The 263,525-nt window shown below is 48.4% G+C and overlaps 5 protein-coding genes across 13 annotated transcripts in view; 3 read left to right on the top strand and 2 right to left on the bottom strand.

The window, feature by feature from the left end:
* The first annotated feature begins 1,823 nt into the window (after positions 1 to 1,823).
* Positions 1,824 to 50,378, top strand: TSC1 (TSC complex subunit 1). 4 transcript variants are annotated; one of them, XM_029202921.1, is made up of 23 exons: positions 1,824 to 1,916; positions 11,050 to 11,112; positions 18,022 to 18,207; positions 19,649 to 19,752; positions 20,855 to 21,007; positions 22,926 to 23,070; positions 24,601 to 24,755; positions 25,144 to 25,217; positions 30,975 to 31,150; positions 31,767 to 31,882; positions 32,218 to 32,329; positions 32,645 to 32,763; positions 34,543 to 34,612; positions 35,024 to 35,128; positions 35,416 to 35,974; positions 37,050 to 37,093; positions 37,721 to 37,887; positions 38,686 to 38,868; positions 39,761 to 39,871; positions 40,989 to 41,111; positions 44,016 to 44,203; positions 44,285 to 44,446; positions 44,855 to 50,378. In XM_029202921.1, exons 3-23 carry the CDS (start codon positions 18,102 to 18,104, stop codon positions 45,390 to 45,392), a joined length of 3,510 nt encoding a protein of 1,169 aa, XP_029058754.1. In that variant the 5' UTR covers positions 1,824 to 1,916; positions 11,050 to 11,112; positions 18,022 to 18,101; the 3' UTR covers positions 45,393 to 50,378. The 4 variants fall into 4 exon arrangements, with proteins under 4 accessions (XP_029058754.1, XP_029058755.1, XP_029058757.1 ...); XM_029202922.1 differs by having other exon boundaries at positions 1,849 to 1,887; positions 44,855 to 45,392; XM_029202924.1 differs by lacking the exon at positions 11,050 to 11,112 and having other exon boundaries at positions 1,864 to 1,887; positions 44,855 to 45,392.
* A 1,770-nt stretch (positions 50,379 to 52,148) lies between these two features.
* SPACA9 (sperm acrosome associated 9) lies at positions 52,149 to 53,480 on the bottom strand. The gene is given in 3 exon segments (XM_029203486.1): positions 52,149 to 52,205; positions 52,207 to 52,464; positions 53,337 to 53,480. Coding segments are annotated over 3 exon segments (459 nt in total).
* A 5,495-nt stretch (positions 53,481 to 58,975) lies between these two features.
* AK8 (adenylate kinase 8) lies at positions 58,976 to 187,676 on the top strand. Of its 4 annotated transcripts, XR_003790900.1 has the most exons (14): positions 58,985 to 59,117; positions 61,770 to 61,854; positions 68,470 to 68,519; positions 70,738 to 70,851; positions 80,496 to 80,564; positions 100,962 to 101,043; positions 101,553 to 101,624; positions 102,136 to 102,336; positions 105,775 to 105,906; positions 112,986 to 113,075; positions 134,376 to 134,517; positions 186,100 to 186,180; positions 186,755 to 187,082; positions 187,323 to 187,352. XR_003790900.1 is itself a non-coding variant. In XM_029204033.1 (13 exons), the coding sequence occupies exons 1-13, from the start codon at positions 58,977 to 58,979 to the stop codon at positions 187,558 to 187,560; spliced, it is 1,497 nt and encodes a 498-aa protein (XP_029059866.1). In that variant the 5' UTR covers position 58,976; the 3' UTR covers positions 187,561 to 187,676. The 4 variants fall into 4 exon arrangements, 3 of the variants coding, with proteins under 3 accessions (XP_029059866.1, XP_029059867.1, XP_029059868.1); XM_029204033.1 differs by lacking the exon at positions 186,755 to 187,082 and having other exon boundaries at positions 58,976 to 59,117; positions 187,323 to 187,676; XM_029204034.1 differs by lacking the exons at positions 68,470 to 68,519; positions 186,755 to 187,082 and having other exon boundaries at positions 59,105 to 59,117; positions 187,323 to 187,651.
* Positions 187,677 to 204,818: 17,142 nt separating this feature from the next.
* GTF3C4 (general transcription factor IIIC subunit 4) lies at positions 204,819 to 229,753 on the bottom strand. 3 transcript variants are annotated; one of them, XM_029203305.1, is made up of 5 exons: positions 229,201 to 229,753; positions 219,895 to 221,721; positions 216,439 to 216,569; positions 213,157 to 213,328; positions 204,819 to 211,495 (listed from the first exon to the last, which is right to left on the bottom strand). In XM_029203305.1, exons 1-5 carry the CDS (start codon positions 229,540 to 229,542, stop codon positions 211,259 to 211,261), a joined length of 2,709 nt encoding a protein of 902 aa, XP_029059138.1. In that variant the 5' UTR covers positions 229,543 to 229,753; the 3' UTR covers positions 204,819 to 211,258. The 3 variants fall into 3 exon arrangements, with proteins under 3 accessions (XP_029059138.1, XP_029059140.1, XP_029059139.1); XM_029203307.1 differs by having other exon boundaries at positions 210,410 to 211,495; positions 213,240 to 213,328; XM_029203306.1 differs by lacking the exon at positions 204,819 to 211,495 and having other exon boundaries at positions 212,373 to 213,328.
* A 215-nt stretch (positions 229,754 to 229,968) lies between these two features.
* The window catches only part of DDX31 (DEAD-box helicase 31), a 72,949-nt gene continuing 39,392 nt past the window's right edge, over positions 229,969 to 263,525 (top strand). Inside the window, 14 exon segments of the mRNA XM_029202929.1 lie at positions 229,969 to 230,323; positions 235,465 to 235,721; positions 235,828 to 235,903; positions 236,916 to 236,959; positions 238,273 to 238,343; positions 239,267 to 239,331; positions 245,227 to 245,271; positions 246,613 to 246,654; positions 247,460 to 247,524; positions 249,083 to 249,202; positions 249,319 to 249,425; positions 250,923 to 251,155; positions 251,901 to 252,077; positions 255,814 to 255,873. Coding sequence (XP_029058762.1) covers positions 230,228 to 230,323; positions 235,465 to 235,721; positions 235,828 to 235,903; positions 236,916 to 236,959; positions 238,273 to 238,343; positions 239,267 to 239,331; positions 245,227 to 245,271; positions 246,613 to 246,654; positions 247,460 to 247,524; positions 249,083 to 249,202; positions 249,319 to 249,425; positions 250,923 to 251,155; positions 251,901 to 252,077; positions 255,814 to 255,873 — 1,458 coding nt within the window. The 5' untranslated portion in view covers positions 229,969 to 230,227.

Here is a 263,525-nt window from a genome sequence, read left to right as displayed (position 1 = left end):
TCCCCCAAGCTTTCCATCTCTGGGCCCCCGGCCGACTATGCTGGGTAGCTTACACGGAAGTCAGCACCGGGTGGCCTGACTCCAGGCAGCGACTGGATGCTGACTGTGAGCGCAGCTAACAAATTAACAAAACTCACATTTATTGACATAGGCTCTGTGCTGGTTACATCTTAACGTCTCGTTGAATCCACCCCAAATCCCCATTAGGTGGGCGTTATTATTACCCCTATGCTCTAGATGAGGAAACTAAGGCTCACCCAGTCAGCACGATGGCAGAAACCTGCCTTCACGCTCTCGTCTGTTTGAATCACGACCTCTTGGCTTCCCCCAGCTGCCTCCATGGTGTGTTAGGCTGGTGGAATTTCCAGGTCAACGCTCACCTCCCCCAGAAGCCAGTATGATTATAAAGGATGCGCACGGCTCAAGGGTCCCCAGGAGGAGTGTGGGTGCGGGTAGGTGGGTAGAGGCCAAAATACAGCCCGGGCTCTGCTCACGTGGGCTATGGGCCCAGAAGGAGTGCCTTTTTTTTTTTAATTCTCACAAAGGCAACCCACGGGCTAACAGTAGCCGACCCCCCTGGGCCTCCTGGAATTCTGACAGCACCCACCGTGCTAGCCACTCACACAGCAGGCCCCTTAAGCCATATGCCGCCTTGCCTCCTGACCCAACTAGTTCCCACGACCAAAGTTGTTATTTCCATAACTCCCCCAGCCCGGTAGGCGCTTGCTTCTTCTTTAGTCCTTTTCTTCCCAAACGCCTCTCCCATTCCTATTTCATGAAACCTACCTTTCTTTTAAAACCCGGCGGGATGCTCACTCTTTCAGAAAGCCTTTCAGACACCACAGCTGAACTGCGGCCTCTCTCAGGCTGCTTTGTATCAGTCACAGCGTCTACTATACCCTGCCTCTGATAAGGGCCATCATCCTTCAAGCATTCACTCGGCGCGGGTCGCTGTGCTGAACACTCTCCATACTTTTTCTCCCTGAATCCTCACTTCACTCCTGTTATTATGCCCATTTCACTGAGGCTCAAGGGACTTCAAGACTTGCCCAGGTTTACACTGCTGGGAAGCAGCGGAGCAGGAACTGAACTGAGGGGTTCTGCTTTTAAAGCTGCCTGCTCTGATCAGGGTGGTTTTCCATAGACGTCGCGACCACGTCTGAAACGCCAGCAATCTGAGGGTGGAAGCCACTGTGGGTCTCCGTAGGCCCAGAGGTGGGCTTCTGTAAATACTCCGCGAAGGAAAGAAGGCTGCCCTGGTGCAGCTTTTCTCTTTCCGCAGATGAGCTGCCACTCCTCCAAGGCTCCACAGCAGACCCTTCGCCCACAGGGGCCCTACGGGCTCTTCGGGAAACATGAACGCAGCTCTGCGGCCGGGCACACGGAGACCCCTGGAAGGGGCACCCGGGTCTGCGAGCGGAAAAGGAACCTCCGAAGGCGTGAGGTGTGCACTCCAACCACACCCAGCCGGGCCAACTTGTTTACGCCTCTTGCCCGGACCGGCCCGGCCCGCCGCCCCGCCCCTCGCTCTCTCGCGTAGCTCCTCCCGCCGCGCCGGCCCTTCTTTTTGCCTCCTTCGCAGTCACAAGACCTCTCAGCGGCTCCCTTTCGGAATCCTTCCGCCCGTCCCCGCCCCCCTACCTTACAAACTCTCCTTGTTTCTTTCTCGACTGGTTAGCATCATCAGTAATGAGCAGAACTTCCCCTTCCTTCCAAAGGTGCTGCCGACCGCGGTCATCTGTCGTCGGGTTCGACGGGGTGGGGGGTGAGACCCCGCTGGGACTCTTTTTCGTGGCGGAGGCTGCACCGGCCGCGGACATTTCACGACGGGGGGGAGGTGCTGTACGTCCAAGATGGCGGCGCCCTGTAGGCTGGAGGAGCTGTGAGGTAAACAGCTGAGGGGGAGGAGACGGTGTGTGAGTATGAGGGTGTCGCCCCCTCCCTTTCATGGGGGCTTCTCAGGGCAGTCCTGGCACCATGGCCTCAGTCTGGGGGGCCCTGTGGGGCTGGGCCAAGGGGCTCTCTTGCCGGAGAAGGGACTCCGGGAAGGGGGGTTCGGAGAGCTTTCCCCTCCCTCTTATTACGCTCTATCTCCGGCGGGGCCCGGCCAGGCTGGCGGGTCTCTGGGGAGGAGAGGCGGCCCCGGCCGGCACGTCGCCCCTCTTCGGCGACGGAGGGGACGGCTGCAGCCCCGCACCGCGGAGCCGAGGGCAGGGGTGAGGTGGGCCTGGTCGCCAGCCCCTCGCTGGGTGGGGTGACAGGTTCCCGCGGGGTGCGGAGAGCGGGGGAGAGACCCTCGGCTGGAGGGCGGGGCCGGGCGGTGGGGCTGGTCCCCGGGCTTGTTGAGAGGGGTCAGGGGTTGGGGGGGCGGGGGATGAATGGAGGCTGCCTGTGGGCATCAAGGACCCGCCTGGACTCGGTGTCTCCGCTGAAATTTGCATGACCGAGCGCGTCGCTCCGGGTGTGCTCGTGGGTATTTAATCGACGGTGAAAGACAGTTGCTTTCGAGTCAGCAGAGATGATTCTTAAGAGACAGCTATTTGCAGAGCCACTCCTAGACGCTCATTCATTCATTTGAGGAACTGGAGGGTGAAGAGCCCGCAGTCAGAGAGCCCTTTGAGAATGAATGCTGTTTCTTTGTGTTTCCTTTTCAAGAGTTTTGCTTCGTGTGCTTTGGATTTGGGGGTGTGGGGGGAGGCTTTGGAGGGGGCGCGGTCCTCTCGACAACAGCACTTTGTTTATGGGGCACTCGCTGTGCAAGTGCTTTGCACTCATCCTCTCCTGTAGCCCTCGAGACAAAGGGGAAAGGCAGCCACTCTTAACGCCTCCATTTCTCAGATGAAGAAACTGAGGCCCCGAGAGATGAGGGTCCGTTGCCCAAGGTCATCCCTCTAGGATTATGTGAGCCAAGACTGGAACTGGGGTCTGACTGCCTCCCAGACTGTGCTCCTGTCTCTATTTGTACACCCATGACTCTCTCATTTATCTCTTATTTGATCAAAGCTGGCCCGTCATTCTAAGTAGGTGATTAGAATTAATCAGTTGGCCGAGGTCTGTGCATAAGTGCCTGTGTGTGTGTGTGTCTTTAATTTTGAGGAGGGACACCCTTGCTTATATACCTTAGCTTTTGTTGGGGGTGGCAGGGTTGTGCCTGTAAACATGTTAGTCTAAATCACGCCGGAAAGTATTTGATGTTTTCATAAAACTCATGCGTTTACTGCAGAAAGAAGTCGTGCTAAAATCCTTGCTGGGTTTTTTTATAGAAAGCATGGAAATAGCCCTTCATTTTACATAGCGTAAGCTGTAAAAGTACTTAAATAGAATAATACTCTTCTGAGATTCATCGGTTTATAATTTGGGGATCAACTTGGAGTCGTCTGAATTCACACGTGCCGGCAAAGTGGAGCTGTAAATTTCGAGAAGCGTCATAAAACCAACCCTTGTGGGAGCCCTTGATTTACAGAGCAACCACCTGTGATTCTTAAGTTGCCCATTCCTGAGTAAACCTGGAACATGCACGTGTGAAAACTGATGTAGGGTCGAGTGGGGAAATGCACCTTTAACAGTCACGCATCAGGCCAATGAGGTGCCTCCGAAACACTGACAGATTCTTTGCTATTTCTCTGGGGAGCCACAGGTTCTCCCTCTAACCACCTGGTGTAAACTTAAGGGGTATTTATAGAGGGTGGCAATGGAAACTATCCTCTTACCAAACTACATATCTTACCCAGACGCTCTTACGCCACGTGCACGGAAGGGCGAACGATGTAAGCTTTCTTTGCTTCACGCATTTCCTGGTGTCATAAAGACTTTGGGATGTTCCTAATTGCCTAGCTAGACAGATTCCTAGGCAGCTACACGCATTCTTACTTGTTTTCATGAAATTGGAGTGTCTCAAATCCTGTGACTCAGTTGTACTCTTCCTCACTGGTTTCTTGAGAGCAAAGATGTCCCAGGCTGCTGCTGTCCGGGTGTAATAAGATGCCTTCTGTGCATACCTGTTTTCATTTGTGAGGTGAAACTGAACAGTCTTACTAGGACAAATCAAATACATGCCTGTTTGTGGGATGTTTATAGAGTAATGAAATCACCGGAAACGAGAGACCTCTAACAGTAGCGTCCATCAGAACCTTCATGCACAGGTATCTGGCCCCATAGTAGGTAGATTTGCATATTTGGTCTTTAAGTGTATTTTGGAAGAAGTCATAGGTGATTCTGATGTGCACCAGGGGTTGCGGACCAGTGGCTAAAGTAGCCACTTTGGCTGTTTTTCTTTTAATTTATAATTTATTGCAGAGGCATTTCTTAAAATAGCTTCTAACCTCTGGTGTATATAGTGGTGGGTAAGTTTGGGGCGCTGAATTACAGCTGACTTGATCTTACAGATCTGTCTTCTTTCAGAGTTTGTTAAGGTACAGGTATGGTTCTTTTCCGGGTTCTAGGGCCATGGTAGACTAAAGTTAACTTTTTCTGGAATTAACTGGATATTCTTGGCTGCAGATGAGCCAAATACAGCAATACATTAACCATTTCAAGCTTTTCTAAAAATCAGATAGCTTTCGACTTCTAACAAGCCACTAAGTTCTCTGAGCTTCAGTTTATTCATTTGTGAAATAAGAGAGTTGGATCGTAAATGAGTATTTCAAAGTCTAAATTTCTGAGATTTCAAGTCCTTCTGGGGCTTCAGTTAAAGATTCTACATTGATTGAATCAAAGTGTTAATGGCTTTATAATAACTGAGCAAATGGATGACCTTTAGCGCAACCTGTTTTTATCCTTTCCTTTATATCACATTTTTAAGAAGGTATTCCTTAAAAGTTCCTCATATTATAAATCTCTCTTCGAGAGATTAGTTTTATTTGTATTAGTTTTGTTTGTCATTTAAGTAGCTGCAAGCATGAAAGAAAAGTATACTCGATAGCATCTAAATCTCGAGCTTTTTGCTTTAAAAATACATATATATTTATAATTAGCATATACTCAAAAACTGAATTTTCCCCCCTCAGTGTCTAGTTTGCATGAAATACTGATTTTTTTCTATTGGTCTGAAAAAGGTTTTAGACCAATTAAATTGGTTTAAAATTACCATCAGCAATTTTAGATTATTCTTTTTCTGATTTACTTTTTAAGCGTGTGGTTCCTAGACATTAGTAATTTAATGTCTAGTGTCTATTTTTGGGAGGGGGAGAATTTTAAAAAATATGTGTATATAAAACATATGTAATCCCAGGACCTTGCTAATTTCTTCTTGTCCATTCTCTTGTGCAGTACTAACTTTTGTTCTATACAGGGAAGTAGCAAAAGGTTATAGAACACGTTTTAAGGTTGAATGGATTCAGATTGTCATCTAATGAGTAAAGTGCCCTAAAAACCTAGCTTTGATACAGAGCAAGACATGGTAGTTACTGGCCTAGAATTCACAGGTCACTTTCTAAAGTAAAGATAATGGCAATAGAAGCCAAGAAGTGTTTGAGTAACAAGGGACAACTTTACCCTTTGGTCGGTGATAGAGGACACAATGGGCCGTGGTAAGAAAAAACAGATGTGGTGACCGTAATGTCTGCAGTTGTTAAGACCTGTGCTGCTCTGAGTAGTTCCACAGAGCACACGAGTACAGCAACAAACATGAAGTGTATCCATTTTAAGCTCCAGAATGACTGTATCAATGTTTCAAGTATAAGTTATTAAATGTAGACTTCTAAGGCTTATGTACCCATTTTGTTTAGTAGTAATATTGTTATAATAAAGTTTATATTTATTGGCACAGTGCCAAACAATGTGCTATGTTTTTTACACGCGTGATCCTGTTAGCTCTTCCCACAGCCTTAAGGGGCGGGAGAGAGAGATGAGCACGCTGAGGCTTAAGGTCACTTATTCGGTGGCTGAGCTGGGATTTGAGCCCTGTTGGTTGACTCCAGAACACACACATTTAATCTTGCACTGTGATAAATTGTCTGAACTGCTGATCTCATAAACTAACTCAAAGGTCAATGGTTCTTAAGTTTTGAGGGGGCCTCCGTTACCCTCTGAGGATTTGTGGGAAGCTGTGGACCAAATATCGTTTTCTGTCCCATCAGCACCAAGAACAAAATTCATACAGATATGAAATTCTGGATATGGCTTCAGGAACTTTACAGACCCAGCCTGAAGCCCAGCTGATCATTCTAGATAGACTACTGCTCTTAAAAATGGACTTGGGCTTTAAAAAGGAAACAAACAACAAACAAAACAGTAGATAGGAAAGGCCTACGTCTTTTAAAGATGGACTATGTACTGTTTGTATTATAAATCATTTTCTTAAACGTTTATATTGAAAGGTTCTTTACACTTCACTGGGAGATCAACCTTAGGTGCCACATTAAAAAAAAAAATTCTAAGTGGAGAACTCAGGTGTGTAACTTGCTAAATGCTTGTCAAGCTTGGCATTTGGTCTGTGTGTACCTTTAGCACCTGGCAGAATTCCATTGGGCTTTTTTCCCCAGGGTTTATGCACTGTTTTTTTCCTTTAGAACCTCAAAAGTGTATATAAAATATATATAAAATATATATTTTTAATATTTCTTGCCTTCATCCTTCTTCCTAGACTAGTGGTTCTCAACCTCTTGTGGGCATCAGAATCGCCAGGAAGACCCCACTCCCAGATTCAGAGGTGTCTGACCACCAAGGCTCAAGGCCCAAGAATTTGCATTTCTAGCAAATCCCCAGGTGATGCTGATGTTGCTGGTGTGAGGACCACATTTGAGAACCACATGTGTTAGTCCTAGACTATCAAACCCTGTGCCTTTATTCCCTAGGATATTTCTGTTTTAGTCTTGTGAACTTGAAACCTAAAGAAATCTTAACAGTTTTCCTCAGATTTCTTTTTTTTGTTTTTTTTTTTTTTCGGTACGTGGGCCTCTCACTGTTGTGGCCTCTCCCGTTGCGGAGCACAGGCTCTGGACGTGCAGGCTCAGCGGCCATGGCTCACGGGCCCAGCCGCTCCGCAGCACGTGGGATCTTCCCAGACCGGGGCACAAACCCGCGCCCCCTGCATCGGCAGGCGGACTCTCAACCACTGCGCCACCAGGGAAGCCCCTCTCAGATTTCTTTTAAGGGAAGCTCTGTTTTTTGAAACATACATGATGTTTGGTTTATTTTCTTGGTAAGTAATTTTGTTCATGCTAATAGAAAGTTAAAACATAAGAAACATTATTTATAGAAGAGCTACACCTTACCAAAATCAAGCTCTGTCCCTGCAGGCAAGTTACTAGAGGATTTACCTCTGAAATAGGGTAGGTATACGCTTCAGCGAATTGTCCTTCCAGGTCCCTCATGGCAAAAGTTCTGAGTGGAGAATCTGGAGCTCCCCTGCCCCTGTTTATACAACCTTGGGAGAGACCACAACTGCTGAGACCATGTAAATCACACGTGACTACACATTTTGGCAGGTTTTGCTACCAGCTGTTTTACTTTCACACACTGAGTGGTATTTCCTACCCCTTCCTTTCCTTCTGTGCATTGGTAGGAAGAGTGAATTGGAGCTTGTATCTTACCTTTTTTGGATGCATTTGTGCTGAAGGCAACTTTATTCACTTGATAGAATATTACTCTAAGAAATCACCTGAGCGTTGCTGAGCCAAACATAATTGTGTAGTAGTGTATTATTAATTTTAATAAATTTATTTATTTATTTATTTTTGGCTGTGTTGGGTCTTCGTTGCTGTGCGTGGGCTTTCTCTAGTTGCTGCGAGCGGGGGCTACACTTCGTTGTGGTGCATGGGCTTCTCATTGTGGTGGCTTCTCTTGTTGCAGAGCACGGGCTCTAGGCGTGTAGGCTTCGGTAGTTGTGGCACGTCGGCTCAGCAGTTGTGGCACACGGGCTTAGTTGCTCCACGGCATGTGGGATCTTCCCAGACCAGGACTCGGACCCATGTCCCCTGCGTTGGAAGGCGGATTCTTAACCACTGTGCCACCTGGGAAGCCCAGTAGTGTGTTATTGACATATTATTATTATCTGTATTATCTGTGTAATGTTTCTGTTCTACTTATACTGTACTTGATAATGAAATAGTCCATCTATGCCTGAACCTGTATCTGAATTGTCTTTGAACTTTTTTAGATAAAAACCTCAGTACAGAAAACAAGTTACAGTGAAGAGACATCTGCTTTCGTTTATACCTGTAGTTGTGTTTTTACATCATAGAAAAGTTGCACAAAATTATCTAGGCGATGTGATATGCAGTTACATATTTTATGTGATTTGGGGTTCTGAGGAGTCCTAGGGGATAGAAGGCCACACACAACACTGATTTTCCAAAAGTCTGAATATTCAGCTGATATTTTCAGATAAAATACTTCGTGAAGGCATTTAGGTACCTGCCAATAGTATTTCATAAAGGTATATTACAGCTGTCAGGTCTCTCATGCCTCGTAATGCATCTTGCCTAGGGCAGAGATGTGTGAAAAAATGTGTACAAGTCCTGCTAATGACATCTCTACATGGCTGTTGAGCTGGAGTTCGTGTGTACGCCACATATACACACCATCGCTCTGTAAACACCTACAGAGTGAAATGAAGGTGAAATGTGAAAGCACGTTGACCTATATTCCTTCTGCTTAACCTCAAAACGCTAAAGCACAGAGCTGCCGTCTTCCCCAAACCTACGCTTTCCTTCTATTCAAAAAGACTTGCAGAAGTGCAATTACAGTGTTGCTTTCTGATGAGAATACAACTTTTGGGTCCAAGAGGAAGAGTCTAGATCTGAGGGCGTGTTTCTTTTTTAATTTGGCTTTCGAAGATAGCATGGATTGGCCCTGTTATGCTCTGACAGGTGTTTCCATCCATACCCCTCAAGGGTACACATTTTTGAAGAGGGTCTTCTCCGCTCCTCACTTCTGATCAGGAAGTTCACAGGTCGCATGATTTTACCTAGTAGTACCTCCATAGGGCAGGATTTAAATATAAATGAATAAGTAAACACTTAAAAATATAAATAATGCCAGGTAGCCCTGACTGGCCAACATTTGTCACCATAACCATTTTTTAGCATAGCAATAAAGAAGGTAAGAAGTCTTAATGTCGAGCATTGGACACAAAACATTCTGATTTCCTATGCCAGTTCCTTTATATAGGACAGTGATCCTGGCTAGGCAGGCTATAAGATCTCATCTTGTATACATCCTAATTTTACCCTTGCCTTAGGTATTCCTTTTCAGGTAAAAGATCCAGCTGGGATTAATTGCAAGAGGAAGTCTACATGACTCAGTGGAGTAACAGCTGAAGTTAAGATTCTAAAGATTAGAGGCTCCAGTGTTTTAATTCTAGCTCTTTTGGTTGAGTGACTGTGGCTGGGCAAGCACCCGCTGTGTGAATGGTTTCGTTGGCCTTTTTGGAAAGCCAGCCCGCCTTCCAGCTCTGCACACACACTTGCAGTATGCCACTGAGGACCGCAGTTAACGGCGTTAGTGCCTAGAATGTGTTCTACAGGGAAGTATAATTACCGCGTCATCTGGAGCAAGAGATTTTAATTGTTAGAGAGCTGCTCAACACACTAGTTCAACTTTGACCAGGACTGTGTGTGGAACATCTCGTTTCCCAGCTCTTCCGTGTTCAGTGTAATTAGGCATATATAGTGTATGAGGTTCAGCTTTTCATATCTGTACTCAACCCTGGAATGGCTACCAAAGAAGCTGATGAAATCTTTGTTGACTTGAACAGGGTATATTTGCCCCTTGTGTGCCAGATGCTGCAATAGGCCCTGGGTCCCTGTCCCCATGGAGCTCACAATCTAGTGATCAGGCTGTACCTAAACGTAGTTTGAAGGGCCCACATTTTAAAAGCAAACTGGAATGTATTTACATATACTCACATTTAACAAGGATATTTAATATGAGGTAATTTAGGTAGAAAGCAGGGCAAAAAGGGAAAGAAAATAGGGAGAAATGATAGCTGTTCTCAAATGTTTTATGCTTGTCATGTAGAAGGATTAGATTAAGGTTGTGTGGTTTCAAAGGCAGAATTCAACTTTGTACATTTATTTAAGAAATATTTTAACTCCTAATCATTCAGTGAACAAGTCCCAGGCACTGTGGCAGCTGCAAGGGGCACAGTACTGGAGAGGCCCCTGTCTCTCCCTGGCTGGAACTGCTGTTCTGGTGAGGGGGACATATTCAGTGACTAATTACACTTGCTTAGTCCGTTGTGGTCCGTGACCCCAAGAAATACAGGCTGCTGAGAGTATGTGATGGGGCCTGACCTGGTCTGGTCCTGAGTGGAGGGAAGTGAAAGCTTCTCTGATGAAGCGCATGTTTAAGCTGAGGTTTTTCAGGGTGAAAACTGAGCTTGGGAGGGGGCAGAGGTAGAGTCTCTCGGGCACAGGGACAACATGTACCTGGTCCTGAAGTGGGGACATGTGTGGCTTGGCTGAGAGACTTGTGCGGCTAGTGGGGCAGGGCCGTGGGGAGGGAGGGGGCGTGGTGGGTTTGAAGTGATGCGGACCCACCAAGCGCTTCATGCCTGGCGCTGCTCTAACTCTCGGGCTCCCCGGGTGGTTTCTCTGTGCCACGTACCGTGCTGAGGGCTATGGGTGTTCCTCTCCTGGATTAGTGAGGCAGCCTTAGGAGGTAGACGCCACCGTTCTTCTCACTGTACAGTGACGTAATTTAAGGTTGGACATTAGAGACATAAATCACCCAAAGTTACACAGCTACTCAGTGGCAGAGCTTGGATTTCAACTCGGAGCTCTAATTCTGGAGCCCATTCTGCCCATGCATTTCCTGCCCATTCGTTTATAGCTCTAATAAAGACAGTTAACAAAAGGCAGAGTTTACAAGTTCAGCACAATATAAAGAATTTTCCAGCAACCAACTGTTCAGAAATGTAGACGGGGAGAGGCATGTGCACCCAGTGATTATAAGTGTTCATTCCAGCGGAAACCAGATGGCCACCTGTCAGGGATGTGCAGTAGGAAAGAGGTGGAAGCCAGTGAATCCTGAACGTCCTCTGATTGCTTCTGAGATCTCACTTCATTGTGAGATTGATATTGACAGATGCGTGTTTCTTCTCTTCAGTGACCATGAAAGACACCAGGTTGACAGCACTGGAAACTGAAGTACCAATTGTCCCCAGAGCAGGTAAGGGGCAAACTCAATCCAGTGGTTGGGGGAAGGTGGAAGAGAATCATTTATCCTGTCTGTGGTTGTACTGGGGCAAAGATATTTCTTTGCATTCAGGATTAACTTTGATGGTTTTAGCTACTTGCCAGGAACTAGACCTTCTGTGTCGTGAAGTAATTAGTCAGATTACCGGTAATTTTTTAACTGCTTATTCAGTGCCAGGCATGGTGTTAAGTGCATTCTTTAGTTATTTATTTTGTTCTTCACAGCCACACTTTTGGTGTATCTCCGTTTTACAGATGAGGAGTTGGGCTCTGAAATGTTACGTAATTTTCCTAAGGTTGTATAGTTAGTACCTGGTGTACCTGCGACTCAAATCAGTTCAATCTAGCAGCAGAATTTGGTTCTAACGCCTAGATAAAATTGAAGCCTGTGTGTCTGAGCAAGTCATTTAACTAGCACAGAGGTTCTCAACCCTGGCTGTGCCTTAACAATCCACACAGGCCTATAAAACAAGCCAGACGTCCTGTCTGGACCCCACCCCTTAACCTGCTCAGGATCGTGTGGACTCTCCAGGTGATTCTAATGTACGTCCTGGGCTGAGGACCCCTGAGCTAAGGAATTAGCATTTACATTGTAACGTGGCTTTATTTATTAATTGTCTTAATTAGTTTTTTGGGGATGAGTTGCATGCTATCGTGGTTTCTGGGAAATGGAGGATTCTCAGAGCCCTGGAATATATCCTTCCTAAATATTGAGGCTTTGGCATTTCTGTGGATGCTAGTGTAGTCTGAGTGACCTGACTGATCCCTGAGCTCTAATTTTGAGCTTACTGGCAGGAGTGTGCAGTGCAACAGCTTTCCGTGTCTGCAGGAAGGGTGTAGGGGAGATAGGGAAGTGTTTGGTCTGCTGTCTTTATACACAGATGGCTAATGGGATTCATTTAATGCCTCACTGGTTGCTATTTGCTGTGTTCTGTCACTGTCTTCCTCACCTTACCTCCTAGGAATTGTGAAATAAGGTGGAGATTTTTGCCTTAAAGATTGGTGTCTGTTCACAAACAGGGACTTAATACAGATTGTAGACTGTCTAACAAGAAGGTGGAAGTATTGTTCCCTCACGAGTAGGGGAAGCTTTCTAAGTTTAACTTTTTACTTTAAAATATTTTATGTGTACTTCACCCTGTCCTTTGTCGGAAATCCACTGCATATGAATTTGAACCCAATGTCAGATGGTCATGATCAAATCATTGAGACCCAAGCTGAACATCACACAGCACAAATCTCAGATTTTTTTTTTTAATTTTTATTCATTCATTTATTTATTTTTTGGCTGCATTAGGTCTTCGTTGCTGCGCACAGGCTCTCTCTAGTTGCGGCAAGCGGAGGCTTCTTCATTGCGGCGTGCAGGCTTCTCACTGCGGTGGCCTCTCTTGTTGCAGAGCATGGGCTCTAGGCGCACGGGCTTCAGTAGTTGTGGCGCACGGGCTTAGTTGCTCCACGGCATGTGGGATCGTCCTGGACCAGGGATTGAACCCGTGTCCCCTGCATTGGCAGGCGGATTCTTAACCACTGCACCACCAGGGAAGTCCCACAAATCTCAGATTTTATTAAACATTTTTCAGTATTGCATTTGTATTCCGTTTTAGTAGTCAGATTGTTAAAATTTGAAATTTTAGCAAATTGGTCAGCTGTGTCAGCCGCTAGATTGCTCCTGGGTTAACACGTGTTTGATACCGGAAGGACATTTGTCTTCAGCTGCCACGTTTAGTCCCATCACTAACCTTTTTAGACAAAGCAGAATGTAATTGGGGAGAGTTTCTGGTAAATTGTTTTCTGGAAGGAACCTGTACCTGGGATTCATAGCTTGGGCAAGCCTCAAGGATCCTTCATCTTCAGCTACTAAAAATTGTTGACAATCTATACCAATCTTTTTTTTTTTTTTTTTTGCGGTGCGCGGGCCTCTCACTGTTGTGGCCTCTCCTGTTGCGGAGCACGGGCTCCGGACGCGCAGGCTCAGCGGCCATGGCTCACGGGCCCAGCCGCTCTGCGGCATGTGGGATCTTTCCGGACCGGGGCACGAACCTGTGTCCCCTGCATCGGCAGGCAGACTCGCAACCACTGCGCCACCTGGGAAGCCCCTCTATATATTCTTTATGTTTGGCTTGAAGGTGATTTATCATGGATATTGTTGACTGTGATTTTGGGTTTTTTTCATGTCATAAAATTGAGGTGACAGGTTGGCATTTTATTTTTAATTCACCCTCACAAGATGTGAGGTATTCCCAAATATGACTTTTTCTTGAAAGACTACAAATCAGGACTACAAATTAGGTGAAGTTCTTAAAGATTATTCTGTTTGTAATAAATGTTATAAAACAATTCTATAAAAGTTAGAATTAAAATATAGTTTAATTTCTGTTATTTAGCCATGTGTTACTAAAATTTTTATAAACATTTGGCTCAAAGAATAATTACTGTTATTTGTAAAGCTATCTAGCGAATCTACCTTCTTAATACTCATAATATTAGTTAATGTATTTAACTGTTTGAAAGTTCTTAATTGTTTTTGAACATAAAAATCACATCGTTAACTGAAGCTTTTATTTTTGTAATAATAAATGTATAAATAAGTATTGTACTGACAGAATTTCAACTTAATAAAACACAAAACTTAGATGTTACATCTAGAATGTTTTTACCTTTATTCAGATATTAATAGTACTTCTGTACGCATGCCTTGTCCGCATTACTGACATCATGTGGATTAGGTATGATGGTAACATTAACATATAGTTGTTGGTCACACATACACAGTCAGAGATGCCAGAAATGCTGCAGAAGTGGGCGATTGTTCAGCTTTCAGTCCTAAAGACCAAGGCCGCAGCCAGATTTTGGCCAAGTATAGAGACTAAAATCGAACTTTGGTAAATCTCTATTTTCCAACCATAAATCTCAAATCTGGTTACCAGTGTAGAGTTTCAGTTTGGTTTATTCAAAGGTGGTGACTAAGAACCCCACTGTTGCTTTAGATTGGCTGGTCGGGGAGGCCTCTCAGAGATGGTGTGACATTTTGAGCAGAGACTTGAAACAGCCACACAAGGATCTGGGAGAAGAGCAACAGCAAGTGCAGAGGCCTGAGCAAGAAGCTGTTTTCCTGAGTTTCAGGAGCCTGAGACTAGAGCAGAGAGACGAGGGGGTGGAGAGCTGTGAAACGGAGGCAGAGGGAGTGGGGACTTCACAACTGGCCCAGTCTGGTGGAGCCTTGCAGGCCCCTTGGGAGCTGGCGCTTATTAGCTCCGTGGGAAGCCACTGGATGATTTTAAACAGGGGAGTGAAAGATTCTGATTTCCCTATTTCAGAGTCTTTTGTGGTTGTTTGGTGGCAGATAAGTTGTAGGGCGAGGGTAGTGAGGGAGCCTGCTGCTCCCTTGTCTCCAAGAGGGGATGATGGGGGCTTGGGCTGGGGTGACAACAAAAGGGATAAGTCAGTGGGTTTGCCAGCGGATTAGATGTGAGGGTACGAGTGGTGGAAGAGCACGGATGTCACCTAGACATTTGCTAGAGACTGACGACCATGCCTTTTACTGAGGTCCAGGAGACTATCAGAGTGACAGGTCTTGGGGTGGGGGCGGGGCGGGCGTTGGAAGTCATGGCTCCCTAATGTAAATAGCATCATCGATAGCGCGGTACTGTGGCTTGTGGGCGCCAAAGATAATTTTTTTTTTTTTTTTTTTGCGGTACGCGGGCCTCTCACTGTTGTGGCCTCTCCCGTTGCGGAGCACAGGCTCCAGACGCACAGGCTCAGCGACCATGGCTCACGGGCCCAGCCGCTCCGCGGCACGTGGGATCTTCCCGGACCGGGGCATGAACCCGTGTCCCCTGCATCGGCAGGCGGACTCCCAACCACTGCGCCACCAGGGAAGCCCCAAAGATAATATTAAACTAAATGGAATGTTGCTTTGGCATGTAGGGTACAGAAATGTATTAACTAAATATTGACTTTTGGCTTCTCCTGTCTATTTTCTATACTTGGTTACCTCCAAGATGGAAGAGAGACTTTCGTGGCTGAAGTGGATGCTTCATGTGCCTGTAGTGCTACCCTCTCAGGGACCTTCCCCTTATCTTCTCTAGGCTGTAAAGTGTGTTTAACATGTGTGCAACTCACCCATTCCCACCCCATCCAGGTGAAGCTGGTCCCTTCCCTCCTTTGTGTACTCACTAAATCATGTCCATTTCCTGCTCGTGTACATATAGTTCTTCATTGCACTTGCTAAGTCTGTCTTCCCTACTTAGCATCCTGCACTCAGTCCCTCAAGAAATATTTGAGTAAGTTTAAAAGGGGAGATATTCCAATCATGGAGCTAATTCCAAAAGCTTATGATTGAACTCCCGTGAGGGCTTTTTAGAATGTCAAAAATCCTTGAACTTGAGGCACTTAAATGAAGAATCCCACACAAAGCCCATGATTTATATTTTTTCTGAGGTTTAAAAAATATGGTTAAAAGGTAGAATTTTAGAACTGGAGAGAAGAGCAATAAAAGCTTGTTGCCAAAAATACATACTAATGTATGTTAGAATAAAACCTTATTTTTGCTTTCTATAAAGCATTTGGAAAGAGTAGGCTCCATAAATCAGACTTTTATACCTAAATTACATTTACAATCTGAAAAACAAGCTAGGTGACCCATGACGGTCAGCCCTGAGTATCGCCAAGGTGACTGGATGGGCGCCATCTTTGTTTAGATTTGAGCTCATGGCACTCTGCTCTGGGCTGCCTGCATTTGGAGGAACAGCTCTGACATTACTGTCTTCTGAATATACAAAAGACAAACGCGGAGTCTCACTAGCCTGAGACGGGGTAAGTAGCAGTTTTATTGGAACAAAACGAAACTTAGGGACAAATTACTTGTAAGCCTGAGAATCATTTGTGATTTACCTGAAGTAAAAATGAATGTGGAGGCTAGCTAGATAAATGTGCTATTCCAGTCATCTTGAAAGTGGTGGCCCAAAGATTTTTACCAGTATTCTTTCTGATAATATGTGAGTACTACTCAGTGAGTGTCTATCTGTGTCGGGTGCTGTGCTAACTGTGTGATACACGTTATGTCATTTAATCCTCTTGGTGAACAATAAACCCTGACAGGTTGGTATTATCTTCACTTGTAAATTTAATTTAATCCATCTCACAATAAGGTGAAATTTTATTGTTTTCAGCTTTGAACTTTTACAATAAAATCTTACCAGTTATGGTCTCACATTTCTGAGTCCTTTGAAATTGACTTCCTTTATGATTTACCTGTAAGATTTATATTTATGTAAATATAAATTTGTATTATATTCCTACATCATGCTTTCTACATCAGGATTTTCTATCAAAAATACATTTATACATTTTAATTGATTTTTCTGGCTAATGAATTTCTGATTCACCAAGAGCCAAATCAGTGAATATCACCAGGTTGTAATTAAACCAGAGCATAGATGATAGTAAGTTAATGCTCACCAGTTTCAGGGGTCATTGCTCCTTTAAATTTGGCATCCTTGTAGGAGCTTAACTCTTTAGCGGAGTTTTTCCTTAGCGTGGTGTTTCTCAAATCCGGCTGATTTATCACCCATATAAGAATTATTCTGGGGTGCTTATTAAAATGCATATTCCTAAGCCCACAATTCGGTTCTGGAATGGGCCCAGGAAGTTAGATCCGAGGTGGTTTTGATACACACTGAAGCCTGAGAACTGCTACTTTAGCTTACCCAAAGACAAGCAAATAGAAAATAAGAATATATTTTGATGTGACTGCAAGTGATGTATACAATTGTTGGCCTGGGAGCTGAGGCATCTAAGTTCTGCTTTACTATGTGACCTTGGCAAAATTATTTATCCTTTTTGAGTATCCGTATTCTCCTTTGTAAAATAAGGATGATATCTGCTTACCTCACAGTTGCTGTGAGGATCAAAATCACAAGTTACTTTAATGTCACATTTATGGGCTCCGTGCTTGGAGTGAAGCAGATTTCGGCTCAAATTTCAGTTCTCCCTGGCTTTGCCTCCTGCTAGCTTTTTGACCGTAAGCAAATGGGGTTGATCTTTGTTCCTCTCCCTGTAAAATGGGGACAAAAGAGCCAGTCATACTGTAGTTACCTAGGGAGTGTATTTGATGATGTTTGTGAAAGGTGTGCAGTGCCTGTCTAATAAATGGTAGCTGTCTTTACTTGGTTTTGAAAATATAGCTTTAGGGACCATAGTGGGGAGAAATGAATAATTGTAAATGTGTATAGTGACACTGGAGAATGAGCTGCTTTTTCTCTATAAAGATAAGGTGACTGCTCCACTGCCATAAAGGACTGAGTTTTTGAAGGTGCAGGCTTCCCCCGTTCATGCCTACTTCCCTGTAACTAGCAGCATTTGAGTGTGTGATAGATGTCTGGGGTGAGGCGCGTACACTAAAAATAGAGGAACCATCCCTGGTTCAAATGAGATTTATGCACTTGTGACCTAACTGGCCGTACTAACTTCTAGACTCTGATGGGGTTGTCAAGAAGAAGATAGCATGCTTTCAGTTCTTTTTCTGAAAATAGTTCATCTACTCTTTAGATCACTGATTTGAAACATAAACATAGTCTTAGCCAAAACCCAAGGTAGACTTAGAGTAGGAATAAAACTTAGATTTAGTCCCATTATTAAGTTGCTGTGATGATTCCAACTGGTATTGGTTTTTTTTTTAGGTTTCTCTCTGTTGCATTCCCTAGAACTCCTCTTCATAAATTTGTCAAGGACAGAATTATTTACACGCCCTAGCTTCTTTTATCAGCAAAGTTCTGGACAAACTTTTCACTGCTTCGAATATATGCTCAGTTTGTCTGGCAGGTAGTTTTTTGTGGGGAAAAATGGGGCCATTTTGTTACACCATTCCTCTTCTTCTTTTCAGTCTGGTAGTGGCACCAATGAAGAGCCTTCAAAGTCTTTAACACACATCCTGGACCCAGCACAGCGCATTCGTGTAAGATAATGGCCCAACAAGCAAATATTGGGGAGCTCCTCTCCATGTTGGATTCCCCCATGCTGAGTGTGCGTGATGACGTAACAGCTGTCTTTAAAGAGAACCTCAATTCTGGTAAGCAGAATCGTACCCTGGTTAGCTTATCTGCTAATCAGACGAGATTGACCTAGAGGTGACTAGAATCCTACTGATAAATTTTGGTTTTCATCTTCTAAAGAGAGTCTTTAAAACCACCAAGGAAAAGCATACATCGGTGGATTCATTCTACATTCTACATGTGTTTCAAGCTTTTAGTTATGGAAATACTCAAATATACACACAAACTTAGAAGTAAGAGTCACGTAATGAACTCCATATACCCAGCCTTTCCTGTTTCATCTTACCTCCCTGACTTCCCCCCACCCAGGTATTTTAAAGCAAATCCCAGGTATATCATTTCATCTGTAAATCACATGTAATTTTTAATATGAAACATGCTTAACCTCTCTTTTTATCAGAGAAATATAAATTTAAACAGTACCCTTTCCTCCTTACCGGGTTGGCAGGAATCAAATATTGGTCGTAGAAATGGGCACTGTTAGCAGGCGAATACATGGGTGCTCTGCCCTTTTGGAGTATCTGTCATCAACTTAAAAGCATGTGCCATTTGGCTTACAGACTTACAAGAATCTGTATTTCATTATAGCCTTGAATGAAATGTAGTGGAAACTTGGGAAAACCTAAGTATCCTTCAGCAGGTGAATGGTTAAATTAATTACGTAGAGCCATGCAGTGGAGAACAAGGAGCTCAGTAAAGAGAATGAAGTAGGTCATAGATGCTGTCATGGAAAGGTGTCTACAACACCTTGCTGAGTGGAAAAAACACACATACACAGACCATGGGTATATGGACATGGGGCCTAGGTGCGTGTGATTGTACAAGTGTGAAAAGTTTTGAAAGGACATGAACCAAACCCAAGGGTGTTTGTCTCTGGAGAGTGTGTTGGGAGGCAGGTGGTGAGGAAGATGTTCACTTGCATGTTATGTACTTTCTTATAACTTGAATTGTTAACAATAGACATGAATTATTTTTGTAATTAAAAAAGCAAGAAAAAAAGAAGATAGGGGACTTCCCTGGTGGTCCAGTGGTTATGGATCCACCTTCCAGTGCAGGGGACGCGGGTTCGATCCCTGGTTGGGGAACTAAGATCCCACATGCCTCGGGGCAACTAAGCCTGTGCTCTGCAACTACTGAGCCTGCGCGCCACAACTAGAGAGCCCGTGCGCCACAGTGAAAGGTCCCACATGCCTCAACTAAGACCCGATGCAGACAAATACATAAATAATATAAAAAAAAGATAGTATTTCATGTGCTCTTACGGCTATTTAGGCAAATAAACTTGGTATTATCCTATTGTTAAACCTAAATTCATTTAAGGAAGCAGAAATACAACACTTCATATAACTTTGGGTAGCATACAAAGAAACGTTTTCTGGATTTTGTGACAGGCAACTATTTGAGGTAAGTTTAGAATGTTAAAGGAAATTATTATAAACTGCCCTTTTCTTTCTTTAGACCGTGGTCCGATGCTTGTGAACACCTTGGTGGATTATTACCTGGAAACCAATTCTCAGCCTGTATTGCACATCCTGACTACCTTGCAAGAGCCACATGATAAGGTAACGGCTGGAACTAATGGTAGAGATTTGATACATTTTCTATGAGTGGTGTGACAGCGTCTGTGCAGCCCCAGTGCACAGTCTGTCCAGAGCTCACTTCCTCAACTTATGCGTACCATTGATGATACTGCTCCCAGATTATAACTACATATAAAAACAATTGTCAGGACCTATGTTTCCTGAAAAGTTTTCAAAATACAACATATTCAAGAGGCTTTTAAGGCTCTTTCTGCTTAAAGAAATCCTGTAATCCTAAACTATAATTGTATAGTGACAGTTTGATCCATAAGTTACCCATCTTTAAACCCATGCTCTGAGTAGGATTTTCAGACTTTTAATCAATATGGCAGAATCTGTAAGTGTGGGCAACTAATGGAGCTAATTGACTAGTGCTGTTTCACAGCACCAGGCACTTGGAAGACTCCTTCATGTTTTGTTTTTATTTTTGTTGATGGTAAATAGCTAACAAAGCATTGCAATTACAGATTTTGGTACGTCTTGAGTTTGTATGTGTTAGTGATTTACTTTGCTGGCATTTGAAGGCCTTGCCATTGTCTGCCTTTTACAGTACATCTTGGGTTTTTTTTTTTTTTTTTTAACTCTGGGCTGAATTTTAACTTCTACTACTACCTGATTTATATCTGGGGCCAAATCCATGTAGGCTGGGCTATGGGAGCAATAAGTAACTGCTTCCAGCAGGATTCCGTGAAGCTTCAACAACCTACCACAGGCTTATTATAACATTGGTTATTATAAGAAGTGGCCTATATGTATTACAGAAAGAGGGCCTATGAAGGAGTCTCCCCCCGGCTTATAGACCTGTATTGTGGGATCCTCTTTCAGAAGTTGCAAACTGGCTTCCCTCTCTCAGGCCAAATGCAACAGTGTGTTGTTTGCTAGCATGGTTTTAAAAAATCTTGAATTTGATCTCTACCTGCATGAGCCTTTCTTTACATCAAAGGGAAGACTTGAGAGACTGGGCTGTATCACTGCTGCCTCTCCTTGTGTGAACTTCATACATTCATATGTGCGTTTCCCTTGGTTCCCTTGATTTTTCCCAGCTTTATTGAGATATATTTCTCTTGTTCTTGTGCATTTTCAGCACCTCTTGGACAAAATGAATGAATACGTGGGCAAAGCCGCCTCTCGGTTATCCACCCTCTCGTTACTGGGCCACGTTGTGAGGCTGCAGCCATCTTGGAAGCATAAGCTCTCTCAAGCACCTCTTTTGCCTTCTTTACTAAAATGTCTCAAGGTACAGTGTTTGTAAGGATTTGAATGAAATAGCTTTGTGAATATAATTTCTGAAATTCTGAGTACCTTAAAGCAAGCAAGCTAGATTTTAACTTTGAGAGTTTGAAAACTTCGAATGTAACGTAGTCCAAAATTGGTACTTAGTAAGCTCTCAGTGCATCACTGTGACTATTGCAATATGTTTGGTCCAAGCAAATGTGGTAACATTTCGGTCAGATTGGTTGACATTATGCTGTTCCAGCCCTTTTTGATTTCATCGTTGTCTAGCTTTTCCTCCGTTGAAAACATACTGGTTTGTCTTGGGGGAACCCCCATTTCTAAGTTCTCTTTTGGCTAATAGAAAAATGACTGAAAGCCTCTTTCAGCTATTTAGGAGCATGTTCTGGTTGCAGCTGAGTTGCATTCTACGTTTTTGCACTAACCGTAGTGTGTTTTTCTACAGAGGGAGTCAAAACCTAAGTAGAACTTTGTGCTTTTAGTTTTGACCGTGGTTTGCTGAAATACTCAGCGTTATTTGCTTAGTCTGTTTTAGTTCCTGGACTTGTTTCCTATCTATAAAATAAGGAAATGTGGTTAATATGAACTACCTGTACCTCACAGAGATATGACATGAAAATATCCAGTAGTGTTTGTGCCAGAATGGCAGTGCCTTTGGAGTCATCTGACACAGCACCATGCAAATTGATTTTTGTCTCTGCCAACAAGGGTAACTGTTTTAATCTCCCTAGAGGTGGATCTCAAGGAGTCATATTGGTAGGGTATCATAAAAATGTGCATTTAATGTTAAGGAAAAGCAGGAACAATTTTAACAATTTTTTTAAGTGAATGGATTGACGAGAATATAATCCTATTTTGAGGCACACTGTTTAGTTCAGATTGCAAAATACTTATCTTTTCCAAAAAGATAGGCCTTGAAAATTACTTACGGACTGTTATTCAAACCTTCAGTAAGAATGTTTTGTTAACCAAAATTAGGGCTAGTCCTTTTTACCCAAACTCATTATAGATTCTTGATTCTCCTACCAGTATTGTATGTTCTTCCTACTAGATATCCGCCACAACAAATGGCTTGGTGCTTGCTGTAAAAGCTAAATATATTTAAAACTTTATTTCCAGACTCATAGATTCCTTTTTTAGTAGGAATAATGAATGTCTTAGCCTGCATGGCAGCCTTTTGATTAATATCTTGTTTCTTCAATCTGAATTCCAGTTACTTGGCAAACATTCATAATTTAATTATGGATCATGTGAGCTGCTGTAGCTAGTCTGAGTTGATTCATTATTCATTGGTTATTAAGTGTCTTCAATTAGTCTAAATTTATATGACTTGATATTTAAACTGTAGACATGGTCAGAGGTCACCATATCTTCTTTTATTTGCTGGTCTCTAAATATTGCTGTGAAGGTGAGCCATTAAGTAGACTTGTTAGTGCTATACTAATTTCTTATTAAATTATACTTCTGTTGTAATCCTTTGAAAATAGTGAATGACTTGTCAATGTATAAGGTTCTTTTTAATTGACTTTAAAAAGTAAGTATTTTATGATTTGGTTGAATGAACAAGAATAGCAGCGTTCTTTTGTTCTGTTAAAAAGCAGCTTCTTGTGCTTCCCTCCAAGGGCTATAAATAGCACATCCTAAGTCTCTGGGTTTGGGTGTCCCCACGCCCCGCTCAGGCCCGTACCCCAGATGAGTTTGGTGCGTCAGCGTGGTCCCTGCAGACTTAGCATGGCCGGGCTGGTCCCCAGTGGCTTTTGGTGGCGTCTGTTTCAGTGTTGTGCCCCCACCCCTAGGGGTAGGAGGATGAGTCTGTGCTGGGCGTCTAACCTGTGACCCCTTGGTGTTAGAACCTCCAAGCGTGCGGATTCTAATGCTGCACCTGACAGGTGTTTCCTCTTTCTTGACCGTCCCTCCTGCAGGTGGACACCGACGCCATTGTCCTCACAACAGGGGCCTTAGTGTTGGTAACCGTGCTACCGATGATTCCACAGTCGGGGAAGCAGCACCTTCGTGATTTCTTTGATATTTTTGGCCGTCTTTCGTCATGGTGCCTGAAGAAACCAGGTAAAGATCTCTTTCTATACCTGTCATGCCCCACCAAGTGAGTGCTTTCATGATTGATTAACAGGTCATGTGCTGGAAGGGAAGGACTTGTAGCATTCTAAAGCTGAAATGGCTGGTTGTCACCAGCCAGATGAGGAAATACCTCAGGTACGTCCACCAGAGGCACAAATAAGAAGCATGACTGTTGGGACTTCACTGGTGGTCCAGTGGTTAAGACTCCATGCTTCCAGTGCAAGGGGTGCAGGTTCGATCCCTGGTCAGGGAACAAAGATCCCACATGCCGTGTGGCACGGCCAACAAATTAAAAAAAAAAAAAGCAGCACGACTGTTGAGATGCCTTCCTTATATTGTTGGCTTAGAAGGATTAGTTGTCAGAGAAACTGAGTGGTAGGTACAACTTCCTGATTTTCAATAAACTGAAAAATAACTTCAATCTGTGTCATAGCAGTATAGGACTAAGCTTGTGGTACATCTTTGTCTTCCTCTGCTGGTCTATAGTGACAGAACACAAGCTTCAGGTTCAGAGAACTTGTCCATCGTAAATGTGGAAGGAGCAGAGAGAATGCAGCACGTCCTAATTAGTGTTCTAGTTTCCAATACAGTGGGGTTTTGTTTCCATATCGACAGGTAGTACAGCTCTATCAAAATGATTCAGAAGCTATATAAACACGCAAAATTTGGAATCCTTTGGTCATCCCAGCATGAGGTATTCGTGTTGAAAGAATGAAATGTGTCAGCCCTGGGAAATGGAATACTCTGGCTTCCTGTGCAGGATTAAGTGACAAGCCTGAGGCGCATATGATGCCGGCTTGTCTCATAGGCTTTTCCTGGGGATGTCCATTAATTTAGAGGAGCTTTATGTATACTGTGGACTTGGGGTTTTCCATAGGGTCTAGGTAACGCTAGATGAATTAAATTTTCTAATTCTCCCACTCTTAGCTCTTTAAGCTAATTTCTGGGTGGTAGTTTTTCACTCTATAGTTACAAATCTGCGTAGCTAAGACTACAAACTGATTTTAGAACATTCTCACACATTCGTTCCACAAATATACGAACGCCTCTCACGCATCAAGCCCAGTGCGAGGCACTAAGGGTACAGAGGTGAGTGAGTCAGTGCTGTTCTCAAGAGACGTGTATGTACTGAGTAGGGCCGTGGAGAAGTATGATTACAGATTTCAGGGAGTACCGTTGTAAAGGCGGTTCAGTATTATGAGAATGTCTGGGGTCCTATTTTAGGGGTGACTGGAGAGGAGCACAGAGATTAGATCAGTGTGAGCCTTTATGGGTCACTCTAAGTAGATGGGAGTTTATCCAGAGGCCATGGGGAGCCACTGATGGGTTTCAAACAGGGGTGTCCGGTGTGTTCAGATTTGGATTTTAGAAAACCGCTCTTACTTACTTAACTGTCTTTGGAGCAGGGTAGGAACACACGTACGCAGAGTCACGCTGGCAGCCCTGTGCTCGTGTCTGTTTCACACACATCAGTCTTGTGTTCAGCTCGGTGACTCCTTTCAATGTTTTCTTTTTCAGGCCACGTAACGGAAATCTATCTCGTCCACCTCCACGCCAGTGTTTACGCTCTCTTCCATCGCCTGTATGGGATGTACCCTTGCAACTTTGTCTCCTTCCTACGTTCTCACTACAGTATGAAGGAGAACCTGGAGACTTTTGAAGAGGTGGTCAAGGTAAGTAGCAAAAACTCATTTATTTGCTACATAGCAACTGTGTAGATAGGCTGCATTTATAACTTTTGTATTAAATGATAGACAGGGAAATTTGAAAAGAAATTCAGCCTTCTCCCTGTGCTGCCCACTGCCCCCAGCCCTGGTAACCACTGATCTGTTTTTTGCCTTTATAGGACTTGCCTGTCCTGAACATTTCATTTATATGGAATGATATAATATGTGGTCTTTTGTTAATGGCTTCTTTCACTTAACATAATGTTTCGGGATTCATCCATGTTGTGGCATGTATCAGTACTTCATTCCTTTTTATTGTCAAATAATATTTCATTGTGTAGAAATACCATAGAAAGTTAAGCCTTTTATAACTTGTCAACCCAAACTCTTCTAGCCAATGATGGAGCATGTGCGAATTCACCCAGAATTAGTGACTGGATCCAAGGACCATGAACTGGACCCTCGAAGGTATAGAAACTGAACTAGTGACACAGAATTTTATAGGCTCACTTAAGAAATTGAAAATGTGACCTTGGAGATGTCCCTTCTGAGGTGTTGTTGGGGAAGCATGTTCTTCTGTTTATGGAATCATTCCATAAAAGTCCATATGGACTTTTACAGTAAAATAACTTTGTATGCGTGAGTCTAAAGCGTATTCCCCACAGACAGGATGGAGGAGGTTGCAGTGCAGGTACCCACGCCGCAGAAGCCCAGAAAGGCTCGCAGCCCAGTGTGATTGTGCAAGGCGGGCGCTGAGGTGTGTGGTTGGAACCAAGTGCACTGTGGAGAGTCTGGACGTCGAGTGGCCGGGCTCCCCGGGTCCCTTTCTCTGTCCTGCTTAGCCAAGCGACTGCCATCCTCCACGGGGCTTGGCAGAAGTGCCCAGGTTCCTTCTCTGGGGAAGTGGAGCCTGCAAGGCTCCTGATTTGAGGACGCCAAGCATGGTGGAGGGTGGAGCTGAGTCATGACTGGAAAGGGGGGACCAGGGTGAAATCCTACACACTGAGCTGTGAGAGGCTCAGCCCCTGCCCGCCGCTTCTCTCTGGCTGGCTGCCAGCCTCATGCTCCCCAGGCTGGGGATTGAAGCCTTCTGGGGTACAAGGGGTCCACGGGTATTGACATTGGAGGATCTCCCACTGGGAAAGGTGGCTCACTGCATGATCCCCCTTCAGCAAATTTCACTTCTCTACGAGCCCTCCTTCTGCCACACGAACCTCAGGTTAAAGCAACTTGCTGTGAGATATATGTAGAGAAACATAGCAAATGTGTAAGAAAAGTTTAGTAATAACACATGGATACTTGTGTAGCTACCACTTGGCTGAAAAAAATGGGACATTAACCTCCGCAATTGCAGCCATCTTTCTCCCTGTTCCATGTCTCACCTCAGAGGCACCTACTATTCTTGCTTTTATTTTAATCATTCTCTTTCTTTTCTTTATAGTTTGACCACATGTATTGTTTCATTTTGAAAAGCTAATTAGGAAGCAAAGTCTGGCCTTGGAAAAGGCCGTCTTGTCATCATGAGGTGAAGGTTCCCAGGAGGCGAGAGGAGGAACTGAGTGTCTGAGTCTTGGTTGGGTGTCCCCTTCCTTGAGAGTTTACAGGAGTCCCTTCCAGGGAAGTCGGTGGGCAAAGTCATGAACAAGTCCTGGGAAACATAAGGCTTCCCCTAGTCAGAGCATCTGGCGAGGCCAGATAGTGAGGGCCAGGGGCTGGATGTGCTGCCGAAATATGGCAGAGGGAGGGGACTGCTCTGTTTGTGCTCTTGAACTCACTGTGGCTGCTTCCAGGAATAGGTCAGAGCAGAATCATTCTGTGGGATGAAATGAATGTCCTCAGCTGATCCTGGCAGAGAAGGGAGAGTAGGAACTTCATTAGTGCATAACAAGACAAGCTCAGTACCAACAAGTTATTGTCAACTAGACACTCTGTCCCTCAGTTACAAAGAGGGTATGGTGGCAGCAGAAACCTTAGAGATGGCCTGCAACACGCTTGTCTCTTGGCATGTCTGTTCTGATCTGACCAGGTTGTCTTCTGTGCCTCGTACACAGCTATCATCTTGTTCTCCTGGGGCTTCTCTGTGCCTCTCTCCTGTGCAGGTTCTCCCATTTCCTGTATCTCATGCCTTCTTTTCTGGGTCACTCTTACATTCATGGAATATATCTTCTAGTAGCTTTTAGAGAAAGGATGTCATTTTCTATGTGGGTATAGATTTCTAGATTGGGAGTCATTCTCATTTAGCAATTTGAAGGCATTATTCCATTGCTGCCTTGCCTCCAATGCTGCTATTGAAATCAAAAGACATTTTGTGTTTACTGTCTTCTGGTTGTTCTTGTAATATTCTGAAATTTACTTACTGTGTCATCTGTGTTTACTGTCTTCTGGTTGTTCTTGTAATATTCTGAAATTTCCTAGTGATGTCCCTTGATATGAATGTGTCCTCATTGTCCAATCTGGAAGCTCCTATCTTTAAATTCTAGGAAATTTTCTTTAATTATTTGTGCCTGATTTCTTTTCCTTGACTGTCTCTGTCTTTCTTTCTGGAACTCTTTAGTATTCTGCTTGGGACTTCCTGGAGCAGTTCTCTGCTTTTCTTTGCTCTCCTCTTCTCTTTAGGAAATATTCCTAAAGATTTCCTTGTCTTTAGCTCTTAATCTTTCTATTATAGTTCCATTTCTGCCACGTTTTCAGTACCTAAGAGCTCTTTTTAGTTCTCTGAATGCTCCTTTTTTATAGTAGCCTGTTTTTATTTCATGGACGCAGTCTCTCATGTCTTTGATAAGATTGATAGGTGTTTTTTTAAGGTTTTCTTTTCACTACATAATCTGTTTCCTTTACACTGCTCTTTTGTTATTCTTTTTAAAAATTTGAGGCTTTCTGCAGAGATTGGTTTATATCTGGGTGAGGAGACTAAAAAGCTTTGCTCACAGGGATGGGGCTTGTTCACTTGTAGGTCGATCTGAGCATCTGTTGGAGATGCTGATGTCAGTATTGGTTTCCATTTGAGCTGGTCGGACTTTTTCAGGAAAGGGTCTTCTGATGTCTAATCTGGCCAGGATTTGGCTACTCCTAGAGGGAAGAGGCTGCTTGGTGGGGAGAGGTTAGTGGTCTTGGCATTCAGAATGTACATGCTCACTTAATCCTCTTGTTTGAATAGTACTCGTGCCCTCAACCATTTCTGGAGTACCTCAGTCCCGATACTCTCTGTTTAACCTCCTCAGAGAATAATCTGGATTTCTGGTGAGAAAAGTGGGAGTGTAGAGTCAGAGTGTCAGGGCTCTAACTGCTCCTCGGTAGATTTTACCCTGTCTTACTGATTTTAGCTGCCCCCACCTGCCTGTCACTCATCTCCAGAAGTACAGGTATACAGAAGTACTCGCCGTATACAAATTCTTTAGCTTTTTAAGGGTTCCTCAGTATGAATCAGGTTGACTTTTAGCTTTGAAACATTGGCAGCTCAGGATTCTGCTTTCCTGGATTCACTGAGTCAGTCACCACTTGCCTATGTGCTTTCTAGTTTCAAAAACATGTGGTGCTGTTCTCTGTTTTCTCATTCTTCTCTTTCTTGTGGGTTTATATTTAAAAGGAAACAAATAAAGGAATCTTTACTCTAGGCTTGGTGGGGTTTGGGGAGAGTCTACAATTGGATGTGTATGTCCAATCTGTGTTAACTCGGAAGCCTTCTGGATCAACCTACAGAGCCTCCTTCACCTTGGATAGATGGGTCGTCTGGCCTTTGAAGGAAGTTCTAACACCAAAAATAAGAGACCAATGTAAAGAGAAGAAAAAGGAGCTAGAAACAATGATAATACAGAGAGCAGAAGAAAACATCTACAGTAGCTACAGAGAGGAAGCATTTGTGCATAGATAAAGGTCAGGATGCCACAGAAGGGCACAGTCAGAGACTAAAGAAAGCACTGTTGAAAATGAAAAATGATAGCCAAAATAAACATTGCAGTAAAAGAATTGAAAGGTACAGTTGAGAATATCTTAGAAAGCAGAATCAAAGGCTAGAGATGAGTAAAATGAAAGAAGGAATTTAAAATAATCAGTCCAGGAAGTCTAGTAAAGAAGTCTTTAAAGAGGAGGAGAAAACTTTGGTGGGGGAAGAAATTGTGAAAGAAATAACAGAAGAAAATTTCCAATACAAGTACAGATGATACAAGAAAATACAAGAATTGAAGGACGTGAGTTTCCAGATTGAAGGTGCGTATCTAGTTTCCAGCACAATCAATGAAAAAGAATGCTACTAAGCCTCAATATTGTGAAATTTCAGTACACCAGGGATAAATCTTTCAGAGAGAAAAAACCAAAACTATAAAGATCAGAAAATCAGAATGAGGTTAGCTTCTGAAACACCTTCAAAATTGAGAGAAAAAAGGTTATCAGCTTAGAATTCTGTACCCAACCAAACTGCCTATCAAGTATGAGACATTTTTAGACATGCAAGGACTCAAATTTACCTCACATGTACCCTTCCTCAGTGAACCACTGGAGCATGTCTTCCACCAAAATGAGAGTAAAATCGAGGAAGACATAGAGTTCATGAAATGGGGGACCTGACTTAGGGTCTTGGTCAAGGGAAGTCTTGGTATAACACAGCAATGCTGAGAACAACCAGTGGGAGAGGGAGGGCTCCAGCAGGGAGCTCTTTAGGAGAGGGTGAATAATCCTGGTAGACTATTTGCATTTCATTATGAACAAATTATGTTAGGCATTATTTCAGAACTGCTAGAGCCACATTAGGAAGGATTAGTAATAGACACATTAGAAGACTGAGGAAAAGGAGCAACAACATTCAAACTCCAGGAGAAACTAGATTGAGCAGCAAAGGAAATACTGTGGTATATTCTTTGGCTCAGCCATGAGTGGTGCTTATCTAGTCATTAAAATGAATTGTTCAAAATCAATTTTGAAACAACAAAACAATGATAACACTGTTTTGAGAGCACTGGGGAGAAGGGAAAAGGATATACGGAAGTGACCTAAATCCTCTCCTACCATAAGGACCTTAATAGTTGATGTCTTGGGACATCCCTAGTGGTGCAGTGGTTAAGAATCCACCTCCCAACACAGGGGGCACGGGTTCGAGCCCTGGTCCGGAAAGATCCCACATGCTGCGGAGCAGCTAAGCCCGTGTGCCACAACTACTGAGCCTGCGCTCTAGAGCCCGTGAGCCACAGCTGCTGAGCCCGCGTGCCACAGCTACTGAAGCCTGCACGCCTAGAGCCCGTACTCCGCAACGAGAAGCCACCGCAACGAGCAGCCCTTGCACCGCAACGAAGAGTAACCCCAGCTCGCCGCAACTAGAGAAAGCCTGCGTGCAGCAAGGAAGACCCAACACAGCCAAAAAATTAATTAATTAATTAATTTAAAAAAATAGTTGATGTCTAAAAATTCAGACATCAGGAAATTTGAAGCATAGAAATATGGAGGTAGGGTAACAATTCAGCTGGAAGCAGCTAAAATTGGAAGCTGCCCAGAAAGTTCCTTCATGCCCTTTGAGAGGTGTTCAGTCTCCTCTCTCACTCCTGGCAACCATTGATCTGCTGAAAGCATGCTTTTTCACGGTGGTGTAATAATTTTTCTTCTGTAGAATCTTCCTCTTTGGCTGGACCTTTCTTCTTTCTATTACAAGCTACGCTGAGTGTTGTCCATCTTGATGTGTGTCTATTTCCATAGGCTAAATTCTTAGAAGTGGAACTCTGGATCATATAACAGGACTCTTCAGACAATTCTTCAGATATCCTCATGGGCTTTCTCTCAGTTTGAGACTTGCTGCATTGTATTTCTGGTCTAGGGATGGATTAGAATCCTGAGGCTTTGATAGGAGACCTTAAGTCAGCCTCAGCTACCTGGCAGTTTCCAGGTCTCCCTCTTGTTTGATTACCTTTGTGCCAAAGGAGAGTTTCCCCTGGTGGCTGCTCTGCATAGTTTGTGTTCTCTTCTGAGGCTGTGCCTGGTCTTTTGTTGATGGAATTTTTGTTTCGGACTAGTTTCTGATAACTTGATATAACCATTTTAAATAGGGAGGGTATCGGTTTGTAAAATGAATGGCCAGTTCTGTATATCATAGTGCTGATTACTACTTGGGCTGGCGCGGTTCTGCCTGTTCTTTGCTAGCCATAGTTCAGTGGCTGGCACTGAGTTAGCACCCTTCAGTGTTTGATGGTTTGAATAAATGGATTATAACATGCACTTCTTGACTTCCGTTGCCTTTCACAGGTGGAAGAGATTAGAAACACATGATGTTGTCATAGAATGTGCCAAAATCTCTCTGGACCCTACAGAAGCCTCATATGAAGATGGCTATTCTGTGTCTCACCAAATCTCAGCCCGTTTTCCTCATCGTTCAGCCGATGTCACCGCCAGCTCTTATGTTGACACACAGAATAGCTATGGTAAAAAGTGACTTTGCTACTTATCTGCTTTACAGCTTTGTCTCTAGAAAGCATTGTTTATTTTTGTTGAGTTTTTTTCCCTTTCCTAGAATAAGACTTAGGTCAGCTCCTAGGAACTGTTTCCCAAATATTTAAAATTTGAATTTGCCTCCATTTTCCCCTAAGTTTAATTTACAGTCCCATGTCCTTGATCTCCTTCTTGATAGTATGTCAACAGACTTGGGATGTGTCAACACTTAACAAAGAAAATGGATTAAAGGATTTGGCTTCTAGGCTCCAGCTCATAAAGGAATCTTAGATTTTTTCAGACACTTTTAGTGAGGCCCTCTGGGCTGTCACATTGACACAGTTTTGAATGAACCTGGACAATTCAGAACTGGATTCATGTAAAAGTCTAGGCTTATCTATAGGTAGCACCCAGCGAAGTTGTCATACGGGTTGTGCTTTTTCAAGTTATCCTAAAGCTTAACTAGACATCAAACCTTACTAAACTTTATTTCCAAAGGGTATTTAAAGAGGCTTTTAAATGATCAAATGGTCTCGAGGACCGTAATTCTTTATCAGAATAATCTGAAGCCACACACTGACCCCCTGTGTTCTTTCCCTTCCATTGTAGGCAGTGCTACTTCTACCCCTCACTCCACTTCTCGGCTGATGTTGTTAAACACGCCAGGGCAGCTACCTCAGACTCTGAGTTCCCTGTCGACACGGCTGTTAACTGAGCCGCCACAAGTATGGTGTCAAATAGTGTGCCTGCTTTCTTCTCTGCTTGCTGGTGAAGCTGGCCATTTGGGTCAGGATTTAGCCTATGGTTGCGAAAATCTCTCACTGCTCATTTCTGGAGTTAGTTTTTAAGGATGCATGACATTTGCAAGAAAAGTTACTGTTGCCACTTGGGTTTCTCTTGGAGTCTAGACTTACAAAATGCAATGTGTCTCTTGATAAGGCTTTAATAAGATGCCTTTTTCCAGTTGAAGGGCTAAGTTTAAGATCATTGATCATGGACTTAAACCTCGGGAGGCATAGCTATTCGTTCCTCATCGCTGACCTGCCTTATTAACTTCTAGGCTACTCTTTGGAGCCCATCTGTGGTTTGTGGGATGACCACTCCTCCAACTTCTCCTGGAAATGTCCCACCTGATTTGTCACACCCTTACAGTAAAGTCTTTGGTACAGCGGGTATGTATGTCTTAGGTTAGATTTGACTGGTTGGTTGGGGCCGGCCTTTTATGATAAGGAACTATCTCTTAGATCTAATAGTGAGTTTGAGAGCCATTTGTAGTAGTAAACCTATTTTTGACAATACAAACCCCTGGAGCTTTCAGAACACATAAAGTGAACCTAAAAAAAAAAAAAAAAGACTGATCTAGATCCCCAGAAAGTTAACCCTAGCAGCTTTCTTTGCAGTAATAGTTACGCGGAAAAAAATTTGGCAGTTTTCCTAATTGTTTTACTTCCTCAAAGTGTGTATATTCTGCTCTTGTCTCTGAGCAGGTAGAAAAGGAACTCCTCTGGGAACCCCTGCAACCTCTCCTCCTCCAGCCCCACCCTGCCATTCGGACGACTACGTGCACATTTCACTCCCGCAGGCCATGGCCACAGCCCCCAAGAAGGTTTGCCTGGGCTCCTCTGCTGCCCTCCCCACCCCCCCACCCAAGCACGGTGACGTGCTTCCAGCCTCACTTTGTGAAGCCTGTTATGCCAGATAGAAGTTTGACCTAAAATGTAATGGGTTTGAATCAGATCAATTCAGAATAGACTAACCCTATATGGCCTTTATTATGTTGAGGTAGAAAAAATAGACTAACCAGCAGCTCTCAGAGTGTGATCTGCTCACTGCAGGGGTCTCAAAACGCTTTAAGGGCATCTGCCAGGTCAGAACTACTTTCTTAGTAATACTAAGTGGTTATTCGCCCTTTTTACCACGTTGGCACTTATACTCATGGCACAGAAACAATGGTGGGTAGAAGGGCTGGCCCCTTAGTATAAATCATACTCTCCTGGTAAGCATTGCATTCTTCTTCCTCGATGTGTTCTTTCAGTTTAACAGAAGAAAAGAAACAACAACAAAACAAACCTTGAGTATTCCATAGAAAGAACGCCTATGTTTAATATTGTTTGTGATGAAGTAGGAAATGGACATCAAGCGCCTGAGTGCGTACCGGTGTGTGGTGGCCACCACAAGCACTTGTGCCGTTATTTGAGTTAAGAGCTGAACTAGTTGCTTTTTTTTCATGGAGCAGCAGTTTTGTTTGAAAGAACAACTGGTGACAAACTATGGTTACTCATACCTGAGTGTCTGGCAGGCAGTTAGCTTCTTAGATGACAAACTGGGTCTGTCACTTCAAGATAAACAACTGATGGTATTTGTTGCCAGTGATAAAAAGGTGAAACTAGAATATTAAAAAACTGATATCTGGCACCAAGAGCTTAATAGTTTCCCCAAGTCTTTTATGATGAGATTGAAAAGTCTTGGGAAGCTTGGTTAATAATTTGAGTTTTTGATATTGTATAATGAAATGTTGCCACGCTTAGAAGATCTGCATAACTTGGTGACCCAGTATTCTACATGCCCAGTGTATATGTTATAGAATCACACGTAGGTAAAAGACGCATTTGGGGGACAAGGCAGACCAGTGGATCTTGACACAGTGTGAAGAGTGAATTGCCATGGTTTCAGATTCTGCACTGTAACCTTGAAGAAACACCCCTTGTCAAGTTTTAGTGTAGTATCAAAGATGGCTATCCACAGTTATCTAAACAGTCTGTTTACTTTTTATAACTACTTATCTGTGGGCCCTAGAGTTTTCTTCATACACTTGAGCCAGAATAGCCTAGCAGCAGAGCAGAGGCAGACATAAGAACCCAGCTTTCTTCCCCTAAGCCAGATATGAAAGGGATTGCAAAAATGTGAAACAGCTTGACGCTTCTCACTAAACTTATTTTTATTTATCATAAAAATGTTATTTATGTTTACATGTATTGGGTCGTTTTTTTTTCGGCCGCGCCGCACATCTTGCGGGATCTTAGTTCCCTGACCAGGGATTGAACCCGCGCCCTCAGCAGTGAAAGCCGGAGTCCTAACCACTGGACCTCCAGGGAATTCCTGGGTTTGTTATTTTTAAGTGAATTAATAATTTTAAAATTCTGTTTTAGTTTGTAACATGATAACTATCAATAGGTATAACCACATAAACAAAGTCCTTGAGATTCTCAATAATTATTAAGAATAGGAAGGCATCCTGAGACCAAACAGTTTGAGAACCATGGGGCTAAACTTTAAACTCCTCTACAATATGCTAAAATTGTAGGTGTTTAGGATATTTCTCTAATATTAGAGAACATGTACACAATTTTCTGCCTTGTGATATAAATGGTACCTGTCTTTTCAGGAAGAGAGAACAGATTCTGCAAGGCCCTGTCTACATAGACAACACCATCTTCCGAATGACAGAGGATTAGGTAAAATCTCTGGGTAACAGTAGACCTTGCTTGATTCTTGATGGGTTATATGTGGAAACAGGGAAATTCTGGAACACCACAAATCACTGAAGCCCAGAGATAATGAAACATATAATTAATTCGAAAAGCCAGCCTCATAACAACAGTCCCCAAAGCTTTTAAGTACCTGTGTTTTGAGCTGGTCGAACTGTGGCTTTATCTGTTCTCTGAGATGTTAAGAACGGAGAGTTATATTTTCTGTGGGATTATTTTTTGGTACCTTTAGTTAGATTATTGTAATATTTTGGCTTTCTGTGGTAGCTTTCTGTCTTCAGCAGAAGGAACCATAGTAGGCCTATTCTGTTACAGTGGAAGCAGTTTTCACAGTGACGGGGGTGGCCAGTGTGTTTCGTTGTCTTTGTTTCTCTTCAGAAGAGCTGCCTGGGAGCAAAGGGTCTGTCGCTCTCAGTGACCTGCCAGGGTTTCTAGGTGGCCTGGCTTCTGAAGAAGATAGCATTGAAAAGGATAAAGAAGAAGGTAACACGTGCGGGATTCTGGGCTCGTGTGGGATTGCTGCGAGTTGATGAAGCCCTCGCTCTGCCCTAGTACCAGGATTTAGCGTCAACACACACAGGCTTGCTTGGTTTTTCTTCTCTTGGGGGAGGAGATGGGAGTTGTATCCTGAGTCCTGTGCCCAGTGAAGGGAGGCCACTGTTTATCTGTCCCTCTGGGGGGCCCAGGGCAGCGTGCAACCCCACACTGCCTGACCTTACCCAGGTTGGCCTGTTGACTGTGCTGTCTCTTCTCTCCCTCCCTGCTCGCAGCGGCAATATCTAAAGAACTCTCCGAGATCACAACAGCCGACGCCGAGCCCCTAGCTCCTCGCGGAGGCTTTGACTCTCCCTTCTACCGGGACAGTCTCCCGGGCTGCCCGCGGAAGACCCACTCAGCCGTCTCCAGTGCCCAGGGCACCGGTGCGAACCCTGAGCCTCTGAACTCCGCCCTGGACAGGCTGGGGCCTGACACCCCAAAGCAAGCCTTTACCCCCATAGACCTGCCCTGCGGAGGCGCCGAGGAGAGCCCTGCCGGGGGCAGAGAGCGCCAGGCCTCTCTGGAGAGCAGCACCCTCACTCCCAGGCCTTTTAAAATCCCACCTCAGAGGGGAGTGGGGTCTGGCGGTGGGCAGCCTCCCCCATACGATCACCTTTTTGAGGTGGCACTGCCAAAGGCTGCCCGTCATTTTGTCAGCAAGAAGACGGAGGGACTGCTAAAGAAAGCAAAAGGGAACGCGGAGGAGGACTTCATGCCCTCTGCCTCCCCCATGGAAGTACTGGACAGACTGATACAGCAAGGGGCAGAAGCACACAGCAAGGAGCTCAACAGGTGAGGCGCGGCAGCGCTGTTCTCTTTTCCTTTAAACGTTCCGTTTGATTATAAACTACAAGAAGCTGGTGGTTGGAAACAGGAATTATTCTTGTGCTCACCAGAGGCAGTTGGTTCGCTGTTTTGTCAGGCGTCCTTCTAGCCTGTTGCCTTTGATGTACATGAATGTGTGTATCCTCCACACAGGCGCGTTAAACTCAGGTAATTCCTTAGGTTACAGGCCATTTAAAAGTGAGTCTTTTATATTTGGGCTGTTCTGTGCCACTGTGCTGTGAAGAAGCTCAACGCTTTCATCTTTGCTCTCTGAAAATTTGAGGATGAGGTTATGGTGTTCAAATAATATAGAAATAGTGGTCACCAAGTCTCCTTCTCCAGCTGCAGATTTGTTGTTTTGTTTTGGTAACATAGTCCATTGGAAGATAAAAACCGTCAGCATTTCAATGCAAGTTCATGGCGGCCTGCCCCTGCTCACATGGGTTAAGAACCTGCCAGAGAGCACTGTTTTCATCCCTTCTTTATTACACTTTTAAAGGTGATCTAGAGAAAGAATAAGGGAATCACTAGTCCACAGTGATGCCATTTCTAAACAGGCTCTTAGGGAATGCTAGTTTTAATTTTTCTTCTGTAGAATAACCTAAGGTGGAATTTGACAGATAACTGTAATGTTTATGATCCCTTTTTGAATGAAGTTTAGTGTAATAGACTCAGGTAAATTACCTGCTTTTTTCTTAACCTTGGGTGACAGTAGCTTCTCAACAGAGAGGGTTGAAAACAGCTCTCAGTGTGTTTGATCACTCAGTTGCCTTGGAGAGCTGACCAAAATTCAGAGGCTACAGTATGAGCTCTGAGTTAGGGCCTTTCCACTCTGGAAACTTGGTGGTGCTTAATGGGGGCCCCTTCCGTCAGCTATAAGGCCCCTCCTCTTACCCCAGGTGGGCTTTGTGTTTGAAACTTTCTCATGCCTGTGCACTTGTGACCACAACGAAGTGACTTAATGTTGCTGCAATTAAAAGTCCAGTTAAATTTTTCTAGGTAAGATCTGTAACTTTGTCACTCAAAAACTTGTTTTTCCTAGGTTGTCTTTACCCAGCAAGTCTGTCGACTGGACCCACTTCGGAGGTAAAGTCGTTACTTTAGCTCCAAATCCAGCCCATAGAGATCCTGCTTTGTTGCCTTTTCTGTCCTTGAAGGAGGTGCCCTATAGGAAACATCTCCCCCTCTCTACTGCTCCAGCTGGGTTATCTGCTTGGGTACAGAGTCTCTCACGTGTTGCAAAGTCAGCATTTCCTATTTTTGAAAAGTGGCAAGTACCACGTGCTTGAGAACAGAAGTGCAAAGAGGCAGGCCTCATGCCAGCCTTCCCTAGAAAAGATCCAAGTGAAGTGAGTGGTGCTGGGACAGTTCTTGAGCGATAACCTACCAAGAAGCAAGAAATGGAGTCATAGATAGATAGATATAGATAGATAGATAGATAGCAGATTTGTGGGGGAAAACACTTGGAGCTCTCAAAGAGCCATCCTACATTGTACCCCTGTGCGTTCCTTTAAAAGGAAGATGGGTAGTAGGTACTGCCCCTCCCCCTTCCCCATTGAGTGACTGTGGCTGGAAACCAGGTGGTCATTTGCAAAGTGAGTGACTTTGTTCCTTCAAGAATCGTGTTTCTTAAGCTAACAAACCACTGGCTGGGGCTTGACTGAACGCTATGTAAAAGGCATCTCTGCCACCCTCCCTCTGCTTTACAATCAGGCTCCGCTCCCTCAGATGAGACCCGCTCCCTCCGTAACCAGTTGCTTTTACTGCACAACCAGTTACTCTATGAGCGTTTTAAGAGGCAGCAGCACGCGCTTCGGAACAGGCGGCTCCTGCGCAAGGTGACCAGGGCAGCCGCTCTGGAGGAGCACAACGCTGCCATGGTGAGCACCTCGGGGCCCGGGCGGGGGTTGAGGCCAGAGCTCTCCATCCTGGCTCTGCCCGCTGGTGCGGCTTGGGGCAGGTCACTTCGTCTCTGAGGTTAATACGTGAACGGCCACATCCCTGAATTCCCTTGCAGCTCTTCTAACCCATGGGGACAAGTGATTTTTTTTGTGTCTGTTGGTCTGTAATTGGCTATGATGATAACAGAGGCAAAAGGTGATTTTGTTTCTCCAAATGTAAAACCAGCTCTCCTGAAGCAGTTTTATGGCAGAAACTTGGAGGGCAGTTAAGCCAGTCAGACCTGGAGAGTGACCTTGGCTCTAACACTCATTACCTTAGGAAAGTCATTTAGCCTCTGGAGGCCTCTGTTACCCATTCTGTAAAATGAGAATAATAATAGCAGCATCTACTTTCTAACTGTGGTGGTTAAAAAAACCGTGTCAGTAAGCATTTGCGCATTGCTGGTGCAAGGTAAGCTTTCAGTCAGTGTTCCTCACTTTAGCGACCTTGGCCAGTACCAGCACTTACTTCATTGCTGGTGCTTAGGACTTTTGAAAGTATCAGGAGCAAGTTGATCGCTGAGAAAAGTCCTTTAAGCAACTTTTGATCCATTTGCTAATGTGGAATTTGGAAACCCTTGCCCAAAAGCCAAGTTAGACAGCAGTGAGCTGTCAGATTCTGGGCCTGTGGTTAGCTCGTGCCTGTTCAGATGAAGTGTCTGCAGCATGCATTGAACTTGAGGGTCACTGCCCATGCTGGAAGGCAGCTAAAATGATGGCCTCTTTGGTCTCTGCTAGAAAGACCAGTTGAAGTTACAAGAGAAAGACATCCAGATATGGAAGGTTAGTCTGCAGAAAGAACAAGCCAGATACAGTCAGCTTCAGGAGCAGCGAGACACGGTGGTCACCCAGCTCCACAGCCAGATCAGACAGCTTCAGCATGACCGGGAGGAGTTCTACAACCAGAGCCAGGAGTTACAGGTACGCGCTGCGGCGCCCGGTAGAGGCCGCCAGGAAAGGGCGGGAAGGCACCTGATTCATCTCTGAAATCGTGGCACGTAGATTTCACGTCAGGTACATTTTATTTAGGGCAGAGGGTCCCCAGCTTTCTGGGTTCACGGTTCTGTCGGCATTTCATTAATTTTTTCCTGGTACTCCACAGCCAAAAGAAACATCTAACAGTTCTGCCTAGTAAGTAGATCCAGACAACTTAGGATTTAGGTCCTAACGACTTAGTAGCTGTTAGAAAATAATACACATACTTTTTTTTCAATTTTCAATCTCATTTTTGAGTGACCATGGTCACTTACAAATGCGGTGTGTGTACCTGTTGGGCAGTGCCGAGTCTCAGACCTTGGAATCAGATGAGACACTGACGCCCTCAATTCTTGTTTCACATTGGTTTTCTCATGGTGATGTTTATCACAGCAACCACCTACAAGCCCAGCTTTGCAAAGATAATACGTGTTCCACAGGCACGTAGAGCACCTGATAACTGAAACGCTGAGCTCCCTCTAGCTAGTAGTTCACATCATGACCAGTAGATGTCGCTGTGTTTCCCTCGAAATTTAAAACTAGCCCCACAGCGCCTCTGTGAGCCTGCTGTGTAGCCCTAGGGCTCTTTGGTGCACAGTTTGGGAACTGCAGATTTAAGCGCTTTTTTGTTTTTCCTTTTGATAATCAGTCAGAAACTCAGAAATTAACTATAACTTACTTTTTAAAGCTAAGAAGTTAGTTTTAAGCCTGATGGCCCAAGAATAGTAGAGCAACAGAGGCACGAGGCTTTCCCGGTTCTCTGTGGGCCGATGGCCAGGTGCACCCGTGGCCTGGCCTGCTGGCACCCTGTAACTTCCTGGCACGTCTCCTTGGGCAGACGAAGCTGGAGGACTGCAGGAACATGATCGCGGAGCTGCGCATAGAACTGAAGAAGGCCAACAGCAAGGTGTGCCACACCGAGCTGCTGCTCAGCCAGGTGTCTCAGAAGGTAAGAGGCGGGCAAGCTGGGCCATGCTCACACCACTGCTGATGTCCTTCCTCCAGACAGGACACGTGTATTACTCGTGTGTCTGTGTCAGGGCTTCCCAACAGGGAGTGATTCTGCTCCCTTCCCCCCAGGGGACATTGGGCAATATCTGGAGACATTTTTGGCTGACGTTTTTTGTTTTGTTTTGTTTTTGATTTATTTTTGGCTGCATTAGGTCTTCATTGCTGTGCGTGGGCCCCCTTTAGCTGCAGTGAGCTGGGGCTACTCTTCGCTGTGGTGCGCGGGCTTCTCATTGCGGTGGCTTCTCTTGTGGCAGAGCATGGGCTCTAGGCATGCGGGCTTCAGTAGTTGTGGCACGCGGACTCAGTAGTTGTGGCTCACAGGCCCTAGAGCGCAGGCTCAGTAGTTGTGGCGCATGGGCTTAGTTGCTCTGCGGCATGTGGGATCTTCCTGGACCAGGGCTCAAACCCATGTCCCCTTCATTGGCCAGCGGATTCTTAACCACTGCACCACCACTGGTTGACGTTTTTGATGCTACTGACATTGAGTGGGAGGGGCTGAGGTACTCCTAAACATCAGACAGTGCATGGACGGCCCTGCAGCAGGGAACTACCTAGCCTGAGCCCTGGTCTGTGTGTATCCTGGGAACTTGTTCTTAATACTTCATTTACATAAATGTGAAGAGTTCGTTCAGGCTTTTGAGCTATGATCTTTCCCTCTTTGGAAGTCATTGCACTCATATGTAAATCACTTACTCAAGAACCTGTGGGTTTACCCCAGGGCTTTATCCCACTGGACCTAACGTCCCTGCTGTGGTGGTTGTGTACATACCCATCTCCTCGAGGTGCCCTGTGGGTGGCCAGTTTTGATGTGGAGCATTTGCGCCTCTTCCCCTTTGCATAGGGATAATTTTGAAGTACGTTTCTGTCCATTTTTGTTGCCCTTGTATCCCTTCCTCCCCACCAGCCGTTTTGGTGTGGCCTTTGAAACCATGGGGGTTGTTTACACTGACTCAGCCCTGAAATAGTGTGCTCCTAGCTGGTTCCCTGTTTAATGTCCATTTGCTAGCTTTGTGTCGTCAGATCTTTCACTTTGCTTGTTTCTGTGTTTTTGTTAGCTCTCAAATAGTGAGTCGGTCCAACAGCAGATGGAGTTCTTGAACAGGCAGCTGTTGGTTCTCGGGGAAGTCAACGAGCTGTATTTGGAACAACTGCAGAACAAGCATTCAGACACCACAAAGGTATGTGGGCTTGAGGAGCCAGACCCTACCTGGGACGCCGTTAGGACCCAGGCAATATGTCTATGGCACAGCACAGAGAATGGCTTATGAATTGTTTCCCGAAAGATGGCGTGGCAGACCTAGTGTCATTTCCACTTCTCCCTGGTCTGGCAACACAGGCACTTTTCAGCTGTCACACAAACTTGTTTCCCTTAGTTGGGTTGCTTTGAAACTAAATCAGTTATATGTGAAAGCACATAATGATAATTGGTACAGACTAGGTGATAAAAGTATTTTTCTTCTTTTTTTTTTTTTTTTTGCCACACCGCGTGCCATGCGGGATCTTAGTTCCCTGTCCAGGAATCAGACCTGTGCCCCCTGCAGTGGAAGCGTGGAGTCTTAACCACTGGACCACCAGGGAAGTCCCAAAAGTGTTTTCCTTCTCTTACCCATGCCCCCGTCTTTAAAGAGACAGAGACAGGCTAACAGATAAAGAAAAAGGATGGGGAGCCAATTCTGTTTAGCATATAACTGTCTGGGCTGTGGGTTTATACTGCTAGAAACATTTTTTTTCTTCGTAATGTTGAATTTGATTTCAGCAGGTGGTGGTTCAGTCCTGGCAACAAGGCCAGTGTCGGGATGATCTTACATTAATTAGTGCCTTACCAGTGGTGTCGAGGCAGAAGTTCTATGTCACTTTATAAATAGCCTCGGATAATGTTGGTGAATGAGTTGGGAATGGAATTTTAAGAATAAATGCTTAGATGCTTCCTGTCACTAACTTCTTCATCAAACACAGGCTTTCTTTTTAGGATTTCTTGGGCTTTTGCTTTGTAAAGCTTTGTTTTCTTTTCTCTTGGCCAAATGTAGGGAGTAGTCTTAGAATCAGAGAGATGGAATTTTCATAATAGTTATTCTTATTTCTCAGCTTCTCTCAACTCTCAGATTCAGACCCCCTTTAGAAGGATGTTAAATGTGGAACTTTCTCTAGAGACCAGCTCTCATTAATTTTGGAAGTATAATGCCCTCAGAAAAAGAAAGAAGGGAAAAGAGACCTGAGGGACTAGAGAACCTCTGAAAAAGCTTACTTAAACACACTCCTAACTCTCCCGAGAGAAATGTGGATGGGTGCCACAGTGCTGTCTTTTGGTTAGAACACTTACCCCCTTGGGACCTCAAGCAAGCCACCTGACCTCTTTGGGCCTGGCTTCACAGTTCATAAAATGCGCATGGTGATACTGACTTGCAACCTTCAGCTGTAAGCAGCAACAGAAAAAGACTTCACCGGCTTAGCCGTAAAGAGTTTCATTATATCTCTTGACAAGAAGTCCCGAGGCAGGTGAGTTCCAGGTTGGTCAAGTCAGCAGCTGAGGGACAGCAGCAAGGAGCCTCGTTCTTTCCCCTCTTCTGCACCACTCGACCTATCCTCTCAACCTTGTCTTTGGGCAGTCTGTGCTCCTGGTTGCAAAATGTGTGCCACAGTTAACACTGTCACAGGTAGATGTCATGATGTCCCCTGGAGGAGGAGAGCATCGCCTCCTGCAGGTCTCTCTCATTAAGGAAACCTTTCCCAGGAACTCTCCACCAGACCTCCCACCCTTGTTATTGGCCACGATCATGTCATGTGTCCATCCCTAGCTAGCCATGGCTTTGAACCTGTGTTTGGACCTGGAGCTGGGCTTCCTCTTGTTCAGTCAAGTAGGGGACGAGAAATGGGTATCTGAGCGTCAGGTGGGGAATGGCTGGTAGGTACTGGGTGTAGCCCCTCTTACATGGCTGTGAGAGTTAGTGATAGTGCATAGATGTTCCTAGTTCAATGCTTTCTTTGATTCTCCATAAGTACTTACTGTCGTTTCCGACAAGAGTTCAGTTTGTTTACCTAACCTATGCCGAAGCCTGGAGCCCTCAGGCATAGCTGGAGCGGCCGCATTATCTGGTCCCAGTCCTGAGCTTAACTCGATCCCGTTCTGACCGAGGAAGCGTTGGGCTTGCTGGTCATCTTCGAGGTGGGGTGCCTTCAGGGAAGCTCATCTCCTTGCTCCGTATGGTTTATTATCTTTTTTAAAAAGACAAATGTATGGTAATTTTAAGTTTATGCATATTTTACCACAATAAAAAAGCCACACAACACAAACGTAGCATATACTTGTTAGAAAAGCATCCTTTCCACCTCTCTTCTGAGCATAGCGCACACTTGCTGTTTCCATCGGTCAGCAGGCAGGTTGTCTTCCTGGCGTGATTGACAAACCTTGTCAGGGTACCTGGTCTGCAGATGTTCATTCCTGTTGCGTCTCTAGCTTTTTCTTAGTTGGTATTAGGGGAGGGAGAAGAGTAGAAAAGAAAACAAACGACCCATACTGCCACTGCGCCGGCCTACACCGCCACCACTCTGAACTGCACCTCCACTGCACTGAACTGCACCGCCACTGTGCCGGCCCACGCCTCCACCGTGTTGAAATCATAACTGAATATTGGCGTGTTTTCAGAATGTGTGTGTTAACATAGTTGATCACACTATTCACGTGGCTTTATAATCTGATTTTTTATCTTTTACTGATACACATAATTTTTAAAATCTTATTAAATAGAAGATGTACTTTAATTTACTTACTTTCTTGACGCTAGACTTCATAGTTTCTAGTTTTTTGCTCTTCTGAATATGCTGTGCTGATTATTTTTGTGCCCAAATGTCTATTCATGTTTCAAATGATTTCCTAAGGGATAGATTTCAGGGAAGGATTAGTAGGTACTTACTGCCAGCCTACTTTCCAGAAAGTTGTACTAGTTTCTATTTCCACTAGCAATATACTAATAAAGTACCTTCTCAGTGTTTGTTACATTGATTTTTCAAAGTGGATATGGCATGTTCATTTTTTAAAAGTACTAACTCCAATTCCTTTTTTGTTTGTTTTGTTTTGTTTTCAGGAAGTAGAAATGATGAAAACTGCATATCGGAAAGAACTAGAAAAAAACAGAAGCCATGTTCTCCAGCAGAATCAGAGGCTGGATACTGCTCAAAAACGGATTTTGGAACTGGAATCTCATCTAGCCAAGAAAGACCACCTTCTTTTGGAACAGAAAAAATATTTAGAGGATGTCAAACTCCAGGCAAGGTAACTTTCAGGGGGAAAGGTTTTTGCTGTGATGTATTTAAGTAGAACTTCCCACATTCTGGGGTGGTCTGTATCTTTCAGAGGACAGCTGCAGGCCGCAGAGAGCAGGTATGAAGCTCAGAAGAGGATCACCCAAGTGTTTGAATTGGAGATCTTAGATTTATACGGCAGGTTGGAGAAGGATGGCCTCCTGAAAAAACTTGAAGAAGAAAAAACAGAAGCAGCCGAAGCAGCGGAAGAAAGGTAGGAGCAAAGAGTCGGCAGCCATGGCCTCATCGTGAGGCTGCCGCTGACAGAGCAGGGAGGCATCGCGTGGTGTTAGCAGCGGTCCCAGCCTGACAGGCGAGCCTGCAGCTCTCAGCTGCATCCCTCAGAGCACCCAGCCATCCTTCTGAGTTCCTTGTCCTGGGGCCCGAGGCACTTGATAATGGTCCTGGGAAGCGTTCCTATTTAAGATCGCCATCTGATATCCCTGGTTGTGGCTTAGGTTTCTCTTCATGAGCTCTCAACACGGGAGTCCTCTCTTCTAGAACATAGAGCGGGCCGGCAGAGTTCAGCGTCGGTGCGAGCGCGCGTCCGGGTAATTCCATGCTTCCCAAACACGGGCACTGCAACCACCGGCTCCCTTTCTCGTCCTCGGATTTCTTACAGGCTCGACTGTTGTCGTGACGGCTGCTCGGATTCTGTGACAGGGCACAACAATGAAGAGGCATCTGGCCCTAACGGGGAGACCAAGCCCCCCAGGCCCGGCGGCGCCCGGGGCGGTAGCGGAAGTAGAGGAGGCGGAGGCGGCAGCAGCAGCAGCAGCAGCGGCGGCAGTGAGCTTTCTACCCCAGAGAAACCCCCAAACCCGAGGGTGGGCCCATGCAGCAGTCGGTGGGAGACTGCCGTGGGAGAGCCCACTACGGGCATCCCTATGACTGTCGGCTCACTTCCTAGTTCAAAAAGCTTCCTGGGCATGAAGGCTCGAGAGCTATTTCGTAATAAGAGTGAGAGCCAGTGCGATGAGGACAGCCTGACCAGCAGTAGCCTTTCTGAGACCCTAAAGACAGAGCTGGGCAAAGACTCGGGTGTGGAAGCCAAGCCACCCCTGAACCTAGACGGCCCGCAGCCACCTCCCCCAAAGCCAGACAGCGTGGGACAGCTGCGTATCATGGACTACAATGAAGCACAGCGCGAGCACAGCTAGGGACGGTGTCAATCAGTGTTAACTTGTGTGTCGCCGGCCTGGAACGGGAGGCGCGAGTGCCCGTTTCAGAGCTTTCCTGTTTCCAGGCGTTGAGGGGCTATAGCTCCCGCAGAGGAAATGGGATGGGGGTCCTTTGACGGTTGACTGAATGCAGAACGGTTTTTGCATCTGGCATTGAAATGCCTCTTCGGTTTCCCTTCGGCCACCCTCTCTTTCATTTACCTGGCAGCGTGTACTAACCCGAGGGCCAGGGTGCGTTCCTCACTAGCTTTATTTTCTTCCTTTTCCCCCCAAATCGTTGTGTCCTTTGAACCTGTGCAATATGAGGCCAAATTTAATCCTGGAGTCTAACACACCACCCGCTCCTTTCCTGAAGCTCAGTTAGCTGGGCGGGCTCTCCGTGAGCCCAGGTCATTGTTGGCATCACAGGTAAGTCTGGTTTTGTCCCTTTCCAGGAGGATGTGACATGCAAAGTTGATCATCTTCCCGTGAGAGCTCTTACGTGAGGTGTTGTCACTGCTTTTGGTTCTAGCATCCATCATCTAAAGCCACAGATCCGGAAGAACGATGGTTTATTTCCTTGGTTCCTAGAAAGTTCCATGTGAACAGGGGTCTGTTGTTGGAAAAGTCTGGAGCTCGCACTGTGGAGACCATGCTCCCCTTCGGGAACGCTCTGTCCCCCTGCCCCACTACCTCTTGCCTGTGTGGCGTTTGCTTGAAAGCTGGTACTGCTCTGATTACAGGCTGGGGTGTGGGTGGTCAGGCGTGCTCTCTGCAGGAGGGAGGATGGTGGCTGGAGCAGCTCCCTGAAAAGGAAAGTGCTGGGGATGAGGACCTGCCCCTGCAGGCGGGGCGGTGCTAGCTGTTTGCCTCTCTTCCCTGTCCCGTGTGCCTCCTGTTTACGTCAGCTTCTCTGGGATGCTGCAGCAGAAAGGCTCTGAAGGTCCAAAGAGTTTCTTCAAAGTTTTACGACCATCGTGTCTCAGGCTGTGAGAGTTGCCTCGCTATAGTAGATTCTAGGCCACCAAAAAGGTAGCAGCTTTTTCACCCCAATGCTGGCCTTCAGGGGCCGACCCTGCAGGGGGCTTGATGCTGCTCCCCTTGCACATGTTGGTCATGGCAGAGCATTAAAGCAGAGTCCTGGAGAGGGTTGACAGAGCTGACTGCCTGGACCCAGTGGGCTGCCTGCACATGCTCGGGAGAGGTGACGCAAGTCAGAACATGGGTCGTGGCAGAGAATCTGAACTCAGCAGGTGCTCCTGAAATGAATGCTAGAAGCCTAAGAATTGTTGCCTGGTGATCCAGCTGAGGCTGAGGCAGGGGGAGACTGGTAGGAAAGAGCCAGTGAACTTGGCTTTTTTCTTTCTCGTCTTTCAGTTAAAAGTGTAGAAGGGTTCATCCATGAAGAGGGAAACGGCAAACTGAAATGGTACGAAACTTTAGTGCGTATGGAAGCTTCCAGCACATGAGGGTTAAAGTCTGTTTTTCAAAGTGTGGCAATAAATATTCTAGCCTCCTAAATAACCAAAGGGAGCTAGAGAATGAGACTCCATGTCACCATGGCTGTACTGGCAGACCACCTCCTTGGGACAGGATTTCTGGGTGTGACTGATGGATCCCAGCTTGAGGAAGGGTGTGTGCCCGACTGCTCCAGCCCAGCGCGGGGCCAGCAATTGCCCCTGGACGCCTGATGTGGAGTATTAATGACACCATGGATGTTTAATTCAGCTTTTTCCAAAGGAAAGCTTAAAATCCAGTACGTTCTGGTTTCCTATTAAGTTTTATTTAGAAAAGGAAAACGTGAACAAATCCAGGAAAAGAAAAGTTACAAGGTAACTATTAAAACTGTTTCTAAACGCTTATCCCCTCCCCAAGCCCAGGAGATCTGTGCCACAGAACAAAGATACCAGGCACTTAAATCAAAGCCTTTACCCTAACTGCAAAAGCAAGGAGGCCAATGTAAAGAAAGGAAAAAAATTTTTTTAATGGACAGGTTGTAAAAATATAGGGAAGAAGGAGGCAGCGTGGTAAAGTGGACTGGGGCCCCGGGCTGGAGGCCCTTGGCATACTCCTCCAGCCGGGGCATCCGTTTGCTCAGCTTTATAACCATGGCTGACCCCAGCAGCTGCACTCAGCTTCCTTTGGGCTCTAGGAGGCCATGGATTTTATTCAGCCAAGGCTGGGGGATGGAGGCCTGGAGTCATGCTGAAGTTACCCAGCCTGAAAATTTAGGCTTTTATATTGCAGAGGACTTGAGTCGATAGTAAAGTTTGGTTTGGTTTTGAAAATGGTAGACTTGCCAAGAGTCAGCGGGTCACTCGATTATGCTGCAGTGAGTATTTTTAAGGATGGAAAGGTGATAGTGGTAGAGGAACTCCCGAGAGAGAATTCAGGCCTGGGAACAGGCAGGGCAAAGGCAGTAGAACCGTCACATTCAAGGCAGAGCCTGTATTCACAGACGTTAGGGTTAACCTCCACCGGAGTCGCTTGGAGCAGGCTTGCCTCTCTGCTTCAGAGCTGTTTGGCCAAAAGTGTCCACAACCTGTTCCGCTCAGCACCTGACACTAGCCAGGGTCAGCGTAGACCCTGAGAGAAGATTGGAGTCTGCTTCTTAGGAGTCTTGGGAGCGTGAACCCTTGTTTTAAAAGGGAGCACTGCAGCATCGTTGCGGAGGGCGGGAGGGGAGATGATAGCATGGTCTCCATAGAGAGAATGGGCTCCTGAATCTACTACAGGTAGGTAAGTACATGAATCTCTATCAGACAGAGCTTTCACAGATTTTAAAAGCTTTTGACAAGGTTCTGTCACAAGTCTATGAAATTTGTCACTGTGGAATTGGAAGAAATACCTGGTCATGAATAAGAAAACTAACTGAAATCCAAAGGTAGGGGATGAAGACCATTTCTTGGGTCAGAGGTTTCCTTGGAGATGAGTGCTGGGACCAACCATATAAGGTGGATGGGTAGATGTGACCTCCCTAGGTTTGTCAGCAGGGTTTTTCAGGAGGGAAAACTGCCCAACCTTTGGGAATAAGCTGCTGAAGGTTCCTATTAGGCTCTGTGAGTGGAGAGAGAAGTGATAGATAAGCTGCTTTGTGAGCCAGAATATATGTAATGTGTTTAGGTGGAAATAGTCCAAACTCTTCTTAAAAGGTAAACTGTTACAATCCAGGGAAGTGTCCTGGAAGCCACTGACAGTTGGAAAGATTAGCCCACCGTGCCACCATGGCCACAGAGGCCGGCTTCCCACTGGGCAAAACCAGGACAGTGGGAAACAAAACTCCAGACCTGGGCCGTCCCCATTTGCAACAGCACATGTAGTTTCCAGTGTTTCTGTTGAGAAAGATAAAACTCTAGTAGTTTTGTAAAGAGGATAAATAAGATGATCATGATGATGAGAGAGGGTCCGTGGAGACCACGGATGTTCAGACTCACGGTTAAGAGTAAAAAATTGGGTGTTTCTGTGTAGAGAATATAACAAAAGTGCTATGACCAGTCAATGTGAATTTTCACCAAATACTAGAACATACCACTTGAAGCCAGAAAGAAATAACTGAAGAACAAGTGAAAGACAGTACTATGTGGAGATGCGGTTTTTCTAACCAAAAGCAGTAAGAGGTGTTAGAAAGTGTGGACAGGTCTAAGGAGGGTTTGGGCAGAGTGAAGACTCAGTCCAGAGCTGCTCTCGAGGTGGAGTGCCACCCACCTTGTGCGGATGCTCTGAGAGGCCGCCGTCTCCTCAGAGTGGCTCCGGGAGCAGCCCGAGCCCACCCAGAAGTGTGTGTCTCACGTGGGGAAGAAAGCTGTCTTTTGTGGAATGACCCAAATCGGCACGTCTCACTCTGGGCATTTTCACTGTTCGAGGTACGTGCATTAAAATTGACCAGCCACGAGTACGCAAAGATGTTTGCGTATCTGTTTACATCCAGAGTTCTCTGACATGTGCCCTTGCCCTCCCCCAGACCACAACAGAGGAATTGATTGCACTTGATTAAGCTTTTCTTTATAGATGAAAGAACACATGGAGGTTGGGGCCTGGCCCCCGGGCTGCTGCTGTGACCCTTGTCCCCACGTGGCTCATTTCCCCATCCGTGACTCTGATGTGCCCGGGGGAGCGGTGTTTCTGTCTTCTCCACTCCGTCCTGCAGTCTGTATGTGCCACCCTGAGAGAGGATGGCTGTAGCTACAAGGGGAACCTGCCTGCGATAGTCGAGCACCTGGGCCCACGACGGCTTCTGGCCTTGAAACGAGTTAACGAAGGCAGAGGAGCTTTCTCTCCCCCTTCCCGTCCCGGTGCCACAAAATTGTCCATCCTCGGGGATAAGTAGACTAGTTGAACTGTTGGAGTAGACCTTTTAGAGGAGACCCTTCCCCCCCAGGCCAACCCCTCCTCCCTTTCCCCACCTTGATACAGTGTTTGGACAGGAGGGTACGGCGCTGCTCTTGGCAGCAGACACTTTGGCTTATTGAAGAGGCAGCCAGGCATTTTGCACTAGGAAGAATCAGTGATCACTTTTCAGAAGACGCCTATGGACCATAAATATATTATGGAGGAACAGATTTTGCTAAGACATAATCTAGTTTTGTAACTCAATCATGGATCAACCATATGTGGCTGACTTGCAGTTTAAAGGGGTCCCATCACTGAAAAACAGATTTTTTTTGGCTGACTGCTTTTAGCTAAATTTAAGGAAGTCATCTCTTGTCAAAAGGTTTACACCTTCCCGTCTTGATCTTAAAAGCATGTCAGACAATCCACATCAGATGCCATAAATGCGAACTGCAAGAGGAAATGGTACAACCTTAGTGAATGGGAGCTGGAATCAAAAGGGTTTGCTGTCCTTCTTAGAATGTTCTAAAATGTCAAGGCAGTTGCTTGTGTTTAACTGTGAACAAATAAAAAATTATTGTTTTGCACTACTTTGCTGTATTGACATGAAGTGACTCATGTTGGCCTCTGAGGGGCTTATAGGCAAAGTAGGAACTTGTCCAAAGATGGAAAGCCTCAGGGTCTGGATTGGTTGGTGACCTTGGGTGGCTGGAGGGGGTGCTGACAAGTGGAATCTGGCTTTGGTCCCTGTAAGATCCTTTTGTTCGGGCAAAGAGCCACAAATCCTACCTGTATCTGCCTCAAATTCACGCTCTTCCCACAAAGTGTCATGGTGGTGTGGGGGGAGGTGACTGGAGCCGTCTCCACCAGAAAGCTCTCAAAACCAGGTGGCGGGCCGGGTCTGCACAGCCATCCAGCCTTGCTTTTGGTGTGTGCTTGCCTTCCTAGGGGTTGGCCGGCACATTGGGTTTAATACAGCCCTTTTGGAGGAGCGCAGGTGGCACCTCCAAACGTTGTCAAACGCTTACAGACCCTGAGCCTTGCCGATTGTGTCTTACGAGTGTGCTGAGGAGGGAGTGCAGCTCGCATCCACCACCTTCCCTACGCCATCAGGTGTTTGGAGGAAGGAGGGAAACTACCTTTAAACGACTGCAAGACCCACCCTGGCCTTACTGGGAGAGGACCAGTAGTGAGGAGCTACGTCTGCAGTGTGGTTTTCCACTGCTCGCTTCTGCCCAGCTGCCCTGGAAATTGGTCAGCTCTGCCCATTTAACAGCGGGATCAGCTCCTTCGGGACAGGACATCGAGGTGGCAGTTGTAAGTTTTGTCTGGAAAATTCAGATGTTCTTGTCTGAGTAGGTCTCTAACTATACAAGGAGTTACTGGGCTGGCCTTCTGTGGGCCTTTGGCAGAAACCTCTTCACAGCAGACCCTGTTTGGAGCGGGGTGTGTTCCCCTCCACAGTGGTAGCGCTTTGCTAGTGGTTTTGCTTGTGAGGCTACTGCCCAGCATCTTCTGGGGTCTTAGGGTGAATGTCGTTTTCTTTAAGGGATAAGTCCCAGGAAACCAGGCCAGGCAAAGAGGTGGCAGAACGCTTTTTATTCTTGACTGTCGCCCCCTAGGAAGCAAGAATACAGAAGCTAAGTCGCCCCCTGTGAAGAGGCAAAAACCAACAGTCAGACAGTACTTCTGGCAAGCTCGGAAGCCAGTGACGCATTTTACAATGTCTGGGCCTCAATTATGTTGTGAAAACCAGGTAACTGTCCTCGGACGGGAACCACAAAATCAATTCTTACGGCTTCTCTCAGTCTCTCCCAAGTAAAGGAGAGGCAAGGTGGGTTCGTTCCCCTTTGGGCTTTGGTCCAGAGACCTGATCACACTGAGCAGTTCAACATGCTGCCCTCAGCATCCCGGGAGGCGAGAGCAGCCCTGTCTTGCAGAGAGTGGCGTCTCGCCTATGGCTGCCGCTGCGGCGGGAAGGGAGCTGAGTGGCCTCCTCCAGCTGCACGGCTCAGCTGGGAAAGCTGGGCCTGGGTGGGACAGTCAGTGCCCTAGCCCTTTCCCGGCCTCCCCGGGACACCCTCTACAGGCAACACTAATTGAGGGTCCTCTTCATCAGTACGGAGCCTGACGCTCAGAGGCGAGGAAAAGTTAGAAGTTACAGCACGAGAGGAAAAGAGGTTCTCAGTCATACGTGGGGCGGTCCCCTTGGGGGTTAATAAGTGGCAAAGACTGTGGGCACCAGTGAAAATGGATCAACTAGTGGAAACCAAGCTTAGTAGCAAAGTACCCCACGGGATGGGATGGGACAGGATGGGATTGGGATCAAGCAGGTCACCAGCTGAGTTACAGTTTCCCACCAGCTGGTCTCCAGGGCGGTTTTGAACACTGTTTTGCCCCTATAGGTTTGAGTCTGTCTTGTGTCGGTTACCCACACTTGTCTTTTCTTAGCCGAGGCTGGGTGCCTGTGGCCTGGGGCTCACTCAACGTGCTGCAGCGCTTTGCGGGGCAGCTTCTCCGAGTGGGCGACCCATTCTTTCATCATGTCTAGGACGATGGGGATGAGGCTGACCACGCCTCCACAGTGGTTCCTGGCCTCGTGGCAGCTGAGGTAGTTCGCCATGTCGGGAGGGCACCTGCGGGGCGGCAAGAGGGGCCGGCTGAGCCCTGCCCCAGGGACTCCCGTGCTGCGGCCCAGACCTCGGGCAGGGGTTTCTAAAGCTGCCCCTGCTGCAGAACCCCCCTGGGAGGTTTTAGAGCTGTGCGCCCACCAGGCCAGGCTCTCGGTGCCAGACATGGTGGTTGAGCGGGTTTAGGGCCCAGGAGCCCCCAGGAGATCCTGATGTGAAAGGCGTGGGTCACGAGCTGTGGAAGCCTGCTCTGATCACTCCCAAGTACACCGTTTAGCCCCTCTGACTCTTCTTACCCTAGTATCTAAACAGCTTCCTCCAGAATTTGGCACTCTGCGCTGCGGATTCCCCGGGGCTCAGAATTAGGGAGCCACGCTGGTGGTGCTGACGCCCATGGCACCGGGCTCCAGACATCCCACTTCTTCCTGGGCTTCTGGGAACAACTGGTCTGTGATCCCCTTCTCCTGGCCTGTCTGCAACGTCTGCAAATGTGACTAGCAATGTGCGTGGCAGGTCGCAGTTTCTAAACCGCAGTGGAACCCAGTGGCTGGGACCGTGTGCATCTGTTCCCCACACATCCCTGTCGGGAGCCCAGGCCGACAGCACCAGGTGCCGACAGAGTGGGTTCTGCTGACGATCTCATTAAATCTGCATAAGAGCCCCAGGAGGTGTGTGCTGCTCTTTATACGTTTCCCAGACGAAATGTATAAAGAGATGAATCACTGGCCCGAAGTCACGGAGGTGGCGTGTGGTAGAGCCGGGACCTAAACCCTGGCCGGCTGAGTCTTGAGCCCACACTTTTCAACCGCTCTGCCATTCACTCACATATTTGGTGAGGGAATGAGTGAACGGCTCATTCCACCAGTTAGGATCTGAGCCCGATTCTGGCACACATGCACTGGCCCTCTCTGGGCCTTGGGTTTTTTTTCAGCGTTCAAGTGAGGGGATGAGGCCCGGCCCCGCCCGTGAGCCCGCGAGCCTCCACCTGCCCGATGCTGGAGATGGGCCGGATCTTGTCGCTGGCATTCTCCCTGCAGTGCTCCAGGGCAGCAATGAAGGTGAACTGCTGCTGCTGGAAGAGCTGGTACTTCTGCTCCACACTTCAAAGGGATTCCTTCACCTCATTCATCATCCTGTCTGCTCATTCACAGGCGAGGAGGAGTCTGTGCAAGGAAGAGGAGAGTCGAGCTCCCAGGGCCAGACCCGCGGATCCAGCTCGGGGGTTGTGAGATGCCCACGGCCCCTCTCAGCGGCGCACAGGGCTCAGCAGGTCCCCACAACGCTGGGGAGCAGGGACTGTTTTCATCCCCATTTTGCAGAGAAGGAAACAAGGCCCTAGGAGGCTGTGCACTTGCTCAAGAACCCGGCAGGCTGTCCGCGACGGAGCCAAGCCCAACCCAAAGCCCTTTTACCCTCCAGGGCCACGTTCTTTGCCGTGAAACAAGACTTCCTTCCCTCAGCTGTAGACGTGAGTTTCTCCGGGCCTCAGTTGGCCTCTGGTGCCCCCTCCCTGCCTCCTGTGGAGTTTGCAGGGATAACCCTGGTTGGAAACATTGACGCTGCGGGGAGTACTGTCTTTTGGTGCCTCACAAACTGTCCCAGTGTCATCCAGGGGGTCCACGACGTGTCCAGAATCTCCTCTGAGCAGAGAAAGGCAGTGGGTTCTGCCCTCCATGACATCACAGTTTTGCTGAGCACGTGCAAAATGCTCCAGGTCATGGATTTATGGAATGTTTAGGCTGGAAGGAAGCTCAGTAGATCAAGTCCCCTTAACTTCTGGGGGAAACTGAGGCCCAGGGGGTCACAGCAAGCTTGTGCCAGAGACGCACTAGGTCCTGGGTTTCCTGATGTCTAACCAGCATCCTTGAAGGTGCCACAGCCGGCTGTCCCTGCACCACGAGGCCCTGGCACACATGGAGCCCAGGCTTGGACGTGCCCCGCGTCAGTCAGAGGAGGCTGCGCTGAGGTGGGGCCCCAGTGGGATGCTGCAAGTGGAAGGGGCCGGAACACTGGGGTGGGGGGTGCAGAGAACACAGCCAGGCTTCCTGCCAGCTCCCAGCTGGAGAGGAGGCCTGTTTCTAATGGGTCTCCCTCAGCGTCCTCACACAGCAGGACCGGAATGAGGGAGTCTCTGTGGCAAGAGGAGACGGCATCAGGGAGATGAAAGGCGAACAGACCACCAGGTGGCCTCCGCGACAAGACAGGAGGGAGGGCTGGGGAGCTGGAGCTGGGAGCCGCAGTCCTGGGCTGGGAGCTAAACGCAGCCCCGCTGCCATAAAGGAGCTGCGCCAGGGAATTCCCTGGCGGTCTGAGCTTTCACCACTGAGGGCGCGGGTTCAATCCCTGGTCGGGGAGCTAAGGTCCCGCAAGCTGTGAGGCACGGCCGAAAAAAAAAAAGGAACCATGCCAGGAGGGGGCCTGACAATCGTGCCCCACCAGCCCAGGTGGGTCTACTGCAAACTGAATGGAGCAGCTTTAGCGGCAGCGTCCTGAGGCCACCCCTGGGAGCCGTAGCCTGTGTTTGCCAACAGAGCAGCGCGGCTCCACTGGGGACAGGCCTGGTCCAGGGCCACGCAGGGCAGTGGCCTCCTTCTACTCAACCTCCGCCCCATTCAGCACAAGCTGACAGGGGAGCCGGGCGGTGGGGACGCTGTGGGACCCGCTGTTTGTTGAACACGTGCCACAGCCAGCCAAGGCCCCCCAACCCCATCCTGGAGGCAGAAATGAGTCGACCTGGGGTGCAGCGGTTTTCTGTTACCTCGCATGGAGGCAGGCTTACCAGGACCTGGCCTAGGGCAAGGAGAGCGAGGCCCACACCTTGCTGCAAAAGGTAAGCGGGTGCCAGAAACACAGCAATCAAGACAGGTAAAAGCAGGCGTGATGTGCACCCTGAAAGAAGCCAAGGCTGCTGAGGGCTCGACCTCCTGGGGGAGGGGAGGTTTGAAAAGAAGGCCGGGGGCTTCCCTGGTGGCGCAGTGGTTAAGAATGCAGGGGACGCGGGTTCGAGCCCTGGTCCCGGAAGATCCCATATGCTGTGGAGCAACTGAGCCCGTGCGCCACAACTACTGAGCCTACGCTCTAGAGCCCGCGAGCCACAACGACTGAGCCAGTGCGCCACGACTACTGAGCCTACGCTCTAGAGCCCGCGAACCACAACGACTGAGCCCACGCGCCACGACTACTGAGCCTGCGTGCCTAGAGCCCGTGCTCTGCAACAAGAGAAGCCACTGCGATGAGAAGTCCACGCACCGCAACGAACAGTAGCCCCCGCTCGCCGCAACTAGAGAAAGCCCATGTGCAGCAACGAAGACCCAACGCAGCCAAAAATAAATAAATACATAAATTTATAGAAAAGAAAAGAAGGCCGGCTTTGGAGAGGAGGAGGGCAGGTGGGCGGAGGGGTGGGACCCTGGGCAGAGGGTGGGAAGAGGGAATGTCGTGAGCAGGTGCGGGGGCGGTGGGCAGGGCGAGGCTGAGGGCCCACTGACGGGCAGAGCTGTGAGAGTGAACACAGAAGCTTCTAGCCAAGGAAGTGCAGAGCACTCCAGGCGTTCATTCATTCGTTCATTCATTTATGCCGCAGTGCCTACCAGGTGCCAGACACCTGCAGGGTGCTGGGCTGGATACACAGCATTGAACAAAATAGACAAGACTCCCTACCCTGGAGGGACTTTAAGAACGGGAGGCAGACAATGAGGATAAGTGAAGTGAACGGTAGTTTAGAGAAGGAGAAAAGCAAGCAGGGAAGCCAGATGGGAATGGCCAGAAGGGCTACACAGTCTGCAAGAGGGGCATTTGCAGGAGGTGGGTGGGTGCAGGGCAGGGTGAACTGGAGCTGAGATCCCAGATGGCTCGGCGCAATCCTCCTAATAACAGCTGGTTCGATGAGGCTCTAGGTAAACCCTGGACAGGCATCACCTCAGATCCTTGCTACAGCCCTTTCAGCGGGGTACCATGATCACCCCCACATGACAGATGACGGATGACAGAGCCGAGGTCAGGCAGCTAGGACGGGAGCAAACCAGCTTCCCCACTCAGTTCTGCCCGACTTTATTTAGCCTGGGATCTTGGATACCTCCCTTCCTTCCTCCGCCCCCCAGCCCCCAGTGATGGCCCATTGAGAGAAACACGCCAGATACCAGATTGACTGTGGCTGGGGGTGGGGAGTGGATACCAAGGGCCTGCACTACCTGGACCCTTGGGCCTCGCTTCCGCTCAAGTGAGACTGTTCCCTGTTCCCCATCGCAGAGCAACGAGGACTAGCGTTCAGGGGGCTGCCCTGTGTGCCCAGCTCCCTGCCACCCTCCTGGAACTGCCAAGTTCTCTAGGGATACAGCAGCCCTACCTTGACTGGTGGCCCCAAGAGCCCCTGAGAGCAAAACCGACTTGGTTCTTGATCCTATCGACTTGTGACATGCGCACCAGGAGTATTGTGAGAGGAGCTGTAATAAGCTATCCAAAGTGATCGCCCCTTGAACAAGCGTCACTGCAGCCAGATTAGTCTGGATGAAAGGCGCAGGGTGCAGGCACTTCTTGATCTGGGAGAGGAGGAAGGAAAAAACTGATTATCCGATAGGTTTTAGGCTTTAATAGATTTGTATTTTTTCAGGCTGCTAAAGAAGATTAAATCGTGGTATGAAAAGCGCCTAGGGCTTAAAATAAATGAGGAGGAAGGCAAGTCATTTCAGAAATGTCCAGGAAGCAAACTGAACCTCTCCAGTGCAAATGGCAGGCTTGGTGGTTGTGTTCTTTGTTCAGGGTGAGGCAGCTTCCTTTTCTTCCCCAGCTGTCTTTGCAGTTGAATTTGACAAGCCTACCAAAGTGTGTATGTGCTCTGAGAAGGCAGTTCTGAGGGGGAGCGAGCCTCTTCCCCTTGGAGGGCATGTCTCCAGGCTGGTAGCTGCTGGAAAAGGCTTTGGCTAGGAGTCAGGACGCGTAGTTCCAGCCTGGCTCTACCTTTAACAAGTGACCTTGGCCTAGAATTTCCCCCTTTCCAGGCCTCAGTTTATCCATCTGTAAAATGAGGGAGTTTGGATTAGAGGCTTTTCAAGGGCTCTTCCGATTCTAACGCTCCATAATCAACAGCTGATGAGGAAAGAGGTCCAGAAAAAGGAAATGGCTCAGCTAACAAATTTTTACCGTTCTGAGCCTCCAATTTCTCACCCGTAAAATGGGAATGAAGGTACCTATTTCTCAGGGTTGGCGCAAAGATTAAATGAGATATATTACTAATAGTAGCCCCTATGCATTGTGCACTTACTACACACCAGTTACCGTCTAATAATTCTGACATATTAGTTCATGGAAACCTTCCATAATCCCCACTTAATAGGGGAGGAAAGTGAGGCACAGAGCAGGCTGGCACAGCTAGTAAGGGCGGAGCCAGGATTTGAACTCCGGGGCAATCTGTATTGACTATGCCATACTCCCGCTCCATAATGCTCACATTACGGTAGCTCCTCCTAAGAATAGCAACGGACAAGAGCTAGAGCTCCCAATTCAGTGCCGCGTCAGATACCAGGCTGCCCACCGGGGATTAACACGATTTGCAGACCTCCTTCCCCCCTCCGCGTCCCACCCCAACTCTCTCTCTCAGGGCAGCGGCAGCAGCGGCGGCCCCCTCCATTCTCCACCCCCCTCACCCTCCAGTTTCCAAATCCAGGGCTTGGGTGGGCCCTCCCCGGGCCTGCTTTAACCTTGCTTGTCCTAGAGCGGCCTTCACTCACAGAGCGCCCTGAAGCTGGAGTGTCTCCGTGTCTGTCTGGGGCCCCGGAGGGGCGGGGAGGCCCTTCCCAGGGCTTGGGAGAAGGGGTGGGTGGGTGGGTGGGTGGGGTGGGGAGATCTGAGGTGAGAAGGGGCGGGGCCGTGGGCCAGATGTAACAATGCCATAGCCGGTGCCATAGCAATCGTCACGGGGCATTCCCGCCCCTCCCCGGGAGCAAGTGGCGGGGTCTCGGGGGCTCAGAAGGTGCAAGCTGGTCTGAGGGTTTCCGACGGGACCCTCGACCCTCCCGCCCCTCCTTTTTCTTTTTTTTTTTTTTTGCGGTACGCGGGCCTCTCACCGCTGTGGCCTCTCCCGCCGCAGAGCACAGGCTCCGGACGCGCAGGCTCAGCGGCCATGGCTCACGGGCCCAGCCGCTCCGCGGCATGTGGGATCCTCCCGGACCAGGGCACGAACCCGAGTTCCCTGCATCGGCAGGTGGACTCTCAACCACTGCGCCACCAGGGAAGCCCCCGCCCCTCCTTTTTCAAGCACCCTGCCCCACATCTACTCAGCGTCTTCATTTTAAAGATGGGGAAACTGAGGCCCTGAGAGCAGAGCCGGGGTGGCTCAAGGAGCTCCTAACTGGGGTCTCTCAGCACAGGAGGGCCCTATCAGGGGACACCTCTGACCCCAGAAGGCCACAGCTGGAGGAGAATTGAGGTGCCCCGCTGGGGGCGCGCAGAGGGGCGCGGACGAGGCCAGGGCAGGGAAGCCCTTGCCCCAGGCGGCTGAGAGCGCCGGAGGAGGAGCAGGTGCCCGGGCCAGGCTCCAGCCTCGCCGGTGGGCAGGCGCGACGCGTGCTGATGACGCAACGGCGCGGCACCCCTGGCGACGGCGGTCACCAGGGAGCGGCGCGCGCTGATGACGCGAGGCCCTAGCGACAGCGGTCACCAGGGAGCGGACGCGTTGTACGGCGATATGGACGCGACCACCGCCCCGCACCGCATACCCCCGGAAATGCCCCAGTATGGGGAGGCGAACCATGTCTTCGAGTTGATGCAGGTGACCCGGGCAGCCCTGCCCTGTCGCGACACCAGGCGGTGGCCGGGGAACCTCTTGCTGCGGTCCGGCTGCGCGCCGGCGACAGCGCATCAGGGAGGGGGTCACGTTTGTTACCCAAGAGGACGCCCAAATTGGGTTGTTCGACTCCTGTGCCATCGTATCCCAAGGGACCGCTCGACCAAAAGATGCTCCCTGACCCTCCCTGGAGGGAGGAAAGGGGGCAGGCCATGCTGGCCATGATTTGGTCCTGGCCCCGCCCCAGTCAAGTCCATGATCTGGAAGAGGTCCCTTCCTTTTCTCAGTTCCCCCATCTGTGAGACGCCAGGTTGCAAGAGGTGGTTTCCAAGGGGCTCATCTGGTGCTGACAATTCCCAGGCCGTCTGCAGTTGTTGGTTTCTGAGCTGAGGAGTGTCTGCGTTGAAGGTGGCCCTCTCCGTCCTCTGAGAGGGCCACCTCCTGGGACAGCAGCCCTGTGGTTTGGACAGCAGCATTTCCTACCTGGCCCTTCCTCCTCAGGGCCAAGAGTTCAGGGCACCTCCCAAGCCCTCATCCTGAGTTCCTGACCTGACCTACCTACTCCCTGTGTGACCTTAGGCAAAACCGTGCCCCTGCATGTGCTCCAGGTTTCCCTTCTGCGTCTTGTGGAAGTAAAGGCTTTCAGGAGCCGGACTGGAGGAACTGTCAGCCACTCCGAGGTTCTGAGGGCCAAAGGGAAGCTGGAGCATTTGTCTGCTCCTCCGGGTATACCCCATCCCCGGAGGCACCTCCTTAGCGATGCCAGTGGCCATTTGAGCCTCTGACAGCTCTGAGAGAACTCAGACTAAGAAACCTGAGTCTCCATCTCTCCAGCAAACACAGGCTTCCTTGGGAAAGTGTTAACTGATAGAGGGCACACGAGAGATTTCTAAAACTGAGTGGCCAATCTAAGTAAAGAAGATGGCTAGCTGGGTCCTAAGTCACCGGGTGGTGGGCAGGATGGGGCAACTCCTGGGAGCACTGTGCTGCGCTCTAGAGAATCTGGTGTATCTCATAGCAGTTGTTGGAAGGAGCAGCCTGAGGAAGCTTTTGGTCCAGTAGTTCCAGTCCTTAGTCATTTGTGTGCTCCCTCCATGGTTTTTACCATTTCCATTTTCTGGCTTTTTTTTTTTTTTTTGCTGTGCAGCGAGGCTGTGGGATCTTAGTTCCCTCACCAGGGATTGAACCTGGGCAACAGCAGTGAAAGCACTGAGTCCTAACCACCGGACTGCCAGGGAATTCCCAATGTTTTTATTTTAAAATAATTTTAGACCCACAGGAAGTTACAAAAATAGTACAGAGTTCTGGTGTACCCTTGATCCAGCTTCCCCTAGTAGTAACATCTAAGGTAGCTGTCCTACATTGTCAAAATCAGGAAATTGACATTTGTACAATACTATTAACTAGACTACAGACCTTATTTGGATTTCATCCATTTTTACCAGCACTCATTTAAGGGTATGAGTCTATGAAATATTATCACAGGTATAGATTCATATAACCAAAACCAGATTTCCATTTTAACTTAATCATTTCTTTAAATCAACCCACTTTAAAACTATTAACTTATTTCACTTCATCCTAAGCAATATCCTTGAAATCATAGGTGTCACATACTGATTTTTCTAATACACGTTAGTTGTGCAGCTGTGTACGAGTGAAATTTAAAATATTCATCTGAGAACCACCTAAAATCATCTCACACCGTCTCACCAGTGATACAGGACTAGGGATCTCGTCCAACTGTGCCTTTTAATGGGCAGGGAACCTGAGGCCCAGAGAAGGGAAGGGTGTTGATGGTGAGAAGCGGAGTGGGGCTAGGACTTCTCATGGTTCATGCTGTTTTTTACTGCCCTGCTCTCCCTCTGCCCCCAAAGGGCTACAGCCCCTCCCTGCTTGTCCCTAGGGCATAAGGCTGCTCCCTAGTGCACCAGCCCGGCTGCTGTCAGCCACCTGGTTAATTTCTGAGCCTTTTGTTCTGGAACCGTGGAAGCTGCTTTCCCTTAGAGTTAAATAACCAGACAATCCCAGGACTCTTTTAGATATCTGTTCCACTCTGGAGGGACACAGGTAGCAGCGATGGCCACGTCCCCCAGCAGATGTCCGCGTGGGGCACCTACTGGGATTGTGCCAGGCACTGGGACAAGGGGGAGGCGATAAAGGGGATGCACGGGGGCTGCAGGAACATATGACAGGATTGACCTAGTGAGTATCATCGGGAAGGTATGTTTCCATTGAGGCCTGAGGAAAAGTGTTCCAAGCTGAAGGAACAGCATTTGCTAGGGCTCTGAGGGGTGAACGGGTGCAGCGCGGGAGAGAAACCGAGAGAAGGCTGGTCTGGGAGTCACCAAGGAAGTGAGGGGCGAGGGCCCCGAGACTGCCTGCTCTGAGTCAGGGGCTCCATCCCTCCAGCTCCGCCTCCGTCCGGGTGCCTCCCCAGCAAAGCCCACGCGGCCCCTCCCTCACGCCTCTGCTCACAGGGACCCAAACAGATGCCAGCTAGGGTGGGGGGCAGGGGGGAGATCAGGCCCCGTAACTGGTATCCACTGCGATACCAGGGTGCTGGGCCACCTGAGCCTGGGGCCTTGGGTGCTCATGCAGGTGCTAACCACCTGGGTGTCTGCCCTGTGCCCACAGAACATGCTGGAGCAGCTCCTGATCCAGCAGCCCGAGGACCCCATCCCATTCATGATTGAGCATTTGCAACGAGACAATGATTACGGTGAGCACTGGAGTGGGCCTCCTCCCCCCTCCCCCGCTGTCTCCCTCCCCTCCCCCTCCTGGGAACCTCTGGGAACCACTCTGTCCTCCCCGTGTCTAAAGGGAGGTCAGAACAGGGTGGGGAAAGGTTTTGCCAACTTGGGGAGGTGGTTAATTGAAAAATGCCTTAATTTCTTTTGGAGCACAACTCATACAAATTCTCCTGCCAAGTGATTAAAATGAAAACCTCAGAATGGCCCGCGGAATTAATTATTAATGCCTTGGCACGCCCCAGCTGATGTCGCCTGTTGGGTTTAAGCTCTGTGATCACTCCACTTGTCAGGTGTAAATGTGGTTTCTGGTCTACCCAGACAGGCAACACTCGGGTTTTCCTGATGGTCTTGTTGTCGGCGCCCGTTAATGAGTTCCAGAGCTCCCTAAACCTGGCCCAAGCGAGCGCAGGCCGACCAGACCCAAGGCCGGAACCCCTGACAGGGAGGTGGGAGAGGAGGCGCTTCGGCCCACGTGGAGGCTTGTTGCCGTCCTGTGTGAGCTGTCAGGGAGGCCAGTGTCTCGGAGCTGTGATGTTTCTTTCACTGGAGCATTAGCCGCTTTGAAGGAGCTACCAGCGCACCAGTGAAGTGAGGGCTTGGTGCAGTCGAGAGGGATGGAGGCCTGAGGTGCCCCGTGGTGGGGTTCAGAGGCCTAAGATGAGAGGGGATGCTAAGTAGTTTAAAAAAGAAATGGGGAGAGAGGAGACTCCAAGCCTGCAGGTTGCCAGGGACACCTGGCCTCTTCCGCGTGGCCTGGGCAGGGTCAGGGCATCGGAGTGAGGGGCCGTTTCAGAGGCCTAAGCAGCGTGGTTCAGTGTGGTGCAGAGAGCCCCAGGAGTGCCATTTTCTGAGCCTCCAGGGAGGCATATTCGAGAACGGACTCTGAGTGTGAGCGCATGTGCCCCAGGCGGAGACCGAGCCGGGCGGGGGGGGGGGGGGGGCGGTGACGGATGTGGGGGATGCAGTCTGCCCCGCGGAGAGTCTTCTAAGGGGCCTCCATTCCCTGGTGCTCTGGTCGGGGCGGGAGGGAGGCTCACCTGCTCTGTGGGGTGAGAAGCCCCCTTGCTTCCTGGTGGTCCCTGCTCTGGACCCCAGCTTGCTGCCCTGGCCTCACCAAGTGGCCTTCGTTGGCCAGAGGAAGACGTTTCTGCAGCCCCCTGCCCCCCGGCTCTTCGCGGGGCCCGGTGTTGCTAAGTTCTGTTACTTGAGGGCTGCTGGGAGCACTTCTGCCTGTGTTCCCCTCTCGTACTGCCCCCGCCCAATCAATACAGCAAAGCAAAGTCAAAAGAAGTAAAAGTTGAAGGCCAGATAAAGGTAAAGTAACAGTGAAGTAAACTCAAAGTGAAGAGCAAAGCAAAAGCAGGGAAGTGCAGGGAAGCGCAGTTCAGGGAGGTGTCCCTTCCCGCCATCCCCCCCACCAGGGAGCCTCCAGCACATCTGTGCTCACATCTTCTAGTTAAGTGCGACGAAATGGCGAGAGATCATTGCTCTCTCTCGGCCTCAGTTTCCTCCTCTGTAAAATGGGCACGTCTGGTAACGGAGATGGAGGCGGCAAAGCTCCGGCCTCATCCATGGCGACTGGTCAGTGACACCGTGGGAAGGGATGACAAGGCCCTGATGCTCCCGCCGGGCTTCAGGTGGTGCCATGCAAGTGTCCACTTGTGAAAAGCTTAATGAGGATTTTCTAAATGAAAACCATACTTGATAATAATACAACCATTTGAACCCTAAGTTGGGTTGTGGTGGCCCTTGCTACTTATGGTTTGAAAAATTCTGTTTAGGGGCGTGTGTGCCACGCTGTGTGTTCTACCACAGACCTGAAGGCTTCGTTAGTCTCCCTGCTAGAAATTCAAGAGCCTGAAATTTGAGGCACAGTCCATCTTTATGCTTTAATCTTGCTCCTCTGTATGCAGAAATGATTTTCAGTGTCAGACTATCCACTTGACCAGAATTTTTAAGTTCAAATGTCATCTGATGCAGTGCAGTCGGCATCGGCGGGACCGTCCTCTCGGGTGCTGGCCTTACAGCCACCTGTAAGAACCTGCTCCTCTGCCCTTTCCCACCTCCCTCCACCCTCCTCAGCACCCCTTTCCATTTGTGCTGGGGCCTCCTTTCCAAGGCTGCCCTCCACGGAGCCCTGCGTCCTTTCTCCACGTCACACCTGCTCTGTTGCTCTCCAGTAGGGGTGGAGAGTTCAGACCCTCCCCGTTCAGCTGGAGCTGGGGGCCGGCCTCCTGGCTGTCCTCCCCCATGGCTGGAGTCCAGGCTTTTGGTCCAGGTGCTCTCTCAGGGAGTCGAGTCACTGGATCCCAGTAACCACTGTTTTGAGGGGTTGATTTGTTCCCAGAGCCCTCCATCCCCACTCCCAGGCCTTGGGCTGGCAGCTCTGAGGGTCGCTGGCACATTTTTGCCTCTTGGCTCAACCACTTAAATGAAGAGAGGGGCATCTCTGAGTTCCCCTCCCGTGCCCAGGCCTCCACCTGCAAGTGAAGAAAAATGTGGGAGAAAGAGGGGGGCCGGAGGAGGAGGGGAGAAGACCATGCTTCTGGAATTTCTCTATGAGAGGGCGAAGGTGAAAAGAGTTTCACCCAACCCTTGTGGTTCTAGAAGAGCACAGGAGGCCTGGAGAGGTCCCCTGATGTCCAGCGAGCACTTCTGCAGCCCCGGGCTAGTGGGTCGGTCGGTCCTGCCTTCTCCCGGCCATGCAGTGGCCCGTGTTAACTGCAGCCGGGCACTCAACCCTCTGCCTCCTGGATGTGGGCGTCGGGTGGGTAGGGGTTCGCTGTGACGCACGGTGGCATGGCCAATGGCTAGTGTAGAGGGACAGAAGGCTCTGGACTCTTGGCGGTTAGCGTGCATGTGAGGGAATGAGGGGAGCCGCCGGCACAGGGGCTGGCAGCCCCTTCGCTGCAAGAAAACCAGATTTAGTACAAAGTGAGCATTTACAGTAGCCCTGGGCAATATGAAAGAAGGCGATGGTGTGTATAATGGTATGTTTCGTTTTTTATCAAACGTTTGTCCAAGAAAGCTGTGTATTAGAGCTCCAATACCTAGGGGTTTTCTTGTGAATTTTAAATCATGCTCCTAGTTAAACCTCAAAAGGCTCTGTGGATGGAAAGGGTTTTTGATTTCCTTTGAAGTGGGTTGAAGAAGTTGATTACTCTTGGCAGTCAAGCAGCCTTTTATGACACTGTTTATAAATAATTACTCATGAGCAGGCCTGGAGTTTCAAGGTGTTAGATTTTAAGAAACTGAAATTAATCACATAAATGTGTGCAAGAAATTAGGTGGGGAGAAAGGCCGTGGATGTTCCCCTTTTAAAGTATTTTCATAGATGTGTACAATTTGGGTGCCACTTACGGAGCCAGGAAGGGGAGGGCTTCCCCAGCAGCCATGGAGCCTCATAACTTTTGTCAAAATGAACGTGCAACCTGGGAGTCAGCTCGTTCCCAAAATGCTCTTGTCAAGGTGCAGCCAGCCCCTTCTGCCCGGTCCCTCAGGCCCTGGGCCTTGTTGCGTCTGGCCCAAGTTCTAGGGAGCTTCAGCGGAGGCCTGGGGTTAGAGCCCTGCAGAGGCAGCAGGGCGTCGGGCACCTGAGCCAGACCCCCATCCTCCCCCCCGCCGCCCCACCACCCTGTCTTCTTCTGGCTTCGGCAAGCAGGCGTTCTCCCCGCGGTCCGAGCGAGCTCTTTGCGTCAGCGCACCAGTCCCCCCCGCCCTCGACCTCCCTCCCTGCTGCCCTGATCCTGCCCCTCCCCGCCAGCCTTCCGTGGCATCCCAGCTCCGATCTCCCCTGACCAAGTGTTCCCCAAGCCACCTGGTTTCCAGGCTCATCCCATAAGCAGTGTTTTCCACTTGCTGTGGCTTCTCCCCTCAGGTTGCAGGGCCCCGGCAGGCCTTGCCCCAGGTTACAAGGCCAGAGCAGAGAATGGGCTGTGAAGCCCCACCCTGGCTCCCACCCCCACAGCCGAAAGTGCCTTGCCTGTCCTGGGCCTGTGCCCTGAGCTGCTCCACTCAGTGGAGCCCCGACTGTGGACACGGTCTGGGAGGTGCTGTCCCTGGCGGCCCTGCAGAGCCCGGCTCCCGGTGGCCGTGGCCGTGCGTGAGCAGTGTTCTGGACGCAGGCTGCAGTGTCAGGGGCCCAGTGTGTGCAGCGGTGTGCGCTGCCCCGCCCACACCCCTTGGTGGCCTCACGTGGGGCATTGTTCCTGGTGGGCGGCCCCGGGCCTGCCTCCCGCCTGGGCAGGATTCTCTGAGCCATGCTGGCCTTTGAATAAACCCCTCTCTACCCGACTCAGCCTCATCTGGTTCCTGCAGCTTGCAACCAAGAATGCCAGTTGGCAGAAGATGCCTTTGTGAGGAGGTAGTGATGGTGGAGACAAAGGTAACCAAACACTCAGTGGCCACAGAGAGGGCGGCAGCCGAGGAGGAGGCCACCAAAGGTCCTGCTGCGTGTGTGGCTCCTCGCAATGCCGGCTGCAGGAAAGGAGGATGAGACTTGGTTGCTGCCCCCTGGGGACCCGCTCAGCTGCTCGGCAGGGCGACAGAACTCACCAAGGCTGCAGCAGCCCCTTAATCAGGAGTGGGGTGAGAATCTCAGAAGAGGAAGCCAGTGGGGCTGGGGGGGTTGGGGTGAGGAGGACATTCCTGATGGGGAGGTGACGGGTGACAAGGTAGGGACATGGGAAGAACATCATCAGAAGAGGGAGGAAGTCCAAGGTCAAGGGAGAGGATTGCTCGGGGCTCCTGGGCGGCCTTCAGGGTCCCCAGCTAGGCGAGGCTGTTAGGATGCCAGGACACATCCCAGCCTCCTGGTGAGGGTCAGGCCCCTCAACAAGGGTCCAAGGGGACTTAAAGGGACACAGAGCCCCTTGGCCAGAAGGACACTGGCCGCTGAGTCCGCCCTGCTGAGGAGGCCCGGAGGCTCCCTTGCCGAGCGTGACCTGGAGAGAAAGGGTATGTGCAGGGGTTTGCTGAGCTGGAGCCTGGCCGCGCCTCCTGGCAGCAGGCCAGGTGCTGCCCCGACCAGGGCCTTCCTGTCCCACATCCCTGATTCACATCACCAGCCCCAGGAAAGGCTTTGGGCTTCCGAGAAGCAAGTTGCTTACATTTCACAACAGTGGGGCCAGTGGACCAGATTTAGAAACACGGCCAGCGACAGTGTTTGCTCTGAGGCCGCCAGCTGGAGGCACACAGACATCAGGCAGCAGCAGGAAGCTGTGACGTGTGTCTGACATCCTCCGTGGGCTTGAGGAGAGGCAGTTCCCTCGCGGAGACAGGGCAGAGGCCGGCCCTCCCTCTCAGGTCTGGTCTAACGCGATCACCTCGCGGACCCGGTGCGGGCCTCAGGCCACCTTGCTTTTCTCGGCAGCATTCAGCCCAGCGCGAGCTTGGATGAGGCGCTCGATGAGTATTTGTGGAGTGAATCAGTGAATTATCCTGGACTTGCCCTCTGCGTTTCCCCTGAAAATGAGAAGGTGCTGTGAATTGGGGCACAAGTCTGTTTAAACCCAAGCAGCCTGGCCAGGTGTGGGTCTGCTGGTGATCATCAACTCGGGGGCCAGACCCTCTAGTTCCTTCTCTGTGTCCACTCCCAAACTAGGAGGTCCCCCACCTGGATGAGGCTCCCTCTCGGAGGCCTGATAGGAACGGGCCCCGTGAGTTGCTGTGCACACCTGTTCATCCTTCCCCGTGGGCTGGGGCCAGGCTGACAGGCAGAGGCAGAGGCCTGGTTCCCCAACCTGGGTGCTGCACCCCTCGCTTCCCACAGCTGGGGGAGGGATGACATCATCAGGGTGGCACTCAGGGAGGAACCAGCGTGGGTTCACCTGTCCAGACACCACATTACGTTTCCTTTGTTTTGACCCAAGCACACGCCTTCCAGCACTTTTCTTAAGATGCTGGTTTTTTTGTTTTTTTGTTTTTTTCTTTTCCAACGGCCAGTACCTACTCGCTAGTCTGGTAGTGTCTTTAGGAATTCTGCAGGGTCGGGAGCCTTCCAGACCCAGGAGTATCACACCGAAGCCAGTGGTTTCCATCCTCATAGAAATGCCCGTATTTGAAAACAAAGCCTTTTCTATCTGGGGTTTTTATAAATCTGGCCCATACACTCCAGGCTTTTCCCCATTATTTCCCTCTGTAAAATGATGGGGAATACAATTTGCTAAATAAAAAGGCATAGATATTAAAAAAAAAAAAACCAAACCCGCCTTTGAAGGTCGATTTACATAAAATACAGCTTTATTTGAGAGCATGTCCCTGAGACAAAGTCCCTGTTTAAAATGCTTTATGGTGTTTGAAAGCCCAATTGTTCTTGATATTTATTAGTTTGGCAAACAAGTTACCCTGTCCACATCCCCTTGGAGACAGAAAAATAAACCATCTCAGTGATCACTTACCTCTCTAAACACAGAGAGTATGTTCTGTGGTGGGAGCATCTCGGAGCCACAGGGTTACAAACGACGGCGTCACTCCCAGAAAATGAAATCTGGGGAAGAAAGAAATACATACACCCAGAGCTCTGCAGACGCGGGAGGTTGCTTTGTCATATTGAATGGTGACACTCAAATCTCTTTATTCCACAGTGCCGAAGATTGTAATACTAGGTCCACCCGCCTCGGGGAAAACAACTATAGTAAGTGTATCATATTAAGTGTGGTAATACGGGAGTATCTCATTTGTCCTGCAGAGACGGAATGAGACTGCACCTCTGCAAATTTTCAACATAACTGAGCTTTTCTTCATCTTTTCTCTCTCCTACCTCTTATCTTCTCATGACAAGAGGCAGTATGTGTTTGTAGTAGAAAACCTAGAAAATACAGAAGACAAACGTAGAGTTCCCCAACCATCCAGAGATAAGCATTCTTTGAACGTGTGGGATATTCCTTCCAGGGTTTTCTCATGGCTACATGGCCACCATCCTGGCAAACCCTTGGTTCCATCCTTAGGATACATTTCTAGAAGGGGAAGCGCTGGGTCAAATGGCACACACATTGCAAAGACTTTTGGTGTGGAATCTTCAGATTCACTCGTAAAATTTTAATTATGAAATGTTTTAACCAGTCAGAAAAGCAGAGAAACTACACCAGAGATACTCATGTGTCCCACTCCTGGATTTTACAGGTACTTATCATTTTGTCATATTTGCTTTGACGACTTTCTCTCCATTTCAAAGACAGTAGAACTTTAAAGATACGGCAAATACCTCACCCCACTTCCCTCACTCCGTTTTGTCTCTCCCTCCTTGGAGGCAACCCCTGTCGTGAAGCTGAAGCTTCATTCCATGTATGGTTTTAATCTTTCGGCTCCTTTTTTAAGTGCCAAAGCGTCTTCAGTTATAATCATCCGAGATGGAACTCTGTGTTTGCAAAAGCCTGGTTAGTGAGCATCAGGTAACATAAGTTAATGATAAACAAGAAGGTCCTACTGTAGAGCACAGGGAACTATCTTCAATATCCTGTAACAACCTATAATGGAAAAGAATCTGAAAAAGTATACATATATATACCTGAGTCACTCTGCTATACACCAGAACCTAACACAACATTGTAAATCAACTATATACCGTACTTAAAAAAATAAACATTAGCGAACTCTTCCTTGATCACTGTATCATCGCTGTCAGCTCTCCTCCTGGGCCCAGGAGATGCGGCAGGTGGTTTCCCCCGACTAGCTGGCGCCTGGCTTTATTCTGAAAAGGAATTAAGATGTCTGGTCCTTACATAAAACCACGTGCATCTGCCCTGCTTTTGGAGTTAGGATAGCCAGCTCTTCTGTTTGTCTGTCACCTATCTGTCTGTCCATCCGTTCATCCATCCATCCGTCTATCTCTCTGTAGTTTTTCTGCCTCGTTCCTCAGGGTCAGGCTGTCAGCTTTCACTCCTGTCCACAGTCCACCCTCCCGATCACCATTTCACTGTTAGAAACCAGGGGCTCCTGGACCTGGGGACCTGGCAGTCGCTGGCGCTAACTGGTGTTTCAGCTACAAGCCTTTGGGCAAATTCACTGTTCCCACCCCTGTCTGCTGTGTAGGGACACACAAATCTCATTTTACAATAAGATGATACATAGTGAAAGCCTAACGGGCTCTTTCCTGATCTTGTCGCTGACATTTCCCAGCACGAGGAACAGAAAGATGAAGGTTCATACCTGCCCTGGGGGACCTCTAGGGCCTTCTTTTTCTTTTTGGCCATGCCGTGCGGCTTGCGGGAGCTTAGTCCCCCGACAAGGGATTGAACCCTGGCCCCGGCAGTGAAAGCGCCGAGTCGTAACCACTGGACCACCAGGGAATTCCCCCTCCGGGGCCTTTTGAATCATCCCGCTGCTGAAATGGTCATCAGTATAATCTTGGTGTTAAGAACATTTTGTTGCACGATTATACCTTCAAATGTGTTCTTCCCTGGTAGAGTGTATATAGTGGCCATTGATGAACTAAACATTCACTTGGCGAGAATATGCCATTCCCCATTCTTTAAGAAAAAATGAACATTGAATATGGGTCGTGACCCCTATTAGGGCCTGTCCCCGTGTTTCCTGTTCCAAACCTTTCTTGAGTTAAGAACTCATGGTCCACAGATCTTGAAGAGGCAGGCCCAGGGCAGTAAAGCATAGGTTTCCCAGGTCCATTTAGAGTCAATGGCTGGTTGAAGAAGAAATGGCAGGCAAGCAGAATTCCACAGCTGGGAGGGATTTTATGGGTTTGTCTCCCTTGGTGGCCTCCTTCCAGCCAGAAATAATTATGCTTCCCTGTGACAGACTTTTCTAGTAGCATATGGAAGGACCCAGGCATTGTAATGGTGTCCTCTTAATTATTCCTTTCACAAAAATTTTCTTTTCCTCTTTCCTTTCTTCAGGCAATGTGGCTCCGCAAACATCTGAATAGCAATCTCCTCAGCGTGGAGAGCTTGATGGCAAAAGAATATTCCTCTCTGGCAGCAGATGCCAGGACACGTTATCAGAAGTTCCAGGTAGGATGGGTCCTGGGGAACAGGACGGGGTGAGAGCTGCCAAGGCTCCCCCATCACCTACCCCACCCTTTCCATTCCCTGGTGGATTAAGTGAGAGAAAATACTGGGGTAAAATGAAATATAGGCAGGATGTGACAGCAGGAAGGAGAGAATTCTTCAGTAGGGCACACAGGTCCCGGTGGGCACGGAGGTGAGGGGTTTGTGGTGGGAAAGGATCAGTAGCCGTGAGGATGCTGTTGTGTACCGATGGAGTGGCCCAGCCCTGCTCTTCTTAGGGTCAGCCCGATCAAGTGGGTGGGGGCAGGGCAGGGGTCTCCATTCCACAGGTGATGCGCCTGCTGGCCTGCACCAGGACCTGCAGGCCTGAGCTGGCGGGGAGTTTAAAGGGCAGTGGTCCAGCTCTCCCCAGAGGGGAAAGACGCTGAGTGCTGCAGCTCAGGGGCACTTCTTTCCGCCCCTCAGGGTGGGCACCCTGTGGCATCCCAGGAGGATCAGGGGTCTGTTTCTAAAATCCCACCAACACTATATTTGAAAGACTTTTTTTAAAAATTTATTTTTGGCCGCATTGGGTCTTTGTTGCTGCACGCGGGCTTTCTCTAGTTGCGGCAAGCAGGGAGGGGCTACTCTTTGTTGTGGTGCGTGGGCTTCTTATTGTGGTGGCTTCTCTTGTTGCGGAGCACGGGCTCTACGTGCGCGGGCTTCAGTAGTCGCAGCATGCGGGCTCAGTAGTTGTGGCTCGTGGGCTCAAGAGTGCAGGCTCAGTAGTTGTGGCTCACAGGCTTAGTTGCTCTGCAGCATGTGGGATCTTCCCAGACCAGGGCTCGAACCCGTGTCCCCTGCATTGGCAGGCGGATTCTTAACCACTGCGCCACCAGGGAAGCCCGAAAGACATTTTTAAAAGGGAAATATAGGGCTCGATCATGTTGGTTCTCTTAAATGCAAATAGAAATTTCCAAGTATCTTTTCAAAGTCCCCTTTGGAGCATAAGCAGATGCTCCAGTCCGTTGAGGCTGCTGTCACAGAGACTGGGTGGCTTGGAAACGGAATGTAACTCACAGTTCTAGAGGCTGGGAGCTCCAAGGTCATGGCGCCCACAGACTCAGCGTTGGCTGACAGCCGTCTTCTCGCGGTAGCCTCACGTGGCAAGAGGGCACGGAGCTCTCTGGAGCCTCTTCTTTCGGGCACCCAAAGGCCCCACCTCCCAATACCGTCACCTTGAGGATTTCAGCACATGAACTGCGGGGGCACAGGCGTTCAGCCCAGAGCAGCGGGGCTGCTGCTTCGGGTGTCCTTTGCTGACACGCAGGCTTTCTCTTGTTTGTGGGGGGAGACGGCTGAGGAGTAGGGATCCTGATGTCTGCTGAGCACTAAGTGTGCGCAGGCCCCCCCCCCCCCCCCCCCCCCCCCCCCCCCCCCCCCCCCCCCCCCCCCCCCCCGCCTCACGATTTTCCTGCAAGGTGTGCTGGTACCTGGTGAGGTTGAGTAAGTGCCCAGGGCCAGGGCAGGATTCAGGCCCCACCCGGGGCTGCCCAGGGCTCGGGCTGCCAGTCGGGGTGAGAACCCTGGCTCTCCTGCCCGTCTCTGCAGAGGCCGCAGCCGAGAGCTGGTCGCCGCCCCTCTTGTGTTCATCTTCATTCATCAGGCCGGGTCTTGACCATGTGGCCGTGTGCTCAGTTCCTCCAAGAACTCGGAAGGAAGCTTCCTGACCTCGTGGGCTGCGCATGAATGATGGCTGGTGGGACAAGTAGCAGAGATCGCCCGGGCTGCCCAGGGCAGAAAAGGAGATCGGAAGGGGGATGCAGTGACTCCTGGGCCCCGGGTGGAGGAAGCACCCACCTCCCTGGCTCTGTGGCCGGGAACTGGGCAGCACCCTGGCCTCCTCTGCCCCGTGCAGCTGCTTGTCTCTGTCTCCATTCTCCCTGTGGTTCTCCTTTCCTTTCGTCTTCTGCCTTCCACGGCCACTCATGACCACCACCCTCGTCCAGGTTCCCGTGTCTTCGGTTCACACCACCCACAGAGGCAGCTCCAAGGCCAAATTTCCAGAAAAGGGATTTGTGTGGGCTAGCTGGTCAGGTGGCCCCAGGGCCGGGCCAGCTCTGGTGAGGGGTGTACACAGCAGGTGCATCAAGGCCATGGAGCACGGCCACGGCCAGGAGGGCCCGGCAGGGTGCGGGCAGTTCCTGGAGACGAGGGTGTCACTTAGGCAAACTCCCAACCTCAAGTTTGCCTATAGTAACAGTTTGAGGGAAGTGAAGGAGAACCTCCTTCAGCAAGGTCAGCGCCCACCCCCCGCCCCGCTACCCAAATGGTGAACCGGTTCGAACACCGCTTGACCCAGAGCACTTCCGGACCCACATCGCCTGGCCGGGACTCTGAGGGCAAGCAAGTGACGCCCCTGTACTGCCCTGCTGTCTTGCAGGAGTCAGAGTGTGTGGTCAGAGTTTGGGGGATACCAGCTTTTGGGGTAAATACAGTTTTAGAAAGAAAGTGGGTCTCTCATTTCCTGCCGAAGATAAGCTTTTCAGGGTGGGAGAGGCAGGCTCATTTCTAGGATAAAGATGCTTTTATTAGGGTTAGAAAATTCAACGGCGAGTAGGGCGTTTAAGGAAATTCCTCCTGGGTTTCATTACTCTGATTATCAGCATATTTCAGACCACATCGAAGTGCTTTCAAGGGTGTCTTGTTGGGGCTCTTTGGTTCGGAAGCCGGGTGGAGGGAAGATGAAAGGCCGAGGCGTCAGGACTGATCAAGGAGGGAAGTGCTCTGAGGAGTGGGGGTGGGTGCGTGGCCTTGCCGCAGACGCAGCCCGGCCAGCGAGGCCACTCATTAAGTGTTGTCTTTAAAGCATGTGCTGATCTGGAGCCTTCACAGCTCTTTCTGCAAGCAGCAATAATACCTTCAAATACATAATTTTCTCCTGCTAATCTTGGCTCTGCCCTCCTATACAGAATTCTCTTATGTAGCGGGTGTTAACCAAGACGCTTCCATCTTCGGAATTTCCAAATGGTTTCTGAAACACTTCCTCGTCACCTCCTGTATGCCAAGCACCGTCCTGCGTGCCGTGCCGTGGGAGACCCAGAGATGAGTTCCTTCTCCTCGCCCCTGGGAACTTCTAGCCAGTGGGGGAGACCGAGGGTCCCCAACCGAGGATGCAGGGCCAGAAAGCCCTCATGCAGTCAGTCGGTGGCTCGCTTGACTAATTCATTTACTGAGTGTCCTCTGAGCACCTGCTAAGCCCTAGACGTGGCTCTGGGCGGGGAAGAGCGTACAGGTTCCATGGGGAAAGGACATTTCTTTGCAGCAGGAGTTGGATGGAGCTGATTGCTCTAGAGTGTATTAGATTTTTACTGAAAAAAAGAAAAAGAAAGAAAAGGAAAGCTTTATTATTGAAATCCCTGCAGGAAGCATATGTATTTGCAAATTTAAAACTGCATAGTCCAGAGGTGCTCAACCTGAGCAGCACATTAGACTCACCTGGGCCCCACCAGACTCTTTTAGTCTGAATCCCTGGAAGTGGGGGACCAGGCATCTGGATTTAAACACGCTCCCTAGGGAGTTCTCGTCTGGTCATCTGGGAGCCCAGCCCAGACACCATTCCCCTTTTCTCACGGCAGTTTTTACTTTTACAGCACAGTTATGGCTAAATCAAGGTTTCTTTGTTGGCGTTAGAGCAGAACTGCCTGTGTTTGTTGAGTGAATAAATGAGCCACACTCTAAAGGCTGCTCAGACCAGAAGGAGCCAAAGCTGGGTTCTTCCCAACTTCAGTCCCGTTTAATTCCCAACTTCAGTCCCATTTAAAAATTAAGAACCTGGTGTAACATGATGTACCCAAGCGCCCGGTTGTCAGTCACCATTCTTTAACGTCCAAATAATAGCGCTTGTGCCCTTATCCTGCCTCTGTCTACACAGAGAGGTGTAGCCCCCTGCAAGTATTTCTGAGGATTTCCGGGATTGCCCCGCAGTCCTGGCTTCCAAGTCCTCTGGGTTGTCTCCTTCCCTTCCGGCCATTCCATCTCCCACCTGGCTGCTCTCTGTCTTGGAGGCTGTGTTCAGACAGAGCCAGCAGGAGCCCGCACACTCTGTCCTTCCAGTGGTGCGGAATGGTCCTTTTTGGAAGGTTTGGGGCGGGGGGAGGATGGGGACAGCCCAGGATGGAGACAGAGAAACCCAAAGACCAGTCTCTGTAGCTCCTTTAAAGTTCACTGGCCTTTCCCACTACCGGGTTTCCCTCCCCGTCCACCTCCCTCTGCGGGCCTGTCGGTGCCCCGGGGTGGGGGTCTCTGCTCTCCCTTCAAAGCCTCATCTCCTGTCCTCTCCCTCCTCTCACCTCCTGTCCCCGTTCCAGACTCTGCCTGGGCCCTGCCTCTCAGAACCAGGAGAGTCCGTGCCATGTAAGCCTGCTCTGACAGCCCCGAGTAGCAGCAGAAACTTTGAAAGGAGAGTTGTCTTTAAAGGATTCTCGGATCAGTTCTTAAGTGAGCGCAAGTCCAAGTACGGGCCTTCCCTCCCCCACCAGCAGCCCCTCTAGGGAGGCCTCTCCCCTCCTGGCAGACCAGGAGTCTCAACTCCTCCCCTTTCTGCTTTGCTCCAGATGGAAGTTCATAACGGTTGATCAACAGCATGCCCACAACTCCTGAGCAAGTGTTACCCGAAGGTGACACAGTGACGTCAGGGGCCCTGAGGCTGGGGCCTGGTGATGGGACCCTGTGGGCTGCTGCCATCCTGTGGAGGAAGCCCAGGCTGGAGAAGCTCAGTGAGGTGCCCCAGGGGCCAGAGCCAGGGCTTGAGCCTCCAGGGGCTGCGTCTTCGGGGCAGGGGCGGCACCTCCGAGGTTCGCAGGCCAGCAGTTCTGCCCCGGGCTTGGGCACTGGGAGCTGGGAGGAGAAGAAAGGTCCAAACCGGGGCCAACGCAGCTGATTCTGCCCTTTACGGCAAGGAGGCAGGCTGGCGGTCGCGTTGCCACCGAGTGGGATGCCGGGGGGGCAGGGGCCTGCACCTGGGCTGGGCCTTCTAGGTGACCAGCAGGGGCTGCACTGGGCTCCATCCGTTTGTCCCTGATTCTCCCCCAAAAGCCAGGCTCTGGGGGCTGGGGTGGGAGAGCACAGCAGAGCTCGGGAAGGAAGGGAGCCTGATTCTTGCAAAGACAGTTTGGCAGGACTCCGAGCAGCGGACCCTGGGAAGCCCCCGCTGCTGACGTGACACATCAAAGCTGGCACCTAGACAGCACAGAGGCAGTGAGTGGCGGGGAGAGCACTCGCGAGGGGCCGAGCTCAAAGTCGCCGGCCTGTCCCCCGCCGTGGGGGGCGCCGCGCTCCACCCGGACCCGTCGCCTTTCAACCCGTGTTCTTTTTTTTTTTTTTTTTTTTGCGGTACGTGGGCCTCTCACTGCTGGGGCCCCTCCCATTACGGAGCACAGGCTCCGGACGCGCAGGCTCAGCGGCCGTGGCTCACGGGCCCAGCCGCTCCGCGGCATGTGGGATCTTCCCGGACCGGGGCACGAACCCGCGTCCCCTGCATCGGCAGGCGGACTCTCAACCACTGCGCCACCAGGGAAGCCCTCAACCCGTGTTCTTTGATTAGCTTGCACCCCCTTCGTCTCCCGCGTCCCAGAACCTGTTTGAATGCTGCTTCCCGAATGGGTGATGGCAGGGAAGGGAGAGGAATCTCAGGATGGAAACCAGCTGCGCCTGGGGTCGGCGGGGGACACCAGGGGACAGGAAAGGATAGAAGACATGTGGAGGGGAGGGGCAGGGCTGCTCCCTGTTCCCCTCGGCAGCCGCGGGGGTGGGGCGGTTCCTGGGATCGTTGGGGCATATGGGCACCAGCAGGGCACTCTCCCTCTCCGGCAACTTCTTCCACGTGGGGTAGGGTCTTGGGTGCTGGAATTTGCTTAAGTCGGTGATGCTCCAGGTGTGGTCCCCCGACCAGCATCCTCGGCATCACCCGAAAACCTACTCGAAATGCAGATTTCCCAGCCTAACCCGGACCTGCCGAGTCAGACACCCTGGAGTCAAAAGCTCTTCCGGGATGCACGCTCAAGTTGAGAACTACTGGCTTAAGCAGGAAATTGGCAGAGGGCAGATGTAAGGACACAGAGGCGTCTTAGGAGATACTGAAACCAGGGACCAGATGCCGGCTAGCCTCCCTCTTGTCTCTGGCCTACTCATTCATTCATCCTCTCTCCCCCGCTCACTCTTGTTCTTGACTTTTGCTGTCCACTTCTAGAAGCCATAGTGGCCCCATAACTTTCAAGGGGCGACATTACAAGTTCCCATCAGAGGCGCCCCCTCCCTTATCCTCTTGCTGTCTGCTCTTCCTCTTCCAATTCCACATCCTGGAAAAGCCATTCTGGGGCTGAGAGACCTGGTTTCTCTCTCTCCTTTTGTACTGGTTTTATTCCCTTATACTCCCCCCTGTGCCTGCAAAGTGGCTGCTGCGGCTCCAGCTGTTACATCCTCTCAGCTCCAGATCCAGTGGAAAGCAAGGTTCCTGCCCCTGATGGTTGCACTCATGTCCTGGGCCTGACTCTCACGCGCTGGGACTGGGCCTTGGGCAGCCTCTGAAACAATCACAGTGGCCAGGAGTGGGATATGCTGATCAGCTTGGACCCATCAGGGCCCTCCTCTGGATCCGATGGTGGGCTTGACCGCACAGAAACTGTAAAGGCTGAAGGACAAGACAGTGTGGCCTCAAAGGAACTTTGGGGGACTGTATATTACTGGAGGTGGAGTGTATGGATGCTGGGCAGAAAATAAAAGCAAACACTGAAGTATTGTTACTCATTTCTACTGGTGTAGTGTGTGAGGCCTGAAGGGGGCAAGTCCCAAGGTCACCCAGCTGGCTGGAGCTGCAGCAGCCATTATGTAGGCAAGAGGTGGGAGTTTGAACCATGAATGGAGCCAGCCTTGGGCAGGGGTTGGGGGGATGAGCCCTAATGCTGAGGGTGAGTCTCTGCTCTACATAAAAACGTCTGTTCCAGGAACCCCCCACCCCCCAGCAATGGGCCTTAGCATTTGGAATTTATGTTGACTTCCCACATCTTTTATCAGAGGTGTGAGTGGGAGTTGGGAGAGATTTGGGCCCAGGCATCAGTGGCCCACTGGGCAGAGCTGCTTCCTCATCCAGATCCTTGCTGAGGAAGGAGGTGCAGGGCTTATTAAGGGGGCCTGAGGGTAACAATTGCCATAGCACCAAGCCCTTGCTGGGGGCCACGCACGTCCCAGGCGTCACGTGTATTACCTCATTTAATCCTCATGGCAACTCTTTGAAGCGCTTGGTCCTCGTCTCATTTACAGACGCGGAAAGTGAGGCTCAGAGCACCGAAGGCACTGTCCAGGGTCACTCAGCAGGTGACCAAGGTCCAAATCATGAGTGTCTGAGTCCCCGGCCAATCCAGTGGTCCCCCAAGGTGCTCCCTGGGAACATTCTTTCCCCACTCGGGCCATCCTTCTCCTGAAGCCGGAGAGAACCTTCTGGATCACAGCTCACAGGCCTTCCACCTCCTCCCCCTCTAGCCCCTGGCCCTCCCCTGTGAGCCGGTTCCCGGGACACCCTTCACTGCCACCTCCACATGCCCAGGCCCAGCGTGCTTTTGTTGGGGAACCCATTCAAACGACTCAAAGAGAAGACAGGTCAGGGTGCTGCCTGTAGAATCAAGGTGAACTCGAGCCCCTGTGGGGACTGGCCCCTACCTCCCAGCCCTTCTCTGCACATCTGGTTCCCCACTCCCTCTCTCGGAATCGCTCTGTGTGCGAACTGACCGAAGCCGCTTCACTGCGCGCAGGTAAACACGGAGGGGGCCGAGTGCTGTCTATTCCCCTGACTCTCTCCCAGGACGTAACGAGAGTGAGGTGGGGACGGGTTCTGCCACGTGCATGGACGCTTATTAAAACGCCATTTCTAAGTCAGCAGCCCCGAGCGTTCCCACAGCCTGTCCCAGAGGCTCCATGATGTCCCAGCTCTCTGTCCCTTTAGGTGCTCCTTCATCACTCCAGGCAGACACGGCAGCATTCCCGAGGCAGGATCTGGTCACTCTGGACGCTGGCTCTAAAATGAGAGGTCCAGACTTTTCTCCAGCATCACTGACATGTTGCCAGGCCCACCGCTTGCCCTAAGGATACTTCGGGAAATTAGGGGAAAGTGCTCGTTCTCCCGGGCCTACGTGTTCCCGCTTCAGGGTCCCCAGCTTGGCAAAAGGAGTGTAAGGTAGATTTCCCCTGCCCCTCACTGCACAGCTGGGTGCCTCTGGGCTCCCCTGCTGGGCCGTGGCCCTGAGGGCCCTCACCCGCACGTGGCAGAGGCCCTGCCCCCTCCTGGAGGCTGCTCAGCCCGGACATAGCTTGGGATGTGTGGCCCGGGGCTGGCCCAGGAGTCTCCCTTGGCCGAGTGTTGGGGGGTTTGGGGAGAAGCACCTGCTTTTAGTGACCAGAGGTCAAGGGGACACCTGGGAGCGGGTTTTCCAGGGGCATGGGCTCTGGGGCGTTTGAGGTTTTGTTAGAAAGAGCAGACCTGGTTGTGAAAAATGGGATGTCACTTCTGATCCGAGAGAGACAGCTGAGAAGAGAGGAAGCAGAAGGAAGGCCACTCTAGGTGCCACTCCGCGTCCCCCGCGACCGCTGCTTGTTTGTCCTTCCCAAGCCTGGCCTGCCCGGGTTCAGGTCCTGCCTCTGCTCCTCCCTGGCTGTGTAGCCCAGGGAGGTGACCTAACCTCTCTGGCGCCCAGCTTCCCCATCCGTATAAAGGGGATGAAAATAGTACAGACTGCACAGAGCTGTAAACATTGACTGCTGTAGCCTGGCGCCCAGCGCACGCTCAGCAGAAACCACCAGCGTTTTCAGTACTTACTGAGCGAATTAGGGAACATGAAATTGCGTTAAGTCATCAGTCAGCAGGGGCTTCCTCCATCCCCGACGCTGTTTTGGTACAGGGGCAGAAGTGTGCTGGTCAATGTTTCACAACCAGCTCTCTGAGGGAAAAAGCCCTCCTTTGTAGCATTTGCCCATTTCCGTGGTACAAATGCCACAGAATACCAGGGCCTGCTTCAGGCTACCACCGTGAGGTCACGGAACGTGGGTTTGGGAAGAGATGTGCACCACCGGCTCCCTCTCGTACACCGTTGTCTGGGGGACAAAGCAAGTAAGACTCAGTCCTTTTCCTCCAGGAACTGTGAAACTTTTTGGGGAGACAGACATGTGAGCAGGCCCCTGGAAGGGTGTCTGGTTAGTGCAGTAACAGAGTTTGCCATCGAGGATTATGGCAGCCGCCAACCCAGCCCGGGAAGGGTCAGGGAGGGCTGCCTGGAGGCAGTGGCACTTGGGGCTGAGGCTCAGCGGGAACCTGGAGTCACCCAGGTGGCGGTGGGGCAGAGCATTGGGGCGGGGGCTCAGGAGAAGCCAGAGCATGGAGGTGGGCGCGCATGCATGTTGGGGGTCATCAAAGAGGAGCCCAGGCTGGACGAGGGCAGGGCCGCAGTCTGGGCCTGGGCTTCATAGAGGCCACAGGGCCCCGGCCCGGGACCTGGAGAAGCTTCGCGTCCACAGGGCTGGGTCCTTGGTTCTTAGCGAGCCCGCTGGCCTGCCAGTTTGTGTCCCTTTGAGCCCCACACGGAAGGTCAGAGTCTCATCCTGTGTCATCTTTCCTGTAGACGTTGCCCGACATGCTGCTCGTCAGACTGGTTCAGGAACGCCTGAGGGAAGAGGACTGCGTCAGGCGGGTGAGAAGCCCTGCGTGGAGCCAGCGGGGGCTCCGGGGAGAGGGGGCCTCCTTTACCAGATGAAGGAGACTGAGGGCCGTGTGTTTATGTCCCAGAGCAGAGATGACCTGCAGCGAAGGGTAAGAACCTAAACTCGGTGAAGGTCGGGCTGTACACGTGGATTTCACCTTGGATGGAGGAAAAATAACAAGGTGGCATCTGGGGAGCCCATCGGGGTTCCTGTAGGAAAGAGCTGGCCCACCCCACGGGGTCACAGGAGAGCCTTTAATGGAAGGACAGCTGCAGAAGTGGGGAGGGAGGCGCCCCGGACCTGGAGGGGCAGAGGGAGGATTGGGGGGGCCCCGAACTCTCCTTCCATCCTCGGACCTCTCGCCAGCGCTCTCTTCCGCCAGACCCCGTGAAGCCAGAGGGCAGGGGTCCAGGTGAGGCCGTCCGTGGAGGTCAGCCTCCTGGGGCGTGGACGGGGGTTGTGATATTGTGATTTATAAGAAGAAATGTGTATTTGGTCTTCGTCCAATTTATCAGTTGTTTGGGAATTTTTTAGTATTCCATGTTAATTTTTCGCTTGTGTGTTTTACTGTTATCTCTTTGTAGGTGTTTTTGTTTTTCTGTTTTTTAGTGGATGACCTAACAATTACAATATACAAACTTAGATTTCCACAGTCTACTTAGAGTCGGTATTTTACCATTTCAGGCAGAATGGGCAATATTGGTCTCTTTCCTGTCTTCTCTTTATGTTGTAGTTGTCTTATGTTTTCATCTATATGCATCAAAAATCTCATCGGGCAAAAGTTATAATTTTCGGTCTCAATCATCAAACGTATTTTAAAAACTCGAGAGGAGAATAGTTTGTTATATTTATTCAGGTATTTACTATTGCTCTTGTTCCCCCTTCATTCCCGATGTTCCAAGTGTCCCCTTTCGTCTGAAAAACTTTTTAGCAATTCTTCTAGGGTAGGTATGCCGGCAATTAATTCTCTTGCTTTTCCTTCCTCTGAGAATGTCTTTATTTTGCCTTCATTCCTGAAGGATAGTTTCTTCGGGATTCAGAATTCTAGACCGACAGTTTTTTCTTTCAGCACTTTGCAAAATGTTTCACTTTTAACACTGTGGTTTCTGGTGAAAATCCATAGTCATTCAAACTCATAAATAATGTGTCCTTTCTTTCTTGCCCCTTTCAAGATTGTTTTCTTTGTTTGTAATTTTCAGAAGTTTATGATATGTCTGGGCATGAATTTTTTGGGATTTATTCTTTGTGGGGCTCCTTGAATTTAAACGTTTATGTTTTTCTCCAAACTTGGGAAGCTTTCAGCCGTTGTTTCTTCAACTAAATTCCCACACCATTCTCTTTCTTCTCCCCTCCGAGGCTCCACTGGCATGAAGGTCAGGCCATTCGGTGTTCTCTCATGGGTCGCTGAAGCTCTATTGTTTTGTTCTGTTTTGTTTTGTTCTATCTTTTTTTCTCTCTGTTGATAAGATTGATAATTTGTATTGAACTAGCTTCAGGCTCATTAAATCTTTTCTCTCTCATCTCCAGGCTACTCTTGAGCCCGCCCAGTGAGCTTTTAATTTTGATTATTGTATTTTTCAGTTCTACACATTCCATTTGGTTCTTCTTTCTGTCTTCTGTTTCTTTGCCGAGGATTTCTATGTGTGCCTTTGTTCACAGGGAGCTTTGTCGTTGTCGTTGTTTCAGTAATAGCTGCTTCACTGTCTTGTCTGACAATTCCAGCCCTTGAGTCACGTTGGTAGTGGTGTCTAATGTCCCATCCCATGTGAGCTGAAGTTTCCTGGTTCTCCCTGTGCTAAGTAATTTTGTACCCTGAACATGCAAAATGTTGCCCTGAAACTCTGGGTCTTGCTTGAATCCTATGACGAATGTTGATATTTTCGTCTTAGCAGACAATTGATTGAGTTGGGCTCGGGTCGCAAGTTCTAACCGCCTTCTCTGGGCCGTGGTTTCCACCTCAGTTCTGTTCGCAAGCCTTTGCAGTGCTGTGTGGTTCTCTACAGCTCTGTGCTGTGTGGGTGCCACTCAGGGGGGCCTGGGCAGTGGTTGTGCTGTAGGTCATTTCTCAGGAAGGCTGGAAGGCTGTTCGGGGTCAGCCCCATGCGTGCACACCTCGGGGGTGAGGCGGGAGTCCATAAACGATGTCATATGGTTGCTTTCCTGCGCTCCCCTCTTTGCCGTCTTCTTGGTGACCTCCAGTTTCCTGGTGTCCCCCTATTTGATCTTTTGGCCAGAAAGCTGGGCCTTTATCTACCTGGCTCTGTCACAGGCTTCCTGTGACAATGCTTGTGACCAGGGCCAAGTGGCGGGAGGACAGTGAGAGGAAAAATTCACGGGACTTTGCTGCATTTTCTAGGGACTGGGGAGGAAGGGTCCCCTGCGCTGTAAGAGTTTCAGGCCCCCGCAGGCCCCCTTTGTCAGGCAGGATGGCCTCAAGGCGGGAGTGCAGAAAAACAGAAAAGAAAAGAAAACACAGGGAGATTTCCCCTGCTCTCTCTGTGTTGGGAGTTCCATTTCTTTTTAAATTTTATTTATTTATTTATGTTTGGCTGTGTTGGGTCTTCGTTTCTGTGCGAGGGCTTTCTCTAGTTGTGGCGAGCGGGGGCCACTCTTCATCGCAGTGCGCGGGCCTCTCGCTGTTGCGGCCTCTCTTGTTGGGAGCACAGGCTCCAGACGTGCAGGCTCAGTAGTTGTGGCTCACGGGCCCAGTTGCTCCACGGCATGTGGGATCCTCCCAGACCAGGGCTCGAACCCGTGTCCCCTGCATCGGCAGGCGGATTCTCAACGACTGCGCCACCAGGGAAGCCCGGGAGTCCCCTTTCTTACTTCTCGAGCCAGAAATAGGGGCTCCTGGCCCCGTCTCTGTCCCTCCCTATTGCCCATCTCAGGTCTCAGGCTGCCTGGAGAGACCAGCTCGGGGACGCCGGCTTGCAGGGATCTTGAACTTTGATCTTCTTCCCCAGTTCACCTACTACTGTATTGATACTCCCTGAGTCCTCAGATGCCCGCCCTTTGCGTTCTGTCCGTGCATCGTAGCTGCTTTCAGTGGGGCTGACAGGTTACAGCGGGCGTACTCTGTCTTGCCCAGAACCGGAACTCGTGGGCGCACACACACAGACACATACATACACTCTTTTGCTCAAAAATTGATTGAGAGGCCCACATCTGGAAAGATGCCTGGGCACCTTCCCAGGGCACTGGTGAAGGAGGAGCAGTTCTCACAGGCTTGCTCTGCATGGTCCTCAGCCGCGTGGGTCTAAATCACGAGAGAGCCTCAAGTAAGCTGCAGTCTGAGTTTCAAAGCCTGGTCTGAACAGCCTGTTTTCCTCTGACTTCAAATTGTTCCCAGCGAGCTGATTGTCTCTTACTGCCCAGGCCTAGGCAAGCGCCCAGAGCTCAGAGGCCAGTCTACATCGGGGGTAGACACATTCTTTTCTGTCCAGGCTAGATAGTAAATATTTTAGGCTTTGCAGACCGTACAGTCTTTGTTGCAATTTCTCAATTCTGATGTAATGTGAAAGCAGCCATACATGATAGATAAATGAAAGGGCATGGTTTGTTCCAGTAAAACTTTATTTATAAAAACTGGCAGCAGGCTGTAGTTTGCTAACCCTTGTCCTAAATGATACTTTCACACGATGATAAAAACAATTCTACCCTTTCTCTTCAGTTCTAAATAAAAAACAGACCTCCACCTTCCAGCAATGTTAGGAGAAAGGCCACTTAACCACAGACTTTGGTTGTAACCAAGTTCCCTCCTAGTGACCCGGCTCCCAAGCCCCCCGGCTCGATTCCACCCACTCCAGTCAAGTGCCCTCTGTAGGCACGGCATTGTCCATCCTGCTGGGACCCTGCCCCCTGCCCCCACTCACCCTTCTCAATTCCCCATGAGCAGGGTGGTACCCTGGGCCCCAGGCTCACCACATGCAGTTGGAGACAGAGCCTCACGTGCCCAAAACAAAGCCGACTGGGAAGGCTTGTGATGGGGCCACAAACACAGTGTGAAGGGAAACCAGGCCCAGGGGAGTCGAGTTGTCACCGAAGCCTCTCGAGATGGGGGCGGGGCAGTCTGCGGAGAGGCTGTCTCGGGCAGAGGGGCCGGCAGGCAGACAAGGCAGGACTGGGAATATAGCTCCCCCGACCCCTACCGCCGCCTTAGTTCAACCAACCTCAGACCAACTCTTCCTAAAACTGACCCACCCATCGGTCACCCTCTTATCTGGGAAATGGTGAAAGAATCGTTTGTCAGGAGTGAAGGGGAGGGCAGAGCACCCTAAGTGACTGGAAACGGGACGGGACTTTCTCGTACAAAACACTCTTTGCCTTAATCCGTAATTGGTTATGACTTGCCGAGTCTAATTCAACTCTGGCCTTGCGGATCCCCAGGCAGGAAGCGTTTGGGTCTGCCTTTCGTCTCTTTGCTCTTCAGAGCTGAGCTGTTTCTCCTCTTCACCAGCACTGCTTGTCACATGGTGGGTGTCACTCCTTTGGTATGAGTGCACCCAAGTCACCCAGACCGGAACCCCTCAGCGGGATGGGGGCTGTATTTTTTTTTTAATTAATTAATTAATTAATTTTTGGCTGCACTGGGTCTTCGTTGCTGCACGCAGGCCTTCTTTAGTTGGGTTGAGCGGGGGCTACTCTTTGTTGCGGTGCGCGGGCTTCTCATTGCGGTGGCTTCTCTCGTGTGGAGCACGGGCTCTAGGCGTGCGGGTTTCAGTAGTTGTGGCATGCGGGCTCAGTAGTTGTGGCTTGCGGGCTCTAGAGCACGGGCTCAGTCGTTGTGGCGCACAGGCTTAGTTGCTCCGCGGCATGTGGGATCTTCCCGGACCGGGGCACGAACCCGCGTCCCCTGCATTGGCAGGCGGACTCTCAACCACCGCGCCACCAGGGAAGCCCTGATTATTTAAAATTTTTTTTAACCTCTGTAAGTCACTGAGTCGTGGTTTCTGGGGAAAATAGGATGACTTTCTCTGTGATTTCAACTGGACATCCCAGATTTGCCCTCAGTAATCTAGGATAGTCTCTCAAACACACGTTTAACTTCCAGAAGGCTTTCTTGAGCTTCTCTGAAAGCCCAGGCTGCACAGCTCACCTGCAGCACGGACACACGTGAGCCCAGGCATCCCAAGTCCTTGCCGACAGCTACCGCCATCCTCAAAATGGTCATAACGTTTACGAGCATTATTCATTAATTATAAGTGACATTACGGTTAGTTATATCGTACTCTATGCTGTACTGTGCATTGCACTTAACGCTGTTGGTGGACTCAATACGCTTTGTATTAATATTTGTCATATTCATTGTCACTGTCATTCCTCTTCTGACGATGCTGGTAGATGTTGTCTGGACTCCAAACAGAGGCTTGGGAGCCCCGGTCTGGCGCTTCGTCCCCTACACCACACTGAGAGTACACCACGCCGAGAGGCCGTAATTATTATACTGTTGATGGTGACCACTGATGGGCGGTTTCGGGCTGAGTGCCGCATCAGTGATCTCACTTCATTTGTACGACAGCGCAGTGGAGCCTCGCGGCTGCCATCACCCCTGTTTTAGGGATGTAGCATCTTAAGACTCGCAGAGTCTTGCACAAAGCCCCACAGTCAGTCCCAGAAGCAGGATACAAACGTGGAGTCGTGCTTTGGGCCACTCTGTACTTGTCTGGCCATCACACGCTGTGTGTCTACAGCGAGTACTTCACTTCCCGGGTCCTCTGTTTCTCTATCTGTAAAACACTGGACTCGGGCTCGAGCACTGGAGCTCCTTCTGGCCTGACATTCTGATTCTGATCGTGTCCAAGCCGTTGTTACCTGCAGAGTAAAGAAATACCTTCTTTAATTTGTTTTAAAATTTCTCTGAGCTTCCAGGGACATCCAGTACCTTTTTCATCTCTTCCCGGTGGAGACAGGATTTCAAGAGTAAGAGATGAGGCTCCTAATTATGTTCTCTGGTTGTTCAGAAACAAAACAAACCCTCATCCAAAATAAACAGGCTTTCTTGCTTTTAGGGAGAAAAATGACACATATGCATATTCATTTATATGGTAATAATTATTATTTAACTTCGCAGGGACTAGAATTGGTAATTTAGAGCACAAAAAGGGGGCAGGGAGTAGTGTTCAGGGAAAAAGAATGCAATCAACCCATCAGGATTCTGTAGTTAATGTTGCCTTTTTTCCTTTTCTTTCTTTTTTTTTTTTTTTTTGGTCTCATGCAATCTCTTTGAAGAATGTCTTTGAAGTGACCATCAAATACATTAGAGAAAGAGAAATTAGCACTTTGTATTGGAATTATCGAAAGCAGGTGGGCACTACGTTCAGGGACCAATTGGCTTTTCTTTAGGGGCAGCCGAGCTCTTGGAGTCCGGGAGTGCCCAGTTCTTGAGACCACATCGGTAGGGCAAAGGGAAGCTAAGAAGTAAGGCAGGGAGTTCAGGAAATGTGAGGGGAAAGGCTCAGTACCAAAGAGAATCTAAATCTCACCTTCACCATAGTCACCGTTTGCTCTCCGTTTTTTTTGGATTACCAAGAATCCCTTTCCCTTCTTTGACACCTAATCCATCCCCCTGCAGCTACCGTGGTCTCTTTCTTCCTAATCCTGCCTTCATATCGCTGCCAGAGAGATTGCTTTAAAAAATGAACAAATTTATTTCTTGACTGCAGAACATTCATATGGTTCAAAATTCAAAAGGTACCCAGGTCCCCCTCAAACTCTTGTCCCCCAGCCACTTGGTTCCCTTCCCTGGAACCAAGCTGACCTGGAGTCAGCTGCTGTTAACACTCCCTTGAAAGAACATCCTTCTGAAGAGTATTTGTTACACAGAGAAGCATCTGTCTTTTTTTTTTTTTTGCGGTACGTGGACCTCTCACTGTTGTGGCCTCTCGCGTTGAGGAGCACAGGCTCCGGACGCGCAGGCTCAGCGGCCATGGCTCACGGGCCCAGCCGCTCCGCGGCATGTGGGATCTTCCCGGACCGGGGCACGAACCCGTGTACCCTGCATCGGCAGGCGGACTCTCAACCACGGCGCCACCAGGGAAGCCCTGCCTTCTGTTTTAATATAGATGATCTGTAACATTCACTCTTCAGATAACACCATATATATGAAAAAGTAAACTTATTCCCAGTGAGCACTTTTTTTTCATGTCACAAGCAATTCTTTATTGGAATGTTTGAGAGAATCCCATAGGGAAAACTAAATTCTTTATTTTATTGATTTTTTTTTTTACAAAGAAGTTTTTTTATTTTATTTATTCATTTTCTTTAAAGATTTATTATTATTATTTTTATTTTTTCAGTACGCGGGCTTCTCACTGCTGTGGCCTCTCCCGTTGTGGAGCACAGGCTCCGGACGCGCAGGCTCAGCGGCCATGGCTCACGGGCCCAGCCGCTCCGCGGCATGTGGGATCTTCCCAGACCGGGGCACGAACCCGTGTCCCCTGCATCGGCAGGCGGACTCTCAACCACTGCGCCACCAGGGAAGCCCTCATCAACTTTTTTTTTAAACATTGTCTTGAGAACTATTCCTACATGAAACCTTTTATGAAAGGGGAAACTGAGGTCCGAATGGAGGAAGGGACTTAGCCTAGGTCAGGGGACCAGCGGGCCAGGACAGGTGTGGACCTGCCACCACACCTGGCTGCCAGGCCCGGCTTCAGCCCGGGACCCCGGGACCCTGTGCCATCCCTTTGACAAAGGCATTTCTGCATCACCAGGACCAGGCCGATTGGAATGGGACCATCACAGGCAGGGACCATCAGGCTAAGAGAGACAGAAGAGATGTTTCCGTGTATGGCCAGCCACCTCGCCCAGCTGTGGGGAGGAAGCAGCTTTGCCCAACGATGATGGCTTGTCAGGCGCTGGGAGTTTCATCACCCGTGAAAAGTCAGAGGCCTCCACGGATGGCTCGTGTCTGCCTCTGCTGGCCTGTGCCATCTCTCGCCCATCTGGGCTGGTGGGCGGCAGCAGGACCTGGTGGGGGAGCTGGGCGGGCCTCGGTGCGGCTCCATGTGGGCGCCCGGGGATTGCAGGCAGGCCTCGAGGGCTCTGGGGTGCGCAGCGCGTCATACAAGCACCGTGCCTGGCCCTGAGGCCCACTGGGCAGGGTTACCCCGCTTTCCCATGCGAAGTGAGCCGAGTGAGAGCAAACCAGGATCACTAACGGGTGGGGGAAGCCTGCTGCCCCCATGGGCCTCCCTGTGTGTTAGGCAGGGGTCCTGTACCCTCCGGGGTTGGCTCCTGACCCGCCAGCGAGCCCACAACATGCTTCTGGAATCATTGCTCCAGTGAGCTCTGGAACATCCCGTACCTGCATGCATGAGAGTTGGCAGTCTTTTTTTTTTGTTTGTTTTTTTAAATTTATCTGTTTGGCTGTGCCGGTCTTAGTTGCAGCATGTGGGATCTTTAGTTGAAGCATGTGGGCTCTTAGTTGCGGCATGTGGGATCTTAGTTCCCTGATCAGGGATCGCACCCAGGCCCTCTGCATTGGGAGCGTGGAGTCTTAACCACTGCGCCACCAGGGAAGTCCCAGCAGTCTTTTAATTGTAGTGCCTGGAGGGAAAAACAATGAGATTTCAAAACTACCTGGAGCCTCCCCGGCCCTGGCTTCTGTCCATTGGCCTTGGCTTTTCTTTCCTTCTGTGAGCGTCCACTTGGGCTGGAGTTCACTCCTCCGGAGGTTAGGGCTGGTTCTCGCCAGGTGTAAGGCAAGAAGCCCCTGCAGGCTGAGCGGGGCCGTCGGCAGCGACCTTTAGTATGACCTGGGCAGGGATCGGCATGCTCGGCGCTCGCGTGGTAGTCGGCACCCCCCTCGGTCGCGCTCTGTGTTGCAGCACCTTTCCTTTCTGTTTCCCAAACCAGGGTGCTTGGAGTCCCACCCACCCGAGCGGATAACACACCCTGATAACACAGGTTCACCTGCTGCGTCCGTGTCCCCCGGGGGCGGCCCGGCAGAGGCCTGCGGAGGGACGCTGCCCCGCCTGCGCTCAGGGTGCTGAGCTCTAACCACCCCCTCATCCCCAGCCGCTGGTCAGGAAGTCTTCCCAACGCCTCCACAAAAAGCAGAGGCGTGAACAACGGAACATTTCCCCGGGGACCTGTGGTTACTTAAATGGGATGCAAGCAGGCCCCTCCTTCAGCGAGCTCAGAAAATATCAACCCACCCCATGACTCGTCAGGCCTGAGACTGTGGTGAAGATCAGAAGAATAAAAATCGTATGATATCGTTTACATGTGGAATCTAATAAAAAGTGATACAGAGGAACTTATTTACAAAACAGAACCCGACTCACAGACTTCGAAATCAAACTTATGGCTACCGCAGGGGAAACGTGGGGTGGGGGAGAGATAAGTTAGGAGATTGGGATTAACATATACACACTACTATATATAAAATACATAACTAATAAGGATCTAGTGTACAGCACAGGGAACTCCACTCAGTGTTCTGTAATAACCTATATGGGAAAAGAATCGGAAAAAGAATGGGTATATGTATATGTATAACTGATTCACCTTGCTTACACCTGAAACTAACACAACATTGTAAGTCAACTCTACTCCAATAAAAATTTAAAAAACAAAACACCGAAGAGGCCAACACTAAGCCCAGCATAGGTGCTGGGCAGCAATGCAGGTCCATTGAGGTAAAGGTACCAATAGTCGTTAACCAGCCTTGACTAGCACGTGGTGCAAGTGACTGCCACGCTCGGAGGCACTTTCTGGTGAGACCCGCACAGCTGTCCTGTGAGGTTTTCAACAACCAAGGCTTACAGGCACCTACTGTGTGACAGGGACCATTCTAGGTTGTGTGAGGGACAAAACAGAACAAAGGAAACAGAGTGCCCGCTTTCACGGGCCCGTGGCTAGTGGTGCAGGTAGGCGTTTAGCACTGTGATTCTCCCACTTTACAGAAAAGGAGGCTGCAGTGCCGGATCCCCGCTGCTGACCCAAAGGAAGGATACATGTGTTGCCTGAAAAAAGAACTGCTCTTCCAGAAATCCAGCAAGTTCCGGTGTCTGGCACCACGTCATCTCCCTCCTTGAGCTGCAGAATGACATCGCCAAAGGCAAAACTTTGACCACGCCCCCAGCTTGCTAAGTCAGGGAGAAGAAGGTCTCCGAGGCACCCTGGAAGGGAGTCGCTTCCCCCCCGCCGCCCCCCCCCCCCCGTGATCAGTGCATGTGTTTCCTTTACAGAAAATGCAAAGTGAGACTTTGCATTCACAGGTTAACTTCTTTTTGATCTCATTTCATATCGTGGAGATGCTCCGTTACTTTATGATAAAGGAGATGTTGCTGGAGCACACTTCGACTGTAAAACCGAGAGTCTAACATTTACTTGGCAGATTTCTAGACTCTTGTTTACTTTTTCCTGTCTGGTCACAGATTGACGCGTCCCTGCCCGTAAGGGGAGTGAGTGTTTTATAGTGGAAACGCTAACGGAACGCAGAAGCCCGATTCTGGTCTACAGAACCCCCCGCTGTTTGTTTTACTTCTCCTGGCGGCGTCACTGGGCTGGCATGAATTACCCAGCTCTCATCCTCTGACGGTGGGAACGTGGGATTTTCTTGCCGTTGTTCTGGCACTCGCGGGTTTGTAGATGTCCCTCGCGTCCTCTGAGGAGTGCGGGTTTATTGATCAACAGCTCTGCTGAGGCCCGGGGCTGTGTGTTCCTCTAACACAAATGCAGTCAGGATGGCTGGGCATCTGGAGGGGAGGTCTGAACTCCACTCGGAAAACTGAACGGCATGCGTCACAGCGAGGCAGGGCTCTGCGGGCCAGGCTGGACGCCGTGAGTACCCCCTTGTGGGTCCCTCGTTTGTGGGTGTTTCTGGACCCTGCGGTGCGGTCTCGGGCTTGTTCATGGCGTGTGTGGCCCACCTATCTGCTGGCTAAGCAGCAGGCACCCCGGGTGCTCTGCGGGCAGCTGATGCCTGGGATGCCCTTAGGATCCTTCTAACTGCCGTCGGGGAGGGAAAAGAGACGGCTGGAATGCAGGACAGAGCCCGATGTTCGAGCCACTGTAAGTGGGCTTCGGAGCAGCAGAGAGCGTTGGAGAGGCCCGGTGATGTTGGAGACCGCATTGGACTCAGAACCACCGACCACGTCACCCTTGGCAGGTTGAGGTCGGATCCAGGGGCCGGATCAGAGACCTGCCTCCCGAGAGCTGGAAACGCCCACCAGGAGGACGGAACAGAGGGGCACCCTCAATCGCCCATTCCCAGGCTCTTGGTGTGGCTTAGTTTTGCAGCTAGCTGTCAACTGTGAAAACATGGCGTGTGCCAGAGACCGGAGACGGTTGCAGCTGCCGTTCTCCAGCACCTGCAATTGGCCAGACCTTGAGCTGGCCCTGTACGCTCATCACTGCACCTAACCTTGAACACCAGGAAGTGTGGGCCCGTCAGCATTATCCCTACTTTGCAGATAAGGAGATTGTTAAACAGTTGGTATGTGGGGGTCTGGGGATCCGCTTGTAGCTTAATACCGTCAGTCAGTGGGATTTGGAAGAACTGTGGAAACTAAAGTGGATGATTTTTAGCTATAATCTGTAACATATTAAGTACCCCCAATTTTAATTATAAACGTACTACCTATAATATTAATTATAAATGAGAGTATTGGTTAGAATACCAGAGCACGCATATATGTATATTTTGGCGTACCTTTTATTTGTTGAGACTGTGTGGAATTCACTAGTCTTTAGACCGATGAGTTCTCATTCTCTGAACACGTCATCGATCCTCTCACGTTGCGCTTTCCACGGCTGGTCATGTCGGGTTTTCCTGGAGCAACACTGTGGTGTCTGGTCTCTGGCAGCAGGAGAACACAGGCCTGAGCTGAGATGAGCTCAGGAAGATGTGGAAAGTGGTCCAGGCCTCCGGGTGGGTTGAGAGTGAATGTCCCCAGGGAACTGAGCCCGCAGGGGAAGGCTGTTTTGACTGGGAGAGAGGGAATGAAAATGGGATGTGTTTCTGAAGGAAATGACCCAGACACGCCAGGGGCAGCCGGACAGAGGGAAAGTGACCAGTGGTGACCAGCACCCACCGACGGAGGGGATGGAGGGACAGCTGTTCCTGGTGAAGGTGAGGCCCAGAGCGTCCCCCAGACTACTGCCCACCTTTTGGGGCCTGAAACGGCAGCCTTGTAAAGTCAGCCACTTGGAGATTCAGCCTCTTTCAGTCCTGCGGAAATGCAAATGCCCTTGCACCGCAGACGGTTCTTAGGAGGGAGAAAGGCACCCGTGTCTGTGAGGCGCCTGCTTTGCGTCAGGAGCTTTGTCATCACACGTGTCGTCAATAATCTTGTGCAATCATTGCAGGGATTTTCCCTTAGGTGGGTCTGACTGCCCCCATCTTACAGGCTAAGACTCAAGGCTTAGGTAATTGATGGTCACAAGGCTCCAGGGTTGGAGCCCAGTTGTGGACCCAGCCACAACTCTGCCCATGGCCAGTGCTTTCCCTGCACCAGGGCCCGGATGGACAGGTGTGGCGGTCCCAGGATAAAGGGGGAGAGGGCACCAGCTTGAGGAGGAGGCGTGAATCTACAGGCTGGCTGCTTGGCTGCGAGCCCTGCCAGGATCAGTGGATTTGGAATGGAGAGAGAGGAATGAGGCCTGAGAAACCATCGGGTCAGTGAACTCGGGCCACTGCAACCTCTGAGAATGAGGCCAGGAGCTCTGGGCTGACGTGTGCACCCAGCTCAGACCCAGCACTTGACCTTCAGTGTGTACTTCAGAATTCCCTGGGAGAAGAGTCATTACAGGTGTTGATCAGACCCAGGTAACTTGTCAGCGGCCCCCAAGGTCTGCCCCCACTGCCTGCGGGGTTTTCCCCCTTCTTTTCATGATTTCGAGAGCTGGCAGAATTTCACAGGAGAATCAGGCTGCATGATTGCAAGTAAATTATCATGTTTTAATGTGCAAAGACCCTTAGAGGCAGGGCAGTCCCTCGTCCTGGTTGATGCCTATTTTCCCTGCATAATTATGAGTAGCTGTTCACTCTTAAAATGTCTTTGTTAGACCATAAACGTCTTTGCTAGAGGTTGCCTGGTCCAATCCTCTCGTTTTACAGATGAAGTTCAGTGCCTTGCACAAATCAAATGGCCAACTAGGAAAGAGTCCTAAGTAACAGAGTCGGGTCAGCCAGGCTTGGGGAGGGGGTAGTTAGTTACATGAACCAGTGACTGATCACCCCCAGGTGCTATCTATTGGACAAGCCCCCAGACCCAGGGCTTCTGAACTTTTCAATATGAAAGAACAGTGTACCACACACAGTGGTGGATAAATATGGCAATGAGTTGATGAATGGATGGGTGAATGAATGAATGAATGCACCCCAGGTCTTCCTGTGGAAATGCCCACCCCACTGGAAAAGCATGGTTGTTGTTTCCCATCTGCTGGACCCAGGCTGGCGTCCCAGGTGGCTCCTGGGCAGGCACTGGAAAACGGATGAGCACGCTGGAGTGGGTGTGCGCTAGCCCACGACTCGCTAGACTCCCTCACTTTTACCGAAATGTGTTTTTCCCAAGTCCTCGTTGATTAGAAAGGTTTCCTCAGTTCATATCTGGGATGCCAGTTACTGCTCTTTCCAAGAGATTGCCTTTTTTTTTTTTTAATCTTTTGGCCGTACCGCGCAGCATGTTGGATCTTAGTTCCCCGTCCAGGGATCGAACCCGTGCCCCCCGCGTCGGCAGTGCAGAGTCTTAACCACTGGACCACCAGGGAAGTCCTGAGATTGCCTTTTGAAATGAATTCTTTATATTAAATTCTACAGTCTTTTTTTTTTTTTAAGATTTTTTGGCTGTGGACCATTTTTAAAGTCTTTATTGAATTTGTTGCAATATTGCTTCTGCTTTATGTTTTGGTTTTCTGGCCCTGAGGCGTGTGGGATCTTAGCTCCCTGACCAGGGACTGAACCTGCACCCCCTGCATTGGAAGGTGAAGTCTTAACCACTGGACCGCCAGGGAAGTCCCTTAAGTTCTACAGTCTTAAGTGGGGTTCCTTCCTGACAGGAGGTAGAGGAAAAGGACAGAGTTCACCTTGCTCAAAAGTATAATAATGATAAAACCAGTTAACATGGACTGGGCCATTTCCCCGTCGCCAGGCACTGTGCTTGTTTTGTTGTTGTTTATGTGTTTGTTTGTTTACGGTCCTCATTTAATCGTCCCAGCAGCTGCGGGGTAGATTGCTGTTAGTGTCCCCGTTTTGCAGAGAAGGAGAACGAGGCCCCAAGGGACTGAGTCCCTGGTTGAAAGTCCCACGGCTGGCAGTGGCACAGGCTGGTTCCCAAGCCCCTGCTCTTCACCAGCATATGATAAACTGACACCTTAACAGACTAATCGTCTTTCTGAAGAGATGGGTCCACACCACAGACATGCTCTAAAGTGTTTGAAAGGAATGGACCCATTAACTGGACGTTGTTGGATTATCCACTTCTTGTGCTTTCAGCCAGAGGCCACTGTGTCTGAACCTGGGAACTAGACGTGATGCCGTGAAGCGCGTTATCTCTGCGGTGGGTCATCTCGGCATCGCCCAGCCTCGGAGCTGGGGTGGGACTGGTCTGCTGGGCACGGAACAGTATGTTTTTCTGACTGTATCTTCCTTTGCAGAGTGGCCCCACAGACATTTTATAGGAATTTGACTTTAAAACACTTTCTTAGCTATTTGGAACGAATAAAAAGCCTCTTAGACATTCACATTCATGCTTTACCAAATTTTAACACCCTGGAGATCAGTGGCTTCTAACCTGCAGACCTAGGAGTACGGATTTTCCCACATTCACTTTGGATAGAAAAACGTCGGGCCTGTGTCCACCGATTTGCTAGCAAGGGTGGAACTTGGCACTGTCGGTTGTTCAGAAACATCTCTCCTGCCCGTCTCAGCCTGTCTGGGCACGTGCGTCTTGGGGCTGCGCACAGGAAGCGGCCAGGCCAAGCCTCGGTGGGGCGGCAGAGCCAGTGTGCTGGCGAGTTACAGGAGAATCTCGTCCTGCTGCAGCGCGGGCTTGAACGAGGTCAGGAATGCCAGCAGCTGTTGCCTATTGTTTGAGATGAAACTTCAAAGTAAAACTTCCCGCTAGTCACCTTTCAGATGAGTTGCATGTGGAAGGCGCCCGAAGATGCCATGGCAGGCTAAGACTGTCATGTTTCTGTATAAACCAAAGGAACCAGTACTGGGGCAGTTTGATGTCAACATTTTTTTGTATTCATCAAAATTGTTCTCACCGATTGTCCTGAAACACATCAGTTTCCCAAACTTGATCTTTTAATATGCATTTCTTTTCTGGCTGATAAAAATCTCCCGGTTTTTCCTCTTTTATATGTTGGGAAACCGTATAACGTTTCATCGGAGAAAAGCGAGGGAGGTGGCGGCCCATGATGCATCTTGCGATGTGTCTCCTGGTTCACGCTCTGAGCTGAGTGGGTCTGATCGAATCCAAACCTTCAGCCTCAGTCTGCCTCCTCGGGACGGTGAGGAATCAGCATTCGGCTCCGGGGAGCGCCTGGGATGGAGGCTCCAGAGGCTGCGGTTGGAGCCGGGAGCTGGATCAGGGCGTCCTAGGAAGAACCCAGGGGAGCACCCCGCTCTGGTCTTTGAGGAGAGGGGAGGAGACAAGGGGCACCGCATCAAACAGGCAGGGGGCCCAGAGGGCAAGAGTCCTGCAGCGTGAAGTTGCTAACTGCGCTTTAATAACAGTCAGAAGGGCAGAAGAGGCCAGTGTTCACGCAGAGCGGGCCGCCCACTCGGCATCCGGCAGCGCTCTGCCGGGCCTCGCCACGTTCCCTAGGCTCGCTGGCTGCTTTTCTTCCCCGTTTTTTCATCTGTGACATCTGCTCGGTGCTTGTCCCTCCTGTGATACCGTACCCCTCGCAGCTGTGCAGACCTCCAGCTCTGTGCCGGTGCAGGGAGTGCCCTGAGCATACGGCCTTTTTGATGTGTGATAAAACAGAACCGAGCCACAGGGGTACGGCGAGCGAAGGCATCAGAATATCAATTAACCTGCTCTGAACAAAGCTGCAGCTCCAGAGTGGAACAGACATTTCACTGAAGTGTCAGGAAGATGGATGATGTATTCTAATTAGGGACTGACTGCTCTCTCCGCATCCAGCCGTTCCTGGAAGTCAGAACCGCGACCCTCACGATGCACCTCACCAGCGTCCCATCCCGGCATGGGACGCTACTGACTGATCGGTGACTCCTTGCTTTGCCAGAATTTGCAGCCATTAGCTTGCTCTCAACCAGAAGTGCTGTTTCCCCTTGAAAGTGTGGTCCATTTTGCCACTGGGCAGTTGCGTATAACCTCTATATAAAGTCAAGAGCTCTGGGAAGGAAGATCTCTGGCAGGCGCTAAGCCTGGGGCTCCCATCTTGAGGATGCTCCAGGACCCACACTCCGTGACGCAGAGGCCGTGGTCACTGTGCCCTTCCTTCCCAAGCGGACTGATGTGGGGATGAAGGGTCTCCACAGCTGCACCAGTGGGGTGGGGTTGCTGCCCTAAGAGGTCCTCCAGGGCCCTCGTTCCTTTGCACCTGGGTGATGGCACCGTCTCCCTGAGTCTGAAAGAGTAACCCAGAGAGCAGGTGGCCTGGGATTCGCTTCGAGCGCCCCCCACGCACCTTCTCTTCTCCTTCCTTAAATTTCACATCCAAACCAGAATGATGCACCAATGAGGCCAGTTAATTAGGGAGATGTTCCTCATTTTGCTGCACTTTTCCTGTGTAATTGGAAGGCCCGCTTTCTCCAGTCGGTGAGAGCTGTTCCCCTGAATACTTCTAAAAGCTTTGGACCACATACTGATACCAGCTGCAAATTTATGGGCAAGATTATAATGATTGCCCAGTAATGCAATATTAAAAGCGGAGGCCTTTCTCAGTGCTGAGTGAAGGCGGGGTTCCAACCTTCTTTCAGCTTCAAAAAGGGATTCGAAACAGAATTACCAGCCCTTGTCCTAGAAGAAGCAGTCAGGGGGCTCCGACTCCCTCCCCTCCAAATAAGGAAAAAATAAAGGGGTCTGAATGTAGCCAAAGTTCAGAACATTTGGGTTCGGCTTCCAGAACTGTAAGTGGGGGAGCTCTCAGACCCTGTGCTTCCTGATTCCTGGAGGGGTGCGCACATCTGTAGGTGTCTGCTCTTTGTAAGAGCTGCAGCCAGCGCTTGGCTGCCTATAACAAGGACTTGAGGGAGCAAAAGGCTGTTAAAAAATTTTTTTTGCAGTTTTGCTTCATTAGTTCTAGAATCCAGGGGCTCCGTGGCTGCGCGTTCTCCTGCATAATTTAAGGAATTAATGAAAGCGTGCCTGATTTTTCCAATACCCTTTACTCTGTAAATTTGTTGAGCTTTTTTTTTTTAACTGTCAGTTGAGGCTGTTGGAACCTAAATATTTTAATATTGAAGAAATGTGCTCCCCCCGTTTTTTTTTTTTTTAAAAAAGAAAGACATTCCTTGCCCTCAACCACACGGTGTTCAGTACATCAGGTATTAGGAGTTACGGGTGACCTTGGGTCTCAGCTCACCCTATCAGTCCATCCTCTGACCTTACGGCAGACAAGTTCTTACAATGACTGAGAGCAGGGGGCCCCTTCTGGGAGCCCGCATCAGAAACCTGGGCTTCTACTTGGGGCTGTCTGACCCCGCCTCACCGCAGAATGGAGACCTGAGGGGGACACGTAGTTTTTCGAGGCAGGAGCCCGCTGTGTCCCCCTTTGCCTGGCAAAGTAATAAAGCTATCCTTTTCTACTGCAGCCAAAAAAAAAAAAAAAAAAAAGAATGGAGACCTGAGACAATTTGCAGCTTTATTTCACTCTTCCAAAGCTCACTTTATCTACTTTATCTGACCATCAGGTTGAAGGCGTTAGTGTATATGTGTATAACTCTAGGCTCATAGGATTTGAAAGGACTTTAGAAATTGTTGAATGTGAATATTGCTGAGGTACATTAAAAAGAAAACAGCGTAAGCAAATGGGAAGATCATGGTTTTTGGGGTTTTTTTTGCGGTCTTCTTTGGCCGCACAGCTTGTGGGATCTTAGTTCCGAGACCAGGGGTCAAACCCGGGTCCCCGGCAGGGAGAGCGCCAAGTCCTAACCACTGGACAGCCAGGAGATTCCCAGGAAGGTAATAATGTTGACTTGATATTGTAAAAATGTCCATCCTCCGCAAATTACTCTATACATTTAATGTCATTCCCAACCTTGTAGAATTTATATTTTGGAACTTGACAAAATAGTTTTCTGCCTACTTGGAGGAACAAAGTTTTGAAAAACATAAAAAGAAGGAGGAGCATCTCCTATTAGACAGAACAATAAACTACAAAACAGCGAGAATTCAGGTGGTGTGAGGATGGCGCAAGAGTCTACGGGCAGAAAGATGTCAGAGCCAACATCATATCAGCATGTAGCTGTGACTAAAAAAAAGGTGACATTCAGAGGGGAGAGGACAGGCTATTTCATAGATGACCGTGGGACAGTTGGAGATCCACAAAGAAACAGATGAGATCAAGGCTCACATCATTTTCAAAATAAAATGTGGCTCTTTTAAATATTTCAGTGTAAAGAGTAAACCGTTAAGAGAACTCAGCTTAAATGCAAGTGAACACGTATCAGCTTTTGCAGTGGCAAGGGCCTTTTTATACATCCACACAACACCAGAATCCAAAGAGGAAAGCGCTGATTGATTTGGCCAAAAACTTGTGTGTCAGAAACAACACCATACACAAAACACAAACTGTGGAAAATGTTGGCAACATCATTTTTCTCAGAGTCTGTGGTAGCAGTTGCCAAAACGCGTTAAGATTCTTAATATGTAAAGAGCTCTTGTAAACAAATGAGGACCAAACCCCAAGGGCAGAGTGAATAGACGGCATGAATGGACATTTTGGAAAAGAAAAAAATTCAAATAGCCAATACACATATGGAAAAAATATTGAACCTCCTTAGTGATCAGAGAGATGTAAATTAAAGCAGCTACCGTGTACTCTAGTTTGCTGGACAGATTTTCCCCCAGGATAAAGCCTGACATTGACAAAGATGCAGGGAAGCAGGTGATCTGCCATTGGATTCAGAAACCGGTGGGCAATTTTGAAACTGATGTGGCAAAATGTGTCGAAAGTTATAAAAGAAGGTATCAACTTTTAGAGCTTCATCAGGATATTCTGTGTACCTCAAGATGTACATATAGCACTTCTTAAACGATAGTTTTTGTTTGTTTGTTTTTCGGCCGCAGGCTGCGCAGCATGTAGGATCTTAGTTCTCCCACCAGGGATCGATCCCGCACCCCCTGCAGTGGAAGCACGGAGTCTTAACCCCTGGACCACCAGGGAAGTCCCTAAATAATAGTTTTTGTGTTTTTTTTATAATGGAATGAAACTAAATGAGCAGCAGTATGTGATTCATTAGCACTTGGCAGGTTAATTCATGCAACGCCTGGCAGCTATGAAAACTCCCAGGAGAGGAGCATTCTGTGACATGGGAAATATGCATGAAACGTTCTCACTATGTGAAAAGAACAGACTGCAAAATAGTATGTGCAGTGTGACTTTTCTCCCCCCCCCCCCCCCCCCCCGCCGCCAGCCAGGAGAATAGATAATCTCTATGTGAAGCCTGGAAGGAGATACACCTAAGTGTTAACAGTGGCTAGTTTGGGTCGGTGGTGTTGCCAGTGACTAGCATTATTATTTCAGCTCTTTAGTGTTCCCACAGAGTGTACAACAATCATATATGACTCCCACGATTGGACTTAAAGGGTTAATGAAAATAAATCTTCTAAACCAGCTCCCCAGCTGAGCCAAGAAGATGCCTGAGGGATTTCAGCCCTATAACGAGTTCACTTGGGAACAGAAACTTGAACTCGGGCCTCTTAATGCTCTGTTCGGGACTTGTTCTTAAGAAAAGTGGGTTTTTGTTTTGCCCTTGGTGGTTCCTTTTCTCTCACATCTGAGAAACTCCCTTTAGGAAATAATCCGAAATGTGGAAAGAGCTGTAGCACAGAGATGTTCTCACGGTGTTATTGGTAACGGTGCGAACGCGCGGCAGGTGAGGCGTTTGGTCGTGGGGCGCGGCTCAGCGCGTGAGGCAACTCACTCGGTGGAATGTTATATGGCCAGCGAGGAGGTGGGCCGACAGGAAAAATACGGTGGTGGTTATAACGCGGGATGGAAAAAGTCAGGACAGAAAATACGTATGGTGTGACTATCATTTTAAACGTAAGATTCAGAAGGGGATGTGATATTATGAGAGGAGTTGTTAAGTGAGGTGAGGCGGCTGTCAGGAACGTTTATTTTCTCTGACCTTAAAAGTTCCAGTCTTTCTATAAAGGTATGATGTTCCTTTTATAGTAGTTCCAAAAAAATCTGGAAAAGTAAACATAGGTGAGCACCTTTTCACATTCTCTGCCTAGGGCTGGATTCTGGATGGCATCCCTGAAACTCGGGAGCAGGCCCTGTTGATCCAGACCCTCGGGGTCTCCCCCAGACATGTCAGTGAGTAGCCCCACCCGCGCCTGGAGAGCCCTCCCCCCAGACCTGCAGCCCCCGCGAGTGAGCGCTCCACTCTGTCAGCGGCTCCCCGGTGCCCAGGCACCATCCACGAAGGGGGTTTGATGGGCCTGTGGCCCAACAGGAAAAAGGAGGACAGCCCGGTCGAATTTTCCACGGAGCTAAATGCATTCGGGGCTTGTTCTGAGAAACGTGAGGTTTTGCTCTGACCCTGGTGATTCCTTGTTTCAGGAATCTCACATCTGAGAAACTCTCTTTAGGAAATAATCCCCAAATGTGGCAAAAGCGTCCTGCACAAATATGTCACTGAAGCCTGTCCTCGGGCGAAGTGTTCAGGCGTGGGCTTCCTCTGTCCTGAGATTGCGTGTTTGTGTTCTGACCTCTCTTTTAAGGCATTGCTGGGGATGGGAGATGGTGGTTGCTCTAATGTCTTTATACAGCAGCAGGTCGGCTGCCCACCACGCCTGGTTTTGCTTCTTTCCTTCTCTACCCAGTCGTGCTGAGCGCTCCAGACACGGTCCTGATTGAGAGAAATTTGGGGAAGAGAATCGACCCTCAGACAGGAGGTACGGCTGTCTCCACCTTCCCACAACCACCCCGTGGGGTCTCACAGGGAATCCTAGTAACAGCCCTGCCCACCCCTCACTGAGCACTTACTCTCAGGCTTGGGCAGCAGAAAGACCCGGGTTTGTGGTCCCTGCCCCTTTCTAGCTGTGTGACATGGGACAAGTCGCCCAGTGTCTCTGAGGCTCAGTTTTCTCACCTGGACTTGAGGATGAAAACGCCGAGCCCTGCCTTGTGATCTGCTCACTGTGAGGATGACATGAGAGCCTGGGGGTGGGAGCCTGGCACAGAAGAAGCGCTCCGAAAGTCACGGCCACCCTTCCCCTCGCGCTGAACATCATCGCCACTTTGTTGTCGTTAATAGCGACGGGGGGGGGGGGGGGGGGGGGGGCCGGGCCCGGAGCCAAAGCCGAGCGCGGTGCTGCCGGGGTGCGCGGATGAGCACCGCTGGGACCCGCAGGCTCCGCCCCCAGGTCGGGCGGGCAACTCTAAACGTGCCCCTCTCTCCGGTAGAGATTTATCACACCACCTTCGACTGGCCCCCCGAGTCCGAAATCCAGAACCGACTGATAGCGCCAGCAGGCATCTCGGAAGGGGAGACGGCGCGGAGGCTGCTGGAGTATCACAGGAACATCGTCAGGATCCTCCCCTCGTACCCCAAAATCGTGAAAGTCATCACTGCCGACCAGCCGTGCGTGGACGTCTTCTACCAGGGTAAATCCAGGTGGACCCTCGGCCCCTCTCATCCTGGTGTCACTTCTCCTGGCAGTGATGCCAGTGTCCAGTGTCCAGGGTGTGCCTGGGAGCCCGGGAGTCAAGTCACGGAAGGCCCAAGGTCCCTGCCCAGAAACGAGTCTGGGGTCCCTGGGAGCGTCGTCCTCTGAGACCCTGGGCTAATATTCTATAGCCCGCATGGTCAGCGGACTTGACAGTGACGGGGGGGGCGGGGGTGAGGAGAGGTGAGGGCCGGGGTGGGAGGGACATGCAGCAAGAAGTCTTGCCCTGAGGATGAAGGAAGAGGAAGAGAAAATTTATAAATATTCAAACAAACAAACGTACAAACCAAACCCACCAGCGCCACAAACCCCAAAAAACCACAACACAACTCAGGTGTCCTGAGCCCACTGAGGGCAGGGATAGGCAGTTGCATGCCGGGCACGGCCCTGCCGTTGGGAACAGTAACAGATGTTCAGAAATGGGCTGAAAGAGGCCTGTTTGGGGGTCAGGGGTGTGACCATTGAGTCCCGAGACTTTGGAGCCAGGTGACCTCAGCCCCACCACACGTCAGCTCTGCAGCCTGCGGCAACTCTCTTAACCCCTCTGAGCCTCAGTTTCGTCATCCCCAAAATGGGAACAAAAATCCTTCCTTCCTCACGGACTTAGGTGAGGGCTGCAGGAGATCCTGCAACGCAGGTATCTGCAGCCCTGAGCCCAGTAGCTGGTGCAGAGAACGGCTCAGTAAACATCGGACGTTGCTATCATCAGGATTCAACATCCGGTCCCGAAAGACAAGGAAAGTTAGAAGAGTTCTCCCCCAAAGCAGCTGCATTTATCATTTTTATTTTTTTAAAATTTATTCTTTTCTTTTATTTATTTCATTTTATTTTTATTTTTGGCCACGCTGTGTGGCTTCTGGGGGTCTTAGTTCCCCCACCAGGGATCAAACCCGGGCCCTTGGCAGTGAAAGCGCGGAGTCCTAACCACTGGACCGCCAGGGAATTCCCTCATTTTTTAAAAGTCTTGCCGAGCTTCAGTTGTCTCCACACGCGGTTATCCCCTTCTGTGCGATGCTGGTGCCTGACACAATGAAAATACCTCCTCAGGGACTTTAAGACACTTGATGGTTTACGATGCCCTTTTTTGGTATATTGTCTCAAATCTCTTCAAGAGAAGTTTACTTTTGGTGGGGAGGTTGTTCTGAGCTCCCCGGAGCGGCCCTCCCACCGGCTCCCACCTGCTGGTGGCCTTGTTGTCTGAGCGGCTTTGCTTTACCGAGAGCAAGAGCCGGAGCCGGCACAGCCTCGCTCTCCGAAGGGGGTCGGTGTACGAGGGGGCATGTCTGGAGAGTGATGCTACTTTGAAAAATGCCAGGCTTATGGATGCCTTATAAATTTCCAGTGATTTCGCATCTCGGAAGAGTCTTTAGTAGCAAACACTGCGCTCCAAAGATAAACAACCACAACATTTATCTTATGCCATGATTCTGAATTTACACATTAATTACTTCCAAACTACTTAATTAAATTTAAAAGTTCATACGATCGTTCATAAAGGATTCATGCCTGAAATTGTAAATAAAAATGTGAGTGTCTGAATATTAATTATTATTAATTAATAATGCAGAGAGAGAAATTGAAAATTGGAATGCAAAATTCTCTGTGTTGTTTTTTTTAATATCTCTGCTGTGCATCCAGCAACCACATATTTTTAAAAAGAATAATTAGCTGTTGAGACCGTCTGGGGGATCATTACTTCTAATTAACTTGGTTATTTACTGTAAATTAAGCATCATTTGTAAGCAGGCTGCTTTGCCTGTAGTATTTGTGCTCTTCAGACGGGCTGGATCCTGGAAGGTCTGAGGATAAAGACAGCCTCGCTGTCTTTATCTTTATCTCTTCCTCCGGGTTCGTCTCGCTGATGGAAAGTGTTACCCGTGGCAGTGGGCTTGGGAGAGTTGCCCCAGCCCTGCCAACTGTCTGTAAAATCGGGACAAGGAAAGCACATCCCTCGTGGGACCGTGCACAGATCAGATAAGGTAAGGCTGGTAGAGTTTAGCTTAGCAGCAAGGGCATCCCTGCCGTGAAGATGCTGGTTATCATCTTGACCTTGAAGACAGGTAACTTACCTGCACCTTTAGTTCTAAAACAGAGGGGAATCGTAGCATCTCTAATGACCCTTCCAATCAAAAAATCCTACAAAGATTTGAGAGTTCAAAATTTGCCCAGTGAATATATGTCATTGGTTCTCAATTTTGCCCTCTCGCCACAGCGGGACACGTGGCAATGTCTGGAGACATTTGTGGCTGTCACAGCTAGGGAGCGTGACAGCAGCTGGTGGGCAAAGGCCGGGGAGGTGCCCCGACGTCAAGCACAAGGTTGGAAGACCCTGTACACCTGTCACGGATTTCAAGGTGGTGCCTGGGGACACCTTCCTGTCTTCGGATGGATTCCATCCTGGGCGAGGGGCCAACATGCTGACTTCAGGCAGCCCGGCACCTGCGCAGGATGGTCCGGGGACCCGGGCAGGAGGCGGGGCCGGGGAGGGAGACCCCCTTTGGACGCAAGGGGGACTGAGGAGGAGGTACCCCCGCCCTCTGCCTCAGCGGGCGGGCCGCTCCCCTCACCCAGGTGCCGAGTGGCTGCCCTTAAACAGCCTCCTCAGCCCACTCGTGCCCCCTCCTCTGCCCTCCACTCTCAAGGGAGGTGACCTGGTTTGATGTTCAGTAGCTTTGGGCATCCAGTGCCCCCCACGGTGCATGCGCCTCAGCCCTGTCTCCCTACTTCTTTGTTCCTCAGATGCCAGGGGCACCCTGGGCCAGGGCTACATCTGCCCACTCCCGGGACCCATTTGATCACTGCCTCTTTGGAGACTTGCAATAAAGTTGGTGTCACTGGAGCGCAGCTGCAAATTATTCTCCACCAATTCCGAAGGCCTTTAGAAGTCCCCGAGTACGAGGCCCCCGCGTGGCCTGTCGTGTTTATCAAAGCCCGTGTCTGAATCTAGGAGGTCGGCCTGGTCCCGGGGCTTCAGGGTGAGGCTCAGCCCGGATTCAATTTGGAAACACCCTAACCCAGTATTCAGTGTGTGTTCTGTGTCCTGGGACCAGCCCCCAACCACACGGCCAGCCGTCCTTTGACCAGGAGGGCAGCACGGCCCCTGTGCTGTGTCAGAGGGATCCAGGGCAGTGCTCTGCTCGGAGGGTGGCTTCTGTGCCTCTCCTTGTCCCCTCCCGCCTCGGTGCCCAGGCCTGAAGGGTAATTCCTTCCCCGCAGCTTCACCCTGTGGTTACCCGGCAGATTCACAGAGGGTTTCCACGGAGCTGTAAAAGAGAGAAATAATTACTGCCGTTAAAAGAGCCCAGGCAGAGGTGTCGTAAGCTGGTTCCCTTTCTTTAGGACCCTGGTTTATTATCCTCACATCCTCTCGTTCCAGCTCTGACCTATGTCCAAACCATCCATCGATCTAACGCCCCGTTCACCCCGAGGGTGCTGCTTTGCGGGCCCGTGGGCAGCGGGAAAAGTCTGCAGGCCGCCCTCCTGGCCGAGAAATATGGCCTCGTCAACGGTGAGTGCCCCGGCGGCCACCCAGCTTCTAGAGCCTCCCCTGCTTCCTGCCCTCCCAGACCTCCCCGTGTTACGGGAGCAGCGAGGAGATCGGCATCACTTCTCTTTCTTGCTCTCTGCTGCGAACAATTTTCATTTAATCCATCTTTGCAGGGATAAGGTTTTTGCCTCCCAAAGAACATGGCCATAAAAACATTAACCAATAAAAACACGCCCGCAGCCCAAAGAGCTGGAACGTTTTCTGGTCATCATTTTTTACGTCCTTTGGCGCAGTGGTTTTTCTGTGCTCTGCCCCTGCAGTCTCCCCAGAAGCCGGAGTTCTTGCATAATGTGGACCTGCTGTTTATTTATTTTCTCCGGTCTTGTTTGGTTCCCCAAACCCAGGTCAGTGTGTTTACAGGCAAACAGTTTCTGAACCGGAGGAAGACTTCTAGCTCAGCACAGTTTCAATAGATATTTTACCAGGAAGAGAGAAAATATTGAAATTAGTCCTCCAGGTCTTTCCTGGGGTGGTCCCAGATGGTCTTGGATGCCAGCGTGGTTTCAGGAGGATAAAGGGCTGGAAGGGAGGCTGTAGCAGACACACAGCACTGGAGGGAGTTAAAGGCACTGACCCCCTCCCACTTTGGTGCTCCAGAAGCCTCAAAAACCTCTACTTTATTTAAGCAGGAGACATGAGACCTGCACCCCCAAATATAGAAATATGCATGTATATGCCCGCAAATGATACATATACACCATACAGATATACATGTATACTGACATGCACAAATATATGCATACCACCCCAGAAAGATCAAGTTTTGAATAAAAGTGCTTTTCAATTAGGTCTCGTCCAGCTTAAAATTCCAAAGCCACTGAGATTCCCAGCCAGGAATCAATGACAAATATCATACCCATAGATTGAAGGTGGAGAACTGAGCAATTACTCTGACTAGTATGGAAAAACCCACTAATAGTTGTATTAGTATTTTAGTGAAAATGCTAAATGGTAGTATTCTGATTTAATTAGTATGGAAAACTCACCTGGATACTTTATGATAAAAAATGCTTTGCTTGTATCAACAGTTTTTTTTTTAATGGACTTATTCAAATAATTCCTTCTCCTTCCGAGTTTTCCTCTTAGGAGTATTATAAGAATAAAATTCCAGCTGTGGTTAGGGATGACTTTGTAAAGAATGAGCCACAGTCTACTTGTGGCCACACCCACATTTATTTAAGTGCCTGCACTTATTGTTATGTGAAGACATATGAAGAGTTACAGTGAGAAGAGCCTTAATGGCAGAGGGAGGGTCTGAAAAACACAACAGTGATACCTTAATATAGTGCACAGCTTAATTTAAATAATTGTCACTGTGCCGAAGTTCGTTTATGCAGACACTCCCATTCAAGAAAAGTATTTTTTAATTTAAATTGTTTTCAGCACACCGATCATAAAGAAATGAAATTACCTGCCTAGATTTTTCCAAAAATGAAAATAGAAAAAGCTCACCATCGTTTTTGCTTTTGTAGCAGAAGAGCCATTTTGGGCCTCTTTTCAATAACTGAGCATTTGGAGACTGGCTCAGAAAGTTGACATTTCTCAAAGGTGTTCTTGAGAAATACAAGACATCATGAGATTTCCGTAAACCTGTTTAGGGGACCTGTGGTCTGCAGAGGCAAGCACTGAGCTGTCCTTTGGGGTCTCTCTGCAGAGGCCTGTCTGCACCCAAAGCTCCAGGAGCTGCCTGCCCAGCCCCCCTACAGCCCGGCCCCCCTGGCCATCCCCTGCCTTGGGTCTTATCTCCACATTTATGAACCTCTCGGTCGTGGGAATACATCTCCAAACAAATAACCAGCATTCACTCCAACAAGGTTTATTGAAAGGCTCCTATCTATAATTGGAGAGTATATAAACAGGCACAACCTTTTGAAAGATAAAGGCCACTACTGATTACCAGGCTAACTGCGCAAATCCGTTGGTCCAGTGATTTCACGCCCAGGGCTTTATTCTGCTGAAACACTCCCCACAGTATTCAACAAGAGATGTGAAGGATGCATAATGAAAAATAAAGGTAACCCCAAACTCTGTTCGCGAGGGGATTAGTTAAAGTAAGCTCTGGGCGGCTATTAAAAAGAAACCTGTAAAGTGACTCGATGTCCGTGAGGTATTGTTATGTCCGGGCGGGGTGGAAAGCAAGTCACTCAACAGTGTTCAGGGAATGGTCTCTTTTTTTTTTTTGTAATTTATTTTTGGCTGTGTTGGGTCTTCGTTGCTGCACACGGGCTTTCTCTAGTTGCGGCAAGCGGGGGCTGCTCTTTGTTGCAGTGAGCGGGCTTCTCATTGCGGTGGCTTCTCTTGCTGCGGAGCACGGGCTCTAGGCGCGCGGGCTTCAGTAGTTGTGGCTCGCAGGCTCAGAAGCTGTGGCTCGCGGGCTCTAGAGCGCAGGCTCAGTGGTTGTGGCGCACGGGTTTAGTTGCTGCACGGCCCGTGGGATCTTCCCAGACCAGGGATCGAACCCGTGTCCCCTGCATTGGCAGGCAGATTCTAATCCACTGTGCCACCAGGGAAGCCCGAATGATCTCATTTTTGTTCAAAAAAATGTGTTAATCTATGTTCAAGAAAACAGCTGAAGGACCAAACTGGTTATCTCTGTAGAATCACATATTACACAGTTCTGACTTTTTTTTTCCCCTGCACCGAGCATGAATTTTCTGACAAGGAACAACCATGGAGCATTTTATTAAAATACTATTAATTTTACTCACTGAGTGCTTGCTATATGCAGTGCATGTTATTTGGTACACAGATAGGGAACATGTAGAAAGAAGAAGAGAGGCCCTTCAGGATGGAGGTGGGCCCTGCTGGGGGAAGGAATGAGGTGGGGCGGGGCTCCTCCCAACACTGTCCCAGGTCATGTGTGTCTAAAGCCTTAGTACTTGGAACCTCTAGGAAGAGCAGACTGTTAACAGTACTGTCTTCATAGGATCTTGCAGAATGAGGTGGCTATAGACAGGAGTTTTAAACCATTCTTTCCTAATATAAACATTACTGTTACACACTTTTCTCCAAACACTTCTTTAGCTGCATCTCCCAAAATTTTAATGTGTTGTGTTTTACCATTCAGTTCAAAATATTTTCTAATCTCCTTTGTGGTTTCTTTTTTGACCCATGTATTATTTAGAAGTGTATTGCTTACTTCCCAAATATTTGGGAATTTTCCAGATTTTTTTTTCTTTGTTTCTTTAATTCTATCTTGGTCAAAGAACATACCCTATATGATTTCAATCCTTTGAAATGTATTGATACTTTTTATGGACCAGCATATGCTCTCTATTGGTGAATTCCATGTGCACTTGAAAAGAATATGTATCCTGCTTTTGTTGAATATTATGCTCTAAGAATGTCAATGAGGATAAGATGTTTGATGGTGTTGTTCACTTCTTCTGCGTCCTTAATGATTTCTCTCTACTTGTTATTTCAGTAACTGAGAGGTGCGTTAAAATCTCCAACTCTTTAAGTGTGGATTTCTCTATTTCTCTGCCAGTCTTTGCTTCGTGTAATTTGAAGCTATGTTAAGTGGGTATACACTAAGGATCGTTATCTCTTCCTGATGAAATCATCCTTTTATCGTTAGGAAATGCTCCTCTACCTCTCCAGTAAATTCTCAAAGTCTACCTTGTCTGATAAGTATATACTCTATTCTTTTTTTTTTAACTATGTGTCTTATATTCTAAATATGTGTCTTGAATACAACATATAATTGCTTTAAAAAAAAATTCAGCCTGACGTTTTCTGCCTTTTAATTGTTTAGTCCATTTCCATTTAAAGTAATTTTTTATATGGTTGGTTTCAAGTCTACCATTCTGGGTTTTTTGTCTTCTATTTGTGTTATCTGTTCTTTGTTCCTCCTTTCCTGCCAACTTTTGGATTGATCAAGTATTTTTTCAGTAATCCATTTTATTTCCTCTGTTGCCTTTTTTGGCTATATCTCTTTGCTTTATTTTCTTTGTGGTTGCTCTAAGGGTTAACTGTTATCCGTTACTTATCACAGTCTATCTTGAATTAATATTATACCTCTTCATGTATAACACAAGAACCTGACAGCAGTGTATTTCCCTTCACCTTGCTCTAGTTCTTTGTGTAATTGTAGTGATACATTTCACTTCTACAAATGTTATGAACCCTACAGTACATTGCAATTATTTTTGCTTTAAACAGTCATTTTTTTAAGTGAACACATGGGGGGAAAGAGCTTTTATATATACTCAGTATCAACACTTTTCACTCCTTTGTTTAGATCTAAGATCCATCTGATATCATTTTCTTTCAACCTAAAGAACTTCCTGTAACATTTCTTGTAGTGCAAGTCTGCTGGTGAAATTCAGCTTTCATCTGTCTGAAAATGTCTTTATTTCACCTTCATTATTGAAGGATGTTTTTGCTGCTTATAGAAATCTGTGTTAAGGCGGCCCCCCCACCTTAACGCTGTCAAGATGTCATTTCGTTGTTGCGTTGATGCGTTCCGCTGCACGGCTTCTGATGAGAGCTCAGAGATTATTTTTATTTTTTTTCTCCTATATATAAAGCATCTTACTCCCACCCGTAGCTGCTTCTAATATTTTCTGTTTAGTTTTCAGAAATTTAACGATGATGTACCAAAGTGTGATTTACTTTGTGTTTATTTTGCTTGGGCATCAGAATCTTGGATCTGTGGGTTGATATTTTTATCAAATTTTGAAATTCTCCTCCCATTATTTTCTCAGATATCCTCTCTCTCTCTCTCTCTCTCCCCCTCCCTCCCCCACCCCCTTTCTGGAACTCCAGGTACATGTATGTCAAACTGTTTGCTATTATCCTCCAACTCCCTGAGGTTTTATTCCTTTTCTTTATTTCCGGTCCCCTCCCCACCTTCTCTTTGCTTCAGTTTGAATGCTTTCTGGTGCCTGTTTTCATGTCTTCAGATTCACTGATGGCAGCCCATCCAGTGATGTTTTCCATTTAAGATATTGTATTTTCCAGTTCTGGAAATTCCATCTGGTTCTTTTTTATAGTTTCCATTTCTCTGCTGAGATTCTCCATCTTTTCATTCTTTTTAATTATCTTTTAAAGTTTAAACGTTTTCGTAATAGACATTTTATAGTTCTTATGTGCAGATTCTGATATCTGTGTGATCTCTGGATCTGATTCTATGGGCTGTTTTCTCTCCTTGTAGGAGGTCACACTTTCCTGGTGGTATTTTTGTTTGTTTGCCTCTCCAGTAGTTTTTTATTATAAGCTGGACATTATGGTTCTCACATTCCTGAGAGTCTGGATTGTGTGATCCTGCTTTGAGAATATCGCATGAAAAAGAATTGAGTTCTAACAGGCGGTTAAATAACTGGAGGACCAACCTGACCCCACTGAGGCTTATTTTTAGTCTTTGTTACTATGGGATTAGGATGGGATTCCCCTAGGGCTCGTGTATCCCTACACCTGAAGCGTGGCCTTCCTGGAGTCTCAGCTGCATGTCTGGGGTGTTGAGCGAGGTCTCTCACTCTGACTGGCAGATGCCACTCAGTTCCCAGCTTCCCCATAGCTTTTGTCTCCCAGGCCCTGTGGAGCCTCCCCTGCACACGTGCAGTTTTGCATTGACTAGTGACTCAAGTAAACCCTCATGCAGATTCCGGAACCCCTCCTGCCCCATTCCCCCCTCCATTATTCTGTCCCACGTGGTCCAGCTGCCTCAGGGCCCCAAACTCCAATCCTTGTTTCCTGCTGCTGTGTTTGGGTTCCACTCCTCCCGAGCCATGGTTTGGAAAGTGCCCATAGGTCGAAATCCAGGGCGAGTGAGGGTCTCACTTTGTGTGTATCCCGTCTCTCAAGGATCACAGCCCATGCCTGTCTTGTCCAGTGCCTGAAAAGAGTTGCCTCTTATATTTTGTTAAGTTTTATGGCTTTTTATGACAGAAGGTGAATCCCTCCTGTCCTGAACTGGAAGCTAAGCCTAGGTTTGATGTCACACGCACCTGGGTGTGAATCCCAGCTCCGCCACTTACTGGCTCCGTGACCTAGAACAGTACGTACAGCGTCTTCAGTTCTCAGTTTCCTTATCTACAAAGCAACAGTTTGTTGTGAGGACTGGACAATACAAAGCAAGCCCAGCATAGTGCTTGGCGTAGCTAGAGGTCTCAGTAGCTGACAGCCTGTATTAGTCCTTACATTTCCCTTAGTGAGCGAAGCTGCCCGCCACTCTGGATACGATCACTGCCATCACACAGTGAATTACCATGTCAGTACGGAAGAATACGTCTTTGGTGGTGGTCGTTGTCTTAAACGTTCACTTTATGCAGTTAATTTTAGGATTGGTTTTGGTTTCTTTAAGGCAGGAAGTAAAGTCCTTAGCTTTAAAGTTAAGAAAAGTAAGACTGTGCAATTACCAACTCATGAAAACATGGCCGGACCCTTCTGGCTTTGGCTGTTACGGTTTTCATAGCCAAGGAGAGGGCAGCTGTGTTAATTCCTTCCACACTAGTTAACTGGCACGCCCTGTGTGTTGGCCCCGGCTGGGGTCTAGAGACACAGTGGCGCCTGTGACAGGAGGGCACTTGTGTGTCCCTTTGTGATAGAAACTGATGTCTGTGGAGCCGTCACCCCAGGGGGCTATGGAAACACGACGCGTCCCCGCCCTCCCCTGCGTGACAACAGCGTGAACGTGGATGTCACGCAGGTCCACGTGGTTCTCCGCCAGAACGTTCACTCTCAACGCCCTCCGGGGCTGGGGCCAGCAATCCTGGGTGTCGCCGAGGCCCTGCGGGGCCTTCTCTGGTGGTGACATCCCTTGTTACGTCTTCTCCAAACCGTCCATTTTTAATATGTTCTTTGCCAAATGCATTCTTTTTCATTCCGCATCTTCCTCCTTGGCTTCTTTTTTATTCCTTTTTGATACTTACTTTCACTTGGACACACACCCACACTCAGAAAAACCCTTTTATATTTTTTTTCAGTGACCTTTTTTTTTCCCCCCACAGCAGGCAGCACTGGGGGGGGGGTTCTTTTTTTTCTCATTCTTCCTTCTATTTAAAATTTAACGGGCGTCTTTCTGTTCCTCTCTCCTCTAGTCTGCTGTGGGCAACTGCTCAAAGAGGCCATGGCAGACAAGTCCAAGTACGGCGAGATGATCCGGCCCTTTTTCGAAAAGGAGACCGCAGGTAGGCCACACTTGCCGTGACTGCCACGACCTTCTAGGCTCTGAAGAGAGATTCCTCTGTGTGAGGCTTGCTGGGCACGCGGGGGCCCAAACTGGGGAAAAGAACCGGGGAATGGAAATTGGGCTTTCCGGCAGGCAAAGGCTCTGGTTTTGTTCCCTGGTTGGTCCCCTTGGCTTCCAAGTGAGGGGGAGGGGTCTGTGGACATGATGCATTTCACTGGTGGTGTGGAATGTTCCTGTTTCTCAAGAATGCTTGCTTTCCATAACTGATAACGCTTAAAACTGGGAGCAGGGGGGACTTCCCTGGTGGCGCAGTGGTTAAGAATCCACCTGCCAACTAAGGGGACACGGGTTCGAGCCCTGGTCCGGGAAGATCCCACATACCACGGAGCGACTAAGCCTGTGTGCCACAACTACTGAGCCTGCGCTCTAGAGCCCGCATGCCACAACTACTGAGCCTGCGTGCCACAACTACTGAGCCTGCGCTCTAGAGCCCGTGAGCCACAACTACGGAGCCCGCGTGCCTAGAGCCCGTGCTCCACAACGAAGAGTAGCCCCCAGCTGCCGCCACTAGAGAAAGTCCGCATGCAGCAACGAAGACCTAATGCAGCCAAAAATAAATAAATAAAATAAATTGATAAAACAAAACAAAACAAAAACCTGGGAGCCGGGAGAGGCCATAGTGCCGCCCACCTCATTAATTGGTGTACAGAAAAATACCATCGGGCAAGATTCCAGTTTAATCAGTAGTCAGAAGCTAGAAGGTTCAGAGAGCTTGGCAGATAGGGAGGACTGACCAGCCATTGGTCCTCAGGGGAGGCTGGACCAGATCATCTTTCCAGACCCCTCTGTGACCTATGCTCTGAAAGCATCCCCCAGATCTGACCCCCAGGAAGGGCACCACTGAGACCACTCTCTCCAGTCTCCTGAGTCCACAAAGGAGCCACAGAGAAGGGACCGAGGTACTGAGGACCTCAGAGCCGGTTCACGTCTGGGCTCGTCCCCGGGCAGTGCGTTTCCCACACCCACCTCTTCCACTCTTATGTAAAGGGCTGTAGCTCCTCTGTGCAATCAGTACAGGCTCGTTGTCGAGTCTGATGTGGACAGGTACTTGCTGTGAAGAAAACCGACCCGGAGAGGAGGGGCCGTTGTGATGGGCAGCACGTGGGTTGTGAGGGTGCCCTCCCCTTCTCCTACCGTTTTCCGGATGGAGTAAGCTGTGACTAGGAGGCGTGGGGCAGGCCGCTTGCTCCTGACCTCAGCCCAAAGAGCCCCCCAGGAAGGATGTCCCGCCCTGGCCCTCCCAAGGCCCTCCTTGAGGTGTTCTAGTCTCCAGGGTGAAGTTCAGGCGAGGCAGCATGGGATCCCTCAGGCACAGTGATCTGCGTGGTGAGAGACGATGATCTCGGCAGGCGAGTCTGTTCATTCCTGAGTCACCGGGGTGGTGAATAGGATGATGTGTGAACAGGAGCCCTGGGCGCCAGTGAAAGCCAGTGCCAGCTTTGGTGCTTCCCTGTCCGCTTCAGATCCCGCTGCCCTCCACCCCGGCCACGTAGCCCAGGCCTCCCAGTGGCGAGATGGAGACAGAAACCCCGGGTTGCAGGGTTGCCGTGAGGACAGGCTGGGGGTGTGTGCGCCCAGGGGTGGGAGCAGCAAGCAGGGACGGGGGCCTGGCACCCCCTCAAGCACACTTGCCCTCCAGCGAGGCCAGCTTCCCCTTTACTGGGGCAGGGGGGTGGGGAGGTGATGAACACCCCAAAGAACATCTGTTGCATAAATGAGTGAATAGGATAACAAGTTAATAGACTTATGTCATTGCAAACGTTGATGCGTCATATTCCATTGCACAGACTGGAGGGTAATCTGTTTAATTCTCCACGAGAAAGCATTTTGTGGTTCAGAGAGAGAGACGATGACCAAGCAGATGAGGCACTGTTGACAGTGGGTAAATCTCTGACAAGGGGATGCAGAAATTCCTTGACTCTTCTTGCAACTTTCCCGTACTTTTGAATTTTTTTTCAACATAAAAAGTTACGGAAAGTGAATATTCAGGTGGTTTCCAAATTTGCGCTCCTTCAACAGTGCTATGATGCGTCCTCTTGTACCAGCACAGGTTTGCAGACGCCCCTAATCATCTCAGGATGAGTTGACGCCTGGGACCCATGAGCGGGTGTGACTCGTGGCACTGAAGTAAGGTATCCCCCTCCCAGCCGTGCACGGAACGCTCGAGCCCTCCACGGCTTTGCCATCTCTGGGTATTGCCAAGCTATTTGTTTTCTGTCGTGGCTGAAACAAACTTAGTGGTTTAAAACAACACAGATTTATTATCTTACAGTCCTGGAGGTCAGGAGTCCTAAAATCACGTGTTGGCAGGACTGCACTCCTTCCTGAGGAATCCCTTGGGGAGAATCTGTTTCCTTTGCTTTTTCCAGCATCTAGAGGCCCCTTTCTCCGTCTTCAAAGTCAGTAGTACAGCATCTTCCAATCTCTGTCTCTCTCTGACCCCTGAAAATAAACCCAAGGAGCCTTTTCACTGGTGGGCAAGAGGCACAGTTGTTTAGGGGTCTTGTTTTGTTTTTTTCTCTTTTTTTTGGTGTATACCTAGGAGATGGTGCAAAATTCCCAATTTCCTATAAAGTGAGCGAGACCCTGGTAGCTTCGATCTTCAGCGCTTTGTGCTAAATTTTTCCCCCTGCGACCTTCTCTTTACTTAGACAATGTAGCTCTATACTTTTGCACTTCCTACAGAATGAAAGACACAACAACCACCAATATCATATCTTCCTAACAGAAGCAATAAATTCTGTCATTTCACTAATCCTGATCTCACAGGGATAACAAAGAATGCATTTACATTCATCACCACTGACAGGGGCTCATTAGTGGGCTGTGGAAACGCTGCCGGGGGAACCAAAGTGCTCGGCTGGTAGGACGAGCTCGGGAACCACCCGGGTCTGGCCGCCCGCATCACCACCAGCGGAAACAGGACCAAAATTTAAATGATTCTCCACTGAAGTCGGGTCTGAAAACGAGGTCAGACTGAACCCGGAAGCTCTGCGTGGCCACCTCTCATGACAGCGGCTGACAGCTTCTGGAAGCCAGCATCGCTGGCATCTGGCATTGGGGTCTCAGGTGCAGGTGCAGATCTGGGGGTGGGAATCAACCACATCACACCTGAGTTCTGAAGCCAGTAGGAGACAGACCCGGGGTCTGCTGGGAGCATCGGATGGAGAACGTGGCCGGGATCTGAGGGCACAGCTGGGCTTCCTAACATGACCCCCGCCCCCCAAGTCCAGGCCTGGGGACAAGCCAGTTGGGATGCAAGGGTGACACCTTACAATAAACGGCCACACCCCGACAGTGAGGATGGGGAGAACAGCCCAGGCTCCCCAGGAAGAGCCCCAAGTAGGGGCTTAAGTGGGAAGGGAATCCCTCTACACCAGGGGCAAGGGCCCGCCAGCTGGAGGGACAAGGCCCATCGGATGAGTGGTTCTCCTTTCCAGGCAAGAGTGAGGCGGGGTGGAGGCAGCACATCCTCCCAGCACTGCCCTGGATCAGAAGGTTCCTCCCGAATCCTCATGAGCAGCGAGGCATGGCCCCGAACGCTTTCAGCCCGTTGACAGAATTTTCTGGGAGGAGGAGACACGGCTGCCTCTCCGCCTTGTGGGACCATCGAGGCAACGCAGATTTCCCTTCTCAGAACCCTGGGCGTGTGTCGGACATCTCTGCTGGGTGTCAGCAGCATTCCTGGGAAGCCCCTGCCAGTGGCTTGCACGTGAGATCCAGAAGGTTCCAGAAATCCTACAAGGTTCAGGGAGCTCATCTAAAGGGGCAGAGATTCTTATAAGGACATAGCGGCCTCATCCCCCGTGGGCAGAGCCCCAGCACCTCGGAGCTGGCGGATGTCACTGCCGGAACATCCTGCCCTGCAGCCAACCTAGTGTAGAAACCGCCCCCCTCGTCCCCCCCCCCCACCCCGGCTGAAGGCAGGCAGTGCCTTTCCAGGGGCTGGACCTCCTCCACGGGGGACTCTGCCCCGAGCTCCTGGCCGCTGGCTGACTCGGCCTCACCCGCTGCCCATCTCTCTCCGGGATCCCTGCCCTCTCTCTCCACGTGCCTCGGAGCTGCAAGCCCCAGCGACGGGCAGCATGGTTATCACAGTGCATCCCGGCCACCCTCAAGGTCCCTGCCGCCACCAGCAGCTCAGAGAAGAGATCCAGATGCCATCTTTCCCCCAGGGAGCCACTTCCTCTTATTTCCCCCCTGCGGGGCCTCATGATGTGATGTCCCAGCCGTGACCTCTGCAGGCTCCGTTACGTTCTTTTTTGTCCTCACAGGTGCTGCCAACACCTCCTCCTTTCAAATCAGCAGCAAAATTAATAACTGTTGCTTTCCCATCTTTCCACATGTACTGGGCAAAGGACTCCAGGGCCCCGGCTTAGCTCGTCCTAAGTCTCTTGATCCTGGGCTTTTGGCGGCCTCTTTGGATGCTGTGGGGAGATGCTTATTCCGAGCTCCGGAGTTTGAGATACATAGGTCTGACCTCCTAAACTCGTTCCGACTTGAGCTGCGCTCTGTGCGGCGCTCCCAGCGTGGCCACCTCCCCGGCAGCCACGGAGCGGGGCCCGCCCACGACCCGCAGGGCCAGGCCGCACGTCATGCAGGCTTGACGGCCCGGGAGCTCCTGTCGCTTTTATGTGGGTGCAGAACACGTAAAAACTCTTCTGGGCCTTTGGAAAAATAACTTCTCAGCTGCTTGTATGCCATTTAAAGTCCCACGGTCGGTGCTGGTGAGCGCTATGGCCAGTGCGCACTAGGGCCACGCGTGCAGTTGTTCTTGTTTTCTCCCCCAAATCGGGCAAAGGAGCAGCTAGAGCTCAGTTCTGTGCTTCAATCACCGGTGAGTCACAGTGGCCACCACCTCCGAATGATGTGCCCTGAGCCTTCTCTGGGCTTCATTCCTACCAAAGGGCCTTCTGGAAGGTGACATTCCTTAACCCTCAGCATGCGGAGCTTCCCGAGGAAGGCGGCCCCCTGTCTCTGCCCATCGGAATTTCTCATTTCCCAAGTTTCACTTAGTACAAAAACCAACCCTTCTCATGGGCCTTAACTCACCCCATCAGAAAGAAGTCTGCGTTGCTTTATTTTTAGTCCTTCTCCTGGGAATTTCGGCCATAACTTACGGTCCCGTGGCTGTTGGCAGTAGGTGTAACCTCATTCCAGATTGCTGGGTCTAATTAGTGGTGCACCACCGTCTCTTTGGTTCAGCAGGGCTGCCTTCTACCCGGGCTCTGGGCATTGTTTTCATTCTCGAACATTGCTTGTGCCTTCTCTGGAGCCCGGTGACCCAGGGGAGATATTAAAACAGCCAAAGGCATATTTTGTCCTCGTTGGTTTAAGTCTTTGCTCTAAGTGTGTGAGATGCTTGTCTAGATCCGTCCCCACTGCGCTCCGAACGTGCTGGGATTGTCAGGTTGGGGGACCGCCGGCGAGGGCGTGTCCCCGGGGTGGGGTTTTCAGGTTAGACCCTAGCTTTTCCCATCTCCTGTCTCTCCAGGAGCGGAAGGGAGAACTGTGCACCCCAGCACCTGCCAACCAGGCTCACTGGCCAAGTTACAGGGAGCTCCTAAGTCACTTTACCTCTGTAACCAGCCCCTGCCAGCACTCCAACAGCTAGAGTGATTCAATTAAAAAAGGCCCAAACTCCTTGGTGCACATGCCACACATATACTGACTTTCAGCTGAGAAAACAGCTATTTAATTGGCGTAATAACTTTCCCCTGAAAGCGCAAGTCCTGGTGTGTAGAAAAGGTAACGCGGAAGACAGATCATTACCAAGTGTTACCTGTGCCCCCTCCCGTATACCCCGTGTCTCTGAAATATTTCTATCTGGAGAAGGTCCCTCATGGCCTAATAGAACCTGAGAAGAGGTGGGAGATTTGAGGGAGATTCCAGACTCTAATTTGCACCCTTTCTGGTAATGAGACCTCACCACAGCCAACGCAGCCATCGGAGCACAGACAAGCCAAGCCAGCCCCAAATTGGCATGATTATGAGCGTTTTCGAGAGCCTTCCACGAGTCCACATCCCAGGAGGCATGGATCAGAGCTCAGCCGAAGTGCTGCCTTTTTTTTCTTTTAGGGGGAATTAATATTCTCATCACTAAATGCACACCAAAGATTCGACAATACATCAGCTTTTCTCCTTTGTTTAAACCTTGCAAAGAGTTGCTGAGTTGAAAGACAAAGTAAATCTTCCCATCCGAGGAGGTAAGCGGAACGCTATTTCTTGTTTTTTGACAGTGCGGCCTTGGTGAGCTGCAAGCTGTCTTACTGCAGAGGGGAGACCCCGAGGGACCCCAGCCCGTTTCCAGCAAGTCTTTGCATGTGGTGTGTTTGTACCAGCTGAAGACAGCGCATGACTCTCTAAATAATTTACCAGTTGATTAATAGACTCACAGGGGTATAATTAGAAGAGGGAGAGACAGTGGGTACAGTAACCGGTACAGTGCTTGGGGGAACAGGAGCCTTTATTTTTTTAAAGAAACTTTCTAGGGTGCTGGGCGTTTGAAGATAACTTGGGAAGAGCTCAGTGCCTCTTCTCTTTTGAAGTGGAAATAGGACAGTTTGAATCCATCGAGTTTAATTTTTCACAAGCTTTAGGGGCCCCGCAGTGCAACTCCCTTTTTATTATTGAAAAAACTCTACATTTTTCTTTCATTTTTCCGCACACACGCGCGCGCACACGCACACACTCCAAGCAGTGAGTAATAAACACATTAATTTACTCTTTTATCCAGCGTGTATTTTACGCACTGCACCTCCTGCGGATGTGTCCCCACACGTCCCCTTGGTGCCCCCATCCAGAGCCCCACTGTCGGGCTGCCTATCGGTTGATGAATGGACACCCCTGTAATTCATGCATTTTGAAGGCACCCTCACCTCGCGGTCTGACAATGCTTTTGAAGTAGCTCCTTTTTTCCAGTCAAACTTTTGACTTTTCCGCTGGGACTACTACAAAGGTTTCCTTCTGGAAACTAGGTAGGAGTCTTCCTGCTGAGACGGCCCAGCAGAAGCAGTGGGTCTCAAAGTCGGGGTGCGTTGTGAGGGCCAGAGGCCTGTAATGAGGACAGCCGTAGAAAGCTTTATCAACAGGTTTGCGCCCCTAGGGGGACCAGCTCTTAGTCTGTAAAAACTAGACTTTGATTTGCAAAAGCATCATTATTAAAATGATGCTTTGCTGGGGCATCAGCCCAAAGTCTGTGGCCAAAAGGTTGCAAAGCTGTTTGTTCAGTGGCCAGAGCAGCGGGGAAACTGAGGCAGCGAGGGGCTCTCGGTTCACTCGTGCATCTGGTCAATGAAACGTCTCTCTCCCCCCAAGAGTGGGGCCTGTCTACTGTTGCCGTGTCACCAAAGAGGGGCACCTCAGCTGTTTTTGTTGGGCTGAATGTTCATCGGGGGCTTGCTGTGTGTCAGGCGTGCAGATCACAAAACAGAAGGGGAGCCCAGAGGTGCAGGGTGTCCTTCTCACTCCGACCAAAGCTTCTGGAAGCATTTCCCCTCCACGGGCAGCCCTGGTGGTTTCCAAGCCACTCAGCTGTGAAATCGTCTTCGACAGGCCAGGCCCCAAGGCCCAGCCTTCTCCTCCAGCTAGGAGGTCTCCCTGCGCAACCGTCTGGCCAGCCCCTCACGACCCCCTCCAGGCAGGTGCAGCTCGAAGCCCCTTCCCCTCTCAGAATGCCCCGGAGGGGGAGCTGACACCGGCTTTCTCCTCGGGCTGTGAGTGAGGCCTGAGGTGTGGAGGGGAGGCTGCCCTCGGTGACCTTCTGCGGCCCCTACACGTCGGATGGTCGCCACGTCCCTGGAGACCTGCCGGGGTTTGTCAGCTAGAAGGCAGCGCTGCAGCTTCCCCATGGGGAACGTGGCACAGCTGTGATCGGCCGGGGAGGGGAGTGCGGGGCCCCTGCCCTCCAGCTTTGCCCTGAGCGAGAAGTGGGCTCGGGGTAGAACGAAGGGAGGGGGGGTTGGGGCAGAGAGACGCAGGAAGCGAGAGGTGAGGGAGAGTACAGAGTGTATAGGGAAGTGCCTGTGCCCTTCCCTCCCACCCCTCCTCCCTGGGGCCTGCTCTGGGACCCAGGGGAGGGGGCGGGGAGAGACACCCCCCTCTTCGGTCACCTCTCACCTCAGACCTCCATTTACCGGAGCTGTGACCTTGGCTGCTAGAACTCTGACCTCACCACCCTCTCTCCACTGGGTCACGGTTAGGTTACCGGGAGGTAAGAAAGACCTCGTCTGGGACCCCTCCCAGCACCTCCCGCTGCATGCTTCTGCTTCTGCTCTGCTCTGTCTGCCCCCAAGTGCCCATGGCCAGCGTGGCTCATACCAGGAGCTCAGCTACTGTTCGTGGGTGAACGAATGATTTCACAGCTGAGCGCCCAGCACGTGCCCTGGGGCAGTGTGGGGCGGCAAGAGCAGGCAGGCACGCCCTGTGGCGTTGGGGGCCCAGAAGCTCCCCTCTGCTGCCTGCATTTCTGTGTAGGTGAGACCCCGTTTGTCTCAAAGGAACAAAGGGAGAACAGGCGATAGAAGGCAGCAGGCAGCCTGACGGGTTTCTAGACAGGTGGCCAGCGACGCTCACTCCTCGACAGTCAGGGGAGCGGCTGCAGGTTTGGGCTGTGCAATCACCACTTGATTCCAGCCCAGTTTCTGCCACTGCCCAGCTGCGTGACCTTGGGCAAGTCACCCGACCGCTCACAACTACGGTTTCCTCATCCAAGGGTGAGCTTTTCACAGTATCAAAGTCAAGGCTTGTTAGGCATCTAAATGAAAATGTGTCTGTAAAATGTTTAGCACTGTGCATGGCACACGATAGGCCACTTACTGGGTACTTACTAGTATTCTTATTAATAGTTACAGTATTTTCATTGTCGTGATTGTAGGAGAACTCACAGTAGTAGCAGCAAGATTGTTCGGTAGACGGATGTTTCAAATGTGGATTTTCTGGGTATCGTATTCTCTTCCTGTGACTAATGTCAGCTTTGGGTGCCTGGTCCCTATATGGTCACCAGGAACTGGCAGAAGCCCAGTCTGCTCCACGTCTGGGGCTCAGTTATCTGTTGCAGCCACCCTGCAATGTGACAGCATAAAAGGACATCTGTTTCATTATGCTCCTCATTTCGTGCACTAGGATTTCAGGCAGGGTGTGGCAGGGACGGCTCCACCCCGCACTGCCTTGGGCCTTACTTGGCATGGCTTGAACAGCTAGAGACAACTGGGCTGGCTCCTCTGGGGCCCTACATGTTGTTCTCGGTTCTGGTGTCAACCTGGTTCCTTGGTTCTTCACCCTATTGCATCTGCTGGGGCAGGATCCTTCATCCCCATCTCCCTATTGCATCTGCTGGGGCCTGGAGTGAGATGCTTGGACCATATGGCGCTGGTCAGACCTCTCTCTGTACAGCCTCTCCACACGGCTAGCTTGGGCTTCCTCCCAGCATGGCAGCCTTGGGTTGATCAGCCCCCCTTATGTGGTCCTAGCTTCCCCCAGAACAAGCATCCCAAGGAGGCCCAGGGCGGCAGTGGTGGATGGGGTGGTGGATGGGGTAAGCTATGTCTTCTGCTGAGCCAGCCTCAGAAGTTCCAGAATGAACTTCCATCAGGCTAGTCAATAAGACTAGCCCAGATTCAAGGCGGGGGTGGGGGTGGCTAGAGTCCCCTCTCAGTGGTAGGAGTGGCCACCTCTAATCTGCCACCCTAAGGGAAAGCTTGCATTGAACGTTCTGGTTTGGCTCAGGATTGGCTGCATCCCATGACTCGGTGAGGCTGAACCCAGATGGCCTCATGGGTCCTCAGAGCTGGGGGTGGCCTGACTTCAGACGTGCCACGTAGGGGCTTTCAGGGAGCTCAGAGAACTGAGAGTCCAGTTCTCTTTTAAAGAGGAAGAAACCCCAGCTGGGAGGTAAAGTCACTCACCCAAGGGCACGCTGCAAACGAAATGCAGAATGGAGGGCAGAATTCATGCCGTTTCTTCCCCTGAAAGGCAGGCAGAGGGCAGAGGTGGAGCAGGTGGCCTCAGAGCCTGATGGCCTGGGTTTAATTCTGGGCTCCACGACCTATTAGTGTGTGGCCTTGGGCAAGTTACTTCCTCTCTCTGTGCCTCAGTTTCCTAATCCGTAAAATGGGGTTGTTATGAAGATTACATGAATCAATACTTGTATCAGAGAAAATACATGCTCAGAACAGAGCTGAGCTAATAGTAAGCACTATGGCACACATGCTTGTTAAGTAAATATGCCATCGCGTCTTTTTGACCCCAGAATACGGGGCTTATGGTTGTTTCCTGGTTTCCCAGTAGTCGCTGATTTTCCCCTCACAGGTCATGTGGGCAACGGCATTCTCGCTGCCCTTGAGATGTGGGCGGAAGTAACTGGTTCTGAGCCCCGACTTCATTAAAATGGAAGGAAAACCGTGCCCCTTAAACCCTTTGATCCGCAGTGTACCGTTAATGTTAATACTCTGCACTTTACAACTGTCTGGTCCGCATCCGGACTGCTGGCCTCTTCTCACTTTCCACTGAAAGATGTAAAGCTGCGTTTTAAGATTGACTAATTACCAAATCGTTATACACAGTGTGTCTAAGTGAGCATTTTTATTAAAAGTCTTATTAATTTGCTAAGTGAAGCCCATTTATTTACAGAAGAATGGTTTTGTTTTTGAATTTTATTTTATCTTTTATACAGCAGGTTCTTATTAGTTCTCTGTTTTATACATATGAGTGTATATATGTCAATTCCAATCTCCCAGTTCATCCCACCACCACCACCCCACCCCAGAAGAATGTTTTTAAATGGTCTTTTTTTTCTCATCTAAAACCTCATTAGCAAGAGAAGCCCAAGGGCCCACTGCTGGAGAGCCGCCTCTCAGCTGTGAATGGATCAGCAGTGTTGGCACCTCAATCTTAACTTTGCTTTTGGCCCCGGTAGACGTGGCAGAGAGGGGAGTGATAGAAAGCGGGCAGCCGCTCACCGAGGGATGAGGAGCACAGACCAGCCTCCTGGTTGGTCAGAGTCCCAGGCCTAATGTACTGTTCTGGACTTGGAAAAAAAGCCAATACTAAAAAATTGTCGGCAACTCTAAGAAGAAAACTTCCTGTTGAAACCCATTTGCTAATTGTGGCGGGAAATAAAACTTTTATTTTATTTATTTATTTAAAAAAAATCTGTTGGGCTTCCCTGGTGGCGCAGTGGTTGGGAGTCCACCTGCCGATGCAGGGGACACAGGTTCGTGCCCCGGTCCGGGAAGATCCCACATGCCGCGGAGCGGCTGGGCCCGTGAGCCATGGCCGCTGAACCTGCGTGTCCGGAGCCTGTGCTCCGCAACGGGAGAGGCCACAACAGTGAGAGGCCCACGTACCGCCAAAAGAAAAAAAAAAAAAATCTGTTTATTTATTTATTTGGCCGCACCGAGCCTTAGTTGCAGCATTTGGGATCTAGTTCCCCGACCAGGGATCAAACCTAGGCCCCCTGCATTGGGAGTGTGGAGTCTTAACCACTGGACCACCAGGGAAGTCCCAAAAACTTTTAAATTATTTTTTAAAAATCGTTATTTCCTGGCACCATTGTCTGCCAAGCAGATTTAAATGTTGTTGTTAAGTAATAGAGATATTAGGATACAGACTTTTGGAACCTAAAGAAGTCTTAAAAGACATCCGTTCCATCTTGTGCCTGGGAAACACTGGCTGGTCAAGGCAGGCACTTGGCCGGGGGAAGTGACTTGAGTTTTCGAAGGAGGCAAGCTCTCCCAGGGGCTTGCTCCCCCCAAAGAATTGTGGAGTACAACCAATTCGAACAAGCTGGTTTCTCCTTGTCATCTGCTGTACGGGTTTTAGAAATGTTCTGCTTATCATTTTAAGTGCTCACTTGGGGCGCAGGATCCATGGTTGACCAGCAGGTGGCAGTAAATAATAAACAAAGAGCGTCGCTAATGGAAAGCCTGGCCCGAGGTCCTGGCACTGTGGCGCTGCAGGTCCTTCTAAGACACTCCTGATTCCTGGTTACAGCAGAAAGGAGGGCTTGCAGGCCTCAGCTGCCAGGAATCAGTGTCATCCGAAGGCTAACGGTCTCCCAGAAATGGTGGAGTTTAGCTTTCACTGAATTACAGTGATAGTAAGTCGGGGCCCGGAAGAGCCCAACCCAGATCCTGGGTCAAGCCCCCAGCAATGTGGGGAAGAGACAGATGTGTGGGGGGAATGGGAGCCCCATTTCTTTGGAGCATCAGTATGCATGAGATGGAAATGAGAAACAGAAACGAAAGCAACCCCTCTTTCTCCTCCGCAGCTGGGTTCCTTTCCAAGACTCTCCCACTGGGCCTGATCAGGAGGGGGCGGGGTCCGGGGCTGCGCCGGGATGTTGGGAAGGGGGGGGAGGGGAAAATGCTGAGTATCCCACAACCCCCGACAGACGCCAAGTGTCCCCTTTACTTGGTTTCAAATGGGGCCTTGAAGAGGGAAAGACGTTGCAGGGGCAGTTACAGGCTGCGTGTGTGTGTGTGTGTGTGTGTGTGTGTGTGTGTGTGTGTGTGTGTGTAGGGGAGGGGGTAAGCGCGTATTGTGTGTAGAAGGGTGTGGGGTGTGGAGCGTGTGTGTTGCGCAAGGGAGGATAGCGTGTGTAGGGTGCAGGTACGCGTGTAGCAGGTGTGTAACGTGCGTGTCCTGTAGGGGTGTGTAGGGGTATTATAGGTGAGTGCCTGGGTGTGTGTAGTGTGTCGGTGGGTTTCTGAGTGTGTGTGTCGGGAGTGTGTAGGGTGTGTGGTGAGGTCCTCAGCGTTTTCTGATCTGCCCGGGGGTGGTGGGAGGGTTAAATGGCTTGTTCTGGGTGTGTCAAGTCAACCTTGGGTCTTTTTACCTTGAAGCACCGGCTGAGGGAGCTCTTTCCTTTTCTCCACTTTCCGTCCTAGCCATTCAGGGCCAGCGCCAGCAACCTCGGTGCCCCTCGGGCCCCTCCCCCAGCAGCCGAGCCCCGGTCAGGGATGCAGAGGCTTGGACCACAGGCGGCAGGAAGGGGTCGGGGGAAGGGCTCCGAGAGAGTCCCTTCTGCCCTCGGCTCTGGTTTCCACTGGACAGATCATGAGCTGGCTTAGCTGTCCTCTCGGGGCCCTCGCTAACCAGTGCCGTTGGCCTTCTGAGCTGGACTTGACCGAGGACGTTACGCCTGCAGCCTGGGAAGAAGAGTCCTGTCCAGTCACCTCATGGTGGCCTGACTCAGGGGGGTACTTTCTTCCGTCTGAGCCGTAGGATCGATATGCAGGCGGGGGCTTTGACCTGGGGCCCAGGCCTTTGAACAGAAACGCCTCCCCTTCAAGACCAAGGGTGGGCCAGGTGTCCTGGGTGGGGTTGGTGGGGGACCTGGGAACCTCTCGCCTGTGACCGAGGCTCCCCGTCCACCCCTCGAGCTCAGCTGGCCGGCAGGGAATACGTGGATTGAGATTTTAATAACCTCGAGGTCAATGTGAGGACTGCCATCTTTTATGGAAGATTTTCAGAAAAAAAAAAAAAAAAACACCCGAAACCATGTGATGTGGCCTTTATGAAATAATGGGATATTCATATCTTGCACTTTGCTAAATTTAGGGTTGACAGGACATTCCGGAGAGGTAGCCCTTGGCAGTAGCTTATACGCAGGGTAAGATGTTAACTGTCAAGCCCAGAAATCAAGCCTGAGGCACCTGACTCAGTGGAGAAAGACTTGAGACTACACTGAAAATCTCTCTCTCCGAGAGGGGGATGAAGGGCGATGGACAGCGTTATCAAGGGGACTTTCAACTTCCAGCAGAACAGGGCGGCGAGATCTGCTCTGAAAAGGCTGCATTTTTGCTGAACCGGCTGGTCAGACCATGTGGGGTTGGAAAAGTGAGCGGATGGCCTACAGGGGGAAAAAAGGCGGCAGCCAAACGAAGGCACAGAGTGGAAAACCTGATACAGGAGTTACAGGGGTTTGGCCGGGAAATGCACTTAAGGCAGGGTCTTCCCGCCTTACCCTTCACCCCTGGGCCCGCATGCCGTGTCTGTGTCCGGGAGGGCCCCCGAGGCGGTATCCAGAGGGGTCTGTCATTTGTTTTCGCCGCCAGCAGTGTCTCCCAGCCTCCAATGGGGTAGCACAGCCCGTCCCTGCGAGGGGACCCCTGGTGTTGCCCAGAGCTGTCCGTGCTGGAGGGGGAGGGGACCAGCGAACCTCCGTGGCCTCGCAGCCTCTGTCTCCCAGGCCCCAGGAGCCCCAGTTACCAACGTTCAACCTTGATTGAGACACAGAGAGGGTAACGGCCTGGTGTGCGGGTCTGAGCAGCTTCCCCAGGATTGCCCAGGAAGGCAGATCCGTGCAGATGCCAGGCTCCTGGGCAGTGCTTCCAGGGCCCAGAGCGGAGTGACAGAAGGGCTAGGGCTCCGTCCAGCCCTCAGGTCCCCCCAAAGTGGAGCCGCTTCTGGGGTGCAAGGACAGACCTCCAGGGAGATTTCATCCTTTGTCGTTTTGCAGTAGTCTCTCACAGTGGTCATTTCAACCTCCTTTAGGCCTTTCAATTGTTTCCTTTAAACAAAAAACCCACTTTGTTAATGGAGGCCTTTAAATGTATGCAAAAAGCAGAGAGAATAGAATAAGGAACATGAAGGGACCCATAACCAGTATGAGGAGCCCATGTGAGCTCATGGTCACCCCCGGTGCATGTGGAATCCGCCAGGAAGATCCCCCCTCTCCATCAGGAGTATTTTGAAACAAATCCCAGACGTCAACACGTCATCTGTTGACTGCATATTTAATTCATGGGTGGGCTGTGGTGTGGATGAAGGGAACCCTGGGGGAAGGGCTGTTTCCCATTGCCACAGGACTTGACTCAGAGCTCGGGAGAACTGTCCAGGTTTGGGGGAATTGGTACTATGCATTCATTCATTCATTCATTCTAAGTGTGTTTATTACGCCATGTGCGGGACGCAATGCCGAATGCGCGGGTGTAGCAACGAGCCACCTTGACAGGGGTCCCTGCTTTCTCCAGAGGGGGGTGAGGGTGGGAATGTAGGCATTAAACAAATACTGCACCAGTAATGATTGATTCACAATTGTGGTACGGCCCTCTGAGGAGAAGGGCTAATTTGAGAGCCTGAAGAGAGGGGCTTGTTTTGGTTTTGGCTCGAAGCTGGAGTCCGTGTGAGCATCCATCTTCTTCCCCGGTCCTCCGGAAATGTGACCTTGCCCTCCTCCAAAGCGCTCAGCACTGCCACGCCTCCCACGTCCTTAGGCCTTTCCAGCCAGGATGTGTTGACTTGTGTTATTGTCTCTTTCAACTCCAGGACGCTGAGCCCCCAAAGGACCGTCTGTCACTCGTGGGGCATCAGTGGGGCCCTCCTCTCTCCCCCGTGCGTGTGTAGATATGTGCATGTGTGTATATCAATATACATTTAAATTAGACCGTATTATACAAACCGTTTACTTGCTTTTTTCCCATTTGATATTCTGTTCTAGGCCTCTTTCTGAGTCAACATAAATATAAATGAGTTTTTAAAGCTTACCTAATATCACATTGCATAGATGTGCATCCTTTATTTAAGCTGTCCTCTACTGACAGACATTTAAAATCGTTTCCGATTGTCACTATTATAAACAGCACTGAAATGGACATCTTTATGTGCACATCTTTGGTCGCATGTGCTGTTGTATCTTAGGTGTAAATTCTTAGGAACGTGGTTGCTGAGCTAAAAGGCATGTATATTTTAACTTTTGATGCCAGTTGGGAAGTTCCCTCTAGAAATCTTTGCCAACTTAATAGGGGAAAAAAAAAAACCACCCCAAACCAAAAAGTCTCTTTGTGTTTCTATCTGGTCAGATTTCTTGACCTTAAGTCAGATTTCTTCCAGGCTGAGAAACTGGCTTGGGTGGGTCACTTGAGGCACAATCTTTTTGGGACTTGGTTTCTCAACTTTGAAATGAGGGGGGTGGTCAAAGGGATGAACTATCAGGTCTTTCCCTCTCTGAATCGCCAAGGCTCCGAGCTGCACGAGCAGCCCACTGTTGCCCCTAGAAGCTCAGTGGCTCAGACATCCCTCCTGGAGTGCAGCTTGGTTTCCAAACAGCACTGACTTTTTTTTTTTTTTTTTTTTTTGCGGTACGCGGGCCTCTCACTCTTGTGGCCTCTCCCGTTGCGGAGCACAGGCTCCGGATGCGCAGGCTCAGCGGCCATGGCTCACGGGCCCGGCCGCTCTGCGGCATGTGGGATCTTCCCAGACCGGGGCACGAACCCGTGTCCCCTGCATCGGCAGGCGGACTCTCAACCACTGTGCCACCAGGGAAGCCCTGACTATTGAAGAAAACAAATTATTGGCCCAATGCCATTCTCACCACCAAACAACTGAGGCCTTAATGGGCCTGGGGTATCACTGTCAGCAAACTAATTACCCAATGACCTCCTCTCCCAAGGGCAAGCCCGTTTCTCCTAAAGCCAGATTCAAGCTCAGATGTTGGACTTCATGTTTGTAATTTAAAGGTCCCATTTTCTTGCCAGTGGCTTCATTGTAGCCATCTGATGGGAATCTGGGTAAACTTTTAGGAGGAATTAAAACTATACGCACACAGGGACTTCCCTGGTGGTGCAGTGGTTAGGAATCCGCCTGCTAATGCGGGGGACACGGGTTCGAGCCCTCGTCAGGGAAGATCCCACGTGCTGCAGAGCACCTAAGCCGGTGCACCACAGCTACTGAGCCTGCGTGCCACAACTACTGAAGCCCACGCGCCTAGAGCCCGTGCTCGGCAACAAGAGACGCCACCGCAATGAGAAGCCCGCGCACCGCAACGAAGAGTAGCCCCCGCTCGCCGCAACTAGAGAAAGCCCGCGCGCAGCAACAAAGACCCAGCGCAGTCAAAAATAAATAATTAATTAATTAAAAAAAAAAAAAAAAAAAAACGAAAAAAGGAACTCAAAAAAAAAAGGACTCTGGGGACTTCCCTGGTGGTGCAGTGGTTAAGAATACGCCTGCCAACGCAGGGGACATAGGTTCGATCCCTGGTCTGGGAAGTTCCCACATGCCGTGGAACAACTAAGCCCATGAGCCACAACTACTGCACGCCTACAGCCCGTGCTCCGCAACAAGAGAAGCCACCGCAGTGAGAAGCCCGCGTACCGCAACGAAGAGTAGCCCCCGCTCGCCGCAACTAGAGAAAGCCCGCACGCAGCGAGGACCCACCCCTTAAGAAGAGCTCTGATCTGGCAGCTCCCACAAGTTGTCTCCAGGCCCCATAACAGCCAGTGAGGCAGGTGTCCCAGAGGAGGACTCTGAGGGTCAGGGAGGTCCCACGGCCGGACCACTGGGCTCTCCGCTCACACTTGCTCGAAGAAGGGAACCCAGGGGAGCTAAGAGCTCAGTTTTCTGGGTTTTATTCTAAGGAACTCCCATAGAAGCAGCAGTATTTGCAAACCTTCCTGCAGCCCCCAACTTAGAGCTCAGGCCACCCACCTTCCCCGTCTGCTGACGCAGAGACTGGGACTGGGAGAGGGGTGCAGAGAGCTCTTTCTGCCACAGCCGGCCTCTCTCTAATGGGGTGTCGCTGGAGGCTTGTGGCGCCCCTCAGCTGCTCAGGGTGCCCAAGGACTTGAGGGCACTGTGCTTGTGGGGTCAGCAAAAGATGGTTTCTTTCCTTTTACTTATTATTTTTATTTTTGGCTGCGCCACACAGGTTGCAAGCTCTTAGTTCCCCAACCAGGGATTGAACCTGGGCCACCACAGTGAAAGCACCATGTCCTAACCACTGGACCACCAGGGAATTACTTTTTTTTTTAAATATTTTTTTGGTTTCCTTTTAGAAATTTAGAAAGCTGGAGCTGTTCACAGCTGGTTTGCTCTCAGGGGTCCTCAGCCCAAGCTCTTTGCAGACTTTATAGGAGGTAAAGTGTTCTTCGCTAGCCACATCCATGGGACCTGGGGACCCCAGCTGGAGACTCCACTGGCTGATCCCACAAAATAAGCAGTCCTTGTGCAAACGTGGCAAAGCGCACGTTCCGGGACATACTGGCTCAGGATCCTGAGATCAACCCGCATGTGTTCATTCAATAAATATGCACCAAGGGCCAGCGCATGGTCATTCTCAAGATGGCCCGGGGGTGGCCAGATCCCCTTCCTTCCTGAAGACCTGGCAGGGCCTCCCCACCCCCACTCCCCAGAGATCACTCTGCTCCAGCCACACTGGCCCTTTCTCCATGCCCTCCACGCGCCGAGGTCATTCCAGCCTCAGGGCCTTTGCCAGTGCCACCCCGAACATCCTCCCCAGATCTCACGAGGCTGGACTCACCGTCCAGATCTCGGCCGGTTGTGACCTCAGAGACCATCCTGGACCCAGTCAAACCAGCAGCATCCCATCATTTGGTTTGCTTTCTTCATAGTATTTATGACTCTCTGAAATGGGTATTTATCTATGTATTGTCTGTCTCGCTGGCTAGAACGTCAAACTCAGGAGGGCAGGGCCCTTGGCTTCTTGTTTGCTGTGTGTGTGGCAGCGTCAAGCCCTTGTCCCTGGACACAGCACAGATGCTCCATAACGCTCCATTGGACGGATCCCTGGGATAGGCTTGCTTTTGTGTTAGTTACTATTTCACTGAGAATATCTGTACATATTTAGGGGTAGACCTGGATTGGAGAGCTCTATGGCAGATTCTTAACACACATTGTCTTTAATCTGTATTTCTCTTGACAGAAAACATGAGGTTTCTGGATCAGAGAAAAGACCCATTATTTATTCACACAGTAGCCTTAGTGCTGGCTCCCCGCACCCTGACTCCTCACAGGGGCCGCCGGTGGGAGCCGGTGGGCCCTGCGTGCGCGGGGAGGGGGGCACAGGGTGGACGAGCCGAAGCTGTGACAGCTGCCCCTCTGTCCTCCCCGCCGCTGCCCTGAATGTAAACAGCCCCTGGGGAGTGGAGGCAGGGGGATCAGTAGGTTTACTACCCCCGGAATACGAACAGAGGATTCAGGACAGAGGTCCCTAAGTCTCTCCGTCTTTTTTTTTTTTTTTTTTTTTTTTTTTGCGGTACGCGGGGCTCTCACTGTTGTGGCCTCTCCCGTCGCGGAGCACAGGCTCCGGACGCGCAGGCTCAGCGGCCATGGCTAACGGGCCCAGCCGCTCCGCGGCATGTGGGATCTTCCCGGACTGGGGCACGAACCCGTGTCCCCTGCATCGGCAGGCGGACTCTCAACCACTGCGCCACCAGGGAAGCCCTAAGTCTCTCCATCTTTAACTGCCCAGGCTTGTTTGAAGTCAACCATCCTTTATCCCAGGCGCCAACTCAGCACACCGTGACCTTGACCTTGGGGAAAACATGAGCATATTCATGAAACATTGTTTCCTGACATACATCTCCCAAACTGGAAAGTACCAGCCCCCATCTCTGAGTGCCATCTCCCACATGCCTGGAGCTGTGCGTCGTGTTGATCCTGTGGTGAGAGGTCCCGGCATCCTCTTTGGTGGTTGAGGAAACAGACTGGGAGAGCCTGCCTGACCGAGGGGAGGTTGGTTGGCACCTAAGGGCAGGGCTGAGACCAGCCCCCGCATTCGTGTGTGCCTCCAGCCCAGCTCCTTCCCTTCCTCTCTTCTTCTGAGCTCCCCAAAGCCTGGTCGAGTTGGTTTTAACATCTTTGTTTAGTTGCAGTGCAGCTTTGAAAAGGGAGGGCTCCTGTCTATTTACTCCATGCCTCCTATCTGACAGGCACTGTGTTAATCATGGAAGAGCGAGGTGGGCATGGTCCTTTGTCCTCGTGAGAGGCAGCGTTACACAAAGAATTAACCAGAGAGTTAATAACAGGGGTGGCAAGTGAAGGTGAAGAAGCACAGGTGCTAACCCAGCGACGGGCCGTCCAGGGAGCGGACTTTCCTCTGGGGCCTGGCCCCGGGCAAGGCATGAGGGAAGGATGCTCTGGATGGAGGGACCGGCACATTCAAGGGGAGGCGAAGAGCTGGGGGAGATTCACAGGGAGGGGAGGCAGGACTTGGGTCCTGCAGGGCCCTGTTGACCAGGGGGAAGGGTACTGCTCTTATCCCCACAGCATTGGGGAGCCATGGCAGGTTTAAGCAGGGAAGGGATGGGATTAGCTGTATCAACTTCTCACTGATCTGTCTCAGCCAAATCTTCTCATTAGAGCAAAATCCCTTTCCTGCTCTTTCCTAGGGACTGGGGAAGAAAGGCTGAAAGATGTAAGAAAGAACAAAATCAGGGAAATGCAAATGACTTAGATGAGGTTTATAGTTCTTTGGCCGCAGGGCAGTAACCAGGCATGTCACAGCCGTGGAGGAAAGCAGTAATTTTTCTGAATCTCTCACCGCCACGTTCACCTGGCTGTCAGCCGGGGGCCTTTGGCATGTGCGTTAGGGCCACTTGGCTGACTCACGGAGGGAACGGGGTATCTCCAGAAAGGCTGCTGAGCCGCCCTGTCACTGCAGCTCCAGGAAACCAGCTCGTTGTGGGGGGGGGCCCACATTCATAGCAAACAATGGTAATATTTACCAAGTATCTCTGGGAAAATGAATGCAAAGTGCAGGAAATGCAGTGCAAATTGCTAGAACGCAGTACATTAGCAACATAGGCCTTTTAATGAATCTGAGAAGAGAGGTATAAATTTCAGGAAAATGTCAATTGCAGTAATGTAAACAAGAGGCTTCTCAAAATCTCCTTGAGACTTGATTTCAGTCTCTGGTTATAACTAGAGCTGTGATTCTTGAGAGAGATTTGATTCTGAACATCAAGGAGGTGAGAACTGGGGCAAGGGGAAAAGAAGGGGGTTGCTTGTGTATCCCGAATTAGCAGAGAGCCTCGGGGAAACCATTGCCATCCCACTGGAGGAAAACCAGACCTTCCACTGGGGATTGGTATGCTTCTGTGAAAAGTCTTTTTGCTGCAAAAACTGGATCCCTGCGGTTGCAGGGGGATCGGGGAGGGATGCCCACATATCACTGGAGGGCTGGGAGCTACCCTGGCGGCCGATGGGCATATATCCTGTCAAAGTCAGGGAAAACTCAAGCTCAAGCTCAAGGTCACCCAGTGCTTTTTTCCCTTCTTGGGTGGCCATGTTCCTCCCATTGCTAGGACCTCGGAGGGTCCTGGGAAACGGGCACCCACAGCCCTGTCCACCTAAAACGGCCTCTTCACCTGTTCAAATCAGGGTCAAATAAAGTTAGGAAGGCCGTGGGCCATGGCCGCGGAGGCTCCCTCCCCTTCCTGTTGGGTCAGGAGAGGTGGCCAGGGCGGCAGAGTGACCAGCTGTCTTCCTTTCTCTGCAGGCCCCAGCTACATCATCATGAAGGTGCTGAGGCAGCTCCTGGACCAGCAGGACTGCGCTGAGAGAGGCTGGGTGCTGCACGGCTTCCCGCGAGACAGGGACCAGGCGTGCTTGATGGATAGCATGGGCTACAAGCCCAACAGGTGAGCAGTCCGCTTCCGGTGGGGCCTCGGCCCTGGCCACGCCGCCTCCCAGGAAGGTCCCCACCACCAGGCACTGTCTGTCCAGATCCGGCTGACTGCTGGCAGCTTGCCGGAGCCTTACCACGTTCTGGAAGGGGAGTGTCTCTTAGTCATTCCCATTCCCACCCACTCGTCCCTTTTACGCTGGGAGCTGGGAGTCATGCTTGGGTTCAGATCCTGGCTCTGCCGCTCGCCTTGCTGGACCTGAGCGTCTCACCTGTGAATGATAACACGCATCAACCAGTCTGGCCTTCCTCATGGGATGGTGGTGCCGAGCAATCCATGTTTCCTTCTACTGTTTTCACAACTTCCTTTTTTACATTTGGTTCTTTGATGTGTCTGATACTTATTTTGATGTGGGTATGCAGTACAGATCTCTTTTTTTTCCCCCTCAAATGTTGAATATTGTTGAATACTCTGTCCTTCTCCCACTCACTTGAACTTGAGGGCACCCGGCCACAGTAGATATTGTGGAAATAAACAAAGACCTCCTAAATGAAAAAAGCAAAGGCTGTTTAGCCACAGCTTGCTGTATATAGCAAAGGGAGTTGGCCGGATCTCAAAGGCAGGCAGAGGGGAGGGAGAGCCTTCTACTGGGAAAGGTGAGGCTTCAGGGCTTCCCTGAGCGAGGCTGTGGGCCTGGGGAAGCTGGGGGCGGCCAGCTGGAAGCAGGGTGTCCTATGTGCTCGGTTAGGGGAACATATTCAGCTTTCTCTCATTTGGTTCTAAATTGGAAATGGTGGCAAAATTAGGGAAACTGTTAGTTACTGATCAAGTCCTGGCTGTTGGGGGCTGATTGCTGCAGAGATGGTGACTGGGTCCTGGGCTGGTGGCTGCAGGGGATAGGTATTTATATATGGTCTGAACACCGTCTGCTCGTAAATACAGTCTCTCAGTACGCTCGGTTGTACTTCTAAACTTTCTATTGTTTCCCACAAGTCTATTTCTGCAGTCGTACCACACTGTTTAACTACTTTAGTTTTATCATGTATTTCAAGTCAGTGCAGGACAAAGCCCTTTCATTACTCTTCTTTATTGTCTATTTTATCCGTTTGTTATTCCAAATGAGTACCATGATAATTTGATCCTGAACCGCCATTGACTTTTTAAAAATATTTTATTTATTTATTTATTTATTTTAGCTGCGCCGGGTCTTAGTTGCGGCACGTGGGATCTTCGTTTCAGCATGTAAACTCGTAGTTGCGGCATGCACGCGGGATCTAGCTCCCCGAGCAGGGATCGAACCCGGGCCCCCTGCATGGGGAGCGAGAAGTCTTACCCACTGGACCACCAGGGAAGTCCCTGCCATTGACATTTTAACTAGAATTGCATTAGGTTTATCACCTGGTCTGTTGCAGTCTATGGCCCTGTCCTCTCTTTGGCCCTTCGTGAAACGACCGACACTTTACGGGGCCCATGCTTTTCATCTTAAGTGCATTTCTAGGTATTGTATTACCTGTTGTTCTTCTTGGTGGTGTCGTGATAAGAGGGTATTTTCACCCATTGTATTTTCTAACTGGATTTCTCAGGAGTAGAAGAAAGATATTGATTTTTCTTATTTGCTTTATACTCCAGCTTCCTTACTAGAACTTTCTTACTGCTTCTGATAGTTTTTCAGTTGATTCCCTTGGGCTTTTCAGGGTGGTGATCATGTCACATCTACAAATATTTATCCTTTTGCCTCTTCCTTTCCAATATTTATGTTTATCATTTTACTCTTTGGTCTAATTACATTGGGCAGTACTTCCGGAACTGAGGCATGATGGACAGGTGTTTTTTTTTTCCCCTGACCTGAAGGACTGTCCTGCATTCTACCACTAAGGCACTACTGTCATTTGAGGTATATACAGTTTTTATCAAGTTAAAGAAGTATAGCTCTTAGAATTTAAAATATCTGGAGTTGATGCTGAATATTATTCAAAGGCCTTTTTAGCATCTTCTAAGACAAATGTGGTTTTTTTTCCCCCTTTTTGAGGTATGAATATAATGAATTATGTTAGCAGGTTTTCTAATAATAAGTCAGCCTTTCATTCCTAGAATGACTGTCACTTGGTCTTGGTGTGTTATTCTTTCAATATATTGCTTGTGGCAGGTACAGTTTTGATTCCCCATCAAAACTGAGCAGTCCCCCTCCCTGCCATGTCATGCCAGTGAATGTTATATTACATGGCAAAAGGAACTTTGCAGGTGTAATTAAGGTAACTGATCAGTTGGCTTTAAAGTAGGGAGGTCATCCTGGGTGACCTGGATCTTTAGTGCAGTTAGGCCTGTACCAGACTTCTGACCTACAGAACAGTAGTATAATAAGTTTGAACTTTTTAAATCAACTAAATTTGTGGTAATTTGTTATAGTAGCAATGGGAAACTAATATACCGTTGGATGGTATTGGCTACATTTTTACTTAGATTTTTTGCATTAATATGCATATATAATATGGGTCTGAATTTTTCCTTTTTTTTTTTTTTTGTCCTTTGTCAGGCTTATAGTATCAAGGATGTGATCATTTCATAGGTTTTCATTCTTCCTCCGTATCTGGAATAGTTTTTAAAACACTAACTGTTCCTTGGAGCTGGCCCTTTGGGGGAGAGGTAGCTTATTAGTGATTTGATTTTGTGTTTCCTGTAGTTTTTGCTTTATATGTTTTGGTGCCATGTTATGTAGTTCATAAAGGTTTTTGTCAGCTGTGTGTTCATTGTGCAGTGCCATCTTGAGGAAAGCAACTGTCTGTGACAGGACCGTTACTTGTCTCCTCCAACATGAATTTTCCCTTTCCTCCTCAGTAACGAAACATCAGTTTTCAGTAGAGCGCGTTGGCGGCTGAAATGAAAGACCCCATTTTCCAGCCTCCTTTACAGCTCTGTAGAACCACAGGACTAAGTTCTGGCCAATCAGATATAAGCACAAAGTTGTGAGTGTAATTTCCAGAAAACCTGCTCTCGGAGAGCTAACTCAGCTGGAAGGAGGTCTTTTATGTCCTTTTTGTCTGTTTTGCCTTTCTCTTCTCGTTTTGTTTTTCCTTACGTTAATAATCACCTTGTTTCTTCACTTGCCTAGTTTTCTTTGTATCTATTTGCTACTTATTCCTACAGCTTATAATAGCCCCTCAGAACAATAGTCCACAAAGTCCATCATATTACGTAAACTCTGAGTTCCAGGTTTTTCTTATTTACTCCCGTTCCTTTCTTGTTTGGACTGCTTTTTCTCTAGGTTTACTGCAGGGCTGTTCCAGGACTTTTCTGCGCTGTGATTAGAGGGCTTCCCTTGGCCTGTCTTCTGAGTTGGAGTCCCTGTTTCCTGAATCACACATCTTCCTCTTTCTCACATGCTCTCTTGTTTTAGTGTAGCATACCTTCCAGTTGCTTCTCAAGTTAAAAAGATGGTTTGACAACAGTAGGCTGTTACACCCTCATCACGTGTGCTCCAGACTGAAGAAGTTCACACTGAAATTTCATTTATTTCTTTTGTCTGGGTCTCATTTACTCCATCGGGCCAAAAATTAATGTGAAAACCCATGTCCTTCAGTTCTGGGAAATTCTCTTGAATTATTTTGTTGATTTTTCTCTATTTTTTTTCTGTTTTCCCTGGAACCCGCTATTTGGGTGTTAGATCTCCTGGACTGGCCTTGTAAATTAAAAAAAAAACAAACACTTTTCTCTCTTTATCCTATATCTTTTGTTGGTTTTGTGTTTGTATATGTGTGTGGTTTGCCTTTGTTTTGTTTTGCTCTACTTTCTAGGAGGTTTCCTCAACTTTCTCTTTCAACCCTTTTACTGAATTTCTAACTTCTGCTGCAGTGTTTACTTTTATAACATTCAAGAGGTCTTTTTTTGTCATCTGAGTATTACTTTTATAGCTTCTTGATCTTATTTCATGGATTTTTTTTTAAATCTCTTGAAGATGTTAATGGCAAGCTTGTTTTTGCAGGAGGGTAATGAGGAGAGGTTTTCTCCCCTCCTGCATAGTCTGTTCCTACTGAGTTTTTGTTTGTCTTGGTCTCATTGTTTCTCAGTAGAAAGATGTTGCGTTACCCTTGGTTGTTTGCTCACATGTAAGAACGGGAAACTAAAAAACTATTTGGGAGCTTTGAGGGCATAGATGGAGCTCATAGAATTTGACTTCAGTGTAAGATGAACTATTGGGGCCTTTCGTGCAGAATCCTCCCGCCAACTCAACATCTTTAAGTCTTCTCCTCTGGAGATGTCAGATTCCTCAGAGAGGACTCACCCAATCTCCTGCTGGAGGGTAAAGGTCTGGGGCCCGAGGGAGAAGCAGGACAGTGGAGACTGGGAGAAGGTGGGCAGAGGTCTCACACACTGCACGCCATGTGCATATATTTTTTTTAACCTAATTCCCCTAATTTTGGTACAGACTCAGACTGTGAACTGTGCTCAGCATTCTTCAAGTCCAAGGAGCCTGTATGATATCCTCTCGAGAGAATAAACCTCCCATTTCTACCGAAGTGGAGGAGGATTGATTCACTCAGCTGGGTGGAGTGAGGAGGGCATCTGGGGCTTAGTCTCTCCTTAAGCAAGTTCAACCAATCGTCCTTATTTTAGCCATCCAGTTTCCGAGTGGACTGTTACGGGTGCTGCTTGCTGCTCAAAAGCCAATAAAGAGGCAAGTTCGGTGGAAAGGAAAGTTTGCTTTATTTCCAATGCTGGCAACCCAAGGGGGGAGGGGGGGGGACTCCTGTCCAAAGGCTGACTCCCCCCTACTGACAGTCAGGGGCCAAGAGCTTTTGTAGACGGAGGGAGGGCGCTACATGCAGCAACAGCACAGTCAGCTCTGACACTCACCTTGAAACTGGTCCTGCGATGCTCTGACCAGCGTCATCTTGACTGCTTTAGGTACAGTCAGCCTTCAGTTCCAGGGTCGGTTTGTTCCCATTTCCTTGAGGCCAGTTCTCAGAATTGCGGCAGCTTATGTCATGGCTACAGCCTGGTCATCACGTAGGTAACTTCTTCCACCTGGTGGGGTTTCAGTATCTAGGAGACGGTTCACAGGATACGGCTCAGAATATTATCCATAGTCCCTGAGGAGGAACTAAAGGTCCTTAACTCTGCATAATGACTAAACTATGATTATTTGTTTGACTGTTTTCTTTGCCTCTGCGTTTTCTCTGATTAAACGTACTCGTTGGCTAAAGTTTTTCCACAGACAAAAGGCAGGTGGAGGACATGGGAGGGAAGGACCACAGGGCCCTGCTCCGTTTCAGTACCTCTGCCTGAGTCTTTTGAGGATTTGCCGGTGAGGACTCTGGGTTTGTTCTCAGCTTTTCCTGCTGCTGACTCGGGATTTGGCTTGCTGACGTCTCTGTTGCTTGTTGTCACAGGTCCAGCTGCCTTCCAGCCTCAAAAACACTTGTTTAGTTGCCTTCCCTTCCGCTGTTCTCCCTGTCGTTGCTGTAGGTTTTCAGAATCCCTTTCCCGTCAATCTTCTGTCGGGTTTGGGGAGGAAACAGAATGTGATGCGTGTTTCAACGCGCCATTTCTACCCGGAACTCAACCCTTGATTGCTTTGTTGCATTTGCGTGTCTCTTACCTTCAGTTACTTTGCTTCCTTTATTTTGAGTTGTCACGTAAGGCAGGATGAAATTGGGTTTAACATTTTTTATTCAACCTGCTTGTCTCTTCCTTTGAACAGTTGAATTTATCCCACTTATTTTTTACTTTCATCACTTTATTTTATGCTTCATCATGGTTTCCTTTGTTTCCCATCTTTTTTTAATGGTCTGTGTTTTCCTTTTTATTTTATAAATTTATTTATTTATTTCTGTTTTTGGCTGCGTTGGGTCTTCGTTGCTGAGCGCAGGCTTTCTCTAGTTGTGGCGAGCGGGGGCTACTCTTCATTGTGGTGCGTGCATTTCTCATTGCGGTGGCTTCTCTTGCTGCAGAGCACGGGCTCCAGGCGCACGGGCTTCAGTAGTTGTGGCTCGTGGGCTCAGTAGTTGTGGCGCATGGGCTTAGTCACTCCGCGGCATGTGGGATCTTCCCGGACCAGGGCTCGAACCCATGTCCCCTGCGTTGGCAGGTGGATTCTTAACCACTGCGCCACCAGGGAAGCCCTTTCTTTTTGTTTTATTATTGCTATTGTTGGCTTCTCTCCTCTCCCCCCAAGTTGGTTTCGAAGATAAGCTGTTTCTAGTTCTACTACTCTTGTCAAGATGGTTTGATTAAACTTGTATTTCTCAATTTGTCAGTTCTGAAATGAAACAGAATATTTTGACTCTGTCAGTGAAAGATGAAAGAAAAAATGCTCCCATATGTACCACCTCCTCATTCCCCTCCCCCATCAACTCTCCATTTCTGGCAGGCTGGGGCTGGGGGTGGGGAGGGACAGACACATTCTGAAATTTTTTGGCCTCAGTCTGTTATACACAGATTATTATTTTTAAGATAGCTAAGCTTTTCTTTCTAGAAATATAACAATTACATTCTGTTTTTAGCTGTATTACTGTACTTGTGAAGTTTTCATTCTCTCTTCAACTGGATTCAGATTTCAACGCCAGCTGTTTACATGATTCAACCTCTCTACTTATCAGTTTTGACTCATTGTTCATTTGAATGGATTATGTCTTTGAGTCATTTTCAGCAAGGGTACAGACATGCTAAACTTCCTAAATTCTTGCACATGTGAGAATGTCCTTCTGTTAGCTTCATCTGTAAACAGCATCTAGCAAGGTAAAAAATTCTCCCATCACATTTCTTACCCCTGAGCATCCTGTACCGTTTCTATACTGTGCTCTGACACCTGTGGGCTTGCAGTAATGTCTGAGGCCAGTGAGATTTTTTTCCATTATAGGTAACGTACTTCTTATGTCTGGATGCTCTGTCTCTCAGTTCATTTACATTCACTAGGCCATGCCTCAGTCTTGGTTCTCTTTATTACTTTTCTCTGGAATATTATGAATCCTTTCCATTTCCATTATTTCAGGAGAATTTTCTTCCAGTACATATATTAATATTTTTCTGGTTCGTTCACTTGTTCTTATTCAGGAAGACCAATTACGTCCATGCTGCATATTTATTATCTGTTTCCATAATTACAATTTCTTTCTAGCAGCTTTTATCTTTTCCTTTTCTTTTCTGTTTTTTTTTTTTTTTTTTTTTTTGCACTACACGGGCCTCTCACTGTTGTGGCCTCTCCCGTTGCGGAGCACAGGCTCCGGACGCACAGGCTCAGCGGCCATGGCTCACGGGCCCAGCCGCTCCGCGGCATGTGGGATCTTCCCGGACCGGGGCACGAACCCGCGTCCCCTGCATCAGCAGGCGGACTCTCAACCACTGCGCCACCAGGGAAGCCCTCTTCTGTATTATTTTTCACATCTGTCCTTCATGATAACTTTATTTTTTATCATATTTATTTCTTGTTGCTTCTAATTTATTTTTCATTTCTATAATGCTTTTACGTTTCCCTTAGTTTTTTCCCTTAACGTTGTCAGTTTTCTTTCATCTCCTTTTAAATTTTATCTCATCCTCTTTTCTTTGATTTCTTGTATTACAGAGTCTGTTCTCTCTAAATTATTTTGAGCACATTGATAAGGTTTTATCTAAAATGTTCTGCTGTTTCCTAGAGTACTTCTTCTTCCAAAGGGTATTCATTGTCTATGTCTCTCTCTCTCCCTCTCTCTCTCTCTCTCTTTTAACTTTTAGGACGCTTATTTAGCAATGTCTATACCTGAGTCCCAAGGTGGGTATATTTTGCAAATCACGTGTCTTTGAATAGCTCTGTGGTTTGTCTAAGAATAGCATGAGTTGGTTTTAGAAAATAGACAGAAAATTCGTTTCCTCTGACTGTTGTAACAAATTACCACAAACTCAGTGGCTTAAACAGTACACATTTATTGTCTTACAGTTCTGTAAGGCTAACATCAATACGTCAGACAGGCTGCGTTCCTTTCTGGAGGCTCTAGGAAGAGTACATTTCCTCACCTTTTCAGCTTCTAGAGATTGCCCCCAGTCCTTGGATCACTGCCCCCTTCCTCTGTGTTCAAAGACAGCAGTGTTGCAACACTTGGTCTTCTTCTGTGGCCACATCTCCCTCTGACCAGAGCTGGGAACAGTTCTCAGATTTTAAGGACTCGTGTGATTGGATTGGGTCCACCCAGATAATCTTACCTATCAACGTCCTTAATGTAATCTCATGTGCAGATCCCCTTTTCCATGTGAAGTAACATATTCACAGATTCTGGGGGTTAGGAGGTGGACCTCTTGGTGGGGGGCATTATTCTGTCCCTCACGGTTGGATTCTCCTCAATTCTGTCTTAATTATATCCTTGGAGTTGGGTCTGGAGAGCTTCCTCCTAGAAGACTGAAAGGTCTGTTTGGTTCTAGGGCAGCAGGCAGCCTGAGCATCCTGTCTTTCCATCTGTGTTGACCGGGAATTTCCAGGGGACCACAGTGCTATGAGGCGAAGTTTCCACCCTCCGTTTGCTGGGGATGGAACAGACTTTGGTGTCAATAATTAGCTTCTGAGTAAACTCATCTACCTGAAGATGAAAGGCATCAGGGAAAATGCAAAAACAGTCACTTAAAAGAAGACTGGGGGCGGGTCATTGGCAAGACATAGGGAGGGAACCTAGTGCTCATTTTTCTGAACCCCGAGGGGAAGAACGCCCGTTTTATTTACCAACCCTGTGCACCATGCCAGGACTGCACGACCAACAAGGGGAGGACACGGTGTTTATTAAAAGCATCGCAGGGAAGATTATTCAAGAACCTCTTTGATTTTGGGCAGGCTTGCAAGGAAATACTTCCCCGTTCACCACGAAGTAAAAAGCAGTTTCTAAAGACTTAGTAAATAATGCCAATTTAATTTATTTGACCCTAAGGCAGAGGACAAGCAGAGAAATAAAAAAGATATTTGTTTACAACGTAAACTGTTCAGTCATCCTTCTGTATCTCTCTCCCGTCACTGAGGGTGTATTTTCTCCTCCTCTTTGTCATCTCTGACCAATCCATTTCCTCCACCTTAGCTTGCCATTAAGCATTTTTTTATGGTTAATTCAGAAAGTAATTTTAGCCATGAACCTTCAAGTCCAGATATAGGCTAAGGAAGAGAGAAACATTCTAAAATGAACCCACCTAGCACTGGGATGAGTATCAGGGCTGTAATTCTGGTTCGGTTGTGATGCCAATTATAAAGCACTCTAGCTGCGGTGCTGCAGTTTTTGACACCAGGAGGAAATCTTGACAGAATTATAGCCTAGAAATCAATCTGGGAATACGATACAGAAATCTATAATTCAGATATGAAAACAGTCTACAAAGGCTCTTTTTGTTTTTAGGAGGATTCAATGAAATTAGATTAAAATAAATTTACATATCTATCAATTTTACTATTAAAATATATTCATACTAGTAAATAGAGTTATTGGGGAAGGGTAAGCTACTCTGTATTGGACACAGAAAGAGACCCCTCTGGCTTATCAGGGAACAAAGTTATTGTCTCCTTGTCAAATACGAGTCTCTTCTTAGAGCTAATAAATGGATAGTGTTCAAATGCCACGTTTTGTTTCACTTCTGCCTCATAAACCCATGGCACATAATACTAAATTATGTTCCGCTGAGCAGTATCCAACTCCTGGTTCCAACATCCCACAGTGAGGGAAACAAACCAAGTAATTGATGTGTCACAAAGATGGAGAAAAAGTTATTTGAGAACAAATAAAATGGGCTATAAAGTTTGTTAAAATGTAATAATAATAGTAAAAAAAAAAAAAAAATAGAAGAAGAAGAAGAAAGAAGAAAGAAACAAAGAAAGAAGTGTCCAAGGCTCCATCCAGAAACCTGCCCCCTGCCTGGCTATAAAATAATTCATTTCATGCTGCAAGTTTGTAGCACGGTATTTCCTTTTAAAATTAATGTTTACTATGGAGAGGGAGTATAGGATTCTGATTGATGTCGGGAAGTTTGCAGTGTATCAGACAGACTGGTGGTTTTCTGTTTGTTTTTTTTTTTCCTTTGCATCCTGCCTCACCTTGATGCTGTGAGGAGGGGGCGGGGCGGGCCATGCCTTGAACCTCTTCCCCCGGCCCCCGGGCTGTACCGCTGCAGGCCCAGCGGGCAAGGTCCGGGTCACGTCCAACTGCAAGGTCCCAGGTCAGAGCTGCTGCTGCGTCTCTCAGAAATCCCTGGAAAGAGGGTAAAAGAGGGGACCCTCGCTGAGTCAGTGGCAATAGAATTCAGCAGAATGGTAGCAGAGATTTTATTATTGCTGTTTTCTTTGGTATTTCTCTCTTTCTCTTCTCCATTGGACTAAATTTGGGGCTATGAAGAAATCGCCCAAGGAAGGTATTTTCGATTAGCTTGTTGTGTCCCAGGTTGTTTTGTGCAAACTGGCAACTGCTGTATAGGTTCCTTTTCGAGTGTGGTGGGTTTTAATTTTTTATTATTTCTTTTTTTTTTTTTTTTTTTTTGCGGTACGTGGGCCTGTCACTGTTGTGGCCTCTCCCGTTGCGGAGCACAGGCTCCGGACGCGCAGGCTCGGCGGCCATGGCTCACGGGCCCAGCCGCTCCGCGGCATGTGGGATCTTCCCGGACCGGGGCACGAACCCGTGTCCCCTGCATCGGCAGGCGGACTCTCAACCACTGCGCCACCAGGGAAGCCCCTGTTTATTGTTATTTCTTAAACTAGACAGTTGTGTGTCCCACATAACTGTGGGAGCCCAGAGGGGTTCGGTTGTCCCTGGGAAAGCAGTGACAGGTCTCCTCTCATTGCACTTGGATCCCAGTTGGTGCTGGGTGTCTTGTTGGCTCTTGCTAAAAGCATAGCCCTTTCCCCCAGGGAACCGGAGAGCAGAGCTGCTGAAGGGACCCAGGCTGGCTGATGTGAACTCCCAGCCTGGAGGAGCTGGGACTCCCACACCCAAGCGGAGCCTGCCCGGTGCAAGCCTGGCCCCTCAGACACGTGGGTCTGAAAGCTTTCATATCTCCTGGGCCAGACCCTCGAAACAAGCCTCCGCTTAGTGGTCGGAGGTGGCCCAGAATGTTCAGACCAGGCGGCTGCTGCTGGGTCCCTTGCTCTCCTCCTCTCCCCTCCGCATCTTCGCATCCAGTTTCTGACTCTGCTCTGCAGGGGTCCTGCCTTGTTCGTCCCTGAGGACACTTCTCCCCTTCCCGGTCCTGCCCCCTCATCTCGGACCCTCATCATCACCCTGACAACCAGAATGGTGACAGTGATATCTGGTGTCTACTGAGTGCCAATTGTGTGCCTGCTGTGCATCTCCTTTAATCCATTCAGTAGCCCCATAAAGTAGGTTGGTTCGGTAAAAGGCATGTGGGCTCAGAGGAGCCGTGTCCCTTGCCCCAGGCCACGTGGAGGAGACCAACCGGGACCCCAGCTCTTTGCTCTGAACGGCTCCATCGTGCCCTTTCTGCAATGCGATGAGCGTCTATCCCTGCCCCCTGGCTTGCTGGCTTGAAAAAAACTACAGTTGGCCTCAGTTTTCCTGTCTGTCAAATGGAGCAATAACCTCTACCCTTTTAACCTGACAGCACCAGTGCTCTGGAGAGTGAGTGGAATATGTGTGCGTGTGATTTATAATTGGCAAGTGCCGTGGATGCAGGGGGCTCTATGAGCTGGCTCCGAGTATCCCTCCCACAGCTCTTTCTGGGAGGACAGACTCTCATTCAAAGTGTAGGATATAGTTTTCTCTCCTGTTCTCACAAAATAAATTACACACTCCATGCCCTAAATAGGTGAGCTACTGATTTGCCTACACTTTAAGAAGCATGGAAACATTTATTATGATCGTCACCCATGTGCTTTTCAATTCCTATTACACAAAAAGAGGCTAAAATGGGGCTTCCCTGGTGGCACAGTGGTTGAGAGTCCGCCTGCCGATGCAGGGGACACGGGTTCGTGCCGCGGTCCGGGAAGATCCCACGTGCCGCGGAGCGGCTGGGCCCGTGAGCCATGGCCGCTGAGCCTGTGCGTCTGGAGCCTGTGCTCCGCAGCGGGAGAGGCCACAGCAGTGAGAGGCCCACGTATCGCAAAAAAAAAAAAAAAAGAGGCTAAAATGGCAAATACTGTTACACTCTGAAGGACGACCATGAGAGAGTGATTGCTGTATCTACTCACTGTGGGCTGGTACAAATAACTCATTTCTACTCAAAATATTTTCCCTCTAGTCACAATCGGCTTGCTTTTCTTACCTACAGAAGACATTTTAAAGACGCCCGTTGGTTGGAATTGGGGAAGGTAGCTCCTCATTCACCAGGCGGCATGTGGGATGAGAGGGTGGCCCTGAAATAGACAAAGACAAAAATCACCCTTTTGTCTGGAAGGGCCCCGTGGTTCCAGGCAAACTGGAAAATTGTGATCAGAGCGTTTCACATTGTTGATAAATTATTCTGCTGAATGCTGGTTTGATTTCTTGGGTTCAGCTATGTTGAATGTAAACAATGGAGAATCATGGTATGTTATGAAAGTAAAAACTGAACTGGTATATAGTTAATATGCCAGAGCTCTCTAATTTAATTTAAAAGCTTATTATTTTTTAGTTGCACATGACACTGTGTTCTGGAGGACAACACAGCGAAACCCTCAGAGAATGGCTTCACCATTTCTGATGTGTGCCAAAGTGAAAAGGATGTTATAATCTCTTAAGAGAGCAGCAGTTGGACCAAAGAAAAATTAAAATGCGCAACGAGAGGGTTTCTCGCCTCTCCTCTCTCTCTTTCTCGCTCTCTCTTTTTTATTATCACTTGGTCCTTCCAGGAAGCTCTCATATTTCTGCAGCTGATCCTTATGTGGATTAGGGATAATAAACAGCCCATTAATGGAGGCCTGAACTAGGAAATGGAGCCGGAATCAGCAGCAAAATTCAGTGGCTGCCTGAGGTTAATAACTCCATTACTCCAGCCCTGTGCCGAGCCGCCCAACGAGTGGGATGTTAGCCTCATCTTACTCCTCATTAATTGAGCTAATAGAACCCGGCTGACCCTGCCTTGCTGCCACCATCCGAGAGTTTACCAGACATGGGCTGGAATACATATCATGGACTGTGTGCTCCACGGCGCCTTTTGTTTTTGGAAGAAAGATCTTTCCTAAACATCGGTGAGCCGGAAGGCCCCTCCTAACGGCAGAGTCGCTGTGCACCTATCCACAGCAGGGTCCCCAACCACTCGGATTCTGTCACACAAGCGATGGTGTCCATTGGCCCCTCTAGGCAGATGTCCACTTGGGTTCGAGGGCTTTGGAGGAAGTAGCCATTGTCTCAACAAAATGGGGTCAAGGGTAAAAAAGAAAGTGTGCATGTGATGGAGGTGGGAGTGGGGGCAGCTCCAGGCCTTGTCTCTTCTGGTTCTTTCTTTCTTTCATCATTCAGCAGCTATCTCTTTTTCATCCGTCTTTCCCCTTCTTGATAGTTAGACACGCGTTTCTGACAATCTTGCTTTGCGGCTCGCTGGTAAGCGGTCCGGGGGCTCTGCGTAACCTTTCTAAGCCTCGGTTTCCTTATCCGTCAAATGGGGTGATAACCCAGCCCTTCTTACCTCACCTTTGCTGGATTCATGTACGTATTTGCTGGGAAAATGCATATGGGTGGGACTAGGAATTAAAAAATGCTCCGTACAGCCAAGATGATGATGTCAACAGATAAATATCGAAACCTGCATTTCCTGCAGCCAGTTATTATCCTCTCTGCGCTCCAGTTTCCTCAACTGAGGACCAGGGACCATGGCACTGGGGACGTCAGGTCGGGGGTAGGAGGCGGTGATGCGGAAGCACTCTGCACAGAGCCTGGCGTATGGACGAGGGCCTCCGGGTGTGGGAGCCGCATTTATTCCTAAAACATTGGGAGCTCTGGGCCTGTGCGTGGAGACCAGAGCTTCTGCAAAGCAAGGTCAGATCAGCTCCTCACCAGGGAACTGTGGCCCGGGCTGGCCTCTCGGCTGCTCGGAGCACGCTGCTCCCCTCTGGGTGGAGGAAGGTACTTCCTTGTTCACCTGCGACTGGTGGGGCAGAAGATGATCCTGCAGATACACGAAGACAAAACTGAACTTTTGTCACAGAAGCCAAGGAGCCAGACAAACAGGGAAATCTGAATGCTAGAACAGTCTCGCAGATCGTGTGGCGGCCGTGAGGGGGCTTCACCCTGGGGACAGGGTGACTGCAGCTGAGCCGTGGAAGGCATCTTCTGTCCGGCAGGAGGGCAGTTAGCTAGGTTTTGCAGGCTTTTGCTGGATTGGCTAATTTAAATAATTTCAGGGGCTCCGGGGCCTGGGGGTTGTTCCCGGCTGGAGTGTAGGAGTCCCGGAAGGGGAGTGCTTGGAGTGGGGCTTGGCAAACTGCCCAAGAAGGGAACTTGAGGGTTGCGAGCCGTGACTTGAAAACTGGGTCGATACAGCACTTGTGAAATGCCGTATCACGCCTGTCCTTCTTGGGATGGACTTTGCCCACCTGTCCTCATTCTGTATGCTTCACCTTTCCACGGTCGAGGCATACTTTCGGAGACAGCCTTGAAGAGATTAAAACTCAGCCCAAGGGTCTTCCATCCCGGCAACGCTTGCATCTCTCCAGCGTCTCTGAAATCTCTGCCATCACCTGCTCCGGCGTCCCGTTCGGGTAAACTGCCTTGGCCTCGCTTTCGCATCTCCACTCCCCCCAAGACGTAGGCCATCTTCCCAGGCCACCAGCTCAGTTTCCACTACACTCGTTACACAGCCACTTAGCACGTTGCGACAGCGCGCAGCAGCTGTCCCGGCTCTGAGGGTGCGTGTTGCGCTTCCTTGTAGCAAAAATAAATACTAGCTGGTGATGGGAATTTGGCAGCCAGCCGGGAGGTCGGAGGGGATGCAGGCGGTGGTTCTCAGAGCCGGTTGCTGGGTCACCGGGCCTGGAGTTAGGAAAGGAGGTGCACCCTGGGCCTCCAGCTCAAGACTGTGGCCAGTGGTGGAGTCGGGGCCCCTGGGGCTGGAGCATTTTAATCCTTCGGTAAATAAGGACTGAAGTAGAAAATGGGAAGTTTTCCCGCCTAGGGACTGTTGACATTTTACCACTTTATTTCCAATGTTTGTGTAAGAAAAAGTCTGGTGAGGATGATTCTGAGCAAATGTGGAAGGTCGGCACCGCTTTTTTTCGAGGGTTAAAACTTAGTTTATGACAGTCTGTTACTAAGGTTTGTCGTCTGTCTGGAAGAGCATAAGAGCAATTACTTTTGAAGCAGGGACATCAAAAATGTACATTACCTTTGAACTCTTTGCCTGCAGCCTCCAGGATCTTGCAGAGTATAAAATATAAAAGTACAGTGAATTCTCAGAAAGAGAGCGAGCGCAGACGCCCACAGGCTTAGCTCTGCCGTCCCCAGCAGGCAGTGTGCGTGGTGTGCTGGTGGCAGGAAACTTCAGGGCAGCTGGCAGTCCGGGGGCGTAAGAGGCAGCCTGTGCTGGGTGATGGAGGGCCTGGGAGTTTAGTCTTTAGGAAGAAACAGGGCACACGTGTAACAAGGGATTTGCGTGGTATTTTCTTGGTTAGTAACTTTGTTAAAGACTGACACTAACCGTCTTGCTGTAGTATATTGAAACTCAGTGTATTTGTTTATTTATTTATTTTGGTTGTGTTGGGTCTTCGTTGCTGTGCGCAGGGGCCACCCCTCGCTGTGGTGCACAGGCCTCTGCAGTGGCCTCTCCTGCTGCGGAGCACAGGCTCTAGGTGTGTGAGCTTCAGCAGTTGCGGCGCACGGGCTTAGTTGCTTTGCGGCATGTGGGATCTTCCCGGACCAGGGCTCGAACCCGTGTCCCCTGCATTGGCAGGCGGATTCTTAACCACTGCGCCACCAAGGGAGCCCCTAACTCAGTGTATTTATTAACCATTAAAATTTTTTTTTTTCCTAAGAACTTTCTGAGAGCCCAGTTCTGCCTGGCCGGCTCTCCTGCTGTCTCTAAGAGGTCTAGGAAGGGGTCCAGAGTGAGTTTGCCACACTCTACTTGAGCACACTTTCTCCCCAAATGACACCGTGTAAATGTGTCATTTGGGGAGGAAGTGACAACTTTTCTCAGTTTCCTAGTTTAGTGTCTGATTACCTTCACAGTCAGAAAATTTCTCTCCTGCCCAGCTCTCCCTTTTCCCCCCATCAAGGTTGACTACTCTTCATTGACAAAGCACATCTCAATTTCTGTTCCCCCTGTGGATTCTAAGCTCTTATTAGGGGTGCAACGGGTTTTATCCAACCAGTAACAGTTGGGCCTAAGTCGGTGGTGACTGAGACATCAGGGGAGATAAACACACCTTCCCTGCTATCAGACATCTAAAGCAATCTCCAGGCCTCGGTGGAGAGTGACAGGTGACCTTTCGCAGAATGGAGCCCCGGGTAGTTGGCATTTGAGTCCAGCTCTGATGAAGATGCCCCCATTTTTGGCAGGCGCAACTCTAGACCGTTGACTTAAATTCATTTCCCAGAGAAAGACAAGAGGACGGAGGCCGAGATGACCTGGAGGAATCATATTTGTTTCCTTTACCCATAGGAGACTTTGGGAGGTATCAGAGTGTACTTCAATTTTCCATCTTCCTTGGAGGCATAAATAAAGTGCTGAACTGTTGAACCCCGCTCATGCTTTAAAAGCTTGGGCCTCTGCCAGATTCATGTGGCAGATGTCTAAAAGCTTGAAGCTCTCCTCCCTAAATATCACAGAAATTATTTAATAATAATAAAAAAAAACTTTTAAGAAGGTCTCCCACAAATTGAAGTTCAGCCTTACTTCTTCTGAGACTATAGAACCCTGGGCCTTGCCTCCTTGTCGGCTTTGAGGTATCTGCAGATTCCAGGCCCCACCCAACACCCGCCCCCACCCCCAGGGGCAAGTGGGTCGGAACTCCCATGTGGTTCTTGGGGCCCTTCCTTTCTCTCTGGGCCTCTGTCTCATGAAGCGTAGGTTCTAGATCCTAGGAAAGGACTCCATGCATTGGGAAGAAACCCACCCGGCCTGGAACTCCCACTCTCAGAGTAGGAAGTGGGGTGGGCATCAGGAGAGGAGGGCTTCCCTCTTTCCCACCCATCCCTCCCCTTCCTGCCCCCGCACCTGAGCACACCTGCCTACTTCCTGCTTGCTAAACACCGAGTGTTTGCTCCTAATGTGTCTTCCTTCAGAGCACCTTGGGTTTTTGTCCAAATCTTATCTTTCCTACAAGGCTTAGCTCAAACTCCACCACCTCCAGGAAGCCTTCCCTGATGCTTCTCCTTGCTCTGCACCTTCACGGCACTTTACACGTTGTCCTGCGGATGGGAAGCAGCTTAACAGGACAATGGTTAAGCAAGAGGCCCCAGAAACGTGGCTTTGCCTCATATAGGCTGTGTGAGGCTGGGCAGGGTTTTTTTTTTTATCATCTCTGAACTTCAGTCTCCTCCTGTGCAAGACAGGGATGATTTTGTTCAGATAAGCACCAAATATTTACAGAGCATCTGTTACATGCAGGTACTGCTCGACTTCTGGGAAAACAAAAGGAAACAAAACCGAAAATACTTGCTGTCACATGGCTTACGTTCCTTCTGGCGTGAGAAAGGCTATATACAGCCAACAGATGCATACTATGTTGGGTCCCATGGAGAGCAGTAAAACAGAGTAAAGGGGAGAAGGGAAGGTGGGCAGGAAGGTGGAGAGGGATGGGTGGGGTAGCACATTTCTTGGAAGGTGGTCAGGGATGGCCTTTCTGTTAAGAGCACATTTGAGCAGAGGTTTAAACAAATCCTGGGATGATCTGTGGTAGAGCAGTTCGGGCCAGGGGAACAGCAAGTGCAAAGGCCCTGGGGTGAGAATGTGCTTGGCAAGTTCACGGGGCATCATGGAGGCTGTTGTCAATGGAGCGGCGACGGGGGGCGGGGGGAGGTGGTGAGTCACAGGTAGACAGGCCTCCTGGAGGACTTGGGCTTTTCCTCTGAGTCCGGTGGGAGCCACTGGGGGTAGGGAGTGATGAGCAGTTGAGTGGTGATACTTACGTTTTAAAAGGATTACTCGGAGCCCTGGGTGGAGAATGGACTGTAGGCATGAGGACAAGGGCAGAAGCAAGGAGGCCAGGAAGGGGGCAGTTGGCATCACCCAGGTGAGAGATCCTGGTGGCCTGGCCCAGGGTAGTAGCCATGCAAGTGGCAAGATGTACTTGGGCTCTGACTACATTTTGAAGGCAGAACAGACACGGTCGATATGGACAACTCCAGTTTTTGCTGGAGCCAACGGGAAGAATGGGCTGGCCATCTACTGACCAGGGATGTGGAAGGAGCAGGTTTGGAGGAAGGGACCACCAGTTCCATTTTGGACATGGGAAGAGTGAGATACCTATTAGGAAGTCTGAACAGGTTTCCCAGGGCTGCTATACTGCAGACTTTGTGGCTTAAAACATGGAAATTCATTTCCTCCCAGTTCTGGAGGCTGGAAGTCCAAGATCAAGATGCTGGCAAGACTGGTTTCTTCTGAGGCGTCTCTCCCTGGCTTTCAGACAGCCACCCTCTTCCTGCCTCTTCATGTGTTCTCTTCTCTGTGTACAAGTGTCTCTTTGTGTGTCCAGATTTCCCCCTCTTCCAGGACACCATTCAGATTGGGTTAGGGCCCACCCTGACAACTTCATTTAACTTAATCACCTCTTTATTTTTATTTATTTATTTATATTTATTTTTGGCTGCCTTGGGTCTTCGCTGCTGCGTGCGGGCTTTCTCTAGTTGCGGCGAGCGGGGGCTACTCTTCGTTGCGGTGCGCGGGCTTCTCACTGCGGTGTCTTCTCTAGTTGCGGAGCACGGGCTCTAGGCACGCGGGCTTCAGTAGTTGTGGCACGTGGGCTTCAGTAGTTGTGGCTCGCGGGCATTAGAGCGCAGGCTCAGTAGTTGTGGCTCACGGGCTTAGTTGCTCCGCGGCATGTGGCATCTTCCCGGACCAGGGCTGGAACCCATGTCCCCTGCATTGGCAGGCGGATTCTTAACCACTGCGCCACCAGGGAAGCCCGCGCTCTCTTGTTTTGCTTTTAAGGGCCGTGCGTGTTCTTCTTCTCCACCCGCACACCTGCTGTCCTTCCCCGTGTCCCCCTTCCCTCGCCTGACCCCTGGTGGATTAGGATGCGGGGTTGGGACGGCCGGGAATGTGGCCGCCCTTGTACCTGGTGGAGGTTCCACAAGAGCTTCCACCTTGTGTTTGCTTTAACCAGAGGCCCCTCTTCGTGTGGAGCTCTGGGAGCATCCCCCGTTCTCCTCTCAACAATAATTAGCCTTGTAAGACTAATGGACGAAATCGTGTCTAATTACCCTGTGGAAGGCCCAATCACGCGATTAACATTCGAGGGCTATAAGCTAATGATGAGAAGAGCCTCTCATTTGCATAGCATTAAGTTAATTGAGCTGCAAGCCGAGGGGTGGATGGGGTAGCGATAGCAGGATCCTCTTTCTGGAAGGACACTAATGACCAGAGAGGGTGATTCACCTGACAGCTTTATTAATTAACGACGGTCTGATTACCTAGCAGGAGTGGCAAGTGGCAGTGGGCAGAAGGCCTCGGCTTTGTGAGAAATGAGAGATGGGAGCCCTGTCTGCTGGTTTTTCTTCCCAGCACTTGGCTGTGTTAGGGACGAGCTCACCATCACCTTGAAGAACCATTTTAGAAAATTTTCCCTTTAAAATCGTGCTCGAACCCTTCTGTTATGCACTTCCTTGCACGCTGACTTCACTCATTCCGTCATTCGTTCATTCCACTCACATTTACTGAGTGCCTCTGGCCTGCGAGGCTGGAGTCCCTGCCCTTGGGAGTGTCCCCGTAGAGGGTTCCCTTGGGCTAAAGACCCGCAGCTTCCCCCAGAGGTTTGGGATTCCGCCCTGAGTCAACCTTGCATTTGACGAATGTCAGCAGAGAATTTCAGACTTTGAAGAATCCTTAAGGATCGTCAGTTCAAATCTCTTACCCCCTAAAACTGGGGGCTCAGGGAGGCTGGAGCTCAAGGTCACTTGGCAGGGAGTGGTGGCAGTGGGATGGGGTCTGGTGCTCCTGGCTCTGCCCTACACCCCCTGCCCACAGGACTGTCCTGCCTTTTCAGCACCTCCGTCAACCCCTCTGCACTGTGTTTTGAGTATTTAGTGTTGTCTCCTGGGAAACTTGCTGAAGCCCCTCCCTCTCCACTCACAGCCTTGTCTGCTTTTCCTCGATGAGGGCAGAGACTGTATCATGCTCACCTTTGATAAATAGATGATTGAACCAAGTAGGGAACTGTTCAAGTGGCGTGGCTGGGACTAAAACCCAAATTGCTTTCCAATGAATTTGTTTAAAAATCAAATCAAATCAAATCATGTGTATGTCCTTTTGTAACTTGCTTTTGTACTTAATAAAATACTTTGGACATCTTTCTCTATCCTTCCATAAAGTTATAACTCAGTAACTGCTCGCATAGTACTACACTGCAAACTATGACATAGTAACAGTTTATGAACAGAATTACATGGTCCAGATGTATTATAATGTCTTTAAATGCCCTCTGTTGGCAGGCATCTAAGTTATTTACAGTTGTTTTCTTTTTTCTATTACAAACAATGCAGCAACAATGGTGTATACGCACACACATATTTATGCATTTGTTATGGTCAGTGGAAAGACAAGTTGTAAAAGAGCATATACAGCATGAGACCAAAAACAAGCAAAACTGAGCAATGGGATACACCACAAGCAAGTTGGATTCATCCCAGGGTCACAAGGATGGTTCAACATACGCAAATCAATCAACGTGATACGCCACCTCAACAAAAGAAAAGACAAAAACCGCATGATCATCTCAACTGATGCAGAAAAAGCATTTGATAAAATTCAATCATGATAAAAACTCTTACCAAAGTGGGTAAAAGCTATTTATGACAAACCCGCCACTAATGTAATACTCAACATGAAAGCCTTCCTGCTAAAATCTGGAACAAGACTAGGATGCCCACTCTCACCACTTCTGTTCAACAGAGTATTGGAAGTCTTAGCCATAGCAATCTGACAAGAAAAAGAAATAAAAACGTATCCAAATTGGAAGGAAAGAGATAAAATTGTCATTATATGCAAATGACATGATACTATATATAAGTAATGTGTTGTTTAAGTGTTCATACACATTTTTCAAAATTCATGATGGTGGTTCTCCTGGGGGGTGTGTGCAGACAGAGGGATGGGATTGGTTAGGAGCATCCAGAGTGTGTCAATATTGGAGGGATGCATTTCTTAAGTGACCGTATCCAGCAGAATAGAAATTATTCTAGTAAAGGATTCTTTGTCTTATTCACCAATTTATCTCAAGCTCCTAAAATAATAATACCTGGCACATAGTAGGTGCTCCATAAAGAGTTGTGGCCTGGGGCTTCCCTGGTGGCGCAGTGGTTGAGAGTCCACCTGCCGATGCAGGGGACACGGGTTCGTGCCCCGGTCCGGGAAGATCCCACGTGCCGCGGACTGGCTGGGCCCGTGAGCCATGGCCGCTGAGCCTGCACGTCCGGAGCCTGTGCTCCGCAACGGGAGAGGCCACAGCAGTGAGAGGCCCGCGTACCTCAAAAAAAAAAAAAAAAATAGAGCTGTGGCCGGAATGATTATATGCTACATAACTTATTTTTATGTATCAAAATATGTCATAATAAGAAATGGGGAAAATATTTTCTTCTCATCCTTCCCCATAAGCAACAACTCTTCGTAGTTTCTAGGGTATTCTTCCAGAAAATTTCTCTGCATCAATAAGGAGATTATAAATATATGCATTTATTTTATATAGATGGAGACATACTGCACACACTGCTTACTTTCTCTTTTCTCTTGGCAGCATATCTGGACATATTTCCATGTAGCACATTAGCTCTGCCTCATCCTTTCTAATAGCCACATAGTGTTCCAGCCTTAGACTAGGCAGTAAGCAATTTGACCACGTCCCTACTGAAGAGCATTTAGACTGTGTTCCTTCTTTCATTTTGCAAACACTGCTACAGTTGATGTCCTGTAGTATGGTTCTGCATATTCATGGGGCTATCTCTACAGATTAAAATCCTAAGAAGTGGAGTTGCTGGATTGTAATTTTTATTTTCAGTGGGTGCTACCGAAGTGCCCGAGAGCTCCTGACTCTACTGGTGGAGATAAAGCACTGTGTGACCAAAGGAGGTGTGTGTGTGGAAACCGCTAGACCATCCAAGGAACAAAGGCTTCATGTAGGTTTGGGGATACCACGCTGCAGGACTCCAGAGGACATCTAGGCAGCAAAGTGGGTCCCTGGAACCACCCAGGTTTGTGACATAGTTCGGCTGAATCACCACGCAAATGCTCAAGCCATGGAAGTGTTTGACCGCAGGAAACTTAAGTTTTAGGGAGAATATTTTTTTCTTAGGCTCGACGATGGATTTTAAAGATGCCTGAATGTTTTCTTTCAAGAATGGTTGTATTGCCCACGGCAGTTCCTCTTTGATTTACTTAGAGTATTTAAGTAATGACAATTATTCCAATTTCTAATGCTTTGAGCCTCTAGCCACAGCTAAAACATGACAGGCTTATGAACGTAAAGGCCAATCGTGAAAGAAAGCGGTTCTCGTGAGAGCCGTGCTGCCTCTCCAAGAAACCTCAGTGCCTCTGCCAGATGCAGAGCGTGGGCGCCGACTCGCCATTGGCGTGGGACCCAGGCATCCAGCCTTCAGGAAGACAAGGCCCTGGAAACTCTGCTCTTCGTTCAGGCTGCCTGTCTTGGTGCCGGTGGCAGAAACATGCCACCAGGCTCATCCGTCCTTTGTGAGAACAGCTGTGCACCTCGGAAGAGCGTGGATGTAGAGCTCCACCTGGAAGCAGGCGCGCTCAGCTCCCCTGGGGGCGGACCTCTGGCTGGCGTTGCCATGACATCTTCTAGAAGCCGTAGGTTTAGTGTTAAAGACATGAGCTTTGGACTCAAAGACCCGAGGGTTTTTTTTGCTTGTTTTTGGTTTTTAAATTTTATTTATTTATTTATTTATTTATGGCTGTGTTGGGTCTTCGTTTCTGTGCGAGGGCTTTCTCTAGTTGTGGCGAGCGGGGGCCACTCTTCATCGCGGTGCGCGGGCCTCTCACTGTCACGGCCTCTCTTGTTGTGGAGCACAAGCTCCAGACGCGCAGGCTCAGTAGTTGTGGCTCACGGGCCTAGTTGCTCCGCGGCATGTGGGATCTTCCCGGACCAGGGCTCGAACCCGTGTCCCCTGCACTGGCAGGCAGATTCTCAACCACTGCGCCACCAGGGAAGCCCTGTTTTTTTTTAGTTGAAGTGTAGTTGATTTACAAAGTTGTGTTAATTTCTTCTGTACAGCACAGTGACTCAGTTATACATATACATATATATATTCTTTTTCATATTCCTTTCCATTATGGTTTATCCCAGGATATTGAATATAGTTCCCTGTGTTATACAGTACGACCTTGTTGTTTATCCATTCTACATGTACTAGTTTGCATCTATTAACCCCAAACTCTCAGTCCATCCCTCCCCTGTGCCCCCGTCCTTGGCAGCCACAAGTCTGTTCTCTATGTCTGTGAGTCTGTTTCGTAAATAGGTTCATTTGGGCCATATTTTAGATTCCACGTATGTTATATCATATGGCATTTGTCTTTCTCTTTATGACTTACTTCACTCAGTATGATAATCTCTAGGTCCGTCCATGTTGCTGCAAATGGCACGATTTCATTCTTTTTATGGCTGAGTAGTATTCCATTGTATATACGTACCACATCTTCTTTATCCATTCATCTGTTGATGGACATTTAGACTGTTTTCATGTCTTGGCTATTGTGAATAGTGCTGCTATAAACATTGGGTTGCAGGTATCTTTTCAAATTAGAGTTTTGTCCAGATATATGCCCAGGAGTGGGATTGCTGGATCATATGGTAATTCTATTTTTAGTTTTCTGAGGAACCTCCGTACTGTTTCCCATAGTGGCTGCACCAATTTACATTCCCACCAACAGTGTAGGCGGGTTCCCTTTTCTCCACACCCTCTCCAGCATTTCTTATTTGTAGACTTTTTAATGATGGCCGTTCTGACCGGTGTAATGATTAGTGACGCTTAGCATCTTTTCATGTGCCTCTTGGCAATCTGTATGTCTTCTTTGGAGAAATGTGTATTTAGGTCCTCTGACCATTTTTCAGTTGGGTTGTTTGTTTTCTTGTCATTGAGTTGTATGAGCTGTTTGTACATTTTGGAAATTAAGCCCTTGTTGGTCTCATCGTTTGCAAATATTTTCTCCCATTCCGTAGGCTGAAAGACTTGAGTTTGAATTGGTGTTAGTGGACAAACAAGTAGTGAGCACGTGCTGTGTGCTGGGACAGTGAACAGATCAGACGGACCAGCTTACCCTCTAGGTGGGAGTGGAATTTTCAAAGTGGAATTAATAGCCTGTATGGTGTAAAGGCGCTGTTAGGTTCAACGAGGTGGCTTCTACTAAATGTGAATAATAAACTGTAGCGGTTAGCACTTCTGTGCCAGCTTGGTGAACTGTTGTTCCTTCCATGTTTCAGAAAGAGGATTGGGGGCTTCCCTGGTGGCACAGTGGTTGAGAGTCCGCCTGCCGATGCAGGGGACACGGGTTCGTGCCCCGGTCCGGGAAGATCCCACATGCCGCGGAGCGGCTGGGCCCGTGAGCCATGGCCGCTGAGCCTCCGCGTCCGGAGCCTGTGCTCCGCAACGGGAGAGGCCACAACAGTGAGAGGCCCTCGTATCGCAAAAAAAAAAAAAGAGGATTGGATTAACCAACAGGCCCCCAGGCAGGTGGGTGCTGCTCTTCAGAGGAAGGTACAGCCTTTTTTTCTGTCTCATCTGTCTTTTTCATTTGCTGTGAGACGCCAGCCCTCCTGTCCCAGAGATGAGTGGGTTGGGGGCGGCCTGGTTGGTGGAACGAGGGTGGGAGAGTGTCCTCCGGAGATTTGCCTTTTGCCCTCAAATCCTCCACGTGTCAGTGAGCCGTGGAAGCTTCTCTGCCGCTGCTGATGGTAGGCACCAAGTCCCCCAGCTGCTTCCGGATTGAAACATCAGTCACTTTGGCTGTCCCTGGACAGATGCCTTCAGCTGTCATCTGCCGGGCGCGCCCATGACGACCGCTGCAGCGTAATAGAGACAACTGTAGCGCCAAACTGGAATTTGATGGATCCGAAATTATGTCTTTAATTCACAGTCGGTATAGAGTGCTCATGAAATCTTTATCATGATAGAGAAGCTAATAAACATTTGAGAACATAAATATTTGGGGAGGAAATGGCTTTGTGAAACATTTAGTTGTGGAGTACTTAGAAGAACAGAGAAAATCAGCCGGCAGAACTCTCTAGATACCAATCCGGTGAGCTGTATACGTAGGGTTGGTAACGATCGTGAGTGCGCCGTTTTATGGGTGTGCAGACATTAATTTGACGAGCACAGCCACGAGGGCGGCACTGCCTCACACCAAGCCTCGAGCTGTATGCCCTTCAGCTACCTGAATCGAGGGGCAGAGGTACAGCTGGCTGGGGGTACCAGCCGGTACACAGCGCTGCGTTAGCCAGAAGGTCAGCCAGGTGTGCACCTGTGCAGGGCAAGACCTGCCTTGAAGCCCTGACCTGCTGTGGTCCCTGAGGCTGGGTAGAGCAGCCGTGTGGCAGTCACGTCCTCACTGCCCAGGTTCAAATCCTGCTTTGCCATTTACTGGCCATGGACCTCTGGCAGGTCACTCCGCTCCTTTATAAAGTGGGCGTGATATAATGGCACCTGCCCCCCGGGCTGGTGAGAAATCAATTAGGTGATGCATGTCCATCGCATAGGAAAGCACATTTTCAGCTCCAAAGAGTGAGATAATTGGGAATTCCCTGGCGGTCCAGTGGTTAGGGCTCCAAGCTCTCGCTGCCAAGGGCCCAGGATGGATTGATTCCTGGTCGGGGAACTAAGATCCCACAAGCCGTGAGGCGCGGCAGAAAAAAAAGAGTGAGATAATCCAGTGAACTCGGACTTGGCTGGAAAGATGCCAGCAGGGGTGCCAGCGATTCTGGCGGGAGGGTGGTTCAAGTTTGATTTGTGTTTTGGAGCGTGGCCCCCGGGGTGCCCTCCCCTTGCCAGGGCACCCTTGCCCTGTGGGGTGAGACGTGGGTCTGTGGTTGGTGTGCAGGTGGGTCAGAAGGAATTTGTTACCAAGAACAGTGAAAGTTTAAAAATACGCGAATGGGGCTTCCCTGGTGGCGCAGTGGTTGAGAGTCCGCCTGCCGATACAGGAGACACGGGTTCGTGCCCCGGTCCGGGAAGATCCCACATGCCGCGGAGCGGCTGGGCCCGTGAGCCATGGCCGCTGAGCCTGCGCGTCCGGAGCCTGTGCAACGCAACGGGAGAGGCCACAACAGTGAGAGGCCCGCGTACCGCAAAAAAAAAAAAAATAATAATAATAATAAAAATACGCCAATGATTTACTTAATGTTCTTACAGGTTTCAGGCCCCGCCCCCCACGCCCCGCCCTGCTTCCCCTCCGCGCCCAGCATCCCTGTGCCCGAGCGAGCGTCGTCCTTCCTCTGGACGCTGCAGAAGGCAAGAGGGTTTGAACTGAAGCTTTTTCTCTGTAGAACCCGGAGCTCCTTTTGGGAGGGTAATTCTCTCTACCTATAAAGAGTGAGCTGCTGCTTTGGGATTTCCTATGAGAGGAAAACAAAGGGAAAGAGAATTGAAATGGACAAGAGTCTGGACAGAAAGAACTCCTGTTGTGTCCGTAAAGGTGATGATAAGAGAAAAAAAGCAAAGCAGGCTGAGGGATAAATCTCTTCCCTTGGAAATCTTTGAGAATTAGCGATGGTCACTGGTCCGAGGCAATTCTGCCTGCAGAACTGGAGGGCTTCTGGGGTTCTCTTTGATTCTGGGGTGCTATACTGTACCGCTACTGGGGCTGCGCTTCTGGAGCTCCTGGGCATGGATCTCAGCGAGTAGGAAGGTCATTTATTCATTCTGCAAACTTAGGATTAGCCCTGTGGTGAGTGTTGCGTGCACACAGTGCAGGCCCTGGGGATGCAAAACGGGTGAGACGCGGTCTCCTCCCCCCAGAAGTCTGCCTTTCAGAAGGGGATTCGAGGGTGCTCAACCCATAGCAGTCTCTCCCGGGGCTGTTTCCTGGGGTGTAGGGTAGGGCACTCGACCCTGGGAAGACAGCCCTCAACAGGAAAACAATTGAGGCGGTGCCAAGGACGCGTGACCTTCCAGGTCTCCGACACACGGAAAATACGAAACCCTGTTAAGTATTTCAGACGAGCAAGTTATCCAAATATCCCAGCCCGACAGTGAGCGCTCCCTGCTGTCAGCTGGAAGAAGGGGAGATGCTGATAAAGATATCAGCAAAGCACGGCTAATCGGGTCAGCGGCCATGTTTGGGCCGCAAGGCCTTCTTCTGTAAGTGGTTGGGGAAAAGTGGAATCAGAAGGGAAGAAGTCAGCTGGCTTTGCGAGGCAGGCACGGCTGGGCAGGAAGAGTCAGGGCAGCTGCCTTTGGCTGAGGCGTCCCTTCGTGGAACGGCCGGCCGCAGGACGAGCCAGCAGCCACAGAGAGTGCGGTGGCGGGAGTGATGGGAGCCCCAAACACCACCTGGCCGTATGGAGACGTGCTGTTAAAAGGCGGAGGGGCTCCTGACACCCCCCACGTCCACTCAGGTAGGCCCGGGAGCTTGGGGCTGTTGCCTCACTTGCGTGCTTAGCCACCTTCTAGGAAAACGTAATTATCGGAGTGATCGGTGACGCAGCGACAGTGTTACAGGCTGGGGTCACCTTGGGCTCCCCCCGCCCAACAGTAAGCTGCTTTGCTCCATCATCACCCCGTTTGTCTCCTGCTCAAAGATAATGCAACGCAAATAGCCATTTCTGTCCTGAACCAGGATGCACCTGTGTGCGTACCTGTGGCCGAGGCACTTCAGAAACATCAGAGAGCAATCTGCTCGGCGTCTCCCCTCCCCTGACCTCGCACGTCCCCGTCTTCTGGGAGCCGTTGCGCAGAGATTCTGGGCATCGGCATCCTCGTCTCTTCCTTCCCCGGAGTTTGTGCTGCGCTGAGTGGATTCTCAAGGTCGGCCTGCAGCTGGTCCTTGAGGGAGAGGCCCCGTGGAGTGACAGCGAAGGGCCGGCCCCTTCTGAGCTGCACTGAGGCCAGTTACTGCTCCTCCAGGCCCCTTTTCTGCATCGAAGAATGGAGGTGATAGTAGCTCTTAATTCAGAGCTGGCAGGACATCTTTGTGCTTGCCACCTGCCGACCCACTGTCACCGTAGTGCCACCCCAGGAGGCTGCAGGGATGGGCCGTGAGAGCATTTATCTCCTGTGGTCGCCAGGGCCCCCGCCACGTGAAGGTGCCTGTTCCATCCCCGCAGGCGGGGGGAGGGGGGGCCACCTCAGGGGGATGACCTCCAGTCCTCCGCAAGCAAACTAGTATGTCCTGGAGCTACAGCGGGCCCTTCCCTACCAAGGATAGGGAAGGACTCTCACCTGGGGGAGAGTCCAGGACGGCTTCAGCCCCCTCCCCCCATGAGCTCCCACCCATCGTCTAAGCAGCATGAGACTCTGCAGACGCGTCCCATGCATCACTTCTAACCAGGCCACTGCCCCAAGCCCTTCCCCGATAGATATTCCAGGGCCCCGCCCTTGGGGCCAGGCCTACCCCCTCCGGTGGGCGTCTTGGCAATGGAGGGGCAAGATGAAGAGGCCCAGGACGTGAACGCTCGTTGAAGGGTGACTTTGGTGGTGACCTTGCCTCTCTGAACGTTTGACTCGTCGTCACGGAAAGAGGCAAAGAGTAAGACTGGCTCCCCTCTCGCGGGAATGCCGTGTGATTCCCCCGGGCAGAGCGCTCGACTCAGAGCCCGGTTGGGCAGCAGCCATTCCTACTAATAAGGAAAGCACTCACGCGTCGATCTGTCCGCTCCATGTGTGTTTATTATGGGCTGATCTTTGCCAGGCCCTGTCCCAGACCCTGGGGCTACAGCAGTGAACAAAACATTCCCACGGGCAGAGACACACACCACACAAACAAGCAAAGGGGAAGTGTGCGCCAGGACAGAGTGCCCCGGGGGGAGGTGAACTGCCGAGTGTGGCGGAGAAGGGCGAAGTGGCAGGTTCTAAGGGGAAGGCGCCTCTGAGAAGGGGTTGTTTAAGCCAAGACTTGAATGAAAAGGAGCCAGCGGTGGGGAGAGGGAAGGAAGAGCCATGCAGGCAGGTTCCGGGGCAGCTCATCTCGGGGCGGGGATAGGGGGTTGCGGGGAGGCTGTAAAACCTAAGGATGAGCCTGAGACCCAGCCCTTCATAAGCCAGGGCAAGGCCAGGGGAGGCCCCTGGGAGCTATGGGTCGCCTGGGGGTATTGTCTGTATATTTCAAACATTTTATTACACAGGGAATCCATTTGTTTGTAGAACAGCTAGAAAATGTAGCTAAGTAAGAATATTTCCAATACCCAGAGACAATCATTGTTACCATTTTGATATAGTATGCATATTCTGATATTTTCAGGGATACGCTACAAAAACAGGGTTTTAACTACATACATTGTATCTCATCCTTTTCTTGCACTTAATGTGTGGTGAATGCCTGTTCACAAACACTCTCCCGGCCCCTGTGTTAGTGGCCGCACAGCTCTCCTTTGAGAGCGGCTGTGCCCCAACACAGACACCGGATTATTGCAGGGAGATGCCCTTGGGGTAGATTACTCCAGCGCCCGTAGGCTTCTGGGCTCGAATAATAGATATAATTCCTAGGCAGCTATCGAAACCCAGAAGTTTTAAGTTGCAGACCTGTGTCCGCAGCCAAGGATGTGGAAAAGCTTTAACTGGAGACTCAGGTTTCACCTCATAGGTAGGTTCACTTAAGAAGTTTAACCCAGGAGTGTAACCAGATAAACAGTTTAACCCTGGGTTTCTCCTCAGTAGGCGATCAGGGGCGTCTTCTCCTGGCACTGCCACTGCCAAACCTCGGGGCTGTGCTTTGAGCGAGGCCTCCCAGGGCAGGCGTCCTTCATCCCCCAAATCGAAGTTTCCTCCGGTTTTGATCAATGAAGTTCAGGGTTCAGCTTCTACCCAACTTCCATTAGTCACTGTCTCTGGATGCACCCTGAAGTTGGGTGCAGATTCAGGAGGGGGCGGGGCCCAAGGGAGCCCCTCTCGGAGGCTGCCCACGGGGGAAGGTCTGAGTTGTGCTGGCATTCTCCAGGTGGAGTCTATTTGGCTTTGTAGAATCTGAGCCTATGTCTTTCTAGCCCACAAGTATGAGCTTCCTATCATATTTTAGACATTTGAGAAGAAAGAGAAAGTACCTTTCCTGGAATGGAAGCTCAGAGGGGATCTCCTAGAGTTGGAACATTCTGGGAAGTCCTTTGAATTGTGTCGGGAACGCCGTGGAGGTGTGTCTCCCATAGGGTCTCTGCGGCCTCTGCTTTGGAAAAATGCGTGGACGAAGTGAAGCAGGTGGAGGCCCGACAGAGGAGAGGCTAGTTCAGGGGGACACGGGGGGTGGGTGAGGCCTGGCCGACCCCCAGAGGCTTGTGCACGGCGGAAACTCAGGAAAGGTGAGCTGAGTGTGAATCCAGCATGCAGAGGAAGGCAGGGGAGGTAGACGGTGGAGGAGATAAGAGGAGACACATGCAGGCGCCGAGCCCTATCCACCCTGCGTGGTGGCCTCTGTAGCCATGCCCCTATGGCTTGTGCCTGTGGCCACCCTCCCCCTGATTCTTCCAGCCGCCCTCAGCTCCAGCCCACCCTTCAAAGGACGAGATTCTATTTTTGTTTTTTAATCTATTTATTTATTTATTTATTTTTGGCTGCCTTGGGTCTTCGTTGCTGTGCACGGACTTTCTCTAGTTGCGGCGAGCGGGGGCTACTCTTCGTTGCGGTGCAAAGGCTTCTCATCACGGTGGCTTCTCTTATTGCAGAGCACAGGCTCTAGGCTCACGGGCTTCAGTAGTTGTGGCTCGCAGTCTCAGTAGTTGTGGCGCACGGGCTTAGTTGCTCCGCGGCATGTGGGATCTTCCCGGACCAGGGCTCGAGCCCGTGTCCCCTGCATTGGCAGGCGGATTCTTAACCACTGCGCCACCAGGGAAGTCCCAGGGCGAGATTCTTGAGGACAACATAGTTGAGTCAACAAACGTTTATTGAGCACCTACTGTGTGCTGCGCACAGTTCTAGGAGCTGACAGTAGGGCAGAGAACAACCCAGACACATCTGTGTCTACAGAGAGTAAACACAAACAGATGCATCTGTGATGTCTCCCAGGGAGGGGGGGCTTTAAGGGGAACAAAGCAGGAGGCGTGAGAGGTCGGGACCCTGCTCACCACTGGGGCCCGGGGGGAGACGTCTCAGCAGAGCTCTGGATCAATGAAAGGGGTGGCCCCGTGGTCACTGGGAGTCCGAGGGCCAGGGGCCACCTGTGCGGAGGGTGTGCTCCTGGCAACAAGGAGGCCGTGTGGCCGGGGAGTCAGGAGCCGGGGCAGTGGAGGGGCTGGGGGTCTGTGAGCAGCCAACACCCAGGAGATGAGCTGAGCACGTGCACACATTCAGTTGGTTCCTCCTGAAACAAATCATCTAAAGGAAACTGAGAGCCTAGACGCGGAGCTGGTACAGCTATGGGCTCTTGAATCAGATGGACCTGGTCAGAGCCTGGCTCTGCCCTTGACTGGCTTCATGGCCTTGGCAAGTTCCCTTCTGTGGAGCCTCCATTTTCTCATCTGTAAAATGGGGCTGGTTTCAGAGCGACTTCGACCTCAAAAGCACGATGCTGAGTGACAGGAGCCAGTCACAGAAGGTCACGTCCTATGTGAGATCACTTATACCAAATGTCCAGAACAGGTAAACCCACAGAGACAGAAAGCAGAATACAGGTCTCCTTTGAATACAGGTAGTGAAAATGCTCTGGAGGGTGATGGAGTGTGTTGCCTCATCTGTGAAATGGGGAGGTGGTGTCCGCACATCCTCAGCGTGATGCCAGGCACGGGACATCTGAGGAGCCAGAGCTGTTTACGAGGTGCTCTGCGCAAGAGCATCCGGAGGGGCACTGTGGCCCAATGGTTACAGCTCAGCCTGGGGTGTCCGACTAACCTGAACTCAAAAAGTCTGCTGTTGGGACTTGCCTGGTGGCGCAGTGGTTAAGAATCTGCCTGCCAATGCAGGGGATGTGGGTTCAAGCCCTGGTCCAGGAAGATCCCACGTGCCGCGGAGCAACTAGGCCCGTGCGCCACAACTACTGAGCCTGCGCTCTAGAGCCCGTGAGCCACAGCTACTGAGCCCGCGTGCCACAACTACTGAGCCCGTGCACCTAGAGCCCGTGCTCTGCAGCAAGAGAAGCCACTGCAGTGAGAAGCCCACACATGACAACGAAGAGTAGCCCCTGCTCGCTGCAACTAGAGAAAGCCCACGTGTGGCAGCAAAGACCCAACACAGCCAAATATAAATAAATAAAATAAATAAATTTATTTTAAAAAAAAAGCCTGCTGTTAATGAGGATGTGACCTTGGGAGTTTCACTCACTGCTTGGAGCCCCAGTTCCCACACCCATCAAATGGGGCATAATAGTTGTACCTCCCTGGTACAGGGAGAGATTCCATGACATAACATTATACAGTAAGTCCCCTACATATGAACCTTCAAGTTGCGAACTTTCAAAGATGCAAACGTCAGGCGTGCAGCTTGCCCTTCGTCTCCTTTTGCTGACGATCCTTCAGCTCTACCATCTCCCACCTCTTCTCCCTCCTCTGGTCAGTAGGGACCCCCTCCTCTTTGCCTGTTCACTCGGTGCCACTCCTGTATCCCAGCTGTTGTACTGTAGTACTGTACTTTTCAAGGTACCGTACTGTAAGATTAAAAATGTCTTCATTTTTTTGTGTTTCCCTTTTATGTATTATTTGTGTGACCAGTATTATAAACCTATTACAGTACAGTACTATCTAGCCGATTGTGTTAGTTGGGTGCCTAGGCTAACTTTGTTGGACTTACAAACAAATTGGACATAACGAACCCGCTCTCGGAACGGAACTCGTTCATGTGTAGGGGACTTGCTGGATCTGTAGCATGCTTAGCCCGTAAGAAACACTGTCAATATTAGGTGATTAACAACAGCCATTTCATTGGAAAATTATTCACTTAAGACATTAGGGTGTGCTTCGCCCACCTTGCCTGAACCATATTTGCCAAATACCTTGTGCATCTCATCTCTGTGTTGGTTGCCAACTGGTCTTTTCATACTACGTATTTTAGTCTTTTAACAGCAGGACCAAACCCAAGTGCCAAGAACAGGAAATCTTTGTTCGTATGTATACGAGAACACCTTGGAAGCTCTGTGAGGACAGGACCGTGTCTGGCTCGTTCACCGCTAGGTCCGTGGTACCTGGGACAGTGCGTGACTAGCACACAGGAGGGACTGGGTCAATATTTGTTTAATGAATGAACATAAGTTGATTCTCCTAAAGCAGAGGCATTGGTTTGCACTGAGCTATTTTCTCACCTGGCCCCTCTTACACCTGGGCACGTGGGAGATTAGGTGAGCAGTGTGGTCTACATGCAGATTCATCTCACTGTGGCTCTCGGTGACCACCATCTGTGGTGTCCTGTCTCCAGTCTGCCCGCTCCTGTGAAATGAAGTGCTGACTCCATGATGATGTCGGGGTGTCAGGCTGGTGCCTGGACCCATTAAACTATAACTCTGTACATTGTGTACACAAGAAAACCTGGTCCACTCATATGCGTTCGCACCATCATGCTGGTCCTTAGCTTAAAATCGATAATTTCCCTTTTTAAAAATTAGCTTTTTTTTGTTATTGTATAATTAGCGTTTTTCCTAATTGTAGAAATAATACATTCTCATTGTAAAAAAAAAAAAGCAGATATATATAAAGCAAAAAGTCCCCTTTTGCCCCACTCCCTCCCCCCAAAATAAACATTATGGCTAGCTTGGTGTACATCCTTCCAGATTTACTTCTCTTGTTAAACAGGCTCACATAATATATGTTATTATATAACTTTTTGTTTTAAATTTAAGAGTGTGTCTTGGCCTCTTCACCAACGTCAGCACAAGTATTTGCTTGGAAGAAATTCCTGAACCAAGATGGTCGGTTGCCCTGTGCCTCAGCTTCCCTGTTTGTGCACTGAGAATACTACTGTTTACCTCGCAAGATGATATAAGGTCATGTTTGTAAAATATGTGGGGCAGTTGGTTGCCCATGGTGAGCATTTGATGAATGATACTTTGGTTTTCTTTTAAACCAGAATGCATTAAATCCACCTGGACTACCCATTGCTCTTTAAGTGTAGGTTGCAAGGAGATAATTTAGGCCGAGTTAACTTACTTTCCGTTAGCTTGCCATTGGCCCTTCCTCCATCCTTGAAGTGGCAGCCGTTTGGGTGCTCTTCTTACCTGTGGTCCCTCGCTTCCTGCAGCCTTTCCACCTGGATCTAGTCAAAGAGACACCCCGTGCTTGTAAGAGGAGGGTCTGCTGACTCCTTGGGCCTTCTGATAGACCAGCAGTCACTTCACTGGACAGCAGAGCATTCATGAGCAACTGGGGGGTGGAGGCCGACCCTGACCACGATGTGCATTGCGGAGGAGAAAAGTGGTGAGATTGGCCTCCCTACTTGCATAAGTTAGAATCTCTAATCTCACACGATAATAATACTGGCTGAAATAACGTGGGCTGTTATTACTTGCCGGACCCAACCCTAAGCGTGTGGCCGAGTCTCTTCAACCCCATCCCCATCATGGAGCCAGAGAGCCTGAGGCTTGCCCAGGGTCACAAAGGTCTCGAGTGCGGATGTGGAGAAAGCATGTGAGCATTGATCTGAGGGTGCAGCTCTGGCCGCTGGCCAGTCTCTCCTCCCAGCTCTGGGTGCCAAAAGTGGAAGCAAAAGAAATTCTTTCTCAGGCATCCACCGGGGGATTGAAGATATGAACCCCAGGGTTTTTAAATCATTTATTTTAGGGGTGTGTGTGTCATGTGCGCACGTGTGTTTAGCGCCCGTGAAATCCAGACTTAGAAGCCAGGGGAGAGAGCGGAGCCATTTCAGAGGCCGGCCAGTTGGCCAGGCTACTGAGAGCAGCAGACCCTTGAGGCAGAGCTCTGATGGTCTGGGGTGCATTGGGGGGCGCTCGCCCAGGCCTCGAAGAGTGAACCAGGATGGTGGGCATGAAGGTGGCGTCTCTCAGGACCAGGCACCCGCTGGGCCGCGTTCTCCCTGCCCTTCAGGCCCAGAACCGTGGACTCGAGTTCTCTCTTCCGGAGCATCAGAATAGGCTTCCTCTTCTCTGCGATTTCCTTCCAAGCACACGGCAGTGTGCTGATGGCACAGCTTCTCGATGGGTCCAAGTTTGCCCCTAACTGCGAATAATGAAACCCTGAGCAGCTACCTTGTGCCGACGGACAAAGTCGGGCCTGGAGGAAACCCTTAGCTCAGGATGCGTCCCTGTGAACTGCCCTGGGGGACACTGGGCCCTCTGGGTGACCCAAGGGACCCCTGAACTCTAAACGTGGGCGTGCTGGGAACAATACAGCGGCTGTGGACTTCCCCTCCCCCCGCCCCCACAGAAAAGGGGGTCAGGGCCCTGGTGTGGCCACTGTCCTGAAGCCAGCATCGGAATTGTCAGTAAAACCAAAGGCGATCCTACGCTGAGCCCTTTTAATCACCTAATGGCAGGAGACACCCGATGCCCCAGCTCGGGTTTCCAGCCTCGGCCGCAGCCCGGCCGCTGTAACTACAGCCAAGTTTGGCCGGGCTTCTCCATATTACAGCCGCGACACGGACGCACACAATTGAAGTATTTGAGAACGATGAAATATGCATGGCTATCAGTGACAGCCGCATAAAGCGCGGCAATTAGCCGCGTAATCCGAGAGAGAGGGAGCCGGCCCTCGCAGCCCGTGGCTCCCCATTAGTTAAATGCATTTTGTACGTCCTCATCCCATCAAATCAACTAACACTTCCTTTAATTGGTTCATGAATTATACAGCCGCCCCGCATTATAATTTAATCGCCTGTAAACATTCATAGGGCCCCGCTGTAAAGCGGGTCGCGCTCATTAATTCGTTAATTTCAGCAGATGGAAGGGGAGCTCGGATGCGCGGTGGCAGAACAGAGCGCCTTGGGCAATGGAAGAAGGAAAAAAAGGTGGGGGGCCGTTTAGGTTTTTTAAGGGCTGTCAGAAACTCAATCTGTGAGCTGTCAGCAGCCCGGACCCGTCCCCACCCCCTCCACTCCACTGGCTGCTTCGGGAAGTGACTGGCGGATTCATCCGGAGGCTTGTCAACCGTCTTTAAACATCAAGCCAGCGGGTAAACCGAGCCCAATGTAAATTAATTCTTGTCTTACGGCCCCCCCCTTTCTCTGTCCCCATGAATATTTCATGGCGGGCAGCATAAATATTAATTCTAATAGCTCTGCACAGTGGTTATTATTTCTGTTTTATGACAAATATTCATAAAATATTCAGGACCCTTTTTTAGAACATTTACACACTTGATTGTGAATTTCCCCAGTTTCCTGGGGACACTGTAAACATATTGGGGTTCTCTTGATGGACTTTTCCCCCTTAATTAATACCACTGGTTATTAATATTTAATCAGATTTAGGTTTTTCGAGAAGTAAAACCTATTAGGTGGGAGGGCCGAAGGGCGTTTTCCCCCTTCAGTCTGTGAAATGGGAGAGTCTGTTTCTCTTTGACACCTGGGTGATCTGACAAAGGATGACCTCCCTGCCTTTTTATCTTGAAAACAGTACCTTTTCTGCATGTGTCTGTTCTTCTCTTACTTTTTAACCGAAGCTCTGGCAGCAGCCCAACTTGCTGTAATGAAATTCTTTGGAAGATGTCACTGCAATATTTATGCAAGGTTTTAACATAATTTTGGAGTAATTAAAGTGTGGGTTTAACAAACACAGTGGTGGAATCCTTAAGCAAGACAGCTGCGACTGGGGATGAAGGATCTTTTGGAATCCACATTATTTATCTTTAACCCCGAGAGGCAGCTGTGCACGGCGTCCCAGCGGCTAGGGAGCCGTCGGTCAGGTGATGGAGGACACAGATGAGGTGGTGACTTTGGCCCGAAGGAGTCTGAGGTGGGGTTCAGTGACCCTTGAGGTTGGGGTGCATGGACAGTGTGGACCTCACCCCACTTGCTCCCCTCCTAGATTGCTTCAGGGTCGGTCCCTTTCCCACTTTCTGATTCTCACCAGAGACTTCAGGGATGTTCCAACAGCTGCAGGGAACAAGTGATGTTATTTTACACGTAGGAAGGTAGTGAAAGAGCGACCTAAAGGCAGCTGGACCTGGAGCCCAGCCTGGAGGCACCACTTAACCTCTTGGGAGCCTGAGTTTTTTCACCCTTGAGATGGGCAGGATCACAGGACCTTACTTGGATTAAATGGCACAACAGACATGTGTAATATGCTTATTAGTGCAGGTGCCTGGCACGTAGTAAGTATAGAAAGGTTTGCAATGACGGTGATGATGGTGATGGAGGAGATAAATGAGCGGCAAAGGGTTAAAAATTGAAGCCAAGAAGTAAAATGCTTTTCGCTAGAGAGGTTCATGGAGGAAATCTCCAGCTGTGGAAAGGGTTAAAGCAAAAGCTTCTCTGCAGCCCCTTATTAAAAAAAATAGAGAGTGGAAAAGTCAAGAGTGGAGATTCAGATGGTGGCCGGGACATGCTTATGTAACTCTTCACCAGGACAGGTCTTCATGTGCCATTTGTCACTGAGGGAGACTGGCTCTGGGAAAGGAAACCTCGAAATTAATTCCCCTCCCCCTCCCTGGCTTCCCTTTTCCGGGGAACGGCAACGAGGTGAGTGCACTTGTTTCCCAGGCGGTCCAAGGGTCCAGGTTTTGCTCACCCTACTCTCTGGTCCCTGAAGCGAATTCCTGCTCCTGGAGCAGTGCCTGGGATGTGCGCCCGGTAGCAGGGCGGCTGAGAGGAAAGCACATGGTCGAGGCCCCCTTGGCAGAGCATCTGCCCATCTCCTGCCCCCAACCCTTCCAGCTGATCTGCTTAAAGTAGAGGAAGGTGGCTCTGACTCCAGCTGACTCTGCAGCTCAGCCCAGAGAGCTAAAGCTGAGCCACACATTTGGGATTTGAGGTTTGGGGTTTGCGCTGAGCAGTGGACGCCAAGACCTCCCTCCCTCTCCCCTTCCTCCCTCCCTCTCCCCTTCCTCCCTCCCTTTCCCCTTCCTCCCTCCCTCTCCCCTTCCTTCTTCCCTCCCCGCTTCCCTCCCGCCCTCTTTCCTTCCTCCATCTTTCAGCAGATTCATGATGGTGTGCTGTGCTCAGCTGCACGGACACCGGAGCCGGCTGCCTGCGTTTGCATCCTGGCTCCACCACTGTGTTAGGCAAAGTTCTCCAGAGAAATAGAACCAGTGGATGTGTATTATATAGAGAGAAAGATTCATCGTAAGGAATTGGCTCGTGTGGTTATGGAGACTGACAAGCTGCAAGATCTGTGGGGTGGGTCCGAAAGCAGGAGCCCCAGGAAGGGCCAAAAGGCAGGAAGGCTGAAGTGGGGTCCAGTGAGCCTTGAGGATGGGGTACATGAGCTTGTCGATCCCACCTCCACCCCACTAGATCTGAAGGTAGGAGAAAGCCAATGTCCCAATTCAAAAGCAAGCAGACAGGAGGAATTCTCTCTTACTCGGGAGAGGGTCAGCCTTTTTGTTCTATTTAGACCTTCAACTGATTGGATGAGGCCCACCCACATTAGGGAGGGCAATCTGCTTCATTCATTCCACTGATTAATTTTGTTAATTTATTTTATTGAAGTATAGTTGATTTAAAATATTGTATTAATTTCTTCTGCATTCCACTAATTTAAATGTTAATCTCATCCAAAAATACTCTCACAGATACACCCAGAATAATATTTGTCCAAATATCTGGGTACCCTATGGCCTATTCAAGTTGACATACAAAATTAACCATCATGGCCACTTTCTAGCCGGGGCACTATGGCAGGTTGAATCTCTCTGTCCCTCAGTTTTCTCACATGCTATAATGGACATAATAATAATCCCCTTGTAAGGTCACAATGAGGAGTTATGACCTAAGGTAGGTCAAGTCTTAGAAGACTGCCTGCCATGTAGGCCCCATAGATATTCTGTCCTATCATCGTACACTAAGCAATTTGTATGGATTTTCATATTTAATCCTTAAAATAACTTTGCAAAAGGTCCTTTTTTTTTTTTTTAATCCTCACATATGGAGACTTGGAGGGTAAAAATGGCTGGTCCCACAGAGGGCCAGAAGGTGGCGCTGGAATTTGAACCCAGGTCTTTCCGACCTCAGAACCCATGTCCAAGCCAGTCCCCTCTTCTCCACTGCCACACGAATGCACTGGTCCCTGCCTCACAGCTGATAGCCTGGTGGAGGATGGGCATGCAAACAGGAAGTTGTGTTCACATAAATGGGACCGAATACTTTAAGGCTCCTGGTGCCTTTCAGGGCACATGTCACAGGTTGGGTTCTCCTGGAAGCAGAGGCTGAGACAGTCATGGGGTGGAAAAGGCTTTGTGAGCAGGTAAGAGCTGAGCCAAGTAAAGGGATGAAGCAGGATGGGGCAGGGGGAGCCATGGGATCAGGAGGCAGGCTGACCCAGACTCCACCAGCCCAGCAGGGACCTCCTGAGGGAGGGCTGTGTGGGGCAGAAGTGGCCAGGCCCTGGTACCCGTCCGTGCTCATTCACTGGCCAAGGGCCACCCCAGAGGAATGTGACCTTGCTCAAAAGCTTGGGTTGAAAGGTCTATCAGTCGGTGCATGAATAAACAAAATCTGGTCTGTCCATACCCTGGGACACCATTTGGCCATAAAAGGGAATGAAGTTCTGATACATGCTACAATGGGGATGAACCTTCAAAACATTAGGCTAAATGAAGGATGCCCGGCACGTAGGACCACATGGATATTCTATGTTGTTATTATGCATTAAGCACTTTATATGCATTATTATGTTTAACTTTTAAAATGACCTTGTGAGGTCCTCTTTTTTTTTTTTTTTTCCTTAATTTTCCTAAGCGGATACTTGAAGGGCCATGCATTGTATGATTCCATTTGTATGAAGTGTCCAGATGAGGCAAATCCACAGAGACAGAAAGCAGACTAGCAGTTGCCAGGGGCTGGGAGCTGGGGGGTGGGGACAGCCTTCTCACGGGTACAGGGTTTCCTTTGGGGGTGATGAGAATCTCCCAAACTTATATCGCGTTGACGGTTGCACACGCTGTAAATACGCTAAAAAGAACCGCATTGTATACTTTTAGGGGGGAGAATTATATCTCAGTAGCTATGTTTAAAAAAACAAAAAAAAAAGAACATAGGGTTCAAGTCCCTGGAGGATATTTACAGCTAGAGGCTGTCAGCTGACCCTGCCCCTTACAGCTGAGACACAAATTCTTTCTTGAAGCGGCGAATCCGACAGAGCATCCACGTGTCGGCCAGACCACGGGGCACTGACAGAATGTTCACCAGCCCAGTCGTCCTTTCGGGACTGAACTGGTGTCCACACCGGCATGCTTCACGGTTGACCAGCGTTGATCTGTGTTCCCGCTGTCAGGAGGGACCCCAAGGCAGCCAGGTGCTGGTGTGGCTGCAGGTGCTCTGAGCGCAAGATAGAAGGCGCAGTGTGGCTTCTGGCCACTGCACAGGGAAGACAGGTTTCCAGGAACACACAGGAACTTCTCACACAGAAGAAGACCAGCTGGGTGGTGAGCCAGGCCCCCTCAAACACAGACACGGAGCTGAAGGACAACCGAGGGAAACGCAGTGATGAGTGTAGGTGCCCAGTGGCCCCTGAGAGCCGTTTTGGCCCCGCCCAGGTGATTGCCCTGCACTGGTGGCTGACTTCCTGACCTTGTGTGGGCACGAGAGATGCGGGGAGAGGGCAGTGTTGCCAGAGTTTGGACACCGGGCCTGCCTGGACCCGGGGAAAGCCAGAATTTTTAGAGTCTTCCTGTGTCCAGTCTGAGAGCCACTGGTATAGCTGGCGCCCCGAGTTGGCAGAGACCGGCTAGTCCTGGAGTGTAGCTCTAGCTTGCTTTCCACTTGTCCACTGTCATTTTTTTTGCCTTAAGCTCATCTGCCTTTCTCTTTGGGAAAAGTTTGCAGAACTTTCTGACTTCCAATGATGTACATTTCATGATCATCTAGGAAGTGTCTGGGTGGCCGTGTGCAGAGGAATTATTCTCTTTCTTCCCAGTGGTGATGGAGGCAGAAATGTTTCAAGGACTCTCAGATGGAGACGGATTATGCAGGAATTTGAACCTGGGGTCACTCTCCTTACACCGGACTGGGGCACTTTGCACAGCGCGTTCTGAACCGCCAGGCGTGCTCGTTAATTTCCCAGTTAATGACAGTCGTGGAGACTGTTCTTCCTGCCCCCTGGAGAGATTTTAGAGGTGGGCCGTGTAGATTTGCCACTATCAATTATGCACAGTTTTAAACAAGAAGTGGCCAGTGGGAGCCTTGTTTTCTGAAGGAGTGGGGAACCGGCGGGGAGGGGACCCTGCAGCGGCTACCTGAGGGCAGGAGGCATGCTGCGCAGGGGTTTAAAATGAGGTTGAGACGTTTGGCCTTTTGTTTTCAAATTGTACTCTTGTCAGAGTAGAAAAGATACATAGTAAAAAATTTAAAACTGTGGCCGGGGACTTTTCCGGTCTCCAGGGAAGCCTTGCATCCAAACCCTGTCCAGCATCGCATTCTGTGACGGGAATCAGGCTGCACCTGTGGCTGAGTGGACCCGGGGGCCGATCCCAGAGAGCTGACGGGGCCGTCCCTGTGAGATGGAGTAGGGCCTTGCACGGCATCACAGCTGGTTCCCTCACGTGCTAATCCACTCATTCGCTGCACGTTTATTCAGCCCTCCCCACGTCCCCGCACGAAGGTTGCAGCACAGACAAGGCAGCCCAGCCCCTGTCCTCAGACAGCTCCTCCCACAGGGTACTCAGAGGTGTGGATCCTTCTGCAGCTGACCCAGTTCTTATTTTTTGTTTTTTTGATAGTCTGTGCATAATTCACTTGTTTCCTCTAACCACTCTCTCCCAAGTCCTACCATCCTCAGCTCCATTCATCTTTCATTCCCATTAGAGTCCTCTAACAGCTTGCCCATCCCTCGCTGCCGTCCCCACATGCAGCCACCTCTAGACACGATGCGGCCTCTCCCTGCCCTTGGACTAGGCGGAGGCCTTGTCCTGACGCGTCCATAACAATGGTTACTCCTGCTTTGTGCTATCCAATGGCCCCACTTGTTGCAGTCATATGAGGACTATTTTGCAATAGCTTTGATGTTGCCTCACCTCTCTGATGTGTCAGGGGCACACGTTTTAAAGGTGAGCAGACCATTCTACTGTACAGTGTCACCTTGCCTTCTTTCTTGGTGGCTCTCCTTTCTCTCCGTTTCCTTGCTTCAGTGGCAGTCATTGAAAGTTCCCCTTTGAGAGACGACCCCTTGATTATATCAAAGCTTGAGAGCCACTGCTGCCTACGCTCCAGCCCCGAAAAAGGGCTCCGCGTGGCAGAGGCTGAGTCTTGGTTTAAAGCGTGGATAATGTCGCTGCCTTCCTTCCGGACTTTGAAGGAACTGGGGAAGGAGGAGTCGTTTGAGCCTTTTTCAGGAAACTGTTTTCCTGGACCAGACTTTCCCAATTTGAATATCAAATTTGGAAACACAAGGTACTAAGGGATCTATTTGTGCGTCCTCCTTTATGTCATTGTGCGTGTAATTCACATTTGTACGTAGTCTGGTTGCAAATCCTTTATCAGACATAGATTTCATAGTTATTTTCTCCCAGTCTATGGCATCTCTTTCATTTTCTTAAGGTCTTCTGAAGAGCAGAAGTCTTCAATTTTTAGATTTCTAATGAAATCTAATTTATCAATTTAAAAATCTATGTGTCATGATTTTGGTGTCATATGTAGGAACTCTTTAACCCAAAGTCACAGAGATTTTCTTCCAGAAGTTTAATTGTTTCAGGTTTATATTTAGGTTCGTGATCCAGTTTCATTTAAATTTTGTGTATGGTGTGAGGTATGGGTCAAGATTATTATTATTATTATCATTATTTGCATATGGACATCTAATTATTCCAGCAACACTGGGTGAAAAAACCATCTTTCTCCATTGAATTGTGTTGGTACCTTTGTTGAAAAGCGATTGGTCATATTTGTGTGAGTCAACTTCCAGACTCTTTAATCCATTGTGTCTAGCCTTTCACTAACACTCATACTGTCTTGACTACTGTGGCTTTGTAGTAAACCTCAAAATCAATTTGTTCTGCTTTTTCAACGTGTTTTAGTGATTCTAATTCTTTTCCAGGAAAACGCTCCATGTAAATTTGAGAATTAACTTGTGTGGAATCTTCAGAACACCTTCTTGTAATTTAGATTAGAATTGCATTGAATCTGCAGATCTAGTAGGATTGACATTTTAACACTATTGAGTCTCTGAGTCCATGAACATGGTATAGCTCCCCATATGTATTTAAGTCTTTGGTTTCTTTCACCAGTGTTTTGTAATTTTCATCAGACAGATCTTATACATATTTTGTTAGCTTTATACCTAAGTATTTCATTTTTATATTATAGTAAATGGTACTTTAAAATTTCCGTTTCCAGTTGTTTATTGCTAGTGTCTTGAAAAGTTGGTTTATATTTTGTTTATTGATTTTGTAGTCTGTGAATTCACTGAACCTACTTATTAGCTATAGTGACCTTTTTGATGATTCTTTGGGGCTTTGAATTAGATGATCGTGTCATCTGCAAATAACACAATTTTATTTCTTCCCTTTCCATTTGTATGCTTGCTATTTCCTTTTCTTGATATATTGCACTATCCAGGACTTCCAGTAAGATGTTGAATAGGAGTTGTGAAAATGGACGTCCTTGCTGTGTTCCCAATCTTAAGGGGGAAGCATTCAGTCTTTTTTCTTTTTTAATTATTTATTTATTAATTATTTTTCTATTTATTTATTTATTTTGGCTGTGTTGGGTCTTCGTTTCTGTGCGTGGGTTTTCTCTAGTTGCAGCAAGTGGGGGCCACTCTTCATCGTGGTGCGCGGGCCTCTTGCTGTCACGGCCTCTCTTGTTGCGGAGCACGAGCTCCAGACGCGCAGGCTCGGTAGTTGTGGCTCATGGGCCTAGTTGCTCCGCAGCATGTGGGATCTTTCCAGACCAGGGCTCGAGCCCCTGTCGAACCCGCGGATTCTCAACCACTGCGCCACCAGGGAAGCCCAGCATTCAGCCTTGATGTTAGCTGTAGTGTTTTGGTAAATACCTTTTATTAGACTGAGGAGGAAGTTACCTTCTATTTCTAGTTTGCTTATAATATTTATCAGGAATTGATATAAATTGTGTTAAATGCTTTCCTACATCTATTGAGATGATTATATAGTTTTCTTCTTTAGTCTAATAATATGGTTATATTGATTGATTTTCAAATATCGAACCAGATTTCATTACTAGGCTAAACCTCATTTATTGTAATGTATTATTCTTTTTATGTGTTGCTGGGCTCAATTTGCTAATATGTTATTGAGTATTTTTGCATCTGTATTCATGAGGGATATTGGTCTATAGTTTTCTTGTAGTGTCTTTGTCTGGTTTTTGGTATCAGGGGAAGGCAGCCTAATTAATTAAGTTCTATTCTTTCCTTTTCTATTTTCTGAGTATGTATAGCACTGGCCTTATAATTAGTATAGAATTAGTACTATTATAGGTTCATATTTTTTGGTCCATCCATTTATTTGTATACATATGTATATTAAGAACCTCATTAAATTGTAAACTTATTCAAGGCTAGAAATCCACCCCTCCTCCTACCTTCATCATAATGTCTATTAACCACACCGTTGTGCTCATTTTTTTTTGTGGTAAAATATGCATAACATAAAATTTAATATTTTAACCTTTTGTTTTTGGCCATGCATACAGCACGTGAACTCTTAGTTCCCCGACCAGGGATCGAACCCATGCACCCCTGCAGTGGAAGCCTGGAGTCTTAACCACTGAACCATCAGGGGAGTCCCCTATTTTAACTATCTTTAAGTGTACAGTTCAGTGGTACTAAGTACATTCTCCTTGTGCAACCATCACCTCCATCCATCTCCAGCACTTTTCCATCTTCCCAAACTGAAACTCCATCTCCACTAAACAACAACTCCAAATTTCCCCTTCCCCCCAGCCCCTGGCTCCCACCATTCTTTTTTTTTTTTTTTGGCCGAGCTGCTTGGCTTTGAGGGATCTTAGTTTCCTCACCAGGAATCGTACCCGGGTCCCCTGCAGTGAAAGCGCTGAGTCCTAACCACTGGACCATCAGGAAATTCCCCCACCATTCTGCTTTCTGTCTTTATGAATTTGACTAATCTAGATACCTCATATAAGTGCCATCATATAATACTTACCCTTTTGTGTCTGATTATTTCACTTAGTGTAATGTCTTCAAGGTTCATCCATGTTGTAGCAGGTGTCAGGATTTCATTCCTTTCTAAGGCTGAATGATATTCCATTGTGAGTGTATGTCACGTTTTGTTTATCCAGTCGTCCATTGATGGACGTTTGGGTTATTTCTGCCTTTTGGCTGTTGTGAATAATGCTGCCGTGAACTTGGGTGTGCAAATATCTATTCCAATTTCTGCTTTCCCTTATTTTGGGTATATATCAGAGGTGGAATAGCTGGATCACTTGTTGCACCATTTTACATTCCCACTAGCAATGCACAAGTGTTCCACTTTCTCCACAATCTCACCAGCCAACACTTGTCATTTGCTGTTTTTTTAAAATATTTATTTATTTGGCTGCGCCGGGTCTTAGTTTGCGGCACGCGGGAACTTCGTTGGCGCGTGCGGGATCTAGTTCCCTGACCAGGGATTGAACCCAGGCCCCCTGCCTCGGGAGCACGGTATCTTAACCACTGGACCACCCGGGGAAGTCCCTTTGCTGTTTTTTTGATAATAACCATCCTGATGTGTGTGAAGTGGTATCTCATTGTAGTTACATCATGGTGCTTTGTATGGAGTTTTGCACAGAGTAGAGACTTACTGGTTGAGATCAAGAGGCTAATAAGGGCAGACCCCTGCCTCTGGACGGAACTGGACATCATATTTATTTAAAGCCAGTTATTATATGTCATATCTCTCAATTTATCAAATCTATCCATGGGTCCAGAGAAAATTCTAGCCCTCTGTCCCCAGTGAGTTTAGCTCTGGAGCAGGGGGTAAGCTTCAAGGCCTTTGAGGAAGAGGCTTCCTTTGCTCCCCAGACAGAGCCCCAGGCAGTATGATCAGAGGGGTCATAATGGGGGTGGGTCAGGAGATCCCCACTGTCATTCACTGTCTGTCATCAGTGCCCTGGGTGACAGAGTGTGAGCCCTCGCCTCTCTGGGGGGGGGGACTCGGTTTCCCCATCTTGTACACTGAGCGATTGAATCAGAGCAGTGGTTCTCAAAGTTGGCTGCATACAACAATCACTTGGGGAGCTTTTAAAAATCTCCACTCCCAGGCCTCCCCTTGGGCCAATTATAGCAGAATCCCTAGGTGTGGGGCCCAGGCCTCAGTATTCTCAAAGCTCCCCTTCCAGTTCCAAGGTTTGGCCAAGGTGAGACCTGAGATAACAGCCATGCTTCCCATACCTGCCTGAGTATGAGGATCACCTGAGCTGCTGACTTACAAATACAGGTCTCGCAGCTCCTCCTGTGGAGGACTCCTCCTGGGAGGGCTGCCTGGAATGTTTTGTTTTGTTTTTTAATAATTATTTTTTGAAGAATAGATGATTTACAATACTGTGTTAGTTTCAGGTCGGAATCTGTGTTTTAGACAAGCCCTCCAGATGATCCCCAACATCAGGCAGATCTGGGAGACATGGGATCAGAGCGGCACTTCTCCAGCCTCGATGTGCACACACATCCCTCTAGGTCTTGTGAAAATGCAGACTCTGATTCAGTGGGTGGGTGGTGGGGCTGGTACTTTTGCTGCTGGTCCAGGGACCCCACTTTGAGGGGCGAGGGATTAGAGGTACCTCCCACCTCCCTCCTGAGGCAGCCACCAGCCTGAAATTCTGCAAACCCCAAGGCAGGCGTAGCTCCCTGCCCTGGTGAACCCAAGCACATATGCCAGGGGTGTCTCTGCCCGGTGCGCCCTGCTTTGAATATTCTTTGCTTTCACATTCTGTCTTTCCTAGCTGTTATTGTAAATGATACCCAAAACCGGCAGGTGGGGCACGCACAGGGCAGCAGAGCTGAGTGGGCTCCCCGCTCTCCCCGCCACCTGGCTGTGGCCACCAGGTCGCCGTGAGCCTGGCTAATCAGCTTCCAGCGTGGAAGCGCAGCTCCTCCCCAGCGAGGCTTTTCCCAGCGACGTGTTTCAAGTACCAATTTGGTGTCCTTTGCGCTTCTGATCTCGCCAGCCTTTCACAAGCCATTCCCTTGAATGACGACAAGCGATCTTGATATGCTGGGTTAAAAATCTTTCAGTGGGGGCTCCTTTGTTTATGAAGCAGCATCCATTATCACGGATTTCCAAACTGGCTCCCTTTCTACTGGCGTCGGCATCCGGAGCGGCACCGTCAGCCGCCAGCTGCGGTGACAGCCACGTTTTGGTGTTGCTGGTGGGCCTCTCAAGTTCTGGGGGTGCGGGGGGGGGGGCAGGCATGTTTGGAGTGTAAGAGATGAAAGCACATTGAAACGTCTGTGCTCCCGTGTTCAGACGCTCCTGATCTCGCATGTTTTATTTGGAGGCTGTTATTTTGAGGCACGTGGGGAATGGAGATCATTGTCGAGAATGCGTGCGGGGGGAAGAGGTGGGTTTTCATGGCTCCCGCCCACACCCCAGGCTGTGCTCACTTCGTGGAGGGGAGGCTGCAGCTTTCATCAGCTACCAGCGAGGGGCTTCTTGGCAACTGGGCAGAAGTGAACCTCAGCAAACGGTGTGGGCAAAAAGAGAAGAAAGTCAGTGGGAGACGCTAGTCTTTTTAAAAATTTTTGGCTGCGTTGGGTCTTCGTTGCTGCGCAACGGCTTTCTCTAGTTGCGGCCAGCAGGGGCTTCTCATTGCAGTGGCCTCTCTTGTTGCGGAGCACGGGCTGTAGGCGCGCGGGCTTCAGTAGTTGTGGCTCGCAGGCTTAGTTGCTCCACGGCATGTGGGATCTTCCCGGCCCAGGGCTTGAACCCATGTCCCCTGCATTGGCAGGCTTATGGATTCTTAACCACTGCGCCACCAGGGGAGCCCGGAAGATGCTGGTCTTGAAGGAGAGCATTTGGCTCACGTTTGACTCTTTTTTTTTTTTTTAATTTACACATTTTCCAGAAGCAGGTGTGGAGAGACTAGATGTAGTAGATGGCCTTTGAATAACAATTGCAGGAAGCCCAGCTCAAACTGGTTTATGCAAAAGAGATTTATGTATTCATGTCGGGGAAACATTGAGGGGCGTTTGGCTTCAGGTACAGCTTGATCCAGGGCACCAAACAGTGTCTCTCACCATCTCTCTGCTCTCTCGGGGTGGGCTTTATTCTCAGGTAGGCTGTCTCTGGGTGCAGGCCCCAGGCAACCCCAGGCTCCCGTGCCAACAGTTTAGCAGCCCCAGAAAAAGTGAAAGCTCCTTTCTCTCTGGCAAGCCTTGGGGCAGCCTCTCATTGGCCTGGCTTCGATCAGGCTGCACCCTGACCCAACTTCTGTGGCCAGGAGGAGCTGGCACTCAAATTGGCCACACCTGGGCCTCCCTCATGCCCAGCCCCACAGCCCGGGGATGAGATAACTCCAAACAAGTCATAGGGGTAAGTGGGCATCGGGGTGGCTCCCCAGAGGGGCTCAGGAAAATCGCCAGGAAGCAGTGTGAAGACAGAGTGCGGCATCTGGGGCGGCCCAGCTCTGCCACCTCCTCACGTCAGCTGTGGCCACATCCTTCATTGCCCTGTGAAATTCAGACCGGTGACTCCTAACCCTTTTTAAGAACCAGGACCCTTTTGAGAACCTGTTGTGAAACATGGATCTATCCCTTCCCAAAAATCACACGTACTCCATAGTTTGTGTGTAATTTCCAGGGGTCACAGGACCTTCAAGAGTGCCTGGCCCAGGTGTTCTCCAAGGCAGCGGATTCCAGGCACTGGGTGTGGGGAGGGGGGAATACTGGGCGCCCTCCATTGTCTGCTGAATCAGCATTTCTGGGCCAGGGTGTTGGCATGCAGCAGAGTCACAGTCTCCCAAGGGGATTCTGATGCACCTGGTCCCTGGGAATTAGGGAAACGCTGATCCCTTCCAACCCCGGAATTTAGCATCATTCTCAACTCTACCAGTTGGTTGAGATTTTTGGCTGGGATGGAGGAAAGTCAGTCAGGAGGCAGAGAGAGTATATAAATAGAGCACTAGAATGGGGTACCACCTGTTCACTTATTCCTTCCTTTCCTGAGTGCTTCCCGGGTGTCAGGACACTGGCTGGGGGCTGGTCATTGCTCTGGCCCTAGGGGTGGCACCTGGGCCCAAGAGGCTGGTCCAGGGCCCACGGGGACCAATGTGCCACTGGACCCACTAAAGCTTGGCCTCTTGGCAGCCTGATCAACACATCTGGTGAATTCCTGGGATGCCGGTGAAGGCTTCTTGTTCACTAACTTAGGAGGAGACAGAGGGTCCACCCTAAAAAGACTCCCCACCCAACTGTGAAGGCGGGAAATCGCTGAGTACGTTTTTCTTACACTTAGAGGTGCTTTTCGCCTGAATTTACTTACTCGGAAGTGACATGAACAAGGTGTTGGGTGCACAGTGAGGCTGTCCCCGCTACCGCTGTCACGGATGTCGTCCCCAGCGGAAGTTGCATCAGCCATGGGATGCTGATGTCCGAGATGACGACTCTGTTAAATGTCCTGTCTCAGCCCTATACGATGGGCTGGTGAACACAGGGCCTCACTGCAGAGCCTGGTACACAACAGGCACTCAATAAACATAGGCATGAATTAATTAATGAATAAACAGTAAGTGAGCCATAGAATATTCTAGAACTTATTTTTTTAAAAACAAACGGAGATGGTTTGATACCAGAAGACAGGCCCTGGATTAGATCTGTGGGGAAGAGCTAGAACACTTGGTTCTTCACCCCGACCCGCTTCCTCCAGCCGGACCCCAGTCAGAGCAGTGGCACCTCCCACCAGTTCCATTTGCCTCCCGACTGACACGGGGCGGTAATGCTTTGCGGTAGGGCCTGTCCTACACAGAGTGAGAGGCTGAGCAGTACCCCTGGCCTCCACCCACTAGATGCCAGTAGCACTCCCCCCACCCCCTGTTGTGACAGCCACAAACATGTTGCCAAATAGCTTCTCAGGGCAAAATCAGCCCTGATTGAGAAACTCTCTCCTCAGGTTTTATATAAAGAAAGGCTTCCCAAGGACAGATATCGTATTGTATCTCTTGTATGTGGAATCTAAAAAAAATGGTACAAATGAACTTATTTACAAAACAGAAATAGAGTCACAGATGTAGGAAACAAACTTATTGTTACCAAGGGGGGAAGGAGAGGTGGGATGAATTGGGAGATTGGGATTGACGTGTACACACTACTCTATATAAAATAAATAATTAATAAGGACCTACTGCATAGCACAGGGCACTCTTCTCAATACTCTGTAATGACCTATGGGAAAAGAATCTAAAAAAGAATTGATATATGTATAACTGATTGACTTTGCTGCACAGCAGAAAGTAACACAACACTGTAAATCAACTATACTCCAATAAAAATTTTAAAAGGAGGGCTTCCCTGGTGGCGCAGTGGTTGAGAGTCCGCCAGTCCGGGAGGATCCCACATGCCGCGGAGCGGCTGGGCCCGTGAGCCATGGCCGCTGAGCCTGCGCGTCCGGAGCCTGTGCTCCGCAACGGGAGAGGCCACAGCAGTGAGAGGCCCGCGTACCGCAAAAAAAAAAAAAAAAAAATTAGAAAAGGTAAAAGAAAGACTTCCACCGCCAAAGAGGAAGGGAATTAAACCATTTGAACTAGGGGTTCAGGAGATGGATTCTCAGGCAGGCCCAGTCGGAGTCCTGAGTTATCAGAAGTGAGAGCTGTGTCTTTTCTGGTGGGACTATTGATTTTGAGGGTCCTGCTCCTTTGGGTCCAGGACTCCTCTGTGAAAGACAAAGTGAGGAAGCCCTGCACTAAACTTGTCACATGCTTCTTTTCCTTACATCTTCAACACCAGCAACTATCACTGCACCCATTTTGCTGGTGAGGAAACTGAGTCTGACAGAGGTTGTGTTAGTGGCCCAAGGTCGCCCAGCAGGTCCACAGTGGAGGTGAGATTCTAACCCAAGTCTGCGTGACTCCAGAGAACACGCTGTCCTGCCACAAGGATGGGGCATCTGCTCCCCAAAGCTCACCTGAGTGATGCCCCCCCCCACAGAGTCCCCCCTACCCCCGGGAGAGATGGGCGCTGGGCACCATCCCTGAATCGGGGTGCGGAGAGCTTCCAACGGCAGGGCGGCCGCGCCTGCATCTTTCCCAGGTGACCGTCCAGAGTCTGATACTCCGAGCCCTGAGTGATGGCCACCGAGGCTCCACCCACTCTCGGGGGCTGATGCCCACCCTGGTCTCGGACGCGTCCAGCCTGCGGTTCCCTCCAGCTGACCATGGTGCTTGTTCTTCCTCGTAGGGTGTTTTTCCTGAATGTGCCATTCGATTCCATCATTGAGCGGCTGACCCTGAGAAGAACCGACCCTGTCACAGGAGAAAGGTTTGTGCCAGGCTCCACGCCCCACCAGGGACCCACTCTCCCTACGTAGCTGACCGATGCCAGGGCGGGGCTGCTCCAGGGATGACGCCAGTGACGACTGACAGAAGACTCTAGAAAGGGGGTTCCCCCAGCTATTGCTCCTCTGCGCTTCCTGTCGGCCCCTCTATTCCTGGAAGAGCAGCAAGAAAATTAATGTCCGGGGCTCTACAGCAGTTGTTGCAATGTTCGCCGGCTCTGTCCTGGGCTCCGCGGGTGAAATGGCGCTCCAGGCCTCTGCTGTGACCACAGTACATCCCAGATGTGGTTGCTGTTCAGACGCGTCCCCTCGGGAACCAGTTCACCTTCGAGCCCTCCCACAGCTACGGGGGTAAATCCTGAGTTTTATTCTGCATCTGACCGAGTACAATCACTGTGTTGGTGTTGAAATCCAATTTATAGTCTCTGCGATTGCAAAGAGGTAGAAGCTTCCATCTTCCCAGTAATCAAGGCCCTGTTTCTTGGTCACCAGACCACGTTTCTCAGTAGGGAGTGAGGAGGGGCTCGAAGGAAATACCAGGATTTTCCTGAACTATAGGTCTGATCTGTCGCCTTGCTGCCGGGGGACATCTTTTCACTGACCTGTGTCAAGTACCATGACCTTCACGCTGCCATGCCCCTGGGGTCTCTCCAGCAGTGACGGTGGCACTTCCCGTCATCTCTGCTCACACTTGGTGTTATAATGTCCCATCCCCCGTTGGACTGTGAACTCCATAAAGCCAGAGGCAACTGCCTTGCCTGCCGCTGCGTCGTCAATAGCAAGTGTGTACCAGGCGTCCATGGTAGCTGATAAATACCGTTTGGAATGAGGAAGAGAAGAAAGGAGAAAGGAAGGGACTGAAAGGAAGAAAGGCATCCGGCCCTCGGTATATTACTATATTCTGTCCTATTACTGACCTGCATGTTTCCCTCCTGGGCAGGGCCTAGGCTTTGGGTCTCTCTGCGGCTCCCGGACCCAGCTGAGGGTGTGCACACAGCTGGTGCAGAGTAAATGTTTGGTGGCGGTGGTGATGGTGACCAGCTTGCTCGGCAGTAGGACAGAGGGCCCCTTTCTGCCCTGTCCTCTGAGCTGGACCAGGGGTCACCTGCTTCCCCTCCTCTCGCAGGTCCCACCTCATGTACAAGCCACCTCCGACCATGGAAATCCAGGCCCGTCTCCTGCAGAGCCCAAAGGATTCTGAAGAGCAGATCAGGCTCAGAACGGAGCTGTTCTACAGGAATTCCGCTGAGCTGCAGGAGTTCTACGGGCAGGCCATCACCCTCAACGGGGACCAGGACCCGTACACGGTCTTTGAATACATAGAGAGTGGGATCATTAATCCCCTGCCCAAGAAAGTTCCCTGATGGCTTAAGAGCAAAGGAGCATCCCCCAGGGGAACAAAGTTAATCCTTCTCCCCCGACCTTCTGGAAACTCAGCCAAGCCAATAAAGAGTGTGGAGTGCAGTCTCGTGTGTCCTGAAGGTGAGGTGGCCAGAAGGTTGCCTCGTTTGGGGGTCTGGGAGCACAGGACAGGCAAAGTCCCGGAGACCAGTCAAGCAGAGCGCTGCGGACCAGGTCAGACCTGGGATGCGCTGTGGCTCCAGCACCAATGTGCTGTGCACCCTGGGATTGTCACCCGATCCTCGGAGCCCCTCGTTTCTCACAACTAAAACGGGGTAATAACAGTCCCTGCCTCACGGGGTTGCTTTGGGACTAGACGGGATGATGCTGGTGAAGCGCTTAGCACGGAGCCTGGCACGTGCTGTGCTCTCAGGAAATGCAGTTTTACCGAAGCCGCTGTCTCTAGAGCAGCCTGTCCAGTAGAACTCTCTGGAATGAGGGGCATGCTCTCTGACCGTCCAACACGGCACGAGCTGCAGGTGACTGCTGAGCACGGGGAACATGGCCACTGCAACTGAGAAGATGTTTTTAAAATTGCCGAAAAGATAAATTGTCCTTGATGTTCGCTAATTTAAATGTAAATGGGGACTTCCCTGGTGGTCCAGTGGTTAAGACTCCGCGCTTCCAATGCAGGGGGCCTGGGTTCGAGCCCTACCTGGGGAACTAAGTTCCCACATGCCAAGCAGTGCGGCCAAAAAAAAAAAAAAAATTAAATATTTCCTTGGTAATTGAAATTGATCTGTGGGAAAAGTAAATTTGCTTAAAAAAAAAAAATGTAGGGACTTCCCTGGTGGCGCAGTGGTTAAGAATCCGCCTGCCAATGCAGGAGACACAGGTTCGAACCCTGTCTGGGAAGATCCCACATGCCGCGGAGCAACTAAGCCCGTGCGCCACAACTACTGAGCCTGTGCTCTAGAGCCCACGAGCCACAACTACTGAGCCCGCACGCCTAGAGCCCGTGCTCCGCAACAAGAGAAGCCACTGCAATGAGAAGCCCGCTCACTGCAACGAAGACCCAACACAGCCAAAAATAAATAAATAAAATAAATAAGTTTATATAAAAGAAAAAAATGTAAATGTCCACATGTGGTGAGTGGTTGCCATGTCAGGGCAGCTCTAGACACACTTAGCTGTTTCCTGAGACCTGCTGGAGCCCCTCGGAAGGCCTGCCTTCACCTCCCACCGAAATAGCCCCTCTGGGTCCCCCAGAGCCCACAGGACCAGGAGGAGCCCCTGGAGGGACAGGACAGTGACATCTTAGGCTGACAGAGCTCTTGATCCTATTTCATGAGCCCCCTCCCCCCACCCAGTTATTTTTTTTTACCTCATTAGAAAGATACTTGGGTGATTCCCTCCATCGACAGAAGAGGACACTAAAGCCGCAGAGGGTAAGTGACTTGCCTGAGGTCACCCGGATCCATGGCACACCTGAACCCAGTGTTCTGGTGCTCTCTGCCTGGGGGCCTCAGCAGGCCAGGCCAGCCGGGGCCCAGGACTCCAGCCTCTGGGCTCTGGGCAGCTCGGGGACGCTACGCCTAATGGCTAAAGCCCCTTCCAGCCTGGAGCAGCCCAGAGTCCCTCCAGCAAAGATCTGACCCTGGCGCTGGCCACAGTAGCCAGTGACGTGCCAGCCAGCAGCTGGGGTCCTTGGAGCCAGGCCTCCGGGCCTGCCCTCCTGCCTCTGCCCCGTCACCTCAGACTGAGCCCTGGGCCTGCCCTAGCACCTCCCGGGGCTGGGCCCTCTCTCCAGAGGCAGCATCCTGGCCTCTGCACCTCCCCCTGCCTCGTGGCTCAGCCTCCCGACTCTCTCTCTCTCCTCACACTGCGCAGGCACCGGGTGCCACCTCCTGAAACTCCATCAGGGCCTCCCCTGCCCAGGCCCCACTTCCCCCCAACCCCTACAGGGAAAACAGCAGCTACCCTGAAAGTCCCCTGACAGTGGGCTCCTGCGTATTAGGCCTCCTCAGGCCCTGGGAGGCCCCGGGAGAAGTCCCGGGTACAGACCACAGGGCCAGGTTGCTGTGATGAAACTCTGCCCACTTGTATCCGGCACCCCCTGACTGCAGGAGACAAAAGCAGGGAGGTGGCCAACACAGGCCTGCCTACCCCTCTGCGTGTCATTCCGGGTACCAGAGAATGTGGTCTCACTTTACTCAGTGAAATACCATTTGGATGTAGATCTTTAGCCAAGGACATCATCAAATGCTCATGTACTAGTTCACATAGCAAGGCTTACTTTGTGGACGACCTCCTCTCTGGACTGCCCACACCCTTACCCCGCCTCTCCCTCCACCTGCCCCACCCCGTTAGAGCAGCTGTGCCAGCTCTGCGCCCCCTCTGTGAGGCAGGTGATGTCCCCGCCAAGAGTGTAGGTCCCCATGCTGCTGTGTGACCTTGGGCAAGTTGCTTCACCCCTCTGGATCCTTGTAAAATGAGAACAAGTAGTCACTGCCTCCTAGGCAATACTAAGCTTATATTGTGGGATGAAGTGATGAATACATACACCAAGGCTGAAAATAGGGCACATAGTACATGCTCAATAAATGCAGCCCTTCTCAATTACATTCTCACAGCTCCCCTTGAGGTCAGTGCTGTTTTTAATCCCTAGATGAGGAAACTGGGGCTCAGAGGAGTCAAATAACTTGTGAAAGGCTGTGCGTGGTAAGTGGCAACAGGGGTCGGGACCTGAGTCACTCGCTGGTCCCAGAACTCCACGTGATGACCGGCGCGGCACCTGCTTCTCCCTCCGTCGCCTTCGAGGTTGCCAAGGGCCCTGCCTTTACCCCGGGGGAGCTCGTCCCCGCCGCGTCCCGGCGTCCCGAAGCCCCTGGCATCCTGGGTGCCCCGCGGCGGGGCCTTGGTTGGGCTCCGCGCCACCCTGGACGCGGGGACGGGGCTTCATTGAGATGTGCTCCGGCGCGCGGTTCCGGGCGCGCCCTCCGGGAGTGCGGTGGCCCTGCCGCGCCGCCGGGTTGGCCCAACACGCTCCCGCTCGTGTAGATAGCTCCCCCGGAAACGACGAGCAAATAGTATTCATCTCACCCCCGCGACGCACAGTCCCTCCCGCTGCTTTGCATAGCAAAGCTTCCCCGCTCCAGGGTCGCAGGCTGCCGGGACAAATTAGGCTCTTCTAATTAGAGCCCTCAGCTCCAGGTCGCGGCCTAATTGGGAGGCCTGGCTGGAGTGTATTAGCATCCGGTTCCAGCCGCAGTGATACTGGCTGGGGGCTTCCTGGCCCGGGAGAGGCGGAGTCCGTGGCTGGAGGGCAAATGTGTTAATTTCCAGATCAGCCGCTGTGCTTGAAGTTAACCACTGAGGTCTGATTAAGGTAACTTGCAGAACAATCGCTGATGCTGTCATCATTAAAGCAGCTCCCTCGTTCATTTCCAGCCTCTTTCATCATGTTGTCACCACAAACTCTTTTCCCACCCGACACCCTGGCTCACGTCTGTGTGTGTTCGGCCCCGTCCCTTCCCTACTCCCCACCAGTGGGAAATCCCGATGGTACAGAGGCTCCTTTGGGGTGTCTGCCTGTCCCCACCCTGCGGCCTCCACAGGTGTTTCTCCCGTGGGGCCTGCACCTGACTGCTGCTGCTGAGACGAGGGTTACACCTGTACTCTGAGCTGGCCAATCAGCTCCTCTCTCCCAGGAACTTGGAAAGGACTGAGGGCAGCTGGTCACTCTCTTCTTGCGGCTTGGAGGAAGGAGCGGGTGTCGGGGTCTGTCTGGCCTGTACGTAGCAGAGCAGTGCAAGTCTGCGTGGAGGAACCGAGAGAGAAGCAGACACGTGTCCGCCCCATTCACCCAACAGGTATTTACTGACTGTCTACTGTGCCGGGCACTGGGGATGTAACAGAGGAAAAAAGGACAAAATCTCTGCCCTTACGAGGCTTACATTTTACAAAGAAGATGACACAAACGAGAGAGAAAAAGAGGCCACCTAATTTCTGATGGTTCCTGAGACCCATCTCTGACCCTGGGTCCCATGAAACAGCTCTGCACCCTCCCAGCCAGCTCCGCTTTTTTGTCTAGAAGTTCAGACAAGGTTCCTGGGCACGGGGGCATGGTTAGGACTCATCTGGAGGTGTGCCCAGGGCCAGGGGAGCAGGTGACAGGGAACTTAAATGTGGCCAGGACTCACAGGAGACCCCCTAGGGCAGGTGAAGGTGGCCTGGGGGCTGACTTCTGAGCTACAGGAGAGTTCAGAGGCATGAGAAAAAGTGACCTATTAGTTGATCATGGAATATGCTTCCATTAAAAGATTGAAATATAATTTTTTATTTTTAGTTTTTTGCTGTACGCGGGCCTCTCACTGTTGTGGCCTCTCCCGTTGCGGAGCACAGGCTCCGGACGCGCAGGCTCAGCGGCCATGGCTCACGGGCCCAGCCGCTCCGCGGCATGTGGGATCTTCCCGGACCGGGGCACGAACCCTTGTCCCCTGCATCGGCAGGCGGACGCTCAACCACTGCGCCACCGGGGAAGCCCTATAAATATTTTTTATTATTAAAATGTTACTTATAAAAAACTCAATACCTCTGAAGCCCATCGCTTAGGAAGTGAAACTCCCATCCTCGCCACGATAAAACCCTCCCTTATTTGTCATTCACTAGAGATGACCAAATTTAAAAGTTTGAAGGGATGAATGGATGGATGCATGGACAGACGGATGAACGGACGGGTGGATAGATAGGTGGGTGTGAGCACACCAATGGGACTGTATTGTATATACTACCCTGTTACCTACTTTCGTAAAGAATTGTGGTAAGAACACCTAACACGAGGTCTACCCTCTTACATTTTTCAGTGGACCGTATAGTGTTAACTGCAGGCTCATTGCTGTAAGCAGCTCTCCGGGATTTATTCATGTCACATAACTAAAGCTCTATACCTAGGGAAGAGCAGCCCTGCAGTCACCCCACCTCCACCAGCCCCTGGCAACCACCAGGCTTCTCTCTGCTTCTATGAGTTTTGACTATCTCACTTTTTTTTTTTTTTTTTTTTTTGGCCACGCTGAGCATCTTGCAGGATCTCAGTTCCCCGACCAGGGACTGAACCCAGGCCACGGCAATGAAGGCCCAGAATCCTAACCACCAGACCACCATGGAACACCCGAGTTGGACTATTTCAGACCCTGCACATAAGTGAGATCATGCAGTATTTGTCCTCTGTAACTGGTTGATGTCACTGAGCATAATGTCCTCGAAGTACATCCATGTTGTCACATAAGGCACCTTTCCTTAGCAAAACAGTTTCCTGATTTTTTTTTGTTCACCAGCAATCCAGGGCCATCAAATAAGCTACTGACCTACCAATCTGGTCATTCCTTCCCCAAGGCAAGAGGGCTGAGCTCTGCTCACAGCCGTCACTTCTGGTCAACTGTAGGCTGGTTTTTAGTGATACCCATGTGGTGAAGTCCAGTTTTTCCTGTTAAGCTCTTGTTGCCTTTGCAAATCTTTTCCACCTGATCCCTGGTGGAGGTTGGAATGACAACACTGGCATGTAATTTACATGTAACTGAGCTACTCTCAGAAACAGCCTGATCTCCAGGCTGTTTCTGCATCAGATCTCCACTGATCTCCAGGCGGAGAGGAAGGACAAACAGGGACCTGCTCACAGGCCCAGGTATGAGGTGCTGTGCGTCGAACCTGCTGCCTGGGATTTATGGGGAGGTTGAAATGCATATGTGCCAGCATTAGGGTGTCATTCACAATGATAACTTTCTGTGCTCTTTACAAAACCACGAGAGCTTGGAGATCATCGTGTGTGATGGAGGAAGCTGCATGAATATAAACTTTCTAGCCACATCAACTTTACTGAGATATAATTCCCATGTTGTAGAATTCATCCATTTAAAGTATGTAACTTAACTGGGTTTTAGTGTATTCACACAGTCGTGCAACCATTCTTACTCATTTTAGAACATTTTGTTACCCGCTAAAGAACCCCCGTACCCATTAGCCATCACTCCCCATCCCCCCGACGTCTAGCTGTTAGCAACCAGTAATCTACTGTCTGTCTCTCTGGGTTTGCTTACTCTGGTCATTGCGTATAATTGGAATCTTACGATGTGTGGCCTTCTGTGACTGTCTTCTTGCACTTAGCATAAGATTTTCAGGTCCATCCATGTTGTAGGATATCAGTACTTCTTTCCTTTTTAACGAGGAATATAATATTCCATTGTAGGGATGTCCCATGTTTTATTTATCCATTCATCAGCTGACGGGCATTTGTGAGCTGTTTTCACTCTTCAGCTGTTATGGAAAACACGGCTATGAACATCTGTGAACAAGTTTTTGTGTGGACACATGTTTTAATTTCTTTAGGTGGATATCCAGGAGTGGAATTGCTGGGTCCTATGGTAACTCTGTGTTTAACCTTTTGAAGAACTGCTGGATTGTTTTCTGGATTTACCTTTTTACATCTCCATCGGCAGTGTCTGAAGGCTCCAATTTCTCTCTGTTCTTGCCAACACTTGTTATTATCTGTCTTTATAGCCATCCCGGTGTGTGTGAAGTGGTATCTCATGGTGGTTTTAATTTGCATTTCCCTGATGGCTGATGAAGTTGAGCATCTTTTCATGAGCTTGTTGGCCATTTGTATGTCTTCATTTGAGAAGTGTCTATTCAGGCCTTCTGCCCATTTGAAAATTGAGTTTTTCATCTTTTTATTATTGAGCTATGAGTTCTTATATAGCCTAGATGCAAGTCCCTTATCAGGCATATGATTTGCAAATATTGTCTCCCGTTCTGTGGGTTGTCTTTTCACTCTCTTGATGGTATTGTTTGTAGTGCAAAAGTTTTAAATTTTGACGGAGTCCAATTTATCTATTTTTTTCTTTTGTCACTTGTGGTTTTGGTGTCACACCTAAGAAGACTTTGCCTAATCCAAAGTACATACATTTACTCCTATATTTTCTCTAAGAGTTTCTTAGTTTTAGCTCTTACATTTAAGTGTATATAGTCCATTGTGAGTTCATTTTTCTGTATGGTGTGAGGATGGGGTCCAACTTCATTCTTCTACATGTAGATATTTTAGCCACTTTGAAGAATGTAATTTTGTATCCAAGCAGCCTTCTGGGAGAGGCACTCTCTCAGTATGTGAAAAGCATCTGGAACGCTTGCTAAAATGAAAATCCTGGGCTCCATCCCTGGAGATTCTGATTCAGCAAGTTCAGGGTGGGCCCTGGGGGGCTGTTTTTCTAGCAAACATCCTATTATTGACCTGTGTCTGTGGACCTGAACTCTGGGGATCACTGCATGGTTTTTGTGGAGGATCCTTGTGGTCAGAACATGGAAATTCAAAAGTAACTGGAGACATCCATCCCTGGCAACGTGGCAGATTAGATATCCTGGTGACCCTTCTTAAAACAAACCCCTACAGATTCTGAATGAAGTATGAAAAAAACCTCTAAAATTATAACTGAGCTGGCAAGAAAAAATAAAAAATATACAGAGACCAAAAATGATAAGAACGTACAAATCCAGATAGACAGGGGAGAGCTGACCAACAGAGGAGCCCGGGAAGTATCTGCTGACCCCTAGTGGCCCAGGGCTTCAGCTGAAATGGTCTCTGCATGGAGACTGGAGGAAAAACGCAGTCCCTACAGGTAGAAATAGAGCGGTGGAAGAAATACGTTTAATTAAACAGGGTTGCTGTCCAGAATATGCAAAGAACACCTCAATATTACCAAAATACAAGCAACCAACTAGAAAAGTGAAAACAGACATGACCAGATATTTCACAGAAGGAAACATGAATGATCAGTTAACTACAGTAGATGGAAAATGCTTAACCTCGTTAGTAATCAGAGAAATGAAGATTAGGGTCACGGCGATAGCTGCCTGCTACACCCACCACCAGCGTTTGACAAAGGCATCACCAAGTGTTGGAGAGAAGTTGGAGAAACTGGAATTCTCCTGCAGTGCTGGTGGGAGGGAGCATTGGGTTTTAACCATTTGGAAAACCGTGAAGCAATCATCTACTAATGCTACACGTGTCTGCCCCTCGACCTGGCAATTCCTCTCCTAGTATTGCCAAGAGAAATGCGTGCATATGTAGACAAACGTGTTAATAGCAGTTGTGTTTGTATTAGCCCTGAACTGGAAACAACGTGTTCATCAGTCGTGGCACATTCATATAATTAAATGTTCCATGACAATGAAACAAACTCCTGACAAATACCCCAATATGGGTGAGTCTCACAGCCAGACCCAGAAGACTCTATGTATGATTCGATTTAGATGAAGTACAAGAACAGATGAAACGAATCACTGTTAATAGAAATCAGAAATAATTGTCACCTCTGAGCAGACCATTGCATAGGAGGGGCACAAGGAACCTTTGGGGGGCTGTAAACGTTCTCTATCAGTCTGGGTAGTAGTTACGCTCAAATCTTAAGCCATACACTTAATCGGGTATGTTATATGTTCATTTAAAAGCTGAATGCATTTGAGAGAGGCTTAAGTAGCACACACACGTGACTGAAGAGAAAACTATGAAGCAGGCATTTTACAGAAGGAAACATGAATAGCCAACTACATACATGAAAAAAGCCCGAACTTTTTAGTAACCAGGGATATGCGTACCGTACTGGGATAGTGCCACATGCCCCCAGACTGGCAGTAATTTAACTGGCAGCTCCTAATGTTGAAAGAATGTGAAGCAGTGGAAGCTCATACAGACTGCCGGCGGGGGTGGGCAGGTTACCGGCTTTGGAAAGATCAGGGTCACCTGGTAGAGCAAAGCTGTGGTGCGTGTGGACCGGCAGCAATGAGAGGCTGCAGGTGAGTTAACAAGTGCGTTAGCATCACCTGAGGAGCTCGTGCAGCCTGGAGGTTCTAAGAGCCTCCCTCCTGCTGCCCGACAGATGCTTGCCTTCTTGGGTGCGGCCAGGCGTGGGCACACTCTGAGAACAGTTTCGCATCGTCAGGCACACATATCCTGCGACCAGCCTGAGTATGAAGCTGAAATGCAAAGAAGGGCAGAGCTGAGAGAATCAGAGAACTGGGGACTCAGACCTGGGGCTGGATGGAGTCACCCCTGACACCTGGCCTCCCCTGGGTGTCCCGGGAGACTCTTGGGGGCACCTGTCTCGGAAGATCACCCCACTCTTCCAACACTGGTACGTGTCCCCCGTGAGAATCCTGAGCAGGGGCCCCGGGTGGCAGATGGTATGGTCTCTTGTCAAACAGTCAGCTGGAGGACAGTTCCCGTGACATTGTCAAAGCTTCTGTGATCTTCCTTTGCTTGTTTTAAGGAGAAAGTAGGGAAAGGGAGAGAAAGAACCTGAAAATGGAAGTACAGCCAAGTATGGCATTAGCCATGGTGGTGTCCTGGCAAGGACAGGCTCCTTCCCATTAACTGCAGAGAGAGGACCTAGGACTTCTGTGCTTCTCCCTTCCTTTCAAAAGCTATTTAATCATGTCTGGGGAGCATGGTTTATAGGGTGAATCACTGTCCCAGTTCCCATGGGACTGAAGGAACTGCGGGGCTTTCAGTTTTAAAACCAGGCCAGTCTTGGGCAAACTGGGACGAGTCGGTTGCCCGATCAGGCTGATCAAAGCTGGGACCCACAGGCCAGCTGCCCTCAGGGTTGGAGACACTTAGCAAAGCCTGGGGCAGAACACCAATGGCCCATCCTCTACAGCTGTGATCATAGCTGCAGAGTAAGAGGAGAAGTAGGGCAAGAAAGGAGGGAAGGAGGGATGAAGGCCACCAGGTCCGGGAAGCCCTTTCCTTCTGCAGAGTCCCTCCAGTGCCCTCTATTGACAAAGCTTAGCACCGTGCAAAGGAGAAGTGCTGAAGGAGTCCTGCCCATTATAGCAGAGCAGGCGCTAAAGGGTGAGTCTGGAGCTGAGCATTAAAAATTCAGTAAGTGGCACATGTGTATCACTGATTTGTTCCTTTTTATTGCTGAGTAATATCCCTTTGTGTGGATGGTCTAAATTTTGCTTATATATTTACCTATTGATGGGCATTTGAGTTGTTTCCTGGCAACAAAACTGCCATACATATTTCTATAGTTTCTTTCTGAGGATTCACTCTGACTCCAGAAACCTTGCTGATCTCACTTAACTCGGATAAGTTATCAATGGATTCTTTTATACTTTTTTCATACCTAATCATGTCGATTGAGAATATGATTTCTATTTTTTCCAGTCTTTATACCTTTCTCTCTCTTGCCTTGTTGCAGGGGTCTGAGACCTTTAGCACAATGTTGAATAGAGTGCTAATAGCAGGTCGCCTTTTTATCATTCCTGATCTCAGTAGAGAAGTTTTCAATATTTTACCATTAAGTATAAGATTTGTTATCAGGGTTTTTTAAGATATACTTTATAAAATTAGGAAGTTAATTGCTCCTATTCCAAGATTGCTAAAAGTCGGTCATCTTAAAAAATCATTATTGCTGAATTTTTAAAAACTTCTTATTTTATATCGGAGTAGAGCTGATTAACGATACTGTGATAGTTTCGGGTGTGCAGCAAAATGATTTAGTTATACATATATATGTATCTGTTCTTTCCACAAGGCCAAGACTGGTATGTATTATTGCCCACTTGTACTATGCATTATGTCAGAAACCCCAGCTTCCTGTGAGATCAGGGTCACTTAGCCCCACTAGCATAATAATTTACTCCTTTGCCTGCTGGTCCACCAGTGTGAGGGGCCCCAAATTACCAGGCAGTGATTACAGTCTCAGTTCAGTGGGACACTTACTGTGTCCCTTGGTGGAAGCATTCCACATCCTCGGGATGCAGAGCCTCTAATTCCACCAAGCCTGACCTTGTGGTGATTGATGGGAAGCAGAAATTCTTCAAATGGATCACAGGGAATGATGGTGGGGGGACAAATCCAGCCACTGCTTGGGGTCCCAACTCATCAATTCTAGCTCTTGGGCACATGGTATCATAGGATGGCTGTTGTTGATAATGGCTGTCTCGTCCTGGATCTGATGGTACCCCACGTGTGATGCATGGCTCTGGTCACGTGGTCACTGGATGTCCCACAGGTCAGGCACTCAGTCTTCCCCAGAGCCCCGCAGACTGTGGTGGAGGTACGGCCCTGCCTAGGACCCTGGCGTCTGTGCTGCAGCTCGTCAGGGCTTTTTGGAAACTCCACGTGGCTCCATAATCTACACAGGTGTGTCTAGTTTGACTGGCTCTTCCAGGTCACCTGGCCAAGTGACAGGGCAGCTTGCACCGCAGCCTGGACCTGCCGTGGACCCCGCTCCGCAGCCTCCTGAATTTCTCAGTAAATGAGCCAGAGCCGCCTGCCAGTCCTAGGAGGCCCAGCAGGCACCTTTGTCTCTCGGTGGGAGGAGGTGAAGGCGCAGCGACTTCCTCTTTACCTCGAAGGGAACGTCACGCCCCAGCCCACTGGACGCGCACAACTTCCCTCATGTGGCAGGACCCGCAGGCAGGATGCTCAACTCCCTCTAGGCACAGAGATGCCCACATACCAAGAGGTGCCACTTCTTGTTTACCAAGTCGTTAGGATGCTGCCATCTGTGTCACAGACCAGCGCTAAGTTTTGTGGAATCAAAGTCAAATGTCCTCGGATTATACTGTGAAGAGCCGATGAGTGCCAGGGGAGGAGGGAAGAAATTAAGACTCAGGGGAAGACACCAATTTATTTTATTTATTTTTTTAAATTATTATTTATTTTATTTATTTTTGGCCGCGTTGGGTCTTTGTTGCTGCGCGCGGGCTTTCTCTAGTTGTGGTGCGCGGGCTTCTCATTGCAGAAGACGCCGGTTTATAAACATATAGCTAGCTGACTTAGTTATTGACCATCAGAATGCCCTAGTGCATGTAGGTAACCAGCAAGTGGGTACTGAGTTGTAGTGTTTAACTCTGTTTATGGAACTAGAGCCACAGTAGTTGCCCATCGTCCTAGTTTCAGTAAACAGCAGGTGTTTGTGCCAGTGGTCTCACTGAGCTTACTTTGACGTACTGTTTTTCATAATTTTTGATCAGGTTCATGCTGACACTCTGTTCTTTTCTGATCCTTGGTTAGACTTGCTCTGACATTCTGTTGTTCGTAATTTTTTATCAGTACCTCCTACGGCTGCCCCCTACCGAGTATCTAGTATTGATGAGTCGCACCTTTTAGCTTTCCTCTGTGACGTGACATTTAAGTTCTCCCAAATATGAACTCCAGCTTTGGGGAAATGACCACAGCTTGGGTTCTCAAGCCCAGTTTTGGTTAAAATCCAACAACACCCTAACTGTCCGCCCGTCGCTCACCCATAGGAACCGCCTGGTACAGGGTCCTGCACACCAAGGCTCTGATGGCCGCTCTAGCCGGCCCGTGGTGGTCATTCCATTTCCTGTCCTTTACCAGCCCAGGGCAACCACTAGGGGACGGGATCCCAGTATCGTTGACCCTAGGAAGGCCGATTCCTGCGCAGCACCTCTCACGGTCAACCTGGCCTAGGGGCAGCCGCCGCCAGGCTTCTCACTGACTCAGTGCCCACACCTCGGCTTTAGCCAGAGGGCGCCCCTGGTCTCTCCTGGGAAATGTGGTCGGCTGGGGGGCTCTCTGGCCTCACACAGCCTGTGTCATGTACCCCTCTCATCCTCACCCTGCAGGTCTCGTCCTCAGTCCCCTGAGGGCGGCTTCAGGGTCCAAGCTTCGATGAGCCGTCCATCACCACACAGGACTGTTTCCAGGGGTCCTCGTCTGAGCCACGCAGAGTTTTTCCCCACCAATGAGCTCCCCTCTCCAGCCTCTGTTCTCCCTCCTGGCCCCAAACGCCCTGGTTCCTGCCCACAGGTCCTGCAGCTCCTTGGTGAGTACGCAGTGTCCTCCCCACGTGGGTGAGGCTGAAATTCACCCTAGTCATTGACCTGGAGGGAATGCAGGGAGTGAGGGTGGGTCTTGAAGAGGGAAGATATCATCCCTTGAGGCTCCAGGTCTTGGCTGGTCCCCAGGCAATCAGAGCTACTCTCCTTTATCAAGTGGGCGAGAATGAATCTGCTGGCCGACGGGATTCCAGGGAATCTGGGGATTCAGTATCTTCAAGACCCCATCCCAGATCTCAGCGTCCTGATTGGGAACTTCATTTTAGTCCAGATCTTCTTGGCTTTGCATTCAGGGCCCTTTGAGCTCCCAGGACGTTCCAGCAGCACTGAGGTGCCCATTGCTACAGTTAGCTACAGTTGGCATGTGAACTGATTCCAGGATCCCATCTTGAGGGGTTGCTTCCTGGGCTACTTTCAGGAAAAAGTACCAATTCGCCTTTAAGTCCCCCAGCAAAGCAGACCATGATTTAAGGACCTTGGTGCAAGTAGTTTATTTAGGAGGTGATCCAAAGAAGCACAGGTGAAGAAGTGAGGAAAGTGAGGCAGAGAAGGGGGCAGCCTTAAAGTGGTGGGTTAACAGCGGGTTACTGTTATGGGAAACTGGCTCAATCACACGAGGGAGGCCTGGGAAACTGTAGAACGCTGGTCAGAGAACTGCGACGCTGACCCCCAGTTCCCTGTGGCTCCACTGAGGGTGGGCTCTGGGGTGTTAGCTTCCCCACACCTGTGGGTCATGGCCGAGGCAGCCACCTTGTGCTGGAGGAAGGCCTCGGGCAGAGATACAGACCTCAAGGCAGGAGGCTAAGCTGCCAGTCCGCAGATTGCTGGAGAATGGTTACTGCAGTGGCTGATAAAATCAGGAAAGCGAAGAGGATGAGAGGATAAATACTAATCTTAAAAGCAGCCAGAGGAAAAACAAGACAGTACACATGAGGGAAAATAAAACAATGGAGACCAGAAATCAATGGAACTAGATTTTTAATGTGCTGGGGTGGGGGGAAGGGGGCAGAATACGTATATATAATTTCTACTATATCCTGTGAAAATATTCTCCAGAGATAAGAGCAGAAAAAATAAAAATGAATCAATGCATATAAGCCATTTTCTAAAAAACAGTTAAATACATTTATTAGATAAACAAAAGCTAAGAACCTTTGTCCCCAGCAGAGCTGTACTATCGTAAATGCTAAGGGAAGTCTTAGCATCATTAGAATGAAACCAAATGGGAACGTGGATCTACAGGAAGGAATAGGAACACCAGTGCTATGAACTGAAGGCTTGTGTCCCTCAAAATTCCTGTGTTGAAGCCCTAACCCCCAGTGTGATGGTATTTGAAGATGGGGCGTTCGGAAGGCGAATAAGATTAGATGCGGCCATGAAGGTGGGGCCCTCAAGAGATTAGTGCCCTTATCAGAAGAGACCCCAGGGGTCTTGCGCTCTCTCCCTGCTCATCCATAAGGGAGAGGTCACGTGAACTGTGTGTGAGATGGTGGCCACCTACAAGCCACGAGACGAGGTCTCAAAATGAGGCCTTGCTGGCACCTTGACTGTGGGCTTCCCAGCCTCTAGAACTATGAGAAATAAATTTCTGTTGTTTAAGCCACTCAATCTGTGGTATTTTGTCATGGCTGCCTGAGCTAAGACAAGTGACTGTTTAAAACAAAATATGTTGGGCTTATAATGTATGTAAAAGGAAAGAAAATATATGACAGTGACAGCATGAAGGCTAGGGACATAAATGGAATAGCAACTACTTTTTTCTTTTTAATTGAAGTATAGTTGATTTACAATGTTGTATTAGTTTCAGGTGTACAGCAAAGTGATTCAGTTATACATACATATTTATCTATTTTTTTCAGATTCTTTTCCCTTATAGGTTATTACAAAATATTGAGTATATTTCCCTGTGCTGTATGGTAGGTCCTTGTTGGTTATCTATTTTATATATAGTAGTGTGTATATGTTAATTCTAAACTCCGAATTTATCCCTCCCCATTTCCCCTTTAGTAACCATACATTTGTTTTCTGTGTCTATGGGTCTATTTCTGTTTTGTATATAAGTTCATTTGTGCTTTCTTCTTAGATTGCACATATAAGCGATATATTTGTCTTTCTCTAACTTACTTCACTTAGTAGGATAATCTCTAGGTCCATTCGTGTTGCTGCAAATGGCATTATTTCATTCTTTTTTATGGCTGAGTGGTATTCCATTGTATAGATATACCACATCTTCTTTACCCTTTCATTTGTTGATGGACATTTAGGTTGCTTCCATGTCTTGGTTATTGTAAATAGTGCTGCAATGAACATTGGGGTGCATGTATCTTTTCAAATTATGGTTTTCTCCAGGTATATGCCCAGGAGTGGGATTGCTGGATCATATGGTAGCTCTGTGTTTAGTCTTTAAAAGAATCTCCATATTGTTCTCCATAGAGCCTGCACCAATTTACATTCCCACCAATAGTGTAGGAGGGTTCCCTTTTCTCCACACCCTCTTCAGCATTTATTATTTGTAGACTTTTTGATGATGGCCATTCTGATCGGTGTGAGGTGATAGATACAAATCATTGTAGTTTTGATTTGCATTTTCTAATAGTGATATTGAGCATCTTTTCACATGGCCTTTGGGCATCTGTATGTCTTCTTTGGAGAAATGTCTATTTAGATCTTTGGCCTATTTTTTGTTTTTTTGGTATTGAGCTGTATGAACCATTTGTATATTTTGGAGATTAATCCCTTGTCGGTTGCATCATTGCAAATATTTTCTCCCATTCTGTAGGTTGTTTTTTTGTTTTGTTTATGGTTTCCTTTGCTGTGCAGAAGGTTTTAAGTTTAATTAGGCCCCATTTATTTTTGTTTTTATTTCCATTACTCTCGGAGACAGATCCAAAAGGATATTGCTGCGATTTATGTCAGAGTGTTCTGCCTATGTTTTCCTCTAGGAGTCTTATAGTATCTGGTCTTACATTTAGGTCTTTAATCATTTTGAGCTTATTTTTGTGTGTGGTTTCAGAGAACGTTCTAATTTCATTCTTTTACATGTAGCTGTCCAGTTTTCCCAGCACCACTTATTGAAAAGACTGTCTTTTCTCCATTATATATTCTTGCCTCCTTTGTCATAGATTATTGACCATAGGGTGTGTGGGTTTATTTCTGGGTTTTCTATCCTGTTCCACTGATCTATATTTGTTTTTGTGTCATTACCATACTTTTTTGATTACTGTGGCTTTGTAGTATAGTCTTAAGTCAGGGAGCCTGGTTCCTCCAGCTGTTTTTCTTTCTCAAGATTGCTTTGGCTATTCGTAATCTTTTGCGTTTCCATGCAAGTTAAAAAAATTTTTTTTGTTCCAGTTCTGTGAAAAATGCCATTGGTAATTTGATAGGGATTGCACTGAATCTGTAGATTGGCTTGGGTAGTACAGTCATTTTGACAATATTGATTCTTCCAATCCAATGGAATGTCAATTACTTTTTGATTAGTGCTTGCATGGTATACTCTTCCATTCTTTAAAACTTTCTGTATCCTTGTATTTTATATTTATCACTTTTAACATAAAAAAATAATCAGTCTGACAGATATTGAAAAACAAACTTGTGGTTACCAAAGGGGAAATGTGGGGCAGGGAAGGGATAAATCAGGAGCTTGGGATTAACACACACCACTACATATAAGAAGGATAACCAACAAGGACCTACCGTATAGCACAGGGAACTCTATTCAATATTCTGATAACCTTTGAGAAAAGAATCTGAAAAAGAATGAATATAGTACATGTATAACCGAATCACTTTGCTGTACACCTGAAACTAATACAACATTGTAAATCAACTATAACCCAATAAAATTAAAAACTCAGTCTGACAATCTTTGCTTTAATTTGGATATTTACTTGCATTTAATATAATTACTGCTCTATTTCAGTGTAAGTCCATTATCCAATTATTTGCTTTTCATTTTCCCAGCCTATTCTATGTTTATTTTTTTTCTTGCCTTTTGAGTTATTTTTTAAATGTTCTAGTTTTCCCCCTCAGCTTAATTAAAAGACCCTTTGCTCTTCAGGCATTTACTTACCAGTGTCTAGTATGGATTAGTTTTACTTGGTCCTAGACAGGACCAGGACTTACAGAACTGAGCACTCCTGACTTGCAGGCATGTGTTTTAAGAACCTCAGGATGTTCTGTTTCACAGTCACAGCTTTGCCCTCCTGCCTCCCCTTCTTAGTGCTCTTCTCTGAGTTCCACCTGACACCACCCTTTAGAATTTCCCTTAGTGTGGGTCTGTCGTGATGCATTATTTTCCATTCTTATTCGTCTGAAAATGTCTTTCATTCTTAAAGGACTTTTTTTGCCAAGCTCAAAATCTGAGGTTGGAAATTATTCTCTCGGCCCCCTGAAGGCACCTTTTCACTGCCTTCTCATTTTCACCATTTCCATTGAGAAGTCGTCTTTAAGTCTTATTACTGCTTTTTGTTTTTTTAAAGTAACTTGTCTTTTTTCTTTGCTTAGATTTTTCTCTTTGATTTTTCAGCAGTTTTATTACTGTATGTTGAGGTGTGTTACTCATTTTCTTTATCCTGTTTGGTGTTTGTCTAGCTTTTCTAGTTGCTCTCAGCAGGAGGATTTGTCTGAATCACAGGTTTATTGTTGCTGAAATCCGGCAACGAGCACTTCATTTAAGTACTCACCAGATACTATTTAACTGAATTGTTAACTATATGTGGTCTAATAGCCTACTGAAGCTGTTTTGTTTCCCCTTACGTTCCTCAGACTTGTTCTGGAATAAACCACCGAAGGCATACTGAATTGCTTTCGAGATCCTTGCTAATGGCCATTTCTTGTACAATTCTTTCCCTTCTCCTCTGCTTGTGCCTGCGCATTACTTACCTTTGCTGGTGCTGGTCAGGACAAAAGAGGTTTCTAAGCTTTGCTAGAAACCAGGTGAAAATATGCACATGATATACAAGTAATTTGATTATTTATTTATTTTGAATAAAAAAGTGGCCAAGATAACAATACTAGTGGCTCTGCATACAAAACACAACATAATTGAGGTTATTTCACATTTACAAAACCGCCATTATGTACAGCACTGGATATTCACAGCAACTTTAATAGACTCTAAGTACCAGAATCCTAAGAGCAATTGCGGGGTATCCAAAATGGGAAAAAGCTAAAAAACCAATGATTTCATTAACTGGAAAATTGGCCAACCAGCTAACTGGTAAAGAAAGAGAATTTGCTACCCTTTTCTTTAGTAATAACTAAAATAAGATTGCCCCACAGGACTGCATTTGACAAACACCCTCCATGATTTCCATTTCATTTTCTCTATAATCTTTCCCACTTCAGACTTTTCCCAGAAACCTCTGCCCTACTATCAGATAAAAGCTCAGGACACCAGTGTATCTTCAGGGAAAGAAGATAACTAGTGCAAAGGATACAGCATGGTCTGCTTCAGCCCAGGAGGCCCAGTTCAACCCAAGAAAGAATTCTGCCCTCTTCCGGTCATCAGTTCTTCGCAGTTTTGAACACACTGGAAAAAGTGAACCATGCTTCGTCTTACAGGTGGCAGGAAGTTACTCACTCATTCTCTGTATCACCAGCACCTACTCTGTGCAAGGCACTTGACACTTGGTGCTGCAGGAACTACCAAGATGAGACAGACAGTCCCTGCCCTTGAGGAGCTTACAATCTAATAATGAACACTATGTACATACGTATAATGCAGAGAAGCAGCCAATTCTTCTGGATGGGGGTATTCCAAGCAAAATGTGCTATTATTCTTGAAGTTTTTTATTTACACACTAAAAGTTTAAAACACACCACCTAATCAGATGGTAAGCATTAAAAAACCATCTCCTTTCTATAACCTTAAGTTTTTAGTTGCCTTTTCTTTTTATTTCAAAAAATGTCAATATGTAAACAAACACACAATTTGAAGCCAAGCACAAAGATAGCGCAGGCATTGGATAAACAAAATATATACTACTCTACACAACACAGACTTATTTTTCTATACAGTCTCATTTCTGTATACACAAGTTTGATGTTCACTTTCTTTTCATACACTGAAGTACAAATCTGAGTCAGTCTTGAAAAAGACATAATTAATTTTTGCATTAATACCAAAAACAAAACAAAACACCCTAGACCTCACCAGTCTGTTAGCCAAGAGTCAAACTGATAACACACGAAATGCTTCAAAGCCACCACCTCTTACACCATCCAAGGAGACCATTTTCACGGGATCTTTCTATGAAACTAACAGGACTTCATAACAGTGAGGTAAGCAAGTTTTTACCTTAGAAATAACTATAAGGTTTAGAGTTCTGAAATTCAAGTCCACCAACCCATTTACAATATTTCAACTAGACAGCCTGCACCTTTGCTTTATCACATCAGTATGAAAGTATCATCATTCCCCCTTTGCAACTCCTCCCAAGCCTGGGATGAATGAATGAATGAATGAATGAATGAACACCATGTTGGTTAACCATATAATACTGTGGTAAATAAACGCACTGTCTAGGACCTCATATCGTATATTAAGTCTCCCCCCCGGAGTATAGTTATAAGTTAAAATGCAAGATAAAAGCTGAATCACCTAATCTGATTAAGAGGTTGGGGGCATACACATGTATATAACAAAAAGATTAACTTCTTTACAGGACTTCTTTATATAAAGTCTCTCCCCTGTTAAAATTTACTGATTTCTACAGCAAGTTTTCAGAAACAGCCATCTTAAAACAAACCATACAGGCAGATAGGAGGCTGCACCCTATTTACCAGACTCAGGCCAGCCAGCCAGTCCTGACACTGATGTGTATCTGTGCCAGGGAAACAAGTCTGCATCTTCTGAAAAACCCTGCTGTACACCAGGGTAGCGATGCTGTGGTGAGAGTGATCATTAGAAGCAACTCTGCAAAGCTGACTTAATTCAGTACAAGGACAGTGAAATCTCACGCGCCCTAACGTCAGCTTGAGCTGCAGATACCAGGTTATCACGTGAAGATCCTAGCTCCAAAAACTTCTCTTAGCATCAAAAACGAGCAGTTCAAAGCTTAATACCTATGAGACTTGAGACATGGTCTAAAACTCTGCTGGAAATTGTCGGCTGCTACTTCCACTAACAGCCGAAGTGCAACCACTTCACTTCAGTTAGATCTGCTGTAGAGGCATTTTTACAATCCGACGATGGTGATGGGAGAGGCTAGATGCCCGAGCCGCTCTGCTGTCAACAGAGCTGCTGAGCCCCACCCACACAGGTAGCAGCGTGAGAGCACAGGGATGTGTTTGTTCACATCAACCATGGAAGCCTGCAGACCCCAACAGTCCACGCAGGGCTAGCCGTAAAGAGATGCTTTTATTGGTCCAGCTATTTGCTGTTTGTGCTGTCCCATCTCTAAAAAGAAAAAAGGGCAGAACCTATCTTTCCCTTAAAAAAGTTTAGGCCTGCTGACTTTGAATACAGCCAGAATTTTTTTTTGCTTGTCAGGAATAACTGGCTTGGGGAGCAGAGCGGGTGGTGGCAGGGAGCTGAAATCCAGCCCACTCTGCCCAAAGTCCAGCCTGAAGGTGTGGGAAATTTCCAACAGGGAAATTATAATTCAGAGTTTTGAAGAAAACCAGATACAGTTTATCAAGTTGTTAACAACTAACACTATTACTCTTAGAAAGAAAAACTACTGTTTAATAGTTTCTTCTAGGAAGGGAGACCTGCTATGTGATTTAGTTTAGAAAAATTTTATCACAAACCTATTTTTCTTTCAAATCTGGTAGCTCAGAAGGTGTCCTAAAGCTGAGAGAACTAAAGGGACGGAAATGGAGAGGACCTCTCCTGGAAGGGAGGGAGAGGGAGGTCAGGAGCAGAGAGGATGGATGGACCCGTGGAAATCGTACAGTGACAGTAATTCCTGCTTTCATTCCAGGAGCCGCGGCAATTCACCAAACCCCGACACAGCTCAGTGCTGCCAGGAGAGCGGGTGCTCTGAAAAAGCAGCTCTGTGTTCCTCCAGACAAGACCAATGAGCCTTGATTTCTTCTGCATATTATCTGACACCATTACAGTTACAACAGAATATATTTTAATATTCCATTATTACCCTCTGACATTCTTTTAACCTAACTGGTGAAGGCTGCTAATAGGTCTAGCCCACACGCCCCAACATTAACATTCTCAAAAACTTCCTAGAGGGAGAAGCAGAAAAATGTCACCCTCGACCATGAGCTTCGCCAGTGGTTCTAATAACTCCTGACATTGAAAAATAACTGGTAGTTTGGGCAGATACAATAGCAGGCAGAGATGGCTTGAAGTCTGGGTAGTGGACATAGGATTTCAGAATGAGTATCAGGCCTAACGAACTCTCAATGTCTTATCTAGAATAACAGGAACGAATAACCCTCAACAGAGAAAGTGTGACACAGGTGTGGACATCAGACTCCCAAAATGCAACACTGTCATGGCTTAGAAGGTCTGACTGCACAGGACCTTTGCTCCTGCACCTTCGTGCAAAGCAGTGGCATCGTGGCCGTCTCATCCACGCCGTGGAGCGGTGACAGCTGAAATGAACTGGAAATCCACTACACAGATCAGGTGAGTTCTAGGAAGGCACAGAGGGCATATGCTAAGTGTAAACCAGGAGACAATTTCCCGGCGTCCCTCACGCTCTTCCAGGGCTTCGCTGCTCACCACTCTGTCACCAAGTATGCTGACCCTTAGGACATTCAGAAGCGTGCTGTGTGATCCTGCCATTAACTGAAAATCTCCTTCTCGTTCTCACAGGTCAATGGATTAACCTCCACAGAAGGGAGGGGTGGGGAGAGGGGGCGGAGGGCTCCCAACTCGGTGTGCAGAAATTTGAGGCAGGTGCTGGCTGGATTTCAGCCTTAAGAATGCCATTGGGCAGAGCCCCCCCAGAGAGAAGCCACGTTCTAGTAAAAGAGTTGCCATGTTTACTGCTACCCAGACATACAAAATAACTCAGGTGACCCTTTTTAGTTTATTCCTAAGAGTCAAATTTTCCCCCCAAATGCATAACTGCTTTAAATAAAAACTTAACGTAAGTTTTAAATGGCAGCAGCACAAAATTCCCCAGTAAGAACATATCAACTACTAACTCTGATTAGGAAAAAAAAAATAAGTGAAACTCAGCATGTGCTCTGAGTATAAGTGAAACTCAGCATGTGCTCTGAGTATAAGTGAAACTCAGCATGTGCTCTGAGTATAAGTGAAACTCAGCACGTGCTCTGAGTATAGAAACTGCAAGAATTCCCTGACAGGATCCCAATTTTTACTGTCATATTTACTGTAAAGTGAAACAGCTCTAGGCACAAACGACCGCAACGATACAGCTTCCCGAGCTGTGTTCTTCCTGATTTTAATGTTGCCTGGTTCTCTTCCTTGACAATCATTTGAACGTGCTGGACCCTAAAGTCTGGGTAAACACTCCTCTTGAAGTTTTACCACCAAAATGAGAAAGATAAGCAGATGATCCAGCAGAACGAAACAGCAGCAGAAATACAGAATTAAACACAGGAGACAAAAACAAAAATTTGAAAGGGAAACAAAAGACACTTCAAAGCAGACTGTCTGGAAGTGCCTCTTAAGGGCTCTTGTCTCCAATAAGTACGGACAGGGCAGGGAAGACACTAGGGGGAGAGAGCCTACAGGCGGGAGCGGTGTTGCTGTTACATGCTCTCCAAACAGCGAGCGTTTCTCAGTGAGGACAAAATGTCTTTCACTAAGGATACAAAAATAAAAGCAAGAATAAGTGTTAGAATAAAGGTTTAATATCACTTAAATTTCACATTTTGTATTTCCCATCCAACTTTCCAGAAATATGCACCATTTCAAGGTGAGTGCATTACAGTCCTGTTAATTAGCACCAATCCCTAGGATACTTATTTTAAAAATCCAAGAACACTGTAGTTCTAGAATGTCTATTGTTAACTGTAGGTTTTAAGACCAATTAATGTCTAACATCTCTTCTTAACAGTCCATAGGAAAATACCTGTATTATAAATATCGAGGACCTTTGCAGAGGGAAGGAATTCCCAGCCTCTGGTTGACTGAGCTACACACACGATAGCACCAGAGCTCAAGGGTCCACACTTCTGAGCTGCCTGTCTCTTTCTGGACGTCTCTAGACAGACTCGGGATATAAATGATACGTCTGGAAATGTCAACATTAAAAATATTAAATGTTTCAATAAAAAAGGAGAAAATAATACTTTTCCTCTGTGTACCAATATCTCACCAAGTTGTCACAGGTAAGTCTGAAGAGGGTTGTGACGCAGGTGAACAGGAATACTTGACATCCTTATACCTGTGAAGGAGTCAGAGCAGGAAACTGATGACATGGGAGAGATTAAAAATAAGTCACAATTATTAACTTACAAGAGTCACCTGATCTTTTGACACATTAAAACCAACTTTAGTCTTGGCTTCAACCTCTTTAAAATATATAGTTTTAAGAAAATGTTTTCAATATGCGTGAAAAACAACTGGCAGGATGCAGATCTGCAGCTGTTTGTTGAGAACAAAACATCAGGCCCACAGGTTGTTTCAGACACTTTAATATCTGTTGGGACACTGCATACCACGTACCAGGTAACTACAGCTCCCTGGAGCCACAAGCCAGTTCCAGACCAAGGCCAGGATTAAAAAGCCTAACTCGGCCCAGCAAGGCCCTTATCCATACTCCCTAGAAGGGACCATTCTGTTCTGAGAAATGACAGGGCATGCGTTTTGTTCAAACTGCTTCAGTCAAGACACTTGAAAAATAAGTTCCTCATTGGCAAGGAGTTGGGGGATAATGTTCATCTCAAAAGGACTTAAAATCTCTGCACTCAGTCACTTTAAAGACATCCTTTAGTCCCTGGAGACAGAGAACACACTTCAGCAGTGAGTCCCCACGCCCTATGTACAGTCATGAAGGGTGCCTCTCCTCTTGCGCGTCCTAGCTCTTGGGGCTGGACGGCACTTTCCACAGCAGAGTACATGCCCTTTCCATCTTCCCATCCTGGACATTCAGAAGACAGGAGAATCACAGAAAGGGCAGGGGCTTTGCAGTAACCTCTTAATCCAGTCAGGATCTACAAAAGTAAGACAAGCAGTATTGAGCGTAAACTTCAGAAAAGGCAATCAAATGGGATGGGCCCTGGATGGACCACAGTATTAAGGGATGGGCACTCTGGTCCCAGCTCTGTGTCCCTGGACAGAGTCCCTCACTACAACATTCTAGACGAGGTTGGACTAAATCTGTGGTTCCCAAAGCTAAGTGCGTGATGAAATAGGAAAATAAGGGTAATGAATGAGTGTTTCATAAAGCTAAATTTATTCTGTTTAAAGAAAGGACTATACTTTGTTCTGAGAGTATATTCTTCATACATGGATAATGTTAAAATACTCTTATAAAATTACAGTAACAGTAACTTTAAAAAATACATTACTTGGAAAAATAAAAACATGGCAACACTGTGTCAACACTTTCTCCCCCTTTTAAAAACTTCCCTGGTCTGTGAAATACTGTGCTCTACCGGTTAGTACTCTCCAGATCTCAGCGATTCACATTCTTCCCAAGAGCTGTATGTGGCTCAACACAACGTCAGCTGGCAGGTGTGTGTTTTTTTATTTGTTTCCATCTTTTCCTGATGTCCTGTCTAAACAGTATACCAATTCTCAATTGCAATGAGTGTTTAAAAGTCCCCCAACATTTGCTTCAAAATAATCCAATAAGAGGAGGGGGGGCTTCCCTGGTGGCGCAGCGGTTGAGAGTCCGCCTGCCGACGTAGGGGACGCGGGTTCGTGCCCCGGTCCGGGAAGATCCCACGTGCCGCGGAGCGGCTGGGCCCGTGAGCCATGGCCGCTGAGCCTGCGCGTCCGGAGCCTGTGCTCCGCAGCGGGAGAGGCCACAGCAGTGAGAGGCCCGCGTACTGCAAAAAAAAAAAAAAAAAGAGGAGGGGAGAGGGGGGAGGAGGGGGGAGGACCAACAGATGAAACATGAAAGGTCGTGAGCTGGCAATTTCAGAAGCTGAATGATGGGTACATCAGAGTTTCTTATACTCTTTTTCTCTACTTTTATGATTGCATTTGCCATAACAAAGAGTTAATACAGAACACAAGCTGCCAACACACCAACTTCTCAGAATTAGAGAGCTTCAGCCAGGTTAGAGCAAAAATCAATAAGGGTGTAGTTTTACACAGAACATTTTGTTTTACTTGAGACCATAAATTACCCCCAAAGTGTACACAGGTGGATAATGGTGTCTAGTTAGCTCATTTGGTTAGTGTGATGTTAATGAACCTCAGGTCATAAACTGACATTCATGGGACTGTTTACATCACTAATTCCTGACACACATCTACGATCTTATTTCCAACTAGTTATGTCATAAATGTGGGCTTTGTCACCAGGGCTATCAGGAAAGAGAATACTGGCCAACCCGAAAAGGAACCCCACCATGGCTACCAGAAGGATGACTGCAAGTGCATGTCCGTGTTTCAGCAATGCTGTCTTTGTGTACGTTATCAGTTGCAGAGTTTTCCTTCAAACACTATATAGTCTATGCATGCCGTCTAAAACAAGCTTTTCTGAATAAATACTTTGCTTGCAGTGACAGAACAGTAAACTGCAGCCCTGCTTACCCCACACTAACATCACCAGGTATGTTAGCGTGAATAATGTTCCAGTGACCATTTCTTAATTAGTTGTGGTTCATGATAATAGTGTACAGAGCACGAGGAGCCTGCTCACCGTCCCTGATGGGGCAAGACTAAGCAGGAGGGGGACCTGGGTGTGCTCAGTCTCACCCTCCCACAAGCTGGGAAAGCATTCACCTTCTGCGGCTGGATGGCGGGCAATGCTGTCATGGAGCAAACACCTTCTGTATATCAAACTCTGGCAGGACTGGTAGGTTAAAAAGCACCTGAAAGCAGACAGATTGTACCATCAGTTCCACTAACGGTGGAAAGCAGCATAGTATTGAAGGTAACTCACCACATACAGTTATTCTAAAACCACAAGTTAACTAAGTAAAGGGCAAAAACAGTTCACAAATGCATGGCGACAATGTATCCCTCTGCACAGGCCAGACCTACCCGCCCCCCACACTTAGTAAAGGGGAAGTGTCCGTCAGGCTAAACCAAGAGATACAAAGCTTCTAATCCAGACAGTCACTGCAGCTTCTTTTTTTTTTTTTGCCATGTTTGCAGCACTGAGAAAGAATGTAATCCGCTTACACCTGATTGCACTGTGAATTTTTCATATGTTAAAAAAAAATCAATTATGTATTATACTGGAAACTATTCTTGTTAGTGATTTTTAAGATTAGGTATAAGCACTGTCTTCCCCAGCACAGTGGGGAAAACCTGAAAGACATAGAAGACAAAATTAATGGTGCAAAAAAAGAAGGGCCATGAACAAAAGCTCAGAGGTTCAATTCCATCCAATGACCACTCACTGAGCATCTACCAGGACCAGGCAAATAAGGGAAGGTGGGCAGCAGTGGGATATCAGAGAGAGCACTTGGGCTCTGCGTGGAAGGTTTTCTGCAGGGTAACAGTGTTTAGGATGAGCAACTAAGCAGTAAAAAATACAAAGAGGAAGGGAGGGTTGGGGGAAGGAATTCCAAGTAGGTTTACCTCGAGTAAAGACTTGGGTGTACAGGAAGAAAGATTATACCTGAGTGGGAGCAAGCACCCATTCTCACCGGGAGAGACTACACCCAGGTATTCTGGCACTAACTTCAATCAGCAAAAACGAAAATAATTTTTGTGGAAGAAGCCACCTGAGAGACAACAATGTAAAGGCCAAGTTCTCAGCTCTGCCGCTAACCGCCTGGGTGCCTCTGGACAAATTCGGACTTCAGTCCCCAGTTTCCTCATCTGTAAAAATGGGAACAGTGGCGGCGCCCCTCGTGTGGTTCAGGATGCGCGTACTGCTCAGAGTCGTGCCTGGCACGCTGGCAGCGCCAACAGGCCAAGTGGCTACTGTTACAAGGCCACTATATTACAAGCTGGTTTCCTCTTCTCCGCAAACGTAAGGCGGAACAGTCAGATCGGAAGTCTAGGGACAAAGCAACGGCCGGGAAATCCAGACATCCGTCAGTAAGAGGGAGTGCTGGAGCATCCACACAGTGGAGGACTCTACACCTGTTAAGAATGGGATCTACGTACTGATGTGGAAAATGCCCACAACATCTTGCTAAGAGAACACGCAAGTTGTTAAGGTAGTTACATGTAGCACAATCCTGTTTCTATTGGAAATAAACTTTAAAAACCTACTGAGTGCCTACCACACACCAGGCACTGTTCTAGAAACAGCCATGAACAAAACAACCAAATTGCCTGTCTTCATGAACTTTCTATTCCAGAGAAAGGAGAAAAACATAAAGTAAAAATATATTAAGTGGGACTTCCCCGGTGGTGCAGTGGTTAAGAATCTGCTCACCAATGCAGGGGACACGGGTTCGAGCCCTGGCCCGAGAAGATCCCACATGCTGCGGAGCAACTAAGCCTGTGCACCACAACTACTGAGCCTGTGCTCTAGAGCCCGCGAGCCACAACTACTGAGCCCACGTGCCACAACTACTGAAGCCCATGCACCTAGAGCCCGTGCTCCGCAACAAGAGAAGCCACCGCAATAAGAAGCCCGCGTCGCGCAACCAAGAGTAGCCCCCGCTCGCGGCAACTAGAGAAAGTCTACGCATAGCAATGAAGACCCAATGCAGCCAAAAATAAATGGATTTATAAAAAAGAAAGAGAAGGTTCCTCATTAAAAAAAAAAAAAATATATATATATATATATATATATATATAAAGTGGTGATAACTGCTAAGGAGGAAAATAAAGCAAGGAAGAGGGATGAAGACTACATACTGAGACGGGAGAGGGATGTCATCAGGTGTCACGGTTTTAGGCAGTGTGGCCGGGAAGGAAGCCCTGTGGACACCTGCTGGAAGAGCACCCCGGGCAGAGAGGACAGCCAGTGAAGACGTCCAGGGTGGGAGGGGTGCCACATGTACCTGAGGAACAAGGAGGCCAGTGCACCTCGAGTGAAGTCAGCAAGCCGGAGAAAGTGGCCCCCTTGATGGGGGCCAGGCCATGGAGTCGTGACCACTGAGTGGATTTTAGCTTTCACTCATCAGAAATGGGCAGCCACTAGAGAGTTTTGAGCAGAGGGGGTGACATGAGCTGATGAGGTCATAATAGGATGACAACCTCAGCTCTACTTAGAACAGCCTGGAGGGGGCAAGGAAAGACACAGAAGATGGGCTGGGACATAACTATAATAATCTGGGCAAGAGATGATGGTGTCGTGGACCAGGGATGTAGAGGTGGAGGTAGCAAGAAAAGGCTGGATTCAAATTTGAAATGCCTTTAAAACTTCCAAACAGGGCAACTGAGCAGGTGCTTAGATATGAAGTCTAGACTGAAGGGGAACGATTCAGACTAAAGCAATATGTTTAAGTCACCAGTGTACAGATGATAGGCGACAGCCCAGGGAGAGTGGTGACAGAAGAAAGACAGGTCCAAAGACGGACATCAAGGAGATACTGTGTCCAGAGGGCCAGGTGATAACAAAGCGCTTTAAGGAGGAGGAAGAGGGAGTGACCAACTGCGTCACGTGCAGCCCGTGGGGCCATAAGATGAAGACGTGCCAAGGTTCCCTCTTAGAGTGAGGCGGAGGAAGACCTCTACCTTTTGTTAGAGATAAACCAAACAGAGTACAGAAGCACTTTATATTCTATTAACTTCAGCAGGTATTGCTTTTGTCACACTGATTTTTAAAAATTTAATGCTACTTCAAAGCAAAATAATATTACCAAAATAAATAAACCCCTATACACAAGACGCAGAAAATAACCCATCATTAAAGGGTGTCTTGCTTGAGTCAAACGGATGGTAAAAAACCCACACCAGGTTTTATAGTAGCAGCTTTTCTCCAACCTAATGGCGTGGGCAACATATACTTTGGATAAACACTTTACAGTGGTTTGTGTGACACAAAACTGGAAAATGAGCAAAAGCAGCTTACCGGAGCCAAATGTGGCCATTGGAACAGACTGCCTGTTTGCGATCTGTGAATGGCAAGATCTCTTTACACAAACTACAGTGCTCAGGGAAAGTCTGCTTGTTCATCTTCTTTGAGATGTGTCCGATCAGCACCTAGTGAGACAAAGCAGTCAGCATGTTTTGAGGTGAGCGCAGGGCTTCCTAACACAGAGGAGAAATGGAAACCTACATGGCATCTGACACACAGCAGGAGCTCTGCATCTCCACGTAGGCCCAGCACTCTCTCTGAAAAGTAAAAAAGCTGGACCTTCAACTCGTGTCAACTGGCTGAGTACAACAAAATAAATTCATTCAGGCACCCTGTGACGACAGAGTGAACTTCACCCACTAAAGGGAAAACTGTTCTGAAAACGCAAATCTTATTACTTGCCTTTAATTGCTTCTGAAACAAGGACTTCAGAGTTCTGTTAGAAGACAAAGTATTCAGCTATACGTACGATGTTTTGACTTTAAGAAAAACATAATCTCTATAGGCAAAATATCATGTGAAACACTAACTCTGTAGAACTATAGAAATGTCTATTCTTAAAGCAACTATGCCCCAATAAAGATGTTAAAAAAAAAAGTCTATTCTTTAAGAAAAGCTTACAAAGTAAAAAGATAATCAAGATTAAAAAATAATAATTTCCCCTTCTGATGGCCCAAAGACCCATGACCAATCCAGTCAGCCTGCAATTGGAGACCAACCGACCCCACAGCAGAGGCATGGCAGGACCCACCGTGGGAGTAGGAGAGATGGACGGGGCGGGCTCTAGGCCTTGGCCCTACTTCAGCTTTGCTTGTTTCTCTGCTTTATTAGAGTTGCATCACTCCAAAAATGAAAGTCTGAAAAACACTGATCTACTTCATTATTTTGTTGGAAAAACACCTTTACCAGCTATACTACTGGGAGGCATGGGATACACCAATCCTTAAGAACCACCTTGTCTTACTAGCAGATAATGTCCTTCAAAGTTTTAATCCACTGACACTTAAGCTCTTGTGTAAGAACTTCTTAGTCTGTGATTCACTAAAATTAGTTCACTGAAGTTCTGAAGGGTATCTTAATAGCTTAAAAGGGTGTCTTACCTACTCTACATATAATTTACAAATTTAAAGCCCATTAACTTTTGGCCTTTTTGGCCTTGAAAATTCTTATTTATGGTCCCTTATAGCAGGGACAACCAATGTACTAGGTTTGAAAAGATTCATTTTTATGAACACTTTATGAATAAAGTAAAAGTAGGATTTTACTTTATTTTTTAGTTGTTGAAAACAAAGTTTATTCCCTGTCTTTCAAAATATGTGCATTTATTAAGAAAACTGTCCAATGGTTTACTGTCAGATTTCACGAGCAACCTTCAAAGCAGGGGATAAAGAAAGTTATAAATTCCAAGTTACAAGTTAAGTACTCTCCTTAGCCTTTAACTAGTAAACTCCAGAACAAAAAACATTTGTTTTATGCAGTAGGATTTTAAAACATGAAACGTATCGTGTTCAATCAAAACTCAGTTGTTGTAGATGGGCAGAGTATAATCTTCCCTTCTTTAAATTGGCTCTGTTGGAACCAAGTAACTATGCTAAATGTAGCTTTCCATGTTCATGCAGCATCTGGACAATTATTCTGAATCATTGCCAACCAGCTTCCATTACAAATTTCCTAAAATGTTTTTGTTAATATTTTACACTTATAATATCCCTGCTAGGTCCTATGAACCAGTGATACCAGAAAACTCTTCCACACAACTTAGACCACAATGAAACAATTCTTAAAAGTTGACTTTCAAAGATGAAAAGTCAGTTACATGAACAGTACATCTTAACTACTCGGGTGTGAATGAAAGTACTGCCTGCCGTATCAGTAAACAAAGGATGTTGCTGCCATCGAGCCATCACATTACAGCTGCCCGTCGGTGAGCCCTGAGGGAACTCATGATGGAGGCAGGATGCCCCCCCCCACCCCGACCCTGCCACCCTGCCCCGGCACCTAGCAGTCAGCCGCTACAGCCACCCCTGATGGGGCACCAAGGAGACTCTAGATGAGAAGCACAGGATACTGGCCCCATGTAGCTGAGGTGCACATCAAAGGAATTTCAGTGAGCCCAGACTTTGCATCTTCCCGTACATAGAAAAGTGCTAAATTTCTTAACTTCAGTTATCTGGTTTTCCTTAATTAACAGCAATCTTTAATGCTCCAACTACCCTGGTCTTTGTTGCAACAACTCCAATAGATCCTGGCTCCACCCCCTTGCCCCTTGGGAGCAGTCCCTCAGAGCTATCTGAGATGCTGCGTCCCAGGCTTAAGTCCTCAGTTTTGTCTGCCAAATAAAATGTAACTGAACTTTTAGGTTGTGTATTTTTTTTCAGTCAACATCAGATTGTTGCAAACATCCTTAAGAAATAATTTTAGGGGTGTACGGGTACGTACGTACGTACGTACGTGTACACACACACACACACACACACACACACACACACACACACACACCTTTCCAACAAGAAAATGCAACAAGTGATTCGCGAATGGTTTGACATTAGGCATGGAAGATATCTGAATTTACTACCTGCAATTAATATTTTAGATAAGACTTTAGGCAGTGAGAATAAATATCAAGCTTCAGAGTAAAAAGAACCACAGACATCTGTGGTCCTGAATATTTTAGTATACAGCATGTTCCTTAAAACACAATTCTTCAGGATTTTAAAAGCTGTTAGCTCAGGATTCCTGATTAATAAGTCTATACAACACTGAGCTACACAAAGTTAAATGATTTCTTTCCTATAGGAATTCCCAGAACCCTTAGAAGGATGATGTACACTGGGAACCTTTAAGAGGAGTATAGAGTATGCAGTATTTCCCCAAGCTTGGAACCCTACTGTTCTGTCAGGGAACTTGAATTCTGTGAAATACGTTTTGGATAATACCGTAAGATTGTTCTATCATCAAAATAAAGATTATACCCAGTTTTTGTAACAAAACAACAATGTATACATAATTATTTGTTTAGCTCCTATGCCCTTCTAGACTAAATCAGAAGACCCCCTCAAGTACTATCAAATGGAAACAGTCCCGGCCACAGTCCTCCCACTTCCCAAACCTTCTGCAAACAGGAAGGGAAAGGAGGGTGTGCCACCCTTCCCCTGCTGGGTCTGCCCAATCACAGCGTGGTCTGCTTCTGGAGCTCATCCGCAGCCTGGAAATCTCCCAAACCTTGCGTACCAATCAAGGCCACGGTGAGAGCAAGAACTGAAATATGCTTTGTGTGATATGAGTGTGTCCTCTACATTAATCTGTTTCTTATTTATTCTCCTGCACCTCATGCCAATCAATTACCTAAAAAATGTCAAAGCAGAAGGTGAGCTTTACGAATTAAGTTTAGGTCATTTCTTCCTCACGAGGAAAGCGGGCTTTTCGGTGTTTTTGTTAATGAGCACCTACCCGTGCGGTCCTGTCATCATACTCTTCATCAGACATTAGAAAGTTGCAGAGCCCCCGGGTGGGGATGCTAGTGTTTTCTGTGATCCAGGTGTGCAGGTATACTTCGCCTAAGACTCGCTTCATGTGCTCCCGGGTCAAGTGCATTTCCACAGCTTCAATTTTCCCTTGGATTTCAAGGAGTTTCTCTTCCATTGGCTCTCGGCCTCCAGTGTCTCCAGGCTGAGTGACTGAGTCATCTGTGGGGCCCTCTGGATCACCTCCTTTGCTCCTCTCCTGAAGGCCGTGCTTATTCGTCTGTTCGGAGGCAGCGCCTTCTTCCTGCTGCTCGCCCTCAGCATTGCCCGTCCCAGGTGAGTCAACTAGTAAGATTTTTGAGTCCTCAAGGATGGGTCTGCATAAGGCTTCTGAAGCGGTTTTCTGCATCGACTGGTATAAAATCCTCAGGAGGAAGAGTTTGAAACGCCAGTAATAGGTGGCCCCACTGCTTTCAATCTTTTTTTCCAAAGCTTCTTGTAAAAATTGAGGGATACGCTTATCTTTTAAAATCTTCCAACGTACTAGGTCTATTAAATCTACCTGCTTAAAGAGATTTTGAACTGAAGATTGCAGGAGCTTAGCAGCTGCCTCTTCAAAGGCTTTGAGAGTAACGAACTGAACCTGGTAGTTTTTGTTAACGGGATGGAGGCCGTTGACCATGCCCTCAGTGGTAACGACGGCCAGGTACGCACCACAGGGGCTCACGGCTATCCCGTGTGTCCTCACTGAGCCAAACACATCCGAGAGTTTAATCAAATGGTGTTCAAACTTCAATGCAACATCTGTGAAAATGGGAACCAGCTGCCTCACCTTCCCATCACTGGAACAAGTATACACCGTCCCATTCTGCTTGTCTGCAGTCATGGAGACAATCGGCAGTGAGTGCAGGCCTGTGACGTGAGAATTGTGAACATTCAGGCCTGCTTTGGAGATCAGAAGAAGACACCAAAACACATAGGGTCCTCTTGCGGCCACCACTAAGCTACAACTACACTTCTGGTAAGGGTGATACAGCGGTACACACTTGATGCTGTGTACTGGCAACTGGTCCATTTCTTTCCACAAGACGACAGGCTGCCTTAACGTGAAATAGCCTTTAACTGCTTTGAGATTGACAGGGAGAATTTTTACAGGTCCAAAAGCACTCCCCACGATAAGGCCGCTCATTTTCCGATTATTGTGCTCATATTCCCACCAAAACAAAACACTAGGAGAGTTGATTCCTGACTCAATTGTGTTGCATGAAGAGATGGATTCCTTTCCTACAAACGGTAGCTGAAACTGCCACACAGCAATGTTGCCGTTTTCAAAGAGGACGGCCAGGAGCACGCTGCCCACGTCGCGGCACTCGTTGTTATGCTTGACCTGCTGTGTGGTACAGATGCCTGACCACTCCATCCTGACTGGTGTCTGCATGCTGTGTCTTCTCTGAAACTCAGCAAAATCCCTGAGATTCCCTTCCGGGGCCTCACTTTTAGAGAACCTGTAACTGGTCTCATAAAGACGTTCCCCATAAATCTCCGTCAGATCGACCAGCTGGACCCACTGCAGTCTGTTGAGGTTAGCCTGGATGGTCAGGCGATTGTCCATGGTCAGTGCTGCCAGGAGGCACCTGCCATTAGCATCACAGCCCATGGGGGACCAGCTAGTGTACTTGAATCCTCTCAGTGGTGGCAAAGCCTTCCCCTCAGGGTTGAACACCCTGTCCAACATGAAAGTCTGACTGACTGTGGGGTCTTCGGAGGCGGCAAATTTCTCCTTACACTCAGCAACTTCCGTTTTTGAGCCAACCTGAAAATAAGAGATATAAAAACTATCAGATAAATATTTCACTCTAAGAGGACTATATTTACATTGATTAGGGTGAATTAACTGATTCACATAAATACATAAATCAGTTACACGTTTACATATTATAAATATGTAAAACAGTAATTTGATATCAGTTCTGTTAATTTTGGCATGACATGCATTTAAAAGATCAAGCACACGTCTAAAACTAAGTGAGCATTCACTCAGGTAATGGCAATTTTTTTTTAAGGGTCAGAATAAGTGCTGTCATTATTCATAGCCTCGTTCCCACATGGTTCTCAGAATTGACATATGCAGTAGCAATGACAAAGATGTACTTGATTCTAAAGAGTCAGCTAAGCATTCTGCTGAACTAGTCACAAAACAATAAAGGAGAAAGTCATGAAAAAATATCTACCTATATACATCTTTGATACAATTAGATGTCTGGATTTTTAACAATATTTTTGTAATACAAATGTCAGCTCTTAAGTTTTCTATCTGAAATTTCATTTACAAATTACGTTGAGAGCCAACTCCAACAGTTCTGTCCACTGTTTCTTTCTTTTCTTTTTTTAATTAATTAATTTATTTTTATTAATTTATTTCTGGCTGCGTTGGGTCTTCGTTGCTCTGTGCAGGCTTTCTCTAGTTGCGGTGAACGGGGGCTACTCTTCGTTGCGGTGCACAGGCTTCTCACTGTGGTGGCTTCTCTTGTTGCGGAGCACGGGCTCCAGGCGCATGGGCTTCCGTAGCTGTGGCACGTGGGCTCAGTAGTTGTGGCTCGTGGGCTCTAGAGCGCAGGCTCAGTAGCTGTGGCACACGGGCTTAGTTGCTCCGTGGCATGTGGGATCTTCCCAAACCAGGGCTCGAACTCGTGTCCCCTGCATTGGCAGGCGGATTCTTAACCACTGCGCCACCAGGGAAGTGCCTATCCACTGTTTGTATAGAATAATGTCCACTGCCGTTAGACTATTTGCCGTTCCCTGAACACTCCCACTCTGCCTTCCCTGGCTCCCTTGTGTAGAATGCTCTCGTTCCTCCTATTTGAATCCCATCCCTCCTACCAGGTCAAACTCTATGAGGCCTTCTGAGATCATTCTAGCTTTCATTCATCTCTCCCTCCTCCAAGTCTGTAACATACATGAGCAGTGCTATTTATTTAATGTCTAGGTGTACAATGGTGAGCTCTTTAGAAAGATTTTAAAGGGACATTAAAGATAGAGGAGAGATAAATGACCAAAAGAAAGTGGTCCAGAGCTACAAGAAAATAGCCAGAAAGGCTAAAGCCCCAAAAGAACACAGGTCAATTAAAATATGGTTTCTGGGGGCTTCCCTGGTGGCACAGTGGTTAAGGATCTGCCTGCTAATGCAGGGAACATGGGTTCGAGGCCTGGTCCGGGAGGATCCCATATGCCGCGGAGCAACTGGGCCCATGAGCCACAACTACTGAGCCTGCGCTCGGGAGCCCATGCGCCACAACTACTGAGGCCCGCGCGCCTGGAGCCCGTGCTCCGCAACAGGAGAAGCCACCGCAATGAGAAGCCCACACGTCGCAACAAAGAGTAGTCCCCGCTCCACGCAACTAGAGAAAGCCCGCGTGCAGCGACGAAGACCCAACGCAGCCAAAAATAAATAAATAAAAATAAAATACAATATGGTTTCTGTTATGTCAGAAGTAGGAAGAAGAAAAGGACGTGAACCACTGTCTTTAGAGAAATGGGTAACAGAGAAAGCAGAATCTTTCGATTCCTTTTTAGTGTCAATCTTCTTTTACATAGAGGCTGATCTTCAAACTGGAAAGGGTAGATTAAACATGATTAAAAAGGAATTCAAGCCTAAATATACATGGCTATAACGAAACTCACTTTAAATGAGTTTAAGTCCCCAAGCCCAGAGCAATTACACTCCAGAATATAGAAAGACCTTGGAAGATGAACTCAGAACCATTACATTCCTTGATAAAGCTTGGACAACCAGAGATGTGTCAGAAAACCATAATGCAACAAATAGTTAACTGCTAAATTGCATAATACATAAGCATATAAAATGAAAGGTAGATATAAAGTCCAACAAATGAATTAGAAGACTAACTTTTCCTAAAGTGTGTAAAACAGAACATCACTCCCCTAAATTGCCCCTTGAAAAAGAGGTCTATAACCAAATAAGTTTTGAAAATTCTATATATTATATATTATTCCCCCGTCAAGAGTTACAGCCAGGGAGCTACTGAAGAGACCTATTTAACCAGAGCTATCCAAACTTTTATTTTTTATTTACTTATTTTTTTTACCATTTTTTAAAAACTGGGGTATAGTTGCTTTACAGTGTTGTTAGTTTCTGCTGTACAGCAAAGTGAATCAGCTATACGTACACACGTATCCCCTCTTTTTTGGATTTCCTTCCCATTTAGGTCACCACAGAGCGTCGAGTAGAGTTCCTTGTGCTCTACAGAAGGTTCTCTTTAGTTACCTATTTTATACATATTAGTGTATATGTGTCAGTCCCTATCTTCCCAGTTCATCCCACCCCCACCCTTCCCCCCTTGGTGTCCATACGTCCAAACTTTTTTTTTTTTAAACAACAGAACCTTTCGGGGGGCTGTCATCTCTGGAAATTGTGTCTTGGGCAGTGTATCTTGATTTTAGTGTAGTCTCTTGGATACACCTACAGACATGCTGGAGAAATACAGACTGGAAATTCCAATTAAATACAGGTGTCACTGGCTAACCTGTTAATAAAACAATGCTAATCAAAGCCCAGAGCTTTGGATGGGTATATAAAATTTGAGTGAAGATCTTTCCTGTGATGCCAGACTGCCTGGATTCAAATCCTGGCTCTATCATACACTAGCTCTGTAACCCTGAGCAAACTGTTTAAACCTTCTGGCTTTAAGTCCTCGTCTATAAAGAGTATAATAACACATGTTTTCATAGAGTTTGGAAGGTTAATTAAGTCAATATATGTAAAGCACATACTAATAAATACTCAATAAATGTTATCTATGATGACAATTATTAATACTCTCTGAGGATTAAGTAAATGTTAATGAGACCTAATAAAAGTATGTAAAATGCAGGGTAGATAGGCATTAAGCTGTCCACCAAATGAAGGGTAGATATAAAATTGTTCACCAAATCCCGTAATACTGTAAACTAAGCAATAATCCTCAGACTAGGATAATTTACTATTACAATAAAATCTACTATAGAACTGAAAGTAAACTTACAGAATGCGTAACCCCAAACAGCAGCAGAATGAAATAAAGGAAGTTCAAGCTTGGTCCTACTCACTGCAGGAAGAATCCTTGACGGAATGGAGAGCAGTGTGGATGTCAGCCAGTAGGGAAAATCCTTAGGGTTTTTTGTGCAGTAATTTCTAATATGTTAGGTAGTTTGAATTAGCCTACTGGACCTCCCCTCAACTCTCCATATCACAAACTAGTTAACAAATCAAAACAAGTACTCAGATGCCCTAGAAGCATACCAGTTAAGAGTCCAGCTCCCAGAGGCTGACCCCCAGCCAATCATTTGACTATATCCCGTTCCTAGTTGGCCACTATTACAACTAATAGCTACGTACTTTGTAAGCACCTAACAAATAAAAACTCATTTGAAGCTACTAGACAGCAAACTTCTTGAGGGCAGGAACATAATTCCAAAGACAGGAAATAGTTATTTTACTTAATGTAGTAGATGGAGTTAATGTTACTAACGTTCTTAACAACTGATACAAATTAGTTATGCATATATTATTAGAATTTGGAACTGTGTACAACTAGATGATTCATTAAATCAGCAGTCCAATGGGAAAAGAAACTGCAACTTACTCTTTTTTTTTAATTAATTAATTTATTTTTGGCCGCGTTGGGTCTTCGTTGTGGTGCGTGGGCTTGTCATTGCAGTGGCTTCTCTTGTTGCGGAGCACAGGCTCTAGGTACACAGGCTTCAGTAGTTGTGGCACATGGGCTCAGTAGTTGTGGCTCGCGGGCTCTAGAGTGCAGGCTCAGTAGTTGTGGTGCGTGGGCTCAGATGCTCCACGGCATGTGGGATCTTCCCGGACCAGGGCTCGAACCCATGTCCCCTGCACTGGCAGGCGGATTCTTAACCACTGCGCCACCAGGGAAGTCTGCAACTTATTCTTAAGTCACTATTTTATTGCTTTTCAGATTTATATCATTCACCTTTATATCACATAACCTCAGTGCCCAGGACAGTAACTTGCAAATTGCAGATAATATGTCAACTATTATTTAACTGCATATTTTCCTGAAAAAATTCATAATCTAAATAATGATCAGACAAAAGCTTCAAAGAGGTTTAGTATCTACCTTCTAGCAGTGCTACATACTGAAATCTAGGTTGCAGAATGTCCATCTTTCATGTTACAGCGAGCTGGACAGCACCAAGTAGATTTAAATCCACAGGGACTGTCAACGGGTAGTGCAATCAAAGTACACATAGAGACTTCTTTACATTCCTACCATTACTGCAGCTTTATCCCACAGAAGCCTCTTTTAGAATTGCAGGACAACTCAGCATTCATTCACCAGGCAGTGCTAGGCTAGTAAGCCTGCTGATTGGTGGTTTCTGTGATGTGCATACCGAAGAACAGTGCAGACGGGGAAGATGCCACTAATTAATTTCAGGAAAGCAATCAATTACCAGAGGGACATATAAAGATTTCCTATTACTCATTTCTCAGGTGTGGAACCAACTACAGAGTCAAATTTTTATCAGAATACAGTACTATAAATAACTTCATATCCACAGTCATAGCATTAACCCAAACTCCTTCCTTCATACTTGTATGACTATTTTTTAAATTGAGCATTTACAGTGTGCCAGGAACTGTGCTAAGTAATTACACATGTGTATGTATGTACGTATATAAATATATATTTAACTGAATCTTCTGAAAATTCTAAACAAGGTATGTTTTATTTATTTATTTATTTATTTTTGCGGTACGCGGGCCTCTCCCTGTTGTGGCCTCTCCCGCTGCGGAGCACAGGCTCCGGACGCGCAGGCTCAGCGGCCATGGCTCACGGGCCCAGCCGCTCCGCGGCATGTGGGATCCTCCCAGACCGGGGCACAAACCCGCGTCCCCTGCATCGGCAGGCGGACTCTCAACCACTGCGCCACCAGGGAAGCCCAAGGTAGGTTTTATTACTCTCCTTTTATAGATAGGCCTATCTTGCTATCTGGTGCTAAAGCGCAATCTCTTAACCCCTGTTTTATACTGACGCCAACAATCATCTACTTGCCTCTAGGTCAGCCAGATTCATATTCCTGAACCACACCAGGTCAGTCCACGTCCATGATATTGTAACAGCACTTTAGGCCTTCCTAGATTGAAGTCAACCATCTCAGACTGACCTTTCAACGTTCCCAAACTGGCCTCACTTTACTTCCTCTGACTCTCTAGGAAAGCTACTTGAACTCAACTGCTGACCCATCATTATTTACACAAACAGCAGCACGTTATGCTCGTGATTTGCATGTATGTGTGCGAGACGGGCACCTCACTGCTGCCATCTGGATGACCCTTTCCTCCGGGGGACTTCTCACAACCCAAACCCTACCTTTTTTTAGGTCTGCTGCAGATTCACCACCAAATAACCTTCCCTGACAAAAGCATCTCGCTTCACTATTCCTTCCTTCCTTTAAATTCTCTCTGCTAAAGTATTAAATCTCTACCATATTGAGACACACACTTAAGATTTTCTCTAGCTGATGTGCATATGAACATCCTTAGCAACAGTAAGTTCCTTTTCAGCAGAGGATACACCTTTTAAAACCCCTTTGTTCTGCCTCCCTCCTTGAGTGTTTCTCAGTTCAGTAGCATTAAGAACATCTATCCACCTGATTGGTTATACTTGAATCAATTTGTTCACATCTTGTCCAAGATCTTAGAAGGCTTAGTCATACAGGTTTACCAATGATCCAACTCAACATCAACTTATCAGTTTCAAACTTGGATTAAGTATCCTAAAAAGTGGTGTGGGTTCCCTGTACCCTACCCAGTTAGTGATTCCTATTTTAAATGGCTGTGCAGAGTAAGAGTTTTTTAAAAAAAACTTCAAGTTCACAAAAATACGTTCTCTTTATATAGATACATATCCTTACAACGTTTATCACTACCTATTATTACACTGTTATTTGTTCACGACTTGCAAAAAGAAGGTAAGCTCCATGAGGATAGGGACTTTGTTTTGTACAATGCTTTACTTCCAGAACCTAGATTGGTGCCTAGCTGATACACAGTGGTATTCAAAAATGTGTTGAAAGAATGAATATACACTTTGTCACATATACGCATACAGATCTATAAAAGAAACAGCGAAAGTTTTAATACTTTTAAACCACTAAAATGAACAATACGACTTACTACTTAAAAAAAAAAACAACAACTTGCAAATGGTGATGACAGAACAATAAAACTTCAGGAGCCCTAAAGTTCTGAAGGCAAACTTAGTTAATACGAAACCGAAAGCACTAAATTTACACGGAGATCTCGGGCTTTAAGTTTAAGAACTGCACTTATTTTCCAGAAGCTCTATTTTTCGTTCTACATCCCAAAGCCTCTTAGTTATTGAAGAAAAACTGGAGTACTAACCCCGACATCCAGTATTTATCCATCTGCGCAAGATGAGAAGCAAAGACCATTCATAATAAAGTCACTGAAACAGTAAAGACAATGGAAAGAACCAATTTTTCTCCTCCAAAGCAAAAGAGGCGCAAGAGGAGGGCACAACACAGTAAACAAAGCCAGCCAAAGGCCTCGGGGAGCAAGCCCCAGACAACAGGAGCAACGGCAGAGGCAGGTCTGGGGTTGGGTCAACAGGGGGTGGAGCCTCAGAAAGCACCGAGGAAAGAAATCGGCGCTGGCAGCCGGCCAGACGCTGGGGCAAAGGGAAAACGTGGCTCCGAGAGGGACCTCCCGAGATGTGTGCGGTGTGTGTGTGTGTGTGTGTGTGTGTGTGTGTGTGTGTGCCGGCAGCCGGCCGAGATGTGTTTGGTGTGTGCGGTGTGTGTGTGTGTGTCGGGAGTGGATGGGTGACCCGGGAAATCGGGCGTAAACATCTGGACGGTTTTTTGTTTGTTTTTTAAGCTACCGTGTGTGTGTGGGGGGAGTGGATGGGTGACCCGGGAAATCGGGCGTAAACGTCTGGACGGTTTTTTGTTTGTTTTTTAAGCTACCGTGTGTGTGTGTGTGTGTGTGTGTGTGTCGGAAATGGATTGTGTGTGTGTGTGTGTGTGTATGTGTGTGTGTGGAATGGATGGGTGACCCAGGGAATCGGGTGTAAACGTCTGGACGGTTTTTTGTTTCTTTTTTAAGCTACCGTGACCCTAAGCGCTGGAGGCGAGGAGGGGAATCCCCGGACTAGGCGTGGGCCGGGATTCCCCAGGGACCCGTGACGCGGGCGCGGGAGGGGAGCAGGAAGAGACCCAGGGCTGCGGCCCGGGGATGACTTACTTTGAGGAAGCAGCTGTTGAGGGGCGCAGACACCGAGGTGCGGTGGATAACCAGGTCCTGGCCCGGGTTGTGCACGTCGCAGATGAGCTCCAGCACAGCGATGCTGCGGGCCGTGGACACCGACACGCGGTGGTCCTCGGACCACGCCAGCGGCTCCAGGCCGCTCACCGCATACTGCAGCTTCACCGCCGGTTCTCGCCGAGTCACTAGGAGGCGGAACGCGGCGCTGGGCCCGGGGGCCGCGTCCGCCCCCGGCTCCTTCCCGCCCGCCTCGCCCTCCTTCTCCTCGGGTGGCGCAGGCCGGTCGGCCGCGGGGCCCACCCGGGCCTTGGCCGTATTCATCTCTCCTCGGATGCAGAAGCCGGACCCCGGGCGCACCAACCGCGCGTCACCGTCCCGTTGCCGCCTCCCGCAACGCGGCCGCCTGCCCCCAACGTCCTTAGCTGCGGTTTTCTCCCCTCAGGCCCGAAGCGCCGCCGAGCCAGGAAGGACCCCGCCGTTGCTAGGCGACCCAGCCCTGCCAGGTGGCCAAGGCGCTGCCTGTAAAAAAACGCTACTCCTCTGCTGCCCGCGGCCCCCCCCCCACCTCAGCCCCCGCCGCGGCGTGGCCAATCCCCAAGCCCTTTTAGGGACCTCCCGGGGCAACTAAGGTACTGAGGGAACAGTAACCGGGCGGCAAAGGAAGGAAACATTGGTTCGATGGGGCACGCCTCTTCTTGTTTCTCAAAGGAATTCAAAGAACTGCACGGCATGAACTGTGGGGTTGAGTGTGACTTGACACCCCCTGCCATAGGCCAAGCCACTAGGGACGCCAAACGGGGCCGCCGCCTCGCCCTGGGGCCCCGGGGCCGCGGCTTCGATCTCTAGAGGCGCGGGGCCGTGTGTTCGCGAGCTCTTCGGGACCCGGAAGGCGCGCGGGCGCAGGACCCGGCGGGGCAGCTACGCGGGGTCCTCGCGCACGTCTCACGTGGGTCGGAGCGGAGTGGCGGTCCCGGTTCGCGAGGTCTCGACTCGTTTTTCCGCCGGCATGGCAGCAGCCGACGGAGTGCTTCCCCATGTTCCCGAGTCCCGGGCCGCAGTCCCCACGACGTCCTCCAGACCCCGCCCAGCCCAGTCGAGGCGGGTGAGTTCTGACCCAGTTTCGGATTCGTTCGCACCCGGGGCCGCGGCGCGCCGGCGCCTACCGCCTTGCCTCTCGGTCGGGGTTCGAATTACTTGCGGAGTTAAGAGGGGAAAGTCAGATATCGGGCAGCTCCTGGAGGAGTCGCTGAGCGACACGTGTCTGAGGCCGGGACACCATTCTGCGGAGACGTTCTTGGAGGGAGCGGAGCGGCTGTAGACGGGCGGGAGGCTGGCGCGGGCTGCTAGTTGGAGGCAGGGATCTGAGACTGTCACTCGGAGAGGTTTAGGAACTGAGGCTCGCGCGAGAGGCCCAGCTTGTCACTTACCAAGAGCATCTCTGAACTTTTTTCAGCCGCCCTTTCCTCGACTCTAAGGGTCGTTTGTTTCGGGAATGAGGACTGGAGACTAGAAATTTCTTTTAAGAGTTTTCAAAACGGGTGTATTTTCATCCACGTGCAGTGAAGGGGGGAAAGAAAATACAACTCATCAATATAATCCCCTCATTAGGTGAGAAAGAAAAAGATGCCTTAAATTTAACCCAAGCCAGAGCTGAAAATTAGTTTAAGATGGTTGACTTAGCTCCTAGGAAAGAGGAGGGCTGCAGGGCAGAAATCTGTTGGGAAATCATGTTGCCTTAATGACCAGGAAGGTTACAGTTTGGTGCCAAGGAAAGTGGGGGGGGGGGCGGGGGGCGGTTCTCGAACAAGCATCACTTAATGCCATTGAAAAATTGCCAAAGTTCAGTTCAGTTCCTTTCAACCAATGTGGTGACGCTGAAACTCCTTGAGTTCATATAAGCTCATATCAGCTTATACCCACTGTCTGGGTTATTGTCTGGATTTTTTAGTGATAATCAACTTCAGGATTTAGAGGCTTGTAAGGACTTTTCAGCTGGGTGATGTTGTAGCTGCATCTATGCCGAGGGGGCGGGGAAGTATCAGTACCAGCGAGCCAATTGGGAACGTGGAATTTGGAGTGGGACAGACCTGGGATTTGACCTTGCAGCATGCTAGCTCTGTGACCTTGAAGAAATTACTTCACCTCTCTGATCCTCACTTTTCGTATCCATAAAATGAGAACAATAATTTCTACTTCATATAAGGCTATTATGAAGATTAAATGAAATAATATACATAAAGACTCTGTACGTTTTCTGGCCCGTAGGAGCACTTAATACATGTCAATTATTTAAAAAAAAAAGTCATATTGACTCCATTTTGGGTAATAGAATTGCTACATCAGGAGGTCAGTAGGGTGCTTGTGCCATGTACATGCCTCGTAACTAACACATAGAAAGCACTTAGTAACACTTTGTGGAGTGAGTTGAATAAATAAATGTCAGCTATCTGGTTTTATGATTGCTTGAACCACTGTGTCAAAAGGATGTTCATCAGGTGATGATAACTGTCTGCAGCGGTCTTGTCTGCACCTACATTTTTGTTCATGTCTTGAATGAGAATTATGTATATGCCGATCAGATTTGCTAGTAGCCTGAATTGGGGTTGAGTAGCTCATATACTGGACTTGGAAAGACCTTGACAGCTTAAATTATTCTCTATCTAATGCTATGCAGAATGTTTTTTCTAAAAAAGAAAAGAAAAGAAAAACATACAAATTTATTGTAGGAAATTTGGAAAGTAGATTAAAAAAAAAAACAAAACCCACCCACGATTGTCATACTCAGAGATAACTCTGGGTAACATTGTGGTATATATCCTTCTGGAAAACAAGCAGAACAAAATTGGGATCAAACTATACATGATGTTTTCTAACCAAACAGGATACGCTTACTGGATGGTGTTGTAGCATTGTTGTTAGGAACCCAGGGCGTGGAACTAGTGTCTGGGCAAAGCCTTGATCCCTCAGTGATCCTGTGGCAGATTACCTCACTTCTCTTTCTCTGTGTTCTCATCTTAAAATGGGATGAGGCCAGTACCCTATGGACAGATGACATCATTCATGTAAGCATTTAGCATACTCCCTGGTGTATAGTAGCTACTGAATATGTTTATTAGTATCAAAGACATGGCATGTAGACTGGTAGGGCGGGATGGACCCTAGAGGTCACCTGCCATAATCCCCTCATTATGCAGGTGGGGGAGCAGACTCAGGCACTTGCTTATTTTTAGAAGATCCAGATGTGTCCCTGCTCTTCTCTGCTCAAATGCCACCTCATGAAGCATTCCTGTATCTTTGCCTCCCTTCCCCTCGCTGTGGGCCATGGTAGTCTTACTTCATGTTTTGTTTTTTTTGTTTGTTTGTTTTTTGGTTTTTTTTGCGGTACACGGGCCTCTCACTGTTGTGGCCTCTCCCGTTGCGGAGCACAGGCTCCGGACGCGCAGGCTCAGCGGCCATGGCTCACGGGCCCAGCCGCTCCGCGGCATGTGGGATCCTCCCGGACCGGGGCACGAACCCGTGTCCCCTGCCTCGGCAGGTGGACTCTCAACCACTGCGCCACCAGGGAAGCCCTTACTTCATGTTTTGTGCCCAAATAACCCTTTGTCTGTACCTCTTCTGTAGTACAAATACAGGTTTAGATTTGCGATTTTACACTTTTGTCTCTTCCGCTAGTCTGTGACTTCTTCAAGGGCTTGTCTAACCTTTGTATCTTCAGAACCAAGCTACTTGACGGTGGCCAGTTTTTTAAATGAATGTGTTGTGGATGCTGGTGGGGTGCGGGGGAACTAACAAATAGAATAGATCCAGATCACGGAAAAGGATAATTCCATCACGTGTTATTCATTAATCTTACAATTATTTATTGAGCACTTACTTTGTGCCAGACGTGGTCCTGTGCAGGGGATTCAGTGCAAGCCTGGGACAGGCTTGTCCATTTCTTCCAATCTAATGGGGAAGACAGACATCACACAATGAATTATGTGCTATATTATTTTACTGAGTGCTGCAAAGGAGAATAAGGGTGCCAGGAGAGCCAAGAGCAGGCACCCTGGTTTGACAGGTGGAGAGAGGAGGTCAGGAAAGGCTCTTCCGAGGACGCAGCAGGTAGCCCTAGATCTGAAGGATGAGTATGAGGGGAGGGCTGGGGACATGGGTGTAGGAGTAACATGTGCAAAGGCCCTGAGGAGAGAAGGAGCTTGGTACATTCTAGGAATTTAAGGAAGTCCAGGACAGCAGAGGGTAAAGCTGAGACTGGTGAGATGGGCCGAGGTTAGATTCTAAAGGGCTTTGTAGCTCTCATTACACGTTTTCAGTTTCAGCCGAGCAATGGAAAGCCTGCCTGATACTGTGCTTAATTCGGAACACTTGCCTTTAGAGAGAAGTTGACATGGGAATAAAGAGTGACTGGGATGGTAAGGGATCTAAAGTTTGTGTCCTGTTTGGGATATTTAGTCCAAAGAAGGAGGAAAACGAGGAGTGCTGTGATGAATGAAGCAATGTTACATACAAGAGTTGCCGCAGAAAGCAAACTGCAAACTAGTAGACGGATCTTCTAGGAGACAGGTCTTGCCTGAATGTCAGAAACAGCTTCCCAGCCCCTAGAACTTGGTTGGGGACAGAATGGGCTGCCTCATGGGATGGAGGACAGTAGGAGGAGGTACAGGCAGGAGCTGCAGGGCCACCTGTCAGGGGGTCTGGTGATGGGAAGTCCACACATGCGTTGGGGGGAGAGGCCTTTGGGCCTTTTTGTGCTCCAAGAGCCTGTGGGTCTGTAAACCAGGTAAGATCTGCACATTTCATTCCGACCTGAAAGTTGACTTCAACTCTTTTTAGTCTGAAAATTTGGGACTTCGTAAAAATAAATTTGTAAAATTTGTAAAATGAATCAGATCAGTACCTACTTCATTAATACTAAATATTAATACTAAATATTTGAAGTTGTATGTATCGAATTACTTAGCTATAGGAGCCCTTAGGGTTGCCAGGAACAAAGAACTATTGTTATTGCTAGGCTAGTCAAAAGCTGACAGTCAGGCTTCCCTGGTGGCGCAGTGGTTGAGAGTCCGCCTGCCGATGCAGGGGACACGGGTTCGTGCCCTGGTCTGGGAGGATCCCACATGCCGCGGAGCAGCTGGGCCCGTGAGCCATGGCCGCTGAGCCTGGGCATCCGGAGCCTGTGCTCTGCAACGGGAGAGGCCGCAACAGTGAGAGGCCCACGTACCGCAAAAAAAAAAAAAAAAAAAAAAAAGCTGACCGTCGTGGCTAAAGCAACCTGATGTGTACACAGAAGTCATGATTTCAAGCCAAGAAGAAAATAACATATTCCAAGAGAAACCAGAACTCCAGAATAACAATTCCTAGCTACTCACAGGATGTTTTTATATTCATGTGTAATGTAAATTGGAAGAGAAGGCCAAGGAAAATAGAGGAATTGGATGAACTTCTCCTAGGGGAAGTTTGGACATCCTACATTTAACAACATTCATGTTATGGAAATGAGAAGCAACAGGCAAGAAAATGTCTCATGTTGTAGCCTGTACTCGGCGATCAGACAGGGAATGGAAAGGCGAGGAGAGTTGGAAGTAATTGTGATAGAGGTGATGGATGGAGCTGAATTCTCATTTGGAATGGAAACTGGGAGGAGGAATCGCCTCCAAGCCATCTGAATCTGGGGGAGCAGCTTGAGGGCAGAGAATGACAGCGATCCAATCGCTCTGGGGTAGAGCGGTAATGAAGGTTTCCGCTTCCTGGGCATAAGCTGGGATGCAGCTTATGTAGTCACCGATGGGCTTTGTTGGTGGCAAGAGAAAAGATTCATTTCCCCTCTTTCTTGTTCTTGTCGTGTACATGGATTCCTAGAGATTTGGATTGACATAGCTTGCACACTTCACAAGGTGGGTCCTCTCCTCCCTGCAAACAGATTCCATTTGTTAAAATTCAGCCTGAAAAATGTTTCTCCCTTCTTGATTATCTTGGTGGAGTTGAAGGTTAAGATGATTGGTGAGGTCTAGTAGATGGATCAGCTGAGGTTTCTGGGTTTTTTTTTTTTTTCCTTTTTGGGGAAAAATAAAAGGGTTGAGTCAAAGAATCTGATTGCAGACCCTAAACTGTTGCTTGACATATGGGGCGTAATGAGCTCTGCAGGGAGAGATGCAATTCTGTGGGCAGTCAGGCTTCACTCTGAGGTCTGTTTTCATGGACTAATGCATCTCTTGTCGCTCTTTCCTTTTGGGAACGATGCAGCAAGCAGCAGCCACCAAAAGAAAATACCAAGGGTCCAGTGAGGCTCCCCCAGCGAAACGGAGGAGTGAAACATCATTTCTCCCGGCCAAGAAAACTGCTGCTAAAGAAACTCCAAGGACTTTTAAGGGGAAGGCACAGAAAACGTTTTCTCTCAAGAGGTCTTCAGCTGGTGCGAGTGGTGGAAACCAGGAACGGAAACCGGGCATTAGGACTTCATCCCTGTTTAAAAACAACCCTGAGATTCCAGAACTCCACAGGTATGTCCATGTGTAGACACCCTTCGAGAATAAAAGGAATTAAGTGTCTTCTGCCTTTTTCTTTGTTTCTTGGAACTGATGCCCGCGTCTTGTTCGTCATTTGCAGACCTGTAGTAAAGCAGGTGCAAGAAAAAGTGTTCACTTCAGATGCTTTTCAAGCCCTGGACCTCCACCCACATCTAGTAAGTATCCCTCCATGTTTTATTGGTGTGTCGATTTTTTCGGTCTGTTCATTCAGAATGTCTGTGAAATGACAGTTCTAGGAAGAAAAAAAATCAAAGAATGGTTATTTTTGCGTCAAGTTACCCGGATGAACTCAGATTGCTAAGATGCTCTTCCAGGACCATTCACGTGAACTTAGGAGTCTGTTCACTGTCCGCACCCCACTCCCCCTCTTTTTTTAAAGAACTCTAAAGACTTTCCTCACCTCATTCACTTTAGGACTGAGACTCCACATATCAAACTTGAAATCCACCTCATAATTACTGGATAGATAATGACATCAGGGCTATTCTGGATGGCTGATGTCATAGGGACCCTAGGAGAGGGAACTGAACCGGCATCTTGCTGTTAAGGGAGTTATAAATAATTGAAGGAAGAAGGGGCTCTTTAAACATGCATTTGCTACAAACAAATGGACACTCAAAAAAAAAAAAAAACACCAACAAAAAAACCATGAATGAGTGTTCCAGCCTTACTTATGAGTAAGGTGAGAAACATACATTCACTTTTAGGGAGTCTGGATTTCCTTGGCTCATATGGTCACAGCTTACCTACTCCTTCTTTCGGGTGGGTTACCTATACTTGCTTTCTCACCTACGGGTTGGAGTGGCGTTTCCCAGCCTTGGTACCGTGCATGCCTGGGGATGGGGACTCTGCGTCACGGGGGCTGCCCCGTGCGTTGCAGGATGTATGGCAGCATCCTGTGTCTCTACTCACTTAATGCCAGTAGCATCCCCACCCGCAGTTGTAACAACCAACGATTTCTTCAGACATTGGGAGGTCCGGGGGAGGCAGTGCTCAGAACCACCCCCAGATGAGAACCACTGGGTTAGAGGAACTTGATTTGATCGTGGTCATCCATTTTTACCCCAGTATTTTCCCCTTTTTTGCATCCTTATTTGCATTAAATATATTTGTCCCAAAAAATTTGTTAAAGAAAAGTTTTGTTTTGTTTTTTGTCTTTTCTCTTAGATTTCCACAATAAATACGGTTTTTAAAATGTCTAGTATGACCAGGTAAGAGCTCTGGGTCAGTCTTGATTTTCTCAGGGTTTGAGTGGGTATAAACAGATGAAATCTGAATTGTCTGTGAAGGACAGCAAACTTGTGTCTTGGCATTAGAGGACAGGCCAGATTATTGACCCTCGAGGGCTGGGTAGCTGCTCAGCTTCCCCACCTGGGAGATGGAGGGACTGGGTCTCCGTCCCCTTCTGCCCTCAGCTCTAAACTGTAAGAGATCTCTGGTCCAGAAGATGGTCTGCATAAGATCCCACTGTTGTCTCTGCTTCCTGAAAATATCTTGTCTAGAATACAGAATTTATCTTGTCATTTCTTAGTAGTAAGAATTAGAGTCAGCTACAAGATAGGAGTAAATACTTAGTTGGATATAATGGGATGCTGAAAAAAGTTTTTAAATGTTAGTGACAACTCCTGGAAAACAGAAATGGAGTGGTGACAGGTGTGGGGCAGAGATGACCCCCTCTCTTTGAGTATGTATGCTTCTGTACATTTTAATAAGTCACCTTTCACTTAGAAGTAAACATTAATAAGAGTATCAAAGAATAAAATAAGAAACCCCTTTATTATTTTTTTGTTCAGTCTTAGCAACCAAATGTAAGTGATTTCCATACCCTTCTGGACTTTTTATTTTATTTTATTGAAGTCTAGTTGATTTACAACGTTGTGTTCATTTCTGCTGTACAGCAAAGTGATTCAGTTATACATATATATTCTTTTTCATACTCTTTTCCATTGTGGTTTATCATGGGATATCGAATATAGTTCCCTGTGCTGTGCAGTAGGACTTTGCTGTTTTAGTTGTTTGTTTTTGAGTACACACGTGGACGCACGTCTTACCGTGTCCGTAGCAGTCATATTTGGTTTTCTAGAGAACGGACAGCAGTTCCTGGCTGTCTGTGTGGCTCACAAGCTTCCTTTCACTCTTCTGCTTGGGAATCTTTCCATAATGTTTTATTGTTTGATATTCCCTGGTTCAGAAGGCAGGAGAGTGTGTGGTGTGCTTTTGTGGTGGCTCCAGCTTGTCATCACGCCTGTCCCTTTTTTCTTTTTAAGTAGTCCAGTAGAATGGCCAGTCTCCGGCTTGCCTCAACATTTGCAGCCCCAAAAGTTCCAAAAATCTAACTGAGGTTTTATTCTTCTAACCATCAGAGCTTTCTCAGCCCTTCCCATGACTGTTTAGGTAACCTCTGAGGCGGCAGGTGATAGAGCCTGCGGTCATCGTGTTTTGTGTATCTTGCATCTCTGCGTGTAAGCATGGGCAGGTGGTGCTTTATAGATAATCATGTGCTCTTTCTTTCGGGCGGCCCAAGCGTTCAGAAGCAAAGTATCCCTGTGTTGCTGGAAGGCAGAGATGCTCTCGTGAGATCCCAGACTGGCTCAGGTCGGTTGTCATTTGATTTCTGCCCTTCCTCCACGGTCGTGTGGTGGGTTGTGTAGTGAGGTGTCTGTGGTGGTGGCGGCGGCTTTGTTTGGTTTGGGGGAGGGGCGGCCATGCTTGCTTCTGATTAGAGCCCTGAAAGGAAGGGGATGATCAGTGGGGCCCGTGATCAGGAATGATCAGGAAGGAGTCAAGTCTGCTATCATTTCTCAGAGCCCATCTCAGGGCTTTGCCTGGTCCCACCATCTGTGGCCAGAGCTGCCTGTCTTTACTCCAGTGGGTGATGACTATTTCCTTCTGGTATTAAAACAGCCTCGCTGTGAGCACACGCTGATCGGATGCCAGCTGTTTTGCTAGAACACGGAACACCGTTCTGGCGCCTTCCAGAACAGTCTGGACTTGCTCTTCTGACCCTCTTGTGCTCTTAGTGGCAGGTCAGCTATTCTCTGCTCCCCCAGCTCAGCCACCTTTCAGGTGGGTGGAAGCCCAAAGTTTTTGCCATCCTTGGTTTCTCCTTGATCTTTAGAGGCCAGCTCTGGGGTTTCAGACTGGCTGGCTTCTCACCACGAAAGCACCACGGAAACCCCTTTGAGAGGTTGAGGTGACCCCAGAGAGGGAGTTTTCTAGTTTCTAGGGACAGTCATTGAGTTGAGCTTCTGTGTGACCTCGGAAATGTCTCATTGTCTCCCTTGTTAGACGTTAAAGGGGCTGAAGGTGCAGGTTTGTTAGAAGTACTGAATTTACAAAGCAGAGCTAGGAGTTGTGACAGACAGGTGGCTTCCGTTTCCACCCGGATGTGAGTGCACTTTTCCTGTCCCCAGACTTCAGGACGGCCCAAAGGTAGCAGTGCCGGTTCGTTTCCTGTCTCTGGTTTTCTGACATCTACAGGCTCTGTGATTTTGATTGCTCTTGTTCTTTTTTAAAAGGTAAAACTCTTGCCTATTGCATCCCTGTGGTCCAGTCTCTTCAAGCAATGAAATCCAAAATACAGGTGAGTAGAAAGTGTGTTTTTCTGGGAATTCCCTGGCAGTCCAGTGGTTAGGGCTTGGCGCTTTCACTGCCGAGGGCCTGGGTTCAATCCCCGGTCGGGGAACTAAGATCCTACAAGCCGCGTGGTGTGGCCAAAAAAAAGAAAAAAATAGAAAAGAAAGTATGTTTTCCTGTTACTGTTCACAGTGCATAAGAAGCCGTCAAACTGAACCAAAGCAGTAATATTGGGACCAAAAGAATCTTTTCAGTTAGCTTTGTTTTCCTGCCTCTTTTTAGTTCATTTATTACATAAGCATGTTGCATCTGAAGACCGTGCTCAGAGTGGAATAGAATAAATACAAACAAATGTAACAGTCATCCTAGTAGTTCTAACAGGGAATGTTTGTAAGATGCTCCCCCTGTGTCAGACGTCGTGCCGAATGCTTTGCTTGTGTTGTCTTCTTGACTCTCTAACTACCCCAGTCCCACTGAGTTGGAAGGTACTACTATTATTACCTCGATTTAAAAAAAAAAAAAGAAACAAAAAAAGGAGGCTTGAGGAAGTTAAATAACTTCCTGTGGGGAGTGATTGTGGAGCTGGGTTTCCACCTCCGTTCTCCTTGTCTCCAGAGGCCAAGCTCTTCTGACTGAGAAAGGTGAACATTGTATTGAAAACAGTGGTTTGTCATGAATAGTAGAAGTGAAAATAAGTACCCAATTAGCGGGTGTGACGGTTGGGCCGCCTTGTATTTAGTATTTCCTAGGACCTATCTTTAGTTGCGAAACACACTTAGCGCCTGGGCCAGAGGGGCCAGAACTGGGTTCCTTGGAATGGTCCCCTAGGAGGCCGTGTGACTGCCATGTTCCGTGGGCATAGTTGTCATCTCCAAACCCAGCCCAGAACCTCACAAATACACCCTGGTTATTCTCAGTTGAGAGGAAACAGTGAGATCAGAAATAGGAAGAGAGATGGGTTCACAAACAGGTGATGAGCTAGTTGGTTACTTTTTCCTCAGTTGCGACACATGCAGAATTAGGTGTATATTGAGCCTGCCTGTTATTTGAATGACAAAACAAATAATGATGGCGTTGGATTACAGCCCACAGTCTAAAACAAATACCTGTTGAGTCCAAGCTGATATAAATGAATTATTGAATAAATAGGCGGGACGAGGGAAAGCCCTTCCTTATACTAGAATTCCAGTGAGTACTTGTAGGACATTATCGTTTGGCAGATGACACAGGAATCATCAGAGATGCTAAAATGAGTGGATGAAAGTGTGATGAAAATGGGATATTTACACAGTCTCAAAGTATGTATCCAGAAGATACAGGAAAAAGATGGTAACTTTACAGTGGGGAAGCCTGGCTGGTGCCACCTTAACCAGGTGGTTGGATGGGGCCTCACCAGTGCCGGGATATGTCGGCCTAATGTGTCTCCTGATAGGTGCGTGAAGGATGAAACAGTACTTCTCTGGTTTTCTTGCCAGAAATGCACAACTCTAATTTAGTCATAAACATCAGACGAAGCCAAGTCAAAGGACATTCTACAGAGTGACTGGCCAGTGCTCTTCAATGGTATTAAGGTCACGAAAGACAAAGAGATACTGAAGAGCTACCCCAGAGTAAGAGAGACAAAGGAGTCATGACAGCTGGATGCTGCGTGGTCCTGAATCGGGTCTTAGTCTGGAAAAAGCATGTTGATAGGTCAGTTAATGAACTTTGAATGAGGCTATAAATTAACTGATAGTGATGAATCAGTGTTACTTTCCTGTTTGATCATTGTAGTGTGATTCTGAGAATCAGTATCATATAAGGAAGCTGGGGGAAGGGTGTAAGGGAGTTCTTTGGACTATTTGTGCAATTTTTTGTAAGCCCGAAATTATTTCAGAATGAATACGTTTAAATGTTACTTAAACTTTATTTAAATGATTTTTAAATCAATAAATCCTCCACAGTCATCCAAATGGTGGAACCTTATATAGTTATTAAAAGTGCTGTTTTCTTCAGTTTCTGTTTGTGAACTTGACAGGCATTCTTGCCATGTTGAAAAGGCCCGTTATAAAACAGTATGTATAATATGACTGCAATTTCATAACTAATAATTCTACATTTGTATACATATATATGTGTGTACACACACAGAGATGAGAAGGATGCTTTTCACACTAATGCCAGTTTTCTCTGAGGCGGGTGAGTGGGCATTCTGTTTCCTGCAGGTGACTGATGTTTTCTTCCATTGGGCACTTTGCAGTGCGGTGGTTCATACGAGGGCCTCAGCATCGTACCCGGTGTAGGTTAGAGAAGAAATGTGAATTATTAGACCAGTGTGGTAAAGTCTCATCCGTTTAGATACTCCAGGAGAACTTCTAGTAGAGGGTTTTTTCTTCCTGGAAAATTGCAGAGTTTGGGCGTGTACTTGATCTGGCGTGGGTCCTACAGTTCTGGCCCAGCTGTCTCATTTGCTGGATCCATGAACGGAGGACAGGAGACATGCGACTACATTCCTCAGGTGGACAGCATGGCGGAGGCTCTGCTCAGATCCTGGGTCTGAGTGTGACGTTAGCACATCACCTCATCCTGGTGTGCCTCGTGGGGGATCACGGCGGTGCCTGTGTCCTGGGGTTGCCAGGAGGATTCAGGGAGTCAGCGCACGGGGAGAGTTGAGACCTGCTTCCAAGCGCCTGGTGGTGATAATACCTGCTCCCTAAGTCTCCACCATCATTGTCAGCAACAGGGACGTGTGGCTGGTTTGAAGGGCAGTGTTCTGAATTGCTTAGATTCAGAGCATTAACCAACCATGTCGTTGTTCTTATTTACTCAAGTATTTTTTAATATCAATAACAGCTTGTTCTATTAAAGATTGGAATAGTCTGTAGAGACGATTTAACAAGCCCAAATTTAATTCACTTATTTCAAGTGATGCTCAGTACAGGCCCTTGGAGTTCATTGTAAACAGATTTGACCTGTAAAAAAAACCTATCTGGAGGGAGCAGCAAATTCAAGGCACCAGCAGAGTCTTCAGCTACTTCAGATGACGGAATGAAAACGGACTGCTTTTCTGTGTTTTCACACTTTCAGCTCTTTGGGCTCTGATTTTTTTTTAACATCCCATCCATCCTTCCTCACTCACTTCTGCCCTGCGAGGAATTGATTGGTCTTTCTTCTCTGTGTAGTAACACCTTTTGAAATGTCAGAATCTCTAACACTGCTGTGTTGATACCGTTGTACTAACATGTTTACTGTTCCTCGCCCGGCTTCAGCGCAGTCTCGCAAAGTCGATGTTGAGTACAGACGGCTGTAGTTTGAATTCCAAATCCTTTTCTCCTTGTAGGTAAACGTTTCCTATGCAAAATATGAAAACCATACTTGTAATTTAGTTTGCTGCTAAATCTGTGCTTAGCTTTTACACTAACGTATTCGATTCATTCCCTAAGTGTCTGTGAGCCCTTGGGGGATGCAAGGCACCGCTGACTTCCTGGCCCTTGTCAGATTACTTTGTTTTCTTCTATTATTGTTACTGTTACTTGTAGGTATAATGTACATGTTAAAAAAATTTGAAGAGCGCCAAAAAATATACAGTGACAAGTAAGTCGTTCTACTGCCCCTTGCCCTGAGTGGCACAGTTCTTCTCAGGATGGGATGGTCCTTATCACCAGTCTCTTGTTTAATCCTTCCAAGGATATTCTTTGCATATAAAGCAAATCTGACTATACATAGTTCCCCTCCCCCTTTCGTTGAAGTTTTTGTTTGTTTGATACACAAATGGTTGCTTGCTGTGCATGATTGTCTGTGCCTTGCTTTTGTTCACTTAATATGTTTTGGGGATGGTTTCTTATCAATACCGTGTTGACCCGCCTTGTTTTTTTAATGGCTGCCTAGTCTTCCACTGTAAGTTTGTTCCATAAATTATTGTCATTCCCTCGTTGGTGGAATTTACATTGTGTTCAACATTTTGCTACAAACAAAGCAATTAAACAACTTCTTTATACACACGTGTGAGTCTCTCTTTTTGAGAAATTCCTATAAGTGGAGTTTGCATTTTTATTTGGTAGATAATACCAAAATTGATCTTTAAAGGAGTTACACCAATTTGGATTCCCACCGACAGTGTATAAGAGCTCCTGTGTGCCTGTGCCTTTATCAACCCTATCGGCTGTTTTATTTTTGCTCATTTGACAGGGGAAAAATATTGTATCGTAGTTTTGATTTGAATTTCTCTTAGGAGTAAAGTTGAACATCTTTTCGTACATTTAAAAGCCATATTTTGAGTTCTTATTTCCACAAATTAGCTGTTATATCCCTCTCCATTTTTCTATTTGAGTTGTTGGTCTTCTTTATTTTTATTTTTAATTGAATTACAAACTTTCTTTATAAACTAAGAAATTGGCCCTTTCTCTTATGTGTGGCATATTTTTTTTCCCCACGTTGTCATTTGACTAATTTTCTTTAGGTATTACTTTTCCATTCTGAAATTTAAACATTTTTATGTAATAAAATTTATCACAGTTTTATAGTTTCTGAGTTTTATGTCATCCGTAAAAAGGCCAACTTAATTCCAACTTTATTTTTCTAACTTAATTTTTTTTCTAAAAGGACATTTGAATTATTCATCTTTTCACTGCTGATATAAATTGCCTCATCATATTTCCTGACTTTCTATATGTGTTTGATTCTATTCTAGGCTGTATTTGTTATTGTAATCTCTATGTGCTAGCATCAATTTTTTAAAACTACTGTAGATTTAAATTGTCTTATCATCTGATGTTGTTCAGAAATGTCTTGATTATTCTTGCACATTTATTTTTCCATATGAACTTTGAAATCAGCTTGTCTGGTTATATATATTATTTTTTATGTGCGTATGTATGTATACTTGTGGCATGTTTTAGATACTTTATATATGCATAAATATGCATGTTCATGGCATTTTCATTAGAATTACATAACATTTATGGATTGATTTAGGGGGAATTAGCTTATTTGTAATATTAAGTCTTCTTATCCAAGAATAGGATACATTGTTCCATTTATTCAGATTTTATTTTATGTGCCTTAGAGGTATTTAAAATTTTTTATTGTATAGATTTTGTACATTTTTTGTGAAGCTTATTTTTCTTAACCTTTTTTGCTATTCTAAGTGTGATTCCATCTAACTTTCTGTGTTGGAAGGCTGTTGATTTTTCTGTATTAATTTTGTATTCAGCTAGTTGCCTTGTCTTTTTTGTAGTAGATTTTCAAGTGATTTTTTTTAAATTTATTTAATTAATTTATTTTTGTCTGCATTGGGTCTTTGTTGCTACGCACAGGCTTTCTCTAGTTGTGGCGAGCGGGGGGCTACTCTTCGTCGCGGTGCGCGGGCTTCTCACTGCGGTGGCTTCTCTTGTTGCGGAGCATGGGCTCTAGGCACGCGGGCTCAGTAGTTGTGGCACGTGGGCTCAGTAGTTGTGGCTCACGGGCTCTAGAGCGCAGGCTCAGTAGTTGTGGCACATGGGCTTAGTTGCTCCGCGGCATGTGGGATCTTCCTGGACCAGAGATCAAACCCGTGTCCCCTGCATTGGCAGGCGGATTCTTAACCACTGCACCGCCAGGGAAGTCCTCAAGTCCCGATTTCTTAAGTTGTTTTTGTTTTCTTTGGTTTTTGTTTTTTTTTTTTTTTTAGGATAAAATATCACCTGCTAATAACAGCAACTTTACTTCCTACTTTCCAGATTCATATATGTTTCTTTGTCTTTTCTGATTGCGTGGGCCAGAACTTCTAGATTAATGTCGTGTAATCATGAGGGTAGTGGGCAGGCTTATCTCTTTAATGAACTGCTCCTGATGTTTACAAGTGGCCTCTCTTAATCTCCCCTTCTGGACCTCTGTGACCTGCGTTCATTCAACTCATGGCATTTCTTTCCTTCTGTGTCAACAGCGTGGTGACGGCCCCTATGCTCTGATACTAGTGCCAACAAGAGAGGTAAGCAGTCCCACTTTCGGAGTGCTAAGCAAGTACTTTCAGTGATATCGTTGAATTTAAAAGTGGTTTTACCATTTTTCTCCCTGCTGCACAAATCACGACACCCTTTCCTTTGCCCAGGAACCATCCTTCTGGTTCCTGACAAGAAGAAAAATTCAAGTACTCTTTGAAAACCAGAAGTTTTTTTGGTTTTGGAAAAGTGTTTCTCTGTTATCTAAAAACTAATGACACTATAAATTTCTGTCCTTATAAAAGGAATTAAAATAATCACATTTTTGTACACTGTTGTTTTCTTTTACAACATAATTAAAAAATAAAAGCAGTTGACCCTACAAATGAACTTTTAGTTTTTTAAGAAGCTACTATACCAAAAATTTTACCTGTTTCTGAAAGTTAAGCTTCTTGATGTTTTTCTTCTTTCTTGGTGGAAATCTCTTCTATCCGATTTATTTTATTTGCCTTCAGAGGCAATTTCAGATTAGGGTATCTGTTTCCTATATCAAATGCTAATCACTTCCTTGCAGAGAATCGATCATGACAATGGAGGTTTCTGTACAGCCTGCAGCATCCTGTCTCAGCTCCATCCATTGAAGGAGTAGGCACAGAGCTATTTAAATTTTTACAGCAGCAAACTTGCTACTTCCCTGGGATGCTTCCTGAATACAAAACGTGTGGAAACTGTATATATATATATCCTTGGATAAAGGGATTATGTAGAGGCTTTGTTGATGGTTGTTAATGGTTATAAACCATTCAATACATTAATTTTCTCTTTCTCTGGTTTCCACTGGGCTTGTTGGTTTTTTATTATTTTCCCCCTTTAATAAACTTGGGAAATGACCATCTCCGTCTTTAGCTACTGCTCTGCCCCAGCACAGCCTTAGGATATAGTCACGTCACCTGTAAAGTAACGTTCCCAAGGCTAGCCTGTTGCGTCACTGTTTGGTTTACCCCTTCACACATATTACATTCTCTCTCTTTCCAAACAGGTTGACTCTGTTTCATTTTCTTCCATCTTTGTGTACCATAGACTGTACTTTTCTGTGTGGTACTCTGGGAATTTGAGCCAGCAGAGGGAGCACAGAGCACTGTGTTTGTGTATGTCCGAGAAATAGATGTGATGTCTCTAGCCACGTTCTCCAGACTGACGGTTTTCAGAATCAGTCTAAGAACAAGGTGTATTTCCCAAGTAGATTCTGTGTATAGGGCTTTTTTTTTTAAAATCCTAACTTGAGGTCCAGGGTTGGATCCTTATCACTTTACACTGTCTAAGTTTTTAAAAATAAGTTAAAAGGTGAGAAGGGACCTCGCTCATTAACTCTAACTTTTTAACATTTACAGCTGGCCCTACAAAGCTTTGATACTGTCCAGAAACTGCTTAAGGTAAGGCAAGCCATGAGTTCAGTTTTGTCTTTTTTTTCCTGACTTTTTGAGGAAAGAGAAAGATACCGGTCTCTTCTTTGTTTTCAAAGAGCTAGGAATTACTGCGGTTTTCCTTGTATTCCCTGGATGTCTCTGCTCACCCCAGATACAGTTTGCAGGTTTTTATTGATCTGAACCTTACGAATCACCAGTTTCTAGTTTAGTGAGACTATTAGTGTTCACTGGTACTTCGGGTCCTGTAATCTGTTCATCATCGTCACTAGCAAGCCACCTACAGAGACTCACAGGTACAACCTTAAGGTGATCCCGTGAAAGCAACTTAACAAGCTGCAAATAGGGTTTGTTTAAGAAAGAAGAGAGAGAAAGCTTCCAAGCCAAAGGCTGCCAGCCCACCGAATTAGATTGAGAATTGATCTCTCCTTTCTTTTATCACGAGTGGGAGTAAGGAAGCGTTGTACTTGGGTTTGATCTTAACCAAAAAGGAAAAAAAAAAAAAAGGCAATAGACTTACTGAATTGTGTTTTCAATTCACGCTGTACAGGGAAAGGCAGAGAAGCTGCCTGAATCACTTAAAAAGCCCACATTTCTCTCTTACAGTGTCGGAAGCTAGTCGCATAGGTATGATTTAAGTTACCGCTAATATCCGTGGGCCTGGCAAGGCCTAGGAATTGCGTCTGCACAGTAATACCTCCTGCAATGAAAAGCCGAGTCCTCCCTCACGACTTCCTTCAGGAAAGGGAATTTGGAATCAGCCTCTGCAGTAAATGGGGCTTTGCATTGATTTTGGTCTGATGTCTTTCTGTAGCCATTTACCTGGATTGTGCCCGGAGTGTTAATGGGAGGAGAGAAGAGAAAATCAGAAAAAGCCAGGTAGGGCGAGGTTTGTTTATTGTTAATTCCTTTTCAAGTCTGTTCTGTCTTCCTCTTCAGTAAGACTCTGGCCCTTCTCAGCCTGGGGAGAGCCTTGTCTCAGATGAGGGTTCCTAGTCCCAGTGCGTGGGGACAGATTGAGTGCCCAGGGAGCGGTCCCTCTAAACGGTGCTATTTGTAAAAATATTTGGTGAAACTACCAGGGGCTCCCTTTTGATGTGGGCAGTAACAGCTCGTTACCTTCCCAAATCTCAACCCCGCCCCGGCCCCCGAGACCCACGGTCCCCCCCTTGTTAAGGATACATCCCCATTGACTCCCTTTTGTGGACATTGGGAGTTTGGGATTTTTGTTGTTTGATTTTACAGAAACAAGATTATAAACCTACATAATGCTTTGCATCTTGCTTCCTTCACCCAAATGCATTGATTCCTAATTCTGTGTTAGAATTGCTAATGGGTGTCAGTAGAAAATTGTTGCAAGAAGTAAATTCCAAATTTTGTGCATTCTTTTAAAAACGTTTTTATTTTATTATAGCTTAATGCTTAGTGGTTACGCTCAACTATGTGTGTAGTCTGTAACTGAGGAGCAAATATTCGACTTGAAACCTTCGGGTATTGGTTAGGGTAAGATTCTGCTGTAACTAACAACAGCAGTGGCGCAAACAATATGGAAGTTTTTTCTTTTTCTTTCACATTTAAGAAGCGTGACGGTAGTCGTCGGGGCTGGCATGGTGCACGCGCCAACGTGGGGACCCCGGCTCATTCTGGCTTTTTGTGCCGCTGAGTGAAGCTTCCATTTTCAGGCTTTCCTCATAGTGTTAGATAGTTGTTGGAGCTCCAGCCATTATATCTGATTTCCTGCCGGTAGGAACAAAGATAATCACACCTCCTCTTTTTAAAGGTACTGGTGGGATTTGCATGCTCCCTTTATCCATTTATCTTATTGCCATAACATAGGCACGTGCCCACTTAATTACAAGGGCAGCTGGAAAATGTACTCAGCTAAAAGCTGTAGGCTTTTATTACTATGGACTAATGGGATGAAGGATGGTTGTGGAGTAAGAAGTTAGATTTATTCCACCTGGTCCGTGGGGCAAGGCTAGGCCTATGGCATGGAAGTTACAACAAGGATCCAGTATAAGAAAAAAGCATTCTAACCATTAAAGCACGTTAGCATGGGATAATGCATTCAGGTGGGAGGTTCCCCGGCACAGATGCCTTCAAGAACAGATTAGGTGACCATCTATCTGGAATATTCTAGGAAGCATCTATGGATCAGATAAAGGGCATTGGGTTATATAGTAAAGATTCCTCTGAGACAATTTTAATAGGATTTCAGATCTTAACAGTTACGTTTTGTAAGACAGAGAAACTTCAGGGAAAAATTAGAACTTAAATATATCTTTGTATCCACTTGTCATTACGTTTGTCATGATTTCAAGCTGTGGCGTGTTGGCGCTGGCCTTGAATCTGTCTCCTCCTCAGCCTTTCCCCTGTGTTTTCTATTGCTATGGCTCCATCTGATTTACTTTCTTTTATGACATATAATTTTAAACAGACTCCGGAAGGGAATAAATATCCTCATCGCAACTCCCGGGCGCCTCGTGGATCATATTAAATCCACAAAGAACATTCATTTTCGTCAGATCCAGTGGCTGATTTTGGATGAAGCAGACAGGTGAGCCCTTCCAGGAAGCAGGAAAGGGCTGTTTCTGTGGTCTTTGCCGAAACTTCTGGAGCCCCTTAGTGTTCCCTTTATTCACGTAGATTAAAACTCCTCCCTTGAAACCACAGAATCCTGGATTTGGGTTTTGAAAAGGACATCACAGTGATACTCAACGCTGTAAATGCCGAGTGCCAGGAACGACAGAACGTCTTGCTGTCGGCAACACTCACGGAAGGTGAGTTGAGAAGAAGTGCTGTTTCTTCTCAATGGAGTGGAAGGGCCTAGATGCAAGCTGCGTTGTCTCCCAGCAGCGATTCTTAGCCTCGGTGGGGATCGGGCGAGGAGGAAGGTGTCCGAGAGGACTGCTCTTCAAACCATGTGTCCTGTGCTCCCGGCCTCCCTCTCCCATCATCCTGACTCCCTGGTCCCCAGCACGTGGGGAAAGGGAGAAGGGGCAGGTCCCAGGCCCAGAGCCCTCACAGGAAGGGGAGGCTGCTGTGCTCCCGTCAGGGTGTGGAGGGAGGGGAGGATGCTGCCTGCCACGCACCTGGTGGTCTCGTGAGGTTGTGATCGCGATTGCCAGCCGCTGAGAGCAGGGCTCTTGTCCTGAAGGTGGTAACCTATCCCCGCTCATTTTTTGGTATAATCACCCTGCCTTTCTCCTAAAGAGAAATCCTAAAAATATATTCTGTAAGCTCATTTCTGTCTTTCCATCATCGTTAAGATGGAATTTCTTAGCTCTCTTTTGTTGATGGGAACACCTAGGCTTGGAAAAGTTGTATCACTCTCCACCAGGACCCCCTGCACGTGAATCCCTGCCTGAGCGACAATTCAGCTCTCACTTCACTCGGTTTACTAGCCTGCTCTGGTGCACACGTACCAGATGCCATCCACGTGACTCACCAGCAGTTCTCAGAGTGTATCCTAACTAACAGTGACTTTAAGAGAGAATCCATGGGACTTCCCTGGTGGTCCAGTGGTTAAGAATCCTCCTTGCAATGCAGGGGACGCGGGTTTGATCCCTGGTCGGGGAACCAAGATCCCACATGCTGCGGGGAAGCTAAGCCCGCATGCCTCAACTACTGAGCCCAGGTGCCTCAACTAGAGAGCCTGTGCGTGCCCACAAACTACAGAGCCCACATGCTCTGGAGCCCAAGCGCCACAGCTACGGAGCCTGCGCACCACAACTAGAGAGCCCGCGTGCTGCAGCTAAGACCTGACGCGGCCAAAAATAAAATAAATAAATATTAAAAAAAGAAAGAGATAATCCATGGAAAGGGGATTCTGCGCTCAAAAAGTTGGGGAAATGCCACTCGTTACCTCCCCCTCTTGGAGATTCATGTGCACATTTATACAATAAAGGTCCTGAGAAGGCCTGTAAACCCGGGAAACCCTGGGAAAGAATCCCGGGAAAGCTTTTTATCAGGGTTTTCATAACTTACTTGACCACAGAACCCTTTCTGGGGGATGGTGGGCAGACATCTGTTTCAGTGGTCTTCCACGGGTCAGAGTTTAGAAACTCCGGTGGTGTGGATGGGTTTTTGGCCCGTGGGAAGAAATAGGTGGGTCCCCACTGGACTGACAGTGGGGCCAATCAGTGCTGGCATTTGGGGACACACCCATCAGGAGCTTCTCAATAGGCCTGGATGTGTGGTGTGGGGGCTGTGCGGGTGTGACCAGTTCTACAGCGTGTGCCTGTCAGTTGTTTTGTCCTCTTCACGTTTTCTCCAAGGTGTAACGTGGCTAGCTGATATCAGTTTACATGACCCAGTCAGTATTTCTGTCCTGGATGAAAGCCATGACCAGTCGAACCCAAAGAGCAAAGCCATTCCTGAAGCTTCTCCACAAGCTAGCGATGAGCTGGACAGCTTTGCCATACCAGCGAGCCTCGAGCAGTACGTGACAGTGGTTCCCAGCAAACTGAGGCTTGTCTCCCTAGCGGGCTTCATCCTGCAGAAATGCAAGGTAGGTCTGGGGACTGGGTCCAGCCTGATCCGGGGAAAGACCACAGTTTTGTTCATGTTGGGCATTGAGGCAGTGAGCTGAGACACACACAGAGGTTTCCAAACTGAGCTGTGGTGCAAGCGCAGACCTTAGCAGAGATCTTCTCAGTCAGTGGTTCTAGGATTGCGGTGAAGAGTCCGAGGTCACTGATGGCCATTATGTTCAACTTAAGATCTGCCTCAAATACCTTTCCTGGGACTGATACCGGCAGTGTCGCAGGTGGTACACACACGATGGATGTGAGGCAATACAGTAGCCTGTGCTCGTGTTTTTGAAAGAATCATCGTGTTTGTGTATTTACTAGATTCACATGATAACTTTCTCTGGTATATGGGGAGATAGTAGGTGGAAGGGCTTGAGGGTGCAGCTTCAAGACTGTGTGTGCAGAGTCCCCGCCGGGGAGTGCCGTGCATGGCGGGACCGAGTGAGGGAGAGGGACACAGCTAAGGGCAGCTTTGCTCTGGAGCATAATTGTTTTTCTCAGATACAAGAGGCCTGTTCGAGGTTGCAGCTATGTCATTTTCCTGTCCTACATTCTTTGTAGTGTGGAGGATCTGTGTTATTTTTAAAAATAATTCAAAGCCATCTGTCGCCTCTGTTTCCAGATCGGGGCTAGCCTGCCCATGTGTTTTAGAAAGAGATTCATTTCAAGTGTCACCTCATCTTAAAAACACGTGGTGGTTTTTCCCCCCTTGTATCGATGTAGTTTGAGAGAGACCAGAAGTTGATCATCTTTTTCTCGAGTTGCGAGCTGGTGGACTTCCACTACAACCTCTTCCTCCAGACCCTGCTGAGCGGCTCAGGGGCCCTGGCCCCAGGTGCGTTGCCATGTGCCTCCACGCGGTTAAAATTCCTGCGGCTGCACGGCGACCTGGAGCAGGAGGTGAGCCTGTCCTCCTGGGTTGGCCCTGGCTTCCCTAGGGACCCCACTGGGCCAGGGAAAAACGTGGCTAAAGTGGGAGACCCACCAGAGGCCAAAGCGGGTGACGCAGCTGTGTCGATGGGGCGAAGGGGAGCCTATTGTTCCTGTTTGCTTTGCTCCGGGAGCTGGTCTCTTCCACCCGAGAGAGCTCGTGGGCCCAACTTGGCCTGACTGTACCCCAACCAGCTGTTAAGGCAACAGAGTACCACTAAGTAGCTGGCACCAGGGGAGGGTTTTGCCTTTTTAGTACCCAGTGTGTAATTAGGGCTTGATGTCTTCAAATTAAGAGCATTAATGGAGCTAAATTGTGGCTCCCATATGGTACTGCTGAGCGTGACTGCTGTCATTGTCAACAAGATGCAGCGCTTTCACTCGGAACGCTTGGGTTGGGAGAGGACGCTGGGTTCCAGAGGGGCTGCAGGGGCTCAGCACTGGCGAATATTTTTGATCAGGAAGAATAGTGGAACATTTTCCTCACCTTAGGTACTTAGCTACGTTCACTCTCATTCCACTACCGGTAGGCAGGCCATCCATTTAGGGAGTCGAGCGGGGTGTAGAATGAGATGAACTCTCTGGAATTGTGGCAGGAAGGACAAGCAGGGCTTGGAAACGGGAGCCATCTTGTCCTAGAGCAGAGGTTACCAGGCAGCTTAGAAAATTAGAAAGCTTGAAAGAAAACCAGAAATTGGAATAAGGTTTGACTAGAACCACCTTTTAAAAATCAGGACATTTTTAGAGCTAAAGGAGGCATTAAAGGTCATCAAGTCCAGCCCCTCTTCGTTTTTGCTTTTTTTTGTTTTAATAATTAAGGAAACGGAGGTTTAGAAAAGTGAAGTTGCTCAAGGTTACTCAAGGACACAGCTTCTTTTTTTTAATATAAATTTATTTTATCTATTTATTTTTGGCTGCGATGGGTCTTCGTTGCTGCGCGCGGGCTTTCTCTAGTTGCGGCGAGCAGGGGCTACTCTTCCTTGCGGTGTGCGGGCTTCTCATTGCGGTGGCATCTCTTGTTGCGGAGCACGGGCTCTAAGGCGTGCGGGCTTCAGTAGTTGTGGCTCGCGGGCTCTAGAGCGCAGGCTCAGTAGTTGTGGCACATGGGCTTAGTTGCTCTGCAGCATGTGGGATCTTCCTGGACCAGGTCTCGAACCTGTGTCCCCTGCATTGGGAGGTGGATTCTTAACCACTGCGCCACCAGGGAAGCCCACAGCTTCTTATTTAACACAAGACTATACAGAATTTCCTGAATATTCCAGCTTTAGTCCTGTAAACTCTTAATTTTTACCTTCAGGATCCCCAATTCAATCAAGTTTGTTGATTTCATAATGTAATGCCATTTATGGGTTTGTTTTTTTTTTAAACTGATTTTATCAATATTCCAGGTCTGTTTTCTGCAGAGCCATCATGCAGGGTAGGTGTGAGGATGATGAAGGAACTGGATGTGGACTCAGAAGGATCTAGGGGTTTGACTGTGTCAACAGAAGATTCTGCAGTTAGGTTATTTCAGACCGTGCATCTCTCATTGTAACAGGGTGGTATCTGGGTAGGGTGTTTACAGCCGTGTGCTCTGGGGGGGCAGACTGCTTGCGCTCTGGTGCTGACTCTGCCATTCACTGGCTGTGTGACCTCAGGAGAGCATTGAGCCTCTCTGTGCCTCAGTGTCCGTGCCTCTGGGTGGAGGGAACAGTAGTACGTACTTCTTGGCGTCGTTGTGATGATTCACTGAGTTAATGCAGATCAGGTACTTACTACGAGGCCTGGTGCAGAGTGAGCGCTGGGTAAACGTCAGGTGCCGTTACTGCTGTTATTTCTCTTTCAGGAAAAGTGTCGTTTTTTCATCGTTTAATAATTGTCAGTAGTTTACTTGTCTTGTTTATTAAGTGTTTAGCCTTCACACCCTCCCTGTGAGATGGGTAGAAGGTGGCAGGGAGGATCTCTGTATTTCGTTTTCTAAATATTGGTGCAGTGTCTTGTCCCAGGGGACTAAGCTAAAACCGTCCCCATCACGTCCTCCTGGCTTGTTACCCTGCCCCCTGCTCCACCTGACCTTAGTGTGGTCTCCCGAAGTGACCAACGTGACCCTAACCAGGTATAAGAGCATCAGAGAGGAGCTACTGTTTGAAGAAGTTGCTGCATGATAGCTGTGATGGACGCTCAGGACTTTGGTAGTTGTGTTTCTTACCCCAGATCTCAGTACAGTATGTCTGGACTTTTAAGGTTAGTTTCACGGGCTTTTATGAACTTTCCTGATTTTTTTCTGATTTTGACTCTACAGTGCAGCCATAAATTCCCTGGGTTCAGATCTCAGTTCAGTCCTGTATTAACAGTGTATGCACATGCCTTGGGCAAGTTACTTAACCTCTCTGTGCCTCGGTTTCTTCCTCTGGAAGTGAGGGTGGTGACAGTACCTGCTCACTGGGTTGCTTTGAGGATCGGATACGTTCAGACGTGTAAAGTGCAGGCCAGCATCTGGTACCTGGTACACACCCTACGTGCCGGTTGTCATGTCCACTGTGCTCAGTGAGGTGCAGCCTGGGGTCCAGCCACGTGATGGAACGTGTACCCGCGAAAGGCCAGAATGAGGTATACCTTGGTGTCAGAGCGGAAAGAGAGACTTCACTTCCTTCTTTTTTCCAAATCTTCAGTGATTTGGGTATATTTCCTTTTTGTTACTGTTGCTGACAGATGGACATGGCCAAGTCTTAACTGCTGGCAACACTGTGACTTAAACACACCCCCACTGTGGCCCCTGCAAGTTCATGCCCAAGGCCTTTTGGTCCAGCAAGTCTGCCTTTAGGGGTTTACCCCAAGGGAATAGTTAAGCATGAGCACGGTGACTTACCTACAGACCTGTTTATCGCAGCGTTGTCTGTGGTGGTGAGCAGTGCAGACAACCTCAGCTGCGTCAGGAGTGGGGTGCTGGTCACGTGGAGGCGGGGCTCCCATTCAGCTGAATACGGTGTAGTCACAGGAGATGAGGCGGTTTGGGGCTGTTTATTGGCATGAAAAGATGTCCACATTCAGTTGATATATAATAAGAGCATGTTAGGAGTGTAAGAACCATGATGCCAGTTTTTAAGCCACGTATTTGGTTATGTTTCGCCTAGAAGGGGGCTCAGGAAGCTTCGAGGTGTTGCCAGTGGTGGTGCTTTGTTTTGAGTGATAGGATGATTTAATTTCCTTCCTTTGACTTGAAGTATAATTTTTCTACAGTTAAAATATATGGTTTTCACAATTTGAAAGTCTTTTTAGAAATCAGTTTTTAAGAAAATTGCCCCATAGGAAAGGTTGGTTGTTGTTCAGCCTCTAGACCACCTGTAGAAGAGGTGTTAGAGTAAATTCTGAGTTGGGAACCCTGAGTGCAGGAACTTTGGCCTTTGGCCCTCCTTGCTCTGGGTGTTGGCCGTTTCTGGAGGGCGTGGCCGCCTCCCCCCCTCCCACCCCCGCATTGTCTTAATGAAACGTGCTGCCCTCAAAGCTTGTTGCTCTGCCACAGTCCAAGAAGCCTGGTCGTGTAGGTATAGGGTCTTGTTGCAAGATGTGAAGAATCCACTTCTTCCTCTTTCTTGGCAAAACCTCTCTCTCTGTGCCTAAAAATAGTTATAGCAGTAGAAAATTGGGAGAGTTATGAGAATCTAAGCCTACCTTGCTGGACTCGATCTCAGAGTTATAAAGGCCCTATTTTTCCTTGTTTTTGCAGGAAAGAACAGCAGTGTTTCAAGAATTCTCACATTCCAAAACGGGGGTTCTTCTTTGCACGGTATGTATCATTCTGCGCTCCGTGGGAAGGTTGACAATTGTTGTGATGGTGGTGGCAGGTTTTCGTCTCCTGACGATTTGCCTTGGGGTCACCGGGCCCCCCCGACAGGGAACAGGAATTCCGGGGGCCTCTTGGTGTGGCTGGTCTCTTTGCACTCCTGGTTTGCCACCTTACTGCCGCAGATAGCGGGCTGCCACTGCGCGGAAGACTTGGCGATTTGCTCACTAATAGTGGCAGCTGTTGTCTGAAAACGTGTGAATCTTGGCGATTTCTCTCCACCAAGAACTTGTAAATTACAGCTATCGGGAGTAATTAGAGCTGAGAAAGTCTTTTCACAACAAAATCACTCTGCTTGCCTCTGCTCACCTTCTCTTAAAGGAAAGTAGATGCGCTTGGACAGAGTCTGTGTGCTGGTGTCCAGAGCTGTCATCTGCCCTGCAGTTTTCAGGGCCGCTCACTCGGCCTCAGTCTTTGCAGTCGTGGGTAGCCACCTCCTCCAGCACCGCGGTGACCTTTGTCGTGCACGTCTCTTGTGATCTTTTGAGATTGAAAACTCACACCTTCAACGTCCCTGCTTCTCTGGGGACTCACTTCACCAGAGTTGCTGCTGGCTCCCAAGATTAAAATGCCTTCCCTGTTTGTGCCATCTTGGAAGATGTAACTTAATCCCCAACTGGTTACTTGAGAAATCCCTATATATACGGTAATGAAATTGCACCATCAAGTTGGTAATAATCCTGTGAACAAGGGCTAGGTAGAAGCAACGACGTTTAGCTACGTGAACGCCTGTCTAGGCCTCGTTTAATACAATTACTTTTTAAGGAACTCCTGTTCTGTATTTAGTTTTAAAGGTAATGGAGATTGTTTTCTTTCTAAATTGAGAGTTTGTGAGCGAGTGCAGCTTTGTTTCTTGTGTGTGTATATATGCATGATCATCTACAAGACGGCCTGCCCGGTGACCTGCGGATTCTCACGTGTGTGGCAAACAGTGGTTCCGCCGGCTCTGGTCCTTCAGATCTGAGAGCGGTTGCTCCTGGAATGCTTGCCTCAGAAGGAGATCTGAGTCTGACCAAGTAGCCCCTCTCTTTATGAAGCCCATCAAGTCAGATGCTTGTGTTTGCTCTAAAACTGTCTTCACTTGCCTGGTCTAAAGCGAAGATGAGTCCAAGTAATCTACTTGATAAAGAACTTTGTCAAAAATCCTCTGTCTCTTGACACTTCTGGAGCCTGACCCCTTCCTGTTTCCTCTGTCTCCACTTTCCCTCTTGCTGCCTGTCCTTCAGCCAAACAGGGCCCTCTTTCAATTGAATGTGTCATTCTTACTTTTTCTGGCCTTGGGGCCCTGGTACATGAGCTCCCTCGGCCTGGGACACACCACGCTGACTTAAACTAACTCCTTCGTAGGCCTCAGCTTCAGTGGCGGTTTTTCAGGAAACAGAAGCCCCAGTTCTTCCCCACGAGGCACTCCCAGTGGGCCCTGCATTTCTTTATGATGCTCCTCACAACTGGTCTAGGTGTCTTCCCGCCAGACTGCAAGCTCACGAGGACAGGGACTGTGTTTCCCGTCCCAGCGTCCAGCACAGAGCGGCAGGCGCCCGGTGTTCGTGGGTTACGTAGGTGGACAGCTGGGGCTCGAGAACCTCCATGCTGAGAATCACTGGTGCGCGCCTTCTTCTAAAGACTGAGGCTGAGGTTAACATGCTCGCTCATTGGGGAGCAGCACTCAGCCACAACAGAGCACGAAATAGCGCCATTGGCAGCGACATGCATGGGCCCAGAGATGATCACACCGAGTGAAGTAAGCCACACAGAGAAAGACAGACACAGGATATCACCTATATGTGGGATCTTAAAAAACTGATAACAAATGAACTTATTTACAAAACACAAACAGACTCACACACATATAAAACAAACTTACGGTTACCAAAGGGGAAAGGGAATGGGGGAGGGGTAAATTAGGAGTTCGGGATTAGCAGATACAAACTACTATATATAAAATAGGTAAACAACAAGGTCCTACTGTATAGCACGAGGGACTATATTCAGTTTCCTATAATAAACCAAAATGGAAAAGAATATGAAAAAGAATATGGGGCTTCCCTGGTGGCGCAGTGGTTAAGAATCTGCCTGCCCAAAAAAAAAAAAGAGTCTGCCTGCCAATGCAGGGGACATGGGTTCGACCCCTTGTCCGGGAAGATCCCACATGCCGTGGAGCAACTAAGCCCGCGCGCCACAACTACTGAGCCTGCACTGTAGAGCTTGCGAGCCACAACTACTGAAGCCCACATGCCTAGAGCCCGTGCTCCACAGCAAGAGAAGCCACCGCAACGAGAAGCCCGCGCACCGCAACGAAGAGTAGCCCCCGCTCGCCACACCTAGAAAAAGCCCGCAAGCAGCAACAAAGACCCAACACAGCCAAAAATAAATAAGTAAATTAAAAAAAAAAATGTGTGTATGTATAGATACACATGTATATATATATACATATATAAACTGAATCACTTTGCTGTACACCAGAAACTAACACAACATTGTAAATCAACTATACTTCCATAAGAAATAAAAAAATAAAAACTAAATAAAATAGGAATTCCCTGGTGGTCCGGTAGTAAAGAATCCGCCTTACAATGCAGGGGACGCGGGTTCGATCCCTGGTCAGGGAACTAAGATCCCACACGCCGCGGGGAAGCTAAGCCCGTGCGCCGCAACTACTGAGCTCGTGCGCCTGGACGACAGCCCGCGTTCTGCAAGCTGCAGAGCCCACGTGCCCTGGAGCCCGCGCAGCACAACTAGAGAAGAGAAAATCCTCACGCCACAACTAGAGAGAAGCCTGCCCACCACAACGAAGAGCCCGTGTGCTGCAACTAAGACCTGATGCAGCCAAAATAAATTTTAAAAAATAATAATAATAGGGCTTCCCTGGTGGCGCAGTGGTTGGGAGTCCGCCTGCCGGTGCAGGGGACACAGGTTTGTGGCCCGGTCCGGGAAGATCCCACATGCCGCAGAGCGGCTGGGCCTGTGAGCCATGGCAGCTGAGCCTGTGCATCCGGAGCCTGTGCTCCGCAACGGGAGAGGCCACAGCAGTGAGAAGCCTGCATACTGAAAAAAATAATAGTAATAATAATAAATCTTTAAAGAAAATGAATAAATAAAATTTTAAAAACTTCTTTGTAAAAAAAAAATCAATAAAATAAAGAATTTAGTTTTACCTATGGGATTCTCTCAAACATTCCAATAAAGAATTGCTTGTGACATGAAAAAACAAGTGCTCACTGGGAATAAGTTTACTTTTTCATATATATGGTGTTATCTGAAGAGTGAATGTTACAGATCATCTGTATTGAAACAGAAGGCAGGGCTTCCCTGGTGGCGCAGTGCTTGAGAGTCCGCCTGCCGACGCAGGGGACACGGGTTCGTGCCCCGGTCCGGGAAGATCCCACATGCCGCAGAGCGGCTGGGCCCGTGAGCCATGGTCGCTGAGCCTGTGCGTCCGGAGCCTGTGCTCCGCAACGGGAGGGGCCACAACAGTGAGAGGCCCGCGTACCGCAAAAAAAAAAAAAAAAACAACAGAAGGCAGTAGGAACCTGTGTGTTGGAATTAGGACCAGAACAAAATGCTTTATTTTTGACCCTTGAGATGCTGGATTTGTCCCTGGTGGGAAATTATTGAGTCTCCTAGTGTGCAAACGCTGTCCTGTTTTTCACAGACATGGGTGAGCTCTAAGTCTCAGAGAAAACTCCAGGTATTTGAAGTTCAGTTTTTTGTTTTGTTTTGGGGTTTTCTTTAGTAGCTCTCCGGAAGGAAAGATCATTTTCTGAAACGTGATTCTCGGTGGGGTCAAAAGCACGAGATGATTTTCCTTGTCCTGTTGGCTGCTGCCTGCAGGCAGGTGATGTCAGCTAGATGAGGAGCACCATTGGCTTGGCACCTCTGCCCGCTGCCAGGCCCGCGTGCCACGTGGAAAGCAGGCTCTCACTTGCCATAATCTGATTTCTGTAAGCCCCTTGGTGCGTGTTCTCTTGCTCGCCCAGGCCACGTCCAGCATGCAGAGCCTCAGCCAGTCTCATCTTTTCTTTCTTCTGCTTTAGGAAATGACTGGAAAAGAGCTGGGTGGGAGCTCATGCCTCTCCATTTCTAAGCCAGGGTACAAACCCAGAGTCCCCAGTGGGGAGAAGTTCTTCTTTCCTGCCCAGTCTTCCTTCTACTTCTGCTGTGTTTGTTTGCTATAGGTGGAAACTTGGGGTGTCTGGGATGCTTTGGCTGTGATAGGTGGGGCCTGGGTTGGGGAGATGTTGTCACTGCGTCCTTTTCAGCAGCCTGTTACTTGCCGGGCTCTGAAAGCTCTCCGGGAACCTCCTGGGTGTTAATGAGCAGCGGGGCCACAGCAGGACAAGGCGGATGGCGGACCCGCTTCTTTGGATAAAGGGGAAGCTCTTGTGAATGGTTGCGTGGGGACTTTCCCCCTTTGTACCGTATCTTTTGCCATTTTGATTTATCATCCTGAGATCATTTTAATGAGGCCAGAAGACTGACTGTCTTGTGTGAGAAGTTGGGAATTGTGGTGTAACCACACAAAGGCTCACAGTTCTGCTGTTTCCTTTACTTCTAGAAAATCCCTCCCTCGACCCCATTTTCCTCCTTATATCTTTTCTATTGTGAAGAAAGTTAAAGGTGTGTCTCTGTGTGTGTGTGTGTGTGTGTGTGTGTGTGTCTGTGTTTCCTTTCATCTTAAACATCTTACAAGCAAGGATCTTCTTAACTTCACGCAATCTTGCGGGACCTGGTACATGGCTGTATAATGTGGGTTCTCAGTACACGTGTGACCGCGATGAGTCCAGAGTCTGGGCAGAGGTGAGAAGATGGTCAGGGAGGAGAGACCAGTCTGGGAAAGAGAAGTCCTTACATATTTGAAATGTAAGTTTGTGTCCTCTAGAAGACTGGATCTAAGAAGAACCCAAGTTAAGGAGGGAGCAAGTATTAGCAGGAAGGAAGAAGGAGTCATTTGGAAGTTCAGAGCCCACTTTCCTCAATGGAGTTAAGAAATCCAAAGAAGCAGAGTATCTCCTCCGGCTTATAGTGAAGCACTCGCCCTAAGCCAGAGGTTTTTTCAGTACCACTGTTAAGTTGAGGGGTTGGGAAGGAGAAACCCCACCAAGTGACTGGAATGTGGTGTTTCCAAGCTCCCTCTAGTTTTAGGGCTGATGCGTGGCTCTCCCTGGTTGTTCCTGGATGTATGTACCCAGTGCCTTGGCCTTTTCCCAGCAAGGAGAGGCACTTCCGCCTCCACCTGCATCCGCTGGCTGAGTATCCCTTGGAATGCTTTGTGCTTGTCCACGCATGCCTCCTTTTTCAAAAGATACCTAAAGCACCTGTGCTGCTGTCCGCCACCTTCTCTCTCTCTCTCTCTCTCTCTCTCTCTCTCTCTCTCTCTTTTTTTTTTTTTTTTGCTCGAAACACTCCGTTACGTCTGTGCGGTTCTTAATTTCCTCTCCTCCTGGGAAATTTCGCTGTGCCAGGCGGCCAGGAGACAAAGGAGGGGGGCTGTAAGCATCCCAAGAATGTCCCTTCAGCACCCCTGAAGAAATGGAGACTTTCTCGGTTTCCTCTGGGGCATGCTTTTTAGGCGAAGTTTACCTTTTCCGCTCGTATTTCATTCGTGTTAATGGCAAGACCATTTGGAGATGGTTGGCTATTGACTCAGTTACGCTAACTCATGCTGCCAGCTTTTTGGCGGCTCCAGCCAAGATCTCGCGCCTCTGACAGCTTCTGCGCTGTCTCCTTCCCCCTCTGATTACGCAGCCCAATCTGTCACCCGGACGACGGGGGCCTGTGCCCCGCTGATGGCTTTCCACACGCCGCAGTAATGACTTTGGCAGGACGGGAAGGCAGCAGAGGCGAATTTGCTGCGTCCCTTGCTCGGAGAGCCGCAGGCCCCCTCTCCCTGTTAGTAAAAGCACTTTGTGAGGTTCTCGGGTAAATAAATGAGTCATTTTAATCCAACTGACAGGCTGGCACCTGAGCAAGCTGCCTTCCATCTGTACCCCTTGGTCTCATGGAGGCGGCCAATTGTCAGGCCCGCGGACTTGAAGGCCTGACTGGTGAGTGTCTTTCAGAATTGACTTTAGCGATTCTTTCGCCCTAATTAGGTTAAGGGAATACAGTTGGGTTGGATCTAAGTTCTAAGGGTGGGCGGAGAACCGAAGGCTTTCCTGAGTCTTGTGCAGGTCAGTTTCCTGTGGCTCTGGTGCTGCTGGCTGACAGCATCCAGGAAGATGGAGCCATGTCCCCTTGCTCTGTGGTCCTCTGCCCGGGTCGGGTGGATGGGGTGTGAGGGGGGAAGAGAGCCGAGAGGCTTTTAAATCCCCACCTCATTGCCTCCGTCTAGCTCTTATTTCATCGCGAACTGGAACACTCAGATTTACGATTCTCAAGACACTTTGCACATCCACTGTCTCATTGGATCTTCACAGCAACCTCGGGAGATAAGTAAATTGTAGCCATTTTATAGGTGGGTAAACTGAGGCTCAGAAAAAGCAGAGGTGACTTGCCCGGATTGGTGGCTGCTAAAGTGGTCCTAGAGTCCGGTTCTCCCTGTTCCTGCACCGGCAAGATTGACCCACTCTCAGCGTAGCCTCGGCTGAGACTGTAAGGGAGTGCTTAAGGGGATGGCTGGTGAAGTCCGAGCAGTGGCTGGCTGTGAGGTGCCCCCACCCCAACACCAGAAGTAGTGGGCGGTGGGAAGGTTGTCAGCCTGGTGTCCTGAGCCGATTGCCCAGCCCGAGTAGGAAGGAACCGTGAGCAGTCCTGATGGCGGTGGCTGCCGTGCCTCCTAACTCTGTCTCAGCATGTTTGTACCCGGAGTGGCTTTCCTAACACTGTATGCTAGTTTTGAGATTCATCTGTGTTTCTTAGTTGGATTCACTAAACCGACGAGCATTGAATTTTTTACAAAGCTTATCTGTAAAGCTCAGACAGCCCATTGTGTACCTCTCCCAGTGCAGAGCACTTAAATGAAGTGAGTCATTTCTTAACAAGAGCTCCGCAGATTTAAGAACCCCTCAGTTTTTCTAAAGACAGTGACTCTGGTTAGTGCAGAGAACGCTCTAAATTGTGTTCTCAAAGGCATCGGCTCTGGAACGTCCGCCTTCAGCTTTCAGGGCACCTGGGAGCTGTCAGAAAACACTTCCAGTACATGAGATGTCTACTTAACATTTATAAATGCAGCCTCTGGCCGCCGTTCAAAGGAGACCCACAAATCCCAGGTGGGATTTAATCAGAGCGAAGGCAGACCAGCCCTGACCTGCCTGCAGTGGTCTTCTGGGTGACTTAGGTGACGGTGGGACAGTGTCTTCCTTGAATCCTGCCTCTGACCCTGGAGGATGAGGGTGCGATTGTTTTAATGTGCTTCCTACAGAACTTTGCAGAGGATTGTTGTTTTTTTTTTTAATTTATTTTTTTGTGTGCGGTACGTGGGCCTCTCACTGCTGTGGCCTCTCCCGTTGCGGAGCACAGGCTCCGGACGCGCAGGCTCAGCGGCCATGGCTCACAGGCCCAGCCACTCCGCAGCATGTGGGATCTTCCCGGACCGGGGCACGAACCCGCGTCCCCTGCATCGGCAGGCGGACTCTCAACCACTGCGCCACCAGGGA

The sequence above is a fragment of the Monodon monoceros genome, unplaced genomic scaffold (assembly GCF_005190385.1).
Source record: "Monodon monoceros isolate NGI ecotype Baffin Bay Population unplaced genomic scaffold, NGI_Narwhal_1 Super_Scaffold_5, whole genome shotgun sequence".
In the NCBI taxonomy this organism is placed as follows: Eukaryota; Metazoa; Chordata; class Mammalia; order Artiodactyla; family Monodontidae; genus Monodon; species Monodon monoceros.
This window is presented reverse-complemented; position numbering and strand designations above follow the sequence as displayed.

What these genes read in the sequence shown, in the direction of transcription:
- AK8 (XM_029204033.1), top strand. Translation starts at nt 58,977, where the DNA reads ATGACGCGAGGCCCTAGCGACAGCGGTCACCAGGGAGCGGACGCGTTG. An exon ending in GGTCTCCCCCAGACATGTCA is followed by an intron (nt 101,044 to 101,552) that starts GTGAGTAGCCCC and finishes TTCTCTACCCAG; the next exon opens with TCGTGCTGAGCGCTCCAGAC. An exon ending in AATCGACCCTCAGACAGGAG is followed by an intron (nt 101,625 to 102,135) that starts GTACGGCTGTCT and finishes TCTCTCCGGTAG; the next exon opens with AGATTTATCACACCACCTTC.
- TSC1 (XM_029202921.1), top strand. Translation starts at nt 18,102, where the DNA reads ATGGCCCAACAAGCAAATATTGGGGAGCTCCTCTCCATGTTGGATTCC. An exon ending in TAAAGAGAACCTCAATTCTG is followed by an intron (nt 18,208 to 19,648) that starts GTAAGCAGAATC and finishes TTCTTTCTTTAG; the next exon opens with ACCGTGGTCCGATGCTTGTG. An exon ending in TGACACACAGAATAGCTATG is followed by an intron (nt 31,151 to 31,766) that starts GTAAAAAGTGAC and finishes CTTCCATTGTAG; the next exon opens with GCAGTGCTACTTCTACCCCT.
- GTF3C4 (XM_029203305.1), bottom strand. Translation starts at nt 229,542, where the DNA reads ATGAATACGGCCAAGGCCCGGGTGGGCCCCGCGGCCGACCGGCCTGCG. An exon ending in TCAACAGCTGCTTCCTCAAA is followed by an intron (nt 221,722 to 229,200) that starts GTAAGTCATCCC and finishes TCTTATTTTCAG; the next exon opens with GTTGGCTCAAAAACGGAAGT. An exon ending in ATGATGACAGGACCGCACGG is followed by an intron (nt 216,570 to 219,894) that starts GTAGGTGCTCAT and finishes TTGTCTCACTAG; the next exon opens with GTGCTGATCGGACACATCTC.